This window comes from Ischnura elegans, chromosome 3 (assembly GCF_921293095.1).
Source record: "Ischnura elegans chromosome 3, ioIscEleg1.1, whole genome shotgun sequence".
NCBI classification, from domain to species: Eukaryota; Metazoa; Arthropoda; class Insecta; order Odonata; family Coenagrionidae; genus Ischnura; species Ischnura elegans.
This window is the reverse complement of record NC_060248.1, coordinates 105,902,618-106,146,410: the sequence shown is the minus strand read 5'-3', so window position 1 is coordinate 106,146,410 and position 243,793 is coordinate 105,902,618. Positions and strand designations below refer to the sequence as shown.

At 38.7% G+C, this 243,793-nt stretch overlaps 1 protein-coding gene across 3 annotated transcripts; it reads right to left on the bottom strand.

Moving 5' to 3' along the window:
• Window positions 1-627: 627 nt before the first annotated feature.
• Window positions 628-224,924, bottom strand: LOC124156313. Of its 3 annotated transcripts, none has more exons than XM_046530790.1 (17): window positions 224,503-224,924; window positions 94,197-94,388; window positions 91,134-91,197; window positions 79,158-79,369; window positions 28,517-28,603; window positions 25,082-25,547; window positions 23,998-24,121; window positions 23,546-23,675; window positions 22,191-22,333; window positions 18,785-18,837; window positions 12,798-12,924; window positions 11,590-11,754; window positions 11,345-11,471; window positions 10,239-10,343; window positions 9,076-9,242; window positions 4,679-5,205; window positions 628-2,029 (listed from the first exon to the last, which is right to left on the bottom strand). In XM_046530790.1, exons 2-17 carry the CDS (start codon window positions 94,311-94,313, stop codon window positions 1,857-1,859), a joined length of 2,787 nt encoding a protein of 928 aa, XP_046386746.1. In that variant the 5' UTR covers window positions 94,314-94,388; window positions 224,503-224,924; the 3' UTR covers window positions 628-1,856. The 3 variants fall into 3 exon arrangements, with proteins under 3 accessions (XP_046386746.1, XP_046386744.1, XP_046386745.1); XM_046530788.1 differs by lacking the exon at window positions 18,785-18,837 and adding an exon at window positions 18,030-18,085; XM_046530789.1 differs by lacking the exons at window positions 18,785-18,837; window positions 224,503-224,924 and adding exons at window positions 18,030-18,085; window positions 98,791-98,965.
• Between the last annotated feature and the right edge of the window lie 18,869 nt (window positions 224,925-243,793).

The following is a 243,793-nucleotide window of genomic DNA, read 5'->3' as shown; positions in this document are numbered from 1 at the left end:
AAAGCGTAATACGCAGTTACTCCCGAAAGTCTGCAATACTAATGGTTTACAACTTTGAAACCTAGTTTAGGTGCTCTCAAGTGTAACTTACTTGCAATGTAACTTACTTGCAGACAATAAACAAACATTTTGTAACATTCCAGTTCACCATAGGCGGATTAAGGTGAGACGGACACGGGGTAAACTACCCTCCCCAGACAGTTGAAAAATAGATAAGGTTTTTAATACTGTTATCATTACGATCGTTTTGTTTTGTGTATTATGGAGCCTCAATCACTTAATTTCATATTAATAATTTTCATACTAAAATAAAGAGAAAATTTTGGTAATATATAGAAATTGTTGCATGTTGTTTTTAATCTCAAATATGAGAATACCGTTTGCCTGTAAGGCCCTTGTGTACCTCCTCCCATAAAAAAATCTGTACTCCCTTTGCATTACAAGAGTCGACCTACGTTAGGGCCCAATGGGCTAACGATGTTATGCAACCAGTTTTACGAGTACTCATTTGGAGGTTGCATAAATGTTAAGGATATAATGAAAAATACATAATGCAATTATATAATGAAAGCCTTCTTGGACACTGGATCCAATTTTCTGTTGATTATAAAATTATTCAATTGGAAATTGGCAAACAAAAACAGTTTTATTCCAAAAAGAGACGTTCATTTCTTTAGAAAATTGATTCAATTTCACAAGTTACATGAATAAAATCTTTCTTCACCTAATGGTACTCAAATCTGAAGAACTGTCAGCAGTCTGAGAAAACTGGAATTAAATTAGAGATTTCAAATGCGTTTAAGAATAATGATTTATACAAATTTATTTTAAATTAAACAGTCACTCTCAATCAAATTAAATTCTCATCAATCCTCGGAGAAAAAAAAACCTATTGAAATCTAGAGCTCTAATTATTTTTTGCATACTCTTAAAAATAAATCAATGTATGCAATGCAGTTTTTCCTAACATTTTCTTTACACCAATAAAGGCCAATAATAATAATAATAATGTCCTTCTGAAGTAATATATATTAAATATTACCATTAAATCATGTTTATAAACATGATTTATTACACTGAGAGAGTCATTTCTTTTTCCTTTATACAGTTTTCCATGCTAGTGTAGCATGTATCCAGCTAAGAAATGTATGTTCAAGATAAATAAATCCTGATATCAATAACAACCTCATTTCTTCAACTGCACAAAAAATTTGTGCTATAGGTCCATAGTTTCAAACACATGGCAGATGGCATTCACCATTCACTTAAAAACAATTGCCGAAAATTCAGCAATTTTCCTTCATAGGTGGGTCTCTTGATCTTGTTTCTTGCGGTGCTTTGCTGACACCAACATGCCTGACAGAAATGGTGATTTGATCAAACAAAATGACATTTTGGATACTTTCCTTGCAGGCAATGTCAAATAATTTACATAACAAGCTTAAAATATGTACAAACTCTGAGATAAAATCTTTCTTTCTTAAATTTATCAAAATATTTACAGTGACTGAAAGATGAATCTCAATACATTTTGTACATTATAAAAAAAAAATTCACTCATATCCTGTCATGAAAAATGCTGGCAACACTTTCAGAGTTTGGTCAATGTTTTGTTTTTTTTTTACATTCACACATCTAATTAGCTTGATTGGATTAACATCGGTACTTCCTTGTACTAAATTCTTACTAACATAGTTGTTGAAGGCTGCACTGGAGTGTAAATACTGAGCACTTGCCAAGTTTTACAAAGTGTTGCAGCCGAGGAACTCATTATCGAATAATGTGCGCTGAATAAGATGCCATTATTGCAATTTTAGGCCCCAATCACAGGTCCATGCCACTGTTGATCCAAATGGCTACCGCTGACTGTTATGGGAACAAAATGCTCTCTGTGAAGCACAGCAGTTCCGCAATATATATTGATAATCACAGTACTGGGAACCATAACGAGTGAGGAAGTCTGCACATGACATGCTCCCTCCTCCAACAGCCTGTGCCTTGTCTTCGCAAACTCCTCTGTCATCAGTGCCTAAGGGAAACAGAGCAAGTTTGTAATTTTCATAATGACAGATATATAAGAGAAACTTAAATATCAGAAAGAGTAACACTTAATGCTTTGACTAAGTGTAAGATAATGATTTTACTTTCATATGCAAAAAAGTATAATGCTGTTGTTATTGATAATTTGAAAATTTTTCATCTAATTTCCTCTTTATTCAATACAATTTCTTAATTAGCCAAGAATTTTACTTTAACAAGGCAAAAAGCAAATAAACCATATGCTGGTTTTCATTTTAATATTCTAAAGGAATTTTTTTTAGATAGATCCAGCATACAACGATTAATTTGGAGTTTACCTAGATAAAGGTGATCTAAAATCCTTAAGAGTAATATGATTTAATTATTTTATAGATAGAAAATTTTTGATCATAAGTTCTTTTTATCCGCTGGTAATTTAACGAAAGAAGTATATTGGTAAATACCCATTCAGTTTCCTTCAAATTTCAATTTTCATGACTAATTTGGAGCAAATATCTAAAACCCCGGCAATTTGTAAGGAAGATGTGCTTCCCTACTCAATATGGATGAAAGGTATGAAGACATTGTGGTCAAGAAAAATTTTTTCAGTAAGGAAATGAAAATAAATTCTTAAAGACAGAGAAAATAAGAAATTCAAACACCATGCCAGGATAATTAGGAAAAATATAATGACTTATTGAATAATTATTGCCTCCTTTTGATTAAAAATTAATACAGTTGTGAATTTTTCTTCAACAGTCTATGAATGAGCAGTTAAGAAACAGATAAAGAATGATTTATGATGTAATTGGATATAAATAAGATCATTATGATAAAAAATGAAGGCAATAAAATATGATAATGCCTCACTAACCATTTAATGGATACCAATTGATTATTTGAGAATAATCAATGAAAATAACTTCACTAATACATCAAAATCTAATTTTGAATTCATGTCAATTGAATACCATGATGACCTAAAGAGTCATGGAGATTTTTCATACAATTACGTTTTTTATGTAATTCAAGAGGAGAATACTTGAATTCATGAGACATTATAAAAATCCAAAGGCAATATGTTTTTCAAGGTCTATGTTATGCATTATATTTAATGTATAAGAAGTTTTCATCATAATGAAGAAGAATGAATCAGAGAACTTTGTTGTATCCTGTGGGAAGAAGGAGTTGTGACATTTATGCATCAAGTAGTCAGCGTAAATGAATGAAGGCTGAAAAGAAATTATTTAAGGTCACAAGTGAAAATAATATCACAGCAAAGCAACATGAAGATATTAAAACACCACCAAAATCTCCAAATCGCAAAAATATAATGTCAAAAAGCATGTAATCAGTTATTACATTACTAACACATTTGAATGTGGTCAATTTCTCATTAAAAAAATAATGTCTCCTCCATGGGACATCATTACACTATGTATATGCAGATGAGTATTATATTCCTTTTGCTTGGGGCAATAAAATTTGTAGCACATCCAAATTCATCTCAGAATAATAGGTATATGATCCTTGACATCACATTCAAAGCATATTATATAATGATTGCATATTGGTAAAATAGTAAGAAAAAATACAATAGATTTAAAAATGAAGGAATATTTTTATAAAGGAATTAAAAATATTATTTTTGTGATTTAGAGAAATTTGACTAAAATTGAGGACCAATAAAAAGACCAAAAGTCTTCAAAGCAGTATAAGAAATGGAAAATTTTTTCAACGTAAGTTATTATGTGTTCTTTTCTAGTCAAGTGACAACATAAATAGACATGCAGACAAGATAAAGTCATAAATTAATTCTTGTTTAGCATTTTTACAAAGCAGACAACCGAAATGCAAATGGTAATATATATTTGGAAAGAATCAAGAACATCAAACAGAATTTAAAACCAAGAAAAAAAGTTTAATGAAATACCCACAACCAGGAGGTAGAACTGTAAAAGTGCTCCCGTCACCAGAACTTTCACATAAATGTAAGTACAGTAATTGATGGTAACATGAAGATTGAGGACAGCACAGGATTTTTGGAAGTTCCATGTGTTTAACAATGTATGGCATGATACATATTTTTAACATAGTACATATTGAGAGGCAGAGCAAGAAGGTAAAACCTTCCCCAGCATTAATTCAGACATGAATTAGAGGAGGATGGATATAAGAATGTTTTCTGCAAAGAACAGTACATATTTTAAGGGCTCAAGGCTTAATATATAGAGGAATATGTGTAGTGAATAGTTGCAGGAGATTAGTTAAAATGGATTTCAAATTGAAATATGGAGCTTTAACCTTCTTTTGACTTTAAATTACCGAAAATAAATATTTCATACAATCATGAAGGAATTGCAAATTACCAATTGTAAAGAATATTCTCCAAATCACTTAGTTGGCTAAAAAAGGCAGTATGTATTAAGATTTTCCTGCCACTGAAATTTAATTCTAAATCTTCAATTTTTAAACCTACTTTTTCTGTTAAATGAAACAATGAAAAATTGAAGCAGGAAAAGATGATCACTCCTAATTTCCTTTCTCTCTGGTATCTTAGATCACGAAATTTTATCATTGATATGACTCTTTTATTTTGATATTTTCAATTCCCATAAATCCCTCTCATAGTAAAAACTTTGATTGGCTGGGGACTTACCATCATATTTACCATGAACCTTCAATGGTTTTGCAGTAGTAGTGGTTGTCGAAGATGAGGTAAGGTGTTGGTATGGATTTTGAAATGGAGATGGGGGTTTTTGATGAGATGTATTGATATCTTGGCCAAACCTGTAAGGTTTGGGGGTTGAAAATACATACTTAGGGAAAGGAGTTACCTCCGGAATAGGAGATGGTGATGCAGGATAGTAAGAGGCCGATGGTGGGCTATAAGGCTTTGCAAACTGTGAATAAGGTTTGGGAGGCGGTGAGTAAGGTTTTGGAGTGGAGTAGAAATTATTGTGTTGCAATGTTGAGGGAAATGTGTACCGTGTTGGGAAGGTGGGTTTCGTGTAAGGGCTCAATGTGGTGGTACTTGAGTAATGGTACGGTTTGAACGTGAATGAATAGCGGGGAAATGCTGTGGTGGTAGTTCTGGGAGTGGTAGAGGTGGTGCTAAATGTATAATGGTAAGGAGACAATGGGGTTGTGCTGCTTTTCTCCCAAAAACCGGACCATGGCGATGACCTGCAGTACATACAACCACACATGCAAAATTTTACCCAAACTGTACACATTGAGGCCAATAAAACACACAAAAAAACAATCAATCACTATATAATTCTTACATTAACATGCATTTCACCAAGGACTTAGTTTTTTAATGCCCAAATATGATCTAAAGCACTTAATGCAGTAACCACAATGTACACAGCCATTAGCCAAATGTTTAGCGGTTATGCACTAAATATTCTTAGATCTAAACACTCAAAGGTGCATATTACTCTGAAGCCCTTTAATACATACTTTGCCACAAAAATACCTACTTAATTAACACCATCATATTTCAGTGCAAAGGTTAATTCTATCCACCAAATATAAAATCAAAACCAGACATGAACCAAAACATTTTATGCATTCTAAACACTACCAGGAGAGTAATACATATATCAAAGAAAAGTCAAATTTTGCTTTGGAAGAATTTTTTAAAGAAGGATTTTGCTAAAAGCTTTAGTGAATGCTTAAAACATACATTCTAATAAAGTGGGTGACGTTTATCTAAATGTGCTTATTGATGAATCAATATTTAGTTCATTAATATGAATAATAATATGCTCATGATATGACTATACAATTAAATTGATCTGAGAGATCATTTGATGAAACAGTAGGTATATGGACACAATATAATTATTCTTCGATCTGTGGCCTCATGGTCATAGATTGAAGATTAATTGAATTGATTAATCAAATATTAAATGAGTTTCACCAGCAAATTTATAACATTTAAAAGGAGAAGTGTGCACCTAAGTGTGATAGAAATTCATTGGTGCAATATTCTCTGATTTAAATATTATTCATGCCTAAAATATAAAATTACTGAAAAATTAAGGTAGAGCTTTCTCAAGGTTGATTCAATGATGCCTTCTGGGTATTTAAACCCTGAAAGACCCAGTTCACTACACAAATCTACCAACAACAAGGACAGATTAAGCTAAAATAACCCAGGAAACCACACTCTCTACTATCTCCTAAATATATGTATACAGAATTCATCTTCATTTATGAAAATAAATAAATGATCACAATTTTTTTCAGTAAATCATCAAAAAATCATGGCTAAGATTCCTAATTGGTCTGGGGGTCGGTTCTAGTTCATAATATAACCTTGATTACATAGGTATGGTTAGTACGTTTTCATGTGGGTTCCAACAGTGCTTGTTACTGCCCTCCCTCTTACAGGAATAATTATGACAGTACATTGAGGTATTGAGGGTATGAGAGTTCAGAATCTGAGATTTAGAAGTGAAAGCATTTTCCTATTTTTTATATTGGGTTTTTAGAGTTACGGTTAACTATCTATACCCGATTGTTTGAGCTTTCATGGCTATTATTGCACACCCAAGAGATCACTTGTGGGTGCCATGGAATCTACCGTAGACACCCTTTGAATGGTTATCTCTCCAACAAGGTACCATGATATTCTCATTAAAACGTAAAAAAAAACATTTGCAAAAGTAACAAGGAACTTACGACTTCCCCTGAAATTATTTTTGGAATCAACAATGGACTAGCCAGTCAGAAATCTTAACATATTCATTCGAACCTGGTTCCCTGAATTAGATGCTCAAATTAGTTATGCTACCAAAGCGTCAACTTGACCTCTGGACTTCGAATAGTAATGTGTTAGCAGGAGATCTATTTTAACATGTTGTGTACGGATGGCGAGAATTCTCGTCATTTTTTTCCCTAACGTTCCGGACGAGCGTCTAAATGGCGAGATTCTCGTCATTTAGACGCGTCAACCTAAAAACTTTTAAAGCGTACAATACGTTTTCGTTAAGTGCGTTTTCAGTTGTTGTTCGTTATTCATAATGAATTGATGCATCGTAACGTTTGATTGGATAAAGTTATATTCTAAACATTATATTTTTAACCATGTTTAAACTAAAGGCATTACGCCCTAATAGGCACATATTTCCAATCTCGGCATTCCTAGGTATTTAAATAACCCGCTATGCAACGTGTTAAGAAATAACCATGAACTAGCCAGGGCTATATCTCTACAGATTCGGTGCAAAAATACACTCAAGGTGCTAATAGACCTTGCCATACCACATAGAGACAGAGAATGATAATAGACCCTCACAGAAGAGAATTTGAATAGTTTATGTCTCCTCATTTTCAGAAGAGATTTATTTCTCCGTACTCTCCAATCAATATAGATTAAATACTTCATGAGATGTCTAATTATCCAAATTCAAGTATGTACATATATTCTCTCCATAAAAATAACAGTGGCTGATAAAAATGTATGCATGTACCAGCAAATTTATACCTTACACCAATAGGTTTTGTACAATTTGGTGCACTTTCATTATGTTTTTTTCCCCGTGGTCGTATCCACGGCAAATTTTGCCCCTATAATTCCTCGCAACATTGGGAAATATCAGTATGCTGTATGAGCAATTAATTACATAAAATGCTGACACCAGAAAGAGCAAACAAAAACTTCCTTTCACACACATTGGCTTTCAATATATACATATTTACAATTTCATTCACAAACACAAACATAAAGCACAATCCTCACATCAAATAGCTTCAAATGAGCGAATTCAGCCCATGAACTATTGAAAAGTCTGAGAGCAATTCATAATTATGGTATAAGTCATGGAAATAGGTATTATCTCTCAGATTAATATTCCCATCACATTTTGTCAATTTCCCAAACTGGCTTTTCCATTCACAAACGACCTTATGTATAAGCAATTTTCCCCAGAATTCTGAGACAAATTGTGATTTCAAGTTTATCTTTAACACATTCTTGGTATCTAGTTTATTTCAATGAACCCTGGGGTGAGGAATATCTTCCTTAACACAACTTTTTAATCTAGTCTTGACTTTTCAGCATATGTCTTGGCATAATAATTATTTATTATTACTAACAACTTAAAATGCAGTCTATGTTGAAGTGGTCAGAATGACCATTTGTAAGATAATTCTGAGAATTATCAACAAGATGGGATTATGTAGTATGCGTTTCTTCATCTAGAAGTTTGCTTCACCAACACTTTAATAAACATAAGCCAAAATTTCAGTAAATTGCTTGAAAAGGAATTTTTCAAAGCAAAAAAGTATTAACTGATAAGTTGTATTTGCATACGCATCTCATATTTAAACCACATAGATATTTCACTAAAAACAGATTAGTAATTTTACCATACATATATTTCCAACCACATACCAAAACATTTATGGTTTTTCATCATCAAGTGCTAGTGCCCATTTAGTGCTAGCCCAAATAATGTAGTACATGAGAAGAATGATTGACTATAGTTGAGGCTATGATTAGAAAAGCCACAATAAAACAAAATTGAGGGGATCATTCAAAATATTTTTTTCTTTTTTCATAGACATTAACTTCTGTCTCTGAAGAGGGAGAATAAATAAAGATGCCGCCAATGAATTTAAATCACTTCAATGAAAATAATTTGATAGAGAGAGGACCAGGCCAATGGAATTTCATATGAGCAATGTAACAAGTGCCCTTTACCTCTTGAGCCACAGGATAACAAATAAAATTAGTTTTCAACAAAAATCAAAATTTTACAAGAATACTTAAATTTATAATTCTTAAGTCCTCCATCCTAAAAAATGGGTATGCCTTCCTCCCTCTATCTTTTCAGTTTAAAAATGCTGAGTGCCACATTCTTCCCACTATACCACATATTTCTATTCAAAAGCCTACACAAATTACCAAAACCCAAACCCCAGCACCTTTATACCCTCTGAGCCAGGGTAAATAATAGGAGTAAATAAGCTCCTCCAATAAAATATGTACATATATTTTACCATACTAACCTGAGCTTGATTTCAATGGATATATATTCTTACCTGTGGGTGACATTATTAGCTAATGGAGCAAACACAGGACGAGGTCTTGTTGCAAGAGTTTCCTCACCACCATCTCCACCATGTCTTGACACATACGATGGCATAATCTGGGTGTAGTCAGGTATAATATTTTCATGCTCTGCCACACAGCGGCCATTTATACAATACTGGAAGGAAACACGCAGAGAAAAATGTAAATTTTCACATTTATCTTGCAAACAATTGATCGATTCTTAATTCTACATGCTATGCTAAGTTTATCGATAAAAATATTGTTGAAATCCTAAAAAGGTATCATAATACAATTGACAAAAAATGAGAGGTGATGTCATTGGATGTGAATCTGTAATTGAATATCATCAAACATGATTGTAACCACACATTTACTTTCATGGACAGGCCTGGGATTTTTTTTTAGGAGGATGCACTGATATTATTACGGGGAGGGAAGGGCCAGGGGGACTGAGCTACCCCTGAATTAAGGATTTTTTTCATTTAAGCTGTCCACTACATGCCAATTTGAGCTATCACAGTATTTCCTATCTACCTACTAGTACTTCAACACCAATAAAATATTTTTTTGATCTTTACATTAGATATCAATAGTTTAGTTTAAACTAGAAGACACCCGGCGTTGATCGGGAAGAATAGTATCCAGAGAAGTGGGAAACTTTGAACTTGGAGTTCATGGTCACATGGCAGGAATTTTAGGTAAAGAAAGAAAGCAGGTATGATGATGGTATGCATATGTAACAGCAAACAATTGAAAAAAACGATTGTATGTATACTGCCTACATGGATCAATATATACATACAGCTCCACAACACTGATTGTTATGTTTGTCTGTGCATGGGTAGAGAAAGAACATCATGTGAATGCATACCCCAGCGAAAAGGTTTGCACCAAGAGGATTAATAGTTAAGTGTAGAGTCCTTTGAGTTATGTTTTCCCTTTGAGCGTATCAAGAGGTGTGCCTATACGACAGGATGTCCAACAACAGGTGTTGTATGACGTAACGTAACAACTAGTAATGAGAAAACACGCAAATATCATATCCTAATACAAAGTTCATCAATCCAAAATACTGGTAGTTGAACACATTTTTTGAAAAGTAATACATAGTCACAGATGTACATAAAATGATTTCTTTTGATGGACATACCTGACCATCTCCACACGGTGACCCTTCAGCTGCAGGTCGATATGCAACACAATATCCCGAGCCCGAATCAAAGCAGAAAAGTTGAGCACAGACTCTCTCATCTTTCTGTAATGTACACAGAGAAGAAGAATTTATCATAAAAATAAAGTATTTGTGCTTTATTTGAATCAAATGCACTTAAATATTCTCAGTTGAATGTCTTAGGGAAAAAAAACAAACGTAAAAGGTAAATACTTTGTAATTGATGATTAGAGATACTGCCAAGTTATTTTAATAAAAAATCAGAATATGAAAACAGAGCATATTAAATGGGATTAAACGTAGATTTGGCTCCACCATCATACACTTATTTAAGGAATTCATTCATATCATTACATGGCTGCATAAAATAAAACTTACCTCCATTTCTCTCCCAAAATTGCATGAGGGGAAACAGAATGAAGGATTAATACATATTCATACTAGATAATAAGAAAATAAAATAAACCCGTTAAGGGATGCAGGTGGCTACTTAGCCTGTGAGCCGACTACATAAATTTAGAGTAGCTGCCTTTGCAGCTTGTGTAGGACTCTATGCCATATGCATCAACAGAATAAGAATTTGATTAAAATAGATGACCACAGGTAATTATTTTGTCCAAAACATATCAACACATAAATAGCAATAACTGATAGCAATTCGCACAGGGGCGGATCCAGGATTTTTTTCTGGGGGAGGGCACAAGCAAGGCCGTATCCAGGATTTTGTTCTGGGGGTGGGGGGGCACAAGGATACCTCGACATAAAAAAAGAGCGCAATGATAATGGGACCATATTAAAAATCTTGCATATTTTTGAAGGGTCTGGGAGGGTACATGCCCCCGTGCCCCCCCTAGATCTGCCTATGAATTCACAGAAACTTGGAATGAGTACCCATGGCTATTCACACATAAAACTTTTGAATACTAAGGTCATTCAATTAATCCAGAACCATTTACAATTTTTAAGAAAGATATAATTTATAATTCATTTTCTACTCCAATTATTTAATAAAAAATGGAGAATTTTCATAGTGTACATATTAACTGAGTGACATGAAATATTTTCAAATGCAACTAAAGACTTACAAAGCAAGCGCTTGTTCCTCTATCTTTCCGGCACTGAGCATCTAGTGAAAGAAGTTTTCCTGGCAACACTCTAGGCAAGGATTCATCCTCATGCGGAGAGTTATAAAGGCAAGTTGCTGTTTCCCCACTGCAAATAAAATTATTCAAAACTAATTAATACTTTTCAAGATAAACATCATATTTATACCCAATTGTGTCGATACGACAAGCAGTGAACTGAGGTGAGGAAATGTATGAACACTTACTTGAGAAAATGATGAAATGAAGCTATACTGCAAGGACTCCATTTAAAGCCCCTTTCTGTGTGTCTGAGATCACTCATTATGAATCCATCTTCCCAACGGCACTTCTCAGCACCTGGTCCTCCTAAGTAGCTAGGTGGTGGTGAACCATCATGAACTGCACCAAGTCTAAAAATTGAAGCGGTTATTTTTGTTTTTAGATTTTTGCAGTGAATCCATGGGCTAGTACCAACTATTTTCGGGTATATTGCTCAGTAGCATAGCCAGGATTTTGAAATGGAGGGGGGGGGGGGGGTTTACCAGAGATTTCGGGGCCCTTCTAGGCAGTGGCATAGCCAGGAATTTTGTTCAGGGAGGAGTTCAAAACCAGGGGGGGAAATTTTTGAAAAACAGGGTACTAAGTAGAGGGTTTTAAACTAATTTTAGCGATTTTCATAATCGAAAAAAACTTCATTTTTTAAATAAATATTATGTAAATTCATAATTTTTCAATATTTTGTTTTCTTTTATGAAGGAAAGTTATTATACATATTTTTATATTTTGGGGGGGGGAGGGGTCCGGACCCCCTGGACCTCCCCTGGCTACGCCACTGTTTCCGGAGTGTACGAAATACACCTAATGCTGGGTCCAGCAGTGGCATAGCGAGGGGAGATGAATACACATTTATCCCTATGTTGGAGAAAAAATAGGTATGTATGCGATTGAAAAGAGCTTAATACAATAAGAAACTACATTGAAAATAAATATGTATTCATTATTATTAGAGGTAAATATATTTTGATAATTCATCGCATCAACAAAAGGATCAATGACAATAGTATTACTCTTTCATAAGCCTTTGTCATGATGGAATCAACTACAGGGGTTAGCAGTTTTCCTGCAAAAAAAGGTATGCTTTCACCTTATTTTCATCTAATGAGTTCATGAATACACATATCTCTAATTGGATCATATAGTCACTCTTGGAGGTTGACATAAACCCCCTTTGAAAAGTTTTTGGAGGATATAGTCACAAATGAACCCCAAAAATATTATAAGCCTATGGCCTGGCTGATGAGAGCCAGTAAGAAAAAATGTTATACATTTTCATTGACATCTGAGGCAAAGTACACCACACCCAAATCAACCTCCCTCTAAAATGACCCATTCACCAAAAAAAGGCTGCATTACATATGTTAAGTCAAATAATCACTTTATTGTATTTACTTACAAATGTCCAACTTCATGAGCAGCGACTATGATCCCTGAGAATCCACCAGTATCCTCAATTATGGCAACGCTGTTCACCTTTTCTAGACGTTTGTTGACAACACAAGCACCTCCAACATAGGCAAAGCCTAATTGAAATTTGGAAAATTTTGGGATTAAAATTATACACAAGTACATTAAAATTCAGCATTAGCAATTATATCAACCTCTGAATGCCAATATTTATAATTTCTGTTTCTTTATTAAAAGTTTTTGTTTTTAGAAAATTCAAAGAGAGAAATGTGGTATGGAATACACAACAGATGAAGCAAGTCAAGAATTGTGAGAAAAGATTAATGCATTCAGGATAATTAAAGTATGATTTATTATGTCAAAGGAATCTGGTGGCAATATAATTAATTAAGAGAAAAATTCATAGAGTTTTGTTTAACATAGAAAATTTAATATTTTTATTGCTTGAGCTTAAGAATTATTTAAATGAAATTTTTTAAAGCATTAGAAATCATCGATTTTCATAGATTTTGGTTTAGTATAGAGTGTAAAACATTGTATTTAAGCAGCTTATTTAAGGTGTTAATCATGCAGCAGGTGACCACACATTCCACATAGGTATATGTACCTGTTTCCATTATTCTAACGGCTATAATGTTACAAAAAATTATGCTTCTTATATGGTGAACTATATCCTGCAGTTCACTGCTATTGAACCATTGGAAAAATTTAAGTTACCCAGTTAATAACACCTAATTATGGAAATCGGTAATGTCTAATCTGAAATAGAAGTGATACGACTCATACCAGCAACACCTTTTGGAAAAAAATTTAGGGATGACTCGCTCCAAAACAATTTTGTCGACTGCTATTCAACTGTATATACTCCAAATGTTGAAATGTGATAATGTACGCGGGGATCAAAATGCAATATGCTATCCCAATTTTTTCAATACTAATCTTGAATCAATTATGCCGGCTTCTTGGACATAAAATAATTTACCATACTCGTGCAAATATAAAAATTACTTCTTTACTCAATTTTGTAAGAAGACCCATATGTGATGATTTCACTCCCACTTTTTGGAAGTACAGTTAGCAGTCAATGTTACGTTGCTGAAGATATTGCCCCTCCCTCTAATTTCAACTAACAAAAAAAAAACTACAGTGAAGACCTAGCTATTAGTTCAAAATTATATCAGGATGGATAAAAAATTAGAGCTCTTATAAGAAAGTTACTGCAATTGAAATAAAAAATAGCTCTTTCCATGATACAATGACATAAAATTAAATGAGCCCCTACTACACAGGTAGGAAATGAGGCTAGATTAGATTAATATTCCTCTACCTCATGACGTATCTCTTAAGGAACTCATGATTATTCTATGTGGAATTAATGCTCACCACAATCATGCACATCTCAAGCAGTTAAAATCTGTATTAAAATTTTTTTAAATACATTTTTTTAAAACCTTAATGTCTCTAATCCAGTACGTGTACCTGGAGCAGCCATGCATATTTTTAACAATACAGAGAAATGGCAGACCATGTCCCATGACACAAGCCTATGATCATAAAAATAGCTTCATCAGCTATTCTAGACACAGCCATATTTAATGTGTGTGGATATTATCATTTTTTGTCCATGTAACCAAATAGAATCTGAATTATTTTAATTTGAAAGCAGTAAACCAAAAGGCAATTAGAAAAAAAGCTTTAAATTAATACCAGTTATGGACAGGCTTGTTAGTTTTTTTTACCATATTTAACTTAGGAAATTAGAGGAATACATTAAAGCTTCATCCAACTACAAAAATTAGATATCACCATATTTATGAATATTTTTCATAGTTTGACCCAGTAGCCACATGGAATAAATTGCTAGAACCTTTTAAATGTAGGCACTGATTGATATTAAAAAAATAATTTTTGATCATGTAGAGTGTAATTTTGGAATAGACAGCTTATATTTTTACAAAAAAAATTAATGATAGATATTTAAATTATCATTTTTCTAGAATCTCATTCTTTCATTAATTGAATTCAATGCCAGAATAAGTAATAATTTGAAATCACTCAATGTTTTTGAACCTGAATTCTCAGAATTGAATGTCAAAGACAAAAGATAGAATTTTGGAATTCAAATAATGCAATTTTTCTTTTGGATTTATTGATTTCACAACATTTTTAGCGTAATTATTTTATTTTATTTAGATTTCAGTTTAGACCTGCATGCAATTAAATATTTTCAACAACAAAAATTATTTAGACCTCCAAGCCAAAGTTTATTCAAGGCATAGAGGAACATAATGTGAGAGAAGAATAGATAAAAATTAAATGTTTAAGAAACTGGGAATTTCCAAAGGTATTCATGGTCGTAGTTATTCATGCTTTCCTCCCCAACATTTATCCTCCCAATAGGCATATATAGAAGCACTTACGTTTATCTTCAAAGAAAAGAAAAGATTTATGCTGAGCAGACACGGAAGTTGGTTTCTTATAGAGATGGGTCGAATAGCAGATTTCTCGAATTCGAATATCGAATTCGAATATTAAATCATTGCTCGAATATTCGAATACCTCGAATCTCGAATACCTCGAATAATAAATGATGAATGCTGTAATGTTTGACTCGGTTGCCTATGCAGCAGGTAACACAAGATTTTGGGGAGTAATTTTGATTTCCTTTAAATGATTCGAACAGGAATTTAGCTGATTAATGAATATTTTAATTTTATGGAAACAATTTGGCATATAATTAATTCAACTAACATCGCTTTACCCCCACTCCTGCTGCCAAGTGCTAGCTGACAATCTGAGGCATTTTGCAAAATACAAGCTCTTTTCCACCGGATTTTCTTCAATTATTTTCAGTCCATCTTTGGGAATTCTCACGAGATAAGAAGATGAATTGGAATTGCTATCAGGGAGAAACCAAATATTCTGAGAAAATATCCCTTTGTCTGGGACTGTATCAATAAAGATTTATAGCACCATTCATAAATTGAAACTTGATATACGTTTTCGGAAAAAAATACCGCATCAACTTCCGAGAAGCTCTGCTGCTCATATCGAGTTTCGCCAGAATGCTAAGTCTCCGTCGTATTTTGACATTTATTTCTTTGCGTAAAATGCTTAAATAAACTCAGAAATATGTCGTGTTTGGTCTTATTCTTTTTGAAATTACGCGCACGTTACTAATATTTCAATTCAATAAAGGTGTGACATCAATTGACGAAAGTCATTCTTAGACACCTTTTGTGCTAATAGATGACTCATGCAGCGGTTGACCTCCACAGAAATGGGGAACTTCGAAGCTGGTAGGAAAAAAAAGGTCAGTGGGGGAGAAAAGGGAGGGCCCGAAACACGTTTCTATTGTTCTCGTGTAACTTGGTATTTTTTCGAAGCTAAGGTCTTCGTAATATGATCCCTGCGCGAGCTGTTACCTTTTTTTTATTTCGAAGAAGAGGAAAGCCTCAGAGGGGGGGCTAATGCTGAATGGAGGGGGATACCGGATCTTGGGAAATGCGCTAATGTAAGTATCCCACGGTACTCACGCAGCAGTTGACCTCCAGAAATGGGGAACTTCGAAGCAGGTAGCCAGAAAAAGGTCAGTGGGTGAGAAAAGGGGGGAGGGCGTGAAACACGTTTTTATTGTTCTCGTAACTCGATATTTGTTTCGAAGCGAGGGTCTTCGTAATGCGATCCCTGCGCGAGCTGGGACCTTTTGTTTGATTTCGGAGAAGAGGAAAGCGTCAGAGTGGGTGAGGCGAGTGCTGAATGGAGGGGGATAGCGGATCGTGGGAAATGCCCTAAGGTTGCTATCCCACGGCACGGAGGTTCTCCTGGTGGGGGGAATCGGGGATTTTCGGATTTTTTCACCCGACCATTTTCGGTTCCCCTCGACGAACTCTTTTCACCGCTAAAATCCACCAATTTGATGTAATTCGACAACGTGAGTATCACGGCGCTGCGAGCACTAAATGACTACAGTTCTCTACATTTTTCCGAGTCAACTACCAACGACGTGTGTGCGACAGTGTATGACGCGAAATTCAAAGTATTCGAGGTATTCGAGGCGGTACTTTTCGCATAACTATTCGAAACCTCGAATATCGAATACTTTCTAGTATTCGAGGTATTCGAGTATTCGCGGATACTATTCGCACATCTCTAGTTTCTTACCTTAAACCCTCTTTCTCTAAGTGATCTTGTGTAAAAAGAAAGTGAATGCAAAGAATTTTAGTTTAAGTTTTGAGAGAATGAATACTTATTTCTTTATAATCTGCTCCGTTGTTTAGTTCTGTTAAGCAATAAATGTTTGTTTTGAAAATGAAGTTCAGATGCTGTGCATGAGTTGGCAATAGGTACTCCTGAATTTGTTTTCTCACTGCAATTTAGATCAGAACAAGCTAACGATTGAACTTATGAAATAGGTGCTAGATGTAGCAAGACATTTTCATTTAAGGGACTTAAAAGCAAATAATAACATTAAGAGGGGCTAGTTTGATACTAATTTCGCATTCTTATTTATATAACCATTTCTTCCAATTATTTTTCATGATTGAAAATACAGAACCTAACACTGTCTGTGTCATCATATTTTTTACACTTTATGAATTGAGTCTTCATGACATTAAACGTGAAAAACTATAATCATGAAAATAGTGAATTGAGGCAACCAGCTCTTTAACCAAAGGCCAAGTCCGAGACCAGTCTGTGCTTTACGCCAATGAGTAAATATCAGGGGGTTGAATCTTTGAGAAATAAGGATTACTTTTATTTTCCTGAAATTTATGAAATTAAAACAGTTGGCATTCCAGATATAACTTTAGTCGGGCTGTTGGCCTAATACCACCTATTTCATTGAAAACCTTTTTGATGAAAGTCATATGAATGCAGGAAGAACTGAAAGTCCTAAAGTGTGGCATAAAAATGAGTACATATTGCCAATCAAAGCCACTATCATGGAAAATCTAGTGAAAGTTTTCAGAGAGGACAAGAAAAGACTGATAAAAGATTTGAGAAGAATGTTGGCTTAGGTTTCACTGATATTGGAAGATAGATTTATCATGATACTGGTAATTAATTTTCATTCTTTTTAAATTTTTATTCTTTACTTGTAACAGTAGGTTTAAAATTTGGGCAGTGATTTAATATGTTTAATTCATTCAAAAATTTAATTTTGGAATTTCATATCTCAAGTTTGCTGGATTTTCAAAAGATTTTCCATTTAACCTACCTGCTGTTCCCCTGTTGCAAACATCATTTGCATACTGTCGTCTGCACATGTCTAATCTGCAAAAATATTTAAGAATGAACATCACCGGCTATTGAGTATGATGCAGTATGAGCATTAGGCTTCCCAATGCAGTCCTGCAAATGCTTTTCAGTTCTATTTTCAGCAATGACGAGCTAAGGGTGGATTGAATTAAGGCTGGTTTTTGCCCATGAGAAGTGCTAAACCATATCCTTAATAAATAAATGGTATTATAAAAAATATAAAAAAAAACATTCAAAAAAATAATATTTTGTAAATTTTTGCCCATAGCTGAACACCATCATTTTTCAATACCACTCAATTGTTAGGCTTTCACCAATATCTGAAAAAAAAATCAGTCATCTCCCTACCCGTCACCACTGTATCCAAAATCTCTCCTGAGTTAACCCGTTTCTAATGCATACATACCTCTCCTCAATAAAACCAAAATGAGCTACAGGCCCATCACTAATGAGCAACAAAAGTAGCCCAAACCCAAGCATAAATCTATCATTACACACAGCTTACAACTATATTGTAAAACTGCACACCCTCACATACGACAACACAATCACACATGGATTATTTACATTACACACCAACCAGAAAAAAAAACATGTCACGTATTTACACGGATGGGGGATTCAAGGTTTTGAGGTTACAAAGGTAGAGGATAAAACCATTTTCATTTGTTCCAATGCTGTGGAACTCATCAACGTGGAAAGCATGTCACATACCGGCCGTTCCCTTGGTGCAACGGCCACCCTTCCGTCGGCGACACATATCGTACCTATTGGAGAGGAAGGGGTTAAGCTTTGATGCTTGGTTTATGGAACAGGAGAGAGTCACACAGTCAAGTGCATAGTGTTGTGGATGCAAACCACAACACTTATCCACCTCCTCTCTCTTACTTTATACAGAATATTTAGAAGAGCATGCTATAAAAATTATTTAGGTACACTATTTCAAAAAGTAGTAAATCACTATATGCTGACATTACTCAAAGAATGATTTCTTGGAAGCCCTTACTAACCATTCTAGTTAAAGGGCAAAAATCTTTTAACACATTCAACCCAAGTGTGTCCAGGGTGCATTGTTTTGGATGCCGAAGCATGCGCATTTGCCTACATAACTTTTGGAAAAATAATCCCATCCATCTTCTAGCCATTGAGCAGTAATGCAGTCTGGGTTGAATGGGTTATCTTTTTTTATTTATAATAACATGTTTAAAAAATAATACACAAGTATCCTATACAGGATTCAATATTTTGTCAAGGAAAAGAAGAAAATAGTAAAATAATTGCACCTGTGTGGTAATGCATTCTTCATTCAGTGAATAATGTGTGTATCAAGGAAAATGAGCTATTGTTATAAGATTAATTTCTGAATGACCAGATACTGACATGCGAAAGATCCACAGAGAAAAAATCATTCGCCTTGACCGGGATACGAACCCAGATCCCCCGATTTCCGGTCGAGTGCTTTAGCCAGTTAAGCTACCGAGGCGTCATTCTTCCCTGTGGATATTTTCGGACACGACCGGACAAGATGTTGCTGGACTGCTGAGCATGTGATGCCACAAGCAGTCCAAATCCCGGTCAAGGTGAATGATTTTTTCTCTGTGGATCTTTCGCACGATTGTGCATTGCGGGTGACTCCCGTAAAAGTTATCACCGCGGCTAGTCCCGGTATACTTTAAACCAGATACTGACAATTTCACTGCCAGTTTATTCCAAGAAGGTTGCATAGACATTGAAATAGCTTATTAAATGCATTATTAAAACTTTCCTAGTTCAAATTAGAAGAGTGTATTTATTCTTTTTTCTAACCATAGTTTTCACTTCTAAAAACAAGGAAGGAGTAGATAAATTGAAAAACATAGAAATTTTGACTGGATCTAAAATCAACTCAAAGGAGCACACAAATATTTAGATACCTTAAGGGAATGTATTTGTGCTATTTTATGATGAGAAATGGCAGTTTTTATGTATTTCCCGAGAAAAATGCATCATGTTCATGCACACATATTCAATTTAGAATCTAGCAATTGAATAGCTGGAATATATTGTCAGTATGTAAATCTATCAAAATATGACTCCACTTTCTTCTAGCTAGTACACCTCCCATTCATAAACTACCATGTCCCATAACCCCCATAAACTGTTGAAAGTACCATTAAATGTGCATGAATTTATTTACCACAACAGCCACTGCAGATTCATGTGTCTGGAAATTTCACTTGAAGATGAACAGTTTAAACTAATCGGAATTTTTGCAAAAACTTTTTTTCACAGTGTCATACACAAGCACTAAGCTTTTTATGGTAAGAGAAAGTAACTATGTACTTGATGGAAAAAAGAAATATGTATAATGTTTTAGGGGAAGTTTAAATACATCTTTAGAAGAATACATGCAGTTGTTTCTTCACTGCTTATAATAAGTGCAGGAATGGTGTTAGGTGCATAAAATTAAAAAAAAGAGAGATTTCAAACCATTACTTAATAGGTGCATTTTTATAAGCTCTGGAGAGCACTACTAACCCAATACCATTACAGTTCTAGGGGCTTCTAAACTTGAGTACCAACTCGAATCTAGGTTTGACTGGGAAATATCCAGTTCTCTCCTTAATCATTGAACAGCTTAAATTGATGAAATACATCATTGAACTCAAAATTGGCCATTTAATACAATACTCAGAAAATTAAAAAATCATAAAACTTAACTCATAAGGGTCATTTCTAAACAATCTTATAATTAAAAATGAGCAACAATGAATGAATATTAAAAATTCAAATATTTGGGCATATATGTTGATTTGAAGGAATTACTCAGAGACATTTTTAAAGTAATGGGTATGATATATTATGTATTATTCTAAGGTAAAACATGAACATACCATATTTTTTGTTCACAAATGCATACATATGCCCTTTACATCCCTTTCCTATTTTTTCACAACATTTATGAGAAAATTTCTATCTTTATGGAAACAACCCTTTTTTTTAGTTGACCAATAAAAATCAATAAAGCCAGGAACTTGCCCCCAACATGAATCGTACTTTGTTTGAAAAAGTACAAAAACTGTACAAATGCCACATTATTTTATTCTTAGATAACCCTCAAAATGCTGTTTTCAGAGACTAATTTAAACAAGTTTTCTGTGGACCCTCCCGTTTCACTGGGGGGTTAAAATTGAACTTGGAGATCTCATATGACACTTAGCAAACTGCCTCCAATGGAGGTGACATCCAGCACTCATAGTGATGTTACAAATTAAAAGGGGCATTGATATGCAACTAATATGCTTACAGTTGAATTTATCCTTCACTACAGTTACTACTGGTTGTTGCTAGATTCCTCCACTGTTGGAGGCAGTTTTCCCAGTGTGATGAATGAGTTGGCTGTCATTAATTTTCCAGTGAAATCAAAATCAATTTATCTTATAGTCAGCACTATTGAAAACAACCTAAGCATTCCATTGGTTTAAGAAAATAATTATTTGTATGCTCTGTTTCCAATTACTTTTTCAAATATCTAAGTATTTGACTATACAGGCCAGGGCTCCTCCAACCCTCAATTCCTATAGAAAACAGCGATTTTGCATTTTCCACTCTCAAGCCTCAAAGGTGGACTACATACATCATCAATATCAATCAGCAACATACATCTATATTTTTCATTTTCAAACACTGCTGCCGAATTCATATAAATTCATGAACACATTGACTGCAGAATACATCGCTGTATTGAAAATCTCTTGACCTTCTGGCAGTAGTGAAAAACACTAGCACCAGTGGTGGAGTAGCAGATTATGCCCCAAATATTGTGAAAAATGTGATGCAAATTGCTAGCGGAAAAATCAATTGATCGTGAATAACGTGATAATTTCCACACTCTATACGCCATTTTAAAGTAATTGAGAAAAAATTCTGCTTTTGAAGGATGGCACTCAACAGATAAGTCTGCAGTAAAAGTGTTAATGATTTACAGGAGAAGTTATGAAGAAACCTGGACACCTGCATTTGTTTACTAAAACAGTTGGAAGATTCCATGGCTTCAAAGTTGCCTTAAACGACTTCAAAAAATATTTCAAAGCGTGATGATGATTTAGAAAAAATGAAAGGTGACTCTGGATAAACTCACTTTGTAACAGCCACAGCAATGTCATAGACTGGAAGACGTCGTTCCCTAAACAGGTACTTGCCCATGTCAGTAAGTGCTGCCGCAGAGTCAATGGCATCCCGCCCCACTCGGTTCCTTTCAAGATAGGGAGTGGCATCTCTACCCTAGAGTAAAGGGAAAGATGGGAAGTGGAAGAGTTAAATATCATTCTCCAAACCTATCAACCCAATGCACTGCCAATGATAGTGGCGAAACTATGGGGATGATGAGGAAGATGGAACCCTAATATTGAACAAATAAAATTAAATCACAGCAATCCTACTTGTTTGAAATAAAGTAATTATTTATGCTTTATTTTTATTTGGCCTAAGTTCTTTATTCAAATTAGTGGTTTATTTTACTCACTTTGCATTATTTCACTTGCTATTTTGCTTTGTGCATTATTAACCGATGTGATGTGATATCTATCTGATTTATCCCCTTTCCCCAAAGCAGAGTCCTAGTTAGGCCACTGATCAATGGAGTGATGTCATTCACAAACAAAGTTTTCTACTTGGGTGGTAAATACAGTTAAGCTATATACTTCATATTTTATATAAGAGCTCTACTCTTTCAATTACCATAAAACATAATAATTTCATTATTTGCTAGGAGATTCTTGCTAATTCACAGAAGGAGATGGATTATTCAGGGAGTGTCTGTCTGATCTTTTTCAAATCATGCTCCATCAAGAGGCATTTTTTAAGTGCTTACCAGAAGCAGTGTTAAGTATTGGCTATTGATGCAATTTAAGTGCTTTGTCATTATGGAGCTCCATCAACCAAGCTTTCCATTCAGTATTCATTACACAGTTCATAAATACACAATGAAATTATAATTTTCCCTAGCTCTCCAAAGCCATCTATGGAGAGGGGAAGGACAGTGATTGCCAAAATACAATAGAAAAGGTATTGCTGTGGCCAACAATATTTAACTTAAAAATACATCACTAGAAGACAGACCAATAATAGTCACAGGTAAACACTATTTATGTATGGATTGCGATATAAGCAAAAAATTAACTGAGAAATTGCTGATACTCTCTGAAAGTTCTCCCCAAATTTATATCCAAATCTGCCTCTGTTCCCAGGCAAATTTACATATCACATTTTGTAGCTCATCATAATTAGAGCAGTGACCACTCAAATTCGCAATGCTCATAGCTATTGATCAAAATGAGCACCATTATTTACAAATAATACAAAGAAAGCCTATAGTCGATTAAAAATTTCAAAGATTCCGCTCAAGAATACATTCTTCTATGCTTACGAGCATAGAATTCTAATTCAAAATATTCTAATCAAGGATGCAATTTGGTAAGTCACTTCTTGACGTACCCGAGATATGATGATTCCAGCTATACTTATTCGTATCTTCGGTCCTTTAAGCAGCTTATAACGAAGGTCCACACCATTCCAGAAAGACACAAAGTACCTCTTGATCTGCACATTGTCTCCACCATGCAGCCTGTTTAAGAAAGAAGCATAGTTTAATATCATCACCAACCACTAATGAGAAAGCAATCCAGTAATGAAATGAATAAAAATATATGTCATTCAACACAGACACTCGTGTATAGTTTGATTTCAACAAAAGAAGAAACACCTGATGGAAAATGATACTAAACTTTTCACACCTTCAATCAAAAAATTATTTTAATGCAACAATCTAAAGGGAATGCTTTCACATGAAAAACATCAAAATATGAGAACTTGATATTGATGATGAATTCACTGGATGCAAGCTTAATATATTTTTTTCCATTACAAATGAGAATAATGAAAAATACCTGTATCCATCATAATCCACGATCACAAGAATTTCTGGGTAGATGACATATGGAGCTTCCCTCTTTTGAATGGATCTACTCTTCCTCCTCCGTGGGTTCTGATTTTGGTCTGGTTCCATGAAAGCTGAAAGATAAGTGGAAAAGTAAAAATAACCTCACCATGGATTGCCTGATATTTGTCACTGATTAGTTCCATTAGGGTAGCAGTAGTATGTGTTGAATTAGTTCTTATTGGTTGAGAACCAAGGATATTAACAATTCACAGTACTACAAATAACAAGCAGGAGCAGATTCAGCATCAAATTTTGGGGGGGAGGGGTCACGACTCCGATTGGGGGGGTATGGAATACCCCTAACAGAGCTTAGAGACGCAGCCAACTGGAATGTGTCTCCACAAAAAATGGATAAATGCAGAAGGAAACCCAGAAGAATCACTGCCTACAGTCAGTGGCGGATTCATATGAGGGGTGTGGGGGGCGTGCGACCCCCTTTGCGGGGCTGCCTGCACTGCCGAACATGGCAGAACGATAATTTTAACTTTTTTATATCGTAAGACAGTATTGTGTACATGTATATAATCAGTTTAAATAAAACTGTCCTAAACTCTGCATGTGATTTGATTATTTTTTTTATTACGATAAAAGTAATGGTAGGTCAAGATATCTTTTGCGACCCCCCCTGAGTTTCTTCTCCATCCGAAACTGCCTACAGTCAAAATCTTTTCAGAGGCCTACATGGAAAATATTGCAGAACCCTTCCGTAACACCCTTCATATTCCCGTGTAAATTTTGTCTCTTGTGGACAATTGTCTTGCTGTCCATAACACTTTATCTTTTCTTGTTTGGTTGCGTTACTTAAAAAAATTGTTCGCTAAATACTGGAATATTTGCACAATACAGACGATTATTCCATTGTAAATTTATAAAATGCTCAAATGGGGCAGACAAGCTTCCGAGTATGTTTCAAATTTTATGAAAATATTCTGTATTGGGATTACGATATATAAAATTTTCTCTCTCTCTGTTTAAGAACTGCAGATTCCTCCGGAAACACCTATATATTCCGGTATAAAGAGGACCCTTACCATAATCGCTGAGCTCTGCGTCGATGTCCCGCGCGCTCCTCTTGTACACGACATGCAGACCCTCGCTGTGTTCATCTTCCTGCTCCTCCTCCTTCTTCGACTCCTGCCCCTCCTCCTTGGGGGACTCGGCCCCTCCGCCCCCATCCGCCGCCACCACCCCCTCCCCCGCAGCCCCCCCTTCCTCCGCCGGAAGGTCGTAGTCGAACCTCCGTCGGCCGAAGGGGAAACCTCTGGAGCCTACAGCCTCCTGCCCCTCCTCGCCCTCCTGGTCCAGGAACATCTCGTCGTCGTCCTCCTTGCCCCCCACTGCCGAGGGGTGCGGCGCCCACTTGTCGAAGCCGCGCCCCGCCCTCTCCCCCTTCCCGCCGCCATCCGCCGCACCCTTGCCCTCGGCGCTCTTCAGTAGACGCCACCGGACGCTCTTAGGCGCCGGCTTCACCACCAGGTTGCTACCGATCGTCCCGTCCTGCAGGGATGGAAACGGGGCGAAAAGTGAGAAAGGCAAGTGAGCCTTCATAACTAATAGGTGCTTCTGGGTTAAAATCAAAATTCAAGATTTCTCATTTTGAAAATATGAAGATTTTCTCGATGCTCAATCATAATTGAGGGGGTGAGAAGCCTAGGGGTGCAAGTAATGTTTTTTTCCGAACAGGGCTAGGTACAGAAATTCGGTAAAGAAAACAAACGAGATCATTTAGATATTTGATATAGTGCATTTGATTTTCCACTCGATGATAGCACAGAACATAGAATCACTCGTATCCCTCGGCCATAAATTTAAAAAATACTTTTTCTACCAATTTATTTTCCTAACTATAGTTTGAAAAAAATCACTTGTACCCCTTGGCTTCTCACCCCCTTCATTAACGTGGCAAGTACATATTTCCCCATTAATCTTTACAGCACAAAATAACACATATTTTAAATATTTCCTCAATAGAGCTGAATATTTATACATATATTTGATGTCATTTAGAAGCAGCATTGGGCTATAATGGGTTAAGGACGAATTTCGATTAGATATTTATAAAGTCGTGCCCTATTTGTCATATTACTCGGTCTTCTTCACGAAAAAGTACAAAATATTCAAATCTCCGGTATGGTATGGCATAGTGTTAAGGGGGAGGCGGCCTTCAGTTCAGATCATTGGCGCCATAGGGAATGGTAGGGAAGGACAGTGCTTAATTTTGGCCAGAACGGCATGCCGACAACTCTCAGGGAACATGGGGTCGCGTAAAAAAATTCATCGTTATTTTTATATTTTTGGTAAAACGTGATTCCTCGCAGTAAATTTTATTAAAATTAAAAATATCGGAAGTTTCAGGGGGGAGTGGCTTATATTTGAAAATCGGGCTGATTAAACGCATTAGTATGCGTTCCAGTACCTGAAGTTTTCGAAATTAAGCACTAGAGAGAGGTATCTACTTGGGGGAAGCGACCGACAACCGAGATCAATTGCGCCACGGGAAGGGAAGGGAAGGGTGGAGAGAAACCCGGCGTCGACAGTGAAGATTTCTGGTGTTTCTCACACCGGGTAAGGTCCTCCATATCTCCTTCCGACGTTTGCCCATCGTTCTCAGGGATTCAGGAATCCAATATTTCGTTTAATAATGCCTTTTATCTCCATAGTGGGCTTTTGGATTCCTGAATTCCTCAGAATGATGGGCGATATGCACATCGAAACGTCGGAAGGAGAGACGCGTCGACGACGGCTTTAACTTAGTACGCCAAGGAATTGAGAGATTATTTACTTTTCCCTCTCGTATTCCTGGTTTGTCGCGGGAACAACCTGAGAGTCTCTACAGCAGGGAGTGACTACTTGGATGGTATTAACTCAATTAGCATGTCTTTCGGTGTTACCTTATACGGAACACGTAAACGTGCTAGGGGTTTTCTCACGATGGGCCACTCACGGCCATCTCAAGCACGGATTCGGAGATGCAAAATGTGCACACTACACCGGAGAGTTATTACGATAACGCAATAGTCGCTGAAGTATTTCAAGGGGCAAAACTTACGCTACTAGATCTCACGTATGGCAAGAATAATAATAAAAGAAATAAAATTGCAACAAGCAATCGACACATTAAGATTTCCTCAAAGTGAGCATAGCAAGAATACGGGAAAATGAAATGACAACGGCAATTTAAATCTTCGAAAACAATACAACGACTTTAAATTGGTTTATTATCCCTAAAAAATTATGTTTTCTCTGGCCACATATCGGCAATGATTTCCTTTGCAATATGACCTAATATATTAATTAATTAAATAATTACTATTTGAAAAAAGCCACAGAATTATAAAGGATACAGTTTAAAATAGAGCCATTACCTTTGAATAAAAACTGCACGTAAGTCATAAAATATTATTTTTCAATCAATTATAAAATAAAATGAAAGTTTTCACTCTCTGTAAATGAGATAAGAATCCGTGCGCTCAATAAATTACTGCTAAAAAGGGGTGATCGGACCCATTACTATTGTATTAACGGATCGCAGCTCAAGGCAGAAAGTCGTTGCTTATTAATTGTCCTTACAATATTTGAAAAGTCAATGAATTTGGGTTTTAAGGATGGATTTCTGTGAGTATTAAAATCTATTGCCGAATATAAAGACTTTAATTCGACGGCAGTGACTTCTATTGAGGTCTTTATGAGATACTTTTTACATATTTGCTCCTCAATTCCACAATTATATCACACGTGAGCATCTAATTGTCCAAAATCATTAAATGTATAACCATAATACGAAATTTGCGTACTGGCCAGGGTAGTAAAACGTATGAAGCTCCATTTTATTAATGATTCCTATCAGGTGAACACTTATTAGGAATAGGAATTTTAAAATATTCCCTGCATACTCGGTGCACACACGTATAATGAAATAAAACAGCCCTTCTATTCACAATGATGAATTAATCTTATTTCTCATGAACTTGTCGATCAGGTTAGCCGAGTATGAGGCTTATTGTGAGCTTTTATACAAATAGGTGTAAAAACCAGCGATGGATATATAGAGATTTAATATCGTAATCAATTTAATTTTTTTGCCTGGAAGGCCTGGAACGAAACTATGAAACAAAAGAAATTCCAACACCCGCATTGTAAATTATGGGCGATTTGAAATTCCAACACCCAAATTCTCTCTTGGGTTCTTGTGGGAGATTTTGGTCCGGTAGCGCACGAAAGTGTATTTCGCACATTGTTAATGGGGCATAATGGCCAGTTATAAGTTATTCATTAGACTTTCATCCGCGGTATCAAATCTCTAATTCTCTGGAGGAAAAGGCTGCGTTCGAACAGGCAGCTAAGACGAATAGAGCTTTCACTGTTGGAAAATTAAAACCAGGCCTTCCCAAAAAGTGAAAATGGACTTATGAATAACCGTGGTGTATTTTCCAGATGAGTTCGAATGAAAGGGTATTGAAACTCACCACGAGGAGTGCTCCATTATGGGGATCCCGATGAACCAGGAGGGCAGCTTCGTTCTCAAGGTCCTGGTACAGCTCACCGATCTCTCCCTGGAAATGGAAACAATGAAACCATTAAATCGGACCTGAATACCTGCAGAGAGAGAGAGAGGGAGAAAGGTAAGCTTGGTCGGCCAGCGATCCCTATGGGGGATTGGGGCACACATCCGAGAAATTGTTGACGCGTCTAAGAGAATCACACATCTGAAGGATGAAATAAATTCAGAATAGAGACGCGAAACATTGTACTGAATTGATATGGAAATTCCAGAACAAAAATATGATATTATCACCTTTAAATAGTTTGAATTAGTCCTCAAATATAATATGGTTCAATTAGATGCTTCAAATTTATGTAACGTACTCTCACACATATGACTTGCAGTATTTCAAACCTTAAAATTTTTTTCCGACCTAGATTTTCACTAGAATTACTTTTATCTTGGAGATACTTTTACCTAATAATAATCAAATAATGACAGCAATACGTCTTATTACATACTATTAAAATAAATAATTATTATTTCTTTTCTTTAATTTTACTTCAATTTCTATAGATAATTATATAATAATAGCTTATTATCATTTATATATTATAACTTAAAATAATTAAGTGAGTGAGTAATTAAATTATTACATTAACTGTGCAATTTAAAAATGGTAGGAAATTAGATTTTGAAGTGAATACATCAAGTTAATTTTTGCCAAGGTTCGATGCTAATCAAATGACTTACAGCTGTTGACAAATACATATGCACCAAACACTTGAGTTACAGCGTTTATATTAAACATCTACAAGTCGGGGTTTTTAATTAAATGTTTGACACGGGAGGCAAGCTGATATGAAATGGAAGATTCCCACGGAATGATTCCGCTACGGGTGTCAATTTACAAGAATGCGCAACAGTAGCAGCATCGACTGATGTTGATCTCAATGAGCAACCAGTTTTTTTTTTTTAATTTTGGAATTTCACGAGTGAAACTTTTGAAAAAAATTATCAGATTTTAGCGATTCTATTGAGTTATCATTTTAGAAAAAGAAACTGAATTCTGATTTAGCCAATGAGGCCGAATGATATCTAAGAGAATCATCTTTATTGGTGAAGAAAGTGGGTCAACTTTTTCAATTAGTGAAGATTGGGGAAACTATTAATAAATTGAAATATCACATGCGAATGCACATGTTCTTCAGATTCTTCGTATAACTATAATAATTCCAGGTGTCTCTGTATTCTCTGAAAACGCCGAACTTTTCTGTCAAGGCTGCAGCGAGCAGGGGAGGTTAAGGGATTCAAACCCCCAGAGAAATGTTTGGGAGATAGTCTGAAGGGTTAACCCCTTCAAATGGACCCCCCTAAAAATGCCTTCATACTTCACGTCCCCGAAAAAAATCAAACTACGGCCTTTGTTACTGTGGTAAGTCCCTTCATCTGCATTGTTGTAGGAGAGATAGCTATGATTTGTTTTCTAGGAATGACGAATAAAATATTGAATATTTCTATGCGAGCGAGACAAGCGTGCAAAGAGTTTTAAATGTATACAGAATACTTTACGGACCCTTCGAAAAGAAAACTCACTGGTCAAGCCGAAACCATAGAAGATGCGAGAGTAAAAAAAACACAAACCGCAGGTGATGCTGCGGTAGTGAGGCCGCAGTGATGCAACGGATGGTCGATTCTTTTCTTCAGCATCCACACGCTGAGATAAGAGCGTGCGAGGAAACTATTTGGGAAGCAAACTAAGGTTTGGCGCGCGACCCTTCTTTTCCGACTGATTCGAGCAAGCACTGTTTGGCATTCGGCCAAAACACGTGAGTGTAATTATAATATTTTTAAAGGTAAATTGCAATCATTTTATAAATAAATTTCAATGTGAAGAGCAAAATGGCCTAATTCATTTCAATGTTCAATATTTCCATCTTCCTGGTTAAAATGAAAGACATGTGTTAAAAACAATATTATAGTCATTTATTTACATCAAACTGTACATGATACCCTCAAGTATAATGGCCTGATGAAGACAATCTTAGAGGGACAATGAATGTAAAGAACGGAAAAGACGGATCTCGAATTAAATACTTGGAACATTGAAATAGTAAGTCCTCACCAAAGACGCATGCTTAAATTCCATCACGAATGTGGTTAGACTCAGAGCTGCACAATCCCTCAAGTCAGGACATGAAAATGCTAATACTTTGAACGGTGGAATGAGAAAACTCTTCTCGGGGTAACTCGATAGGCAAATGAGTAAAGTATGGGCAGGTAATTCTTTCTTCGAGAACAATAACATAAAAATGAAAGAATTGTAAATCCATATTAGCTGTTTTGTACATCTTCATAAAAGCGATTAAACTCACGAGATGGAATAATAAAAACCAAAAATGTATATAAATTCACAGTATTTTTCCACGCCATTCCTAAAAACTGTGGTGATTACAACAGTGACCAACGTGTGAGGGTATAGAATTCATGAAGTGAATAGTTTAGGAATAATCAAATCATGAATTAGCCGTGAAAATAAAGACATTTTTACCATTCCACACTTTTTTATTTCACGATTTTTATCGTAACGATACAACTTCATTTGCAACCTAACTTGAAAATGACGTGAACTAAAAAAGATTGGGAGTGAACAAAGTTCCATGGGTGTTTTAACAAAATTCCACTTGATAAAACCTTAATCCAACAGTTAAAATTATGAAACATTGTTGAGGAACAAGGGAGATTTTAATTTCTACAATATTTTCACGGAAACCAGAAATCATGAGAGGCCGATGTTCTTATTGTTAGCAATGAATGAGTGATTTTACCCAATTTCGGCTAAATATTAAGTTCAAAGTAATCACCTAGTCAATCATCAATCCACAGAAACATGAAAAATGTTTTTCTCTCATCCTTCTCCGGACAAAATGCTGGCGTGACGCGAAAAGGAAAAGTGAAAACCGTGCCCCGCACGGATGGGAACCGTTGGCTCGAACTGAGCGCCTGTCCTTCGTTTCCATCGGCAAGAGGCACCGAGGATTAAAACGTACTCCAGCACACCAAAGGGAAAACAACTAAGCGTAGAAAAATCTCAGCCAAAAAACAGTGAATACGGATGAAGGGGGACGGAAGGAACGACCACCCCCCGTAATTTCTGGAAAAATCGAAAAGATAACCTTAAAGGTGTGACTCTTTTGCTCAAATATGGAACAAAGTTCACAAACTCATTATTATCTTTGTGGTATTCCATTGAATTTGAATGCTTGAAGGCAGTGGCGAAGCGAGGGGGTTGGGGGATAAAAACCCCCCCCAGAGCTCAGAGAAATTTTTAAGTTAAATTTATTTTACGTAATTGGATTAATATTGATAATATAATAGTGTGAGGATTAATAAAATATCCCTCAGAAGGCCTTAAAACTCAAAATTTTGAATCACTTATCTTAATTTTTTCTGGTGGAGGGCCCCCGCACCTCCCGCTTACCCTGGCGGGTATACCACACCCCCATATCTCCCAGTATTAGTTGCGCCTGAAACCCCCCCTAGCCTTAATTCCTAGCTGCGCCCCACAGTGGGCGGAAATCGAAAAAAGTGTGACAAATCCCTAAATTTTCACTATTTTTTTGGTAAACAAAAATTGAACAGTCCGATAGAATAATGTCCAAGGATTAAGGAACTATGGCTATTTCAATATTTGGTTCACCCATTAAATCATTAGAATCCGTTAAAGACGAGAAAAAATTATAAAAAATGTCAATTCTGAATTTCTGCAAAAATTGAGTATTTACTTTCGCTATTGAGCCGTTAATATGGTTTTCCATAAATTTCAACGCATATCTTGTAAAAGAGTAAACCTTTACTAAGAATTACACGGGATAGTTTATTTATTTTTATCAATTTTTCATATAATAATTAAACATTCAAAAGTGCATTGTTTTTGGACTATTTTTGACATAAAGTGGAAAAAAAAACTTTATGAGGGCGACGAGACTCGATCTTAAAATTCATATGGAAATAAAGACCTGAATCTTGACTATATGATCCAAAAGAAAAATCTTGCTCCAACTTGCTACTTTGCTTGTTGATGGGATATGTATAAAAAGTCAACGCTGCCGCCCGGCCCGGCCGCGGATTACCCTGATTTGGTTTTTGCTCCAGTTTAAAGCAAATAATGGTTCCACCACTATTATTTTTACCCCAATTGTTAGGAAAGATGTGAAATCTAAAAGTAAAGGCAATATTTTGTCCAAAAAAATTTCGTACTCTCTTGTTGCACATAGAAAGTAGAAAATTCGCCGCTGCCGCCGGTCACCCATGAGCCCTATGAGGACGTGTGACCATACGTCGGTAGAGTGCTTTGTTCCCTTATTGAACGCGCGCCCCTGCTTGAAGGCAATGCTTAAGTTGGCTTTCCAATGAAAGTGTTTACTTCACCAGGTTTAAAATAAACAATGATAAAAAATGATGATTATTTAAAAGTCACTTGTCTCCGTATATGAGACCTCAGAATTATTATCGCTGAGAGGTAAGGCATACCTACATGGCGGCACGGAATGTAATGAACCGCCCCCAAAACAACGTCATTCATCCACCCCTGTCAAAAAAAAAACAATCCCATAGAGTTATGGACCCCAACTACGTAGAAAATTTTCCGGGGAATGCTGATGATGGAGTTTCCAGGGGTTTCCAACCGAGTGAAGGTGTTGATGCAGCTTATGTGTCAAAATATTTCTCACAAAGGAAGGAATCGATCCAAAAAATAATATTCTTTCAGTCATCTGACAACCACTAAATTATTAGGTATGCTCTACTACGCTGTGCCTGCCAAATAAAAAAATGGATGGACTATAAATGTATCCAGAATCATGGTATCTATATTATAGTATAGATACATACTGATCTATTTTATAGGTATCGTGATTCTCGATGCATTCGTACGGAAGATATTTCATTACATACCTATCGCAGTATGGCCACTTATGATAGCATTGCGTGTTAGGATAAAATGTTAACAAGGGTTCTAGACCCATTTTTGGATTGAAAATATTTCCTACTCTGGCATTACCAAAATTTCCAATCAATTTTAGCAATTTTTCAGACAAATTGATTATAAATATTAGCTAATATTCACCTTCATAGGTGATAAAAAATGAGAGTTCAGTTAATATTAATATTTAACAAATAAAGGAAAATACCGAAAATAAAATGCATTCCATCACTTATGGAGGACCACCTGAATGAAATTTTGTGATTAGTATGATCATATATATGGAAGGTATACCTAAACGTAAGATGATGAGATAAAAAACACTCCATGAATACCTCAGAAAATGTGTTTCTTAGAGATTATTTGCCACTTTCTTTGACTGACTGAATGATTTCCATGACTTAACGCATTCCAGAAGAGTGGACCAACTTATGGCATTACTCCTCTGTAATTACCTTTAGAAATAAACCCAAACATCGCTTCTAGATGGAGCAGTTGTTGCAGGTAAAAGGAATCAGAGGGAGTGGTATTAGTGTAAGTTCAGATCCATGGACTGGGGTTGCAACAACGGTTGCGGGAAGAAAGTGTAGATTTTCACAAGGCGAGGAATTTTTCGTAAAACAACAGCGAATCATCGCGCGAATGCGTCGAGGAAAGAACGGTTGAATTGGGCAATCCGTCGTTTTTGGCGAAATAATGAGCCAATCAGAAAACAAAAGTGGAGAGGAGCTGTAATAAGGCGCCGAATGTTCATAGAGGCTGCCGTGAAGGTTCTCTTCCGCCGTAACCGATAATCTGAATCATTAATGCACCTTTGGGATCATAATGACTTCTAGCACTGTGGAATCAGGGGCCTGAGGATGAAAAAAAAGTTGCACAAGAAGATAGGGGCCATCTCGTGACTCAACCTTTACGTAACCTTTTCCACGGATATTTTTTCCATCGTTCAATTATATTGTTTTTGTGGACCACGGTGTTACCCGCCAGCATAGGTCAGGAGGCAAGGAATTTTCATCACCGAAAAAGAAACACCATTCCACCTAAATGGCAGAGGAATCAAAACTGAAAAGAGATTTAACGACCGCGTAGCATCAAGTTTGCGGTTAACTGCCCTCCTCCAAAGAGCCGAGTTAATTGGTGGACGTACGGAGGGCTGGATCTTCCTCGATTACAGTACACTAATAGGTATTCATTTAAAGCCTCCGTACTTTCAAGATGCGAATTTTCTGGCAACGGACGCTGTACTACCGTGTAATTATGTGCAGCGATTGTCTATGCAACCAACTCATCTTCGAAAGGAGGACCCGAACGTTTCTTTTCGCACCTGGTAATTCAATTGCGGCACTTGTTTCGCAAAGCACGTACGCTGGTATCGGACGCATATCCCATTATCTTGGGAGATATTCCATTACAGCACGTCAAGGTGTCGAAACCGAACACGTCTTTATCACTGGTGAAGTTAATTTCGTATCACGAGGTTGTATGTCGCACACCATTTATGATCGCGAGCAAGATTGGATGTACTTTGTTGCGAAATAAGCCATGACTCTTGGTTTTCAAAAGACCATAAATGGCAAAAATAAAATATTTACAGCTTTTACAAGCCCGTTATTATGAGATAAAATTTCGCAATATATACCGCAGCTACAGAATTGGCACCTTTCCCGCGTCAGACACGGCCGAAATGCCAAGATTTTAAGGTCAGGATAAAAGTTGAAACTATATTGCTAATTATGTTTCTGTAGTATACATTTCATCTCATGATAGGCCTATACAGAAATGAGCGTATTCATTACATATGACTTTAATTAAACATATGACATGTATGTATGACTTTAATTAAACAGGTACTTTGGTATAATAATATAACTACATATTATGAGGGAAGTAAAAAAAATGGTTGGGCACCTAGAAATTATATTTGAAATCTTACGAAATAATTTATTTTTCCCAAGAAAATTTTTTGGCCCATGGAACGATTAAATACCATACAATTTCACAGGAAGGCACAGTAAACGAAAAATATTACTAAGGAAAACACTCTGCAAAACTTTACTTAATTTAATTCACGGAATTATTTCTGCATTCGGCTCTTCAGATTTGGCTCTTTTTCATTTGCATGAAAAGAAAGCAATTTAGATTATTGGTACACGCGGAGCGCCCAAAAAAAGATAGGTCGATTCATGCATTTTACCGTCAGTCACTTCCGCGTGTTCTGAGAAAATACTAGCCAGACAGCTCTCATAAAACTCAGTGGGGATTTAAAAATACTTGGATCATAAAAGAACGTTCGATACTAAGAAAATTTTTTTCAAGCCGAGTGCATGGCAACGCAGTCTAACTATCCTTAAAAAGGAAAAAAAATGAAGGACCACGAGCGCGACGTCGAGTGATTCATGTTCTCGTATTGACAATCAAAATATTCGCTCATTTAATAATTCGCTCAACCTTTCGTCAGCCATATAACATTTGCATTTCGAGGCTGCATACAACTTCTTTTCTCATGGCTTTTTTAGTCTTCCGGTACACGTCGAAGCCATTAAATTTGGGTTAAATGGGTCGGGTACTACACGTCAATCAAATGCGATAAAAAAACTAACCGTTCATGTCCTCCTTCAAAAGAGCACCTCACGTTTTTCCTCAAACCACAATAAGCCGGAAGTATTACTATTTGGGTGAGGAGCCAAAATATCAAGGACGAGCAATTCACGTTTTATTTGGAAATTGAGTGCACCTTCGATTCACTTACTTCCGCATTGAACGCTCTCAGAGGTTATCACGGAGGTAATTTTACTCAGGAATAAATGGCGCATGTTTTATTGAATGAGAGGAAATTCAGTAAAACGTACTAAGATCCAGATGTCATTCTTCAACACTTTCCTTCGTATTAATCCCACCGCCAGTGGCGGATACATTTTTGGGGGGGGGGGGGGGCACAGGGGGCGCGCCGAATTGCCTAACATTGGAGAACCACAACTGTAACTTTTTTATTTCATAATATGGCATTGTCTTGTCAGAATTATCAGTTTTAATACAAATTTCTTAAAATATGCACGTGACTTAATTATTTGTCATTTCAACAAAAGTAAAGGTAACTTAAGGTATCTTTTGCGCCCCCTCTTGGGGTTTTTTGTGTATCCGTTACTGCTCACTGTGCATTGTACGCGGTAAGGTCATATTCTGGGATTAATCACTTAAAATTAATAAAATGATGATATTAGTATGCATTAAAAAAACACATTTTAATGTCTATTTTGGAACGCGATATTTTGAGACCGTAAAAAATGACATAGTTTTGAATGGAGCAAAAAACATATATTTCGTAAGCGTTCAAGAATTAGTTTAAAATGCTGAATATATAGCTAACACTCATAAGTTCACCTCAATTAAGTTTTGGAAGGCACTTATTTTAAATTTCTCGACGTTCAGGATTTCGATAAGACAAAAAAATCTGGTACGGACAAAATAGCAAGACGGCCAAAACTACTTTCCTTCATTTATGGACGAATTAATCGCGGTCTCCCATTAGATCTCACTGTTTCAGTGGAAAGACTCACTTCTACATACTATTCTACAATTTTCCAGTTACGCTCATCATTTAGAAAATATTCAGAAATTATGGAAAAAGCAACTCTTCATTAACAGAAGGATTCATTACATTCAGCTCGAATGTGATTTCTTCATACTAGTTTAGTAACATTGCTAAGAGCGTCTTAGGTTCATGAAACTCAATATCCTTCAGGTGGTTTTGAAATGAAATCAGGAGCTGTCGTTATTATGAATATCTAACGCAGTGAAAGAACTCGAAAAACCAGGTTCTATTCATACCAATACGCCAAAAAGCCTTCAGGAGGTATTTGTAAGTTTCTATTTAAAGATGGACATGGATTTGTGTGAAAACGATCGGTTCACAGTACCTGCTCAGCGAAGTTAATGTCAATTTCCGTGCATCAAGTAAGAAAGCGAGATATTTCTGTGTGTGCCAACGTTTGGTCCATCTATACAAAACGAACTGACAACAGTCATGAGACTCAATTGTTAGGATGCGAATGCTGGGAAGAGAAAGGGTGCAAAATGACCACATCGTCCTCCCACATGGGATATGAAAACAATAACGAATGGAACCTCGCAGTATACAATGGTGATGGATTGCGATAAAACAACGGGTGTTTCAGAATGCACAGCATCAACGTGGGTTTCCTGTGGATGATTTAACAACTTCTGTACATCACTTCTCGAAACACAATAATTCTAATCTTTTCTTTTATAAAATGGATAAATTTATTTTCACGGCGAACAGGTCGACCACAAGTATTCCTCAAGTAATGACGCAAGAAAACTAGGGTTCCAAGAGAATTGCTCCAAGCGAATTTTCAATAACTTTTAATAGTTATCGAGAAGAATATTGAAGATCGAATAATATAAATCGATGCTTCAAAGAAAGATAAAAGGTTATGTAGAAATAAAAAGAGGCGTTGTTTGAAAAATCCATGTATGATCTCTTAGGTAGTAAGGGCAAGTTCTTTTTTAATGGCAAACAATTACGGTAAGAAGATCAACGCTTTGCATAATTACATCCTCTTTAATGCTTTTCAAGAAATGGTTAGTTTGTATAACAAGTAAGCACCCGTTTTAACGGTTCATTCGTGAGTAAAATATACCCAGTACTTTCGTCTGACCCTGAATGATAGTACTAGAAGCACTTTCAAGTCGATAGATAATTAGTTAGGCTAAGCTAGGGCTAAGTCCGCATTTAATACTTGAGTATTAAAATATTACTTATTGAATATGATAACTTGTATCACTCAATCGCGGCAAAAAAGAGGCAAACAAAATTCATCAATATGGGCAGCATAAATATAGTCAATTTTCCGCTGTAACATTTTGAGACGAAAGAAATGTCGATGAATCCGTAATAACGACATTTCTTATTTACCCCTGAGGTTGCTCGGGAACCCACTCCGCGAGAAACGAAACATGATAAATGATTTCATTTTCTTTCAGTAACACTATCTAACAAAACTATCCATTGGCCGTCAATACATTATGTCAATCCGCAAAGGTATTTTATGAATGTTTAACTTTACAAATATTTTTTTGCTTAAATGTTGCGAGTTTAAATGTAAGATTTAATGAGAAATGTCTCCTGTATCAATATCGTATTTCGAGGCACAGTAAAACACCATAGGACTCACAAGTTCAAATTTCAGCTTACGTTCTCTGGCTGCGTTCATTGTGAGCCGGCCTTGAATAGTTTTTTTGGCGAATCACGGACACCTCATTGAAACCCACACCTCTAAATGAGCCACGGTGCAAATCTTTCCCATTCTCACGCGATGGCCATAAGACAGACAGATATAGGTAACTGGAACTCTAACTCCCCTCCCTCCCCCCAAATGAAAAAGGCCGCAAGCGCTCATTGGAGCGACTCTTTTATTCGGTGCTTTTTATCTCCCGGGGGTACTGGCAGGAAGCCTGGAGAACGCGATAAACACCGTAGATTTCCCACGGTCAAAACCTCGTCGCCGCGTTAATGGGAAGCATTGAAGTGGGCATTCGTATACAGGCGGACGATGAGTGAGTGCTCGATCATAATCCGGTATCGCGAAAACCATGATTACACCCTTTAGAGGAGTAATCATGCGGGGAGACGGAATGGTGGAGCTTGATGTGGGATGCCAAACGAGGTGCATATGGCGGGTGAGAACTCTCCGTATCGGAAAAGGGAATGCTATTACCGTTACTGGCTGGGAAGCGCATGACATAAATAAGTCAATTGTTTCATGCTAGGCATTATTAAAGTTTTCTACCGGTTACGATAGATTTACTTAGCGAGTCAACTGCGCCATCCAAGGTCCTCTCTCAAGTTCACAATTAGGCATAGTCCTTTTCATTATATCAATAAATCCTGTACTCTTCATTCCCCTTCATCGCTTGCCTTCATAGGCGGATCATGGGGGCACGTGCCCCCCCCCCCCAGACCCTTAAAAAATATGCAATATTTTTAATACGGTCTCATTATAATTGCGTTCATTTTGTATTACGAGGCATCCTTGTGCCCCCCCCAAACCAAAATCCTGGATACGGCCTTGCTTGTGCCCCCTCCAGAAAGAAATCCTGGATCCGCCCCTGCTTACGTTACACACTTCCTTCTAAAAACGATATTAACATTCTCTTATCGCTCAGTACCTACTCCCTCCATTCAAACTTTCTGTCTCCTTCCCATCTCGCATAGAATTGTTATAGGCTAAAAGAAATACCAAATAGGTTTGGTATGGATTGTGTAAGGGCAAGACAAATGTAATATGGAAAGAACGGTAACCTAGAAACAAATTTACTCGCCCACCAATTGTAGAATTTCGTAGTTCCTCTTCTAATACGTCCACTACACTTCCATTGTCCTTCACACCTACCCCTTGAAGGTCTCCAGACTTTTCCCTTCCTCCTTCCTTAGTGTCCACGTTACCTCACCGTAAAGCGCTACACTCCAGACAACACTCTTCACCAGCCATTTATTTACGCTCTAACATAACGATCCTCTCATCTGTTCTTTCCTCTTCATGAATGCCTCATTAGCTAACGCAATTCTCTTCGTGATGCTCTAACTCCTGTATCCGTTTTCCTACAAATTGCTGCCCAAATTGTGGAACTGATCCACCTGCTCAAGATTGGAACAACGTACCTCTTGAGCCTCAGAGATTCCTAGCTCGCCAAAACCGCATTACTTCGGACCATATTAAAAATTACATGCAAAGGAGCATGAATAAAACGAATTGAAGTTTACTTTTACGAGTGAAACATATCAAGAACACGCATCAATCACGTTCGACCGTTCATATTTTGTCTCTTCTTATGGCGTATTGCTCGTTTAATATTTTCGCTATCACCTTGATATGAGAGAGAAAGAGCATGGAGAATAAACCCTTCATTTATCAACACGTGTCTGCGTAAATTTGCTTGGGGTACAGCTACGGTGGTTTGCGATTTGCCTATACTAGTTATTGGTTGCCAATTCCTTAACATTGGCAAAACATGAATTTCATTAAATAAGCCATGCATTTCGTTTGAATAGTGCTGAAATTGAAAGAATCGTTTGTTTCTACCGAAGCGGCCGTAGTTGCTATGGATTGGTTTACATAGGCTAAGTTTCCGAAATCCGTTCATTTTTTTTCAATTGAAGGGCTTTACCCCGCCGCCACCGAGGCCGGTGATTACAATAAATTATCATGTATGTGATACCTAGATTGTTTATAGTACTGCAATAAAGTAAACATAATTTCTAACACATAAAAATGGGTCATGATATCACGTGTATAACAACAAAACAGGCATTGCTACATGCGAAATAATTGGTCCACGTGCAAGCGCTTTATTGATCCACCATAAAAAGAGGCACTGCATTTTTTTATTATTTCGGCCCACACAGAGGTGGAGGAAGAATCTTTTTTGGAACTCGCTATCCCCAGTTGCGTTCCCCACGCAATGAAACTGAAAGATCATAACAAAGAGAAGAGGCAACAGAAAAGCATGAGAGATTTCCGAAAAATCCCCAGAAACTTCCACGTTCGGAAGGTATTTCACCATTTCACCCTTCTCGCTCATATTCTTCCACCTCGCGATTCCCATCGAGTCCATTGCTATGGGTTGCCCAGTCATTCCCCCTCCCGCCTATTCAGCAGGGTCAGTTCACTTCGACATGCAGGAATTTCCCAGGCGAAACAAAAGGCCCGAAAAGCTTGGGAAAAACGTGAAATTGCGCTCTTTTGGGAACAGCAGACAACAGGGGACCAAGCCCCGTCGATTTTTTTCACTTTCTTTGGCGAAAGTAGTAAATTTAATTAGTTTGGGTAAAAGCATTAGAGAAAAATGAAATGCTGCGTTTGGAAAAGGAGAATTCTCGATTCCACATTGACATATTTCAAATGCAAGGAGAGATACATTATGCGGAATCTCACGCCAGCATCGTCCGTATTTGCGTAATATTCATAAAGTTATGTGGCACGCATAGTTTTGTGTTTGTGAAAGCTAAAAAAAATACCAAACAGGTTTGGCACGGCTTGTGTATGGATAAGACAGCTGTAATAATAGATAGATGAGAATAACGAACTAACGATATTACTGAAGAGAATCACCATAATTTTAAACAGCCCTTCCTGTAGTAAGGTGTTTAATAGTAACTGAGGCTTATTTAGATTGCAGCTACATTTTTAGTCGTGGAAGATTATTCGGGAATTTCACCGGGTCAGGCAAGGGCGTACCCAGGATGAAAACTAGGGGGGGGGGGGCAAACCATGGTTGTTCAAGTTGTAGGTACGATTAAAGCATGGAAAAGGTGGATGAAATCAACATTTTAAGGAAAATTTAACTGCTCTTTATTAGTTTTTAAAATTATTTGCTCGATAAAATATTATTTTCCTTAAAGACATTTGCGATTTTTGCTCCTAGGAGGAGGGGGGGGGGGGGCTGGTGCCCCCTACTGCCCCTCGCTGGATACGCCCATGGGGTCAGGTTCTCCAACTCCATCTCGGCCGACTAAGCTCCTACCCCCGTTGATACCGCCGTCATCAGTGTATAAGGAGGACGGTTTGCAAGATTCGACATGCCCTGATGACGATGGACAACTCGTTCATCGAAACGTTGGCCGAGATGGAGTTGGAGAACCTGACCCGGTGGAATTCCCGAATAACCTTCCACGCTTCGATACGCCGGGAAAGCCTACGATCATTCTTTATAGTTTTAGTCCTTCGGAGAGTGTCCATCAATATTTTTTTAGAATAAACATAAAAATATGACAAACGTACCTTCAAAGAGTTAACGTAGCAAGGTTTAAAAATGGCTATCGCAAAGTTTCCATAAGAACTTTCAATTTTAGGAGCTCAAAAGTTTGATTTCTAAAATAAATCAAAGATAGAATTTTTGAGTAGAATATTTGTGAGAGTATTACGTACTAGATATTACGAAAGATCTTGCGATGATAAGTAGGGGTTGGATAAGATGTGTTTGGGGAGCAGATGCTACATCTACGACTTAAAATTAAACAGAGCAATACAAAACTGTACTTCTACTTTATACCGAAACATTCCTCGTGAGAAAAGCAATCCATTAGTGCTTCTTCAAAAAATTACAAAATCTTTCCCAGAGTAAATTTCAGGTTTATTTACCATTCATGAAAGAGAAGTACACTTAGAGTTAAATGATGTCACAGGGTCATAATGCCGTAAACCTCATTTCCATTCGTTAAATAACTAGTGAACTTGAACTTGCATGCCTTCAAAAATAAAAATCCAGCTAAGGGGATGAACCTAAAAGGAGTATTTAGTTTCTTAAATGGATGGCTGATCTGAGACCCATGACCTTGGAATGAATTACAGATCCTAGAGAAGGGAATAACATCGAGCTTGATTCACTTTTTCGTGACGCTGCGCTCTGGTTCAATTGGAACTGCCGCTACAATCTGATCAGCCCTTTCTCCTCATCTCCACGACCGTCTGAATAGCGTAGCAAATGTAGAAGACACGGCTGCAACGTTAACCGCTGATATTTACGGAGATCTGAGCCAATGAATCGGCCAATCTCTTGGCATTTGGAACAGATTGAATGGACTGAAATGGGAAAGAGCCGGGACAAAAGAACGTCGTGTTTGCCTATCATGATCATGCGGGAACACGATTATTTCGACCTTTCCTCTGTCTTCGCCAAAAATGAAGCCAGTCTTGTAATCCCCCAGCTCTACCTCCTCATATCCCACTTTGAATTCATGGTATTTGAAGGAGGAGTAAGGAAGAGTAGAGAAGAAAGGGTGGATAGAAACTCGGCGCCGGCATTAGCCTGCTCTTAACGAAAGGCGTCAGGGTGACCACGGTATGACGTCCCATCCGACAGACGGAGCGCTTTCCTTGAAGTGCCCTCGATATAGCATAATTAGGGTTCGCGAAGTCACTGAAAAATATTCGCCACCGACGGGAATTGAAACCGTACTTTCAGGGTGGGAAGCCAACACTCTATCTATCACAACAGCCCGATCACAAATTCCTCCTTCAAAGCTGGATTGAACCCATTACATAACCAATCACCCGGATGGCTAATAATCCTCTACTGTTGCTACGTTTGGTGAATCCTATCGTTACTATGAGTTATTCAGTATGCCCATGGAACAAATTAGAAGCAATTACTTCAGAATATATAAGATTGTAGCTCAAAGGTGGACAAACTATTCCCGAGGACGAGCAGTGACTGTCCAGCATTGCTGTCTTCAATTATTCCCAATCAAACAATTCATAAGTCTCATTATTTCGAAAACCACGAGACTGCCAACCAAACTTCCTTAATTGGGGATTTAAATTTTCGGTACATTTATTGCACTCCTAAATATAAAGAATACACGTAGAGACAGGAAGGAATTTGAAAATTAGTTGAATAAAGAGACACACGTTTAAAATCAAATGGTTTTACCGGAATGAAACAGTCCCCCCCCCCCATTAGAAGCAAAAATTGCAAAAGTCTTTAAGAAAAATCAGTACTGAATTGAAACGAAAGTATTAAAAAAAAATTCTTTAAACCCACGAAAAATGATATGTATTAGTATAAGATATGTAACTAAAATAAAACTATTTTTCAAGGAAATAATCTCATAAAGTAATGTCAAAATTTGGCTTGCCCCCCCTAGGCCATAGCTTGCCACCCCCTATACCATGGCTTACCCCCCCCCTAGTTATGATCCTGGGTAAGCCCTTGGCCATAATCACTGGTCAACAATCCTAAGATTGGTTTGACGCAGCTCTCCACTCAATTCTCCTATCAGCTAATCTTTTCACACCTACGTATTTCTTCTCTTTCACATCTTTCTTCACCTGTTCCATATATTTTGTTCGAGGTCTTCCTTCTCCGTTCTTGCCTTCCACTTGTTCCTCAGCTATTGTCTTCATCAGGCCATCATGACTCAAAATGTGGCCTACAAGGTTGCTCTGTCTTATTAAGATTTTCATGAGGCTTCTCTTCTTCTCCTACTCTTCTTAGGACTTCCTCATTATTACCTCGGTCGATCCAATTGATCCTCATCATCCTTCTGTAGTACCATATTTCGAAGGCCTCTATCCTTGCTTTCTCCGCTGCTTTCGTTGCCCATGCCTCACTTCCATATAGGTGCACACCAATGAATAAAGCACAATGGGGTTCCCTTATTTACAATTAAATAACCCACTCTTATATTCACCTTGGGGCCCCAATATCTTTTTGACGTAGTGCAATAAAGATAAAGGGCGTTCAAAGATAAGAGGAATATTTTCCCAGACGACAAATGAATATTTTGATCATCATCTTAGCGATATGCGGAAATAATTCTTAACACAGGATGACGAATACAAATGCCTAAGACAACGTCGTGAGGTACCTAGTCATTGCAATTTGCAAATGGGAACGTACATGCATCTGCGACCCGCTCCCTAGATTACAGCCGCAAGACAGAGGGAGAGAAAGGATTAAAAAAAAACATCCCGGAGTTGTCGCCAGAGTCAGCCTCCGCTATTGAAGAGGATCGGAGGGGGGGTAGAGGTTTTCGTAAACGACGGCAGAGGGCGGTCACGTGACATCAGGTGAAAGTGCTTTTGTCGACTACGTCACGCGCGCCTGTGCATGACCCCCTTTTACCTCCACCTCGCGTGGGAAAAAAAAGGTTATCCCCTCCTTCCCATAATTCCCCCTCCTCCCACGGAATCAACCCCCTCCCTTCCCCTCCCCTCCCTCCAGCGTGTCTCCCACGGTTCTTACCCCACCCACTCCTGCATTCCCTTTCACTGCTAATCCCCCACCCCCGCACGAAAGGAGTCGAGACCCACACCACGGGGACTATCCCACGATTCATCCCCCGCGCAAAAAGTGTCACCAAGTCACTCGGGCATTTTCTACATCTACACACTACAACGCAGGTTGCCAAAATAAAAGGGTGCCGCGGATACATTAGGACACAGAGCCGTAAATCTAGAAGAAGGATAGAGGTGTGCGAAGAATGTGTCCCAATTATGGTCTATTTTTTAAAAATTCAAGTCCGTGATTTTCGGCAGAGAAAACGTAAGTCTACCATGACAATGAGTGGATGTATTCCACAAATTTATATTTTTAAACTACCGTTAAGGTGTGCGACGAATGTGTTGCACTTCGGCCTATTTGTTAACTTTATTCCATTATTTTTTAGGGGAAAAAATACGTCTTCTTTGGCTATGAAAACAGTTTTTGTATTCCACAAATATATTTAAGAAAACACCGGTTTCGGCCTTATCAAGCCATTTTCTATTAAACTCTTGAAAATGGCCTTAAGGGGGCGAAACTGGAAAAATTCTTAAATATATTACTGAAATACGACAGAGTGTTACCATGGATATGTCACGATTCCACCAGGCAAACTCGCCTACTATTGATTTTAAACGAATTCCTTTACTAATCCGTTAGGCAAAGTATCTATCACACATTTAGTAGTTTCTGTCGGAGCTGGTGACATGGTGCGGCCCCAAGATTATGTCCTCTTGGTCACTCATGAAGATTTTTGTTCTTAATTGCTCAAGCAAGCTGACTAGCACATCGCCCCCGAGTCTCTAACGACTCCCAACCTAATCTGTGCAAAAGCTGTGAAACAGTCTTTGTTCGCCCTAAGCATTTTTTCCGATTGCACCCCTTTTATTACCATTTCATTAAGTTCGAAGTGCAGACACCAGTTGTTCGTGAGATCTCAAACGTGAAGGTTATTTGCGGGAGTGCGATTTATGTAGAGAAAGTGTCCTCGCATTAACTTGAGGAAAATTTTTGATTGTCCTACGTGTGAAGCAATGCCATTATGAGGAAGCGTGTAATGACTCAACTTATGCAATGTTGAAAAGCATAGTTTATGCATGTTGTTTTGCCCGTAATAGCATCAATTCAAAAAACCTACTCTTAAATGTGTGATTTTTCCAACCCTGCCCTCTTTCCTATTTTTATTCCTAGCAAATATAAAATGTGCCACATCCAGTATGGGAACTACATGAGGGGAAAAGGCAGAAGATTGATTATCCATCAAATTCTGTCTTTAATACCATCAGAGGTACTCCATTTGTTTTTAAGGTTATTTTTCTAGCCTCCCACCGCAAGGGACTAGTGATTTTCCTCGACGCGTTTGTGAAACCCTGACACATGCATCTGTGTAACACTTTTCAAGTAAACTAATGATAAAGTGCTTTCGAAGATATACAATGAATCATTTGTCGGCCTTTTCCTAGGAAACCAAAGAAATATATCGTACGCAAAAATGGATCGTGCAATCACAATGAGCCAGGGTAGCGAATAGGTGGGTGATTTGGGCTCGCTTTCTACGCTCTTGAATCAGACACATTGGGACATATATAGCTGACGCCATCCGGTAGGTGCAAGTGGGACAGCATTAAATATAATAATATTTTATTCCTAAAAGACAAATAAATACTACAAGGTGTTCAGCTACATATCTCGCCATATAGAAAAACTTGTAAAGCCCAGATATGATAGGATTCAATAAATTATCATGACAATGACAGGAGGATTCTAGTTGTATGACAAAAGTAAAGGACCCAAATAAGATTTTTTGTCGGTGCATAGAGGTGGTAATGGTACGCATTTTGCTGAGATTTACAATTTCTATATTGGTAAGAAATCCAGATTTTTCACTCTCATTTTACCTTAATTGGGACGATGGTACCTACTTCTTGCAAGATCAGTCAGCGTTACTTTATTAATAAAAAGTTACTCATGACAGACTTAAGCGCCGACGATTGCGCTGGAGAAGTGTTGAGGTGTTCGTATTCATTTGACTACGTCTCAAGACTCCACCACGCGTCCGGGTGGAATAAAAAAGAAGCAATAAGGAAATCAGAAAGATATCGCCAACCATGGTCGATGTTTGATGAGGATCTTCAAGGGATTAATAGGAAAGTATGCTAATATAGATATTTTTCAATTTTCCACACTCAGAAAGCCTAAACCTCCTGTATAATGTCTAGTTCTTTCCTGGCGAATAATGGTAGTAACTCGCACCGGGTAAGGTCCTCTACATCTCCTTCCAACGTTTCGCCTATCGTCTTCAGGGATTCAGGAATACAAACGATGGATTGAATCTGATGGACTGAATGGAATCATTGGGTTCCTGAATTCCTGAACACGATGGGCAAGTGCTTCTCGAAGCGTTGGACCTTATCCGATGCGAGATCCGAGAAATCTGCTCCAAACCTCCGATGTTGATACCTATACCTCCGATATTGATAGCTATTTCTGGTTAAAAATGCACACATTTCCATCACTTTGAGGACTTTTTGAATGGAGACCTTCTAGATATGGCGCTGGAAGAGGATGCTGAAGATGAAACGGACGAATAGAGTGAGAAACGAGAAAGTACATAGAAAAATAATAGAAAAAAGGACACCTTGTATACGCCTAACACTGCATTGGGTACGTAATCGATACCTCCACTGCACAAACGCTCAAGAATCGCCCATCGGATCAAGTTCGCTCATCTAGTAGCCCTATTATGTGAGGAATTGATTCTGCGGGCGATTGTTGAGCGTTTGTGCAGTGGAGGTATCGTAATGAGACAAATCAGTTACTCGAGAAAGGCTAATTTATAGCTAATTTGGAAAAGGAAATAATTGATGGAAAAGTTCCAAGAGAAAGAAGAGGGTAGATCAAGAAGGATACGGGGAAGAAGGGCCTCAGGGGGGTAAAAAAAACTGGCATGAGATGGAAGAAATGGTGGGGTGAAGTATCTATATACTATAAATATCTACCTTAGGATTACAATAATAGAAATTAATGAGAATTTCTTCATTACCTCAGAAATACGGAAGAATAAACATTGCCATTATGTGTACTTAACTTTTCCTTTTTCCTTAACTTTTCTAAGAAGTGAAATATACCTCCGTGTTTTTTTTATAAGAAGTTATTATTTAAAATTTTTGTTTTGGCAACGAATGTATATATTAGAAGTTTTGAGGTAACAAAGTTGATAAAAGTGTTATTTGACTATTGTGGCTTTTGTTAACCAATGCTGGAACGCTGTTCTGGCATCATGACACCACTGGACATAAGGCAATGAAAGATTATCCATCAAATTCTGTCGATAATACCATCAGAAATACTTCATGTATTTTATGGCCATTTTTCTGGCCTTTCACCTATGTTAATATACCGATTTTTTCCACAAATCGACACTCATCCCATGTCCAATACGTACCTACAAAAAATTAGATATAAAAAAAACATGCTTTCCACAATAGGGGGGTTTCCTATTATTTTTTTATTGCTTTAATCGAAAGATTATTACTCCTGGAGTACGTATTTCACGCTTTTAGATTTTTAAATGATAATATCTATTTTTCGCGATTAAATGAAAAGTGAAAATTTTCAAGCGCGCGAAAACGCGACGCGTTAGTAGGAATGATGGGAAATCTCTCCGTACGTCGTATTTCTGGTTCCCCCTCCGCCCGGTGAGGTGACCTTGAGGCGAGGCTTAGCGCTGATACGTCGCAGGCTGCCAGCGGGTAGCCTAGTGCCCTGCTGCCTGGTAGCGCTTGGCTTAAATAAGGTTTATTAATACCTTATCAAACGAGGAAAACTTTCCGACCTTAGCCAGTTTTAATAAGTGATTATTAAGACATGTTTCCCTGAGCTCTGCGCCTCATGCATGCATTGGTAACCTCAGACGACGTATAACTCCTATCTTCTCCTATAGAAACTAGGTCCCTGTGACGTCACGTGGAGTGGCATCGCATGGGCGCCAATCTGGCCCTTTTCAAATGAGGATAAAAATGGACCATTGCCATTCGTCTACACCGGCATTTATAAAACGAAATAATTTGTATATTATGAATACACTAATGGTGGGTAACGAATCGCAATTATTGCCTTTTGTTTTCTTTGATGAAGGAAACTACCCTATTGACACGAGCCGCAGTTATACGTCTGCGCAACTCGGGAGGGCTTTCTGCGTCTTGCTGACTGGATTGATAACGCCTCCAGCGGTGCTTAGCCTCGATCGCTGGATTCCAAGCATAAAGGCCAAGTGTTCAACGGTGTCAACTCTCGTGTCTCGTCACGAGACCCACGCCACTGACTAAAGGAAACGCTTTACAGAAAAAAATAGCAACAAATAATCGCTAGCGTAGGGAGCGCTTAGCGTGAGATTCCAGTACTCATGCAGTGATGGGAAAATCGATTTCGATTAAAATCGAGTTTTTAAAAGTCAAAGATCGAAAAAATCAAGACCGAGTCTTGATCTTCGAGTTTCGATCAAAACTCGATTTTTCTTGTTGATATTTCTTCAAAATTTTAGTGGAATGCGGTGGTTCAAATGGTTCAAAGCGGTGATCCCAAAACTTTGATGTACGTGCATGTTTAATCTTTCACTTCTAATAATTCAATCGTGCATTCTGAGTAGAATTTTTGAGATTTTCTCTTGTACTCCAGCGAGTATTTTTAGTGTTTTATCAATTGAAAAAGAAACATATTTTTGTACGAACTGAACTTAAAAATAAGGAACAATCGATGTTTTTTTTTGGATTTATCGACCTTTTGATACAAATTTCGATTTCTGTTGAAAAGTCGAGCTTTTCGTTTCGATAAAAAATCGATTGCTCGAAAATTCGGCGTTCATAGAAAACATAAGCGTGGAACCTGATGAAATATATCCGAACATTAGCGTAAGGGTTCGGTCAGTTTTAAACTAACGGGAAAATTAGCATGAAATCTCAGTACGTGTGGTTCCGCAGTCATTTGCTCGAGTGTTTCATGCACTTTTTACCGATATCTTGTAAATTCAAACCGTGAATCATGAAACAAAACATCTTGGAATGAACAATAACATGCATGTAGCATGGAATGCATAAGTAAACTTTTCAAAGAACACTGAAGCAGCACCTAAAAACCACTCTACTTATTTTCAATAGTTTTCGGGGCAGTTTGAACAATAACATGTATATAGCATGGAATAGGGTGGTTTCCTATTATATTTTTATTGCCTAATTCGAGAGATTGTTATTCCTGGAGTACGTATTTCACGCATTTAGATTTTTAAATGACGATATCTATTTTTCGCGATTAAATGAAAAGTGAAAAATTTCAAGCGCGCGAAAACGCGACGGGTAGGTATGAATGCCGGGAAATCTCTCCGTGTGACGTATTTCTCGTTCCCGCTGCCGCCCTGTGAGGTGACCTTGAGGGAAGCTTGAGCGCTGATACGACGCAGGCTGCTAGCGGGTAGCTGAGTACCCTACTAGCTGGTAGCGCTTGGCTTAAATAAGGATTATTAATACCTTATCAAACGAAGAAAACTTTCCATTCTTAGCCAGTTTTAATAAGTGATTACTAAGACATGTTTCCCTGAGCTCTGCGCCTCATGCATGCATTGGTAACCTCAGACGATGTATAACTCCTATCTACTCGTATAGAAACTAGGTCCCTTGACGTCACGTGGAGTGGCATCGCGTGGGCGCCAATCTGGCCGTTTTCAAATGAGAATAAAAATGGACCATTGCCATTCGTCTAAACCGGTATTTCTAAAACGAAATAATTTGTATATTATGAATACACTAATGGTGGGTAACGAATCGCAATCAATGCCTTTCGTTTTCTTTGATGAAGGAAACTACCCTATTGTATAGCTTATTTTCAATAGTTTCCGGGACAGTTTGAACAATAACATGTATATAGCATGGAATAGAAAAGTAAACTCTTCAAAAGAACACCAAGGCAACTAAGAAACACTCTACTTATTTTCAATAGTGTGCGCTGTAGTTTGAACAATAACATGTATATAGCATGGAATGGATAAGGTAAACTCTTCAAACAACACCGAGGCAGCTAAGAACCGCTCTACTTAATTTTAATAGCGTACGGGGCAGCTGTTATGCTACCAACGATGTGAAGCCAATATTTTGATAAGTGCCAATTTAAATTTATTAACACTTTTTTAAAATTAGTTGGCCTCAAGAGTGCAGCACGAATATACATGATATACGAATACGTATTCGTATATACGATAAACGAATATACATCGAGGGCAGAAGTGTCTTCAAAAATGACTGATGGAGGTTGGACTTGGAGAGAAATTAATTTTCATAGAAATCCACACAAACCAAAAGGATATTTTTCCATTTGGCCCTTATTTATTTTGGAAGACATCCAATGGGCAAGTATCCATACAGCGGAGGATGCGAATTGCCTCATCGAGGTATGCACTTCTCAAGTTAAAGCCAACGAGTTATCAAGACTCTTGATGATTTTTTTTAGAGTGAAGATAGATTACTGTCGCTTTTACTTTTATTAATTTGCATCAAATGCATTACGTGCCTGCTAAAAATTTCTGTACGCAGTAGTTTCTTGTTTTTGTTGAGGGCATCAAGCAATCCATACTCGCTTTGATCTTTTCAGCTATTTTCTTATGACAAAATAAAGGCCAAAGTGTAAGGCATTCGAGTTATTTCTCATAATGCTATAAAATGGTTTGCAAAATATTATGAGAAGAATTGCATACACTTAATAAAAAGCTAATAGCATTTTTCCACAAAGTTGGGGAGAGAATTTCTGCCAAAGATTTGAGTTTTATAGGGTTGATTAGAATTAGAGCAGGATAAGCGAGTTAAAATAATATATCGACAGTTATTATTCCTATGGAAAAGAAAATAAAAAAGTAAATTTTCAAAAATACTTGAAAATTACTTCTAAATTGTAATTTATGGTTTCAAATATAACTCAATACAATAGCATGAGTTCGAAGAAGAATTCTCAAGAAAGGGAATTACGGGTATAATATTCTCATTTTTTGGGAACGAGTTTCGGTGTCAAGTTTAATCATCAATTCCCGCGTACCTACCTAATAGCTTAAAATAATGACAGCAAACTTTTCCTGAAATACACGAAAGTAGTACCTATTCTTATTGTTAATTCATTAGAATTATAATCACAAGTAGAATATGAAGTGAAGTAAGTATAGGTTTAAAAATATTGCATCAACAAATGAATTAATACTTTTTATCTCAATTTTTATAGGTTGCATATATATGACTATTCCAAGCTCCTTGATGAATATTGATCATATCCATGGGTTTCTTGTATACTGCTTTTAAGCTTATATGTACACTCACGCTCAGAAACTTTAAGATAAGCCTGCGCTTTCAAACAGTTTAGGTTTGTTAATAATTTAAAATACCAGGTAATAAGCAAATGTGCAGATATTTCCCGGTAAATTTGATCAAAATTGCATATTCGAGAAGAAAGATTGTAAAAAAAACGGTTCATTACGCCAGTTATCTTGAATTCCACAAGGTCGTTAAACACGGAAAGAGATAGCTTACTGGAGAATTGAATTTACCTTTTACGGTATGACATTAACGAAGGAATGCTGGCACTAAGTGAATGGTCAAGTTGAAGAAAATACTTTCAGAAGAAAATCACAAAAAAAGTCCGCGAAAGTCATAAGCTGAAAGAGCATTGGCTGGGAAAACTGCACGTATTATTGCCCAACAGATTGCCTCACGAAAGGAGACGCTAACAAAGAACTGAGATCAAGTCGTTCGTGATATCCGAGTGGGAGGCATTTAAGGCGCATCATTTGGAATTCGAAATGCCAATATTTCATCGCTGGTCATCGACGAGATGTATTTCGGAGCCTCGGGATTGCGGCACTTGATCGGCCGGCGAAGTCAATCCCACAGTTTCGACGAACGGGGAACTTTCTTCTTTGGGGCAGTGACCTACATCCCGCAGTGCATCTGTACATTTTGGCGGTGGACGCTTTTTGTTGTTTGGCGATAACGTGACCGAACGGGATGAGTTCGAAAACTAGCATTTTTTGCGAATCGATATTTGAACAAAACTTGGAGAGTAAAGTTGGATTAAAAGTTGCTTTTCCTAGAGTGCAAATAGTATGGCGGCGTGGTGAGTTTGTTTGGGAAATTTAATTGCTATGGATGGGCGTGGTAGATAATTATTTCCATCACCCAGGACTTGGTTTACACATTATTGCTTCTCAAATCACTCCTCATTCACTATCTCGCTAAACCTGATCCGTCGACGGGCAACGAATCGTTAACCAAGATATTTATCTCTGTAGCAATGAGCATTTAATTTTCACGCAACACGTAATATTTTTGTTTACCGAGAAAATGTTTGAGGGTTCCCATTGACGCATTGAGTATTAACAAGAAAAAAGTTCGTAGATCTATTTTAAACAATCGCGTCAAAAATGTGGGCACTGATTAATTTTGTTTCTTAAAAAGATGAAAAATGGAATTGTTACCTATTAGCGCAGAGTTAGTCCCTACTTACTCTATGCTTTTAGTTATGAAAGTTTGACTTGCATTAAATTTATTATAATTTATAGGGACATTTTCCATTTATTGTGGTTTTTGAACAAATTGATGCCACCATAACTGATAGTGGAAAAATGGAATTGCTACCTCTTAGCATAGGTGAAGTATCTACTTACTCTATGCTATCAGTTGTGAAATTTTGGCTTTCATTGAATTTATTACAATTTTTTGGTATATTTTCCATTTATTTTGGTATTTGACCAAATTGATGCCACCGCAACTGATAGTGGCAAATGAATGAACCCCCCCTCGCCGAATTTATGGGCTGCTTTATGAGATATAAAGATACTACATAGGAGATATTATTCACCAAAAAAAGGCGCACTTCCTGATATGCCAACGATTAATTTTTATCAAGACCAATGACATCGTATTCCTAGAGCCGTGATAGTCTCAGAGACGCCAATGTGCCTAGAAACGCGGAGTTTGTGCTCAAGGTAAGAAAGAGCCTCCGTGCATTCGTAATTGGCTGAGAGAAAAGCAAGCGAACGGTGCGAAATGGGTGTGCCTGCGACAACACGTGACGTAATGCTGAAGAACGGCATGGCGTTGAGGTTGAAAATTTCCGTCATGCGTTTTGAACAATTGGAAGGCGGAATACACCACGTGGTTCCAGTAACGAATGTTCCCGTGAGTGCGGCCGTAAACTACTTAGGCACTCACCTCCTTCGAAAGACCTCTTTTCAAGATTATAACTTACTCCCAGATAAACGCAGGCTTACGACAGTGCGGGGAACTAGATGGCACTTCAAGTTACAGATTTACAGGGGCAAGCACGTGGGTTCGTATCCAAGCTGCACAAAATGTGTCGCGTTATATATCTGTGCATGAATAATTGGCAGGGAGAACTTATTAATGAGAATGAATTTACAGGAAAATTCACGCAGACATTGGTAAAACTTTTAATAATAATAATGTCTCTAATGATTACAGGTGCCCCAATTACGATCGTTTTAATATATTTGGACAACAAATTTAAAAACGCCTATCCCCAGGCGGGACTCGAACCCGCGACCATCGGTTTGTCAGGCGAGGACTTAACCGAGGCCGACAATTGTTCAAATTACAGGTTTATTAAAGGAAAAAATTAAGATACATTAAAGAAGAACTTTTTTGCCAACATTTCTTAAGATGTAATCAAAAATATACGCAATTAAATAGTTTACCCACGGTAATAAATCTCGATTCAAGGACTGATGAAAAATATCGTAAAGAAATATGGAATGTTAACCCTATTGTGTGTAACATAGTGTGTAAATTGCAATGTGTGTGTGTCCCTATATTATATATTATATTAATCCGGTGTACCCTACTGTGCATACTATGCATTGTGTACCTTACCACCGAAGGCTAAAAAACTATGCACAAAATAAATGGAAAATTTCGCGATAGTTAACCCATTACACCAAACGTCATTACTATATTTCTAATCATCAAATGCTGTAGTGAAATGTAGACGCTATTGCCATTAAGTTTGCCATTCTGCCTACATAATACTATTTGTTCATCAAGAACAATTCTTTTAAATAGGATGGGGAGCTAGGAATTAAATGAATTTTTGTGTATTCTGTTCTTATACATATATATATTTTTTAATTACATTATTGTAAAAAAAAACGATACCGTAAAATTTATTTATGTAAAAACATTGTATATCTTTGTTATCTTTGTATTTTATACTGTTCTTATGTTTTCTTTCACAGCCCTGAGGATGGTTTAAAATAAACAGATACGTTGGCTAAAACTTTTTTTGCATAACATACATTGACCTACACTCCAAGAACTATTTTAACATGAATTAAACGAGGTCAAGATAAGGAAAAAAAGAAAAAAAGAATTAAATGAAGGCAAAACTGTAAAACAACCCCTCCACATAGCCATCAATGGTGATTGTTGCGATCTGAAGACCTCAACCATAGCACACAGTACATAGTACAGATTTAGTATGCATGAGATTCGATACCTTCGGGAATAGAAAAGCAAAATAGGAAATGATTTTGAGATCGTGATGCGACATTTGTTACCCTACCGTTAGTGTTAAGGGCAGAGTCCTTTTCAAATCAGACCCAATAAAGTTCGTCCGAAAGTCAAACACTGAATTAATGGACAGTGGCTCAAGGGTATGGATACCGTTACATTCACTGAATGCGAAAATAAATTTTAAGGGAAATTAAATACATACAAGGTCGTATGAAGCGCAAGCTGATTGATGGTAATCAACAAACCACATTTACAATTCTGAGATGCAAACACGATTGAAATGCCTCGTCTCCCACAAAACGTATGGATCGCAATCACATAAAATTTTCACCGCAGATTGAACCTTGATAAATCGCCTATCGCAAATACGAATCAATTTCCTTTTTATTCATAAGCGTTTTTAAATGGCAGAAATAAACAGGAGATTGATGCGTTTCACCCCTCCCACTAACGAAGACAATAAATTCGTGGAAACAACAGCTGCTGTCTAAATAAATATTCATTATATATTATATGTGTACGCGCTACGGCAACCTGAACAATACTCCTCATGGCCAGTACGATGAGTTTTCCCTTCGTATAGTTCAATGTGCTTCAATAAATCAAATTCAAATGAAGACTATAATCCTCAACTCGCCGTGATAAGACAGCGTATGGATATAGCTACGAATAACAAACTTATGATCTTAATCGAAGCCATTTCCATTCTTAAGATCGATAAAAATACTATTCGTGACTAAAACTGATTTCACGGAGGGGAAAGATTAATGAATACAGAATTATGGGATAAAAATGGCGTAGAGAATTTTTCAGAAATTCGCAATATATTCGAGGACAAAATTTCGTTATCTGGCGATCACAATCTCCTCGTGATGGAATTGAGGACCATTTCAAAATCGACTCGCCGTTGCCACGGAGAAAAATGAAAGAGAGGGAATTAAAAATTCTATAGCAAGCGCACCCAGGACAATCTAATCGCCATAGCGATCAGACCAACCCCGCGGGGTTGAAGTCGCGTCTCCTCGCCTCGGGCCGCCCGTTTCGCAAGTGAATCCGCGGCTTTGTCATGCACTCTATCCAGCGAGCTCGCCTACAGCGCCCCACAAAATGCACGAACGCCTGTCCGCCCCCACACCCGAATGACTTCCCGGGCCGACTCGGTGAGGACCGTGACACTAATCTTTTCCGCTCCATCGCCGAAGTGATTCACGAAAGCGAGGGACTCATTTCGTTCACGGTGGAAAATATGTCGCGGAGGATTTCTTTACCTAACACTTAATTTTCTCGGAAACTGAGACACTGGGCGACTTTACACTAAGTTCTTGTAGACAGACTGTATGCAAAAAGGTAAGTGAATGTACAAAAAATCTATAATCACAAAAATTTCATAAAGGCAGGGTAAACAATAAATATCATAAATTCATTGCAGACTGTATAAAATATAGCTAGGATTTGATACCTTGATTTTCATCATATATGATAGTAGAAAATGAAGATTACAAAGCCGCAATATTGTAAATTGGCCAATATAATTTTTGGTTTTTTTCCCGGCGAACAATTGCAGTGAAGTTTTCTCGGGTTTCACACCGGGTCAGGTCCTCCATTTCTCCTTCCAACGTTTCGATGAACAACTCGCCCATCGTCTTCAGGGATTCAGCAATCCAATCCTGAATTTTTGTTTGGATTCCTGAATCCCTGAAGACGATGGGCGAGTTGTTCATCGAAACGTTGGAAGGAGAAATGGAGGACCTGACCCGGTGTGAAACCCGAGAAAACTTCACTGCAATTGTAAATTGGCCGCCATTTTGAATCATAATGGACAAAAAAGTGACGCTGCGGGTCAAATCACTTAGATTGATGCCCTGGAAATTCCTATCACATGCTTCTATCGCAATATGAAGTATTTTCTCAATTTTTCGGTCGTATCCAACTGACTAAAAAGGACGGCCGCCTCGACGAGGTTTCTCGCCATTATTTTTTCCTTCGTAAATATCATGATTTACCGACCTTTTTCATGCCTGATACCTGCTAAGTATGATTATGCACGCAATGCCAGAGACACAGCACTTGCCTCACAAGACTGAGAAAGATGAAAAGGTGACGTTAAACAAGCAGAAGTGGGTCGCGTCGCGTTTATTTCTCAAGAGTGGAAACATATATTTTTTGCGAACAACAAATTCAGGTTTGAATTCGGATTTTTCCATCCTTCCCTGCCCTGAATGATGGCTCTCCTTTATTTGCACTTTATTTTATTTGCATGACATTAGGTCTCAAGACGTTTACATGTTAATGGAACAGTCCTCTTCCCACCGCGAATTTTATTTATATTCTACCTCTCTCGAGGGATTTCACATCAACTTGCTACACTGATATCCAGTGGGACAAAAATTCGCACAGTCAAACTCAGAACTCTTAAATTTATTATTCAGCTATTGTGGCGAACGAATTCGTAATAAATGTAAATAAGGTCGTGATTCACTTGAATTGCTATAGAAAATAACTCCCCTGGTCAAGGAAATCGAACCTCGGAAGTTCGTAATTTTTGTTAATCACTCCCGTTGGCTGTTTAACACCACGGATTCTAAATAAGAACGCTATTTTTATGACTCAGTCTCCAGATAGACCACAAAAGGGGAGTAAAGAGAACAAACTATAATTAAAAAAGGAAGTAGATATTAGATAGATTGGGTATTTTTCTCAATTCTTAAAGTTCATATAATTGACACAAAATAGGTAGAAAAATATCTCATGAAATCAAGTAAATAATCCCGTTCTACACTCGCTCATAACTCTGGCTTGAATAAACAAATACCTAACCCTGAAGATTTCATGTAATAATTTAATAGCTCGGATTTCGACAAAAAACCTCCAACAATGTTCCCGTATTTCTAATTTTATTGTAAAATAACGCAGTCAATGACTAAGAGCCGGTTTTATAATGTCTGGTTAGCCCTAACCATAAGACGATAGAGCCTTCAGCTGTGCCTGATGGTGCTGAAAGATCTGGTTAGCTTAAAGTCTGATCTTATACATAGTCAAACCAGAACGTTTTACCGCCTTTAGATAAAGTTAAAGGCTGTATCACCTTATCGTTAGTGATAACCAGACATTATAAAACCGGCCCTAAATATCAAATTTACTTGTAGATTCTCCCTCCTTTGATAGATATAAAACAACTTTCCAGTAAAGTCATCTTATTTATTCCCGATGACCAACAGAACTTCATGATCAGTAACGTCGCTAGTGATAATGTACTTAGACACGTGGAAACGATATTACCTCTGGCAATTAGCCGCGTTAAACACAATGCACTCACTCAAAGGCCTGTATTTTCCTAAGAAAACCATAAATATTCACAGAAAGCATCCACTGTATTGACTTATCATAATAATGAAATTCGGGTACGAAACATAAGAGATGAAAATAGGACGAGTAATATCAGCAACAACTAATGACTTTTGTCTCCAAAGTACTAACGCATAAAGCCAAATTCATTCATTACCTAGAACTGCACATGTGAAAAATGATAAAATCTTTAGAATAATTTACCCTGAGAGATTAAGAAACGATTTGTTTAATACAGTGCGACGGAGTTATGGATGCATGGTGTAGATTGCATATCTTATGGATCCTTGGTCTATTTCTGCCCACACTATTAAATCCATAATCTAATTCAAAAGGGACGGGATAATTTTTTAGACCTTCCCGGAATAAAAGCGACCAGCAGCATTTCTAATCACCTCATGGAAATAAGATACGAGGTGATACCTAGCTAAATTAAAATGTGTAAGGAAAGTTAAGTAAAAATATGTAGGCATGAACATATCGATACCTCCACCGCACAGACGCTCAACAAGAGCCCACCGAATCAAATAGTAGCCCAACAATACGAATGCGCTCAGCTTGCAGTAGCCGAAGCACAACCGCTCATCTCCGAATCTAGTAGATGAGCGGATTTGATTCGGTGGGCGATTGCTGAGCGTTTGTGCAGTGGAGGTATCGATTTTACGTATAACTGTAAATCATACTTATTATTGGTATATTATATGCATCATAAAGTATGAGAACCATGCGTAAATTAATTAGCATTTCATGTCTCAACTTAGTTTTCGCTATACATCCGATAACAACTCAACGGGCAATAAATCAGAAACCAAAAGAAAACTCCACACGCCAACAAAGATAGTACCTACAAAAAAAAAAGAACGTAAAAGAAGAAAGACAGTAAAGTGGCGAGGGATGGCCGAGTCGTAATGACCACGGACGACGAGGGATACGCCCTCGAGAAAGTCCGTCTAAAAGAAAAAATGGGCCCGTCCTTGAGGCGTCAATCCAGCTCCGTTGCGGTCACCCTGATCCGAAAGGGGGAGCTGGATCCATCCCTCGCGTGGGTGGGTGGCAATAAAGACAGCTCCGCCCGCAGTCAATAAATGCGCGAGGAAATTTTCGCCCCTAACAAGATTTTGCAACTTCAGAAAAAGGGACGCCAGAAGCATGAGAGTTCAACAGCTGCATTAATACAAATGGGCACCCTTTTTACATTAACATGGATTATATGTAGCACTCTACTCCATTAAATGATTTATTTATTTATTTTTTTGAATTTTCCTCACGAGTAGTGCGTATTTCAATTTGAGTATGGTCAGGCTACTCAACCAATATTACTTTATAAATTTTACTTATTTACTTTATTATATTATTAAACTTTGGCCCAGAAAAACATATTTGTAGCTCAAATATCTGAATGATTGCGAATTTTTGTAATTAACGGTTAAATATTTATAATATATACAGAATTCAAACAAATTTCCAGCTAAACTAATGTCTCACGATGGACACCTCAATAAAATGAATTGGCCCTGAATAGAAGCCGTTCGAACGACGAAAGCCTTTAGAATAATGCCTCTCATAACCAAAAGGACTTAGTGGTGTTTTTTGGTGTTAAATAAATAATTTTAGGAATCGTGGCATTAACATCATAACTGATTGATCATCCATCATTGATCGATCCAATTTCGAAAATTTATCCAAGGAATTCAGACAGAATCGTTGGATCATCTTCTGATGGAATGGGTATCGTAAAATAAATCATTTCGAACAAGTAACCATATCCGTTTTGTACATATTTGGGAAGAAACATAACGAATATCTGAATGAATTTTTAGCATTTCCACCAATATCTCCATCAGCAAGGTCGTAGCGAACAGGTTTTCAAATCGTTCAAAATATCAGACACTGAAACCCCAACAAAACGTAACTACCGGTATATCATTCTAACTACAGCCTCATCAATGAGAAATATATATTCGCTGTCTTAAAAAAGTGAATATATTGGAAACCGGTATGGCATTTGGAGGAGGCGACCGACAGCTGAGGTCATTTGCGCCATAGGAAAGGGTATGGAAAGAAGGGTAGAGAGAAACCAAGCGTCGGCATTAGCCTGATTTTAACAAAAGGCGCCACGGCTTACCGTCCCATCCGACGGACAGAGTGTTGTGCCTGAAATGACCTCCGCACAACATTCAAACAGGGATCGGAAAGTCTCTGAAAATTCTTTGCCACCGCCAGGATTTGAACCCGAGCCCACGGTGTGAGAAGCCAACACTCTAGCCACCACCCCAACCCGATCCCCATGGAATCTTTTTAACGAAGAGTATACATTGGAAAAGCGTCAGCGAGAGAAACTGCTGGGCCCTAATCAAATCATGGTATACATAAGATTGTTCAAGTGTACAAGGAATATGGTTTTAAACCTATTTAAAAGTGAAAACGCTCTTCCTAGCGCGAAAGCAATTCTACGGGAGTGCAGATTATTGCAAAAAATATATTTGTGAATGACTAAGTTTAAGAAGGTTAATATTGTGGGTCCAGTACTGGAAATATGATTTGAAATATATGCTTAGATTAGCGAGTAAATTGAGAATGAAGAAACAGATGTCGTCAGCCGCACTTTAACATGGACCGGATTGACTCCTCACTCGAGAAAACTCCTTCGCCACATGAAAACAAAAAGGCAAACTTTACTGTCCAGAGGATTTATTTTAAACTGGTTTTTGATGTGGCGAGTGCCACGCGGGCGGTCCAGAGATGCTTACCAAAGGAAGAACCTTGGTTTTTGCCGATGAGACATGGACGTTGACTGAAAATATCTTTGTAGTGGACCTGAATTGTTGCCTTCCTCTCATGTAATAACGGGCAGTTATTCAATGGATGATTTTACAAACCCAACATCGCAAGTGCTGTGGACGCATCTCATAATTTTCGAATCAGATCAGGGAAACCATCTTCATCTTTTGCCGCCTAAAAATTTGCTATGATGTATCAAACGATAATCGAGACATTTATCGCTATTAGTTCCGATCTTGGCAAAATGCAGATACACGGACATGGAAACGAAAACGTGAGCGTTGAAACCAATGAATGCAAATTTGAATAAAAAATTTAAGGTGAAAATATTCTGATTAGTGAAATCACGGAGAAATTAGTGGCTAGGGCATATAGAGAGAATGGAAGAAGAAAGATTACTCAACGGACTTCATGAGTTGCGCGAGAAAAGGTCTACCACTAACGAATACAAGGTAGACAGTGACTCAGATGGATTATTATTGACGTAACAGCAATAACTGAACCTTAACGCATGGGAGCTAAGGGCAAGCGATAGCAAAAATTAGTGACAAAGGGTGGATGTGGCGAAGCCCTACCAATGGCTGCAGCGCAATAAAGAAAGTTCGGACCTATGAATTGATATTAATAAATTTAGGGAAAATTGAATAAATTTTGCACATACTCATAGCCGTACACATCACCTCTTGCGAAGTATGGAATCAATCGTCAGACGACGCAAAAATAATCTAAAAATGCATGTCAATTAAAAAAGAAATGCAATGAAATATTGCTACATGTGAATTAAATAATGTAAGTTAACTGAATATTGTGCTACAGTTAACAAAATCAGTTGTTTTTTATGTGTATTCATACGTTTGTCTTTCTGATAAATATATATTTATTTTATATTTTGTCAAATATTAAGTCGCATTCTGTGACATCGATGTTTAATGTAAATCTTCATATTGTATGTAATACTTTTGACTCTATTATATTTTTAATCATGCATGTTTCTAAGAGACAAACTTATCCCGGAATAATGAAGTTCATTTTCTATTTTATATTTCCACAAGAGTAATTATATCTTCTTAAATTTACGCCGCTACTCTACACCAGTCCCCTATTCATGAGCCCCAGTGTCAATATTTACGAAAACGATGAACAGGTGTACCACCTGCTGGCCACTCCCTGGAGACATTTTAAAAGAACCACCAAGTCACTTCATGCGTCTTTGCACGGCCTATCTGCGCAGCACGAGAACAAGCGGACGATGATACTTCATTTCCGAAGGGAGAGAATTAAGCGAACCTCCCCCGCCCCTTCTACAAACACGCGAAAACCGAAATGGCGCGGAGCAAAGGTGCCGACGAGGAGGGAAGCTCGGAGTTGGGAGACGTCGGGCGTCGCTGAGGTCACACGCCGCGGCGGTAATGCGTCTCTTCGGCATCGAAGGACAGACGGCGAGGATAGCTTGGGCGATTTGTGTTTCTTCGCAGTCGTCCAAGATAAGTCACCTGCCTCATGGCAAGTAAACGTTTATTCGCTCTTATTTCAAGGGGCAAAGTCGAACGTTAGCTTAGTTATAGACTTAACTCGCGCATCGATTCATTCATAGAACTGCAATCCTATGATTGGCCTAATGCATCACTCCATACCTCCATTTCCCAGACTAGTTCCTCCAGTTCCTTGCGTCCTTATTGATGAACTATCTAAGTAGTTTCTTATATCTTAATCCAAGGAATTATAAGGACATTATATAATCAAGGTTGGACAAAAATGCTCGGTTATAATTGTCAGAAACAATCTCAAAATGGGTGAAATTGCGAAATCGTATTGTTGATACTCGCTGAAAGCTCTCGTTTGATTAAACTCAGAGATTGCTTCAGGCAATTGTGATTGCAAGTTTTCGTACAACCTTAATTATTCAATCTCCTCAAAAATCCAGAGCATTAAATAAAATGTCAAAAAGGCAGGATACCCAAGAAAAACCGTTTTCATGGCAACTGCAAAGTAAGATATGGAGTGAAACACTTTGCACTTTCCACATAAAAATTTATTAAACTACAGTCGACATGTTTCGCTGCACTGCAGCATTATCAATTAGCAGCATTTCATCCCAGAAATGCTGCAACGGGTTAAAAAAGGGGAAAAATGGACATATGGGAACAATTGTACATCATCAACAATTGTACATTCTTCGGTCCCTGACCTCCCTCGGCTAATGGGGAAAAACCCTCCGAGCACCTGAAAATAGTCACCATCCCCTACCTCACCCCAGACCAACGGTCACTTTAAAATTCCCAACCCTCCTTTTCACCCCACCTTCCACCCCCAATTTCTCAAATGTTTGCGAGTGTGCATTTTTGTATTCATATTGGTATGGTTAATTTCTTGGTTTAGTCTTGATAATGCTGCAGTGCAACGAAACATGACGACTTTAGTTTAATAAATTTTTATGTGGAAAGTGCAAAGTGTTTCACTTCACATCTCATAATGGATATCCACAAAGTATCTGCCTCATCCATCCAATTCAACTGCAAAGTACATCCAAAAAAATGTTTGCGTTGCCATAGCTCAGTAACTAAGGAGTTGCGACCCCATGTTTAAGGCTTAAAATTGCCTCCCCCACCACCTCCTGAGGTATTGAGAAGGTATTCCTGAAATACCCTGAATATTGATATAGCTGCCTTCAAGTTCACCGCTCTCGTTTTAGTCACGAATCCTCGACGTTTGCGACCGATACAGTCTTCTACGCATACCCTCCGGACGCACAATAGGGTTTCCTATTATTTTTTATTGTTTAAATAGAAAACTTATTGCTCCTAGAGTACGTATTTCACGATTTTAGATTTTTAAATGACGATATCTATGTTTCGCGATTAAATGAAAAGTGAAAATTTTCAACCGTGCGAAAATGCGACGGCTTAAGTATCAATGCTGGGAAAAGCCCGTGTGACGTCATTCTGGTTCCGGCTGCCGCCGTGTGAGGCCACCTTGGTGCGAGGCTATGAGCGCCTCTACGATGCAGGATGCTAGCAGGTAGCAGAGTACCTTGTTAGCATCTGGCAGCCATTAGCTTAAATAAGGATTATTAATACCCAATCATACGAAGGAAAATTTCCGCCCATAGGCAATTTTAATAGGTGATAATTAAGACATGTTTCCCTGAGCTCTGTGCCTCATGCATGCATTGGTAATCTCAGACGATGTAAAACTCCTATCTACTCGTATAGAAAGTAGGTCCCGGTGACGTCACGTGGAGTGGCATCGCATGGGCGCCAATCTGCCCTTTTTCAAATGATGTTAAAATTTGACCATTAAAATTCGTCTAAACTGGGATTCCTAAAATCAAATAATTTGTACATTACTAATACACTCATGGTGGGCAACGAATCGCAATCAACGCCTTTCGTTTTCTTTGATAAAGGAAACTACCCTATTCCACGTTTGGAAGGACACGGAGGCTGCGCAGGAGGGGCTCTCCGCGGGTCCAGCAAGGGACGCAGCAGGTGCGATGAGCGCGGGCTGCTGTTGGGCGGGGCGGGAAGGGAGGCCGAGGGCGTGGCGGGGGGAGGAGGCGGTTTGTCGCGGCCGCCGCCGCTGCCGATCTAGGAGAACGCCTCCGCGGCAAACCAAAGCGTGGAAGGACGGACGACCTTTCGCCTTCTCCGCCCCCGTCATCAGTGCATGCACTCAACCGACCCTGTCCGTCTCGACAAAAAAAGACGCCCTAAAAGAATGATCGCCTTGTCGACTTGGTCGATCGACTCGCCAGTCTGCGGCTGTTGCTAAAAATATCCAGGACCAGTTCTTGAGCAAGGGATGCTCACATGCGTAGCGGTAGGTATTTATTGAAAAGGAGGGAGAGGTATCTGAGGAGGGATGGGGGCACGTTTAGGCACGGGTCTTTTTTTCAGAAACCGTAAGGTGAAGCGCATCACAAGTCAGACTGTCGAGCCATTTTCCAGCAGATCCATGCATAGAAACGTCTTAGTTTAAGGAGAATAATGCCGAATTTCATCCAAGAAAGTAAATTTAATGTTGCATTTATAGGAGTTACAAATAATAAGAAGGTCACAACTTTCGAATTCGTACATGCTAAGAAGATAATATGGTAATTACCTTGATGCTTCTGAAACATTATAGCAAAGGAGTGAGGAAAACGCAAAACGCTGTGGCTGTAGTTGCGACAAGCAATGTGTAATGCATAAACTATTAATAAAATTAGATTTTCTTGATAAGAAAATTTCAATTCCTGTCCGGGTCCCAGGAAAGTTTTATTACAAACGATTAAGTTTTTATAGAAACTCTAATCTAAGCATTTTTAATGATGGTTCTGAATTTTGAACTATTTAAGAGTGTACTTTAATTAACTTATAATTAGATCGACTTTCACTAGCACGCAGAACACACTTCAGCAGGAATGATTTGTGTGGATACGATCAACGAGGACAGTAATTTGCAATGAGATGATCACACCAACGATTCATCATCGCTGATCAACAATCCTAAAATTGGTTTGACGCAGCTCTCCATTCCATTCTCCTGTCAGCTAATACTTTCACACCTACGCATTTTTTCTTTTCCACAACCTGCTTAAGATGTTCCATGTATTTTATTCGACGTTTTCCTTTTTCGCTCTTTCCATCTAATTTTCCCTCGACGATTGTCTTCATCAGATTATATCATGTTAGCTGAATAAATAACTTTTCAAATTTTTCTGGGGCATATGCAGCCACTGAGCTGCATTCAGCACGCAATCCTCAATTTGAATATCCTCAGAAAACAGGAATCTCAAGATTTTTTGGCCTCAACAGATGCACAAAAGAAACACTTCAGCCGCTACGCAACACGTTGATTCTGGCTGACGCCTGAATGCAAAAATATGCTTATACCGTACACCCAAAACTCTCTGAGCTACGAATGGCTTTACGACGCCAGTGACATTTTTTCCGTATAAGGGAAATTGATGTAGCCAATAATTTACAGCTAGGAGATGATGTTACACGATTGAAAATAATTGTTTGAAATCCTCATTCACTCCCTCAAATAGTACAGCCCCGGTAGTGACACAATGTAGGACGCAGGGTAGTGTCCAGCTCAACCGAGGTCTCGGGTTCGAATTTGGTCTGTATAGGTATACTGACCAGGGCATGAACATGCGTGACTGTCAGTATAGAATGGGAAGTATAATCTAAGGTCTATAAAGAGAAGATATTAGTTCAGTAATCAAACATATCTCGCAATCGAGACCTTGGATTTCCGATAGGTCATCGCACTTAAACAAGAGAAATAGAGCAGACTGCAAGTGAAGACGTAACACAAACGTAGAGCTCTTTGATGACCGCAATTGCGATTGTACCTAGGGCAGGGATTAAAGTACCTATCAGAGCGAATCGGACAATGAGGTTGAAAATGCAATGAGGCATTGGTTTCGAACGGAAGATAATAATGGACGAAATCAACTCGGTGAGTGGCGATCGGCGATCGAGCATGACCGATTGCAAAACGTGCATCACTCCCGCCTAGCCGACGGTTTCATTAAAGGTCGCCGACTGTTTGAAAATTCGAGTGTCAGTGGGACACACGCGTTTTAAATATCGAAACCAGGTCCCAAGTTGCAAAAATAGTGAACGGCTTTTAACTGTTTTGATTGGAACTGGAACTTAACACGCGATGAACACTTGCTTAACCTGATCTCCGTGTACATACGTCCGAGCGCAGTAAGCCATGCGACGGATGGCTGTGGAGCCGACCATACCGACGAGACTCCACCCCTTAGCCTCCTTAAGCTCGACCACGAATCTTGCGGGGAATGCCGCCATTGTCCAGTTAGCCTTGCGAAGCATTTCTACCAGGTGAACGGCGGAGGAGGTGGACACGGGCTCTCCTCGCGCTCGCGCGGCCTTCTGGGAAGTATGCACCGTTGTTTCTTTCGCCTCTCTCGCACGGCGACAGGCTATAACGGGCGCCGGAGGGAGGAGAGGGATGAGATTGGGACGAAAGAGAAAGTGCGAGTTTATTGATGGAGCCGCAGCTGGGTAGGATGCTGCTGCCGGGTAGGTATACATGCGAGTGAGCGAAAGAGCGACTGATGTATAGGAATCTCGCCTGGAAAGACTAGACCATCAACCATCGTCGGCACCACAGAGAGAATTCTTCGGAGAACGAAGGTGTTGGGAACTTGTCAACAAAGACAATGGGATCGATCTATTGCAAAATTTCCGTCACTCGGGTTCGTAAAAGGAAGCTCATTCAATTTTAAATTTCAGCTTGATTATTTCTGCCTTTAACAGAGGAAACGTACAATAATACACGGTTTACCTAATGATTTTAATATGAACTCGTCGACAAAGGCAATGGGGAGTGCAGTGGTGTACCATCTATTGCAAAATTCTGCCTCTTAGTTTTTATGATAAATATGGATACCTCCACTGCACAAGCGCTCAACAATCGCCCACCGTATCAGATTCGCTCATCTAGTATCCCTAGTAGTATAAAGGCCTGGTTACACGGTACATGAGAATGTACAAGAAAATGTGAGAATGTCTGAATCTCAGAATGAACGCGAAAATGCACCGTGTAACCACGCAAAATGTAAGAATGTATGAATTTCTGAACGCCTGCTCTAATTTCATTCAGACAATCATACAATTTGAACTCAGAGTCACCTGGTGGCAGAATACGAAAACGACACATTCATTTTATCTGGCTTGTATAGGCGACTTCTTTGTTTACGTACGGCCCCGATAGTTATTTCGATTTGATATGATCTTGCTTGACTTGGATATCTCACTGATTGGATATAGGTAGCGAAAGAATGGAACACAAGAAAAGGGGATGGGTAAAATGAAGGATCAGATGGAAAGGCGCTGAATGTATGAACCGCGAGAATTGTCCAAGATTGAGATCCAAATGATCGTTAAAAGGTCATAAAAAGCATGTGATAGGCAAAGAAATAAGATTCAAGTACTATTTACGCTGTATTTACTCAAGTTCCTGTTTTTGAATCGAGACCGACTGCAAAGCGAGTCGAAATTTTAGGTGTTGCGTTGACATGCAGCGAACGTTATGGGCATCGCAGTAATAAATATTGAATTTACCTTGCCAAAAGCCTCATATTTCTCGTATATTCCTGTAGCGTGCGCCGATTCACAGGAGAAGGATGGAGAGAAATCACGACACACTCGCTTTCAAATCTAAAATTCAACTGCCTTTATTATGTCCTGTTTATTATATCACAAGGCTTAAGGGCACGAGAAATTTTGAAAATGTGCTTTTATTATGGAACACTACTATCCAACAAAATTTTAACGATATCGGCGGAAGACACTTTGAGAATATTCCTTGTTAGGGGCTCCTTGTGACGAGAGGCCGGCCGCCCATTACATTCCTTATTTTTCACCGTGGTTTAATCGTAATCAGTATTTATTCTCGTAAACAGCCACTTTCCTTATAATTTGATCCTACAATGGGTAGAATGATAGGTACATTTATAGAGTTGTTTACAAAGTGAAATAAGTAACTTGATAAAATCCTGCGGTAACCCTGATTTAATAGTGTACTTACGTTGAGGATATCCCGTTGACAATATAGATAATGTATTTGACTCCATTCTGTGGATCATCAACCACTCATTACTCTTATTTTTGTCCCTTCGAACACAAGCAAAAAACTTCTCCGGCGAGTAAATAGAGGTACTAGACGTCGGGGCACTTTATATGGTTTTATGGGATACACTATTTATATGGTTTTCACACGTTTTTCTGTTGAAGGTCCATGCTACAATATACTTACTGCATTAAGCAAATGATGTAGGTGTGTAACGTAGATCACAATCTGCAATTAACTTATTTTAATTTAATCTTTCCAAAGCCCCCCAAACAATCGCCTTTATTTATTTCAACAACGCCTTGGCAACCCAATATATTCACAATCCGAAGTTTGACGTTAAAGCAGCAATTATATTCGCCAAAGTTGCGTTTGAGTCCCTAAATAGACAGTTTTTCTATCCACTTCCTCAGTCTGTCATCAGTGGATTCCAGGCCGTGATGTAACGCGCGCACGCTCCGTCACGTGTTTTCAAACAGTCGATGAAGATTATTTTTAAAGACTCATATCTCAGCTATAAAATATTATTCATCCGCGAAATTTTCGGCAAGTACATTTGAGGTAAGGATCTTATTATTCTAGTACTTTTAAAAAAGTTTGCATGTTCCCCATTGGTTTATATTTGAAGTTGAAATAATTTGTTGCGCATTAAAAAATGTACGAAAAAATGTCCGAAAAAATGTACCGTGTAACCACCTACTCGTGGATCTTGTCCATGAGAATGTACAAGAATCTGTTCAGAAAACCATTCAGACAAATGTACAGATTCTTGTACATTCTAATGTACCGTGTAACCAGGCCTTAAGATGAGCGGATTTGATTCGGTGGGCGATTGTTGAGCGTTTGTGCACTGGAGGTATCAATATGTAAATAAAAGGAGACTCATTCGATTTTGAGCCGTATCAAATTGAAGTTTGCTTATTTCTGCCTTTAACGAAAAGAATTTCAAATGACGTACCGTTTATATCGATTTTGATGTATGCTTAAAATATCAATTTTAGCGCATTTTTTGCCAACAGTTCTATATATCGTACTCATGGCCTCGTAACAACAAAAACGGATTGTGGCGTAACAATAGTTAGGCAGCCAAGGAAATTCCCTTTGGCCCCGAAGTGGCTAAACAAGTTACTGTTCATGCGAAAGATGATTGGTTAAGTGTAGTTAAGTCAGAAAAAAGTGTTTTCCAGGGGGTATTTCAACCTGTGAAACATGCAAGATTATTGGTGGGCCACATCTTCTCCGGAGCTCCGTAGAACCAAGACACGCCACTAGTAGGATAGCTTAAGGATGTAAACAGGGATCCACGTTATTTAAAATGCATTAAAAGAAGCAATGCATAAGAAAAAACATGGGTAATTTCTTTAATTGCTTTCAGAATCGGTTGCAGTAAAAAATTGACGAATAATAGGTATGGAAGCTCTTTAACGTAAAATCTCTCAAAATTTGAGTTTGTCTTTTTTCCTAGATATTCGTACCTCTTATATATTATTTTGGTGCCTAAACTCCGATAACGGTGCAATGCTAGCAAACATACGAACGATTACATCGCCAAAGTAGTTCGGAGCGTTTGGGAACAACCAACGAGAAAGGGGTATTTTTTCAGAAACAGGGAATCGAATTCATTGCAATTTGACATTCAACTCTAAAATCCCGTTCGATAACGTATTTATATATATCTTTGTTTTTAAAAGTTTATCCTTCCAACGTCCCGGCATAAACAAACCAATCATGGTTTAAGTGGCCACGTATTTTGGGGCGTAGATATAGATAACAATTGGCGATACCATAATTAGCTTCAGGGTTTCACATGGTTTACGTTGATGACGGTCGGGAAAGCTTTCGGGGTCTAACTTGAAAGCTGAGAGGCGTACGCTTTCATGGAACGGAGGGGTGGGGCCGGTGGAGGCATTAATTACGACAAGGCGCGCGTAATTCAGCGAATTGAAACACAACGGAGAGAAAGCCACGGGCTCTTTCCGCCAAAGTTTGTTCATCAACGTAGGGGCATAAATCTACATGTTACTCAGTTTTCCATCCAACTCTGAAGTAATTGGAATGCTAGGAAGTTAACTTTACCCCAAAATGTAATTAACTTTACGCTGTATTGTAAAAGATACCATTCACTCGGACGTAATTTAAAATTTTTATGCGAGGGAAATGAGAGGTAGTTCCAACCAAGACTGGGTCAAAAATTTTGACTTACGCAACGAATACAATGATTACGTACTTTCCATGAATAATTCCTGAAAGGACGCAATAGTAACAATATTATAACTGCTTCCCACAAAGGATCGGATAAGAGCATGAGGGAAGATAGGTGAAGAGAAAAGAGATATAATCCATCGAAAGAACCAAATGATTTTAGAAGCAAGTATCTAAGCGAGCAAAGAAAGAAGAGCCCAAATAACAGCGATTCACATTCCTTATTCATGTTAACCATCTCAGTGAAATTATTACCGTAAGAAATATATATCCAAGAAAGACCTTGGTTAAAAACATATAATTAAACTTGGTTTCAAACCCGGAACTTTCGGTAGGTTTTGCTAAAAGTTACCATACGAAGCCATCTTATCCTGTGGAAGATTTCACATGCGGCAATCCGAAAGAAGAGTTCAAAATTGACGTGGCAACATATAAAAGGTAATGGATTGGTGCTCACTGCCCCAGGAGATGAATTTACATTTTTCATATAATAGCGACGAATATTGACAATTTTCGAAGTATTGCACGCAGTGATACACTCAACGGTATACGTTCCATTTGATGAAATTTACCTCGAAAACATTTTTAAATGTCGGTCAAGGTAAACTTTATGCAATGGTGTACATATATTTGCATGTGGCTGCGGAAGAATTCATTTCTTCGGTACATTACTTACAAAATGAAGAGAAACGTTCCTCCTAGCTAACAGACGAATGAAAGTGGGATTTGAGGATTGCGCGCGCTCGGATACAAAGGAAATTAAAAGTCAAAATAACAAGAGTAATGTTACCGATCCGAATTTTCCTTTCCCGCCAACAACTCTGAATGGTGCTGAACGTCGCACGAGCCATGCGTAATGGCTATCCCTTCCACAGAAAAGTGAACAATAAAACAAGGTGACCATCATAGGAATTAGTTTCTGGCCTATTTTTTTCTAATGACTGTAGGTAAATTCACGAATAAACACAAAAAACGATCACCGGTATTGCCTCACGTAATTTTCAAACAAAAACCAATCCTATCACCACCTTCTACCCTCACTCCCTCCTTCCCCCAACTCCTCCCTTCCACCTTTTACGGTATAAATGTAACCACCACACGACTCTATGCCTAGAAAGAAAAAATACTTATGGCACATTAAAAATGCAATGCGATGTATTAAAACAGTTTAAAAAAATGCGAGATTTTGAGCAATTACAGGCGTGATGACGGAAATAATTGCCCTACATTATAAAAAAAAAACTACGGTACATCGAATTAGATAATTTTACTGCACTGGGTGGATACAAAGTGTGAAACAAATAAGAAACGAAGCAGCACTAAAATATAATTTAAAACGCATGCGAGGCAAGATAAAAGTAATAGTAATTCGTCTTTATTGGGCGAGATTGGGAATAGAAAATTCCATCTTCCATCTACACCAAAAGATAATTTGAATAAAAAAAGCCAAATCTCATATATGTATTAATGAAATGCTGTTACACACCAAAAGATCATTGCACTGCACTTTGTACCAAGTAAATGGCACTTGATTGCCGAAACCACGTTCGGTTTTTGTTTGAAAGAAGTGCGAAGTATTTCCTGCGTTTGTTTCACAATGAAAGCGGGTAACCTTGGGATACCATTTCGGCGAGTCGCAACTTCATGTCCGCGATATATATCATGTGACTGCAGACAATGATGTCCGCACTCCGTTGCGAATTCGAGATCCCACTGTCATCCCTTCAGATGCAGGTCAGGTGGTCGGCGCTGGGGGGTGGTCGGGTGGCAAACTGGCTTGGGGCGTGGCGGAGTCGCCTTTCGCCCACAGAATGCCAAATCGAGAGTTTCCTGCCAGTTTCTTTCGCACTTGACAATTTTTTTGAGCTATTTTGTGGCCCATTGACAGGAATCTCTGAAACAGTTTGCTAATTTCCCAAATGAAACTGCATGCTGAAAATGCATTTAGTCCATAATCTAATGCCAGGGATAGCTCAACGTGTTTGACTGGTGGCAAAAAAAAGAGAAAAGCACTAATTTTTTTGCACGCAATCACCGTTGATCACTCAGGCGTAATAAAGGAATTGCTTACAAAGTAGGCATAGATTTAATTACCGCGCCAGCACCACAAATCATTCCTGAAAACGTCGAGTCTCAACGTAAATCCCTCTTCTTTTTCTTCGTATTTTCTAAGCGCAATGCCCAGATATTATTGCGGGGCGAAGCATGGCGAAGAAGTCTATTAGTGAAGTTCAACTCGAACGCAGTGGGAATCGATGGCTTTCTATTTTATTTTAAAGAAATGGCACATAGACAGCAAGGAAGCCAATTTAAAGTGCACTTATATCAATAAAAATGAAACAAAGACATGACTACATTAAAAATCAGCACTAACAAAACAAACCAATACGTTGCCCACATCCTCAGTGTTTAGCGAGTTATTTGATTACTTTGAATTAAATGAAATGATGGATAGGCCATAGGCGGAAAATGTAAATCTGACAACGCAGGCAAAAGATATAGTTACAGATTGATTTTTCTATATTTATTTGTTGTTAGAAAGTAAGGTTAAGGCAAAAATTGATTTAATTTTCTCATTCAGAAGATGAGATGAAGTCATTTCTCCTCTTCTTCGAGAGGAAATTTCCCTTGTTTATAATTACTCAGAGGTGTGCATAGCATCCTATGCGACGACAGAAAAGCATTTGGCGAGGGGACAGGAGGGAAAATTCAATGAACCGATGTAAATGGTTCTCTCTCCCTTTTCTTCCCGCATGTCGCAACCGAAGGGAGGAAATCGACAATTCCAAGCACATTGCCCGTCCTTTCTCCTTTTACCGCCTTCGAGAACCCCTACCCCCCCTTCAAAACACACGCGGAGGCACAATTACCGACACACAAATTCCTCTTCGCTCAGAGACTCGTACTCGATAAAGCCGATCACTTTCCGTTTTTCTCGGACCCTTTCTAACTGCGCTCTCGCGGACACGTGACTGCTGGCTCGCGAGAGCGGTCGATTCTACGTTTTTAAAAAGTCATTGACGGCGAGCCGTGAAGTCCAGGCCAAGGACTAATGCGCGGCGACGGCTTCCGGATACTGCCAGCCGCGCCCAATTTCGTTATTCGAGCAGCACGGTGGCCGAGGCAGAAGTGGATCTCGCAGGTGGAACGGGCGGGCGGGCTCAACCCATTCACGGGAGACGTCCGCCGATTCCTCGCCTCGAGCGAAAGCAAACGAGGCAAGAAATTCACCCGATGGCTTAATGAAAATAACACGTTTTCCACAAAGGTCGTAATTTCATGTCGGCCCTGATTATACCGAGAAGTGAATCGCTTACATGCGTACAAATAATTACCCGGAAATATTTATTTTATTCTCAAACCACCGAATACAGCTCATATTGGCTGTTTTGTTGTTGTTATGTTGCTTTTTACGAGAAATAATACCGTTACGAAGTACCGTTATCTACGGCAGAATACACATACGAGTTTATACACAACATTTATTTTGATAACAGCCGGTAACGATAGACATTATTGACACCTAACGGCGACTAGACGCAAAAACCGGTATCAAGTTAAATAGGTTTTTGAGGTAGTAAGTAAATGTATTCCTTTACATACGGAATGACAGTATTACACCAAATCAAATCTTCGAATTTTGATATTAATAGGCAAATTTTTGTCTTGACCACTTTTTACAGTAAAAATCTTTTTTCTTCTAAGAGGTTAATCAGTTGCCAAAAAATATATTTTTTTATTGAGCTTGATGGGATATCTAATTATACATTTTAAAATACCGACCAACAAAAGTGAAGAATAAAGATATTTTTGATTTTAATATATTGATAATTTAATTACTGTATCTTTTTTAGTACTGTATCTTGGAGGGCTCATCAGCCTCAGTTTATCACTCAATTAATTAAAAATATCAATAATTGTATCAGAAAAACACTGAAAGAAAGAAGATTCATTTTAATTCAAGTGTATCTATTCTGTTGAGGAATTTTTGAAGAAAAATTGAGATATTTGAAAGGTATTTTGCATAATTAATGAGATATATCTAGTCGATTGACATTGTATTCTACTCTGACGATTCCAGTGGTTTATTTGTATTTTCCAGCTTGTTTCATTCATGATAAATTTCAACCTTAGATTTTCATCCTATAATGACTATCTTCTCTGCTTTACTTGTCATTATTATACTATGGGTCTTTATTTTCTGCTCACTACTTCTATCAACATAAATTTTCTTCCATTCCCTTATATATCGAGGAGAAGTTATTACAAACGGTGAAATTAGATACATTTCTGTCGACTTTTATAAGCCAAATATCCAAATCATCAATTAAAAAGTCGTTTGGGGTAAAAAGTACATGGCAATTATACCTTTGTCACTTTTCATTATGGCAGCGCAAATTTTATGGGGAATAATTGATAAGTCACGATGTATTCTTTATGACTTTCTACGGCTAAGCGAGTTTTTTTCCGAGCCTGTTACCATGTACAGCATCAACAAATGTTTGACAATGATGCAAGCCATGGAAAATAGCCGAAGATAAGATCGATTGATAGTGGAAAACTGCCAATCATCGTCTATAAAACGTATTCACAATGAAAGGAAAAATATAACGACAGGTTAGCTTCATCAGAAGAAAAACTTTCAGAGGACTACAAAAACGCAATAATTTGAGAGGTAATTTTGTTGGATCAAATAAAATAACTAATCCATTATGGTTTCATTTTAATCACGGGTGAGGTATGGTTAGGATATGCCGTTGAATATTTATAACTTTTGCCCCGAAGCTATGGATTACTACTAAAACAGAGGGAATTATTTTACCTAGTCAATGTATAGAGCTTAAAGAATAGATTAGGGCAATTGATGTCTTGCAATGACAATACTTATCTTTTATGTTAATATTTTTAGTACTGATAATTATATTAATTTTAAATGACTATTCATTTTCACAAGTGGAATAATTTGTTGCCAGAAAAATAAAAACGAACACTATAGGTAATTATATTAAGTCTTAAAATGAAAGAAGCCAGTAGACTTTCATTCAGCTCAGAATTGCATAAGAATACTATTGAGAGACTCTCTCAATCCACTGCAGTAGACTATCAGTTTCGCGGCCGTAACCAGGGCCTGACATTTTATTCACGCGGGATCGGAGAGTCAGGCGACTAGCCTTTATGTAACCTTCTTGAGACTAAGAGTCAAGACGAATCAATCCATTAGAGTGACTCTGGACAGGCATCACAATCTTTCCGTAATCGAAGAGAAGCAGGAGTTGAATTCCGCATCAGTTACGTGGTAACCCTCCAAGCCGCAGTCCCTAACATACACGATGCCGTGAACAGTACAGTCTGCGCGGAAAAGCAATTCATGCTCGCCGACTTATGAATCGTGCCGCGTTATTTATCGCAGAGGAATGGCAGGACTGGGAAAGAAGGTTTTGCTTTGAAAACTACGTAAGTAGAGAGAACAAAATAGATGTGGCTTTTGCAAAGTCTTTGATTCTATGGCGGACTAAGTATGGTATGGTATTTGGATTAGGCGACCGACAGCTGAGGTCATTTGCTCCATGAGGGAAGAGTAGGTAAGGAAGGGTGGAGAGAAACCCGGCGTCGGCATTAGCCTGCTCTTAATGAAAGGCGCCAAGGGGACCATGGCTCAACGTCCCATCCGACGGACGGAGTGATGCGCTTGAAATGTCCTCCACACAACACTCAAGCAGGGATCGGGCAGTCTCTGAAAATTCTCTGCCACTGCCGGAATTTGAACCCGAGCCCGCCGGGTGGGAAGCCAACAATCTAGCCACCACCCAAACCGATCCCCGCGGACTAAGTAAAATGTCCTTCGTGACGCATGTAGCATTCTGCAAAGAAGAGTTCCCTTGAGGCAAGAACCACGCAAGGTTAGAAGTTTCAATTAACTGCTTGAAAATTACGCGGTCAAGAGAAAATTCTAGAATACATTATGGGAGAATGATGGAAAATTGCCAATTGTTTACCAAAATGAAGTAAGGTATGACCGATGACGGTTTAATTAACTTTGGCTCTTTTGCAACAGAGATCATAAGAATAGTTAATTAACGTTCTCACATCCACATTAAATGCATGATTAATTTGAATACGAGCTTCAGGATCTGTTTACCGACCTACGGAAATTGAAATCACTGAGACGAGAAAAATTGAGAGAAAAAATTGGACTCCTGTGGTTTCTACTGAAGTATGCTGAAACGTCGCGCAAGAAAGAAAGAATAAAAGGACTCTAATAAAGATCAATTGAACCAATAAGAATTTCGAGAAAAGGTAGCGTATAACTATAAAGTATGATAATTTCGTCACAGCATAGCGATTACATGAAATTTTCTCTTCCCGATGGCCATGATGAATTGTTATACAATTTCCGGCCCTTCCATTCTCAAAGCTCACATTTCTAGCGCTAAAGGATTTTAGGAAATACAACGCTTTCCATGCATATCGATACCTCCACCTGCACCGCACAAGCGCTCAACAATCGTCCACCGAATCAAATCCGCTCATCTAGTAGTGCTAGGGCTACTAGATGAGCGGATTTGTTACTAGGGCTACTAGATGAGCTGATTTGATTCGGTGGGCGATTGTGGAGCCCTAGTGCAGTGGAGGTATCGATATCCTACTTCTCAAAGTCAACTCATTGTAGCTGTTACAACCACAATAATTATAATGCGGTATACTGCTACCGAAGAACTTATACAATATATCCCTGATTGAATGATTGAAAGATCGAGTACTCATACGGATATCCGTCCTACATCGTTGACGTGAACTAAAAACGTTTCACTTCCATTAAAGACTTGATATCGAAAAAATCAGTAGCCTCAAGACGAAGAACGAGTAAATCCATAAGTTATTACCCGGTTATAAAGCATCTACACAATACAGTTTTCTCCCTAATCGACCCGCCTCTTCCTCCTTACACTCTTTGACTTCGATGCGCATGAGATGGCATATATTAGAGATTCAATGCTATAATTTAGTTGATATTTGTTCCATCAAATGTACATACATTTTGCAAAACTTCGGCAATGAAACATGGAATATAATTATTAACCAAGACGCAAGAGTTATAGTGCCTACTTTGGATTAACGTTACGTTTGGAGTAACGTTAAGAAAAAGGTTTCTTCTGAATTGTCACACTTGCATATGAACTAATGCAGTAGGATTCGATAGAGAAATTAATTTCTGTCTTATTTCCTTAGCATAAGGTGGCCAGATAGAGGCAGTTACCCGTAACTTTAAGAAAAAGGTTTCCATAACATTTACGCGCAGGCAATGCGGATGGATACGATAGGGAAATTAATTTCTGCCTTCTTCCCTTAACACGAGGTGGAGAGATAAAGGCACTCACCTGTGGTACCTCCTCGTAGTGGACCCCTTCGGCACTGCTACCGTTAGCGTGGGCGGTCCACACCCTGAGGGCCCCGCCGGAGAAGAGGGCCCCATTGGGCCTCAGGCTCAGGTGGAAGGGCCTGCCGAAGGCCTCAAGGTGCACCGCGTGGTGGTCTTCGGTGCTTCGGCGACTCCGGCGAGAGCGGATACTGATTACTTGATACTCAGGAACTGCAAAAGAGAGCAGACGATAAACAACGGTGATAAATACCAATGAGAGGAGAAACAACATGATTACTATGGAATTAGGAGGGTACATTGTTTATAAATGTCTTTATTCGGGCGAGGTCGGGACTAAAAAGTCCCCTCTTTCAGATAGCCTCCCATTAGCGTCATTTAATACATGTATATTACGGTAAATAAACATTTGCAACACTAATACATTCATTTAAAATGGAAAAATACACAATTACAATCAATTAGAATATTGACTATTAGTGAAATGACAAACCGGATAAACAAAATATTATGAATGAAAGGTTAATATTTCACTTGTATACTTAGATTGACCGTTGCTCAACAAATTAAAACTATTACTCTTTTCATGATACTCACTTAATTATTGATACTTAATTTGGGAATGGTGTCGCTATTCCTCAAGACCTTAAATCGCAATTCACAACTTTAATCACAACTGATTTGCCCCAATGTCGTCACTGAAGAATCGGACCGGAGTTTATTAAAATAGACAGTTAAGGATATAACGCCAGTCAGTCTTGAAATTTCTATCAATTTTGCTGCATTCTATTATTTTAAACAAATTGCATTTTTGTACTTGGACTCAATAAGATTAAAATAATTTTATTGTAAAAGAGAAAAAAATACCTTAAAAAGGAAACTTGGACTCTCTTGCCAAAGGTCTGATTCTCTACTTTCAAATTAGTGTTCGAAGAACCAACGTAATTCCTATACCGTCGACGGACTTCGAACTTCCTCATCACTCTCTCGAAGATTTCCAACTGCATAAAGCTTCTAATATTGCAACATGTGGCACAATTGGAGACGCAGATGGTTTTGCAAAATTTCTGGGCTAATTTCGGGCAAAAAAAAAATGAAGCGCTCCCAGAATTAGTGACTCCCAACTCTTCACGCGATATAAGCACACGAATTCCTGAGATTACAGGGCTACCAAATGGACGATTACTCTTCATTAGGATGATCCAACTCGGATGTTATTCCGTGAAGCACGAAGACTTACGTCTCGTGTTGCCACACCATCGGAATCCCAAGCGGATTACATAAATGGGCCGCGGTTGGATACGAGAGAAAAGCGGCATCATTAGTAAGCCCTCAAAACGTGGCGCGCTAAATATGTTCTCATAATCGCTAGGAAGCACTATTCCTGGCTTCATTAAGTATAACCATAGCGCATATCTATTATTGCCTTATTACCACCAACAAGACGACATATTAGTACATATTGGCAGACGAAGATCCAAATACTGAACTAGCTTTCATCATTTCCGACGAAACCACAAGATATTAAACCACAATTTCAAGGAGCTTGGCGACAGAAGCTTAAAGGAAAATATTGGGTTATATGTGACAAGGGTAGGAAACATTTTAAATAAAAAAAATAAAACGTATAGCAAAATTACATTCTTTATGGATGAAAATGAAAAATGTTTCGGTTAATTTTTTGGAACGCTCGAATACGGCTCGAGTCGGCAGAATCGTTTTCTGCAAAAAATTACCCCTATCATAAATTAAACAAAGCCACTCGCATTTCAGTAACACGTTCGACTCTCCTCTTAGTTTTCCTTTACTTAAATTAAGGCATTTGGTCATAATTATATAGTTTTCAAACCCAGATTGAATTGCGCAGGGAATGAAAAAGATAATAACACAGAAAATCAAAATCATCAGAAAGTGAGTAGTTAGAAACAGACTTAACTTTTATATAACTTTCTTTCTATAACAATCCACTTACACATTTAGCGACGATACAGTCCATTATTGGTCACAAATGGTAGCAATTCCAATTACCGTAGCCCTTCACCACAGTTCTTTTTAATACTACAAGGAGGCTCCAAAGTGTATTATTCCTTCAATTTGGGACAAGTTTTATAGCACTTCTATTTTATTGACTGTAGAAACTCACAATTCGATTTCCATTGTCCTGAATTAAGGGCACTGTAAAATTTGAACTCAGCTATTGGACAAGGGAAAATCTTACAGAAGAATGGAGCTCTCCAAGATCCGGATTCGGTGATACATGGTGTATACATTCCGTATTATAAATGTCTTTGTATTAGTGGTGATGATGACTTTTAGATGGATGGCCCATGGCAATGAAAACGATAGTTAGATATTATCAACGGAATTCTAACAGAGAGGTAAAAGTAGTATGGAAAGTATATGGAAACTGTGAGGATGATAGATCTGGACGGAAGGAAGATCAAAAGAGACCAGGAGATTGGTAAATAGGTCATTTCCTACCTATTTCCGATAGAGATAGAGCCAATTGAGAGGGAAAACAGAGGGAAGAAGTACTAGCCACAAATTAAAAAGTTCGAATTGCAAAGGATTGCTACTGCATCATATCTGAAGGTTTTAAAACTATTGATGATGATATTTTATATAAAATCACCGCTCTATCATTTCATATTTTCCCCAACGGTAAGCTTTTTTTAAATCTAAAATTCACTTCCTTTCTCAAGGAAACAAAGCTGTATCATCCTACCTTAGATTCATGCTCGAGTTGCTATCTGTTAGTAATATTGCCTTCTTTACTTCTTCATCTGTCACGAACCTATCTCCTTTCCTTCTCCACCGCAGATGATACCCACCGTTACTCTTCCGTGGTTAACGTTTCATAGTTTTTTTTTCACGAGTTTTGAATCAACAAAGCAACATAAATCGATTATACTTTTTTAACCGAATCATTAATTAAAAAAATGAAGTTCACGTTGCCGATACCAATAATATTAGGCATCATGATTATGATTGAGATGAAACTTCTTTACCACCTTAAATGTAATAGATGGACAAAAATTAGCCATTAATTTATACTATTTTCTGAATATTATTCACCATTACCACAGTAAGATTCACTCATGGAAAAAGAAGCTGCACTATAATTTGAAGGTAAGAAACCTACAGCTTTCGACGATTTTTTATTCCCCTCATACGTAGCTTTTCAATGAATTTTGATCGATTCAATTTCATTGCTCAAAAGAATCTACTGACATGTTTTTGAGCGTTTTATTCACTTGTATGCACGTTTATTTCCCACGACTTTGTTTTGATTCATATAGCCATGACCTACTTTTATACCATGTCCTAAATTCAACTTTTAGGACTCGGTAAAGGAGGGAATCAATAATAAACAGCGGCATCGTGATGCGATTTTCTTTTTAATTTCTGCGAGCTAGATTTCATTGAATTTTATTGAGCCATCACACACTACTCAGTTTTTTTTCAGTGCCTGAGTTCTTCTTGCACGATTTCATAGCATCAATTACTTGAGGATAATTTTCCAATGGCTTTTTGAATGAAGTGAAATCTCGGGTTGACATTTCGATTTTCTTCTTTCGGCTTTGAATAATAAAACACATAACATGAAAATATACACTACTAAAAGGGATATAGAATATTTTTACATGAAGTAGGAAACAATCAATCGAGTATATCGTAATGAATGAGGGGCGAACTTTTATATTTGCCTGACGTGAGCATTTAAAAAAATACAGATACTGTTCACCATCCAATTATACCACAGAATTCATAAAAATAGGAGAGCCTCGAGTCAAGGATTCTTTAAAAAAAATGAGTGCATGCGGATTTAAAATTTTATTAACCCACCAAAAAAAAGCAAGAGAAAAACCGCTATCTATATCTCAACACCAACGGTTTTACGCATCATTAATAATTCATCATGACTGGAAAGCGCGTGGTCGGCATTTTCAAAAGGGGGAACAACGCCCTTATTATATGCAACCACGCTGGGCCCTGGCAAAATGAATGATCCTTACGATCTGAATCGCATTATTTATGCACCATGAGTCATTACTCATATGAGCTCCATCCACAACGGTGGTCGGGGTCTTCCAAAGTGCGGACACATGTTTGGTTCCCAGGAGATGTATTTCACTGGAATGACTCTCTCTTTCTCACACGCGGGGTTTTGTGAGCCTTTCATGGCTTCCATTATCCTCCTAATTGGGGCTCAAGAAGATCTGCTCTTTGACGGAAAGGCGGTCGAGGCGGCCTGTTGCACAAAGATCTCACACACTAGACTGAGGAAAGTGAATCAGCGATATCTAGAGAGTAAAAATGGCGGACGTGGTGTTTGAAGAGAATGTTCTGAGAGATATAGCTAGTTAAACCTTCATTTAAAATTAAAATATGCTATCCTTATGGTGCTCGATCGACTGCCATTATAAAAATCAATTCTCCCATTTTATTAGTTTTTATGGAAATTGAGTTTAAAAATACTAAGAATTCTGAAAACGGTCTTGCTCACAAGTCAATGATCCGTTTTTGTCCTCGTGTAAACATACAAAACTGATTAAATTTTCTCGATTATTTTAGATTTTACTTTAAAAACACAACATCCCTCTCACCCCAGGTCTTTCTGAGTCATTAGCTCAATTAATCTGTATTGGGAATCGAAATGCGTTTAATGAAAATAGCGCGACTAAAAATACATATGACTTCATTGATAATTTTAAATAATATGTGCCCTATCATCATTCTCAAAACCCACGGTTACAAATGGTTTATTTTAAACAAATTAAGAGACACTTTAGACCCTTATACTTGCTTTCAACCGCTCAGTCTGTAGAAAACCAACTTAAACATCGAAATCTTTCCCATTACTGAGCAAATACCATGCGCGTCACCTAATGAGCTTATGTACTACCACATATTACGCTTGCACCTAATACAATGCATCTTTCTTCATTTATAAGAAATTGGTGGAAACACACATTTACACATATACGAAATCAATATAAATGAAATGCCCAATGAAATTTACAATCCAGAGTTTAATTAAATAACGTGGAAATCAGTTCGCTAAATAGAAAAAATATCGAAAAAAACACAACATTTGATTCTTTGCTCTTGTTATCCTACAATTACTGTCTTGAAGAGATCGAAGCGATGAGGAGGTTGCTATGCTACCATCTTACGTACCGAAAGCCAACGATACTAAAGCAAAGTCACTGGTTCTTATCGTGCCAAGCAATTCAGAATATAGACATAAGTAAATGATATTGAAACTTATTTGCGATAATAACACTGAAAACCCATACATTTTTGTAAGTCGTATGACATCTGAACATAGAACTTGTTTTTTTCCAAGGGACAGAGTAAATTTTCATATAGACGAAATAAATAGATGTCTCTAACTCCTCTCCATATCTCAAATTCCCACGCTATTGCTGTTTTTTAAATGAAAAATCAATAACCTAAGGGATGAGACCATACCCAAAGCATTAATGGATATTTTCATATGCAAGATGATATTTTCAGCAAAGATCAAAGGTTAATTCTAAATCATCCATAAAAATGAGTGTCAGTGTGAATGAATGACATGAAGAAGAGAAAACACAAGTTCCTCTTCAATGCTGAATTGATTGACAAGCGAGTGAGGCCACATGTATCCCATCAATTTCGGCTCAAGGACACCGATCAACGTACGCTCGGAAAATGATAAATGTGGGAAATACGATATAAGTGACTCATCAAATTAAATATGCTATGCTTGTGTCTTCCAAGTTAGGTTGACCCGCGTCCTTAATCGATGCATTAATTCAATTTGGTAAATAACCATTTAAAGCGGTGGTGCTTAAATTCTAAATCGAGGAAAAGTTGAAATTTGAGAAAGTAAAATTTTAAATTCTGAGAGAACCAGAAGTTTTTTTTTTATCCTTCGGAGTCAATCATTCCACGCCACTATTTGTTTCATGGACAAATGAAGTCCAAGGCCCGCATGGCGCTAGTTTTTTCAAGGTGTTCCGAAATCGTCATTAAAATTAGGTCACATTCCTTGATTCCTGAAAACCCATTCCTTAACGATCAAATAGTTCCACATGCGGAAAAGTAAGACCTTCAATTTATCAAGAGGGAATGCTAAGAATTCACCGGAAAAACCAGGCTGTCAAATATATTTAAATTCTATATTCGGCGAGTTTTGTAGAATGAACTCCTAGCTATTTCTGGCATCTATTTCATGATTTACGTTACCAACCGAGAGCAAATTTCAAATGTTCGACTGATATCCGTTTGGAATACATGGTGTGCAAAAATGACTGAATGAAATGAGAGTGACTGCTGGAGGCACCAACATTTTGAATGACATATCAAAAATTGCCATCTGAAATATATTATTGATGTCGGTAATGAATACCTTTTAACTCATTTTCTCCATCTCTCAAGCTAAAAGGATATTTCTGAATGAAAATTTGAAAAAATAAGAAATTAGGCCATACCCAAGGTATTGATGAATGTTTTGAAGGAAGATATTTCCATAAAAGATCAAAGGGTTGATTAAAAATTACACATGAAAGGGAACAACGGAATGCGTGATTTAATGCACCTAGCTCGGTGAGCTCATTAAGTTAAACAAAAAAGATACACATTGCGCTCGGATGTTCATGACGTTGACACCTGGACGACCGAAAGCGGAGGTCCAGATTAATGAAGAACTGCTCTTCATGAAAAACAAAATGTCGGTTGTACGCAATGAATAAATTTTACCAGGGAATCGAAAAAAACTCGCAACAAGAAAGAACCTAACAGAAGGAAAATGACCAAAATAGGAAAATATTTAACTAACACAAAAGAATTCACCTTTTACGTGAAATAAAAGCCCTATTACTTTGCCTCCATTTCTTAGCAAGTTGTAGAAAATGGCCATACATGTGGTGACTCTTGGAGAAAATATATCAGCAGTGTCATTTGTCACCAACAAGGACTTCCGGATTGCAGACATCGAAACTCTGTCTTATGAAGGTTGATCGCCTTTAATTTCATGCGGTTGGACCGAATTACCTTGGAATGGCGTCTTGGTAATGAAAGGAAAAACTTCTTCTTCCTACTGTCTACGGGGTAGGGCCATTTCGAAGAGTTGGGATTAGCTAAGTCGGAGCTGTAAACAGGAGCGCAATGCAGATATTAATTCGGAGTAAGGTACTGAAATTAAATTACTGTAAATAAACCGTAGAAACAGTCTCCTTCATTTCGAATCCCCTCCTCCAATGAGAAGTAGCACTTCAAAAACGCGAATAACTGAATCAGTAAAAGGGGAATTTGTTTCGCAGGGGTAGGATATTCCATTGGTATTAATCGCAAAAACATCTTTCGAAAAGAACCTAAATAACTAATAATGGAGTATTACCTATTTCTTTCACGTAAAGCATCGATAAACGAATTACCTACACGTGTTTCTCATGAAAATTTCAAAAGATCTTCCATTAACTGTGCCTCAATGACTAACAGTCACCAACTAATAGTCTTTCCGTCTAAAATTTTCCGATAAATTCATGTGAAATTCTGCATTTTTATACAGGCTCTAATCAATATAATCCTCTAAGTAGACTAAAAATGTTGATTAATGCAGCAATGTATTTGAAAATCTAAAAAAAAACTTATTACTATTCGTTATATTGAAACAATCATGATAATAATTAAATATAGGCTCATCATCGAATAGTTTTTCGATTAAAAGCAAATGAATACTGCAATTGAAGTCAAATTACATGAAAATGGCGCTATAACACTATGGTGCGACGCGACGTTTCACATACCGTCTTCTGACCCTCATTTCCCCCATCGCTAAATTGTATAAACAGTGGTTTGAATAAAGGTACTCTAACCTTGAAAATGACAAAAAATGTCGAAATCCGGTCGATCAACATTGAATTTGAGTGGAAATTCCCTACTATCTTTCATTCTCATCCTATGGTTCCAGATATTTCACCAAGAGTTGAAACTGGGACCCTACAGCCAGCATCCCAACGATCGATCCACAAAGATGATAGATAGACAATGAAACCAAATTATGGCGAATACATGAATTGCCATGAGAAAAAGTTCCCCAGGACCGGGAATCGAACCACGGACCTTTGACTTTCTAAGCTACCATATACACCATTAGGTTATCCAGATACATGAATTCCCGTGACAATTGTACTGAGCTCGAGTGGCCCGGAAAGCAAAACGTTCGTGTCACGATTCGCGGTCCAGGAGATTTTTTTCTCATTTAAATTCATATTTATTTCACCACCGTTCACTTAGCAGGGTTTGAAATATTACCGAAATTATGGCAATTAATTGTCGCGGTAATGATGAGGCGGAAGTGTCTAATAGGAAACTTTTCCTCTGAAGAATTATTTTTCCCGATAGCTCAGACAGACGAAAAAAACCCAGGCACGACATCAGCAGGGCCGAATTCCCTTTCACTTTTTTGAGGAGGACGCTGATCACGAAGGCTCCGAGATGGTTCGGTCACATAGCCGACACACACGAGTTGAAGTCATAAAACGTAGGGCAATGGAACTGCCAGGCCATCTCAGATATCCAAATTTCCTCCATTAGACTCGAAGACTCTAATCGACGGTGACCTCAAACCCATATTATACAAGGCCTCTCAAAGATATTGAATGATATATGAATGAGGCAGTCACTGGCGACCTTAACAGGAGGATCAAGGCCGATCATTAATACACCGGTAATTACCGTCCAGAATTTAACATGGGCTAAGTCTGGGGTGAGCGTCACTCAACCAAAACCAAATTTCGGGTATTTAGTGATTCTGATATTTGGAATTTGAATATTCTTTGAGAGCGGTGTTCATGAATTTTTTTTGTACATGCCTATATTCCGGTGCTCTGTGAGTTCTACGAGCACAAGTTCACGATGCCTCCACAGAAATAAACATTATAATTACGACAGGAATAACTTTGAAACGGTAAACTACATCTTGCATGAAAAAGTGAAAAAAAAATGCTTCGAACGAATTGAAATCCAAAAATAACATCGAAAAACAAATAGGCATCGCAAAACTTACAGCGAAAAGTATGAAGTGAACGAGAGTCCATTCACTTTGCACGAGTGGAAGTGGACAGGGGCAAAGAGGGCGGCACCTTGGGTAAAATTTTCTAAACGTACTGAACATTTCTGTGTCCTGTTAACTACCTCAGGCAAATTATATCAAGATAGTGACCAATTTAAACATCCCTACTTTGGAAATAAATTCCGCATCAAATCACTGAGTGTGACTAAAAATCACTGGGAAAACAAAGAGATGGGGCTCATTCAGCACTATCTTAGCCTTACACACCTACAAAACCTAAATCAATGATACAGGATTATTTATGAAGCAGAAACATTTATACTCTCTTTCTCATCCTTTCATAGCTCTCACCGATTCCTTTACATGTTCCGCTATCTCCGATTATCGCTAATAATTCCTTAATAAGAAAAATAATTGGATAGGACGCAAGGTAGAAGAAAAGAATAAAAGGTTTTATGAGAAATATTCGAACACCGGCCATCATTCCAAAACACGACTTGACGGCGCGCCGTCACGTCTTATGTTAGAAAGTAGCTTAAACGACAATAAGTAGCCTATTGTTTACTACTCCTACATAGACTGGCGACTGCAAACAGCCACTTTTCGCTTCCTCGTTGAGAACTAATAGATGCAGTTCTGTGCATTCGTGACAACTGTGATTTTATTTCATTTCGAGATTAATGGCGAACACGTGCGCCAACAGAAAATATTTCTAGACGCCCTCTCTCGCACGTGATTCTCAGGGTATGGATCACATTTGCATCGGAACAATTTAGAGTCCACAAGGATTTTTTAAATATTTCATTCAGCAGCGTGGGAGCTGGGTGATATTTCCGTACGGAACGTCAAGAAGTACAAAGGCGAACGGCAGGAAAGCTTGCCATTCCCATTCCTCGGCGAGGGAGAATTTATAATATAAAACGACAGAGGGACGCTCCCACAACTTGAGATTTAGTGACCTTCATACATCATGCATGAACACACACGAAGAAAAATTCTCGATGATGGGAAAATAAATTTTAGGCGCAATCAGAGGTTGACAGTTGCAGCGTAAAAACGCACATTCCGGCCAACTGAAGTGGAGTCGGAGGTATGGAAATAGTTCCAAGTATAGAACCATGCGTTCCCTGCTCCTCAAGAAAGATGGCTACTCCTCGGAAATTATCGGACTAATACCCGAGCGATCACCATGTCATCGGCATGGTGATTCTTGCCGAAGACAATCGAGTACTTCAAAGAATGAAACAAAATTTAAAGGAAGGAATAAAAGACTATGGAATGAAAGTAAATGTTGTGAAAATGAAAGTTATGAGAGTAAAAGATTGCGGAAATGTGATTGTTATGATCAATGGGAAAAAAATAGAGCAAGTTAGAAGGCCTATGCCATCACGGAAGGAATCACATTAAGCAAGCGAGCTGACTTGAAGACTGGAGGAGTGAGACAGAGATAAAGACAAGAATAGCTATGGAAAAGGTAGCATTTAATAAGAACAGAGAGGTATTCTGTAGCAGCATGAACTTAGGGCTGATGAAGAGAATGGTGTGATGCTACGTGTTTAGTTCTATGTTATATGGATGTGAAGCATGGACCTTGGGAAGAAGAGATAGGGAAAGGATAAATGCTTTTGAGATGTGGGATTTGAGGAGAAGGCTGGAGAGAGTGAAGTGGGTAGATAAAGTGAGGAATGATGAGGTGCTGGAAAGAGTTGGGGAGGAAAGCACATTACTGAGGACTAGAATGAAGAGAAAAGGGAATGGGATAGGGCATGTTTTGAGGGGGAAGGGTATTTTGAATGCTGCAGTCGAGGGAACAGTGAAAGGAGAAAAGAGAAGAGGAAGGAGAAGGCTGAAGATGACGGCGCGGTGAGGTTAGGATGAAGCTACGGGGAAACTGAAAGGGAGGCCTTGGACAGAATGAGGTGGAGACGACTTCGGAGTTTGGGACGTGACAGTGAAGGGCAGAAAACCAGCTGATGACGACCCGAGCGATCTATAATGTAAAACGTTTTATTCCTCTAGCGCTCGTATGCAAGGTGGTATGAATAGATGAATGAATTTTTATTTATGCTCTAGGTTTTCCCATAAGGACTAATACAAAATGGAACAGTTTTTGCTCATGCAACAAAAGTAACAAATAAATTTATAACATACATATATAATTGACACCATAAAAATGAATTTAACAAGAGATGGTATCAACAAGAGATTATAAAAAGCCAATTGATCTAAGAAAATATTTATAGCTTATTTGAAATTTCAACGTATTTTGTACGAATTAATTGGTATATTAAAAGAAAGCGTTTTAAATAATGAATTCACGAAAGATCTCAAAAAATAAAACAGATAAATATTAAGATTTTCAACTATTACTAATTTTTTATTATTATAGTATTCTACCGATTAAGGTAGGTTTCCATGGAGTACTAAAGAAGTGTTCTACGAGCTTAAAATTTTAAATCGTTAATCGAATACTTTTCAAAATCCTATATTACTGATGGTAGTCAAATTTAAACGTTCACATAAATAAATAGAAAAAAAATACTTAGATGCTTTAATGCTTAGATTTCAAATAATAACTGGCGCATTAAAATACTTAGTCGGTTACAATACTTAGGTATAAACGGAAAAAATACTCTATATGTAAGGTGGTCAAAATTTCACAATCCCATAGCTTAAACTACTTAAGATGTCAACGGGAAAATAAATCACTATATATACAGGAACATGGGTGCATGTAATCCATCCACATAAAAACCACAGGTAAGCATACGGAACGAGACGAATAAATTTCTCGCTGTCCTCCACGCATAGGATATTAGCCAAGGGGGGAGGGGAATTCAAGATATGGAGATGGTAAGAAGGTATGGGAGGAGAAAGAGAAAGGAAAAATGTATTCAAATAATAATATCGAACCTTGGTCGTGGTGGTCCACTTGAAAGACGTTCCGAAGGTCATCCACGCTCATGTGTTTGTGAACCTGAAAAGGAAAGAATTGTCTTTTAGAATTTGGTGAGGCATGAATCAGCAGGACTACAGCTCGCGAGAGGCCGCGTATCACCCATCTAAAGTAAACAGTTGGATAACTATTGAATAAATATTCGGAAGGTAGCGAGCATGAAATTAAAGCTCTCAGGACTTATATTTATTCATGAAAGCAGCAACAAATCTTTAGGCACATCGTCTAAAGTGAGCCACAAATAATATCACCATTTACTAAATAATATTTCTTGCAACTAAAGAAGGTAATAAAATATTTATCTACGGCTTCTATGGTTATAAATAAAATTATAGCCAAAATGCGAATATAGTGTAATATTACAATATGAGAGAGCAATATTGTTATCTCGGCAACAAGATAATATTTGACGTGGGAACGTCAATCCTAAGCTCGAAAATGAAGGCATGAAGTAAAATAAATTAAAAAGCAATTCTAAATATAATCAATCTTAAGATTTATTTTTCCTTATGAAACAACAGAAAATCTTTAGGGATATCGTCTAAAGTGAGCCGTGAACAATATCACCATATACTAAATAATTTTGTACGCAAAGAAAGAAGGTAATGCTTATGAATCTGTAGCTTATACAGTAATAAATAAAAATTACAAATAAAATGCCAAGAGTTTTTTATAATATCATAATTTGAGAAATCAATATTGCTATCGTGGAAAAAAGATAATATTTTGACGTTGGAACGTCGACCCTAAGTCCGAAAATGAAGGTGCGAATCAAAATAAATTAAAAGACGATCATAAATATAACCCAAAAAGGTAGGAAAGTGTGCTGATAATAAAAAAAATATGAATTGCCCACCATCGTGAAAGAAACTAAGTGCAATATGCAGTTCATCCGAGGCTAATTGTAAGCAGCCAAATTTTCGATACATACTCCATCTCTACTATATCTAGACAGTGAGCCTTTCCTACCACAAAAAGTCCAAACTCTGAGAATAAATATTCCTTAAGTAAATTTGATAATTATCGATGTACGCGAAAAAAATATGACACAATAATTAGACATGAACATCAATTTATCTTTCACAGTTCAAATTATCATGCATTGCTTTTTCATTGGAAATAATTATAAACGAAGTTCGGAACAAAACAGTAAAAAAATAGTTAAATGTGTCGTATCTCTAAACTGTTGCGACAGGAGTCCTTGGTTTCTAGCAGTAAACTAACCTCAGGCTACTTCACAATTCTTCGCCAGTTTTTATTCCAACTTTCACCACTTTGACTAGGTAGGTAGCCATTCATTTTCTCCGAGATAGGCATGGAAAGGAATTTCGGCGATGGGACGTGAGGTAATATGAAAGTAAACAGGTTTGCCACGGTAAAGAACACCCACGAAGTAAAGGAGGATAATGTTCTGTTCATGGGGACTGCATAGAGGAGGCTCAATTCCATTTCATAGAGGACTAATTTCCGTTGTTAGTTCGCGCGCATTTTAATCGGTTTTCAAAAATGTCCGCGGCGCGGTGATATGTGCAATACGACAGTAGCATTGCGAAGGGGGGTCCGGATCACCCGGGATATATAAAAGCACACTTACTTCGCATCACAAAAGAAAACAAAATATTGAAAAATCATGAGTTTACAGAAGATTTTTTTGAAAATTATTTTTTTTCAGTTATGAAAACTGTTTAAATTAGTTTAAAACCCTCTACTTAGTACCCTGTTTTTAAAAAAATTTCCCCCCTTGGTTTTGAATCCCCCCCCCCCTTCGGACAAATTTCCTGGCTACGCTACTATGATGCGATCCAATATTTTGCATTATAATATTCGTTGTTGTGAGGAACAGCATTGAAAAGTTACGAATTTGAAATATCACATCATCATGTATCTAAATTTCGGTTGACACCCATAATTATACTTCACTTTCCCGAGAAACTCGGATCAATTTGTCCGTCAGCGACGCATGCGGCGACTTCTGTAAACCCATTTAATTGCGCGTTGAGTTACAGGGGCGGATCTAGTTTATTTTTCTAGGGCGGGTGGGGCAAAAGGGTGTGACAGGCAAACAATCTTCTCGTACTTGCGATTAAATACAAGATACAGCAATTACTGCACGAAATATTCTCTTTATTTTAACATGAAAGTTATTCATATGAAATTAAATAATTTAGGATTAAATTCTCCGTTAAACACAATACAATACAAACGCAATGATAACTGTATAATAAATTTCGTCTATTTTTTAAGCGTCTTGGGGGGGGGGAGCATGCCCCCCTAAATTGTGAGTGAGAACACATTTAGTGGTCGACTAGGAGATCGTCTTTTGTAATATTCGTGGTTCTGCTCTTGCTTCTCGAAATATCCTGGCGCTGCTGACTAATTCGATCCATATTCATTTCGATTGGACCCAACTCATGGAACCCACGCTGGACGCATTGCGTATACGTATGAAAGAAAGTCTGTTGGTCATAAGCCAACGCTTCATATTTCAAAGCGATCAAAAAATTCATTTCCGTCTGCATTCGCCAATTATATTTATCACAACTTCCCTTCCAACCGCTATCGATATTAATAATTCATGCATTCATGTTTATCCGGAAGTGATTTTGATCTAACATAAAGGAGTAAAAGAAGTCAACTCTCTGGAACACTTCACTTTGGCATCTATTACAGGGGGTGGGGGTAAAGTACTATTGAAAATCATTAGGCAGCATCATTAAAAAAACGAAACTTTGCTACGGAATCACTCATGATATATGGATATTAGAATTATGATATAAAATTTCTGGTTTCCAAGGGGTGATGGCAGAATTACAAAAAAATATTCAACTATACTCCTAACCAGAGTCCTCTATATTGCCATATAATAACTACCAAGTGAGTTGATGAGAGAGTAGTGTTGAGAGAGCAATCTAGAGAACTCTGCTCCTAACTTCTGGACTTAGCCATCTATCGGACGGTGTCATTAGAGAGCGTGCAGAAAAAAATCCGTTGATTGATGATATTTCTTCGCAGTATCTTACCCCATGGTACTCCGGCGACGGCTCATATCCTAGTCCTGTAGACTGAGAAAACACAGCTGCAAGAGTCAGGAGATTTATGAAGACCTTGGCGCATGCGAAGGGAGAAGAGGTCGCCATCTCTTGAGTCCCTCCGCAAACACTCGGAGAGCGATGTTCCCTTGATAGTCTCCGTCCTTGCTATTCAGATGACACCTGCAAAACACGAAAGAAAAAGAACAAATATAAGTATACGCTTTCATTGTTGAGAAAAGAGGTACGAAAATATATCTAAAGTTTTGGCTATTTTTACTTGAAAGTACTAAGGTTAAACTGATTTTTAAACATAAATTGAAATGAAATTATATAAAAACCAATCTCTGCACAGTAATTAACCAGCGATAACACACAATCCAATAAAGTTGAGTTCACGAAATGATTCTCTATTTGCGTAGCTGGGAAGTACACGACATGGTCCTATGGATAAGGATGAAGTATGCCGAAAATGAGTTGAACGAAGCACTCTTCAATGATAATAATCACGTCGAATAGTTACTCCTTACCATAACCACGGGGTTACTTATGCTAATTTATAGCCTAGGATACAAGAGATTGAGAGACAACCAAAAGATATGGGATATTTGAGTGACGGAGACGAGAAGGCCCTAAAGGAGCCTATGGATAAGTGTCGGGTGTCGAGAGATTACTCTTTTGAAAATTTATGGTGTTAAGAGGGAGTGATCAAGGACGTCATATTTCCATTTCTTCTTTGCCGCAGGTACTCACGCACGCTTCATTATAAGCTTGCTGTAGCCGTTAATTCGGGATCGAGGGTGACGGGAACTAAGCATTTTTCCTTCTTGATACCTTACGTTAAGGGGAGATTATGTGTCCTTGCAAGGCGAAAGCATTGTTGTGCATACTGAAAGGCCGAAAGATGAATGTAAGCATTTCAAGAAGATGCGTCACTCCCTCCAGACCGATAGTTTTTTGTCCTTTTTTTTAGTCCGATCAGTTGAATAGAACTTGTGTTTGAGTTTGGATACCTACATTAAACCAATTTTGACAATTAAAGAAACTTAGACGAATTTATATTCATCGGATTAGATGATTGCAAAGTTATTAAATCGCAACTGAAAATCTACTCTGTTAATTCCACTGCTTCCTTTCACCCGAATGAAAAATTTCAGCAGCGCACATATGTACTCAACACCCAAGGTAGATATGAACTTGTGTTAGTTTTTAAATAAATTTCAGGATATATAGAGCAGACTTTCGCCGCCATTAATCCATTCTTCTTCGTATGTGTCCTAATGTCTTTCAAAAACTAATGTGGTAGAACGAAAATAACCAACAAAAGCAAAAGAATAAAAGTGACATTATGGCCATGCCTAACACAATTGAAAATTAAACAAAAATGGAATACGTTAAAATCGAACACCACACGAAACCTATCACTAGTCGCGTAAAAAATTACCCAAAATGGAATTCAAAAGTCTAAATAATATTGCTAAAACAGTGTAAAATTGAAAATAATGATGTTCAATTTGATTGAGTATTAAAATAAATAGAAAAAATCGAAGAATAAGAATTTTAATCCAGAAAAAAATTATCATCGGCACAAAATCAAAACTTCCTCTTGTTTATTACCATTTGAGGTATCCCTCAACTTCCAAATTACAAAGTCGCCCGCTAGATATTCTCTCCCTTGCCCGAATTCACAAATAAAAAGGTTTATTTCTGGAAACATATTGAGGAAACATTTTCATGCTTGAGGTACAAACAATTATTGAGGCGGGTTTTTCATTCACACACCCTTTAACATTCAACATGATAGCATGATTTTTAAATATGTAACATGCCACGAAAACCTACTGGTAGAGTGGATCTATTGCGTCCACTTATCACCGGTGAAGATATATACGGGGAGATTTTTATTTATTCACGGGTGTCTATTTTCCCTACCCTCACTGACGATGCTGCATTACCCTCTAAAACAGCATTTTTACTTCCTTTATATTCAAACAAATACATAATTTTTCTATTTCCGCCAAATTTTGTTTATTGTGCACAACTAGCATCATACATTCCCACCTTAAGCGGCCCTGATTTAATTGATGCATTAAGTTAAGTAGATCAGGACGTAGGGTGAAAAACACTTCTTAATCTAGGTGATTATACGATAAGGAGTACCTTAAAAATATCCCGTGGCACACGCATGGAGATATTTTAAGTGTTTAGCGTGAGAATATAAATACATTTTATGGGCTGGCACTTGAAATTAAACATTTTTCAGCGTGATACATATCGTTTAGACTTATCCCATTATAGTATCATACTTCACAGGCGAGAAAGATGACGGTGCGAGAAATTAATAATAATAAAGCACGTGGCATGTCAGACAAAACGCCATTCTTTAGGAGAAATTGAAAATCGTGGCCTTTTGGACACAGAAAAACCAAGCATCCCAGAAAAATGAGGTCAACAATGGTAATCCTTTCAAGACTTACGTCCAATTTAGTCAAGGATCATTCCTCACTTCGAGTCATCGTCTAATGAAATGTTGCCGGTTCCCTCGAGGGAAACGAGAGACATAAGTAATTATAAACGAGGAGGATGGTATACCTCTCACTGTGGACCCACCGCAGCCAGCCAAAAACAATTATGTTCGGAGGAGATTCCGCCGTCAAAACTGACCGCGGCGGCGGCGGACCACAAATATCCCGACGCGAGGGGTGAAATCCATGGAGGTCAGACGCTAAGGATCCTCCTTCACGCGAGCAAGAAATGCGTGGAACATGGAATTAGGAAGGTACAGGAGTGAGTTATGGGGAATTGGGGGTGTGTGCCTTCATTCACTGTTGGGTGACGTAAAAAGACTTGAGGCAAGCAGCGAGGAAAGCGGAGAATGGGATACAGAGGTTGATGAGAGGTGTTGTGTTATTGGTAGAGGTGAGTTTAGGACGCATGGACATACCCCTATGAAAAAATTGAATAAGCCTGTTTCAAATTTTTATACATTCTTATGCATTACCATGGCAATGTATAAGAATGTATAAAAATTTGAAACAGGTTTATACAATTTTTTCATAGGGGTAGGCCCAATTCCAATCCAAATATATCACCTTAGTTTATGACATGCTCTTACTCAAGTACGTCTTCGGGACGTGCATAAGAACGGGACCGTACCTGCATAAAATAATCGTACTCCTACAGCGATGCGGTGCGTCCATTAGCTATAAACAAAAACGTATCTATTAGCGATGGGTTTCGCTGAAGTTGAACCACCAAATTAATGGATTATATAGCGATTTTCTTACAATTGACCCGATTGATCATCTTAGTACTTTTAAGAGTTGGTCAGGGAACCAATCAATCTCAAGGAGGATAGAACGAATTAATTCGGTAGCGGCATGAAGTATGATTTACTTATACGAGAAGCTTCAATTTTTACGTAGTGCGTTACATTGAATTGATTATTAAAAAAAAACAGAAATACTAAAACACGTTATGTCCACCTAAATTTTGAAAGACTATCACAATGATCAGATAAGCGTGAGCATAAAAAATTATAAAATTCAAACAAAACATCACATTTGTAGTTGAAAATTTTGGAAAATCCCGCTCTTACCAGGTCATACAAGTCATTCAGATAAAAAATTTTCTTTTTGAGGTTATAAAACAAGAATGCATTATGCTAAGTACAAAGCTGCACTCGTTTTATAATGTTTTTTCGGCAAACGAAAAAAATGTGAAAAGCAAATATTTGGTGAACATCCGAAAAAAATTGGCCATTCGATAAAAATGTACGGTTACCATAATGTTCTAACATTTTTTTCGAGTTCTTATGTTCGAAATTATTCGAAAATAAAAGACGGATCAGAAAGTTTTCTTGAAAAAGGTGTTTTTGTAAATGTGCTACCTTCTTTCGTTTAACGGCGTTTAGTTGTTAGGACCCGATGATGATGTAAAATTGATCATGCTTGAAGCGATTTACTGTGGATTAATGTTCGTCCATATATAACCCGTGCTCATGTTTGGAAATTGAGCACATGGGCAGGGCCAATGAGATGGGCGAGTCGCGGCAAGATGTGAGGGAACTATGGGATGAAACAAACGAAGGTAACCGTGCGCGGCGCTCACCTCTCTTTTGTTACGCGTGGCAAAAGGAATAATATCCCGAGCGGAGAAAGTCTTCGAGATGAGATGTAGGCCACGCATAAAAACCAGCTCCATTGTGCAGCAGTTTTCGCTTTTAGGTAATCTCTTTTTCCAGACCACTTAATCACGTCTCATATGGGACTTAAATTAATCACAAATAACACGTTTCCGGCTGATTTTCGTTTCATGGGACGGAATTGCCATTAATCCCGAGGGTGAACTGCACACATTTCCGGTTCTCCTTGATCCATCACTGATTCGATCAATGATAGAAAAACACTCTCACTTTTGTGGTTGATTGAACAACTCACACTCGGGTAGAAATATAACGGTGTTCGCCGCCTGAGGCAGAAAATTCCTCGCGTGAGCTACGTTTCTCCACGTACGAATCTGTAGAAGCAAATGTAAAAAGCTTGGGGACAAATCTCCCACGTAGCTGTGAACGAGACACACTCACCTTGAGATCTCATGCTTGATTTTCTCTAGTCTCAATACTCCCGCCCAGGGTTTTGACCCACAATTTATCTTCTTAAAATTATTAAATATCATCATTCCACGCAATTTAGTCCTTTGAAACCTTGAGTTACACTAAAAGTCATTGAAGAAACTTGAAAGTGATAAGCCATGGAGAATTGGTAAACAGGGAAACACGTGAAAAGATAAAGTCAATTCAAATCCTGGGAGTGGTAAAATAAACAAGCGTCGCTATGGGAGCATTAAACAGTATCATACTGAGGCATCATACGATGAGCTTTCGCGTTTGGCGACCGCGGGTACTGCCGAAAGTTATGCTTAAATCTGCTATACAGCATGAAGCTTTGGTTAAAAAAGAGGCCAAACTACTCTAGTATTCTCCGTATGAATAACAGATATATACCAACTCATTTTACTCCCAACTACGAAAGTGAACTGGCCGAAAATAACGATTTTCATTTCACTGTTTTGTCTATCTGCCATCGGGAAACACTGGTGATCTTAAATGCAAGCATAAGTACTTGGAAGCTCCGTGTTCATTGACACCAAAGATGAGTCAAGTACTGACCGCCTTTATGCCCATAAATTCTGCCTCGGAGGGAGAAAGAAACCATTGCATTGAATTCATTTCAATAATTAATGCCGGCAGCTAATTAAGGTGGACCCACGGCAAAATGCATTCAATCGTGGATTCAATATTCTTAAGGTCAATATTCCTCTTTACAATGCATCTCAAATTCAAATCAAACAATCATGCAGTCCTTTGTCTTCCCGCCGCAAAGGAACAACAGACAGCAGCTAATGACTGAGAACACGAGGTGAAAACAAAAGGCCCGCCACTTCGGAGTGAAGCAAGCAGAGAACAATGCATTGGGAGAAGAGCGTTATCCATTCACAAATCCACGATCCTCCCAACACATCGATTTATCACAATTAGAGTTAGGTACCAAATCACTCGGTATTTGTCCAGCAACCGATCGAGTTTTGAGAACAAAAGGACATGCAGGGTTTTGCCATGACCAGCAACCCGGTCCCGTTGGTATGACGGTAAAAGAGCCTTTAATGTCATTTTCTTTGCATATTAATATTTTTGAAACCTCGGCCAATAATGCAACCATTGAAAAGATATCCTCGTCATCACGTTTTCCATGGGCAGAAGTAAAATCAGTGTATCTGTATATAATGTAAAAAATTTGCCGATTATCTCACGTTATCATACAGAATTCACTTTCAGTAAGATATAAAATCACCGCAATTGCAGATAAAAATTAATTTAGCTCGGCGTAGGTTTGATGATATTACGATGCGGCGAAACCAGGGTGTGCAGATGTCTTCATTAACCAACTTATTTGCCAACTAAAAAAAAATATTTTCTCCTTGAAGAAAAATTGACTGATTGCTTGTTCATATGTTAAATTACTTTTAAACTATTGCTCAGAGAATATTTATTTTATACCCAGTTTTCATTTTAAAACGCACTTATAATAGTCCGCATAAACATTTTAGTAATATTCCCCACAATTATAATAGTGGCTGCGCCGTATCCAAAAGCCGATGCCAGCAGAGATACGCAACCTTCATATTAATATGGAAAATTGAGACCTCAAAGTAAATACTTATCAATAGATTTTATTAAAATATTTGAATTAAATTAATAGCTTTGGAATTTACAATTGTGTTTTCCTACGAAGATAAAAAAATAACGGAGTATTGCTAGACATGATATCGCAAAATCCTAATATTTCTCCTTCAACTAAAGAATTCAATTTAAAACGAAAATTAAAGCTCCAATGGAAATACACTACACGTTAACAAACGCTATCGTCATAGTCATCCAAACAGACCCACGCGTGTGATGTAGAATGTTTCCGCCACAATCTTGTTTCCATGCGCAGAAGCCGATAAACGCACTTGTATTTAATTTGTCTTAAGGCCGTTTTACACGGGGCACGGAATTGCGCAGGTCAGAACTGCATTACTTTCTAAAATGGCGTGGAATTGCGCGAATGTATGAACGAAATTAGGACAGGGGCTATTTTGCCATCTCAAGTCCACGCATTCCCGCATGTGGTCTAGCAATTCACCGCTTTACACGACGCAATTTTGACTGCGCCTTCGTACATTCGTCAGATTGTGCAAGTACGTGCCCCACGTAAAACGGACTTTAGGATCAAACATGATTGTACCCCGTTTTCATCTCACTGTGGCAACTCAAAACAAATGCGAGATGAGGTAATAAAATAATATAGGCAATAAAATCATCAAACAGAACTTATGTGCGTACAGACGAATGAAACTTAATACGCGTTCAATGTATCCCTAAAGAAAAACTAGTTCAAATATAAAACATACCCCTTCGCAATAGTTAGATACCATTGATCGAAATGTATACGGTTGATTAAACTTTACCATGCCACGGAAAGGCATGCATGACGTCACGCGTCCAGCTACCAAAATGGCGCGCAAAAAGCAACATTTAAAACGATATAATATTTTCAGGGCGCTACTGTTCAATTAATATGCGTCACTCAGGTTAAAGGAAAGTATAAATATTTATAATATAGATTTTTGATTTTCTATACAATGCATGAGTTTAATTGGCTGTTCAAAAAGCCTTGCAAGTTCTCCATTGCTCTCGTGGTGAAACGGGGCCCGTGGGGGTGGCCGAGCTTCCTAACGAATTGCGGGCAATTAGGAGCGAATGAGCGGATTAGCACTAATTATCGCGTGAGAGTGATTTCACGGCGCGGACAACGCAGAGCTCGCAGGGCATATTCCCATGCGGATCCTTCCGATTTCACTTCTCCCGGCCACCAAGGAGGGGATTCAACCTTGTCTCATCCCCCTTCGACCGATTGATGGGGTGGGATGGGGTTAAAGTGATGTCTGAGAGCCGCACAAGAGCAGGAGGGACAACGGCCAACCAACTTCCCACGGAAGGAGGAACTGCTACTTTTGAAAAAAAAGCAGTCAATGCCATCTGGTATAAAAAAAGCGATACTTATCGAGTCTCCTTCCACCTCTTTTTTTCTTTCTTTCGCGAACACACGAGCCACATCCGAGTCCTCGAGAGCCAGTGCGCGGTAGTGACCTTCGCAGAAGAGAGCATATTCGAACCATCCCTTCCACGCTAACCTCCACTTGGACAAAGCGGTCTCGCCCAGTTATAACCCTTTTATTTTTCCAGCCTCTTTTTACCAAGTGTGCGAGAAGAAATGCCAGGGATTTTAGGACTAATTCGTACGGTTTCACTATAGGCATTTTTTTACACGGTGCACGTAATTTCACAATCTGACGCGTGTACGAAGGCGCAGTCCAAATTGCGGCGTGTAAAGCGGTGAAATATTAGAACTCATGCGAGAATGAATGGACATGAGACGGCAAAAATACCCCCTGTTCTAATTTTGTTCGTGAATTGTCGCAGTTGCGCGCTATAATGAGGAATTAATGCAGTTCTAACCTGCGCAATTGCGTGCCCCGTGTAAAACGGCCTTAGAATTTAGTAAGAACTCCAAAATGAATGCGCTGAAGTAATTTTTTTCAAATTTACGCTTTTAATACATAGGTCATTGATGAAAAGTTCACCAATGTTAATGAATCTTTTGTTAAACTTTTAAAAACTTTTTGAATAAAAATTATTTATTTAAGTCACTCGACCGATAGATTTGTGTTATTTGCACGTTTCCCCAGGGGCAATAGATTGATTGGCCAGTTAGCACTTAAAAGAGTTAAAATGATGATGTATCACTCCCTCTAGACCGGTCGCAATGTGCTTTCTTTCCTTGAAATGTTACTCGTTTAAAAGCAACGGTATCAACTTGAAGTTTTCAGAATGTATGGGGAAACACTTTGTAAACATAAGTTGATTTCGTTTATTTTACCTTGGAATGAAACCACAAACACACAGAAATATCGAAAAAGTAGATATGTGAGCAAATACTGAAGAGTAAATGAAACGACTCAGGAACATCGAGTAAAAATATGCAGCCATCCTTGGAGTAAAAATTAGCTAATTCTCCAACTTATCCTTAGTTCATTCTCACAGTAAATTACAAAAATTTCTGTGGCGGATCCTATCAGTGTCTCTCAGCTTTAGAAAGCTTCGGCAAAACATGACCTTAACGGTCCAAATGGGAGAGTTAATTTTAACAATCCACACAACCCTAAATCAATGACGATTAGAATTCGTATTTAAAGGACCAAAGCAGGTCAATTGAGCTGATGCTGACATAACCAAGCGAAACACCCAAGAGCCGAGATCCAAAGTCGGCGCGTTCAAAAAATTTAATTTCCAAACTGGAAAATGATAAACCAACCGGCACAGCAACTTTCTCTCTTTCAAGAGCCAAGAAATTTCCCCGGTCGCGGTATAACGAAACTGTTCACACTAGCCGTTGGAGCGCGCAAAATCACTAGCGGTATCGGCAACTATTACACCTTTCATCAGAGGAGACTGCGGAGATGCGTATAAACCCGCGCTCAAGAGAAGGGAAGCGTAAGAGAAACAGTCAGTCTCAGCGATGCGAAACAAAGAGGAGAGAAAGAAATATTCGAGGCGACGATATGCGAAGTGTGTCGAGTCCGTGCGCTAAAGGCCAGAGCGTAAAAACCTCTTAAATTGAACACCAGGGGCTACGTAATCGAATGCATTGTGAGAAAGTGGTCTGGAGTCAGATAAGAGTAATTTAACGACCTGTGTGCGGCTTAAAAATAGCTTGAGTTATGGCGACCAAATCTGAAATTATATAGATTAGTTTTTCATTGAAAAGAACCTCTTTGGAGACGAAACAAAGCCCAAATGAACTACAGCAAGGATTAAAAATATTAGACTTTCCCTTGAATAGATAGCTAGATAGAAGTGTCAATGCACATGGTAAAAAAATATAGATGTTCCTCACAGTAAAAAAAAGTGGGAAGATAAAAAGGGGATGATGTATTCTATAGGAAATAAGTGTCATGTATTATGCTGATTTAAATTTTTAATCTTATTTTAACTTATTCAAAACATTTATACACCCAACTTCATCATGATCATTATTGATTCTTCAATTGAAAGGAAAGCCATTAAATAAAACTCTAGCACAAGAGATACTTGATAGTCCACCCACGGCGATGAAGATAAATTAGATGTCTTACGATTACATTCTCATGTGATCAAAGAAATTCAGCGGACACGAATACAAAATCTTAAACTTACATCCATTATTCAAAGGTTTGCAAATAAGATGCTAAAATAGAGAAGGCAAACTTGATAGCATAAATTACAAAACATAAACATATGGACAACAGGTTACGATAAAAGTGCTCACGCTACCAAAAATTCTGAAATTTTAATCTCAGCAAAAAAATTGAAATCCCAATGGAATGAACTAAAAGCGCCGACTGCATTTTCCTGTGTATGATCCTTCACGAAATCGGCATTCATGGCGTCGCACGACAGGGTGTCATTCCGCCGAACTAGAAAGTGATCGATTACAATGTAATGCGGCGAGGCAGCCTCAGCTGGCGTCGGAAGAAATGGAGGCACTGAGACAAGACTGAGGATCAAATGCCAGCCAATCCACAGAGACAACTCTCACTGCCCGCCACCAGCTTCTCGCCGATAAAATGTCTCTGCTGGCAACTTATCTTTCCTCTGGAATGCCGTCGAGTGAAATCAATTTTGACGGCGGTGGGGGAAAAATGGGAAAAAGGAGCGTAAAAAACATCAATTATAACATTAGATATGAGAAGGAAAATTATTCCTCCAATGTTCCAAAGAGCGCGAGAGTTTAACACGCACAAATGGACGTGAGAAATGCCCTCTCCTTTCCGAATGCCCGGTCGCCGCAGTCCCTCCCTTTCTCGGCTTAGCTGATCGAGTTGACGGATTCGAAAAAAATGAAACGGACGGAAAAGAAATTCTTTTTCGGCCAGGAAAATTTCCGACGCCTTTCGTTCTACTGCCCAAAGAAGCAAGGAAACAATCAATCATATGCTGCGTATGGAGCATGTTTCTCTATCGGAGCGATGCATGGACGCTGAAAGCAGCAGAGAAGTCAAAAGAGTCTCAAACATTCGAAATGTGGTGCTGCCGAAGAATGATGAAGATAACATGTAGCGACCGAGTAAATTATGAGGAGGTGCTGGGAAGAGTGGGAGAGAAAGGAAAAGTCTTCTAAAACACAAGTAAGTAGACAAGACAACTTAATCGGCCTCATCACGATGACCAAGTGAAAAAATCGTCGAAGGATAAAGAGGACGCAGGGAGAATGCAAATAACGGCCCCGAATAGGTAACATAAGACAGGTAATTAAGGGTGTAAAAAGAAGTAATATGCAAATATGAAATGGTCAGCAGATATGAGAGCGGGGTGGAGAACTGCGTCCAACCAATCTTCGAATGGATGACTTAAGATGATGATGATGATGTCAAAAGGTTCGTCTCAACAACCACCCACATATTCATAATATTGATCGTTAGGAATCATTTTCCAAAAAAAATTAATACAGCCATAGCAACTTAATTAGTTACATTTATTCCAGAAATTCGTGCTTCGTTAATTTTGAGCAGAGATTGATGGCAGAAAGGAAACTTCGACGCTCGTGTGATACGTACTGTTTTAATAACTTACTTGAAAAGCAAAGTTACATAGTTTTAAAGGGACTTGGGGAGTTGATCGATATTTAGATTATAGATAACAGCAATACTCAAAGAGGAATAAGATATCTTGCAGCACCCATCTAATTGCTATGCATCGTCAGTTACAGTAATGATAACTGAATGAATAATTAATAATAATTTTAATTTTAAAAAGGTACAATGGCATATTTTTTGGCCCAATTTTTCCTGAAAAATATTATCTTCGTTAGAATTACCAATATTCTACATAAACCAAAATCACAACATGAAGAACTAGAATTTATGTTGTGTTTCTCACGAAACTCAACATAAATCAGATGTTGTATACGCGACTTTGGAATTAATGAATTCCTGCTCAACCGACTGAAACCGCTATCACTTCTGAAATCAGTGGCTTCCACTTCCTCCTGAAACAACGACTGGAAATTCTCTCGAAGCCGACTGCTTGATCGAAGGCCACCTTGAACAATTATGTCGACGTTCTTACGAATATTCGTTCATGCAAATTTAAATTTCTGCAGTAGAAGAAGGGAATTCAGTTAAGGATCACAGTTTAATTAGGCTGCTCTAACTCCAAGTCACGTCCCCCAGAGTTTTTTTCTTTTCGGTACGCATACTTTTTTCCAATAATACAATTTCCCGTTCCATAAATCGGAAATATAGTTAAGAATCTCGAATATGGATGCAAATACTTCGCAAACATACTCGGCCAGCCCACATCTACCAAATACCACTAATGTATGCATCAGGGTATACTAGTACAAATCCCGGCTTAATTTTATGATTTTGCCATGATAAATTTCGTCCTTGGTGTAAATAATTTTACGAAAGTGCGAAAGTGACAGCTTAAGAAGTTTCTTTTTAAACGCACTTACTGTGAATTCCCAGAGAATTATTTCTTGATTTTTTTCAGCCCCTCAATACTTCATTGGCATTAATTTTGTATTTAGCTATGTGTTTAGTTTTGTATATTTTGGAAAGTGGCTGGTGGACCCCGACGCTTAATAGCAAAAGGGGATAAGAGAAAGAAAAATAAGAAGAAGAAGTATTTAGCTTTCCTTCGTTTGAGTAGACTACGATGAGCACTAGCAAATTGTTTACTAGAAGGTAGGCCACGATTTTCATATCCGAGTCAAAGTATTGAGAGCATCATAATGTCGTTGATAGGAACTTAATTTCACTTAATTCACTCTGACATTTGAGAGTTTGATTTACCACTAAAATATTCGCGAAATTAGCATAAAACCCAAAATCCCAATAAATATTCCATCTGAAATCCAACTTACACTACAAATTAAAGTTTACTGATTCCAGCTCTATAAATAAGTTTCTGGAGCGACGGTAAATGTGGCGGAATAAGCATCTGGGCAGATGGATTTCTGCTCAAGTCTCTCAAACGATTCGCCATTCATCACGGACGTGGAGTGAGGATGGTGTTGAGTTACGGTAAAGAGAGAAGCGAAACGCAGTGTGGTGGGCGCGTCTTTTATATTTCCGAATCCATTACTCTCTATCTCTCCCTTTGCCGCCTAGCTTTGTTTCACCTCGGTCCATCCGACAGCCACCTCCCAGACTCCTCCGCTCCAGTGCCCACATATCACAACCATCCTCCCCCTCTCCTATATTCACGTGACTTGCTTCCCTCCCCGCCCTTTCAAGTCTCATCCTCTGCAACTTGTTCCCGCTCAAAATGAATCCATTCTAAGCGATTGACTCCGTCTAATGATGTCTATAATGGTGATGATCGAGATTATTTTTTTTTACTTCTCGTTCGATGAATGTGCTATGAGCCCATGCTGTTTACCATCGATCAGGAAAATAAGTGTGCAAATATATGAATGCTAATTTCATACTAAATTCCTTTTTACCCGCTAGTCGAAAAGCCCTTGGATATAATTATTTTTCGCGGATACATTTTTCAACTTGTCCCAATACAGGACTGGTGACATATGATAGCCATCAACGACATAGGCGACTTTCAACAATCACGGGCAATATCTAACAATCAACAACCATTTAATACTTACATTGCTACCATTCGCTCACGAGTTGGCGGAAGATTGGCGGAAGATATATTACTAATAAGAACTCAAGTTGGCCTTTAGATACCGGAAAGACACCGATTAAATTTTCAAAACTTATTTTCATGATGAATAAAAATAGATCATCATCATTGGTCAACAATCCTGGGATTGGTTTGACGCAGCTCTCCACTAAGCTCTCCTATCAGCTAATTTTTTCACACCTACGTATTTATTCTCGTTCACATCCTTCTTCACTTGTTCCGTGTATTTTGTTCGAGGTATTCCTTTTCCGTTCTAGCCTTCCACTTGTCCCTCGACGATTGTCTTCATCAGGCCTATAAGGTTGTTTCGTCTTCTTGTTAAGGTTTTGATGAGGCTTCTCTTCTCTCCTACTCTATGAACTAAAAAAAACTCACTGATAAAAATGAGAATCGCCATACTTGCGCCTCACATGAATGGATGATGGCCTACCCTCACACGCATATGGAAGACTGGTTCAATTACAGATGGATAGTGTGCTTTCATCGTAACTTATTTTCCGGACCGAGGGTTTACAACGCACGCGCAAAAAATTTCTCGAACGGAGTGCGCAAATCTCGATTGTCAACATTTTAGTGAAATGCTTGATATTCAGACCACGCATTTTTGAGGTCAAACAAACCTAATTTCCGCATACGGGCCACTTCCTTCAAATTGCCAACTGCAAAGTATCCGTCCGAAATCGTTATCCTCAATAGCATCCGGTAACTCACTTCCTTCGCCATAAATCAACGGAAAGAAACCTCATACTGGCTAATTTTTCCCGTCTTTTCTCTCAACTCATCAGCGTATGAGCCATCATAAGTGTATGCACTTGCACAAATTTAAACGACTTACTCCGGACTAGGCTGAGTGAAACTTTGAAGACATAGTTTTAGTGAAAGACGAATAAACGAAGGAGAGTAAATATCCAAACACAAATGATGGTGCCAAAAACTTAATAATCGTGCGTAAATCCTTAAAATACTGACAATATGAATATTTAGCCGCGAAAAAATAATGACCAAGTTCTTTTGGACCCAGAGAGCAAGACGGAACTTTGCATGAAATTATTTCGACATTTAAAAATTATTTGGGCATAATCGAGTCCTCATGAAACTATCAGCAACACCTAGCCAACCGTTCAGGGCATTAATTCATACGGTTTCTCTTCAACGACTTGTGACAAATAAGCATAATATTTAAGATAAAATTTTAATTAAAATACACGTATACACTTATGTAAGTCGCGCGAAAACCCCAATTAAAATATTGAAAGTTTGCTGGTTATTAAAAAATTAATAAAAATATTCATAAACACTATGAGGTCATGAAGTTGGCATTCCTTCAATACCATTTTTTCATAGTCACTTAGAATGTTTTTCAACTGATCAAGGAACTATGTAACCTATCAATTTATTAAATTCTCCGTCACATTAAATATTAATAGATACTGAATGGCAGTACAATAAAGTCACGAGGTTTTTCATTACTCTCATTCTCGTTTCCAAATATCTTGTTCAATAAACATGTTTCAAAGTTCTGGCAATGCCAATGGTAGGGGCTGCTTCTAAAAATATGTTGAAATATGATAAAGGATTGTTCTAAAAGACAGAAATCGCGCTCTTTAAAAGTTAGATTACTTATTTGATTTCAAATGTATTTCATAACACTGAGAGAGCATAAGGTATAATTCAATACATGCATGGTCAATTATTTTCCTACAATTGGATTTCATGGGAAATAACATATCACCTAACAAATTTTCTTAACTTTAAGCAATTTAAGACGATGAAATACAAATATCAAAAAATTAAAGATAAGTAAGAAAATGAAAGAAAGTAAAATTGAAATAGACACAACTGATGATTTTTTTAATTACCGGTTTTTTGTGCGTTGGTGAAAGCTCTTTTTTTATATGGGTTAGAAGAAACTCAACCTCTACAGCTTCAAGCGACCGATTTCTGACAGATTTCATGAACTTCATTTCACTACTTACTTCGGTCAGATATGACGGTAGTGAGCCGCCAAATGCATTAAAAATCTACGTAGGAATGAGGAGGCTGAAGCCCTTCAAAGCCGCCTCCCTGGCAACGTGGATGAACGGAGGCGCGATCAACATCGTATCAAAAGGGGTGGAGTCCCACTTCAGGAAAGATCCAGCGTCCGTGGAACCGAAAACGAAAGGTCAAGAGCCGACATGGAAAGTGCTGAGAGCGCCGATCGAGATATTTCAGCCGACGAACAAGTGCCAAAAGAAATCTGCTCTACCGGCAACACTGCCTCCCCCTCTTTCCTTTCGCCGCGGCAAACTGTCCTTCCTCCTGTTCGCTTAATTTATATCTTATTTTTTACTCCGCTCATCTCGACTAAAGGCAGGCTTACAGCAAACGCAAGCCGAGGTTATATTTATCGTTTTCGTGTACCTATTGCTATTTCTTTGAGCCATGTTCTTCTTCCTTAAAGTAGTTTTTTGTTCCAAGGGTGATACCCAGAGAATAATAAATAAATAAAAATAAGTTATCGATCCATTACGAAACAAAACTACAAGGTATAATGGTAGCAAAAGTAAGCCGAGGCCATATCTATGTTTTCGTGTATTTAATTCCCTTTTTATTGAGCCAAGTTCTTATTACTTAATTTTTTTGCTTCCAGGGCGATACCCAAAGAATATTTAATTGAATAAAAATTAAAATCTTTCCATTAAAAAAAATATGAGGTATAATTCAAAATATTTATTGGCAACTATTTTACAAATTAAGTAAAATCGATTCTAGCCGATGCAATGTAAATCTCAGAAAAAGGCAGGATATTGCAAAAAAGTAATAACAAAAAAGATCCTGCTTGTAATTTGTTTTTACGTTTAATTGCGTGCAACACTGCACAATTTTCCAATAAATTTATTGGCGCACTCCACGTTTCGCTGTGAAGCGCGACAATAACAAATTCTCTGAGTTGAACCAATTTTTTCTTTACGCTTTTTGCACGTCCCAGTCTTTATGCAACTGACTATCCAAATTATATTGGGTGGCAAAAGAACAAGTTAACATCCAACTTGAAAAATAAATTAGGGAAATCACGGTAAAAATACGGTAGGGAAAAATCAGCGTAGGTATTTCCTCTCTTCCCGCACTCCACATTTTTTTTCCGGCAATATCGTGTGCAGGTCCCCCATACCACTCCACACCACCTGCTCACACTCCTCCGCTCGTCCTTGTATTTCCGCTCTCCATTCCCGCGATAGCGCCTCCAGTCTCCCGGCCACGCCCCTCTCCACTTCCCCTCAACCCCTCCCTCCCCCAACCTCACCGCCAACTCTCCTTTCCCCCTCGCGTACATCCCACTTCCGAGCAACTTGCACCACACCACTCCAAAACCGCTCACGTCCAGTTGCGATTACTCGGATTATTCGAAACCATGGGAGATGACATTGGGACAACTACAATGAGTTCATCATTATCATTATGAAAGTTTCCTACCAATTAAGGTAGGCTTGCACGGAGTGTTTAAGAAGAAAATAAATAAATGAATAAATAAATAAAATAATGAAATAATAAATAAAATGGTTAAAACTGAGTTTAGAATTGTGTTAAATCACAGTGTTATCCTAATGTTTTGGTTTGTTTTAGGCAAAAATAAAAATAAAATATCGTTTGTTTGACACTATTGTCATAATAAATTATCACCTTAGATTCTTGTAATTAGTCTGTTATATCAAAGTTTGATTTTTTTCTTTTGTTGCATATACTGTTTTGCTGAATAGTTTTCATGCTATTGGCGATCTGCACAGGATGCATTTGTCTGAAATTCTATTTACCTATTTATTTGTTTTCTTCTATGAATGTACCAATGCTGAAAATGAAAAAAAGTTGTACATTTATTTTCTCATGGGCCTCAGTGCTCACGAAAATAAACTTAATTATTATCATTATTCTCGCAGTCTACCCTCCCTTCATGGACTTCCATCTTCAAGAGGCCTACTCCCTTTCAATTTATCTAAAAATCCTATTCTCCTCTCCTTCGTTTACCCAAAATTCTAACACTGTTTTCAACATCCCCTTCCCGCTTACTCGCTCCACCCATACCTTCTGTCTCCTTCGTATCTAATCTAGAAGCTGCCTCTCCTCACCCACCATGTCCAGCACATTGTCGCTCCTCCTCCTTTGTCCACACCCACATTTCGAACGCCTCCAGTCTTCTCTCGTCCTTCTAAGTGTCCATACTTCCGCTCCGTAAAGCGATACACTACAGATTAGACTTTTCACTAACATTTTCTTTAAACTCTTAAATGAGATTGTAGTCTCATTGTTGACGTTCAAAGGTCATCTTCTATGGTTTCGAATTCTCTAGTGATGTTATCTGGAGCCCTTCACAGTCTTACAACTGGTCGTATTCTTCAATTTGAATACCAGATCTTCACGTTAAAGATCGAAATTTCATGTAAATGCACGCTATAAACTTGCACAACTAATGATTATAATAAAACCACATAGCTCGAAAATCGCACCTATCAATTATTATTTTCTTTCATTTCAGCACAATGAATTTGCTGGGAAACTTTTTTGAGTACATCGGAGTAAATGCATGCATAGCATTGGCGTAACTAGGAATACGCTTTGGGGGGGATGGGATGGCCTTGGATGGCAAACCCCCTCCAGGCAGTGGTGTCTGGGAAAATTTTTGAAAAATGACATGCCTGGATGTACATTTCACATCATTTTGCCGCTTAAAATTTAACTTTAAGCGGATGCAGTTATTATATATCAAATAAAGACGACAGTTTTTTTTATGATTCTGTTATTTCTCTGAGGCTTTGGGGGAGGGATCTATCCCCTCGTCCCCCCCAACCGACAGCTGAGGTCATTTGCTCCATGAGGGAAGGGTATGGGAGAGACACCCGGCGTCGGCATTAGCCTGCTCTTAACGTAAGGCGCCAAGGGGACCACGGCTTAACGTCCTATCTGACGGACGGAGTGTTGCGCTTTAAATGTCCTCCACACAACACTCAAGCAGGGATCGGGCAGTCTCTGAAAATGTTCTGCCACCGCCGGGATTTGAACCCGAGCCCGCCGGGTGGGAAGCCAACACTCTAGCCGCCACACCAAACCGATCCCCGCGGACTAAGTAAAATGTCCTTCGTGACGAATGTAACATTCTGCAAAGAAGAGTTCCCCAGAGGCAAGAACCATGCAAGGTTAGAAGTTTCAATTGACTGCTTGAAAATTACGCGGTCAAGAGAAAATTCTAGAATATATTATGGGAGAATGATGGAAAATTGCCAATTGTTTAACCCCTTCCGCTGTAATGACGAGTATAGCTCGTCATGAACTTGCGATGCCAAAGCGCGCAATGACGAGTGTATCTCGTCATCGGATTTACATAAATTTAGCACTATTTTGAGGTGCAATTTAATTATTTTGAAAGCTTAAAAATCTTAAAACATTCATAGTATAAATAAATAATTAATATTCACTGAAACATGATGCATTGGAAGGATTAAATGATTTTATTCGAGTAGCGATAGCTGTGTTCTCCATTTTTAATAATCACATTTTATTTCACGTTTCTGCTTTGATTACAAATTACAAAATTATCATTTCAATACCTAACACTTGAAAATGAACCACAGAAAAAATAAAGAGAGTATAGGGGTTCGATATTCGGAAAATAAATCGAAGTGGAAGGGGTTAACACTCTAACCACCACTCTAGCCAACACTCTAGCCACCACACCAACCCGCTCCCCCCTGATGGATCTCATGACCAGTGGCGCAGCGAGGGGGGGGGGGGTTTGGGGGATAAAACCCCCCCAGAGCTCAGACAATGTTTTAAGTTTAATCTATTTTATTTATTTAGATCATTATTACTTATAGAATAGTGTAAGGATTAATAAAATATCCCTCAGAAGGCCGTCACTCACCATTCACTCATTTTTACTCAACTCACCATTTTTAACCATTAATCTTAATTTTTTACCGGCGGAGGGCCCTCGCACCTCCCGCTTACCCTGGCAGGTATGCCATACCCCCAGACACCCCAGTATTAATTGCGCCTGAAACCCCCCCTAGCCTTAATTCCTAGCTACGCTCCTGCTCATGACGTGGCCAACCCTCCCGTGTTCTTCTTTGGCGTACAGCTGAATACGGAGCAGTGTATACATTCATTAATTTCGGCCACTTAGAAAGTCGACGGCGAAAAATCTGCCGTCGATCAAGCCTACTTTTCAGCCCGGGGGCGAGTTCACACCCCCTCTCTCTCTCCCTCTCTCTCGTAGCACCGCCTCGCCCTTTTGCTCTCGCAAACTCGACTTGTCTTTGTCACGACCAACAACTCCTCCACTCCAGAATGGCGGGACGTGGAAAGAAAAGGCAAGCAATTGCGCACACTCCCCCAACGCTCATTATTCGGAAACGGGACTGGCTTTTATTGCCTCCGAGAGGGATGAAAAATGGTGCCCGGAAGCACTCGTGTACTCCCTTTTTATTTTTCCATTCCCAACCATCCCTTTGATCTCTTCGAGAAGCGAAAGTGTTCTAAGCTGAAGTCCCGAGATAGGCGATGTGGCAAACAATGGATCGGTAAATAGCATCACCTCTGAGGGCGTGGGCCTCTAGGCGTTGGATTCGCAGGGCTAGATAAATGGTCAAGGTAATGCATTCTAAATTGAATCTCACTAGCAGTTTTCCAGAGACACCTTTATTCACACGACCGCTTTCAATACGTAACTTATTATCATCACCTGACGAAAATACAAAATGTATTGAAACAGGCAGTATTCGGGGATGATTCAGGCTCAATCTCGTGAAATTATAACATACTGTAAATTAAAACTTACTAGCAATTTCACAAGAACATTTTCATTGATACGACCGATTTAAATACATTACGCCTTTTCGTCAGGTGGCGGTAGTAAGGAATGCATTGAAACCGGTCGTATCAATGGAAGTGGTCGGAGAAAATTGCTAGCTGGTTTTAATTTACATTATGTTGGGATTACAAGACATTAAACCTGATCAAGTCAATACATTTAGGTAATATTTTTCAATGGACTAAAGGCTTTAGGCATTGAATTCCAAGAGTTAGATAAATTGTTGAGTAATGTCTTCCTAAGGATTGAAGAGGAGAGCAAGAATACATTCCATCTGCCACGATTAAAGACCTGTCTTCACTCTTAAATTTCGCTCTCAATTTTGCATCTTACAGCGGTCGCGTCAACACAAATCTTCATGAAGAGTTTGCCCAAGATATCTAGCGTCACACGCATTATAAACGGTGCTGCGAATGCGCAATCCGAAACAACCAGCATGTAATCTTGTCGCGAATGGGCTCCTCAGGTGAAAATCTAATCAGTGTGACCTCAATGGTTCGAATTCATTCTGGGACTACCAACCTAAATGATGACTGGGCGTATCTATTTATGCATAGTACCGAAGTATCTAACCGTAAACAAATTTCAATTTAACGCATAACTTAAAGACTGTGACCCAATGAACTTGTCGAAATGATATCGAGCCTGACTACTCACAATGAGATATCTATTTTGAATTCCACCTCAGCCTATTATACGCCTGGTGGTATAATTCAATTTGAATACCCGATCTGAAGGAAATAGATCGGTCTTTCATGTAAATGCACGCTTGGAAATAGCACACCCAATGATTAAAATAAAATCAAACTGTAAAAAAACCACGCCTATAATTGATAAATTTATTTTTCACAATTTCAGAACCAGACGGGAAACTGAAAACGCTCACAAGAAGATTGTTGAAATGAGAAAACATTTTTAAAAGTACGCCTCGTGTTGCCTATTAGCATCATGCACTCCTCCATAGAATTATAAATCTTTATTTGATTGAAAAGGTAACCGCCCGATAAATATATATGACCCGGAACAGCTCGACTAGTTTATTAAAAGGCGGAACTTACAAAAAAACGTGCAGCCAATTAAGGCCTTTACTATGGGTGACGCAAGACCTTGAAACGAGAGGTGCCCTGCTTAGCGATCGCCGCAACAGTAAAATATACGTATCCAGCATCAGCCGCAAAGTTGATGACTTGGAAAAATCGGGTTCTCCCCGGTATCTGGCTCACGAAATTCCACCACGATGGAGAGAGAGAGAGAGAAAGAGAGAGAGAGAGGGGGAGAGGAGAACAGTCGATAGATAGTGACTGCCTTTCGTTTCAAAAGTTTCGCCTCAAACAATTTCAGGGCCAAAAGCAGCTCGAGCTATTTCTTCCGACGTGAGAATCGCGAATCCAATCGCTTCCATCAAACACTTTCGCTTTCCATTTCAAAAACATTTCGTCGTCTAGCCTTTTATACAATATTTCCCAACATTTATTTTGAGAAGAGTTAAAAATGGATTCTTTTGAAAAAATAGATATTATAAGGTATTCTCCAAATCTGAAACCCTGGGAAAAATTGTCGAAACACTGTATTTTCTTTCTGCTATAGTGCTGCCTATATGCCTATATTTTTTGAGGGCATTTGAGGCGTAAAAAAATCGATTTTTCAAAAAATTGTCAATTTTCAAATCAAGACCACGAGAAACCATTTTTCCGGCCGATCGGAGCACTTTTAATTTTGGTTAAATCGTGCAATTTCTTCATTTCTTGAATTATTATCAAACAATTCTTATAAATTACCACCGAAAACAGCGCTACCACGCCTTTACATCGGGGTTTCGTTGACCCTTCAAAATTACTCGAGCACTAACAACCATGCCCTGGATAGGGGCTCTAACTTACACAGGCGGGACTCGAACACGCGAACTGCGGATTGGCAGGTGAGGACTTTACCCCGCCCCCATCATGGCCGGAAATTTTGCCTTTGATATTTGCCTTCACCCCACGGTTTCTTTTCCATTTCGGAATCTCCGGTATGGTTACCATAGCGACAATGGGTTAAACGCTAAAGAAAGGAACATGCCGACTCGGTTTTCCCTTAATAACAGTCATTTCACCCCAGTCCTCACCCACCACAAACCTCTCGAGGTCCCAACCTCCCATTATTCCACCTTTTCTTTCCTGCCACACATGTTTTATCTCTCGCCCCACCTTGACCTTCCACCGGGTCCACCGAAACCAAGTCCTTTCGCTTCACCCATCCCACGTCGATTCGCACCAGTATATCGCCTATTGCCCGGTGGCGAAGATCAACACCAAGGGGACTGCATAGAGGATGCCCAATGCCATCCCATTGAAGAGTGATTTCTGTTGCCACTTCGGTCGCATTTTAATCGGTTTTCAAAAATGTTCGCGACGCGGTGATGAGTGGAATGTTATCCACTTTTTCCAATATTTTGCATTATAATGTTTGTAATTGCGAGGTATGGCAATGAAAAGTAATAAATTTCGTATATAATTTCATCATGTGTATAGATTTCGGTTAATAACCCTAACTACACCTTATTTCCCCGTGAACCTGGGATAAATTTGTCCATCAGTGACGCGCGTGGCGACTTTTGTAAACCCATTTAAATGCGCGGTGGTTGACACACATTTTGAGGCAGAATCGAGGATCCTCTTTTGTAATATACGTGATTGGCACTCTATGGAATATTATGCATCCTCAATGGTATTTCACAGATAGATGGATAATAATAGGATCACATAATAATTATTCTACCGCTATTTAACATTAACTTGGTGCTTGAATAGTAAAAATATAAAATACGCACCAAGTCTTGGGGAAATAAAGTCAGAGACAGTTTTAGAGATTGACAACCAAAATAACCGCTTAATAATCCTTCTCACGTTACTGTTCGGAACAAGCTAAATAAGGCTAATAAAATAATACATAAAACAGCTAAGAGTCAATGAAAATCGTGCTGAGAATACTCTTTGGTCCAGAGAATGAAAAAAAAATCATTAGTGATAAACAATATGGGCAACTAAGAGATGAATGTCATCGCTCAGACACTTGGAGAATAGCAAAAAGCCGAAACCTAACACGTGCAGGGCATGTGTGTAAGAATGATTAAATCACCCAATGAAATGAATAGATCACAGACCTCAAGGCAAAGGAGACCGTAATTGACTGGGATTTAGAAAGATACGAACGCAGTGAGGACGAAATTTGGGGAACCAGGAGGATAAAGGGTAAAAGTGCAATTTTTATAATTTCGGAGATAATTGCAAATAATGGTCGGTGTGTGGTGCACAACATTTTCGTGGCAAAGGTGTACAAGTGAATCAGAGTGTAGTATATGTATATAGATTCAGCGATTCACTAGGAACTCATTCCAACAACAATATTATGTTCCCCACCAACCATTATCTCCACGTATTCCCAAAAGTATAAAAATTACACTTGTACTCCTTGTCTTCTAAGGTTCTCATATGATAAAGCTAAAGACAGGGTAATGAAGATGAAGTAAGATCTAATGATTTCCCGGCGTATACAGCCAAAAAAGGCTATTCGGGCTTCCAGCCGGATATCTCCCTCTCCATTCGGACGACGTTTCGGAAACCCGAGTCGCGTCCCATCATGAGGGCTGATGGCGAGTGGATGAAGTCGGCAAATTCTTTCCTACTCTTTATACCAGTAGTCAACCAACCGAATTCTCTTAAGGGCCAGAGTACAAGCATAGCTGAGTGAATATCCGGCGTCGCGGTTGAGGACAGGGATGGCAAGTATGGCCTCCTATCGACTCGGAGGGAAACGAAAATACGAGGTCTAGGTTTAGTTTCGTTGCCGCACGAAAATAAAATCACCAAGGAGTTTAGTTTCGACCCGGGACGAAACTTTACTCCCGGGAACGAAACTAAATTAATCGAAACTCCGCCGCTCATAGTCAAGTTTCGATCCGAGAAGTTGAGGGAAGGGGGATAAGGGAGAATAGTTTCGAACCATTACGTTTGACATATGGGTAGAGAGGTTAAACCATTGAGCTTAAAAATCGAATGGTCAGTTTGCGCTCACCGTTCCCCTGCTAGTGATAAAAAAATGAGTGCCCCATGAATCTAATGGCGGAAGGCTGAACCTCGACTTCATTCAACCACGCTTTGTACTCGGTGTTTGAGTCGAAACTTAACCGTTCAAAGGTGATGCACGTGGTCCTTCCGGTTCGAAACATTATCTGCGTTTCGTTTCGTCTTAGAGTTTTATTTTAGTTTCCACCCGAAGTAGTTTTGATTCCGATTTCGTTTTGACCCTGAGTTTAGCTTCCCGAGTTAAAATCCATTTCGTTTCGTTTCTACATTTCGCTCCCGGGAACGATACTATTGAAATTTTACTGGTTATAACTTCCGTTTAGAATCGACTGCCATCCCTGGTTGAGGATATTCTTTGCAAGCCGGATCTCGATGGATTCCTTTTAATGAAGATGAGGTCAGAAATCTGCGTAAGGTAAAATAGATACGTATCTCGAAAATACATTGCTACGTCTTCTCCGTATTTCCTTCAGCCATTTTCATTTTCCTACCAGATTTCCATCATCGTTTCATCATATGCGCCTACCTTGCGTTATATTCAGCCGGACCTCTATTCTCACTCTCGGAGCAGAAAGACTCTCATGGAAGGGAAATTTCGTGTTTCATACGCGCCGAAATGTGCAACTTCACTCGTGGGGCCGTGCGTTCGCGGGACGGCGAGTCATAATTCCATTCTGGCCTACACACAGACTGGAAAGTACAAATGAACGGGATGAATTCGTGACCACGGAAATCCCAGAGCAGCACGTGTAATCGAACGAGAGTAGTACCTCCTCAACTCCATTCTCTCGACGAGAAAAGAAAAAAAAACAATCTCACAAGATCTCAATCGTGCATTCCCTCACTTCACCACACGTAGGTATCTTGATATGATTAGCCAAGGGTACACAAACCTGCCAACGTGACAACGCCGACTCGCAAAAGGGAAAAATAATACAATGCTAAATCGTTGTGTCAATCAAAAGAAGGAAAGATGGAAACAACAATTTTACAATTCCCGTTTCTAATACCTCTCTTTTATATCTAACGATACGAGCATTGACGGAAATTGAAAAATAAATAGTAAAAATAGAAATATAATCCACTTTTACAATGTTTAATCAATACCATCGTGGTTCAAAGGCAATGATACCCAGGCCATCATATAAAATAAATTGAGTGAAAATTAATAGAATACATTTTTCCAAGGTTTAATCAATCCAATCGCGGTTAAAAGACAATGATACCTAGGCCATCATATAAAATAAATTGAGTGAAAATTAATAGAAGCCATTTCTCCAAGGTTTAATCAAGCTCATCGTGGTTCAAAGACAATGAAGTCAGTATCTTCATACGCACTCAACGCCATTATGGACATTCTTGAAAAATATTGCCTTCAATATGATTATTGCTACGGAGTAATGCAATTCGAAGATTGAAAAGGTACGGAAATGCATTCCACATTCCCCTCTTATAGTTTTAAGAAGCTCTTGCGACTACTTACTTCTTCAAAACCCAGTGAAACTGGCATCAATCCTCTCTACAGAGAATTTTATAGTGTTCCTTGTAAATAATACGTCTCAAATGTGGCGCTCCAATATGCAACATTCCCCAAAATATTTACAACTTTGTTTGCCACCCTATTCCCTGTTGCTTTTCCTCATTTCTGAAAAAAATGAATAACCTCCTCGGTCCAGGGGTATTGTGGACAATACATCGACGATTGAATTTTTTACCACTCGGTTTGGTGAAATGTCGTCATTGAAACTTGTTCGGTGCTTCCTGACAGATGACAGAATCACACAGATGCACAAAAAACGCTGATTTTGTTTGTCAAAACCTAATTATCCAGAAAACATTAAATTCAGGCCAAAATGACGACAAATGTCCCGGGACTGAGAAGGATAATCGCATTTTAAAAACGCACCGGCGAAATAATAGTCACCTTTTGTAAAAATAGAAAAAACAATAATGACCAAATTTTTCGCAAATTATTTCGTGAAAACCTTGTGACCTTTGAGGAAGTTTTTCCCAGTCCAAAAATGCGATTTATATCAAATATCGTAGGAATTTATATAAATGCAGTATCTCTATCCCAGGGAAATTTTTATTGACAAATGAAAATGATTTCGAATGCGTTGTTTAGCATTTCACGCTCTAGATTGCCTTATGCCAATGATACCCATATAAAGAAGGTTAGATAGTAATAATAACAGCATGACCGCGCTGTATTCATCTCAAAACATTACAAGGACAAAATAATCTGGAACATATAAACACAGTTCTTATATGGACGACAAAAACAAATTATAAGAAGTATTTCAACACATGTATGGCTTCTACGGAGCGTGAAAAGTTTTGCTGATGAAATTAAGATGATTAGCATTACATTCGCAATTAAATATCTTTAGATGCACATATTCGATGACACATAAACTTGATATGCGGATCAAATAAAATCACTGCAAATTAATTGGATTGGTAATTATTTGTGAAATAAATTCATTTTGAAAAGGGCATTAAAAACACCTGTCAGAGGAAAAAGGCAGAGTGCCAAAAGTATTTAAGTCAAAAAAATAAAAGCCAGAGAAGGGCTTCATTGCACACAATTAAACTTCTAACCCTTAGCCTTGATGATTCCAACGCCAGTGCAAACAGGAATAAGCTGAAGTGTGACGCCCTCTAGAGTTTAGAATAAGCGTGGATAGAAAGTGATCATTATACAGACACCAAAGGAGAACTTCGTCAATAAACGAACGCCGAAGTAATTGACCTCGCACGTAGCCTACCCAAGTGATGCTTTATTCCCACCAATTAATTTGACAGCAAGCTACGGACAGGTTTATTAAATTATTTATAAATGCGACCGTTCAAAGAACAAGGTGAACGGTTTTGGAATTCAGGATAAATATCCGTGGAATGCCTGCATGTTCCGGAGTGTTATACCCCGTTAACTGATTTTTCTATATTTTACGAAAGGCAAACTACTTTCCACAGTTGCAAAACAAAAAATGCCGTTATGTGGATAACATCATATAATCATGTAATAATACTAATGCCTCAACAAGCCAAATTTGCATATTTTCATCTGCCAACCAACCCATGCAGAAGTAAAACTCGAACTCAGCATTTGAGATCGCTGCACTGAATGAATTATATTCCCGTTAAGTAGTGTGATATACTTATAGTAGAAATAATACTCGAATCAAGAGGAAGTCATCCTCAGTGCTGATGGGACATCGATATTCGACTTCAAAAAGTAATTATTCTTATTTATGATCCCTATTCCTTTATAATCAATCCTTCAATACAAATCCAAGAGCATAAGAACATTTTTACATGGTGACGAAAAATATTTGGGAGAGCAGAGGTTAACGTTTTATTTTAAGTTAAAGTTTTCGTACTTGGTTGAGTAATTTGAAAAAATCACTCAAATAAGGGTACTGTTTATCTCAGACACGTTAATTTATTTGTTTTCATGTCACATTTGTAATAATTTTAATCCAAATCACAAAGTATACTGATCTTGAGTGGAGTGTGGGACTTGAAAAAATGCAATCTTTGCCAACAGTTAGCTTTATTTATAAACCTTAATCAGGGGTTGTAATGAAATTGAGTACATAATTATGTTGAAGAAAAACTCGAGATACTGTTTTCATATTAAATACAGAGGTCAAGAGGGGAAAAGAAACTCATTTTCACAAAAATGACGCATAAGGGAGCGCAGGTAATCATTAGTGAGACTATGGGCGAGTCATCTCGGTGGGCAGAAGGAAACGCTCGCCTCTCAGCTGAGCAATTGTTCAAGTTTCTCGATCGGGTCGCCTCACACTTCGTCATTTTAATTTCACTCTCTTCCAGCAACCCCCCCCCCCTATTCCCCCTACCCTTCATCCATGCAAGCACGCGCTCTTTCTTGGCAGCCATACCCTCCCTTCCCCCTCTTCCCACCCCGGCCGACCTGGTTTCCCACTTGGCGGGCGTGGTGACTGCGTTCTCCGCTGCTGATCCGCCGTGCGCGCCCCGCTCTCTCAAGTGGACGACGCGCCGCGAGAAAGCCGCCCGAGGAGGGGCGACAGCAAGCCTTCCATCCAGTCAGCCGCGCCCCCACACCCAGCCGCCGCTCCCTCGCAACGCCGACCCCACACCCCTGTCCCACGCCCACAGCTGTTGTCGACCCCCGGCGCCAATGCCTTCATCGAACTCCCGAAGTTTTCCTCTCGTCCAGACACTGCATATCGACTCGGCTCGACGGAGGGATCCACATTCATGAGACCCGAAGATGTCGGATCAATTCAGGTTATAAGATCTATGGTGATATTCCACGTGATTTTTAAAATTTCAAATTTCGGCCATTTTCAAGATAAAATATAAACAAAAAATGGTAATATCCACTCTTTAATATATATATGTAACTCAACTACCGACCATGGTTTCGACACTATGTCATTTTCAAGGTATCTTATATTAATATTTTAGCGGTGCGAATATAAAATAAATTGACAACTGTCCAATGACCACAATATTGAAACAGCCACCAATATACCATGGACGTGCATGCCACCTATGAAATTCACATAACTGATCCCCGGGAGTACACTTAAACGCATACTTCCATACTTTTCGATTTAAATAAAGTACTATTCAAGGTAAAATATAACTACAAATGGTAATTTTCACACTGCAATATATTACTCCTCTACCGACCATGTGTTTTCAACGCTCTATGTCATTGTCGCGGTACCTATGGAGTTAGTGGAGATATTTATGAAAGTGTGGAAATTACCACTTGTTGTTTTTATTTTATCGCGGATATATCGCATTTCCACCAAGTCAAGCCTGAAACGATTTCACTCGTTCGCTCATTTTGTCTCCACTTGCACAATATGTCATTAATTTTGTAATTTTCCGGAAAATATGCCGATTCAGTAAACGATGGTATTTGCCTTGCGATCAGTCCTTCGGAATGGATTAATATCGTAAAGCGAGGGGCTGCTGTACATAAAATTTTCATGGAAAGTACAAAATTTACTCGAAATTCGCGATGAAATATACTATACTTGTAGATCAATTGCTTAATGGTGATAAGGTAGTGCCAAAAAAATTGGCTTCCTACCCCGTGGGCCCGGTTTCAAATCCCGGTGGTGACAGAATTTTCAGCGATTGCATGCCTCGCGTGCATGAGTGTTGTGTGGAAGACACTTTGAGAGCAACACTACGTCCGTCGGATGGGACGTTGAGCCGTGGTCCCCGTGGCGCCTTAAGATAAGAGCTGACTAATGCCGACGACAGGTTTCTTTCCACTCTTCCAACCCTACCCTTCCTCCTACACGACGCAAATGACCTTAACTGTCGGTCGCTCCCTCCAAGCACGACAAAATGCTTAAACGGGTTGGTCCGAAAAACAAAGTACAGGAGATCTCCGTTTTACGATGGGTTTGACCAAGAGGACTTCATATAGGAGGCCTCTCTCCATCTCGTAAAAGCTTTTATCATATTGCCACTTACGGTGCATTCTAATGTTTCCAAAAATGACCAAAGCGCGGCGCTGATTACAGAGCGATATCCTTTTACTCTCATTTCAAAATACATGTTTACAATCGTGAGGAATAGCATTGAATGACTATGAATTTGATACATCACATAATTAAAGATATTTTTTTAAATCGGTTAATAGTCCTAATTATAGCTTTTTAAAATAAGTTTTAAAGCTTATGAGCTGAATTAAAAGCTTATGGGAGTAGACTTGTCCGTGGGATCGACTCAGTGCCCGTCCGGGCAACTGCAATAACACCCATGGGTCAGAAGTCAAGTTCCAATAACGACAATAATAACTTGTACAGTTATTTCCCGAGGGTCAATAGACAATCGTTTTCATATGGCCCATCCAATGGCAGAAATGTACGTCTCTACATTTTCTTTATCATTATATTGTAGATTTGTAGATTTCTTGATGCGGTGGGGGATCAACTCCCAGGGCACTTACAATTAGACCTGTAAGTCGATTGTGCTAACCACCGATAATGGATCACCCAAAGAGGCCTATGTCCTTAGCAAAGGACAAAAGGTCCCCAATGGGAAGATCTCTTACTTACTTGGGCTCTTTAAAAGGTGAGCCCAGGTGTCTGCATCGAGTCCCCATGATTGCGGGGCACTCGCATGTTAGATGGGTGGTTGTTTCTTCTCCCGTCTCACACCATCTACACCTATCTGAGTCTGTATCATTATATTAATAACCACCGCACGGAAAAATTTACGAACGGAAATCAGCGATCAGTTGCAATAGACGACCATCGTCAGTCAACGATTAATTTACGTCATTTACACATTAAAAAATAAAATACAAGCAAAGAACAACTATTTATTTGCAAATGAAAACTTCTTTTTCAGTTTTATGAACTTTTAGTTTTTAATTACAGTGTGCAAGTTAAAGAAATTAATCGTTATTTTGCTCTCCTGAGAAGTTGCTATTTTTGAGATACGTGATGTTAGAACTTAGCCATCGAAATACTCCAATAGCATGTGTCGAGCCTGAAACATCTTCCCAAACTATGAGCACCTCTTATAAATCGCAGGAAGCAAAGTTTTAATTTTTATTTTTCCTAACTTAAAATGGAATTCTACATTGTAAAGCCCTCAATCATTCCTTACACTTAAACATTTTCCGTCTTGCATGACTGGCCAATTTTATGACTGCTAAGTGACTGGGTTAGATCCTTTAAAGAATGGTGTACGTGGTGTTTTTCATCAGTTTACATTTCAGAGATTTAAACCTCTGCGGAACCCAAACTTGAATCACACACATCATCACTTTTCAGTCGATTATCATCGGTGACGAGGACCGAACATCAGTGGAACTTCCTGGAAAGATTCCTCATACCATGACTTCGGTTTAACCGATTATAGCCGTTGAATTTCACCGGATGTTGAACATTGCCCGTTGTGAGAGACATCCGCGGATGTGGGAAATCAACCGCGGAAAAAAAGTTATTCCAATGGACCGGCACTGGAACTTCGAGCGCATGAACGAGGACGCTGGTATATTTTCACTGATCGAACAAATGTACGAATGAGGACGGATGAGAGGTATCTCACTTCCAGTGCCACATTACATTTGCGAAGCATAGGGCAAAGTGGTCTATCAGTACCAAGATATTACCTTAGGATAAGTTGGGAAGCTGCTTTGGGAAGGCAGTTTACCACTTTCCGCGGCTCTTGGGCAGTAAGCAATACCTCTGAAACATAATGCACACGAGGACTGATATGAGAATAAATGTGGCTTTAAATTGTTAAAAAAACGTTTGTTCAGCTGACGAAATAAATGTTTTCGTTGGAGAGCCACCTCAAAGATCTCGCGTCAAATTTTTCTAGGATTTTCGTAGGGGCGGCCGCTCCCTCCCTTTAATCAGCCACTGGGATAAAGGGAGTACACAGCTAGGGTATGAACAAAAGATATAGGATAACATACAGGATATAGAAGTAAGACCTCGCACTTGAATGGAGCGTTAATGAATAGAATAAGTAACAAGAAATATTCCACCTCTTTCTTAATGAAATGTAAACAACAGTGGGAACGAAACCCTTAGGACGGGCTCGCGGGATACACTCCTGAGGCAGGGACTATAAGCGATCAGCTTTTTTCCTCTGCCACCAGAAGGGGAAGGACGAGAAGGAACAAGGAAAGGAGGCGCCGCCGCGATGAGAGCCCGACGACGCCTCCAGGGGAAGGACGGGGAAGGAAGGGAGGGGACGAGGAATCCTGCACCGTCACAAGGCGGGCAGGTCCTACCATCAGCGAAACCAAGCTTACGCAATTAATATGCTACCAATTTTAGTAGATTTTCCTATGAGGAAGAAAAATCTATCGATCAAATCGGTAGATAATGTAAACAACAACATGCAACATGAAATGTGTCAGGTAGTTGTGTGGAGCAGAGAAGAAAGCTTAATCGATAAGCAAAAAATAGAGCCCCAGATGACGCCATTAACATTTCACACTAAGACTTATTTGGTGATGCCAAACATGAAATTTGGGTCTCAGAATCGAGTTTCACCCATGAATCAAGAACGAAAAACACTTCAAAGGAAGTTGAAGAAGTGTGTCACCTACGAGGAATGGAAGTGGCAATTATGATACGAATCTAGAGGCTTTTAGTAGATTAAACCAAAACAAAACGATCAACATAATTTACGCTCGAACGCATGAAATTTATGTATTCACGACAGCGTAGAAGATTTGATTTCTTTAACATTTATCAATGCGCAAATATTTAACCTGGTAAATTTAAAAAAAAGAATAGCATGTTCTCGAAACCTTAACTTGTACATGACATAATTAAAAGAAATTCTGCTTTAACTAGTACCAATTGCTTTTTACGTGACTCCTTTTCATCCAGCTGCTCAAACTGATTAAAAAGAAAGAAATGAATCATTCTACCGACAGGAAACAGCAATAAAATACATTGGAAACACCTCCTCAATGAGAATTCAGAGAAACATTGAGGAGATCGACTCGCTACCAAGGTGCAATATCTAAAACATTTGTTAGGAACAACCTTCGTTTGCTGAAATCACCAATAACTAAAAGATATTGTATGAAACTATGGGCACATGTAACAATTTCAATGCACGTAACAAGAATTCTTGATGAAAGCTAATCCTTATGGTTTAATAACATGTAATTGTACGAAAAAATTTTGTGCATCTAATGGAAAACTTATATCCTATACCCCCGCGATGGTGACTATCAGTGTATCGATTAGATATAAGCGCATAATCAAAGAACTCCAAGCGAGTATAAAATTCACTAATGCGAAGTGCGCATTAGTGAATGGAAGGAAATGGCTTAGGAAAGGAAAACAATATTCTCTGGTAACCAAATCAACCGAAGAGAAATCTTGACGCAGAAATTAAGTATAAATCATGTAAATCCTACGTTTCGTAACCTTATTTTTCCATTGTCAGCTATTTCACAAAAAGACTTTTAAAAAATTGGTTGATAATACAAAGAAAGTTCCGAAACGCTGGCCTCATATGTTTTGGAGATTAATAAATAAAATTATGGACCTATATTATAATAAATAGCCAGAAAATATAATAAGAATCCAAGAAGGCAACGCATTTTGGAGAAATAAAGTGATTAAAATTATCTTTTCCCACGAGTAGCTCAATTATTTATCAAGAACGACGCCCTAGGCAACCCAGACCGCCGAAGGTGTGTGATTAATAATTTTGCGTCCACTTGTTCAGCCGCTGGTAACAGCAGGTGTTATTATCCTCATGAAATCCGAACCTACGAATAAAAGCAGAGGCAGGTTGTTTCTGAGAGAAGTGATCAAACAAAGCAGGGCGTGATAGCAGGGAAAAGAAAAAAAAACTCAAGGACTCAAGGTTCCACAGCCTCGGGAACTATAAATCGCTCGACCCATTCCAACAACTCCTCCGATATATTTACCAGGACAGCGTAAATCACGAGGGAAACACACCTGGTGGTCACTTCCAGGGGAGCTGAACACTGAAGACCATGACCCTTAACTAAGGTGTGTGCGTGGTCAGATAGCAAATCTACTGCGCAAGAATTTACGGCATAAACGATTACGGCAAAACCTGAAAAAAAATATACACAATAAAAACGACGAACCAAACTACTAGGACGACGAAGATAAGTGGATCAGAAGATTCCTAAATCTGTGGGCCACCTCTAAAATAGCGTTCAGAAGCAAGATAGCCTTGCGAAAGAAGGTAATGGGGGACAGGAAAATACAATGAAATGACAAATGTCAAATATGCTAATGGTACCAATACACCAAAACATTTTTGCACTCACTATTATGATACTAGGAAGGAAGATGAATGTTAAGTGTTTGAAACAGAGTCCCTCGACGATGGTCTTCATCAAGCCATCATTTCTCAAGATGTGGCCTACAAGGTAGTTTCTTATTCTTATCAAGGTATTCATGAGGCTTCTCTTCTTTCCTACTCTTCTAAGGAATTCCTCATTACTAACTCTGTCGATCCGTTTGATCGTTTTCATTCTTCTGTTGCACCACATTTCGAAAGCCTATACCCTTGATTTCTCCGCTGATTAAGGACATATACGCATAAATTGCAATACAGGACTATAATTGTTATAAATATGATGGATATTGAAGTTAGGCAGGACTCAACGAGCACTTTCATATAGTTTTTTTTTTCTTTTTTTTTTATAATGATTGTTGTCCTAACACTCCCCGCCACTCACCTACTGCGGAGGGTTTCGTGGTAGCGAGTAGATGTGGATGAACATTGCAGTGGTACCATGGTACATGAAATTAAAGTTTTTTAAGCAGCGGCACATAGTTTTAAAAAATAGCGATAAAAAGTATCCTAAAATTGCTTGTCTTCGTGAAAAAATATTTCTTAAACCTAAACTTTTAGATAATCCGGGATTGTTCTGATGAAAGACCGAAGCGAAAATCAAAGTATCTACGGAATAATGAAGGATAAATGTTGTAAAGAAAATGACAAGTTCGTGAAAGAAAGGGATTATGATTGTAAAACCAAAGTTCTTGAGTTGGCCTTCTTTACCTACAGATCGGCAGATTCGATTTTAATACTTTTAAACTTTGTAACGTTTACAGTGGTACCGTGGGCGTTAGAGATAATATCGAGTTGTCACGATGGAAAATGGGATGAAACTCTTCTCGTCTTTATAATAATATCGCCAACTAAAAGGTTCTCAAATCTCATAGGGAGAGGAGACAGGAGACGAGGGGATCCGACGACAATGCCACTCGGTGGTGTTTAAATGAGTGGGAACGGCCCTGAACGAGCGAGACAATGAGCCGCCACGCCGACGATAGGCGGCAGCACAGTCGCCCCCCGCGGATTGAGAAACGCGATAAATTTAACGCACACACGCGCGCGATTTCCATGTCGAAATCGGCGATGCATGTGTTTTCGTCACAAACACCACCATTAATGGTTTGAAAGCGCCTTCCTCGCTGCAGAAGCGGACGCGAAAGGTATGAAACATAATACACTTCCTCTTCCGCGCGTAGATGAGTATGGTCCACGCGCGCTCTTCACACAGAGAGAATATGTAAATGGAACAAAGCCTTTCAAGACTGTCGCCAGAGTGCGACATCTGCATTCCACCGACTTCCGTCAACATCCTTTCTTCCTCTTCTCCGAGTTCCCTCGTAAATCATACGAAAGGTGAGAGTGTAACTCGAGGATAACAATGCAATTGAGGATTGTCATGAAGGAAATATACTCACGTTCAACGTTCAAGAAGAAGATAAAATTTTGTCTTTATTAACTCTTTATAGGACAACAATCTCAAAATTTTCCTAAGTTATTATTTGCATAAAAATTGAAAATTTATTGAAAAAAAATCGCTTATTTTGTGTCCCGGTCTACCCGGTACGTAAATGAAATAAATAAATTGTCTTCGTAATAAGCCATCGTAATTCTTATTTTTGCATTTTTTTCCTGCTTTGTTATAATAAGTCAAAAATTATTGAAATCAGTACATCCGTTCTTGATTTAAAAATGTTAAGTATAACTAAAATTTTCATTGATTATTAGGTGGCCCTAAGTTTTCCGGGTCAGCTTGTACACTATAAAACCCACTTACAACTAATGACTGACTGATACATACAAATGTTTTGCATGAATGATAAGAGATACGACAAAATTCACGGAACTGCATCCCTTTAACAGACCCTTTAACATCGTTTCAAATCCTTGGAAAAATTGTAGAAACACTAAATTTTCTAACTATTACAGTGTTGAAAACTGCCTCTACTTTTTGGGGTCATTTTGGGTGAACGAGACGAGATATGACAAAAATTCATAGAATCGACTCCCTCTAAAATCGTCTGAAACCCAGTAAAATTGTCGAAACACTAAATTTTCTATATATTTCGGTGTTGCAAACCGCTTCTATGCCTCTAGTTTTTGGGGATCAAGAAATCGATGATAATGAGGAATTTGAACATCGCGGAGAGTCTTCTTAATGGCACCGAAGTCATTGCGGCAGCCATTAGTCAACACCTTGTAACAGCCAGAAAGCCCGGAAGCCGAGAACCGTTATAGTATTTCAAGGATTCCATTAAAGTAGGTTAGATATCACCGACAAAAAATATCCTTAAGGAACAGACGGCAGACAATAATTGCAAGAGCTGGCAGACTGACCAAAAGAGGCCCTATGCCTTTTTCGGAGGGGTATGGGGGGATAGGGTCAGAGCCTCCTATCGAGCGAAAGCAAGTAGGTATATTAGATCCCGAAAAAAACACATTAAAGGTGGTGATATATATACAACGACTGTACGAGATCTTATAAGGTCTAATGCGGTGCAATATTTCTATTTCAAAACTTGCAATTTCCACCGTCCATTAACTCAATCAATATCATTAACATCACGCTAAGATCATTAATGTGACAAATAACTTTATTAAAAAATAAATTTTAAGGAAAGAACGAGAGCGATTGGGAAATATTAATTTCTATTATTATGCACAATCCAAGGCGAAAAAATGTTAACGTTACAAATATCCAAGTTTAAAGTATTAAAATTGAATCTACCGAACTGAAGGTAAAGAGGGCGAAATCAAGAACTTTGGTTTTACTTCTAAATCCCTTTCTTTCAACAAATTGTCATTTTTTCCCTACATTTCTCCTTTGTTGTTCTGTAGATACTTTGTTTTTGCTTTGGTCTTTCTTTTGAAAAACCCCGGATTATCTAAAAGTTTAGGTTCAAGAAATATTTCTTCACGATAAACAGCAATGGTAAGATACTATAGTTATCGCTAACTTTTTAAAAAACTATGTGCCGCTGCTTAAGAAATCTAATTTAAAGACAACATTTACAAAAAAACATGACTCCATCGAGAAAAATTCAAAAGGAAAAGATAGAAATGATATCACCATTTATTTAGCGCTGAACAAGCTTTCCTTTTAAGACCACATAGCTTGCCTCATTTCTTACTATTCCTTTAGTAATAATAAAAAATGTGGCAAGTTAGTATTCCGCTGATTTATCCAGAAGAAGAGTTGCGCTTTTTAATATTACCCAAACACGAAGTCGCTTGCGTAAGGTGACGTAACTTGGTTGAAAACATATTGGATTGGATTTGGATTATATTTATACGCTTCAAAATACTGAGGGCATGTTAAAAAAAAATGGCTGTTCTAGAAAACAACGCAGATAAATTCACTGCGCGAGCCGATAGTAAATCAGCTGAACAGACTCATTTCACGAACACCAGTAGCTACATACATGAAGATACATTTGGGCGATCGAAAGTGGATTGACGCAGCAACAGGTTGGGAATTTCAAACCTTTTTTTACGAGCCACTCAAGTATCAATATCGATGGCCAAACTTCATCGCACCAGGGCATTTCACGAAATAAAAATAAATCCCCATCCATAACGTTGAAAGCGATAAAAGCCGAGAACGTTGCCGATTTGGTCGTTGGTTTTGATAGGTCGAAGGAGATGGAATGAAATCTTTGTGCTCGCCACCCGCTGCCCGTAAAAGAACGCGGTTCGTCTATATTTAGGTGGCTCGGCCTTTCCGCTGTTTTCCAAACACTGCCGCTCGCCTTCCATCTCATCGGAGAACACCACTTTCCCTTTCCATCGACACACAACACGCCGAAGACGGCGGGAGTGGTTCCGCGTATCACGCACAGTCGCCGACCCGAAAAACCACGACCTACGCCTCGAGGCTCTAGCGAGGAAACTTATACATTGGACGGCTCGCTAAGCTCAGCCGACATGATGAGGCAAAAGAAGGTGATGGACACCTACCAAAAATGTAATACTATATCGGAGCGCTCTAAGTGGATGCGCAGTAACCAAAATCTAAAGGCCTGTTTACACGGTACATTAACACGCACGGGTCAATGTCTACATGCATGAACGAGAGAATGAACGCCAAAATGCACCGTGTAACCACCCAACTTGTCCGAATGCATACGCAGAAAATAGAACCTGTCCTTATTTGGTTCATGCATTCGTGCATGTTCCGTTCGGGTCACCAAAATCATTCACGCAAACAGACATTAACTCGTACCTGTTAACGTATCGTGTAAACAGGCCGTAAGGCGAAAAAGGAAATACGTAAATATAAAAAGATAATGGTAAAATCCTGGTAATTCTCCTTCGTGTCAAATTAAGGATTATAATCTGAGTGGGATTGAAATCAACGACCCATTACGGATCACGTGATCCCGGACTTCGCCATTTCGGAATGCTTGGAAACATACATTTATCTCATTCATGCGCTGACACCGAAAATCGCTTCTTTTTATATTTACCCCCAACATAGTAAAATACATATTATACATAGCTTCATACAAAGCGTATACATACAACGGATTAAAAGCAAAAATTAAGCCAGAAAAAAACTGTAAAATGTAGCTCTATTTCTTTTTTTAAACTCTACTGAAATCTGCATCATCACATGTCAGCAATCCTTACGTGGTTTGAAGTATCTCTCTCCAGTCTGCCCTCCCTCCCGCCAGACTTATCATAGTTTCGTATTTATTCCCACTTACATCCTACATAACCTATCTAGGAAACTAATTCGGGGCCGTCCTTAGCCCTTCTTCCCTTCCACTTGTTCTTATACGATAGATTCCATCAACACATCATGCCTCATGATGCGGTAAACTCAATTGTCCCCTCTTCTCCTTAAGGTTTTTGGAAGAGTTCTTTTTTCTCCCACTCTCCTTAGCACTTTCTCATTACTTACTCGGTCGATCCATTTAATTTTAATTATTCATCGGTAGCTGTACGCATTTAAATTCCCACCGTCATTAACACGGTTAGGGCATGATTAGATTGGTAGAGGCCGACGCAGTCATTCCGCATTACAAAATTAAAAGGGTGAAATTCCTTTCATCTTTTCTCTCATCTGTGCACTATCTGGTAATACCAAAACTGCTAGCGCGGAAAGGAGACAAATATGGAATAATGGTAGCCTTAAGGATAAAAGGCATACCTACTAACCGAAGGGTACTGGGTACAAAATCGGGGGCGATAACTTCACTATTTGGCAATCCCTGCACGCAAATGTGTACGTTTGTATTTAGGAGGTTCGATCTCTTCCAAATCTGTTCCCGCACCTCTTGGTTATGCGCCAATAAATGTAAAACAGTGATGAAAAATGGTGCGCATCGTACGGGCTCAAATATTTTGAAGCCCGGATATTTCACTTTCAACTCCACGCATTTTCGAAATGCACCAAAACGTTACCTCACGTCACATACCTAAGCGTGCCGCGAGAAAAAAAGGAGGAAGAAAAACCTATTCACGACGGACGAACAGTTATAATATTCGCCAACTTTCGCATTTTCATCTGGTCAGAGGAAAAACAGAAAAATGATAAGCATCTCTTTAATACCTATACTTCAGAGGCCAAATTACTCTAAAATATGCCTGGTTGTGGAGTCGGTGCAAAATGTTTTTTTTTTTCGTATGAGTTCCTCCTCATTATGCCCACGAGTAGTGAAACTTAGGTGATGTAACAGAGATTTTCCCTTTCGGTAAATGCACGTTTAAAGTTGCGCCCCAAGCTATAGGCTTAGCAAACCGCTTATCTTTCGGAATCCCAAGGGAAGTAGGTGGTCGCGCTGGGCTCAATTGGACCAAATAGTAGAGCAGAACTGACGACGATAACGACAAAAAACAGACGAAAATTCGACACAAATTGCAAAAAAATAACGAAAAATTGCACGAAAATAACGCAACAAAGAAAATAATGAAGAAAACGGGAAAATATCAATGAAATTAATAAAATCCAGTATTTAAAGGCGTACTTAAAACATTTATACCAACTTAATCTTCTCTAAAAACTTTTACAATTAAATGGAAAACCGAGAAAGAAAATATAGATCAATTAAGAGTCAAGATGACATAAACGGCTGTCTAAATATTCAAAATCGTACGACTGTTTTTTTGTCTGGAGTTACCTCTACAGTAACGTATTCCAAATTTCAAATCAACCTTCAGGTAGAAGCACTGAGGGTTGACATAGGGTTGCTGAGATTCTATTAAAAACAACTACCAGCACAGTGAAAAATCGCATATTCCACTATACCTTCTATGGGAGTGAGTGCAAAAAATACAAGGAAACATGAAAATAAATACTTGAAATAACCAATGTATACGAAGGCATACCTCGGTTTTAAAATTCTTTTTTTGAACAGTAAACAGCATAATTCAATGAAGTTTATGGTAGGTAAATTAACTTTGTGGAAGTTATGCATGATAAAATAAAATAAAAACACTGTACTTTCCACAAAATTTTAATATTTAGCGACCGGTTTCGACGTGTTCTACGTCATTCATGGTAGTCTAGCTTGAAAATGACGTAGAACACGTCGAAACCGGTCACTAAATATTGAAGTTGTGTGGAAAATACAAAGTTTATTTCATTTTATCAATCATAATTCAAATTATTTAGCGTTCCCCATCTAATGCATTCTTATTCACTAATGAAAATAACGGTTAGCGGGACAGCAAAGTCGGCGATCTTAACCCACCCGACGGTGAGGCACAAAATAACTACACAGAGGAAACCCCAGTTCATTCCATGGAAGCTTGATATATGTTGGCACTACCCTAACCTTTAAATAAAATTTCACAAAAGGTCTGAGGTGCGGTAATGAGTGCAGAAGGATTAATTAATTCAGAAGGAAGGCAATAATGCACGTGTAATAACGATGATTAGCAATGAAAAGTTACAAATTCGATGGATTTTATCACATCAAATTTAAATTCGGCTTTACAGCTCAAATAATAGTTTATTTCCACTTGAAATTCGGATAGCTTTGCAATCGGCACTGCGATTGGCAACTTAAGTAAACTAATTTAAAAGCGATTTGGATTAAACCACATTATGCGCCGACTGGAGATTTCTCTATTGTGTACATTACGAGGTGTAACTACAATCAAGCCTCGTCTTCCCCCATTAAACATTCGCCGGGTGAACTCCGTGGCATTCATCCTTTGACTCCCGAGACCTCTGGTGGGCGTTCTGACGACACAAACGGTGTGGGACACACGACACTTTTCAACCCGCGCTCACTAGAGGCGATGTCACACATCTGAATGTGGGTGAACACCCGTCTCATGCCCCACATAATGCGGGACACAACTTTTCTCCGGCCCGCCCAAAACCATAAATTTCAAAATCGCGGCTCAGCGGCCGAAGTGTGAGATGAGTGATACTGAGAGAGAAGTGAACCCGACACAGTCAAACCCTCCCGCCCACTCTCTCCTTTGTATCACCGAAATTAAAAGCTCGGTATTCATCCCGCATTCGCAGGAGTATGAATGGAACTGGGGGAACAACTGATGGGCCCGGGCGATACATCGATTCGATGAAAATATCACGATTTTTTATGCCAAGGGGGAAATTCGATATGAAAAAAATCATTAAAAAGGGACAAAAAAGGACGAAACTTGAGCATAGATTGCACAAAAAATACATGGAATAAAGAATTTGATGAAGAAATAGGGACGATATCAATGATATTGTTCAATTCCATCATAGCAAGGCTTACTTAAATATATATACCAACTTAATACGTTCAAAAAATGTTTACTACAAAATGGAAAACAGAAAGGAAAATAAAGAGCAATTTTCTCATTGGTTTAAATACAATGCACCTGTGCGCGTGACCGCGCATGAAGTCACTTTTAACATGCAGTACTTTGAAATATCACTACACTTAAACATGTCGGGAATAGTAACTTTTACCATCGCCGAATCACGGCCTCCCAAAAAATAGTGATATATATAGCCCGATAAATATACTGAGATAAGGTACCTACCTTAATATATTATCCGACAAAAATCGCCACCTAACTAGTAAATATCACGATGCACCATTCGATATCATAGGATATTTTAGTAGGCGATTTTTTATCGGGATATTTAAGCCCAATATGACAACAGATATCGCGCCGATATTAGTAATCGTAATTGCTCTTTGAATTGAATTGATTGAATGAAATTATAGTATTTTGCTACGTAAGTTTCAAAACCACACGGGCCAAACGACAGCGTGGGATGGCATGATATTTGGAGGAGGCGACCGACAGCTTATGTCATTTGCACCATGACGGAAGGGTTGGTAAGGTTGGGTGGAGAGAAGCCATTTGTCGGCATTAGCCTGCGCAAGGGGACCACGGCTTTACGTCCCATACAACGGACGGAGTGTTGCGCTTGAAATGTTCTCCACACAACTCTCTCTCGGGCAGTCTGCGGAAATTCTTTGTCACCGCAGGGATTTGAACCCGAGCCCACGGGGTGGGAAGCCAACACTCTAGCCACCACACCAACCCAATCCCCCAAAACGATCTCCCTAAAACTCTCCCCCTCATATCACCGTATTATGTGCTCATTCCCCATCCCGCATTCGCCGAGTATGAATGGGAACTACTAGTGAATGAACCAAGAGCCATGTCGCCCCGTGGCAGGTGTGTCTTTGTTCCCGCGTATTAAACACGAACGGTGGCAGTCACATTGTCGCGTCGACAGCGATGACCGATCGCTTTGCAATGCAAATGAGCCGGAAGGTCCAAAACACGAAATGGTCTCGTGTGTGCCCTCGTTTAACTCTTTCTTATCTCGCACACGCGCTGATTGCTCTCAGAACGAAATGAGGCTTAAGAGGAAGCAAGAGTCCCTCTCTGCCGGTAAAGTTTTGTCTTTATACGGGACGAATGTTTACTGGAATACCTTTCCTTGATTGAAACTTACGAGGTGTGTTCAGAAAATAAGGGGAATTGTTAAATTCCGCGGGTTTTGTAGAGTCCGATTGTCGATTTTTTAAATCATTATGTTGGTATGCATACCCATGAAATATGATAATTTTTCAGCTGTATACATTGTTTACTTTGTCCGTGCAGACGCTAAAATTAGACGATTTTTTATGAGCTTGGGGATTTTCATTCGTTTACCCTACACTGCATGATTTTTTTCAAATAGAAAGGATTGAAAATGAATGGATGTAAAAGAAATGGACAAAAAAATTGTATCAAATTTTGCAAACAAAATAAAACAGTGTAATAAATCGTATGAAATGTTAAAAAAGTTTATCATCTTATGGCTAGCGCTAACCAAACATTGTAAAACCGTCTCTAAGAGTATTGTTGGTGTCCGAAGGACTATTCCGGGATTTTAACCCATTCGGTCAGAGGCCATGCGCTATACTCAATAGCCTACCACGCTCCCCCCCCCCATTACGGTCATAGACTCCGAGAAACATTCACAAAATCCACTTGCACCTCTCGCTCTTCACCCATTCACCACGTTCCTTCTTTCAATACTTCACCGAAGACGCGCATTTGGAGAACAAGGACGAAAAAAAAATCCTGTAGCACGCTATTCGAGGAGTGTTTGAGATGTTTGTACGTCCGCCAGCTAAGTGCACCTCAAGTGCACCTCAAGTGCATCTCAAAGGAGTGCAAACAAAACCAGGCTAGTTGCATCTTCCTCAGAGGACGGGGCGGTCAGCGTTCGCGAAACAACGTGGAGGTCGCCATGGCAGCGTGCGGAGTCGCTCGGGTGTCAACCACCGGGCACACAAATCCACCATGCTATTGCATCCATTTCTCAGGAGATAGAAGAGAGGTAGAGTGAGATAGTCGCGCTTTCAGCCCTACGCCTCTAGGAGGAGAATGTGAATAAACACGTCAACTCCATGGATACGCAGTGCACTAGAGGTGGTCTCTCAAAGTGACTCGGTTTCATGTGTTATTTTCCTCTCTCTTTTTTTTCTAGTGGGCGCACCTTGGGTTCATCGTCCCTGTCACCATAAAAGGAAGGTCTCTTCACGGGAAGGCTTTGTCATCTGGATCACGGCAGAACAGAAGTTAAACACAAAACGCGTGGCCCCCTTGTGCTACAATTTCAAATGATGGAGTAATGAACAGTTTTAATTCAACTTATTCAAATAATATAACTCATTTAATATTTCCACATCAGTGCATAAGAAATCAAACTCCAACCTATTGTAATTTATGTTCTGAGTGCTTAACAGTGGAATAGGAAGTCCAATCTGCCAAGACTAGTCTTCTTGTTTATTCGTCTTAAAAAGAAGTAATCACTACTTTGTGCAAAACTGTTTTCTGCACAATAAACCAACTAATTACATGTCCGTAGTCACAAATGGAACAATATTATTAAACACCTAAAATGAATGTTTTCTTTTTTTATAAAACTTTCAACATAACTACATAAATAGTTTTTACGCACAACGAAAGTCCAACGAAGACTATTAGATGCTTTTTCTTTAATGCCACTATTATCTGAATGCAAGAAGCAGCCTTAGCAATTTAAACTATTAAAATATCGGGAAATGAAAAGTGTACTGAATGTTGGCTACTCCTTTTTTACTAAATTAATTCATACGTTGAATTGGTAAATTAATCAACTACATCATATCATGACTGTGCTTTTAACTTCATTACATATAATAATTCACCTTATTTTCGTTATTTTCCTTGGCAAATCTTGCCACTTAAACGAATAGAATCAGACGATTATTTCACTCGAAGGTATACCACCACCTATCAACCCTCAAATGCGCAAAATATAAAAATATCGAGAAACTTCCATTTCTTTTCATCGAGCACTCAATGCATCACGCAAAGTCATCATGGAAGACGACAGCACATTATTGGTCTCGCAAACCTTTTACCGACCGATGAGCCAATAGCAACGAAGCGCCTCTTTCAGAGTGGCTTTGCTTTTACCGATGGAAGACAGTGTACCTCGAAGGCCATCTGAATCGAAATGTCACGGGAACAGTCCCTAAAGCGACGCGTGGTAGATGGAAGCCCTTATCTATAAAAAAGCCCTATAAACAGTGTCAGTTATAAAAAATCACGAAGGAAAATAACAGATTCCAAGAAAGTGGGTGGGTTGTAGGCTAGGAATGCACTTGTAACAGGCGAGCATGATTTGAATGAATAAAATGGAAATAACACATCAAACACTAAGACTAAATAAATAAAACCTTGGTAATGAACTAATAAATACGCGTTTCGTCTACTAAATTTCGTAGTACTTAGTAAAAGTAGCAAACAACAGTCTATCAAAAATGTTGACTGAATATTGATTTGAGTTGTAAATAGAATTTAAACCCATAAATTTATTTGAAAACAAATTGCAAAATTTCAATCGAAACTTTGGGTGATGTTGCAAGTAGGATACCTGATAGTATAAAAAGGAATGGCGTTCGGTAGTGCAGCATTGGAAAGAGATCAAAAAAGACCGCTGAGGAGGACCGGAACGCTGAACACGACTAGGACATTCAACTTACGGAGGAATGCGATTTCAGGTAGATTCCCAATAAGGAATATAAAATGGAAACAAGATATAACACTCGATCTGGTCTCACCAGTAATGTCCAAATGAAGAGCTCGGGAAGACTATTGATCCCACTTCTCATTTTGAATAAGACATGACGACAAGGAAAGCTTTAAATAAATATACGGGAAGAGGATGCTACGATTTTAACGCTTGAATTAAAGTTGGATGCTTCTACTTCAATTGCGAAAGAGATAGTCATCGATGAACAGGCGAAGAAAAAGGACGACATAACAGGCGATGGAAGAAATAAAAGAGAAGAATTATAAACATGAGTGAAAGGAATAAAGCTGTGGGGTAAATTTAATGGGGAACTGTCGAAAAACAATCCATGGATTGTTAATTGATGACAACATTTTTGTTGGCTCGGATAAAATGCAAAAGTTCTAGGTAGACAGAAGTCATTTATTAATTTTTTGGGTGCTTAATAGTTGCACTATTTTCTCATAGAAATTTATAATCATGTGCAAAAAATAATATCATATTCAATGGTTGCATTACTAAAATACTGAAAAACTAAATAAAACGTCGTTCCACTGCCCAGTCTATAATCGCATTTAACAAAAATTATCTTAGGTAAAGTTTACATCAAGCACTATATACGTCGAAAGTAACTCCGATATTTATTTTATATATTTGTTTCATGAAAGCAATATTTTCTCGTTGAATATATTTCCACCATCCACATTTCCTTCCATTGTTTAACAAGCCATTCACCCAAACCTCGCCTAGAACGATTGAATTCGAGGAAAGAAAGAAACGAGAAGAAAGATCAAACGAGATTTCCCATCGCAGGAGACAGTCATGCCGATACACTCGAGTTCATTACAGTCGCACTTTCAAGAATCGCACTTCTGACACGTCGTCGTCGATAAAGATCTCTCGCGGGTGAAGATCGAGATCGTCTCCGCATCGGAAGAAAGCACGTGACGTGGTCTCCTCTCCTCCTTCATCACTGCAACACATGAGTGGGCAATGTGGAATCGACGACCTTTGCGGGAAGGGAAAGTGCTTTAGGGAAGACTGTTTCCCAACTGCTCAGGCGGACACACATCTTATGTCTCTTATCCGCCCTGACTTCCCTGTCGTACCATAAACATCCCGACGCCTTCCATAGAAGGAAGGAACGTATTGTTTTGAAACGAACATATTTGTGTTGATCGATGTGCGAGATATTTTGAGAAAGGCTAATTTTCTATGAACGATCACACAAATAAGATTAGGGAAAGAGACTGCAGAGTCGATAGATTAAGGATGTCGTTTTTCCCGCTTATAATAAAGGACCACAATACCTGCGATGGCTTCACTCTAGATTAGCTCGAGTCGGGATAAGTAAAAGAAGCTCTGCATGCTAAGAACTTGTAAAGTACTAACTATCTGCAGGAATTTTTGGCATGCAATAACTCATGCATGAATCGCTGCGATAACTTTTCGTCTAATACTAACTAGTAGTATTATTAGAATGGTAGCATGTTCGTGTCCTAGGCACTCTCCTAGTTTCTGATCTGAGTGCGTGTCGTTGTCCTGAGTGCTTGACCTCTGAATGCGAAGTGTCCGGTGAACGAGCAAGTGTCTAATTAAGTCTAGGATGAGTGCTGCATGCCAGGTGAGGAATCACCCCTTGCGACACACCCTCGTGGTGACTTGCATAGTATCTCGTAGAAGTAGATGTGTTGAGCTCAAACTCGTACTTAAGCGAATGATATCACTGTATATTTTAATAAGGTACGAGTCACTGATTAATTTTATCGACACTTTAAAATATTAATGATATTATGGAACATAATGTAAATGCAACCGATCCAGGCGTGACACAGTAGAAGTTCGACACATTGAAATAAAAGGAAGTCGCACTTTTCCTCAATTATTTTAATGCCTACGACGGGATTCGGCTCACAGAGCCATCATCAAGTACAATATGATAACCTTGTACAAGATAATAATCTTGTACACAATGATAATCTCGTACCATTTGATGATTCTATGAGCTGAAACGCGTCGTATGCATTAAAATAACTGTGGAAAAGTGCAACAGCCTTTTATATTAATATGGAACATAATGTAGATAAATTACGACCTAAAATATGAAAATTGCTCAATTGCTAAAAAGTGTTCAAAAATAGATGGATTTTCAAGAAAAAAACATAAAAATTCACCGACTGCGAGTATAAAATAATACTTTCACAGGTCGGAGGTACATCTAACTGGGTGTCAAAGGAGGCAAAAATATGAAATGCCTCAATTAATGGAAGTATATTGCAGCGACATTAGTACTTTCTCTCTTCGCTTAGCCTATCATAGCATTTACCAAGGGCTCAGTAGTCGACTCAGAAGGACGACGTTATTCATTTAAGTTTTCATAGAATGTCACTTTATTCGCATCAAAAGTGTATAAAATGATTTTTTAATTTACTTTTTACGAGGGCGGATCAACATCTACACGATGATGTAGGCGGAAGGACTTAACCAAGGCTACCCTTTTGTGGCATATCCATCGAGGCGGTAAATGACCCGCTCCGACTCACTCACTTGTTTTCCGTGTCCGAGAAAATTCCACCCAACGTGGAGGGAAGGGGGAATGTGCCCGGGGCTGTTCTTAAACTTTAAAAGGCTTTAAACCGATTCCGGTACTGGGGACGCCCTTCCATGAAACACTGATGCCTTCGACCCTCAGTCAAGAGTATGAGATGTGGTCAGAAAATAATGGGAATTTTAGTTTTTCTGAAAAAATATTTATTTATTCATAATATACCGATTAAAAATCGCCTCCCAATAAAATACCCGATGATATCGGATGATGTGTCGTGATATTTACTTGTCAGACGAAGATTTTTGTCGGATAATGTATGTATTCAGATATCTCATCTCAATATTTTTATCGGGCGATGTATACCAATCACTAATTTTTTTCGGGAAGCAATAAAAGGGCAATCAAGAAAACTCACGATCGGATTCTCGATATATTTTAGGACCGTGTTATTTCAAAACACTGCATGTAGCAAGTGACTTTGTACGCAGTCATGCGCACAGGTGCAAAGTTACTGACACCATATATATTGCCGCAGCCGATATTGCCGCTGGCATACCCAAACTTTTACAGCGAGATCCGGGTCCAAATACCGGCCGAGCCAAATGATTTTATTTTTCATGGCGAAATTATCCTTTGGTGTAAATAGTCGTGACAATTTCCGATACAAGGTGCGTTCAGAAGATAATGGAACTTTTTTTTTAATTTACTACATTAATCTATTTAATAATCAACACAATATATATTTTAATCTATTCAATAATAAACACTATCTATTTAATAATAAACACAATTTATTATCTACATTATTGTTGCCACCTTCAAAATATTCCTCTTAAGACAATATACAGTAGTGTTAGCGCTTCTCCCAATACTTCTCGAAATACTTCTCAACCTCGATCTTTGGGATAGCCTTTCGATCTGTCAGCGATTCGTTTTTAATGCCATCTATGCTTAAGAAACGAAGGCCCTTTGTGGTTCTCTTTATTTTTGGAAGTAGGGAAATATCATAAGAAGCCATATCTGGCGAATATAGAAGCTTGGATATCGTTACGGTATTTTTTAGGGCAAAACATTCACAAGCAAGCAATAAAGCGTGAGACGAAAATCGTCGAGCTTATAGAAACACGTCTAATTACATTCATTTCCCGATTTTTTAGTTTTCGATTCAACAATTTTATTTTCCGATCCCATCAAAAGCTCGTATTTCGTATCGGTGAGTTCATTTTTTGAGTGGCAATTTTAATTCATTTATTTCATTAAAATTTAGATCCCAAGTTGGGTGAATACAGGGATGGGATTTGAAAACCTTAATTGAGGATTATTTAACTATTCCGGTTTCCATTCTTATAAGTTAAAAATGTTGGGCTTCAACAGAGCACCCATCAAAATATTTTGCGAAGAGTGAAAAAAGTAACCACAAGACCCAGAATTGCCCTTCGCCTACCGTTTTGCTCAACGAACATGATATCGGTGAAGCAATAACACCAGCAGACACGATTTCAGAGGCTAAAATCCTCCGCAGTGAAACGGCATTTTCGTGCAGCGATGATGGATGCAATTCGATAGCCTTATGAGGATAAGGGTCATCAATACCTTTAAATTATGCGTCTAGATTTAACCTGTGAATATGCACATAAAATAGAGATTTTCGGCTATTGCTCACGTTACCAAGATTGAAACGGCTGAGTCCGTAACCACGTGACGAGTCTTATGGTTCTGATTAGTCGATTCCGATTATGGCGCTTTTTTCATGTAGATAATTTGGACTGGAAATTAAATCCATCAAATGAAATTCTCACGAGGCAGTATTTTTGCTTTTTCCAGGACTCTCAGGATCCAGGACTTGATCGGCATTTTCTTAATCCTGTTAGTGGCACCGAAATTTGGCGGCACTGGCTAAACGCAAATTTAAGAATTTCGAATCCCTTTATGAAAAAACAAACAATATGATCTTACTATGTTACATATTAATGTCATGTTTGTTTAAATTTAACTAAAAAGGAATTATCCGTTGTTTAAAACATTCTAATACATCGAATATGAAAGGACAAGAAAGCTATATAAAAATTATTATTATTATAAATAAATTGAATAGGAACACTGCGTGATTCGTAAAAAATTGCTACGGGCGTACCGACATTATCCGACCTTATCTACCGACATCGGGCGTTACTCAGATGCTAAGTGAATTAGGCTGGGAGCCGATATAGACTCGAAGGCTGCGGGCTACGTTTAAATTTCTCGAACAGTTGAGAATAGATATCTTTAGGAGCGACACGGAAAAAATCATCTTAGAGAGCCCCACTATATTGTCAGTCCGACAAAAGAGATAAATTTAGAGAGATATTTTTCCGAACAGATAGATATGGGAATTCGTATTTCCCCCGAACCATAAAAGGCTTTAATAAATGCTAGTCGTAATTTTGTGTGTGCTTTTTATATGTAGACGGCTGGTGTCCTAACCATCCCTGCCACACGCCTTTTTAGGGGGCTTGCGGGGTAGTATGTAGATGTAGAAGAGTAAAGGATAAAGCAAACTGGATTAACTTGTTATGATTTTAAATTCGGTCTGCTCGCGAGCCGGCTCCTGGCACTTTCCGTCCATGGAGCAACGACCGATGTATCGGCCCTTGGCACTAAGAGGGTATAAGTCGCGTAGTTTCTACGCTAGCCTCAAACGTAGGTCATGGTAACAATAATGCCATACCCTCGCGTCGGCTACTCAACATTCCAGTCGATCACTCTGTTTGCACTAACTATAAGAACACAGTACTAATCCTTGGAAAACATTCTAGCTTTCGTGGCAACGACCTCTCTCTCTCTCATTTTCTGCCTCGCACAATATGAATATTCTTCTCCTCCCTCGAGACAAACACCCGCTTCCAAAGTGTTTGAACAAGAGCGAGCTCTCGCCGTCAGGGTCAAGGAACTGGACTGATGGGATCGATGCACCAACCCCCACAAAAAGAGCTGACATCGTCTGGGCTCAGTGAAGCGTGAAAGTCGGGAACAAGAAGGGACCCAAGGGAATGCCCAAAAACTGTACGGCCATCCGACTTATACCTTTCTTCAAACTTTCTTCGTTAACTTACGAAATCGTTCCAGGCTTGGAAATGCGATGGAATGCGATGCGATGCGATGGATGGAAATGGATGGGTTGGTGGAAATGCGATGTGTCTATCTATATTTATATTAAAAAGGATGTCTGTCTGTCTGATACAGTAGGGGAGTAGTAGGGGTTATCATATATACCGTCACCTTTACCTAAAAATCCTTCAGTGTGATCATGAATTCCAAGTTCTGAGTTCTCCCTTCTCTGGGCACTATCCTTCCCAAGCCACGACGGGTGACCTGCTAGTATGTGATAAAATATAAACTATATATGGTAATTTCCATTAATTCGAACGAATTTATTCCTTAATGTCACTCATCCTTCGAATGTAGTAAATATCATGTAAATTTCGCCTAAAATTCTTAATTATTTCTTGACGATGGGCGCGTAATCATATAAATAAACTAAATAATGTATCTGGAATATGACGATAAAAATGTCTGAAAATGACGAACTGCACCTTTTGCTCCATCACTGTATATTATTAATGCACTATATTATATGCACTGTTAACATTTTTTGTGAATTAAATCTTGTTGGTTTTAAATTATGATAATGAGACCAGTGCTTATATAAAATGTTGTTTAATAATGTATATTAATTATAATTTCTGAAATTGCAGAACTTAAAAGGAGCTACACTCCAAGACTGGATACACCAGCTACGCAAGGACACCGAGATAACAGCAAATGACATCGCCGTGAGCACTTCATCTTCAACAACAACATATTCATTGTTACACGGCGATCTACAAGCTCGCAAACAATGTATAAGTAATAACAAATTGTGGCATACACTGAAGTGGAAATATTATCCTATAACGGCACTGTGTATAAATATAAAACCAACCTCACTGTGTAAATATAGGTACACTAAAAACTTCAGTATGGAAATAAAGTTTTTTTGAATCGAACGGAACGACATGTACAATTCGGCCGAAAACACTTCCAAATCTATTCTCAAGGGAAGAATCCCTCACGTTCCATCTAGCCACCACAAGGTGTTTAAGATATTTTGGAAACTAAAACTTTAAAGCATGCATGGACATGTGAGACAGAGGAGAGCAAGAACCAACAAAATATTTTACTTCCAAATTGCATTCACCATTTACAATAGATAATACGATTTAATTGTACCCTTATCTATTCAGTGGCATTGATAAATATTAAATCACTTCGTTTTCGAATGTGTATGTAAATACCGTTTTCCTATGGGTTTTTCAGGAGAGGAATTTTACCAAAGAAAAGCATAAGGGTTGACTACAAAGGTGAATTACAAATTCTGTGGTAGATATATATTTAATAAAGGTCCAGGAACATGGTTGGAAATTTATTTTTGGGGCCGGCGAGTTACCTCGATAAAACGAAACCAGAAAGTGGTGAAGTATTGAATGATTTTTCCTCCGTAAGGGCGTCATCCATCCAATTTACCTTTCTTAAAGGCAATTTCCCCGACCTTTCACTAAAGCTCAACCCGTCTACTGCGGAGAACTTTCAAACAATCTAAGCAGTTTTTTTTAATTGGATGTGTATCCCTTTAACGGTTGAATTTCTCAGTGAGCAAATTAGTTTTAGAGAATGTAGCCTCTTCATTAAAAAAATACATATTTTCCATCGAAACCAAAAGTTTATCTCTCACTTGCATATTGAAAAGTGCCTCATATTTATGTCTCAGTATTATAGTCCATCGGGAAGCTTTGAGGCGAGACATGTGATGATAAGCTTCTTCGTGAAGCAAATCTCAGAGTCCATGCTTTTGAAACACTAGGTTTTAAAAGCATTCTTTCCCACACGACTTACGTTCTTCCTGTTTTTGTAATAACGGTGGGACTTCTGTTTTCGCCGATGTGAATATTTCTTGGATTTCTCTCGTTTTTCATTCTTTCCCCTCCACCAAAAACGATATTCGGTCGTTAAAAACAGAGAGAATGGAAATTTATGGATCAGCTTTGAGAGAGTATCGTACTGCACCTTCAAAAACACCGATTGATTTTCCTTTATTTTGAACAAAACAGGGTTTATAAAATTAATCGAATAATTTTTAATAGGAGAGTCTATTCTTAACTTTAGGTACAAGATGTGTTCTAAATATTAAAAATTTAATTTCTGATTTTTGCCAGAAGTCACTAGTCCCAAATTAAATTACCAGAATTGGGGAAAGATTTCGCAAAAAATAATCCGATATATGACTTAAATTTGAATATTCCCAAAGAAATAATCATTGATTACATTTATACAATAATGAAACACGAAAAGAAACAAAGTTACGACGTAGCACAAAGAATATCGAACCTCGGCGTCCATAATAACACCCATCATCACCGATCAACCTTTCTTCGTCTCGTATAATGCGTTCAAAACTTATGCTATAATAGAGAAATTAAAATAGCAGACATAATAGAATCTTATTTATACGTGCTTAAATAAAATTTAAAATTTTCAAATGTTTGAGACACAAGCCAATACAGATATATGTGTGATGTATACACTCTAAATATTTCTAAAGGATATTTTCAGTTTTAAACCAGTTAAACGCAAAAATAAAAAATAAAATTATACCGTTAGAGAGAGATTATACGTTTTCTTAAAAATGGCTGGAAAACTTAGTATTATGAAACTCACTTACGGCTCTTAACTCAAGAGTGCTACGGACCAAGGAAAAAGCGACCATAAAAAAATATTGTGGAGTTGCGAATGGTAATATTTAGCGATGTTGAGTGACATGAGCCTTTTTGAGTGGCTCACAAAAGCCTCACGAAGGAGAAGGTCGCGACCCCAATCGTTTCGATGCTGGGTCGAGGTCACAACTAAGTAAGTACTTATATTTAGCCGTGTGGTCACTGAAAGCTCCCCACCCCTTTCACCGGACAATATTTATGGTCATACATGCCTTCTGACTCGACTGACGCCCGCCCCCGACTAGGGCTGAGGTGGCTGGCGGGGCTCACGCGTGATGTCCGCGCGTGACTGAACAGCTTCGCATTCCCTATTAGACCGGGCTAATAAGGGGCGGTCGCGGTAAAAATCACCTGTGGCACGAAGGAGATAAGATCTCAAGGTCATGGTTGGTATGTTCTCTTGTTTTATAGCCAGTAACAACCTTCATATATGGTCCACCAATTAGTAAGACACACCTTTAGAGAACGAATCTCGCCGTGTGTCAAAACTATGAATGAAAACTTATTTATGTTCTTGGTTTCCCTTTAAGAGGAAATTCAATCGCATACACCAATGCCTGCTCAAACTATGAGCATAACAATGCACCTATTGGTATTAAAAAGCAAAGGAAATATACCGATGTAAAAACTACCCAAGCAAACAATGAGAATACACAGAAACGAACAAAAGGAAGAGAGAAATTACAAAACAAATTCAGAAAACTTTTGATAGCACACCATAAAAATAAATATAATTTAGCGACGTAAGTGCTCGCTGAGGTAATAATCAAATAGCTTTTCTCTGAAAACGGATTAAAAAGAGGAAATACTTATTGATAAAGAGAGGGAATTCCGGAGATTACCACCAGAGATGAGAAAAGATTTGAGATACGTATTTGTGCGAGGTATAGGACTTAGGAGTTAGGGAGGGTCAGTGCTAGTCATAGGCGAATCTAGGGGTGGCACGGGGGCACGTACCCCCCCAGGCACTTTAAAAATATGCAAGATTTTTAATGCGGTCCCATTATCATTGCGTTCGTTTTGTATTACGAGGTATCGTTGTGTCCCCCTCCCCAGAATAAAATCCTGGATACGGCCTTGCTTGTGCCCCCTCCCCCAGGAAGAAATCCTGGATCCACCCCTGGTGCTAGTGGTTCCAGAATCAAAGGTTGATTTTGGTTTAAACATGGAAAAAATATATGCTGGATATTTTCTTTGATATCACACTATTCTGGAAAAAACATGTCAATCATGGTAAATATATGCCACATGTTACCCCTGACTTTAATATTTACACTTTTTCCTATCCCCTTTGACCCACAGATACGTCCCTCCCTCATTCTTCTTTTTTTTCTCCAAATACGCACTCGTCCTCTCACTGTTTAGGGCGTTCTCACTCTCTTATGATCGTGTAAGACGTGTCCATCACACCAATATCTCAAGGACTTTCTCCATCGAGTCTGTATGACCTGTTATTTGTTCCTAGTGCAATGATGTAGCAATATCTGTTTAGGGTTTCCCGATTAACTTTGTGGAACCGTGATACAAGAATATTTCTCTAATGTAGCAATGAAATTACCTCTGAGGTAACACCAGGGAATCTAAACATTTGGCCGTTGAAGAGTCATCCAATCGATGTAGAACTAAGATGCCTTTGGATAAACAGGGTAAGGTACCGGACGGACCCCTTACTATGTTTATGCTTATTTCTCTTGAATTAATAGAACAACGAAATGGACGAATGCTTTAGGCATAAATTTCGAAGTCGAACGTATAAATAATGCTATAATTACACTTTACTAGAAAGTGAAAAACAGAAATAAAACAAACTTCAAAGTATGACTATTTGAGTATCTTCGGTATAAAAAGGCCTTTTTATTTTGTAAGATAATGATAAATCGACAAACTACAATTATGAAAAGCTGCTATAAAAACAAAAATACAACAGTTACCACCAAATAAAATGACATTCGGACGGTAGCCCATAACGCCGGCATTACTATATGAATTCCTTGTGGAAGGTACGCAACAAGGTGATAGAATGAAAATCATAATCACCACATGGGAGTTTCATCGCTGATACTTTCAGAAAAATCTCCAACCTCACACAAGACAGATTTCTTGAGTGGCAATGATCTATAGGAACCAAATTAATATATTAGTTAACGTAATGAAATGAAAAAAATTGGCACACAGCGGGATCGCTGCTCCAATTCATCATCCGAAACTAATTTAAGCCACGGGTAATTGAAAAGTTTTATATCCCCACAATTAAGGTTTCTTTCGCGTCAGAGCAAAGCAAAATGCCATGTTCATGCGAAATTACGAAATATGCACATGTGAAGCCGAGGCTTCAAAGATAGACAGGGCAGCCCACCCCAGACGATAGCATCAATTTTTGACACGCCTCGAAGCTAATAAAATTAATTTCGGGTGGCCCATTACATCACATTGATGGATGAAAGCAGTTTAAGGAGTTGATTCAAGCGGGAGAAAAGGCTCGAAACAGTGTCGCATTTCCATAATCCAATTCTAATTTTATCCCCCCGTGCACTCATGATTGAATATTTAAAAGCTCGTTCACATTCGAAGCGTCACGCCTAAAAAAATATACATCGGCGAGAAGGAATATGCAGGTTAGATCGACGCCCCATCGTTGTGTAACATGGGATTGGCAAGTGAAATATCCTGCGCACAAAATGGGTCCAATCCATCAAACCAAGGATCTTAAAAAAAATTGTTATTAAGCCTGGAAGATTTCGGGTTTTGTTTCTGATCACATCATGACGCCTCGTAAAAAAAAGGGCAATTAATTACTTAAATGAAAGAATGAAATAACCTCTTAACTCTAAACAATGGAATATTGCAACATATCGGTCCCTATGTACTGCATAAGGAATGCATAGACTTCTCCATACATCACACGCAGCAATCACAAACCGCATTAAAAATGAATTCGTGGAAAACGAACGGACATACTTTCTCCTATCCAACTGACAGGAACGTGCGTCTTTTTTTTCCTCGAACTCACAACTAAGAAAAGCTGAGGACTCCTCCCACTTCACTCCCCAGGAGTTAATTACTCCGCTAATAGGGAAAGCCTTACGTCCTAACGAAGCATAAAAGGAAGACGAGAGTTACAGTTTCTTTGTTTACCCTCCCACCGACGAGACTTTATGGGTTAAGGTCATCGGTGACCTGCATTTGTCCATTCGGTAACCTAAAAATGACCAGCACTTTCGAAAAGGCGACGAAGCCAATAGAGCCCCCGTGTTGTCTAACGTCTACAAGGATATATCGGTGAGCAAGACGGAGACTCGAAAATGATGGAAATAAAATATGCCATAAGTGACATAATCCCATTACGAGGGAGCCTTTTTCGTTGTTTGCCAATTAATAATGGCCGCCCCCGCGGATCCAACGTCCTCGGTTCGTCGATGGACCACTAACCCATATTTAAAAGGCGCCGCTGCCACCAGACGATAGCCCTAACTCATGGAGCAAGTGCGAATTCAAAAATTATATTTACCCTCCTATTTTTGAATGGAAAGGATGAATTTAAGTAATTTCTCTATTTATTCTTTATGCACGGAAAATCGTTTCACAACGAAAAATACGTACGCGAACAAAAATGTTTACAATTTTAAGCGTGTTGCGACGGTTTTGTTTTTATTATTTTTTTAAGCAAAGAATATCCACTAAGGGTATAATTTTTAAATGCCATTTAAGTTCCAAATAATCTGCAGTCATATGAAAAGCATTATTTACTGAAGAAGGCATGGCATAAACCGTCATCTACTGCAATTTTCTTCGCCACCCAACTCATATATATCGATGTGTTCTTATCAGCGCAGCAAGATCCATCGCATCATCCTAAGAACCTCTATTAACGTATTTTACTACAGAAATTATAACTAAATAAACAATAATCGATAAAATGTAAACGTATAAGACGAATTCTTTAATGTGCGACGCAAAAACAGTCTTTATATTGTTCCACAAAGCACCGATCAGTGCTTTTCCCGAGCAGTGCCTTTCGGGAAAGATGTTTTCGCTGCAATAAGTAAATGATTATAACGTGAGAGTACTGAGTTGTGGGCAATAATTACGCAATATGAGAATTTTCAAAAAACATTTTATTCCAGCATTTTTGGTCACCAGTATTTATTTATTGTACATAAAACTCAACACTCATAAGTGCCTACTTGGCAGATAATTTTACTTTGATGTATTCAAATCCCTCATGATACTGTTGGCTCAAACTCGCAGTTTTATGGAAATTCTTATTTATGATTATTTGGAATTATCAGTCATTATATCTATGTGAGTATTTCGATATACAAAGTTGAGAGAATGATAAAAATGTGAATTAATAATAAATATCTATTCAAGTCGATTGGAAATGCACTCGGTTCAGCATTAGTTACGACGATTACCTACGTACGCACACCGGTTTTGATCAAATTTAAATTGCCAACGCCCGCTTGGAAATAGAAGGGATTGTACGATTACTGGTCAGATAGCATTAAAAATACGGAAGAGTGAACGAAAGTTTTTTTTGCCAAACGTCATTACGACGCACTCTACTGATTACGTAACAAATAATTATAAAATTCTGATTTGAACAACAGTGAGCTGCAGTTCTCCCATGAAAATAAAGCTTACGTGAAGACCACGTATTTTTGCATATTACCGCAGTATTTTTATGGTTTTCCAAACGCTCCCAGGATCAATAGCCACAGAGACTACTGCCATCAAAGAGAAACTTCAACGCTCGTATGGGCTGGTATTACCAGACACGGTAGACGTAGCAATGGGAAAACGTGATCCACGAAAGAGCACCCATCAAAATATTTTGCGAAGCGTGGAGCATGTCAAGACGCGGCATTGCCATTCGCCTACCGTTCCACTCCTCGCATATGATAGCGATGATGCAACGAGGCCAGCAATCACGATTTCAAAAGGCAAAAAAATTCCGGCAGTGAAATGGCGTTTTTATGCAGCGATGATGGCTGCAATTCGATCGAAATAATGCATCGCAATAGTATTAGAATAAAGGCTTGTAAATATTTATTTGAAAAACGCGTACTTTGAGAACCTCAAAGGAAAGAGATATAAGAGTGACGGTCATAGGCGCATGCTTCTGCGCATGCGTTTCTCCGCAGGTGACTGGGCAAAATTGGCAATATTCGATATCACGCAATGAGTCTGATCGGCTGATGACGATATCGCTCGTTTATACTTCTTTCAATAGAAAACTATATTTCCATTAAATTTTATAATGAAAAAAGGAAAAAGGATAATAAAAATAATATAAGTGTATTTAAAAGTATTTAAATTATTTTTCCCATTTTTCATAGTAATTTGGAACTCGAGCATTTCAAATTTGGTCTCAGCTTTAGCTCGCTTTTCAGGCACCTTTAGCGCTCTCGTTTATATGTATTTACTCTGTGATATAGAAAACAAAAAAAGAAAAAGATGTAATAGAGAAGAAGAGGAAATAAATTATATTCAGAATTATGATTATAAAGAATTAATAAAAGATTTTACTTTAATAATCTCTTCGCATAAAATATTAGGAAGGCCGTCACGCCAAACATTCTCGAAAATCACACTGTCTTTCCCTTTGATAATACCATATAATCAAAAGGTTTGCAATAAATTTCCACAGTAAACGTTCAAAATTTTGTCGGTATGTTGAGGAGAACTACAAACCTTTATTTAATTTAGTTTTGAGTTCTCATTTCTGGAAGGAACAATTAAATGGTTAGTGCACACATTAAAAGACGAAAAAGAATATGAGCAAAACACCACATGCTTTTCCTACAGAAAAATGACGAGTGCACACGTGGGACAAAATCACGTGGAACCACCATTCAGAGCTCAGTTACGCATAAATGGTTTTTATTTGAACTTTATTATATGCTTAAAGTCATTACGCAACATTACACACAAGACTAACGGGCAGGAGAAAGGAGTGTCGCGTAACTCACATAAAATCCACGTTGACTGACGGACACTTTTTTCATCAAGAAACTATAAAGTTGTGTGATTACCGACTGGATTCAGAACATTTCTTTATGAAACAATGAGGCGTTGAAATGCAACAGTTGTGAAACTTGGCAATACTTCGCTCGATATTCCCACAAATGGTGAACTCCGGATATGGATATAGACTGATGCTGGATGATGAAAAATGAGGTCGCGAAGCGAAGTTGATGAGAGACACAGTGACAACGACGAATGATCTCCACGACCCGCAATCTGTTCGTCTTTTGTTTGTCCTTGCGCAGCATCCAAGAAAGCAGTGAAGAGAGGGGCGGTAACAATAATAAATGACAAACTTACTTTCATGAGATCAAAAAGGCAGGACTACAGTCTAGAAAAGGTCTTGGCGACTACCTTCATCAACGAAAACGTTGTTTAAAATAGAGCTATGAATAATTTTGCTAAAATTTTGTTTGCGGCATAGAAAAAACTGACCGGTAAAACGGAAACTCATGTCAAAGACTGCACATAGAGATCAGAAGTATAGAGGGCAATATTGTTGTAAGATGCGTGCTGGGTTGGATCTGGAGAAGGGCTAAGGATTAATAGCCGGCGTGATTCGAAAGGGTTAAAAAGGTAGTCTCTTTCCTGATGGCAAGATATGGGATAAAGGAAGGGAAATGGAGAGGTGAAGGGGATGAGAGAAGGTCTGGAGAGAACTCTACGATCACGGATTACCGTGGTCTCTTCGGCAGTGACAGCTTCTCCATAACAAATGGAGAGCCATTGGGTACCATTCTCGATTTTGTGCTACTTTTTCACTCACTTTTAACCCGACGGAGAGGCAAGAACGAGACGTACACAGAGGTCTGTACGTGAAAGCTTGCTACCCTCTCGTGTTCTTGATGGTAAATTTTTCACCCTAACATTATATACGTACGTGCTACATTGGAATTCTGATCCATTTAAGAAAATAATGAGCACTAGATTTTCCAAAACTAACAAAATATTAAATTTGCGTAATAAAAGAAGTTCTTAACATATCGAGGCATAATTTCGAATGGGATACCATACATTTATACCTGTAGACTATGAATCTTGAAAGAGAAAATAAAAAAAGTAGAAAATAAATATGGGAACCACAGAAGAAGCTACCAAATCAAAATATAAACAACACCCTAATTACAAAATGCATAAAGCTTTATAGTTATAGATATCTCACTTTCCCTTATAATCCCGTTTCTCACCAACAGACGTAGTAATAAATCTTAAAACAGCTTTCCTAAATAAGGAAGAGGAATATGCGGAGTTTACTACTGTTTATCACTCTCAATTCTGGCACAAGATACTTAAACAGTGAACGATTGACTTCTGCAGCGTTCAGTCAGTGTCAAATCGCAAATTCAGCATAAAATAAGTTCTCGCAATAGGGAGTAGAAGTAGGAGACCGAAAGAGTCGGCCATTATGACGATCAAGGACTGGCGGGTGGGTTACCGAAGGTATCGGAAAAAAAGGAGAGATATAAATTTGGCATGTTGTTGCTCTGAAATGAATTAAATTGTCATACGATAGACGGAGCTGTGCCCCTATATGGTCTCAGAACAGTAACATGCAGCACAATAAACAAAAACAATAGGGGTGGTATACGGTTCAGTGCTTTTACGGCCGATGGAATGGTTTTATTCTTCACGGAATCACAGCCGAAGAAGAGATATTTCTCTTTTATGTTATCTTATTATACAAAACACCATAGTATTTTTCAACCGTTATTTTTAACAAGAAAATTTCGTGTCTACGTACGTAAAGGTCAGACGTCTATTTTGTTCCAAATCCTCTTTATTTTCTTAAACATAGTTTTTTTTGCCTCGCTACTTAGATCAATTTTCCCTTCTTTATCTCTCCTCAACAATTCCTCCTCTCCACTAATCAACAAGTCCCTAACAACATCAAATCAAAAATAAATATCAAAAGTTACAAAACAGACCAAGATGTTTTCCAAGATGAAACATCAATTAAATACGATGTCGATAGAAAGTCTGAGGGGACCATGCTACAGCATTTTGTGATCAGACAACTATTGAAATATATCCACCACCATCAAAATATGAATCCTACATCTTGGGTTTGAACGAATGCCACTATCTAGTCGCCGCATCAACCCGATTCCTTAACCAACTCGTGCGGAACGGACTTGAATCAAATGATGGCATGACTGAATTGGCACAGAGCTAATAAATAACGTGGAGCGGTGAGATATGACGACTAAGGGAGAAGGATGAAGGGAAGGCGAAGAAAAGTGAAATCCGAAAGGGCTAGACACCGGGACTCGTTTCACGTATCCTTCCACGTTCCGACGAGCTTCGGGCTTCCGAACACGATGGCGAGAACGATCACAATTCAACTTAGAGAGCAATTTCGAAGAGGGAGCATGGGATATTCTTCTTGATTTAAAGGGGTTGTGGTCACACCCAGCCAAATAGGGTGGTTTCCAATTATGTATATTTTTATTGCTTAAATCGAAAGATTATTACTCCTGGAGTACATATTTCACGCTTTTAGATTTTTAAATGACGATATCTATTTTTCGCGATTAAATGAAAAGTGAAAATTTTCAAGCGCGCGAAAACGCGACGGCTAAGTATGAATGCCGGGAAAACTCCGTGTGACGTCGTTCTGGTTCCCGCTGCCGCAAGTGAGGTGACCTTGGGGCGAGGCTCTGAGTGCTGATACGACGGGGGATGCTAGCAGGTAGCAGAGTACCATGCTAGCTGGTAGCGCTTGGCTTAAATAAGGATTATTAATACCTTATCAAACGAAGAAAACTTTCCGACCTTAGCCAGTTTTAATAGGTGATTATTAAGACAAGTTTCCCTGAGATCTGTGCCTCATGCATGCATTGGTAATCTCCGACGATGTAAAACTCCTATCTACTCGTATAGAAACTAGGTCCCTGTGACGTCACGTGAAGAGGCATCGCATGGGCGCCAATCTGGCCTTTTTCAAATGAGGATAAAATTGACCCTTGCCAATCGTCTAAACCGGTATTTCTAAAACCAAATAATTTTTATATTAAGAATACACTAATGGTGGGTAACGAATCGCAATCAATGCCTTTCGTTTTCTTTAATGAAGGAAACTACCCTATTCTCCGGCGTCACTGATAGCCAGACTTCCTTACATGGTTACGGGATCAACCCCTTGCTCTGTGTTGACGAGCCTATCTCGTCGTGAACTTTCGACGCCAAACCGCGCAATGACGAGTGTATCTCGTCATCGGATTTTCGTAATTTTAGCACTATTTAGAGGAACGATATAATTATTTTGAAATCTTAAAAATGTTAAAACATACATGGTATACATCAATAATTCATATTTCGTGAAATAAGATGCATTGAAAGGATTAAAATGATTTCATTCCAGTAGCGATAGCTGTGTTCCCCATGTTTAATAATCACATTTCATTTCACGGTTCCACGTTTATTACAAATTACACAATTATCATTTCATTGCCTACCGTTTGAAAAAGAACCACAGAAAAAGTAAATAGAGAATAGGAGCAGGGTATTCAGAAAATTAATCGAAGTGGAAGGGGTTAATTGCTCAGGATGCTCTCTTATGATCGGAGATTCACCTTCTGTAACACTTGATGAGGATCCAGTGGATATAAGAAAAATCTTTCCCTAAATTCAAGATAAAACATTTAGTGCACAACGTACCAATTTAAGACTTTGAGCATCATATACCGCCGCTTAGCGACGATTAATTAAAATAGCATTTTTTTTTATGAAACGGAAGGTACAAAATTTGCACCTACGTGGCCCAAAAAGTCTTTCAACATCGAACTCATCAGGTATTGTCCACTCTCGGCGAATTCCCTTCAAAATAATTTGCGTTCGTCAGGGCCCACCAGTCTCACGGCATAAATCGAAGCACGGCCTTCATCACAATTATCTTCCTCAATAGCGCACTCCCTCCACAAAATGTTGCCCCAAGGGATAGCTTAAGACGATGAACGCATTGGTCTTCGAAACGCCCGGCACCATTTAATTTATATTAACAACGTTGACCCAAGGCGTAACCCATACATTCACCTTCAGCGCTCGCGAAGGAATGAATTAGTTCTTACGCGAGAAGGTGATAAATGAGAGGGGGGTGGTGGAGACGGTAGACAAGGCACCTTGAGTGGGAGGTGGGGTCGCCAGTGTGTGTATGAGGAGCGAAGCGGAGCCCGGAGCTTAAGAGGGCGAAGTGCTAAATGGAGAGATGTGCCTCTGTTGCGTCACGAATTTGGTATTTGAGGACAATCGAAGGAAAAGACAAAACCTATTTTTGAAATAGAAAAGTCTTATTTGTTCCACCTTACTTAGTTGAATTTATGTAAGAGTTCATGGGCGTACCCAGCAATGGAGCAGAAATGCAAATGTCTTTAAGGAAAATAATATTTTTCAAGCATATAATTTTGAAAACTAATAAAGAGCTGTTCCAGTTTCATTAAAATGCTGGTTTCATTCACCTTTTCCATGCTTAAATCTTAACTATAAAATGAAAAACCATGGCTTGCCCCCCCCCCCCCCTAGTTTTGATCCTGGGTACGCCCTTGTAAGAGTTTACAGAAAAGGTAAGTGATGAGTCTGATTTGGAGTGTAGCCCTTTATGTTTCGGAAACATGGACAAATACAGTGACTATTTTTCGTGTTCTGCTTTGGGTAAGGTCCTCCATATCTCCTCCAAACTTTTCGCTATGCCGCTCGCAGTTCGAAACGTTTGAAACAGATATGGAGGACCTTATCCGGTGTGAAACCGGAGAAACCTTTACTGCCATTGTTCGACGGGGAAAAATATTCATTACAATACGGACACTTAGACAGGATGAGGGATAAAGATTGGAGGCGTTTGAGATGTGGGTCTGGAGAAAAAATGGAGAAGGTGAAGTGGACGTACAGGAATGGGAAGAGGAACGATGAATTACCGGAAATGGTGGACTAGGAGATGAAACTTCTACCTGAGTATGGAGGAGACGGAAGGCATGGATGGAGTGAGTACTGATCGGGGAGGTGATATTGAAAAAATTGCTAGAGGGTAGAATGTTGGGCAAACGAGGAGAGGAAGCAAGAGAATAGGATTTGTAGAATACTTACTAAATACTCCATGGAAACCTTCCTTAATCGGTAAAAGACTTTTAATAATAATTTGTTGAAATGTAAAGCGACGTGTAGTCGTCGCGGCGTGAGCTAGGTCGGGTGTTCAATTCATTAAAACTGGCCTCAATTTCAATATCAATGGGATTTGCTTCGAATCAACATTAAAGGACGCCACCGCACAATAACTACATGGGGACAATAATTTTTTTTTGGGTTCCAGTCTGCTGATGAACATACGTTCAGCTCCACTGATTGATTCATGAGAATAAAAAAATCTATATTAAAAGAGACACTTCTTATTCTGCGTACTTTCTAACGAAACGTCAGTATTGCTAAAGATAGTTCACATTATATAGAAGAGGGTAGGTGTACTTGAGTAAATGTATTTTAAAGTGAAAGCAGCTATACGATAAACCCTCCACTTTGTCTCAACCAAGGAAACAAAGACATTTAGCATTCGGTGATGGGAGCTGGACCGCTTTGTCCTTTCTGGTAAATGGGCTAGCTACCGTATAAGATTTGATTCCGTGACCTTCCGTAGTTGGAGACCTAATGTTCCACTAAGGAGATGGGCGAAAGGATAAAGTCATTGTTTGAGACTAAAGTAGGCCAATCGATCCATGGCATCTGGTTCAAATCAGGAGACGAGCTTGGGAAAGACTGCTTTTAATGGTAATAGATAATGCACGTGGTCATGAAGGACATGGCACTGTTCAGGGGGACATTCACCATACCAAAAATAAGATACAGCAAAGGCATTTATATAGAATTTACCAAATAGACTAGACTAAAAACTGCCAGTGCAAAAAAATGTCTATGATTAGTGACCTCCTGATGGGTGTAAATGAGATATAGCCGAATCTTACCGCTGCAATTTTCAACATACCAACACATTTCATATCTTAATTATAGTCTCGCAAAAATTATCAATTATTCCAGCTAATTAAAAAAACTAGCCAGCTATTACTATGTAATTGCCAATAATACGGACCCTAAAATACTAAAAATAATTCGTCTTCTTCATTTAAAGATTTGATACCTTAATTTCAAATGCAATAAGGCGCGTGCATTGTTTTGTTTTGGTTCTCAGTCTGATGATAAAAATACTTTAAGCTTCATTCACTGATTCATGTGAATTCAAAAAATCGACTCGAGTAAAAGAGTCAATTTTTATCCTGCGTACTTTCCTACGAAACGTCTGTCTTGCCCAAGATGGTACACATATCCCAAAGACAGATCGCCTTAAATATATACTCACAAGGCATGGACAATCAGATCATAAGGCCGGAAATCTATTCACTCCACTTCCCGATTCTGCTTTTGGTTACCTGTAAAGAGACAAAAATACTTATGTAGGAACAAGTTTCAGCGCTCCCAAGGAACAACGAAGAGACATGAAATGGACCTTGGGTAAATAATAAATGTCATGGAATTTCAAAGGAGTTCATTAAAAAAAATAACGCCAAAACTTCCTCAAATTATAAGTTTCATTCGACTGCGAAGTGTAATTCTCTGAAAAACGTGAGATGGAGAAATATGAGAGGTTTTCCACACTGGAAGGTCTCAAATGACTTCAACGTGGTTTAGCACGGTGGAGTGGGGGGAGAAGTGCTAAGAACACCAACACAAAGTCATCGACAAAGAAGCCTCGGGCGATCATGCCTTCGGGAAACAGCTGCTTTGAAGGCTGACCAGGAATTATACGAGGGAATAGGGTAGTTTCCTTCATCAAAGAAAACGAAAGGCATTGATTGCGATTCGTTACCCACCATTAGTGTATTCATAATACACAAATTATTTGGTTTTTGAAATACCGGTTTAGACGAATGGCAAGGGTCAAATTTTATCCTCATTTGAAAACGGCCAGATTGGCGCCCATGCGATTCCACTCCGCATGACGTCACAGGGACCTAGTTTCTACACGAGAGGATAGGAGTTATGCATCGTCTGAGGTTACCAATGCAAGCATGAGGCACAGAGCTCAGGGAAACATGTCTTAATAATCACCTATTAAAACTGGCTAATGTCGGAAAGTTTTCTTCGTTTGATAAGGTATTAATAAACCTTTTTTAAGCCAAGCGCTACCGTTCAGCAAGGTACTCAGCTATCCGCTAGCATCCTGCGACGTATCAGAGCTAAGCCTCGCCTCAAGGTCATCTCACCGGGCGGGAGGGGGAACCAGAAATACGACGTACGGAGATATTTCCCGACATTCATACTTAAGCGTCGCGTTTTCGCGCGCTTGAAAATTTTCACTTTTCATTTAATCGCGAAAAATAGATGTTGTCATTTAAAAATCTAAAAGCGCGAAATACGTACTCCAGGAGTAATAATCTTTCGATTAAGGCAATAAAAAAATAATAGGAAACCACCCTATTGTTTCGGGATGAAACTCTCCCATAGTACGCCGGAAAAAAATCATAAGAAAGCTTCAGAGAGAAAAATCGAGTTGTCAAGGTGGCTGGAACTTTTTCTAAAAAAAATTGTACAGATTCGGATGATATTTCTTGTACTATATCATTCATGACGTCCTAAGATTAAAAAAAATACAAAATGCAAGGTTAGTTTTATCGATGTTTAATGCAGCCATTACAGGTAGTCTTACGGAGAGTGACACAATTTACTGCATTATTCCACAACAAAAATTTAGATTTCCTTCTTTGATACATTACTTTGGATTCCATTGCTGGGTAATTATTAATGGTAATTAATAATAACGGTGGTATTAATGGTAATCAATAAAAATGGTAATTATGCGTGCCAGATATTATATGAAAGCGGTATTTTTCGGACGCTTATACATAAGAGCTTTCAGTGAACCCATTACCGCTACAAGCACCTTAATACACATCCCTCAACTCTCGACAGCTTCCTCATGTTTCCCCTCGTCTTCAAGGATATAGCAGATGAGAAAATACAGTAGAATAAGTTCAGTTTTTGTGAGTGCAAAGGCTTAATTTGTTTTGCTTTTGACTTTGCAGAGCGGTTTGCGCAAAGGCGTGCAGACGATAACCATTACAGCTGGTGATAAATTTTTATTAACTCTCTCTCTCTCTCCGACTAATATTTTTCCAGGACAAAGGTAAATACTAGGTAAATACAGTGAATAAAAGTGAAGTGCAAGGATTAGCGGAAGAAATGATGATAAATACACCTGAGACCACCTTTACTACCCATTATTGACGTCATAGGCTATTGAATCCCACGTTCCACGGAGACTGATGTAATGGTTCATGGTAAAATAATGCTCGTAATCTCGTCGTTCAATGCGAAGGTTATTACTTTCCATTGGCAGCTCATATCGTGATACTTAGAAAGAATTCCGTCATTTTCATTTTTTTTTGCCCGCATGCCCTCATGGGGGATTAATATATCCTTTAATCACCCACAACAGCACCACTAGCGATCGTTAAGAAGTGACAGCCACGCTCATTATACTTGATCCATTAGGCAGGAAAGGATTTGATTGCTTTCCGCCTTCAAATCGAGACTTCCTAGCATTCAAAGCACTCCATATGACACTGTTCAAGAACGAATATGAAAATATGTAGTCCAGAGTGACCTCTAGCGATTAGATAAAAGTATCTAGGACTAATTTTCTCCAAAAAATGAAGTCCTCTAGTCATACAGTAGTTCGTTTTTTAAAATACAGCAACCTTCAAGTATACCTTCGAAATATAACCTACGTAACTGTCGATGGATGAATCTTTTTAATTACGCAATTAATAGCTAAAAAGAGCTTACTTTTCATGGTTTGATATCTATTAATATTCACTACAATTGAGATGAAACGTTGATAATTAGTTGTTTGCCGATATATAATGACTATATTGATGTCAATAGTTCCACATAGTTTGAGCAAATGGAAATCAATGACGAGACTATATTTTTTGAAAGTTACAAAATTTAACATCCCTCAAAGTAATATAGCAACACATAATATATTTGAATAAACCTAATTATAGGTTAAAAAAAAAACTGAAAGATGAAATTCGACCCGCGGTGATGTTAATCCATTTCTTAAAAAATATGTCATTTTCAGCCTTTTAACCTTTATAGTGCCAATTTCTATGGGGTAAAAGAAGTTTCTCAGTTAAGGTCACATGGGCATTCAGAATTAACGAGAATTTGATGAGAATAACGTTCATTTGGTGCCTTCCAAAACTCTGTCATTTATCTTAGTACCACGGATGGAAGATATTCTCATTATTTAATGCAGTTTAATATTCCACTCGTCAATTGAGAGTATAAATTCACCTTTTCATGGAATTAGAGCGAGATTCTTTTGTGAATATGTAGTATTGACTACGAGATATTTCAATTTACAACTGCTACTTCCAGCCATTAACATTCCTTGAGAGTCCGATTATTATCTTTATCTTTTTCTTGCATCTTTTGGAGAGCCCTAACGAAACCCGACTCAAAAGTCCGAATACCACGGCGAGTTTTAGCGTAGGTAAAAATTACCAAAACTTTTTACGAAGGGCTAAGGTTTGATTCGTGCCTCTCGCAGCTTTTTTTCCAACGCTTTGGAGATCTAAAATAAAATCCACACTTTTTCGACTTTCACAAAAGATCTGCCCCGACCTTCATCGCGGACGTCCATACGTGACTTAATTCGCCGGAGGAATTTTCTCTCTGCCTCCTGGAAAGTTTCTGTTTTCAAATCTGGGTGTCCACAGGTCTGTTTGTCTAAAAGGTCGTCTAACACCGAACGCAATGCTACGCGAGAGTAAACAATGTTAGTTACGTGTCTGAATCTTCCCAACGCATATGACGCTGCATGTTCAATTCCTGAAGAAGATCATGATCCAGTGAGAGACATTAATTAAGTTTTCCAGAGGATTGAGAAGGTTTTTCCTCAAAATCCTCATGAAAACTTATTGATTGGTACCATAAATTTTTCATTCGACGTTTGAAAACTCCGCTGCAATAATTGCAATTGAAACCAATCGGATAGCTGAGAAATATTTCTTTCGTAGTTTCAATCAATTACTCTCTAAATCGAAGCCTTTAAAAATCCTGTTGTAAACCTCTCCATGGCATTCATGGATATGACGATCATCCAGAAACTTTCAGAAACCTCTTGAAATCTACTGCTGCTAGTAACCAACCCCTTTTAAGGAGGCAAAACAGAAAAAGTCCAGTAACGCTCTAAGAAATCTCTATAAAACCCCTATCTGCTACAAGTTGTTTTTCAAAAAACCTCTCCGATCTATGAATAGAGACTTTCAGAAACCTCTTGAAATCTGCTGCTTATCGTCAGGGTCTCTATACCCTACATTTATGGGCATCGGTTGGCAAGTAATTTTTCCTGAGAGGTGACGATTTCAATGTAGGAAAAAATCGTAATCATTTGGACAACGAGGTGGAACAATCAGTGAAGCCCAGCTTAATTTAAATTTTCGCTTCGCCGAGGATTTTTGCCGATTACCCAGTTCAATTTACCAACAACGTAATACTGAGCGAAGAAACAAGTATTAAACCTAGATAAAAGATGAATCAGATGTTATCATTGCGAGTAAAAATATGCCTAAAATGTGCCTTCAAAAATCACATTGTTCATGAGAGGAATGGTATAATCTTTTTTATTTTATTTTATTCACAAACCACCTTACACGCCCGGATACAGCTCTTATTGGCCATTTTACACCGGGGTGTTCAACAAATGTAACAAGTAAACGTACACAAACGACCATGCCCTGGACCGGGGAAACCTACCCAGGCGGGACTCGAACCCGCGACCTCTTGTTTGGCAGGCGAGAACGTTAACCCGCCGCCACCGAGGCCGGCCGTTTTGAAAGAGGATGTAAGTACACCCTAGATTTGATCTGCATTGGATTGTACATGGTGCTCAGGGAATAACAGAGACGTTCCCTCATCTTGCTACTTAGGTATCATGGTATATTTTTCTTCGGTTGAGAGAGCACCTGAATTACAAACGCACGTGGAGATCGAACAGTCACCAGGCTAATTGAACGTCGAGGGTAAATAAGTCGTCCGCTTGGCGGAACATTTTCATTACACATCTCTTGATCCACTTGTCGAACAGTTCACTTTCCGTTCACCAATCACGCCGCGGGTCAACGTGAGAGCGATTGAAATTATGTAGGAAAAAAACACGATGGACATGCGCACCCATGGACAGAGGTAGGCATACAGAGATACAGAAGGAAAGGCACAGTTGATTGATGGAGGAGATATCCAATGGAGCGTTCCTCAAGACACTGCCAAGGCTACTTTGTCGCTCACCATCAATTGAAAAAAATGATAACATCAACGTTATTCAAGAGGTCATGCAAACGTAGGCTTCCAATCAAAAAGACATAAGTAACAACAGTACATTCAGCCTGCCAGTTTTTTTCCTAATACCACTGAGAATCCACACACAAAACACGTCAATGAAGAATTAATTATTTCGCAAGCTCTCTGCTGCCTGAGAACACGGAAATCGCCAGAGGTTAGAAGCCCACGTAATTCAAGACGACGCAACGGTGGTGATTTCTCAATTTTCGCCTCCTGCGATTATCTATAATATCCCATAATTATCTTTTCCTAAGCTGCAAGAGAAGATAGTGAAGCTTACGTGGTCCTAAAGTTGACTTCGCGATATATTCCACGTGCTTTCAACTTTATTCGCGTAGGAAATGAACATAAGAAGGAAGAAGAAGAATGTTAAAATAATAATTTCTACTCGTTCGGCCGATTAAGCCTTGTCGAGATGGAAAAAGCCACATGAAAATACGATTTCGACAACATTACGATATGACGAGCACCCACTACTAAGAACACTTTCTTCATGGCACGACATCATATTCATTGGGCCAAGTAAGATGGATGGTTTGAAGTCTAAAGCCTCACGTGGAATAAGACGGACAAATGCAGAAAAAAATTACCAGCCTGTAATTCAAGAAACTAGCTCCCTTGCCCAGAGGATAAAACGATTTCGACAGGCTCACGATGTGATTCGCACCATCAATAAAGAACCCTTTCTTGATGGAAAGGCATTATCTTCATTTGGTCAAGTTAGAAAATGGTTTTGAAGTCCACAGCCTCACGTAGAATGAGACGAACAAATGCAGAAAAAATAACCAGTCTGTATTTCAAGAAACTTGTTCCGTCACCCTGCACTTTGTTTTTCGATTCACTTTTGTTTCTTTTCCGAGTTCGAAGTGGGTTGCGGCCGACATGACGACGTCGGGATCCCATTTCTTATTTTGGGACAGTAAGTACCTACGCCATCTATATCAACTCCTTGGAGAAAACATGTCTCCAGCGGCGTAGTTTCGCCAATTCACTTTTTGTTTTTGCTTCAAATGCAGCGATGCCACAACAGTTTGACAGCTAAAACCATAATTCATCCGTTCCAGAGGATTTGCGCTGTAAACCTTGAACTCATAACTTCTTTACCATTCCAAGCCCGCGAAAGGATACGTATCGGTTACACACAATGGCCTTCTTCGTAAATTTATGGACCCGAGTGCGACAGAAGATGTTCTACGTCATGGGTTTTGAGTTTCAAACAAATTGCATCACCTCTCACCTCCATTCCCCTCGAAGAAAATGAAATCTACAACTGATATGAGTAATAACTTCAGATTTTAGTCCAAATTCAACATTAAAAATGAATTTCATTAGGGAACTAGTACGTTGAAGGAACGAGCACAGTACTGGATAAGTGGTTCAAATCACTTAAGTCAAGGTACTCGATGCTATTATGCCGATTATCGTAACTCATTCATTGCCCATGGTCGTAACTCAACTGTGGGAAAATTCTTATTCTTCGGGAGACAGTAAAATCCACTCAGCGGATCACCGTATCAATGTTATTGTTAGCACAATATCAGTAAACATAACATAATATTATTCCTACTTACATCGTATAATATAGTATTTAAAATCAAGAATTAAAAACTAGTTATAATAAAACATAGGTAAAATAAAGTAATTGATTTCCGAATTAATTTAGTAGTTGTATCATGACGATCAGCCAATTATAACAGCCATAAAATAGACTTCTCTTTCTGAAAAAGAGGTTTCCATCAGTTGTATAAAATCATCGTTGGATATCACAACTTTACTCTATAATGTCAGCATATCCAGTTTTAATTATAATTCTATAAACATGCATTAAGCATGAAACCTATAAGCTGCAAGGTAAATGTTCTAATTAATACCACATGAAGTGCCCTGTTAAAAAGAATTCTTAATGTCTTCTGGAAGCAGATTATCCCGCAAAAATGGAATCGTAAAACTCACTCAGTGGGATAATAGGAATTAGTCTGACATACAAATCTATGAAATAACCCCAATTTCAAGTCCAATTTTGATATAAGTTCGCTAGGCTTCTGATCGGCCAAAAATTCACGGATAAGCAGAGAAGAACTTTGAGGGGATTTTGTAGCATGAAACACAAAAAATTGCGTTAAATTAATTAATGCGTTAGGGTTCTGTTCGGCCAAACATTCTTGTGTAAGCAACGAAGAACTTTGACGGGGGTTTGAAGTAGAAAACACAATAAATCGCGTAAAATTTGGCTAATGCCTGCGCTTTTTTCCATTTTTGCGATATGGAATTAGCGTATGATCCTGGAACGGCCAAAATTTTGGACAGCAGTTCTGGTTGCCGGGAAACTTCAAGGAAACGCAACACGCGCACGGAAATCCACCCCGAATTGGCACACCTGTGGATTGTTGGGAGACTCTTATGGGTCGAGTTGAGACGAAAGGGCGAGGTTCCGTGACCTTGACCGCCTTTTTTTTCCTCGGACGCCCCTAGTCGGGAAAACTTTCGCTGTTCGACCGCCACCGCTATTATATTTAAGTAGCTCCAACTATTCCGCACCCTTATTAGACTCTTATCCACGTCACAAACTCCGAGGAAAAAAAGAGGAAAAAAGTTGCTGGCTCGGCGGAAGTACGTAAGTGTGCTCAACAGCCTATGCTCATGGGACCAAGAATGAAATGGCAAAATCCGATATCACGTGTTGGATCTGTTGTGTCTGATTAGATCAGCTGATTAAGACGACAGCGTCTGTTTTAATGCTGTTTACCTCAGTTGTAAATTTATTTCGTTACATTCGTTTCGTTACATTCGTTTAAATTTCGTTACAATCACGTCGAAAGAAAAACATCAGGATTGAAATATGACCCATTTATAAGTCCTTTCTTTACTAGTTCTTCCCATTGCCCGTAATAATACCGAAGTTGGATGGTTTCATTGCTGTCCTCGGCTTTCGGTTAATGTACAACCATCACGCGAGCTCTTGTATTTACTATCTCCATGGAAAATGGTGTCGAAGTTTACTTCATGACACCATTTTTGTATGCGGCTCAATCATGAGGAGACCAAATACAATACCAGTTCCTTCCATCTCAGTAGTCTTATTCAAATTTTACCTTTGTTGACGCAAATGGCAAGGAGCGAGGATAAAAACGTTTGAGAACAAGCAAAATGTGATTTTTGGCTCAAAACAAAACAAAATAACATAAAACAAAATAAAATAATTTAAATCTACAATGCTTCCTACCACGTTAGCGATGGATTAATCTCTAATGCATTTGGGTTCCACCGGGTAGTCTAAACTTCATTGCATGTAAAAAACAAATAGGCGTGTCAACTCATTTATTATCCACGAGGCTGTATTTATATCCAGACGAAATATGAACGTTTCAAATCAGAGGATTAACAGTCGCTATTTAATAGTGACAACGAAAACTCTCGTGAACAAAATCTGAGAGCTTGATACCAATTATACATTGTACCAATAGTGTACACATGGAAGACTACGTGAAAATGGGATGCAACTTTTGTTCGTATGGTCTTTGGAGGAGGCGACCGACAGCTGAGGTCATTTGCGCCATGAGGGAAGGGTAGGTGAGGAAGGGTGGAGAGACACCCGGCGCCTGCATTAGCCTGCTCTTAACGAACTTCTGAAAATTCTCTGCCGCTGCCGGGATTTGAACCCGGGCCCACCGGGTGGGAAGCCAACACTCTAGCCACCACACCAACCCTATCCCCCACTTTTGTTTGTGTAGTTGTAAAAGTGCTATCTCAGGGAATGATATAATAATATTTTTTAAATAAAAGAATACGAGTAAGAAAGATAACATTCTTGCCACCAATTTAATAGCACCCTCGAACCGCTAAAAACGACCACCTCCTGCACCATAAGCAATATCCGCCACCGATTTGTGTCTCCACAAGTAGGTCCTTTGCAGTAACTTTCACACGTAAGAAGCAACGAGGACGCTCCACTTGAGATTTCCTTTTCTAGAAAACCACGAGAGTTCCCTCCACTTTTTTAGTTGATTATCACTTATATATCTTTTTAATTGGAGATGGTGGCGATACCAAGAAAAGTACATACCTACCTACGAAAGAAAGTATGGGAAGTTGGGAGAAAAGGAATTTATTATTAAGGTATTGGCCCCTGTCAATGATTCCGAAGGCCTAAAAGTGATTTAAAATAACATGCAAAATTAATAAATTAAAAATAAAGCAACTATTTAGAAAGAAGACGGGGGTAGGAGACGAAGAATTATTAAAAAAAAGTTTTAGTAATATGGAAGATGAAATTTGGCCTTTTTCGCGCAACACATGGGACAGATTAGGCTAAAAAGCAATGACTATCCAATTAGTCTACGCTTTTACTCGGATAATAACCTGTGAGTGAATTGATTCACGAGTATGATATTAAAATTGGGAATGTTTGTATTCTGGAGAACCTAACCTCAGTGACTTCATCTTCGCCGGCAAGTTGTCCCCTTAATGACATTCATTTAGAAATGCCATCGTAAAAGACGGAAGAAAACACTTTATGCGACAGATTAGCTTTATCCGTAATTGCTACAATAAATGACTCACAAAGGAAGACGCCGAGATTGTGAAGAAGAAAAGAAACTTGTAAGAGGTGGAGCGGAACGGGCTAGGGTAAAAAGTTTCTCTCGATCAAAGTATCGCGAAGGGACTTGGAAGTGGGAGGAGGGGGCTGGAATGGGTGCTTGCTGATCAAATAGCCTCAAGCAGGAAGACATGGGAGAATGGGAAGGGTAGACGAACAATAATGTGCCGAAAAAAAATATCAGGGACAAGGAGAGGAGCCAAGGCTAGCTTGTTCTTCAAAAATCCCTTCCCTTCCACCGAACGCCCAAGTCCCTCACGCCGTCAGACAATTCCTTTTTTTTCTACAGACACTCACACACACCCATGCGTATTTTGGCGGGACGAATTTCGCGTTTAGATCAATTTATTTTTGTTTTGGTTCCCCCCGCAGCACGCCGGTTATATCCTAGGAGAAGAAAATGATGGGGGGGACACCTACTATTTTCTAATAGGCGAGGGATATTCGAGAGAGGAAGGAAGAATCTTAGGAGTTTGAGGGGAGGGGAATAAGCGAGGACGGCTGGGGCGGAAGGGGAGGTTCCCAAGGGCGGCGAGAGTGAAGCGGGGTGAGGAGGCACTGGAGTGCGGGATAATGTCCACGACTCAAGAACAAAAGCTCACGTCATGTTTAGAAGACAACCGAAAGAGTGGAGAACTTAAGACGAATTCTTCAAGAATATGGATAAAATAAAAAAAAGATTGACAACATCGGCAATGCTTTTCGTAATATCGGATGAATCATTCCAAAGTTGATCAGTTTTTAGATCATTTGAATACATTTACGGTTGTGAAAGGGTCACTGAAATACTACATAAATGAACCAATCTACTCTAATGCTATATGATTTCTCCTCCATGTCTATGACTACAAAAAAGGATAAATGGATGGTAAGTAAATGGAACGAGGAATGCTTAGATATAACGAGGAAAGGACAGTGCTGGAGGAGATGAGGCGATATGGCAGGGTGCGAATTCAGCGAGCAGTAAGAGAAGATGAGGTACCGAAAATCATGTTTGAGGAAATGTTAATTCTTAGTAATATTACTAAGAATTAAATGGTTACTTAATACTAATTAAAAGGTTAATAATTAGTGAGGAAGACGGTAAAAGAGAACAGCATATTTAAAGAGTGGGTGCTGGCTAGACTTTTTATAAATGACTGTAGAAGTGCCTGACAAGTGAAATTGTCACGCAATTATAATATCTAAGTCTAATCTCTTAAGCACTTAACAACTCAAGAAGCTCTCTTTAGCACTCAAGAAGCAGAGTGAATGGAAACTTACTTTTTAATTGATTTTGTACTGTTGTTGGAAAAAGCGTTTTTCTTAATATTCCATTATTTCATCCTTTTTTTCTATTTTTAGTGCTGAATCATGTAATCGAGTAAAACCACAGCTATGCTAAAATATTCTGCCAAAGAAATAATAAATAACGTCATCTATTAGCATTATTTTGAACTATTTTCCATGTGGGAATTTAGTTACTTGGTTTACCATGAAAAAGTGATGGACTCCTATTTCGATATATTAAAGCTAAAATATACATTCTGCGATTAAGATACGCATTTTTCGGTATTATTTTAAGAAATCTTTTTTTTCCAATAACTCAGAGCCTAATAATTAGGAGCGCTTTCAACAAATGCATGCAAAGTATAAATTAAAATATTGGGAATAAGACACGGTATGAGACTGGGAGCAAGAAGAAGAAAGACAAATTAAAGTCCGAGAAACAAATTAAATACAGTTTCGAAATGACTGCCTTAACGCCTCTTATACTCTTGCAGCAGGATACGTGAATGCCTCTAGATAGATGCGCCCATACACATTTGACTCGTTATCGCATCCTTGACCCAGACAATCAGATAGACCGTCCTTCCGCGTTGAATGGGCCTTTATTTCCTGATAAATCTCGGTTTTCAATGATTACCCCCAGCCAGCAGTCACGTCTCTTCATTTCCGTATTTCCACGGCACAGTATATCACCAAATTGCACAAATTGCCGGTGCGATTAATTTTGCCGTTAAATCACCGGTGAAAAATCTTTAAGCAGTTTGTCCTCAATTACGTATTCAATGCTGAAAATAAATCAAGTAAAGATTCTCAATTATTTCATCTTTTTTTCTCCAGAAATTAGACCCGATGACCTTGTTTTATAATGACGATCAGACCGATGCGTCGCAGACGGCTATAGATCGTCGTTTTCCATACGCAGCACGGTACGGTACATGTGTAATAAAACTGTAAAAAGCATTTCTAGCGCATCGTTTTTCCAAGTTAAAAAAATCTTCAACGAACTAACACGTGCAATTTTTAATACGTACCAGAAAAAAATACGATGCGGAAGTTCTTAAAACACCAAGTCACTCACCATAGATTTTGGAGTTGGGTAATTTCAATGGAAAACTTAAAGATTTGAACATGTAAAAGCGCACTCTTGAATTTATGTTCATGTCAGTCGGATTTAACCTAACAGGGTCATTAGCTTATAAATCCGCTGATACAACGATTAACAAGACTGGAATTTGATTTAATGCTTGGTCGCGCATTTTTTGCAGATTAGGCGATTACGAGCTCTCGCAGCTCAGAGCTCTAAATCTTAGTCAACAGTCGGCAGTGGCCTGCTAATCTCAACAAGATAAGCAGGTGGAATTAAAATACCGCAGAAATTAATACCCATTAGTGCATAGCGTCCGATATATCGGACGTGTATATTTTATTTTTTTATGGGCTCCAGTTGACTTGCGCTACATTTTAATTACAATTTAATGCTGTATTAAGTTCAAATGGATGTCTGTCTTCATCCCCCCGCTTATATTTTAGTTGATTCATTGAATTTATCGACTAGAGAAGTATTTTTGTGAGACATGGCACACGTCCGATATATCGGACGCTATGCACTAATGGGTTAAAGGTCAAAAGACTGCTAACTGCGACATTCTTCAACAAGGGACCACCACATAATATTTAGTACCTTTATAAAACGATAAAATGTAGGATTTCGTAAAATTACTCTGTAATAAGTGGATAAAAAAGGGAAAAATCAAGATATAATGAGCCGTATAGGGAACGAGCAACAGTTTCCTCTCTCGTACTACGTTTTACAGTCTCCTTAATGCACATATGTAATTCGTATACCACATTTTATACTGAAGTCTACTAACTGCACACACCTTATCCGTGTGAGTTATCCGTCATGCACTAACGCAATATTCAATGTTACCGCCAAAAAATAGACTGTTAGAAATTTTCACTTACGGTGAAGGATTTGCACGACCAAAAATGTGAAACTTATTTACGCCCTTCGGCAACCATTTCCAACAGAACTGTGATGCAAAACATATCTACGAAATACATTCATGGAATAATATCCAGTTTTTAGAGCACAATCATAGAAACAGGAATACATAAATCTAACGAATGCCATTGCTTCACTCATGCTTAACATGCTCTCCTGAGTATAGAGACAGACAGCCTTCGAAATTCCGGTGGCCTGTTTCAATTGTAACAGACGGGGAACTAAAAAACATTCTTCCTCAAATCAAAAGGTTTGGAAAACCCAAAATCTTTCATAGTTGTATTTTTCAACCATTTATACAATCTACATGCAACTATGAGCCCTTGAAAAACACAGTCTAAACAAAAGGCACACTTTCGAATTGAAAATATCAACATTTTTAGATATGAACTGAAAATAATTAATCGAAAAAGTTATTAAAAAAAAAAACATGAAAAAGAAATGAAATATATTTCTAAAACCAAAAATAGCTGTGATGAAAGATCAGGTATAGACAATTTAAGATATAAAAGAATTATGATTTAATTAATCAAAATTGACAGGTAGCCATGCTTCTTATTAGGAACCTTATTACCATCAATAAAAATTAAAAAATATCATTCCAAAAAAGGTATGTCAACATTTAAACCTCCTCTTTTTTGTGAATTTAAAACTGAATATTTATTTTCTAAAGCATACAATTGTAAAAACATTATGATAACTTTAGTTGGTTTGCGTAACAAAATTATACACTCACTTTTATTTAAACCCTGGATTAAGATTTACAAATAAACCGAAACTTCGGCGAAAATTTCATTTTAATTTTCAAAGACCTACACACTATATTTAATATTAAATATAGGTGTGATGAAAAGGATATAATCTATCAAAATCAATGGGTTTTGGGGAAAACCCGAGTCAAGACTTTAAAATGGCCAAAGTTTCCTCTCCTATGCAGGATGCCTCTAAACAACATAGGAAAAGGGATGATTTTCCTTGAGAAGATCTCCGGCATAAGAGAGGAAACGCAGGCCATTTTAAAGTCTTGATGTGGGTTACCCAAAAAATCCATTAATACTGATATAAACAGATAGCAAAAGTTTTAGTAATTTGCCAAAAAACAATCCTTCATACTTATTTTCTGAAATCAATTCATGTGCATGCACGACCACTCAAATAATATCTATTATATCGCGGGATTCGGGTGGCCGTGATGAACCACAATTGATCACATTTGCGAAGGTGAGAGGAGGAATACATTTGAATTCAAATGATAAGTATTATAGGGAGAGAGAGGGAGAAAGGGCAGGGAATACAACCTCCATTGCCATATCCTTGACCCGTGCCCCCCGTGAGAAAGAAGCGAACTTCAGGGAAGATGAAGATGTCGGGCTAACTGCTCGAGGTTCATTTTTTTCCAACCGCAAATGGGGGAGAGATGCAAAGACGGAGACGAGCTGAGTTCTTGCATTCCGCCAAGGTCAGTGGGCTGCGGTGAGGGCCAATAAATTCAATTCAGTCAAGTAAATGGGATGAGGCATTGGAAACGGAACTGAACCACGGGGGTGGAAGAAGAATAAAAAAAAAGCATTACGACAGTTCGTCTCGTGTCGTGACTCTTAAAACCCGCTGAGAGAGCGTTAAAAAATTGCTATTGATTAACGCCAGCTGTGCAAAACTAATTTCCGACAGCTATTTTTTTTCTCTCCTCACGGCTACATTAAAAGTATCTGGTACGAGTCTCAAGTACAAAATGTTTCGAAAAAGTAAGGAGTCATTCTTGGGAGAAAGTGGTCAGGAGAATACGGGGGGGGGGGGGGGGGGGGGGGGGGGGGAGAGCGTATTAAGGTCATTCGTATCGTGCGATTTTTAAGGACGACCATTTCTCTGGTTGGTTATGTGCTACACGCATGAAAAAAGTGGGAGTGAGGAACGATGGAGTAGGTTTTCTTTCCTGACATAAGGCCACTCGACCAATTCCACCTTCTGCTAAGGAGGCGGGAATCGTTCGCTCATAGTAATGCAACCCTAAGATTGGTACATTGCAGGCCAACATTTCTCCCTTTCCTAAGAAAATATACCTATTCAGTTCACAGACAATATATTATTCCATGTGTCCTTCTCCATCTGCCCCAAGCACGTATCTTTTGTGCTTCCTCTAGATATTTCTGCAACTAGGCAGGGACGCAGCTAGGAATCAAGGTTAGGGTGGGGGGGGGGTTCGGTGTAACTAATACCGGGGTGTGTGGGGGTGTGGAATACCCACCAGGATAAGCAGTAGGTGCGAGATTAATAAATTGCTTCGGAATTTTAAGGTAAATGGTTGAAAATGGTGAGTTTTACGGCTTTCTGAGGGATTTTTTTATTAATCCTTATCCTATTCTATTTGTAACATCAATCCAATTAAGTAAAATGGATTTAACTTAAAATTTCTCTGAGCTCTGGGGGGGGGGGGTTATCCCCCAAAAACCCTCCTCGCTGCGCCACTGCACCTAGATTCCACACCAGTGGCGGACCAATGGGAGGCCTAAGGGGGCTATAGCCCATTGGGTATCCAATTTACACTAGATAGTTTGGTAATTTTTTACCGATCCCCACTAATGCTGGAATTTTTAACCCCAATTAGCCCCCAACCCCTTGTCCCTATCCTGGATCCGCCACTGTTCCTCACCAATTACTTCACTATTATCGGAAAGAGGAAACTGAAGAATTTGGTGGACAAGACAACCCATAAGACAAAAATTATGTGAGAAATATAACGGAGTGAAAAACTGACGGACAAGACCTTCGAAGAAGACCTAAAGATAAAGATAAGACGGATAAGACCTTCGAAGAAGATTTTTTGACACATAATAAAGGATGTAAGGAAGAACAAACGTTAGGGAACTGAAAGAAATAAAAGAAATGGCTTAGCCAATTTTTATCTACTGAAAGAAATGGCTTAGCCAATGGAGATGTTGACGCTGCAGTACCAATCCTACGCATTTTAGCTCATTGTCAGTGAAATGATTATATTTCTCAAGAAATTACCGGCATGACATAACCACGGGCTCCTTCTCCGGCGCACCACCCTCTATATTTCCCTTTATTCTTCCATTATTCGGTGCACCTCGTTTCTCATGGCCTAAGTGATTACCTCCTGGCTTGAAAAATGACGAAGAAGCCATTCACACCATACCTATTGAAAAGTACCCGTTCATAGAGCACGAATAATATTTTTTCTCCCAAGAGAACAATAAATCATTCAGAATAAGTGAATCAGCGTCGATTTACTCCAGCTTCACTAGCAGAATCAGCTTAAACAAACTGACTACGCTCTGAAGGATCCTTACTCATGGAGGTGTTAGGTAATCTATTAGTTGGTTTCCATACAAAGGAATGCAGAAGTCGTAATTAGACCAATATAGGTACTAACTGATCTGGAAGTTCAACTTGCATATATTAGAGACCATTAGTAGTTGAAGACCTGCTTTCATAAGGAATCTGCCGGCCCAGACTAAAATCCACATTTCCTTATATTAGGATAAATTTGTAGGAATTTTAGGTAATGAATAATTATTACTTGCCCATAAGGAATAATCTGTAGTCAGTTACTAATGTTGCATTATTATATTTAGTATACAATACATTTAATATGTGTTTCCTCCATTGAGTTGAAATCGCATAAAACCGCTATCCGGGTGGAGGGAGGATGAAATATTTATTAATTACAAAGAATCACCGAAGTAAATAGCATTGTGATCTGAACAAGTAAATAGCATTGTGATCTGAACAAGCTATTTCATTTGGATTATTTTTCCCTATCATAGTACGTCGGAACCTATTATTGGAAACATTTATATTTATTTCCATAGGGCAGAAAAAGTTAAAGACGATACTGATGGTAGCCGGCTTTGACACTAATTTTAAGAGTTAGTATGCTGTAAAAAAGGTTAAAAACGTAGAATGTGTGAATAATTTTTCTTGACTTACGCAAGACTTGAGGAGAATGCAACGAATTTTAATACAAAATGTACCAAAAAAATCAATATAAGAGGTAGCAATAAAATCAATATAAAAAAAATAAGAAAAAAAAAATAGGCTGGGATGAATCAATGAACTTCGATGATGAAAAAGAACTCCGGTATGCCAGTGAGTCAAGTTTCTCTTCAGACGAGACACGTAGCAGAGCTTCCCCGTACTAGCTCTTGGCATGCGACCGCGCAGATCAGAGACTGAGGGAGAGGAATTCCTTTCATATATCAGGATGGATGTGTGTGAGGAATGAAAATGACTCAGGTGGACACGGCGTTTCGTGGAATCGAAGTGGCGGACCATCCGATGACCATATTTTCCAACGGAAAAAAATCGGCTCATCATGGCTCATACCATCTATGCCTGATACGTCGAATTAAGCAGCCAGTTTTCATTGTCAGTATATTCCAAATGAAATCCGTCTAGAAAGACGAAGATGAATAAATGCACCAACCTACTTTTTAACAAACAAAATATATTGTCAATCAAATTTGTTGCAATATGCATTTTCTCAAATATAATTGCTGCGTTGGCCACTAGGAGCTCTCTGCTCGCTGATAATATGACTTATAATAGTAAATAATAAATGACAGACTGTGAACTTGAAAACTGATGCACAACTGCTTTCTGAATTCCAGAATTATCATCAATTTTTTCAACAAAATTCCATCAATAGAGGCAGGTATTTAATAGACTTCTAAAATGACCTGTAAATGCTATGCGAATGTGAATTCTAAAATATTTGACTTTTAGCAAATAACCTCTGATCAATTAATAATTTTACATTAATATAGTTGATATATGTTACCTTCATTAAATTGAAAACGCAAAAAAACCGCAATCTGGATGAAGATAGGATGAAATATTTTTATAACTCCAAAGGATCATAGCAGGTAATAATTATAAATTGGCTATCAGGGAGTAAGTAAAATTAATGCCCATAAGAAAAAGTCAAACAATTACAAAATATACGAAGCTGAGAGACATAGCTCCCATTTGCAACCTCAGGGAACATGGGTATTATTCATTAACACTAAACCTTCTCGTCCCTGGTTTTAGAGTCACGACCATAAAACACCTACCCGAATATGTTGACTCATGTTAAATTTCAATACATCTCGTCAACACCTTGTGGGCGGAAAGAAGCCCTGATGAATTTCAGAAAGGAAAACGACATGACAGGCATAAATGAAACTTCGGCACGTCAAATCGATTTCCATTAGCCCCCTCATCACCGCATGATTCATCAACATACTTTGCCATCTTTAATTTTCGGCGCCTTACGCCAGTGCATTACGAAATAATCTCCCTCATTGGGTGACAGGACCTCCAGAAATGCCCAAGCATATCCTCAGGTGTGGATGTGCCTTGAACGCTGACCATGGGCGGGAATAGCGAAAACGCCTCGCGAGACGCACTCGAGGTCGTGTTCTCTGGGCCATGGAGAGTCTTAATCGTCGACGAATATTAAGGGGAAAAAATAGCGTGGGGATAGAGGACTCTTAAAAGCTCTACCATGGGTCCGGCAACCCTGACCTAGACTGTAAAAAAATATATCCGAAACGTTGATTGTGGCTTGAAGGCATAACGTGGGGATCAGCGTGAAATATTGCGACGGGACAACACTGGCTTTCCTATTCTCTCCGCTGATGGTTAGAAGTGATGCAATACAGGGGCGTATATAGATACTTATTTTTGTGGGCTCTCCTTTATATTCCCTCCTCTGTATGCTTCTGAAAATAAACGATATTAGTACTGCTCTCACGAGCAAGATTCAACTTTTCGCAGTATCTGCTGGTAAAAATGTCAACACATAAAAAAAAATCTGGTAAAAGGACCGTTTGCTGTACTTTGCGATCGGAAAAATTGAAGAATTATATTGACTTTATAATTTTAGCAATAGTACTTATATATTGGAAGAGTGGCTGCCATAAAAAATTAATAGCAATCATCCCCCAAAAATTAAGTGTTGTTCAGGATACCACAACACGTAAACAGAGAAAATTTTTGATGTAAGAAGACAATATGTAATCGAATGAATCTTTGCTTTTTCACCCCCAGCCTAATATATTACCTATATAAGTCTTGGAAAAGGCAATTACCACTGCCATAAGCATGTGTCACTTAGTAGTCACTTATTCGCGTTGTGCCAAAACACATGAGGCTCACTCAACCACATAATCCATGGATAAGCCAACGGAACGGAGTGGATTAATTTTTAAGAATCAAAATAGGTTTGGAAATTGTCTGAAAAAAAAACATTAGAGCAGTAATTCCACTTCTGTCGAAGACATATTGCTGTAGACGCTTCATTAATTCTACCTGGCATTGCGAAATAGCACGCAGAAATTAGATTGAAGGTTTCCACAACGCGACAATAATTATAAGCAGGTGTGAAGGCGTTCATGTGCGATTCCGACTTCCGCGTGGCAGAGAAACAAATTATTTCCGTTCTTGGAGGTGTTGATTCCCTTAGAGTTACGAAGGGATTCAATGCAATCACTCAAGCGGGAAATGGCTCTCAAATGAGGTTGCTGAAAGCGGAAGGAAAACTTTAGCCATCGAGAGTTTTGATTTTTGGCATGAAAACCTCGTAAAATAGCTTTTCGACAGAAAAACTTAAGGCATCTCGCGCCTCGTAATAATGAGGAAGGCACTTTCTAACCATTTACACTTGAACGAGAATTAGCAAATTGAAAGGGCATAGAAGGGAAAGTTTTAAACTCCTAGCCAAAAACTATACCTATATAGGTAGGTATCATATAATTTTTTTTTACTTGAAACTGCCCATCTACAAAAACACTTTTCTATCGCGATCATTTTGCTTTTTTCATGTGGCACGTCATGGCACCTGAAAGGGATGTTATTTTACAGTATTCTCGTGTCTAAAAACCAGTTTTTCGCTTCCAAACGATTTGTTTCCATCAACAAGGCACATCCGAAGCTGGGAAAAACTCCATCCATGCAAAAAAACACAACTCGAGTACTTGGTGATTTCACGGGGGCCTTCAGTACCAATAAGGTTTAATAGATTTTATCTTCTGTAAAAGAAAAATTGCCAAATACAATGGGTACGGCCGATGAAATAAAGAATTCACGAAAGAGATGAGAAAGATGGACAAATCTAAAAATTTAACAATAGCTAAAATCGTATTAGTACAAATTGACGATCCCGGTGGTATCCAATTATTCCCCTGGCCAAATATAGCACGTTTACTCGACCACTAATTTACGAAAGTCAATTAGGTAGGCAACGAATATTCAAAATACAATGACCCAATTGAATTATAGGCTGTAAATTAGTTTTACGACCTATACTACGACTGATTATCAATCGAAACCGAGTGTCCGAAATCACTGCAATGATTTAAGAAATTTTCATGAACAAAAGCTCCTTGAATAGGTCTAAACACTGATTTGTACATGAAGCTGCACACCTAGCGAACTGATTTGTAAAAAAAATCTAGCGAGGAACGGTAAGTAACGTGACGATGATGAAATAGCAATGAGCGACCTTGATCTGGAAAACCAATTCTCGAGAATTGATCGAAAAACTATTTAGGCCGATGCATTACGGACTTCGTGTGATTTATGCGTTATTTACTGGGTACTGAGCATTTAAATCTCTCGCCTCGTCGCGTCGTTGGTTCCCTGAATTCACTTGCGTAAAGGCCTGGTTACACGGTACATTAGAATGTACAAGATTCTGTACATTTTTCTGAATGGTTTTCTGAACAGATTCTTGTACATTCTCATGGACAAGATCCACGAGTAGGTGGTTACACGGTACATTTTTTCGGACATTTTTTCGTACATTTTAAATGCGCAACAAATTATTTCAACTTCAAATATAAACCAATGGGGAACATGCAAACTTTTTTGAAAGTACTAGAACAATAAGATACTTACCTCAAATGTACTTGCCGAAAGTTTCGCGGATGAATAATGTTTTATAGCTGAGATATGAGTCATTAAAAATAATCTTCTTCGACTGTTTGAAAACACGTGACGGAGCGTGCGCACGTTACATCACGGCACGGTATCCACTGATGACAGGCCTAGGAAGTGGATAGAAAAACTGTCTATGTGGGGCCTCAAACGCATATTTGGCGAATATAATTGCTGTTTTAACGTCAAAATTCGGATTGTGAATATTTTGGGTTGCCAAGGCGTTGTTGAAATAAATAAAGGCGATTGTTAGGGGAGCTTTGGAAAGATTAAATCCAAATAAATTGACTGCAGATTGTGATCTACGTTACACACCTACATCATTTGCTTAATGCAGTAAGTGTATTGCAGCATGGACCTTCAATAGAAAAACGTGTGAAAACCATATAAATCGTGTGTCCCATAAAACCATATAAAGTGCTCCGTCGTCTAGTACCTCTATTTACTCGCCGGAGAAGTTTTTTGCTTGTGTTCGAAAGGAAAAATATAAGAGGAATATGTGGTTAATGATTCACAGAATGGAGTCAAATACATTATCTATATTGTCAACAGGATATCCTCAACGTAAGTACACTCTTAAATCATGGTTACCGCAGGATTTTATCAAGTTACTTATTTCACTTTGTAAACAACTCTATAAATGTACCCAATCATTCAACCCATTGTAGGATCAAATTATAAGGAAAGTGGCTGTTTACGAGAATAAATACTGATTATGATTAAACCACGGAGAAAAATAAGGAATGTAAGGGGCGGCCGGCCTCTCGTCGAAAGGAGCCCCTAACAAGGAATGTTCACGAAGTGTCTTTCGCCGATATCGTTCAAATTTTGTTGGATAGTAGTGTTCCATAATAAAAGCACATTTTAAAATTTTCTCGTGCCCTTAAGCCTTGTGATATAAAAAACAGGACATAATAAAAGCAGTTGAATTTTAGTCTTGAAAGCGAGTGAGTCGTGATTTCCCTCCATCCTTCTCCTGTGAATCGGCGCACGCTACAGTAATATACTAGAAATATGAGGCTTTTGGCAAGGTAAATTCAATATTTATTACTGCAATCCCCATAGCGTTCGCTGCATGTCAACGCAACACCTAAAATTTTGACTCGTTTTGCAGTCGGTCTTGATTCAAAAACAGGAACTCGAGTAAATACAGTGTAAATAGTACTTGAAACTTATTTCTTTGCCTATCACAGGCTTTTTTATGACCTTTTAACGATCATTTGGATCTCATTCTTGGAAAATTCTCGCGGTTCATACATTAATGGCCTTTCCATCTGATCCTTCCTTTTACCCATCCCCTTTTCTTGTGTTCCATTCTTTCGCTACCCATATCCAATCAGTGAGATATCCAAGTCAAGCAAGATCATATCAAATCCAAATAACTATCAAAGCCGTACGTAAACAAAGAAGTCGCCTATACAAGCCAGATGAAATGAATGAGTCGTTTTCGTAGTCGGCCACCAGGTGACTCTGAGTTCAAATTGTATGATTGTCTGAACGAAATTAGAACAGGCGTTCAGAAATTCATACATTCTTACATTTTGCGTGGTTACACGGTGCATTTTCGCGTTCATTCTGAGATTCAGACATTCTCACATTTTCTTGTACATTCTCATGTACCGTGTAACCAGGCCTTAAGGCATCATTTACATGTAATCGACCGCATTTGAGCTCATGTTAGTGGTAGGAGAGGGGGGAAGTTCCCAACTAATCACCTGGTCAAGCTCCCACACGCGTGGATACTTTATGGTCAATCCATCGCGTTTTCGAATGGGTTCAAATTCCTTCCACGAGGATTATCGGCCGAAATGAGTCAAGGTCCTGCCTTTTTCTCTCTCTCCTAACCAAGGCGAGGTACGAAAGCAAGGAAATTATTGGTCAGGAAATTCAGGGTGGAGAAAAATTATGTCACGAAATTTTTACCCTAGATAGCTGATGCCAGTAGCAACCAAAATTACTTGTGATGTTTATGTCGAAAACGCAGCATTTTAAAACTACATAAACTTGGAGCCGATTGACCGCGAGTTTGCCCTGTTTCTGGATACTCTGGACAATTCATGACTTCGAATGCTTTGCCTGCATTTGCCTTTGACTACGTCCAGAACATAAGGCAACTGGACAAACTCGCGGCAAATTGGAGCGCTTGGGTCAAAGTTGTAGTTGTTCAAAAGTAGCGCGTTTTCGACCTAAGCGTCATCAGTAATTTTGGTTCCTACTGTCAAGGGGAATCGACGGGCACCTATCGCGGCGGCGCGGGCGCCTCTTTCCTTTTTCCTTCCTCTCCAGCCGGGTGATCGGGCATATAAGCCATGGGCTTGGTTCCCAGTCCCGGTGTGCTGTATCCCTGAAGGGTTCACCTTGAACCCTCATACTCTCTGTCAAGGGGACTTCCAACGATTTGATCTTTGGATTTTCTTATTTATAATAAAATCTTCCAAAATAGATGGCACATTAAAGTATGGTTAGGCCAGTAGTAGGCCCTGATCGCTTTCACAGCGGCGAGGGTATACCCTATCCAGACCTTCCATTCCTATCCTTACCCTGGAGGCGTCATTGGGCTCCTATCGCGGCGGCGCCTCCATCCTTTTTCCTTCCCATTCCTGTCCCTTCCCCGGGGCGTATCAGTTGAATTACTGGGTTCCGGCCCCGGTACGTTGTAACCCTCACAGGACCCCCCCTTGGATCCTGATTCTCTATCAAGGGGACTCCACAGAGAAGGCACAATTCCATTCCATAGAAGGCCGATTTCGGTTGCCACTTCGGTCGCATTTTTATCGGCTCTCAGAAATGCCCGCATCGCGGTTATGAGTGCAATTAGACCCACTTTTTTCCAATATTTTGGAGTATTGTCTTTTCAAATGCGAGGAATAGCATTGAAGAGTTAGGAATTTGATAAATCACATCATGGTCACAAATTTTATGGTGGGTACGTTTTTTTTTTGGAGTTTCTGCGTGTTTTTCCACAGAAGATTGATTTCTGTTGCCACTTCGGTCGCATTTGAATCGGTTTTCAAAAATATCCGCGTGGCCGTTATGGGTAAAATGAGATGCACTTTTTTCCAATAATTTACAGTATGCAAATGCAAAGAATAGCATTGAAGAGTTAGAATTTGATAAATCACATCGTCGCGATGTAAATTTTGTTTATCACCCCTAATTATACCTTTTGTCGCCATGAAACTCGATTCAATTTGTCCGTCAGTGACTGTCCGAGTGGCGACTTTTGTAAAACCATTTAAATTCTCGATCGTTGACAACAGTATTAGAGTTCGAATTGAGAATCCTCTTTTGTAAAATTCGTGCCCACTGGAATCAGCTATCTAGTGGAATAAAATTCGTGACATAATTTTTCTCCACTCTGTTTGAAGCCGCCATTTGTGCTCCGTATTGCACGAGAATTCTACTCGAGGATCATCGCCCGAAATGAGTCAAGGTCTTGCCTTTTTTCTCTCTCTCCAACTAACCGTAGGCGTGGTGAGAAAGCAAGATGGCTATTTTTCGGTCAGGAAATGTACACAGCTGCACTGTAAAAAGAGAGAGATGTACGGAACGAAAACGGATTGCGGAATAGAAAGCCAGAGCCTTCTTTCTCACCGGAGACCCGACAATTTCCTCGCACCGCGTCCGGTTTAGCTGCTGCTGCCGGAGAAATTCACCGTTCAAATATTTCGAAATGGGATGGCAACGGACGGCGGCGGCACGTAAGATTGGCAGAAGGAAATCGTAAAGAAAATACTCGAAAAAAATAGACAATTTTAGCCTACCATCCCCCACCGGCAATATCGAGGGTGGGGTGAAATAGTCTAACAAGTTCTCGAGGATAAAAAAAGTGAATTACCCAACTAGGCTCGTGCATTTGATTTGGATTTCCTCAAGCGGGGTTACGTAAGGCAAGCGTTGGGGACTTCCCTCCGTATCGAGGACTGTCTCGGCGGAGAAGCTAGTTGACGTGGCAACCTCGCAGCCAGACAAAACGTAAACATTCCCCAGAATCTAAGTTTAGGGAAGCCTGGTCATCCCCTCGAGCTTATTTATTTTATGTTATCTCGGGCGATCGTAAACATCCAGAGCAGCAGGACTACATGATCGTCTCCTCTCCTCTTCCTCGTCACACCTTCCTTCAGAAGTGGCAACCTTTCTTTTTATTGGCGAATTCAACTATGGGTAAGATCATAATTCTTTTGATATTTTTGTCGTTAGCGATAGAGTTTGAAAAATAAATAGACACCAATGTTTCCTTCATCCCATCCGTCGCCAATTTCTCAAGCTTTTAGGAGGCGAAATATCGACAGGCTTAACCCTTTCCATGAAAAGTTCATGACGTCACTGACTCTAGCCGAGCGGCTCACCGCTTCTTTGATACTTCTTGGCCTCGCTAACCTGTCTCACGTCGTTCGTTGTCATGAACGCTATCACGAATATGAAAATAGAGATTCCTCGAATTGGCCTTTAAATGTGTTCTCAACTACCGCGCATTTAAATGAGTTTACATAAGTCGCCACTCGCGTCGCTGACGGACAAAGTGATCCGATTTTCACAAGGAAATAATGTACGATTCGGGCTGTTGACAGAAATTTATATAAATGATGATGTGATCCATCCAATTCATGTATTTTCAATGATATTCCTCGTATTTGCAAAAATTATATTTATTATTATTTCTACCAGCATATGGTAGTATAATTTGTTAGTATGCGTGACGCTTTTTGGACCGTGTGGTGTGCATGTGGGATACCAATTGCATGCTGCATGCTGGTGTTTAATCTCCCCCTGTCAAACACCCAAGAGGTGGCTCGCAGGGTATTTTGTAGATGTAGATGTATACTGCAAAATATTGGAAAAAAGTAGTTCGCATTGCACTCATTACCGCGTCGCCGACATTTTTGAAAACTGGTTAAAATGCGACTGAAGTGGCAACAAAGATCAACCTTCAATAGGGTGGAATTGGGCCTTCCAATGCAGTCCCCTTGAACACTATTATGGGAGATTCTTTCCGACGAAGATTGGTTGTCTCTGAACAACTTCATGAACTGTAGAAACTTGATGACGTCACAAATAAAGAAACGTGAATTACATTTATTTTGAATTAGGCAGTCGCCAACCTACCCCACTGAAAAGCAGGGGAACTCCGCCACAGCCTAAACATCAATCAACTCTCAGGAAAAGGGACTTTTTTCTTTCGAAGTATGCGAATATACCGGAAGTGGACACGAAGAGAAAGATATCATCGTGACCCTAAACCGGAATCATAACCTTTCGTTTCGTAAAAGCATTCTCACCTTTACTACTCGCAGTTTTATAGTTTATCTTCGAGTACGCAATACATTCCTCTCTCGCATAGTTCTCGGGAGATAAAGAACCAGTGCCGGAATCGTTCTCTTCATATATTATTCCGCGTCGTACTTCCGCGTTTCAGGTGCAAAAGGGGAATTTAAGAGAACTCATCACACCCACTCAGTCGGTCGTAATTTGTTTTTTTTTTCTTCGTGTCACATTACATATTTAACGCTGATTCTGAGCTGATAATAACTAACCTATGTACTAAACTGCTCGCCCATTGGAGTAGCACTTAAAAAAAGACTTTAAAGCCCATTAATTTACAAATGACCGTTAAAGTTTGGTCTCAAGTCCATGGAACCTCCCAACCACAACAGAAACAGTCGCATACTGGCAGTAGCGATCTTCTCATGAAAACATACTCGGGTAGGGATTGGCTTTCTTAATCTACCATGGGCAGAGTCCACCAATATATTCTTAGAGCCTCTGATTAGGTCTATAATATAAAAAAGTTACCGATCATTATTATTTCCATTAGTGGTAAAATATATGCCGAATCCGTAAACTCACATAATATTCTTTTCCAAGGTGTATGTATACATATGTACAATTTATACGAAAAAGTATTTACCTATCAAGGAAAAGTTCTGCAGGGAAATAATATGCCTTATCTGAATGTTGTGCACACTTTTTTTTTATCACAATGTGGCAGAAGTATGTAGTGGAAAAGAAATTTTCTTATTGGAAAAGCCATCTATAACATCACTTTTACAAGGACGGCGGTGGAGCGAGGTAGTTAGGTGGGTAGAGAGCTAGGCTTCTGGATGGAGAGCCTCGGGTTCAAATCTTGGGTGTAGCCACCGGAAATTCCATAAACAAAAAAATCCTTAAGAACCCCCCCAAAAAGAGGGGGAGGTGGCCCAGGGAAAGAAAATGGCCAACCGATCGTGCATTGTACACACTCCTGTGCGTTATTCAGAGGTGAGATCAGAATATTGCATAAGAGGATCCTCAAGTCTGCCTCATAACGCGTTTTCGCCCACCGAGCATTAAAATGGGTTTACAGAAGTCGCCACTCGCGTCGCTGACGGACAAATTGACCCGAGTTTCACGGGGAAATGAGGTAATTAAGGGTATTAGCCAAAATTTACACTCATGATGATTTTATTTATCAAATTCATAACTATTCCATGTTTTTCCTCGCATTACAAACATTGCAATGCAAAATATTGGAAAAAAGTGCACTCATCATCGCGCTGCGGACATATTTGGAAGGGTAAAAACAGGGCAAAGGGACACAGGGTAAAAATTGGGTAACGAAATTATTTACCCTGGATAGCTAATGCCACTGGGCACGATTATTACAAAAGAGGAACCTCAATTCAACCTCTAATTATGTTGTCGCCCGCCGCGTATTTAGATGGGTTTACAGAGGTCGCCACTCGCGACGCTGACGGACAAATTGATCCGAAATTCACGGGGAAATAAGGTGTAATTAGGGATGTTTACCAAAATTTACATCGCGATGATGTGATTTATCAAATTTCTACCTCTTCAATGCTATCCCTCGCATTTTCAAAGACCATGTTGTAAATTATTGCAAAACAGTGGATCGCATTGCACTCATAACGACCACGCGGACATTTTTGAAAACCGATTAAAATGTGACCGAAGTGACACCCAAAATCAACTTTCTGCGGAGTGGAAATGGATCTCCTCTATGCAGTCACCTTGGGTGAGATTTACCATTACCTAACCAAAGCAATATTCGGATCGAACCACTATCACAATATAACATTGACATGAAGGACTCGTCAACTTTCAGCGAAAAACAACGTAAAAACTAAAAAAAACGTACCCACCATAAAATTAACAATCTCATACGCTCCTTTCCTCACGCTCTGTCTCTGTCCTCTATACTCGCCTGCGACATGTCCGTAGCGGGCGCCCGCGAATACGAAAACAATAGATTTTTCTCTCTTTCTCTCCCCAGTTGCTTCACGCCCAGGCACATCGGTATCTTTACGACACGCACGCTTCCGAAGTTTATCTCGCAAAAAAATCATTTCGTGAAGCGAATGACCCAAAGGAATACGAGTGATATAAGCACAAATTCCACGGATAGGAATGTCCTTGGGATGATTCCTCGCGTAATACATATATATTTCTAATTCACTCTCTCTCCCTTACTCCACTGCACGCCTCTTCTCGGATCTGAATCAAAGCGAGAGAGGCGAGAACACTGAAAACGGGGCCTTGGGGTGTCCGTGCCATTTTTTCAGTCGCGCACGACATCGGGTCGTGCGCCTCCTATCCCTTGCACGCACGCCCTGAGTTCGAAGACCAATATCACGAAGACCTCTAACTCGATTTAAAACCAAGTCGATCATATCCAAGCTATTTTATTTCCATGTCGGCTGACGTCATGCAAACTATTTTTCTATTAATCTCTGGACTATTCTCTCTTGCTTTAGAGTTCCTCGTTGTGCATCCACTTACGGTATATTTAAACTGAGGTGATACATCTTTTCACATTTATTTCGGGTCGCGAGTCCTCTGAAAAGTCAGGATGGTTGGAGAGGTGATTTTGTTGGGTGCGCGGACAAGAAAATAACTACTTTTCAAATTTCCATCAATCACTACAATACTAATGTCCGTATTACCATAAAACTTCATGCGACCACTGAAAATACATTTAACTACGACGTACATGAAGGAAATTTTGATATCTCATTCCCTTTTATTGATACAATGCCGTAAACACGATTCAAATTCGTACGACAAACATAGAAATGAGCTGAAATTCCGTTTCTAAAGTGCATAAATGAATAGTTGTTATCATTTGAATAGTTTTCACGCAATTACTCAACGCAGAAATAAAAGAGCTCTATAATAAGATCTACTTTGATTCAAAATCAAATGTGTGTTTTTTGAGATATTTATCTTTAAAATCTGGCGACAGATTTTTGCAATGGGTAAAGTAGGCACTTGAAATCAAATTCGGATCGCTCTTCTTCGTTTAGTGCCGCGAGCGACGACTTTTGTGAACCCATTTTAAGTGCGTGGCGGGTGACAATACGCCTAATGGAAAATTCTCGATGGCAATCTTCGTGCCCGCGAACGGCAGACGAACATTCGCGCCACCCTCAACTCTTCCACACCCCCTAAAACCACCTCTCCTCATTTCGAGGTCTGCAAAGCAGCGGGAAGATCGTGACATTACGTTGCCCAACCGAGCCTCATTTTCGACTCGTTCCTTTTTCCCAGCGAGTCTTCGTCGACTGGGTTTTCATAACAGCGACCGTTTCCGTGACGAATCGCAGAAAAGAAAAAAAAATACTCGGGAGCTAACGACACCTTTGAAAAAAAAGTGCTATTCCGCAAAGGACTCCTAGAATACATTCTACCCTAGTATCTAAACACTTTGCTACTCAAAGATGGGTAGGATTGTTCCATCACTAATCACTATTATGTTCAGGGGGGTAAAGCGAGGCTTTTTACGTCTTTATTCTGACGGCAGGGTGCTTTGTATAAGAAAGCTCCAAAAACACGCAAAAAACATGCAAAACATCAAAGGACAATAGGTTAAGGAAAGCCTAGAAACACGAAACATTGATGTTTGCTCCTGCATTAGAAATATCGATGTCTAATAAAGCTTTTGAGGAGTAAGTAAATTATATGATAATAAATTAGCGTTGGAATCGTGTTGAAAGTCTATAAAATTCTGAGGATCGAGTACCGACTCAATTCAATCAATTTTTTAATAAATCGGTTTGAAGAGAATACCCAAAACAGAATTGATATTTATATTTTACACTAAATTATTACAAGGAAAAAACCTCTTTAGCAATAAAATAGTGCTGTAATAATTTTTTGGTGGACTTATTTTCTTTTTTCTCAGTGTATCCTTATTCCGTAGTACCACTTGGTGGAGCTACAGCCGTTAAAAGCACTAATAAAGGGATGCTCCAAATTATCTACAAATAACACATGAAATATGAGTTTCTTTTCCAACGAAATGAATGCGCCCAAAGTTAGAACTTAGACATCAAATTCTGTTTTCGAGTACAATTTTCGACATTGATAAAATAGATATTTCGAGTATTAAGAGTATTGTCTATCGATACTGCCGAACATATCGACGCTTCGATAGTAACGAAATGTATCGAAATCGACAATTTCGTCGATATTGTTGCGAAAAAATGCGTCTATAGTTTGAACTCTGACATCAAATTCTATTTCAAAGTACAATTTTAGCAATCGATAAGATCGAAATCGACGATTTCGTCGATTTTTTTTTGTCAAAATGTTTCAAATTCAGAAAAATATGTATAATTATAATGTAATCATCTTCCATTTTATACCCTTAAAGTAGCATAGGGTATTTATTTACGAGGAGGCATTCAATTACTACCACAACAGTCACCTACCTACAAAAGGAAGTTATGACTATCACGGTAAATAAACATAAATGCCTTGACATCAACCAATTCTACAAGCACTTGGTAACGCCATGATCATGATCTGTCAACGTGCCAATATTCAACGATGACTGCACACATTTGACACGCTCTACAGCGTGAGGCCTAAGTATTAAATCCGACCACTCAGCATCATTAAACATCTCTGATCAATCCACCCCCCTTGTCGCTACACGCAGCGAACAATCATTTATCCGCTCGTATTGACATACCATATTGAGTCCAAATATTTTTTTGTTCTCACCACCTTGACACACATAAATAAGGACTCAAGTTTAGTAACAATGCGCAGCTTCAGCCGAAGAAATACCAAACAAACCACAAGATGCTTTCACGTCCAAGCAGCCGGCGCAATATTGACCCGATTATTAGCCGACCTTGAAAGTCATAGGTGACCTCTGGGTTTTCAAATCCATAGGAAGGAGCTAACAGACTTTTAACGGGAGACGCCCGATTTTTCCACTCACGATTAACGCACAGCTCACCGCCAAACCCAATGATCTAACTGATAATATCGCAGCGTTTATATAACCGAGTATTTTACTCACCCACAAAATTGTTGAACGAACGTCATTTTTTACAAGAAGGCGGGCAGCAGGGTTTTTAAGTTTGACCGTGAGCTGACCACCTCTATGAAATTTATCTCGCGAAGAATTAATGAGGTATTTTTCTCCCGTTCCCTACTGCTCTTGAATTTACGCGTTTGGCCTAATAAGCGGATCAATCGACTGCCCAAAGAAAAAATATAGAGCTAAATATCGTGATCCGCTCGAGTCATGACGATGTTTGAGAAGAGACAACGGCCTTTTTTTGGGCACCTAAAGTGAACCCACATCGTTCTTGCAATCATGTTTTCCCTCTACGTTTTTTTTTAAGTTTTAAAAAGTTTTTTTTCCCCAAATTCTTTCATTCCAGGCACTTTTGGAGATAATACACGTAAAATTCACACTAGAACATTTTATGTGAATAAATAAATAAATATGAAATATATATATAATTTTAAAAAATTCATCGATGACGCATACAATGGGTGGGAACAACGAAATAAAGGATACATGGAGAAGAGATGAGAAAGATGGACGAATCTTAAACTTAATGTTTAGTTAAAATAGCATCAATAAAAAATTACGATCCAATTTACGAAACAAAATTACCTCTATCGTCACAGGATCAACTTTGTGGAAGTTCATTTTCATAACAAATGAGAAAACTTCGTTTTATTCCACCAGTTTTTTTAATAGTGGACTAGTTACGTCTAGTCGCACCATTAAAAGAAATTAATGGAAAAAAACGAGGTTTCTTTCATTTCACTATTGAAAGACAATTAAGTAGGGAGTGAATTTTCAAAAAATATCTACACGTACACGCACTGCCTGCTCACTATGCGAGTGATTCGCCAATCTAAAAATACTTTGATTACGTGCGCAAGTTTCTCCTGCTTAAGCGGCGGCAAAGAGGGTAACGAGACAGCCATATTGGAAGTTATTACGGGCGAAAGTCTGCAACGCCGGTCTTCAGAGAGCAGTATTTGACTGAGGTCCATTGCATTAAACTATCGAAGCGGATTTCAGAACTCAGGGAAAACATGATCACTGCTAGTATTACCAATCGCATGTAATATCTCATTTGACCTACTGAGAAAAATGTACTTGCATCACAGGAAATAGATAAACTAGGGCGCAAATCATTTAACCAATATACAGAATAGAGTATATAATATTTGGTAGGCATAGTATAAATGGTAATTTGAAACACGGGAGATAATTCATTTAAAGTTGAAGTATGAAACCTACTCCATCAACGCACTGCGCTTGTAGAACCAGAAAAAGAATCATGGATACTTAAAGGGAGCAGGAAACTACATCAGCACATATAGACTTCTGATATAATTACAAAAAAGAACAAGATAAATCTTTGAGACGCATCAACCAGGAAATCCCTGTACAGGCTATATAATCTATATAATATTTCTGCTATCCGTGAGTACGATAATACGACTACTTCCAGCCATTCAAGAATAGGTACATTTCACAGAAATTCTTCAAACAGAATTACAAAAAAGAAGCGCAATATTTGAGACGCATTAGCCAGGAAATTCCTAAATATTAAATTAGATAGGCTACGTAATGTTTCTGCTATCCGTAAGTATGATGATCCGACTACCTTCAACCATTCAACGATAGACACTTGCGGACTGTCTGACCGTTTAGCGAAAGCGAAAGTTCCATCACTCAAAGTCTCCTCAGCATTTTCAACGGTACGCTTTTACGAGCAACTAACAATTCCCGTTGAGTGAAAATGAAAGCGTCCAAAATGAGAACCACGAGCTCTTCTTCGGAAGACCGGGGACGATGATCATGAGAAGTAAAAGTCATGAACCTCTCTCGCGGCTTCGAGGGACGAGAGCAAAAGAAGAAAAAAAACAGACTACGATCGGTGAAATCTAGCCTTAGTTCTGGAGCCGGAGAGTGTTCGGGTCGGGCTTTCGGAAATGAGATAGCGCCGGCGTTTCACGAAAGAAAAGAACGGGATCCGCTATCAAAAATTTGAGGGAAGAAAAGGGAAAGAGGATAGGTGTGAGGATAACGATGATGCACTTTGGAAATTTTATTTTTTCGGGATGAAAATTCTGAATATACAACTTTTCCGTCCTCTACGACAGTGGATTAAAGTCCTCGCCGGCCAAACTGAGATCCGTGGGTTCGAGTCCCGTTTTGGTAGTTAGCCCGTCCGTGCACGTTAAATTTTATCAAAACCCCGAAGTAAAGGCCAATTCGTGTTGTAGGGGGTGTGGCAATAAATAAAAAATAATAAAAATAACGATGAACTTTCTATGACAGGGAATAATTGTATAAGTTTCTTCTCAGCATAATGAGTCTTATTTTGAACTATCGAAATTTATTTAAGCAACATGCAGCCACGAAAACTTACTCAACGCGAAAACATTTGACCAGGAAAAATCTCCATCAAGTTTCAAATAAACAAGGTTTAGGAAATATTTGGAACCGTATTTTACCTCCTTCCTTGGGGTAAAGAAGTAAAAATACAATGAAAAAACGAAATGAGCTGAAACAATTATGCTATTATTTTTACTACCCGAGAGAATCAGGACAAATGTATCGCTATCTTCAAATATCAAGGGAAAAATCATAATTTAATCATGCAACTTTAGGGAAAAAAATCGTTATCTAGCACAGAGCTGTGATTGGCTCTTTAGCATGGCCTGCTTCTCATCGTCTTAATTACTGCACGTAATTGCTATATTAATTTCCCATTCGCATTTATCAAGGCTTTGAGTTTCCAATAATGAGAGAATGGCGCAAAACTCATGCGTAATAAATTAAATTCTAGTTGTTACCTTAATTTCGCAGCCAATCATTACCTTAAATTAAGAAAGGAATGCCCGATTACGTCCAGGAAATACCTTAGTAAAAAATTGAAGCAGCGATTTTCACAACGCGCCACGATTATTCAGCAAGTCTATTTTGGGACCTTTGGGATCACATGCTCTGCAAATCGTAAAAGCAATTAAAGCCATAACATAGACTTTTTTCCATGAAAAGATACCTTACGTATATGCAATGTTGATTCAGGTAAATAAATCCCCAGAAAATAAAGGACGAATATCTCAAAAAAATACGCTGGAAACGATTAATACCAAATTCGTGCTAAGTGGAATTGTGCCGATTAGAAATTCATTGCTGTAATTCTTAAAATTGATGGTTTTGGGCGTCAAGTTTTGGAAAATATGCAAGGTTACAAAGATCTAAAATACATTTTATACGGAGCATAGTCGTCGCGCGATAAACCGAAGGTCGCGGGTTTGATTCCCGCCTGGGTTGGTCGCCCCTATCCTGGGCATGGACGTTCGTGTACGTTTAATTGTTATATCCTATGAAAACTCAGATGTAAAGGCCAAATAACTCTGTTTTCGGTAATGTGTCAATAAATTTAAAAAAAAATTATCCGTGAAATTCGGATCGCTTTGACCTTTGGCGACGCGAGTGGCAACTTTATTTTTAAAAGACCCATTCAATTGCTCGGTGGGTGACAATCTATTTAGAGGTCGACTGGAGAATCGATCTGAGTGCTTTTTCAAATATATTAGCGAACCTAACAAAGTTTTCTCTTGGAAAATGGAAGAATAACGATTTCAAGCCCGCTGCGTGAACGGCGGTGAAATTCACATGAATTGCTATTAGAAAAAAATCCCCAGGACCGGGAATCGAAACATGGACCTTAGGCTTTCCTGACCACTACGCTATCAACGTGTAAAGTTAATTCTTTTATCGTCTATAATGCAAACGTTTCACTCAGTTAAGCTTGAAATAATCAGTTATAAACGTGCAGCAGTAGCTGGTGAAATTTAAACTGATTAGACGGTACGATATCTTTGTGTATCATTCTAAAGAAATTCGATAGCCAACGTGGCGACAGAGTGGCTTCGTTAAAAAGCATAGCTCCGTTCCTCTCCCCGTCATCAACTCATACAGTGCTCGGGCATGCGTCTAACGGGACCGATTATGGGCCTTGAGCATAAAACCTTGGGATGCTCGTCTCCAGGTGGGAGACGACGCGATCCGAGGAGGAGGCGGAGAATATGAGGGAAAAAGAGGTAGAAGGGCAACGAATGAAGAGATGGCGTATTGAAGGAGGAGGGAAGATGCCGTACCAACAATCCCTCGAGGCATCCTTCCCTCCGAATGTGAAAGTGCCGAGATTAATGATTGGCTGAGAGAGAGAGGAAGACGAGATGGAGCATCCCGAGCTTCTTGAAGACGAGGTACACCCTTCACTTCGTGTCTCGTCCTTCGGGAAGCATCTGCCGCGGAGGTTGAGAGACAAGACACCCCCCCGGGGGACCCGGGTAAAAGTGAATGTGGGTCCACCATCGTTTTTGGTATCCATGCCATTCGTTACATTTAAATGGTTCAGGCGATATTTTGAGAAATGTAGCCACATTGAATGATATAGTCACGTACGTATTATTTTCCTTCGATTCAGAACCGATCGTTTTCGACGCGTTCTTCTCCCTTCTGTTTCATTTTCGCAGTTAAGGACACAGGTTAGGGACTGCTCGATTCAAAACAAACGCTTTTCGTACATTCAATGAAAAAAATGTCTCGCAATCATAAACGACATCCACTGAGACTGAGATCAAGCGCTGACATCCAAGCACTAACATCGAAGCACTGACTTCGAAGACAACATTAGGGTACAGAAAATTCGGATACTTCTATTCTTATACATCTCAGATAAAGCTTATAGCGGCTTCAGGTCGCAGACGCGTAATTGTCATATACTTTACTTCAATAAAAGCGTTCATTTGCCAACTTCAAAAGTAATCAGGCGACAAGCCTAAAATTTTTCGTTTATCACGATTCTTTCGGCAAAAAGAACATAACATGCATAAATTTTTATCGAAATTAAATACATATTATACAATTACTCGAACATTTTCATACTTTAATTCAGTAATTAACAACTTTTGAATGATTAGATAAGTACGTGGGTGAAATTGTGGATCTTAAAATGCAATTTCCAGATAATTTAGCGCCTAAAACTATTTATTGAGGCCGCATGTCGATATAATGAGTTATAAGTAACTTAAAAATCGCGTCGGTATAAGAAAACGAATGAGTCTCGACGAGATATTCATCTAAGTGGTGGTGTAAACAAGTGCCAGGCTTCGAGGAAGTGAATCTGGTTTCGTTTCAAATATGGACCACTATCCAACTTTCCCAATCCTTGACCTACGGTCCCAGGAGAATTTGCATTTTATTCGGAATGTATCGAAAGCCAGAGCTCGGATCAAGATATCTCAGCAATCTTTGCACGGAGATTCCGAGAAAGTTTGAACGACCTCATAAAAGGTCTTCGACTACTTCTTTCGGGTCAATATAAATCCACTACCATAAACGTAAACTTATATTTCATCGATCGTCTAGTGGGAAATAACTTCGGTGCAAGCATCGGAGCACCAAATAGTTTTCTTTGAATAAAAACTTGAATGGTGTTTTGAAATGGTGGGAACTTGAATGGTGTTGTGATTGCGAATACTTGAATTAAGAGGAAGGTTTCAATGAAAGTGAATTGAAATACGAAAGCCATGTTTTTGAAAGGAGAAATTTAATTGGAGATTAAAGCCAAATGCATCTCAAAATAGGGAAACGCATAAGTCTAATCTATTCTGCGGATAAAGTTAGACCAGAGATAGAAATCAGTCGGAGCAGCTAAAGAATAACTGAAAGTCGATTTACTTGCTAATAACAATTGAACTCCCACGCCAAAGACAAAAGACTAAAATTCATCACTTCGAATAAATCATTACCTTTTAATAAAGATACAAACGGATTCGACCAAAATGATTACCAAATAATGATTCTGGGAGTGTTTTCTTTATATAAGAACGATGACAGAAACAACACCACCTTCGATGAAGGCACGTCAACCGATATCAAGAATATGTACAAAGGCATTCATTTTTCTATTAGACAATGGATCACTGAGGTGTAAAGATTGGGATAACAGACTGCAAAATTGTAACTTATAGATAATCATAAATAATATCGTAAACCGCTAAGGTTCTACATACTCTACTAGATGAATTCTTAAAGGATATATTAGTATTTCCGTACATGGGGGTCTTTACATTGTCTTAAAGGGAGTCCTTTGCAACTCGATTTTAACCCACTTTCCGATTGGCAATCAAGCTGAAATTTTCAGGATAACTCATACCTAGGTGAAAATGCATTATTATAACACTTTAATTATGATTTAACTGTGCCTAGATTGTTATTAAAAATTCAAAATTAAATACGGAGATCTGTTCAAAAAAGGACCACCAAAATCCGATGTAGGCGCTGCGATCATTTAAAGGAACGAGAATGATCGAGTCATTACCATCAGTATAACAAATTTTTTTGCATCAAAGTTCATTGAAAATTCGCTTAGACAAAAAATTGCACTTATTCTTTTCAGTTACCAATAAAAACGTTGTTATTTATAAAGATATATTTCCATTTCATATTGTTTGATAAAATTTGGGAGGTCATAGGGGTTCATGACCTCTGAAAGCCTCCATCTCCACCATAAATCCGCCACTGGGCGTAGAGCGGCTGAGTTCCGAACCCAATCAAACCTATTTACTCCACCAAATCACTTCACTTTACCTCTCTCCGCGTAGATTCAACGTCGTGGGCGAGAAGACTCATCATTTAAGCTCCCTTTCACGTCTCGTCACTGACGCTGCTTCACAACCGGTCCCTCGTGGAAAAAAAACTCGTCATTAACTTTTCGAGGCTTAACCTTTTCCAACAATCCTGGGCGAGCGGTTCTTTTTTTTCAATATGGTCATCGCTCAGCTGTGAAAGGAGGAATGGTAAAAAGCGAGAGAGACATACGTAGAATCGAAGATGTTACGGGGGATGAGCGCTGGCGAACGTGGGAACCTGAGACTGCACCGAAAGAGTCGACCTCCTTGCCCAAATGATAACTCCGAACGGAGAGGGGAAAAAAAGATGATGATTGACGAGAGACAAACGAGAATTCCGCAGTATTAATTTTTTCTCGAGAAACAGGCGCTCATAGCAGTTGATTAATGGGTGATACGGCTAAGGAGGGTGTGAGAACGAAGATGTAATGGGACAGTAGGTCGTTTTCGAAGGAGGGAGGGAGCTGTGACCGAAAAATTCCGAAGCGCAAAGGTTAAAGTCGGTTCTTTCCTTATGCAACGCTGAATGTCGTTACCGTGCAGGGGTGAAAGGTCTCTGGATTCGAGAAGAAGATCTTTACAGCGTCGAATCCTAATAATCGTTGGGTGTTTGTAAGGGACTTTTCATTTTTTTGTTAGGGTGGGTAACCTACGTTGCCGTCGGAACGAAAATAATTACATAGTGCTCTCGTTCGGGATAGCAACGCGCTGTGATGAATCGAATTCTTCTAGCTAGGTTGAGGCTAAAAATACAGTGCAGTACTTCTGGAACGTGCACGTCGTCCAATTATAATCAAAGCCTTTCTCTAAAATGAGTATATGGGCATTGCACCATTGCCCCTGTTATTAGAAACAGTTAAAACCATGATGAAGACAACCACGGCAAGTTTAATACGCGATGTTTTTCTACCGCCAAGTAAAAAGTTTCTAACCTACAGAGTAAAGAGAATGAACTTTTTTATCCCTCCAAAATGTGGGTAGTAATAACCTTTTAAATGAATTTCAGGCTCAAATATAATTGTGGACCATTTATCCTCGCTTTGGCACGCCTTTTTCAAGTACTAAGTAATCTAACTCCTGCCAATTGTTTTCGGTAAGGCAAGTAAAAAGTGCTTCTCAGCTGAAGCAATTACAAGTGGCAGTATTAAATGAGAAGCCAACATAGTTTCGTGGCTATGCCACGACCTTAGGGTGCGTTTATAATGCACTTGCGTTTGTTGTAGTGCGTTAATTTATAATCTGAATTTCAGAAATTATCAAATAAGCGACGAACCTTTTAGCATGTTTGGGGCTTTTCTTCGGTTAGCATGATCTTATTCTGCGATAACACTCAGTTTTATTACACATTTAAGTGAATATTTATTCAATAGTAATCAGGTCTACCGATTTGCCTTCTCCTGTATTTTTTACTCATATCACAATAAATCGAGTATCGTAGGTAGTTTCTCTCATAGTTGGATTCATAAGAGAGGATAAGGAGTGATGTGTGAGTAAGAAAAAAATCAGGAAAATGCAAATGACAACACTTCCGATTGAATTATTATTAACTTAAAAGTGAATAAAAAATAACTGCTACCACAGAAAAGATCAAGCTAACAGAGGAAAATCACAAAGTATGCTGAAAAGTTCTTTATTTACTTGACCCAATGCTCTACAATGTTGACTGGCGATTAGACAATTCAAACGAGTGTTATTTTTATTTTTCACAAGGATAACCAGTTTCTCTAACATAAAACCTGTCTTGCCAGTCGCGGCTGGCGTTGTTCTCCTACAATTAACGTGAAACTATTTTTATTTCATCATATCCAACGAAGAAACGTAGGTCAAAAGTGATATGTGACAAATCGCGAAAAATGAAGGAATGAATAATTGCATTTTTTGTGTAAAAATGCATCAGTAAAAACATTTCCATTTCTTTCGGAGAATTCCAAGCTCTGCTGTGTCAATTTTGTACTGCATAATGTTGGGTACTCGTTTGTTAGATTTGATCTATGTGCTATGCGAATGAATTCATGACTTGCACAAAAAATTACCGGAATTCTTTACCAAAATAATCCCATTGAGACATGGCATTGAAAAAGTAATATTGAACTCCTTTACATGGTAAACTTGAGACTCAGAAATACTATCCTCCATCAAATGCCACATCAATAAATAGGTAACATGTGAAATAAAATTAGCGCCTAATTAAATCGTTTCTAGAAATCACGATGCCAGAGAGAAAGAGAAAATAAACACTAGGACACACAAAAACAAACGAATAAAAATTGTTGATTTCACACCTCTCCAAATTCCGGAGATAACGTTCAAATCGTAAGTACTCTGGGATATCTTTGCATAGCGGGAGTAAAACCTCCCATTTCAAACTCTGCCATTTTCATCTGTCCAAGGCACGATTGGTGAAGGGAGCTGAGTGCCTCTATAAAAGTTAGAAACAATTGTCGCCGCCACTGTCTGTATCCGCATATAATGGCACCATTCAATGGCCAGAAAATAAGCGGGTTGGTGAAAACTTAATTGATACGTAGAGACTAAGATGAGCCCTCTCCGGCGATTCGTCGACTTTGCATGCGTAGAAAATCATCATTAGTTCCCATTTGAAGCTCAACTCTCACTTTCGTACGGGGCATGTTGGGGGTGGGGTAGAAAGATCTTCCCTTCATCACTGGCTCGTTTTTATTTTTAAAGAAAGCCGCGGAGTAAATCATGACACGCGCGCACGAGTCCTAAAACATCTGAAACACACTCTCCGCACTCCACGAACGAGGAGGAGGAAGAGAAAGAAACAGGAAGTCGTACTAGTAACCCGCGGTAAACGTGACTCAACGTTTCCGTCGGAAAAGAAAACATGCATTCACGTGGGGACACAATGGTAATATCATGCGAATAGCAATCACGGTTTATTATCTGTCGTTATCCTTCAAGAGTGTGAGTGCGTCTACTATGCAGGGGAATGCAGTGAGATAAAAGGGTAACATAAAACGCGTAGCCTAGTTACCGTGGATCGCACTTCCTAACCTTTGCAAGCACCGAAAGATCATAAATTTAATTGAATAAGTTTAAAATTTAGTTTGCATTTTGCTGAAAGCTATATTCGCCGTTGGTTTCTACCAATTTGGCCGTGTATATAATGTCTTGGTCATAGAAGGAGGTTGTTTCCGAAATCCGCCTGGTTTAAAAAAAATCTAAACCTTAGGGCACTGTTAGTAACAATGAATATTATCCGATTTTGAAAAAAATCGAATCTGAAACCCTGATCACAGTCCACAAATTTTAATAGATAGATAAAGTCATAGGATAAAGGGTCCAGTCTCACAAGGGGATGTATGGCGCGCAGTTGCTACAAGGGAAAAAATTTCGGGGGGCCCCAAAGATCAAAAGACCAATCCCTCTTTCTACGTGCCTTTCGCTATGCTGAAATATGCGCTAAAATATGCATTTCGATAAATCGAAGATACATGCCTAGCGTTGTAATTCTATATGTTATTTGGGATCCGTTGGACGTAATGCCCTACTCTTTCGTACCTGCTATACGGACCACTATAGTCGAGAGGCACAGTTAAAAACGGTATTCAAAACAGAATAATGGACTGGTCTGAAATCATGCTAACCGCGTGCACATTTTCTTAAGTACTGACAATAAACGGCCTCATCTATGCCTCGAAAGAGATTGGCGCAACAAGAGCGTTTGCCTGGCACGGCGATGCTTAGCGGAGAATATTCTCTCCCGGGGTGGTAAGGTACAGACATATTGAAGGTAGACAAACGTTACGTGGTCACCTTACTTCGGATGTTCTCTTGTTTTTTTTCGTGAGAGCCGTTGGGTTGTGATGCAATTGGTGGGAAGGGAAAGCATATATATTAATGCAACAGGTAAGAGAACAGACGAAAACCAATGCCCGGGTCATGGAGAGAGAGAGAGAGAGGGAGAAAGGATGGAACTGGATGCAATTTAGATCGAGCTTGAAAAAACTGAGCGCCCAATGACTGGTATAAATCCAAATGGAAAGTCATAAACCGCTTCTCGAATCTCAATACGACACCGTCTCGCCCCTCGACATGCATCATCCTCGCATTCGTGGGCGGAAAACCTTTTAAAAGTTATACTTTCAAATTTTCGTGATGCCTGACGCTCGTTACTTGTGTAAAATGGGGCGAAAGACCTGCCTGGCATTCACGTTCTCGATTCGCGGGACCGCTTTCAAAGAATTCCCGCATTTAACGAACGAGAATCTAAATAGGCCTTCCATTTGTATTCATAAAGTCAAAATATGCATACAGGTTTACCTGAAGTTTGCAACGCAATCAACTGTACGGTTTTACGGGGCACGTGAGTGTGAAACGCGAAAAAACTCGAAAGTTTGACATTGTTTTTACCCAGAATTATGATGAAAAAAAAAACGTTCATCATCCAAAGGATAATTAAATGCTAAAGGGCCAAAATATCTCACTCATTGTCAGTGAAGTGGACCTGGGATTGAATAATACCAAGGTGATTAGCAATATGTAAGTACACCGTGCAGAATAATTTCATGAGCTCCATTTTTATGCAAATCACATAGTATAACATTAAGGTGAACAATGGGAATTAAATGGAAAAATGTGGATGCTAAAAATACGACTGAATTGCAATTTGAAGGGAGGTGGAAGGAGTAACCTTAGGGGGTGTGACAAATATTCGTTAAAGTTCCAAGGAAACCAGTGTTACTTATAGAGCATGGGCATCTATGAGGATGTAGGAAAATAATTACAAAGAAGCGTCATCTAACTTGGAGAAAATGACCCAAGAGGAGCTTACCCAAGCTATCAACGGAAAATATTTCGGTTCTAGGTATCATCTTTTTGCGTTCACGGGTCCCTTCAACGGTAGGTAATGTGTTCCAACGATGATTGTTCTTTTAAGTTGTTAGGTTGCCTCTTCAAGCACTGATGCGATGGATTAGAATGAAGAGCTTATTTCCCTAGATAAGCAAGTGCTATGCATTGAAAAACATCAACCGCGAGAAATGTGCAAATGGCGCGCAATATATCCATGAGCGTAAGCACTTACCAGCATTCCTATAAGCACAATAGCACAAGGAAATGAACAGAAACGAATATGATGAATGAAGCGATTGCTTTGAGGGGGAAAATAGTAATCTAATAAGAATGTTCTCGTGGAGAGTTTATCAAACTCAAGAGTAAATACTCGGAATTTGTTGAAAAATAAGGGTTACGATAATGTTTTAATCCGAGATAGAGGCTAGGAAATTAGGGCCTGCGTTGCATTAAGGAAAATAATTCCCGGCACGAAAAAAAATAGTGTAGGAAAATTAAATCGTGACCAAATGAATGTCTTCGGTATAAAATAGTCCACCTCCGCAATCGTATTGACCGGTAAAAAAAAAGAATTCGTAACGTGAATTGCTATACCGGAAGCCGGTATGCACGAGCTGCCCAGTAGCAGGTTATTTTCCAACGAATGCCACGAGGAAGTTCATTGGTTTTAAATCCAGCCCACATGGCCTAATTGCCGTCGAAATTAGTTCAAATTGCCGTGGATTTGAACGCATACGACTTCTTTTCACGATTGGTGAATGCAGGAAGGTGCAGGTATGCCCAATGCTCAACAAAAAAAACCTGGGATTGCCTTTAGAAAGAATTTATTGCTGGGATTCTGGCGTGATCTCCATGATTAAGAAGTCGCGAAGAGGTTAAGGTTGAGAGGGTGTCTTTTCTGACATATACCTTTCTCTCCAACTCCTCATTCCCTTTCTTTTACAATCCCACGTTCGTGCTTATGCTGGCCATAGACATTCTTTGAAAACAAACTCAAACATGTTCTCCCATATCCTCAATTTCCGTGCTTTTCTCAACGTATCGACCAAAAACTCAGCAACCACGGATATACCTAAGCACTCTTTGAGGGAACGAATAACTCAATCTAACCGCTAGTAATTTTAAATTTTCGTGCTATAGTGTATTATTATATTATTTTACAGAGTACCATTATTGTGTATTTATATATAGTGAGTGTTTTCCTAGGCCTCTACATTTCATATGATGTAAGTATCTTGGAGTGAAGGTCTTGAGAAGATTGAATGATTTTTTTCCCAAAGTTTCGGTTTATTTTTAAACCGTCATCAGAGCTTAAAATGAAAATGGATATATAATTTTGGCATGTAGACGTTAGTTTATAATAATGTTTTTGACAATAATATATAGTATAATGAAAAAAGAAATTCAGTTCTAAATTAAAAAAGAGGAAACTAGGATATTGGCTATTATACTAGGATATTGACCTTTTCTGCGATGTTTTTTTACGCTTAATAAGATAATAAAACGTATGGTTACCTATCAATTTTGATTAAAGTAATATGAAATTGTGCCTCTGAGGAAGCGCCGAAGCTGAATTTTAAAATTTGAGCTACAGAAAAATGTAGAAAAGGTCATTTTACATACATAGCCCGTAAATTTCAAGATGACTGCGTTGGCTTCACTGATGAGTAATTCGTCACGAAAAATGTGAGGTCGGACGGGAGGTGACGCGTTCCCCTTAAAAAATTACTTTCACTATCGATCAAACAGACCACTTCATTTCCACTCCTCCTTTCCCTCCCTCGACACTTTCCAATAACCGCTGAATCGCACCCCCACTTAAGATTTCGAGCCAAACCTCAACGTCATGCTTTAATCGTTCCGCGACGCGACGGTGCGGTGGCGTGAATAGCGGTTTGGGGCGGAAGGCGGAAGAAGTTTCCTTCCTCGACTACGGAATGCCGGCACTGGTTGGAATCAGGCCCTCGGGACCAGCATTAAAAATCCCTCCATTACAGGTGACGGACGCAAGAGTTGACGTCACGCAGGGAAAAGAGTATGAGCGGAAGGTTGGGGTTGGAATAAAAAGAGGGGGCGGTCTGGGAAGATCTTCGTTTCCTCTTTGCGTTGCATTGTTTCATCAGAGAATCGTTCGATTGGGATGGCGATTGAACGGAAAAACTTTGAAGGACGTAAAATACAGGTTTTATTGATTAATGGTATACAATTTGTGAGCCTATACCCTTTACTCATCTTCATCTACATACTCCTGCCATTTACGAATAAAAAGGAAATGCTCTAAAGAAATTACGGCTAGAATTTATTCGAGTCTTTTATCGTGGGGGGAATAATGAATTCCCATAACCTACCCGCTCGGCATAATATATCTCCTAATTTATCGTTTCTGTCAGACCTAGAAATATTATGGGGCTCTAATATGATGATCTCCGTGTCGCTCTTACAGATATCCATTATCAATTGCTCAAGCAATCTTTGCCCAGCACGAAACTAGATAACACTCTGCGAGCCAATTCTACGGTGTTTGGCAGAGGGCGATTAATCACCGGCATTCAATAGATACTCCTAACGCGTACTGTATGGTTATGAAAAATATCAATAAAAATAAAATTTAAACAATTGTGAAGGTGTCGCAAGCCTCCATTAACCACGCATAACTCCATATAAAAAATACTATAACATAAATACACTTCAGTAGCTGCAGTTAAAATTGACAAACGGAAGATAGGTAATTAACATATCAATTCATGCGAGGTTAAAATCACGAAAACAGTTAACAGAGAATAAATAAGCGAGAGATCACGAAGTAGGGCTCATAACTGAAATACACAAACAACAGTGAAGAGTGGCTAGGCAAACTATATAGCAACTTCTGGGGTAAAGTCATGAAAGTAATTATATTAAAATTATTAAACCATGCCTATGCCGATGTACTCGAGGGTGCAGTGCAACTCTTGCTAAGAACATTTCACGTTCCATGAAAAAGAGGCCATTGGAAATTGGAGCGAACGTTTACTTTCCTTTCACCCCATGCTACAGGTAAGAAAGCACCTATCGACTGTTTGAAAATAAATTGAAAATGTGGTCTTAAAATTGATTTTTTTGTCCATAAAAGTAAGAGAAATATAAGTACAACCTTGTATCTTAACAACTCAAATTGGTATAACTAAGGAGTTAAAACTAGAAAAGATCATATTACAGACGTTACAATCATGTCAACTAAGCTGGTTCATTGCAAGTTACAATACAAGTAACTCATCAGTAGGTAGTAGGCGAAGAAAAATTTACCAACCCCTGAATTAAGATATTATCAGGGAAAAAAATAATCTCTCTTGCGATCAATTGAGCTATCAAAAGTACTTTAAAATTTATTTCATGATTGAAAGCGAGTATGAGTTTCATTCGTGGAATATTTTGGGTATAAATATACAAGTGCATGCGTGAGAACGGCTTAAAGTAGTTCTCAAGTCTTGTCAAGACTATAGGATCGTCGCTCTGAGTCAGAGAAAGGAAATATGTAGCCGTTTCTTCAGCTAAAATTTAGTTACTGAGATTGGGGTTTCAAAAATGAATTATGAACCCGGGAATGTACAGAGAGACGAGATGAAATGATCCATTCATTTTCTCAGAGCGTGTTAGAGGATAAGTTGGAATATTTCAGTCGTCCCCCGGGTTTTCAAACTAACTCGGCCATCGGTGACGGAGCAGACACGAACTCGAGCCGCCCCGGCTCTAACAGGTACGGACGCATTGATTTTCCCCTTTTGGAAGTGCCAAATGGCCCCGATTCTGCGCCGCAGATTAAGGAAAAGGAGGAATTGCACACTCCGAACAAGTCTGGGGCTTAAAATGCTTCCAGATTCGTTTGGTAAAAGTTATGGCTTCCAAACGTCAGCATACACCAAAGGAGCGAACGAGAGAGACTATATCAGCTACGCAACATTCCTCGCGTGAAATATTTTCCATCAGTATCAAATTTCAGAAGCACTTTTGAAGAATATCAATTTTCAACAGCGTTGCGTAGGTCTAAACGCAACAGAGTTACAGGGATTTTACCTTAGGAAAATGAATAACAATTTGGAAGCAAATGCGGATGGAATTATTTTTTTTTCGATCATTGATTCACGTAAGATGTTACTTGAAATCTTAAATGATTAAATCTAAGGCATATAGTGTGATGGATTGCTAGTTCGTGGTCTATACATTACAGCATAGTTTTACTCAATATAGAGTATGTGGTCCATATTATTTACTCTATATATAGTGTATTTACTCTATAGTGTACAGTCTACATTATATAGTATAATATATACACATAAATAGGAATTGCTATAAAGAAATTACGCCTAGCATTTATTCAAGTCTTTTGTCGTGTGGGGGAAAAATGAATTCCCAAAACCTACCCGCTTAATATGTCATAATGTGTCTCGCTATAATTTATTGTTTCCATCAGGCCTAGAAATGTAGTGGGGTTCTAATATGATGTTTTCCGTATCGCTCTTAAAGATATCCATTCTCAATTGCTCAAGAAATCTAAGCCTATAACCTAGCTACATAGTATAATAATTACACTGAGTAAGGTATTTTGAATATTTCGCATCAGATTGTCCTTCGGATAATGAATATTTTTTAAAGAATTTATTTTAGAAATCTGGAAAAATAAACTTGACCAAGCGGGAATATGAAATGAAATTTGCCCCCCTTTGCCCCATTTGAAATGTCCCCCCACTACCACTGTATTAGAGTACAAGATTGCATATTAGATTACTATAAAGTACATACAAGATTACTATGAAGTAATAACTCTTGGGTAAGTAATATGACACTTTTGGTGACATATAGCAGAAAGAAAAGGAATTAATACCATAAATAGAGCTATAATCCAATCAACAGAAAAAATATAGTGTTTTGTACTTTTAACCTGTAGGATACGTTACAATTCAACGTTAAACTTTTCTTTTTGACAAAGCTAGGGACTTAGGATAAATTAATTGATAGGATATAGGAAACAAAAAGCAAAAAAGAACTTGTATAAAATGTCGCAAGCAGTGGACTAGAATAAACGGGAATACTTAAAAATTACAAAAAGCAAAACTATTAGAAGAAAGAAAGGAAACACGAGCCGCAAGATCGAGACAATCGTTGCGCTTTAAATTTATAATCGCGGCTTGAAAGAGGGAAGCGGCTTCAGTTTTGCCTTCGCTATACAAGGCCGGTGAGTCACTACCGCGTCGAAATAGATTGATACAGATTGGCACCCTGAGGGTTAGAGTCCGCGCGAAGTGCAGCACCTGATTTCCACATGTCACGCCGCGGCGTCGAATTCGCAGCAACCCTTAATTAAGCTCTGGATCGCATCCGAGAACATAGCGCACCGGCGGGGACGTGGTCGTGAGCTTCCGAACGAATCCATTCCCCCGCGGAGAGAGGTCTCCCAATTATGAGATGCGCTCGCGGATAAAACAAACGACGACGTCGAAGCGCACACGTGTTCGCTTTCGACGCGTGGGATCCCTGGTTCTTAGCAGTCATGCTGCGAAGGCCCACAGGCAGTACCCGGGGGGAAAGAAATCTGCGAATCGATGTAGCAAAAGCGCGAGCCAGGAAGTCAGGTAGAGGTTCTGGCAATTTTGAATTCCATGACTTATCCAAGCATCGTTGGACGCGATTGAATTTTAACAGATTCCTGATGTACATCACTTAGTAGAGGCATCCAAAGGTTGGAAGAATTTCAATTTGCAGCAGCTTTACAATACGTTTATGATTGGTTACCGAGTTGATTCCGCGTCGACTAATTTTTGGTGGACGGCAGTTTCGGGTGCGTTCCAGCTCCCGTCGTTTTTGGACCCGAAGACGGGTATTGGAACGCGCCCGAAAGTGTCGTCCACCAAAAATTAGTCGACGCGGAATTAACCCGTAAATCAATCATCAATTTAATCACCGCAGAAGCCTCCGAAAAAAGCTTTACATAAGCCTGAACACTACATTGCTAGGGGGATATTACCTTAGGAATATGAAAATCAATTTGGAAGAAAATGAGGATGGCATTCATTTAGCTCGATCATTGATTCACTGAAGATGTCACAGTTCCTCTTTAATTATTACTCATGGTGTATATAGGTAGCGCCTACCCATACCAAGATACAGGCGTGTAAAATTAATAAATTCATGCTCCAGGCGGGAGCAGTCCATTTCACACGATTTTATGGGCGATATTAATGTTTTCATATATTTATAACTAAAGTTCTAAAAAATATTCATCATCCTATGGATAACTTGATGTTTAACGCCCGAAATACGTCACTCGTCACTGAGTGATGCAACGCCAAGGTAGATTTATGAGAGTGGATAAAGGGTAGAGATCACACAGAACTAAGTTACAGTCGTGAGAAATTCATACATTCAGGGCAAGAGGGGCAGTTCATTTCCCATTCTCGTCTGGTCGAGTTTTTCTCAGTTTTATCATAAAAATTCTTTAAAAAATCATTCAAGGGACAATTTAATGGGAAATGGACAAAATAACTAACTCGGTGGTGTGGACCTTAGAATAACATCAAAGTTATTACCAATATGTACGTACACCATGGAGAATAATTTCAGGATGTCTAGTTGTACATAAATCATATAGTATAACACAGAGGTGAAAAATGATAATCAAATAGAAAAGTGTGGATCGTACGAATACGAATAAATTGCAATTTCAAGCGACGCAAAAGGTAAGAAACTGTAAATAAAAAAATTCGCGATCACTATAAAAAATGTAGAAATATACTCGGATGAATACCATCGGATAGTATCACCAAACGGAAGTCTGTGACGGAATTCACACGTCACGCGAGACTACTTTTTGCATTTTAAAAAGGACCGTTCCGAAAAAGAACGCTCCCGTTCGAACCAGTACAGCAGCCCATTCTGACCAGACTAGTGTTTTTTTCAGTGCACCAAACTTTCTTCGAAAAACGTCCGCCACGACATTAGCCGACAGCAGTTCCTCTCTTTAAGGAAGCCATCATTCGAAAAATTCCATTTTATAACGTCTCGCCAACGGAAATTCGTTTATTTTTTCCCCGTTTCCCTCACTCCGTGCCTTCATAGCAACAAGGAATACGCAACAATCGAACGGTAACACACGGTGCTGCGCGACAATTTTTTGCTTCGTTCTCGGACGTTCCTGGAGAAAGCGCTCAATGAGTTGCGAACGAGACTTCATTTTTCGTGAAGACCTCGAGTCTTTTTTTTCCTTCTTCTTCTCCGCAGAAGGCGACTTCTGGATTACGTGGCAAACTCTTGCTTTTACTTTCACCGCGGCTTTCCTAACGTACGTTACGCTTAAATTTCGTAATAGAACGACAGATTTAAAAACCAACTTCCATCGCGCGAAGTATTGAAGGAAGTCATTTCTTTTTTTCGTAGCATCCCGCAAGCAGTGGAGAAGCCAGAACACAATTACAGCTTGAAAGGTATCAAAAAGTTTTAGTCTCAAATGTGTGGTAGAATATCGTTATTAAGAGACGCACAAATATGAATTTATTATTTAAATCAATAATAAAGAGGAAGTGCATTCTTTTAAATAAATTACTTTAATTACTTACATATTTGGCCTTAAAAGCAACTCGAAAATAGTAATAAAAGTAAGATAACGCTGAAGTAACTATGGAAGGAACATTAAACTGTGTGGTACTGTGGTGTACATTAAACTGTGGTGTTAAACACTGTTTATCATTGACAAAACAATGTCTTACATAACAATCAAAATCTAAACAAAACGATACATAGAAAAATATCACGGAAAATAAAATTAGAGGCTTAAAGATTATCAGCCCGATCAGCCCATTAAATAACGAATTGGAGTTCACTAGAAATTGAAGCACATAGCCTACAAATTGATTGGAAGGTGAGTTACGCACAGCAAGTTTGTCAGACGTATCTAAAGTGAAATTGAACTCGCATACCAGTTAGAAGGCTGGGAATACCAATGGCAAGCTTCAATTCAGACCTAGAAAGTTGCACAGGCTTATTTGAAAGCGCATCTGGGGACCGCTTAACTTTTGAGAGTCATCCAACTGTGTCAACCAACAACTCCGATGAATAATCCAATGAATATCGAAGATACAGACGAGAGGTACTCTCAACACTTATTGCAGCATAAAAGAAAGAAGTTTTACAATTTTCCTTGCCTTTTATTTGTAAATACGAGGCTGGTGTTACAAATTACACAAAAACGTTGTGAATGCCGACAAAAATTCAGGAGATAATTTTTAAAAAGAGCTTTGCAATTCATGTGAGTTATTGAAAATGGCAACACAAAACTAATATTTTTTTTGTTCTGTAAATAAGAGAATAATTTGTAGTCAAAAGGATTTTAATGCAAGAATCAACCCAAAAGTTCTTTTTTTATATAAAAATAAATACTGAGGGCCACATTAATTTCATTGTAAGCATATTTAAAACTCTCATAAAAGCATTTCATTGAACTGATCATACTCGCTTCGCCTGAAAATTTTAGGCCACTTTTCGGAATCTTCGAGTTCAAATTACGTCGGTGTTTTGAAAGCAAATACATGCTCTTAATTATCGGAGGAGATAGCAATGAGAAAAATAATTCTTGAAGATGGCTATTTTTCCATCCTCAGTCCCGGGACATACCTACCATTACTTTTGGTCTGATTTAATTTTTTCTGATTAATTAGATGTTAATAAAAACAGCATCAGCGAATTATGTGAATCGTGCTTCTACATGATGCTGTAATCTGTCAGGAAACACTTAACTATTTGCAATAATAATATTTCTCATAGCCAAGCGAGAAAAAATTCAAACGTCCATGTATTGTATACAAAAGACCAGGACCGAGGAGGTTAAGATCAATCACCAGAATATCTAAAAAGAAATATCCTATAAGTTCACCCAGTTCTGAATTATCCATGGAAACAGTTTTTGGTTTCTGCCTTCATGGGCAGACGTTTAATATCTAAACATCTTTAAAATAATTCTAAAACGCGGGGAATCCTCATAGCAAAGACGATGACAATGATGAGAACACCGGAGATATTGAGATTCTAAGATTAAAATCGAAAGCAGCGAATCCATCACTCATGGAATGCAATGATAGGGAAACGCCTAACGTCTTCTATCTCGCTTGATTTCCGCGAATGACATCTCAAAATGTTGGCAACGAAATAAGCCTGCATAATTGACACGTGACAGGGCGTCAGGCACAAGCTTCCGCATAGATTGGATGAGAATTAGAATTTAAATGTATGCAAGACCAGATTTTCCAAGTACTTCATCAAAGTAACGCCTGAATAATTACGACTCGCCTACAAGCATTTCGACATGGAAACCGTAATAACATAACACCACGGAGCACCGCCAAATGCCGTGACTTATATGGGGTGATAAGTTTTTAAAATTAACATAATGAAAGAGGAAACATTTTTTTTTATTCTTCTTCAAATAAAAAAACAATTGTAAGTGTCTTAAAGATGAAGTTCACGATCAAAAATACAGTTCATTGTTCACATAAATTAATTGATGAATACTGTTTGTTTGAATTAAAAGGTAATTATTTACGAGTATGGAATACATATCAGGCTTCATAGTCGTTGAAAAAAACGTTAGAAAAACTAATCTCATCTTTATGGATTGTATCAATTTATCGATATTCCAGTTCCTCAAAATGATGTTTGTTGATTGCAACTTCCTCGAAGCTATTACCGCATTCCCTAAGCACATTCATAACTGTGGAGGAACTTACTTCGGGAAAATCAATCGTGGATATCCATATTGGAATAAAGCCACTTTTACTTTCGGAATCCTTACTCCACTCATTCACAATTGACTTCGGCGCATTATGTCATCGTCTGGGTAAAAATGTTAAAATTTTCACTACCTTAAGTACAGCAACTGCAGTGGAGTGGGATGTAGAGGCTGAGGGGGGAGAGGGGGTTAATGGGAGTAATTCATTCATCTTAAACGGCTCCGTTATCGCAAAAGTTCGTTAATTAACATCGTATCCGTGAAGACCTGCAGAGCGATAAGGGAAAATGTCATGGAAAATGAAAATATAAACTTTTTTAGGTTCACTTATATATTAGTGAAACACGACTCGGATTTCATGACATCTATGTTTGGAAATAAATTCGCGTTTTAATAATGGAAAGTGAAAGAATAAAATTTTGCTACGTTCACTTGAATATTTAAATAGGCACGACCCGGGCTGGTTAGAATAATTACATCTTCAAGTTATTCATCTCATTACCTGAAGATATAACTATGTTATGAAACCCGGGTCGTGCTTTTTCAAATACCTATATAAGTGAATCTAACAAAGTTAATTTTTTTCATCTTCCAAAATGGAAAGGTTTCACATAGTTAAGCCTGAAATCATCAGTTTTAATAGGGAAAATGTTGTTCCCATTCCAAAGTTTTAAGATTATACTACCCCATCCATAAACTCATAGACCTATAAACACGAGAAGAATGCACAAAGACGGGATTCATGAGCGACGGGTCGCCGAGGTGCCTCCAGGGCGTTCTTACTCAAAGGTCTGCAAAGGAAAGGATTCTCAAGACATCGCGAGCGCTGGGAGAAAGAGAGAGTGTTGGGAAACCAAGAAAATTTCGCGTCGAGGCCGAGGGAGCATCACGACGCCATTATAAAACGCAACGTGGGCTCATTAGAGGAGGAAAAAAAACATTAAACCGGCATCATCTTCGATTTTACGCTCCCGGAATAGGCGTTCTAGCGGTTCGTGGGAAACTTTAATTAAAATTCCCGCTGCGCATACCCGGTGGCATATGGGCAGGACCAAGCGTGTACCGACGTTCTCTGGGATAACAAGGGATCTGGATCTTTGCAGTGGAGCTTGCGCGAAATGGGGTCTAAGCTTACGGCGGACACATTTGCTGACTATCTAACAGCATCAGTAACAGCTTGCATCCAGAGTTGTCGCAATGAGTAGGACCCGCAAAACATCCCAGAAAATGTTCGACAGAGATTCACCGAAGAAATTTATAAGCGAACCACCAGGGAACTGTTGGATGAAGGAGGTTGGGCCTAGATGAAAAACTTAAAGAGACTTCTGGCATACGTTGCTGCGAGAAAGCTTTGCTTTCAACGACGACATCCTTCGATATTCACTCACTCACTCGCTCAGTGATTCAATCCGGGCGTAGGTTGGTTTAGATCAGCGGTTTCCGACCTTTTTAGATATTGCCATAGACTAAACCATAGACGTGTGATATCGCACATTTCTGGTTGGTATGGCAGTTCATTACTCTGGGCCATGTCGAACTTCGAGGATTTTGGTTAAGGAGCGTCCGAAATCTTCACACAGATTGTTGAATCTCAGATATTAGGTCTTATTATTTATTAATAAAAATAAAATTAGGGTATAAAGAACGTAGAAATTTCAAACGATGCATTCTTAACTAAAGGTCTTTACATAAATTTGAATCAACTAAGGCGCTATTTTTCGTATCGTACAGCTACTACTCAGTACGTAATACCTATGCGAGATATGAAGCTACATTTACCATCACTCTACGCTATACTACACCATACACGAGTCCTTTACTTTGTCACACAGACATTTGTATCTGAAGTCGGTTGACAGGCAGTCTCTGAAAGTCTTGTTGCCCTTAATTTTATTTAGACACATACACGTCGCCATTAGAGACATTATATATTTTTTCCGATTTCCGAACTTTAATTTTATTAAAAAATTAGAGTTCAGACCCCGTTTTTATGTACGTCAGGAAGTAGAAGGCAACAAGTAGAGCTTAGATTGAAAGTTTAAAAAAATAACATTGATTTCGTATCTCGGAGGTAGCTTTCGCGACCCATAAGCAGATGGAGTGCATAGGCTTGTCGGGGTTGCCCCGCTTCGTGATCGCGGTTGACGCCAACGCTTCCTCTCCAATGCGTCCGGAAGACTAGTCGCTGCCCCGCCAACCTAATCTGCATTTATGCCTTCAAGAAGCGGGATAGGAATGGGGGTAAAGGTGAGGCGGGAGATTATCGATCTTCCGAGAAGAAAGTGCTGGAAGCCAAGCGCTCCTGGCTGATCTTGCGTCCTTGTGCCTTTCGATTCCATCAGAAGGGAAGTTAAACTTAGTCTTAGGGAAGATTCCCGAAGAGCGGACGTGTAGCTTTGAATGTTCCTAGGCGAAGGTTCTCCTGCTCAGAGCTGAAATACCGGGTTACCATAAAAGAATGGTGCGGTTTCGAGCATGGCTTAAATGAAAACAGAATTACTTAAAGGAAGTGTTTGTTTTATTTTTCGAATTCGTCATCCCAAACAGTTTTTTTTACATAATTAATAAATTTTAACATGTGCGCCCCAAGTTGCTAGACAAATGACTAAAAGACACTCAACTTCTGCCCGAACATGAGTTAACATTGCTTCGTTGATGATTCTCGTTCCATTATTAATCCTGTTCATTAAGTGATTTAGATCGCGATTATTTTGTCTTTAATAACAAATGTGTGAGATCTGGTATCTTCATATGAATTACTTGAACCGCACCATACGTGTGTAGATGTATACAATTATACACAATAGTATGAATGTATACAATTGTTCACGATCTTGAAGTATATTTATGGGGTGTATTGCCATTTTCCTGCGTCCAGGGCTCACATTCGACCCCCGAAAGGGATTCACAAAAGAAATATCAGCTCTAAATGAAGCCTATTATGACAGTATCGTCAAGTAAATATTTAACAAAAATCAATTAAAATAAAAACAATTAATGAATGCGTTTTCTAACTTATCCTAGTAGAATTCTAACTAATTTTTACTTAAAACAGTTGATGTGAAAATAATCGAATCCGATCGGAAACGAAATTACTTGGTGGAAAATTCCCAGTCTCTTATATCAAACTGAATGCTGTAATCAACTTTAATATGGTATTTAAGACAGCGAGCGAGTCTCAAAAATTATTTGGGTGAATATTGCAAATCGAATCTCTGATATTATTGGCACACTCGCGGAGAAACTGTGTTACGCCCGGACTCCTCAATAGAATATAGCTCTAAAACTTCGTTTCAGAGAAAAATAACTTCTATACAATGCATCGCCCCGCGTTTGAAAGATAGAAAAAAAACACAAAGATAACTCCCACTTCTACGTTCTCAATAAAGTGGGACATAGCTTATTCCAAGGTTCTTTACAAACCTACCTTCATTCCCCGCATACCATGGAATATCGATTTTTTTCGTCGTCCAAGTCCCAACTCGGATACGCTGGTACCGCGCTCACTATGTTTGCAACACCCCGGAACCTCGCTTATCACATTAAAGCTTCGTGACGTAAATTAACTAACCTACCCGCCACCATTATTCGAGTCGGCACGACATAGATGAAGGGAGGAAAAAAACGTATAGGATGTATGGGGGGAGAGGGTTTGTTTGTCCATTTCCTTCTGTGTCATAAGCCTTATTGCAAGGGCACACGCGGTGGAAATCAACACGGCATCGTACGGACGAGAGAAATTTTTTCTTCCAGCATCCCTCCGTGAAAGTGAAGGTTCGCATATAAAAGGATCCGCTATTCATGTTTGGGAAAGCGATTCCAAGAGGGCGAGCTCTTTAGCCGTTCCGTGAAGGGAGGTGGAGGGGGGGGGGGGAGTAGAAGGGGGGAGGGGTGGGGGATTGTTGCTTCTCGCGATCTGCCAGCGGAGAGAAGACTGTCCTCGCCTTCCCACGGACAAGCTATCTGGCATCTAGCCATTTATCTATGGAGCCATCTAATCTGAACCATTCAAATCTAGAATTATTATACTACTTATGCTACTCTGAGTGAAAGTGAACAGTTCCTTCAAAGATTGGTCTCCGGAAGACTAAGATTTAATTTCTTCCATTCAATGTTTGGCAATTTTATCCACACAATTTAATATCTATCTGCATAATTTAGGTTATCTAGAAATAATACAGTGATAGTAATATCACATAATTTAGCCATCTTTCTAAGAGGTATCTAATCTGAACCTTTCAAAACTAGAATTATCATACTATGCCATACTGAGTGAAAGTTAACGGTTGCTTCGAATATTGGCCAGCGGAAGACAAAAATCTAATATTTTTTCATTTCAACGTTTGGAAATTTTATCTATGCATAATAAATACTACGATCAAGCATAGAGCATAGTAAGAAATAAGGATAAGGTTTTTCAACTCACAAAAGCTAACAAAGAAATTATAACCTTGAAATTTAACCATAATTAATAAAAAAACACCCATAAAAAATAAATAGCATACCAAACAACGGGTGTCAATAAGATTAGCGATTAAAAAAATGACAAGCTAGATCTATTTTCAATCTCCCATACGTTGTGTTCAATCAATCAATTTTGAAGGAATATTAAGGTAAAACATAGCATCAGTTTTGAAGTCTAAGAGATATCTATTACATATTTCCCATTTTATTCAACGTTTATCTATGATAATAATCGTGCAATAACAAAATAACGAAACCAAAGCAAAATTTGTATCTCCTCCCGACCAAAATAAGAAGCTAAAATTGTTTAGTGGCGCGAAAGAACCGAGCTTTCGTCACACGGCCTATTCAATTCCGAATCCATTTTTATTGAGTCAGACCAGCATATTTTAATGACCTTAATGGAAAATACAGTTTTCACAATATTTTTAGATAGAAGAAACACTAAAAATTGAGTTTTGATGGGGGCGTAGACAATAACGATTGGTTATAGCAAAACCATAACTGAAGACATGTTTTTAAAATTCACGGTCAACATTACCGTCTACTATTTAAGACAGGAAGATGCATCATGCAATATTTTTACTATCACCTCCACTCTTTCACATTTTCTGAGTGAATGTACAAATTTTAGAAAGGCTAAGCAGACGTGCTAAGTAAAAAAAACCTTTTTTTAAGGTTACTAACATGAATGTAAGAATTATGCATCACGTCCACATAATATATATATATAATTCCCGTTCAAGTGCCGAGTTTTATTTTTACGCTGAATCAATGTGGCTTTCAACGTAGAATACAACCCTTTCCCTATCCACCCCGCAGAAAGTTGTTCTGCAACGCGGCAGTTGAAGGACCAAAAACAATAAAAATAAGTCGAAAATTAAAGACCCGTGCACTTGCGACAGAAGGTGCTCGTGCGGTCGGTATCCCTGCGGCGCGACTGAGTTCCCGGTGCGAGGAGGAAGACGGTCGAGTGTTGGGGTGCGTGATTGCGCGGGTGAAGGATGAATAATGAAAGGGGGAAATCGTCATTTCTTTCGTATGAAATACAAAGAGAGGATGGGCGCACGCCTCGGGAGGCAAACGCGGATGCCGCATGCAGCCACCGAGCATACCTCTCTCTCTCTCCTCCATCATTACACAATGCAAAAGGGTTACTAGCCCATGGACGATGGGAAAATGCGGAGTCTGGCTGCAGGAAGGAGAATGGGGAATGATTTAAGTAATCCTCTTAGAGTTTATCATATTGAAAAAGATCTTCGTGCTATTTACATATTGCTTAACCCTTAGCTGCTTCGGGGAGAAATTTAATCATAAAATATAATAAAAATACTTTGTTCTATTCCACCCTTAATTATAAATAGTAGATTTAATAGGTGATGATAGACCTGATGATAGCATGATATGCAAAAACCCGGGTCGCACTAATTAAAATAAAGTGTGGAATATAACAAAGCATTTTTTTAAATTTTATGATGAAGCAGTTCCACAAAGTAACGCCGGAGACCGTGTCTTACATGAGAAATTAAATCTCAAGACTTCTAATTGAAAAAATGAAATTTTCAACCGAATCATAATTATTGTGGCAGCTACATATTTCAGCATTAAACTTTACAGCACAAAATAACACGCAGTTCAAATCTATCCTGAGTAGAGCTGAAAATGTATACATTTTTTATGTTAAATAGACGCAACATTGGGTGTTAATAAGTTAAATTGGCCGAACCGTGAATATGAAAACTCAAGAAAAGCATCTCTTTCAGAGTAACAACTGTAAAAGGACGTCGCTGGACTTATAATTAATTGTCATTGGTTCAGAAATGCTAAAATATTTCCTAAGACAACCTGAAGGAAGGAGATTGCTTTGTCCTCCGACAGTCAATGCACTATCTTAAGTTCTCTAAGATCGATTGATGATTGGTGTAAGCTATCTGTGATTGGTGGAATATTTCAGCTATAGATATGGTGAAGTTAGACCTTTTTTAGTAGAAGCGAACATGAATTACTGCCTAGAAGTCAGGGAGATCTATCCTAAATTTATAACATCCTTCAAAACCTCAAACCAATGTTTCCATTGAATATAACTTTCTGTAAAGGAACAAGGGAAAAAACGATACCTTCAACACTGGCTCGCAAACAATATTTTACTTTGGTGAATCAAAGACGCCGAAAGCGATATCAGGTCTGTATAAGTAATTTTCTCATGCAGACAAGACCTCCAGTTCCCACGACGCATTTGAAAATTTCTTTCTCCATATATTTCCGAATATTTTGCGCGAAACTTTTCATTTTGTCATAAAAATAAAAAATGAAGACCATTCTTGGAGACTAAAATCTTGAGCAGCAATATGAAAAGTGCACAAATAAGAGAAGAAAACCCATTGAACGGACAACAGCGTGTCCTCCTCTCCAATCACCCCTAACTTTTATGTCTGAACACACAACCACCAAATGCTTCACCAAACCATCGGCTTCCTCACACGCAGCGCAAACAAATGTCTCCGACAGACTCTCAGACGGAAGAATTCTGCGGTTCCGCGCAATTTCCCCAACGGCAAACAATGCCAACGGTATTTGCATCCGTTTTGCCGGAGGACCGAGTGACGCCATCGGTACTTATTCGAAAAATATCCGCCAATCGCATTGGACGGCGATCTCTCGACGATAAGTGCCCACAGAATAATACCGGATTGGCGTCGCGAAGTGTGGACACGGAGCGGTACGAAGACTATTGTAAGCAAAGAGGGATGTGATGGGAAGTGGTTGAAGCAGGCGGTAATCATCAAAGCGTGAGATTATTACCACTGAATACCGATTTGCTGACGGATATACATACATACAATGCTCATTAAATCTCAAATACTCAAAACAATAAATAATATATCGTACATGATAGCCACTTACAATTTTTCGAGAAATTCCATCCAGATTACTTTCAATAATCAAATTAGATATTATTTGGCAAAATGAATAATGTATCATGAATTATAAACATTTACAATTGTCGAGAAATTTCATCCAGATTACTTCCAAGTATTAAATTAGTCATTTTTATCAAAATTATTAGAACCATGGAGATAACCACCATCATCTTTCGCATTAAGTTAATAAACTAGAATCGGCTACATTAATTTTGGATAGCTTTTTTTGATTTGGGATCACTGTGCTCCGGTAGTCAGGCTCGTTGGCCTATCCTGCAAAAAATAAGTGCATTTAAACCCTTGTTCTATGATAAAATTTCATCAATAAAAGCAACGTATCCTGGAATAAAAATATTTAAATAGTTTTTCCATATGTACTTAATGGTTTATAGCGATTTTGAGACGTGGTAGTTTAGTGGATAGAACGCTTGGCTTCTGATCAATGGGTCCCCGGTTCATATCACGGGTGAAGCCTTTGGAAAACTTCAAATAAAATCTACTAAGCGCGAGATGGCCCAGGGAAAGGAACTGGCCCCACCTACCCTAGATGTGTGAAATTCTCACGCCAGTAGCTTAGTTCGGGATGAGCTCTACTCTCACGTATTCAAGCCAAACTTCGGCTGGAATCATTGAGTGAGTGAGTGACATGATAAAACGCTTCGCCACGAGGCCCACAGCTAAGACCTCGCACCAGGTATTAGTTCCCTTCTTATAAAGTAATTGGATTTAAAAGATGAGTGATGAGTGTAATGGCTTGAGCAATGGATTGTGATTTTAAACACAAATTAAAACCAAATGAGGGGAGAACTATGCTCAAATAGTAAAACTAAATTCATTCAATGAATTTTTAATTAAATTCTCATCCAAGCTCAGATAATGTGAATGAAATCCAGGGATTTTCTATTTATTTCCCGCAAATCTGTGGAACTGCCCAGACTAAGGCAATTGAGAGGAATCACACCAATTGCTGGCGCCGAAGAAGCTTTCTCAACTCATTTTCTCCGCAGCGTGTAGTTCTAATTCACTCAATTTCCCTGCTTCCTCTAATTCAAAACGCTCTGGCATGATCTGAGTTCCACATAGGTATTAAAAATATCCGTCATAAAGGCAAAATATTCATAATCTTGTTCGTTGCATAGCGTAGCCGAAGGCGAAAGAAGCACTTGAGTATGAAATCCCCTACTATCCAACGGAAGTTTTCGATCGAGATGAAACCGAAGAAAATATCGTTCGATGCCTTTAAAAGGATAATGAAATCCATTTTTTAAATTTTAATCACCATCCATAATGTGTATCAATTAAAGTATTCATGAGTGCAGTTACCATTAGGGAAGATGCTTATTCACAACATTCTTGAAATACTGAAATAAAACAGGAACGTACACTAAAATACTAGAGAAATGTGTAGTAATGAAAAGGGAATTGCTTTTACTTATTTATTTCTCTCCCCATTAAGAATCTTTAGAAGTTTCAATCTAAGAATAAAAACGCATGAAGTACCATGAAGAAACAGTAAGGAAAAATACAGCAAAATTATAAATAAATTTAATTATTAAAACGATGTAAAATAAAACAAAAGAAATTCCAGCGCCTACCTCCATGCCATAGGGTGGTGCAATGAAAAAATGGAAGGGAATGTTTATCGGAAAATGAGAGACAATCAATGGGAAAAAATCGCATTATAGGAGACTTGGTACACACCCTGTGAGATCGTAGAGGACATCCTGCTATTTGCCAGTCGAGACGGAGGCAAAAAAGCGGAAATAACGCATCGCTCACGGAGAGCACGCGAGCAGAGGACGAGCGGGAGGCGCAATGGCGAAAAAAAGGGAAAAGATAGCATCGGTCCGGCCGAGGGGGGAGGAGACGACTTTCACTCACCCAGCAAATACGCTCATTACGCATGTCGTTAACATTTAGAAATATCAGGTGGCGTAACGTTTTTTTACGCCTCCTATAGAAGGCCCTACCGTCAAGGCCTATCACGATCCTATCAAGAAGTGAAAGAACCAAAGTCGCCAATACACAAGCGAACTGTTCAATAGCTTTAAGTGGACGTAAAACCAGACATGATTATTTATTTGTAATATTCGCCAGGAAATTTTTCATAAATCTGCAAAATGTAGGGTCCATAACTTTGCTAGAAATATTCAGATGCATTAAGATCAATAGGGAGTTTAACCTTCTAATACCGAATGTTTATCTAGCCTATGGCCTTCTTATTTTGCTTAACTCAAGCGATCAATAAATTAGCAAGTGAAAAATGGGGAGTTACCCTCAGTAAAGAAACACAGGTTTTATCTCTCAACGTTTTTTAAACCTAACGAGGCTATCTACTAAGAATAAGTTCTCATGTTTAGAGATAAAGAAGTTGAGCAATAAAACTCCGTTCCCTTAAGTTAATATTGAAAGTAAAAAAAAAACTTTGTAACGACGGACAGTGTCTCTTTGCTATAAAAAAACCTTCGAAAACAAAAAAACGGCGGAGTGTAGGACGTAGATAACTAATATGCTACTTAAAATTAAGGAAAACGAAATATATTCTCATGACCTGGTTTTCATGGGAAATCGCCAATTCCTACTTATTTTCACCGAGACAAGTTTCGTGAAATAAAAAGGGAGATTGGCGTTATTCCAGAAGCAGGAAGTCCAGCTGGATTAAAAGTCAGCATCTAAGATTCGCCAACAATAGACGCCCCACGATTTACCTCTCACATGCTGGGAATACGGGAATTTGTGCATTCTCAGGATTCTTGGATCATTGACGGGAAGAAATATTACTCTCGAATGATGGAAAAATATAAGAATTATTTAGAACAATTTTCGTAACATTTAAAAACCACCTAATCAATTACGCTATAATCGGTCAGTTAATTTGAAATAATTGAAAAAATGACAAGCTAATGCACAATTATATATATGAAATTATAACTTTAGATAAAACAAATTAATCCAGCGTTCATAGTGTTAACTTATTTTCATAGCTTGCTTGAATTTGGATATGCATGCTTATAAGTGATTAAAAGTCGTTATATAAGTATTATAACACACGCGAATGCTAAATAACCCAAACAGTGTCATTCAAAGAAGCATATTATTCCGTTATAATGTAATGTATGCCACAAATTTCCTTATGGAGCCCCGTGTGGAATTGATTTCTGGGGAAAATATGTGAAAGTACTACCGCTTGAATGGTAGCGAAACTGATACCATGGTGATTTTGCACGGCAAATTTCATTTGGTAAGCCGTCGAAATACATTAACTGCAGAATAATTGCATACACCCTTTTAAATATTTCAGTGGGTTCAATCAATATATGTATATTTGTAAGCCTGGTTGCTGGAAATGGAGTAATGATGGATGAAGGAAACCTGATGAAGATGAAGTTAAGGTAACAGCTACCTTCTCAGCTGTTAATCCTGGGGACATCCGCAGATTAGTAAGCGGCAACCTGGCTGACTGAACGAGGTGTCACGGCGCGTGTACCAAGAATTATGACGCAAGAACCACTAGAACGTCCCACGACCTAAATAATACCTCGACCAGAAAGAAATAAGCAATGGTTCCAGTCATAAGGCTGCCTTTAGCAATGTTTCACGAACAGATTTTATTTCAAATCAATCCACACGAAAGTGAAAGCAGAAAATAATATTCTCGTTCGTTCCTAAAGTTCTACACGCACCCGTCGAATGGGGTTCTAAAAATACAGTCTGTTCTTAAACTGAAAATTTCTGAACGCCCCTAACGATTGTGGGAAAAGCATCGGTAAAAAAGGGGAAAAAGATCAAGATTAATGCTTCTCGATGATTTATGTCGCAAAACCGAACCTGTACTGAGATGAAAGAAGAAATCAGCTATTACGGTGGGCGCATGGCTGCAATATAAAGGCTCTTGGGCATCAGAGAATGACCGTCCGATTAGTTTCAAAACGTATGACTTAAATCCCAGAGTTCTAAAGGAAAATGTCAAATGGGGCTCAAATGATCAAAATGTTTATTTATTAAAAATAAATCTTAGAACAATTCCTCATTATTGAGGAAAAGGTACGGGAAATTGTGGATTAAGGCCAAGAAGCCCATTACTACTTGATGACATAAGAAGCACGAAGGGAATTAAAACATGTACAGTATTAAACCGACAAGAAATAAAATGGGGCATATGGGCCCAAAAATAGGTGGTTGACTCTCTAAGGATAATTAACTTAGGAATATTAACTTCTGACTTCGATCCCTGTCTTTCGCTAAGGTATGACTTCAGAGAGTCAATCTTACCTGCAAAAACTCGCTCGTTGAAATCTCCACGTCTTTTCGCCAGTCGAAGTCTCCGCACACTCTCCGGGACTTTCCTTCTCCACTCCGTAACGAGTCGAAACACGGTATAAAATAGAACAACCAAAAATCACTCGTTCCACAATATCAGCCGAGTCAGGTTTCTTCCTAGTCTTCCCTCCTTTTCAATTGATCAAAGCCTTCTTCGCTTATCTGTAACTCCTCTTGGAAACCTCTTCGCCACACCGAATCCGAATAAAACACTTTCACACTCGTCGGTTCCACTCGCGGCTCAAAACCGCCAAGGGCGCAACACTCAAACAAACCGTCCGAAGAGTCCGTGTAGGGGGCTTCACAGTCCACCAAGAGCCGCGGAGCACCGTGGCGGCCAACATCAGCTACCTCTCTGAGACCAACTCGACTCGACAAGGAGTTCTCTCTCTCACTTTGGGTCGCCTCCCCTCCCAATATCTATCTCCCCCTCCCCCTGCGCTCCCCCCTCTTCCTTCCCCGGCCGGCCTTCCATCCCTCCCTCCCAGATATTACCCCAACCCCTCTTCCCAAGCCTCTCTCTCTCCCTCCCTCCCCCTCAACCGGGGCTGGCCAATGTCTTTTGAGCCGTCTTGGCCTTGGTAGAGCATCCAGGGCTTCCCCCTTACTAGATACTCAACGCTCCTCATCCCAATCTCCCCTTCGAGTTTTAATATTTCCCCCCTCCATATCCGAGCCTTCTTCTCTTTCACGCGCACACACGCACTCAATCACGCACTCCCCGCACGCACGTACACTCTCTTTTTCCGCCCCCTCCCTCCGCAGAGTCCCCCCACACCTTTTTTCCCCTCTCCCTGCCTTGTTTCCCCTCCCACAGTCTCCCCCCTCCTTTCACTTTCTCCCATTCACTCTCCTCCTCCTCCTCCTCCTTTGCAGGCTGCCACGGCGTCCTCGTTTCCCCAACCGACCTTATTCGCGGCGGGCGGCGGCGGGCCACACACTGGCGCTTGCAGCCACCGCGCCCCCGCCGCCGCCCGCCGACGTCCCAGCGCACTCCTTTGTCTCCCAATCCCCGGGCAAACCAATGTCCGCAACATTTAGTCGATTTTTCGGATTGCAAAAATTCGGGAAGGAGACGTTGAGGGAGTGGGAGATTAGGAAGGTTGACTGGCTTCTTGGGGAGTCTAGCGGCACCAGTGCCATTAGCGTCATGCAGAAATTTGGCCGAAGAGTAAGGTACGCTGAGCGATGTGCTCAAATAGGGATGAGGAGTTGATAATGTAATCCCTCTGCACACTTAGTGAACTTGTTGAATTTAGCTGATAAGATAAGGTATATTTCGAATGAATAATCTTTAACTTCAGGAGGAAACATATCAACATGCTAAAGCAACGCTTGAACACGGTGCAGACTCGAAGTCGGTTTGTACAACTTGGGCAACAAAAAATTACTTAAGTTGTTGGCTAGAGCGTAGATCGGCTACTCCATTTACGTCACTAGATATTTAGATAGGACAGTGGGGCTACAATGGATTTGTTAGTGATCAAATGGAGCTAAATAAAAGTGGATATGGAGAGAATCGAACGGAGGGTCGGCTTTCCGCGTAGCAAACAGGTAGCTGTCGTTAATTTCGTCATTCGAGGTAGAGGTTAAGCTGTCAAGATGAAATATTATGCGTACGGAAAGCTGTTCATATAATTAAACCATCCAAAGAGGCTCATTGTTACCTTGCTATCGCCATGGAGACGTGACACCCTCTAAAGATTCTATAGGGCGTCGAATTTACTACAAAATTATTCCAGCAATTGTACGGATCCGACATCTAAGGATGAGGATTCAATTCTATAATCCACTCCACAGTCTGTGAAGGTGTATTCTAAATATATAATCTTTCAGACTAAATACGTTTACACACTACGCTAAATTATGATGATACAGGAGCAGTCGAAAAACTTTGAACTGGTTCAGTGTACTCTAAGAAAGACGGTAAGATGGAATTAAATGCAAGAAAAAGTCAAACCAGGAGGAAAGAAACGGGCTTTAAAGACGTTGAACCGCGAAAAATAGCCAACGCTATCACGGTGTTATACCTCTGTCGGCAAAAGTACGAATCCTATTCGGCAAAACTTATGAAAATTCAGAGATTCCGAAATTTAGCTGCATTATATGCAATTAAAATTATATATAATTATATATGATTACACAACTGCAAAATTATATACAATTAAAAAAAATGGTTTTTTTTGCTCTCCTGAAAAGTTGCTATTTTTGATATACGTGTTGTTAGAACTTAGCCATCGAAATATATTATATAGCGCAACAACTACAAGCAATTACTACAATGTGCAAAATAATAACAACAATAAGTGGGAAAAAAGTAACATATTATACAATTTCATCTCATAACAATAATATAATAATAATGAATAAACATTCTATTATTTCCACTAGCAACAGAAGAGATTTATTTTGATTTTCGGGGAGGTTTGTTCAGAGATGACACGCATAGCGTCTGCTGCATGCTTTATTCCAGGCACCGTACGGGGGAAGAAGGCCTCAGCCTCCTTTGTTGCATCGCGCAGATCCCCACAGGCATTCCGCTTTCGCTGCTTTACCGTTTCCATCGGCGGCCATCCCTCCTCCGTTCCACTGCCGCAACAGCGGTCGACCCTTTCACTTTCCTCTTCTCGCTCGCTTCTTTCTTCCACCCTTCCCACAATCCCTCACGGTTACTTTCCCTTTTCCCTGCAACCCCCTCCCCATCCCATCCTCCTTCAATTAGCCAACAGACACTTTATACATTGTGTACGGCGGGATTCGATCAGAGGAGCCCATCATGCGACGGCGGCGTGGAGCCATGTGATTAACCCCCTTACCTTTCGACACGGCGGGGCTAAGTAATCATTTCACCATGACGTGGGAGATTCCGTGCAAAAGAGTTGGAGGCGTCAACGTGAGACCGTATTCAGCCGAAGCAAGTTTTAATCGAACTTGTGAAGCGTAAAGCGAACACCATATTTTGAGTATCCACGTAAGCGTTTGCGAAAAGGAGCGTTTTTTATTATACTACGAGTTCGACCACTCGGTGTCGGGAGAAATGGAATGGTGAAAAAGAGAAAGAAAATTGCACGGTTGTCTGGAAGTAACATTTCCATGCATCCCCAAATTTTCTACATCCTGCCTAAATTTGTTAACTTTAAATATTGCAAGGCATTCCAAATTAAATATAAAATAGAAGTTAGCAATGGAATGGAATAAAGGGATAGAATAGACTTAAAGTGTACGCAGAAGTTATGCATAAATCGGTAGGGGTGCTGTAGTTTCATCGCGGGTTGGGTGTAATTGGTTATACCTACGGAATACGCTCAGATTTTGATCTATCTAAAAGAATGGGCAATAATTGAACGTAAACTTTGAATTTCCAAATACTTGGCTATTTTTCAAGTTTTATAACCATTCTATTTTATGTTTGGATAATGCCATCACGATAATTGGAATTTAAGATGAATACCAATTACAAGCCTCACAATGACGCATAAAGAAATAGCATAGATTCTTCAAATTTTCCTTCCTCTAATACGGTCAATGAACTGGATACCATCTAATACGGTAACCCGACGCATGTTAGTTACAGGAGTAGAACATGAGAAGCAAAAAATAAGCAATGTTTTACTTAAAGCACAGAAGTTATAAAATTCTTATTTAACAGCAACTCGTATGATAACACGCGTAAACAATTGAGGCTTGCGTAAGATATGAGAGAACAAAAACCTAAGGCAATATATTGGGAGATTGGCATGCGGAAGCGATAGAAAATCGTGACTAGTTCCTCGAGAGAGTAAAGTTTGGAAGACTTTTGAACGCGATGGCGAGTCCTGCCCTAATGAACTTCCTTTTCGGTTTCATTTATCCCCGAAAGAATGCTAATGAGGTCAAATCGCGATGGATGGATGGCCTACGTGGGAGCGGGGAAAAAAGCGGCTCGTATTTTTCACGGCTTTCAGTTCTCGGAAAGCAACACCATTCCATAAGGCCTGTGGTCAAAAATTTATGTAGGCGGAAAAGCTTCGCTTGCCGAGGTTAACAAATGACCCACAGAGAAATGGATCAATATTCACTCTCTAAAATCATAATAGGTTATTAAGAACAGGAGTTTTTTCATGGGATATCGATAAAAATATGTATGATGGAGACCAGGGAACATGTACACTGATGATTTTTTTACATTTGCATTTTTATGATATACTAGCAGGCCACCCAGCGTTGCTCGGGAAGGATAGTAGGCACCTACCCTGAGAAGTAGGAAACAGAATTCATGGTCAAATAGCAGGATTTTTATGTTTTCTCTTTGAGCGTATCAAGAGGTTTTCCTATCCGTCAGGATGTCCAACCGTAGAGGTCGTATGAAATGACCTAACAGACAGAGAAAACGACACATTGGACGCGTCAAACGTAACCAAAAATAGAACTACGGGCTTTGGGAACATAAGATGTGCCGATGTATCAACTTAGGTTGCAATCCGTGCAGCCGTATGGAAAAGCATAGCAGACAGACAACAGACATCCTCTTAAAAAGACATTTAAATAGTCCAGTAAAATACTAAGAAACTTCTTACCTACCTTTTCGAAAATTTAATTTATTCGCGTGTCAACAGGAGTAACATCTTTTAGCCGAAGTCAAAGTCGAAGTCAAATGTCTATCAGATATCTCGAATTTATATTATTATATTATTACATAGAATATTAAATATTATTGCATGACACATGTTTACAAAGCACATGGGACACATTTTTAAATTTCGGCTTGGGATAAGAAATGGATGCAGTTTACATATCAGATATAATCGAAGAAAACTTAATATCAGATAGCTAGGTATAAAGTACATAACCTCCAGTACAAGGTTATAAATCATGTAAATGTGGATAGGTAACAATTATCTTGAAACTGTTTGCGTAGGAAAATTGTACGACGTAATTTCAATTAATCTCATGCAATGCAAGTCTTGCCGCAGGACTTGACAACGGTCACTCAGCTGACACTTTTCGTGCCTCGAAATAAAAATAAAGCAGCCAGCAAAAAGCGCAACATTCGACAATCGAAATCGATTCGGTCAATTGGTGAGCTGAAAGCGTGTCGTCTGGTCGTCCATGGTAGCCACGCAAAGCGCCACCATGACGTTACGAAATCGTCGAAATTTTCGACTCCCTCCGCTAAAGCTTAGTCTAGGACTTCAACCGAAGGGTGACAAATTCACACACCACTTCCCCGAGTTGTCTTCTCAGACGCTGTTGCATAAAAAAGTTCAGAGAATAGAAATTCATAATACCTACCCTTATGGGCATGTTATGAACAATTTGGTACCCCTGTACGAGAAAATCATACGACAAGCATCACTTCCGCTTGACTGATATTGTTTAGTGACGAAGGAATTATTGTTAAAAGCTTAGGCTGTTATATTGAAAGTTTCAGGGTGTAAAAAATAGACTTGCCAAATACTTTCCTGCATCTCAAATTTGAAAGTTTGGCCTCAGTATTTTCTCAGCTGTAAAATTTTTCAATTTCCAGATACAATCATTAGTGAAAAATAGTCTACTGTATGCATCATGAAGATTTACAAGCCATAAATTAAGTCATTGGTCATTGGTCATTGGTGAGTCATTGGTCGCAAAAAGAGACAAAATTCAATCAATCAGTCAGAAGGTAATAATACAATCTTTTAAAGATAACTTCAGTTGGACTCTCGGTCTAGACAACATTTATCCTTGATGTTTGACAGAATGGAATTAAATTTTGTATTGAATGATTATTTTTCCGTAGTTACTCATTGATAATGCATCACACATTGGCTCTCATGTAGTTTTGCACCTGCATAATGAGAATTTATTATGAAATAGGTGTCTTAAGGTACAGTTGGTGCCTTAAATTTATTTAGTGATTATGTTTCTGCTTTTTTTATGTCCACATTTTGTTACTTTAAAGTATAGATTTTTTAAATGTACGCAATGCCTCAAAAATTAATTTCACCTAACCAGGCAGTAAAGCAATTTGTAATTACGACGTCGCCATCAAAATGAGCACGATTTTCTACGTGGCTCAAAAGAAATATCGGATAGCATGAACATCATTCGTAAATCCACGGAGTATCAAAGAATAGTAATTGATGTTTGATGCTCAGAAGTTCACGGGATAAAAGCACAGTCGGGAGCTTGGCGGATTTTCTGTTGATGCAGATGAATGATTGGATCAATTTTTCACGCCTAAAGGCCTAGCCAAGTTTCGTAACTTGAGACGATCGTCTTCGTTGGAAGGGCTGGTCTCAATTCACGACTTCGGCTCTTGACTTTGAGACCTTTCGTTTCACTGCCGTGAGGCGCTCAGAGATGCCATCGCTGATTTAAATCTTCAACTGAGAAGTGCATACCAGTTTTTGGACGACATTTTATGGGTTGCTCAATCGATATGAGGTTAAGCACAATTCCCAGAACATGCACTGCCAAAGCAAGAGAACGGAAACAAACAAAAAAGTGGAAAAGAGAAGACAAGTAATGTTTCTGGGTTACTGAGTTTCCGAGTAAGAGCTTAAATTTGGAATTTCTGCGAAAAAATCAGGAAAGCAATGGACTAAGGAGGAAAACACCCACAGGGGTGAGATTATTATCGAACTCATTGCATATGATTTACGTAACGGCCCTCGTGGACACCAGAGGCGTTAAAGACAGCACAAAATAACGGCACTACCTGAATTGACAAAGTTGCATTTAAAAAACCGATTCAAAATTTATTAAGAATTGGTCATTACATAAAATTTTAAGAATAACATATTTCTTCTATTTATTGATTCAAAACTCGTGGAAACTCGTTTATTCCATCAGGTTTCTTCGCAAATCAAGAGTTGAGTGTTGCATAAATCTCATCAATATTAATTAATCAGCCGCTGTGCCTACCAGTAGTAGGCGAGCCATGATTCTGAGAGTAAACACCATTAAAAAAATATACCCTGGGTCGAAAGAGCAAAGGTAATAAAGAAAGGGCGTAGAATGGAGGCGCGATTCGATCCTCATCACTCTTTGACCATCAGCGCTATTACGGCATCCTCTTCAGGGCTGGCAATTAAATTTAAAATATGAAAAAATAAAATAACACTCGGGGAGGAGAGGTCGGGAGGTATATAAGAAGAGAAGAGGATGTAACCACGTCTCACCCTCTCAGTAACCTTCGGAAGATGGGAAAGAATATGCATTCACATACCTACTTTCAGTTCCTCCGATAGCCTTCCATGGAGACGACGCGAGAGTGGGGTGGGACGGTTGGGATCAGCGTGGGAGAGGGGCGAGGTCCTCCAACAGCAATCCTCTATCCCTTCCCATCCCCCTGAGGCAGAAGATCTCCTTCAGAGCCATTGATCACATGCACATCCTCGCAACCTTCTCTCGTCAAAACCTCTCGCCAATCCCAGCTCATCCTTTCTCTCTCTCTCTGATTGTGAGTGTGCCAACCTCGCCCTCCTTCCTCCCCCAGGACACCACCCCACTCCATCCCTCCCCACCTTACCTACGGCTTTGACTTCCACCCCCTCGCGAATTCATACCGTGTCCCCGCGGCTGCACATTCGTCTGAACCACTGCATGGGGTTTGATGCGAGTGAAAGGAGGAGATTTCAACGCTAGAGGAGGATTTAGCAACAGCTTACATTATCATTATTGTACACCTACTTACAGCTGAAAATACAAGCATTAATATTAGTATAGTATTCTATCGATTAAGGTAGGTTTCCTTGGAGTATTAAAGAAGTAATCTGTGAGCCTGTCTTTCCTTCCAGCACCACCTACTTCAATTCACTGTTAGGCCTACTCCCTTTCATTCTATCCAAAAATCCTATTCTCTTCCTTCCTCTCCCTCGTTTGCCTAACGTTATTCCCTGTAACACTAAGTACTAGCTCCATCCATACCTTCTATTTCCTCCGTATCTCATCTAAAAGCTGCCTCTCCTCACCCACCATGTCCAGCACTTCATCGTTCCTCCTCCTCTCCGTCCACTTCACCTTCTTCATTTTTCTCCACACCCACATTTCGAATGCCTCGAGTCTTCTCTCCTCCTCCTTCCTAAGAGTACATGTTTCCGCACCGTATAGCGCAACACCCCCGTTCAAACTATTCGCAAACCTTCTCTATAAAATCTTAAATAACGATCCTCTAATGAGCTCCTTCCTATTCATGAAAATCTCCTTTGCTAAAGCAAGGATCTTAAAACTCATCAGATGCATCAAATGGCGCATTCTTTTGTATAGGAGCGAGGCGTGGACGTTGACAACAGCAGAGAAGTCAAGTATAGAAGCATTCGAAATGTGAAGCTATGAAGATAAAAATGGATCAAATGAGTGAGTAAAAAGGAAGTGCTAAAAATAGAGAGAGAAATATGAAGTCCTCTAAAATCCCTAAGAAGAAAAATTAGTTGGCCACACCACGAGGCATGATAGCGTGATGAATACATTCTTCGAAGAACAGGTGAGTGGGAAGAAGGGCAAGGGACGGCCACGACGGTGTTACATATAAGATCTTATTAAGGATTTAAACGAGAAGAAATCATAATGATAATGATTATAATAATAATATGTCTTTATTTGGGCGAGGTTGAAGCTAAGAAGACCCCTCTTCCACCTAACCCCTCGATAGCGTCAATGCAAACATATTTAAAAACGGTAGATAAACGTTTACAATACAAAACATATACAATATAAACTGTTTGTGAAATGTCAAAAAAGATAAATAAGTGTATGTGAAAATTTTGGGTAAGCAAAAAGATTTCTGTTTGTGGGAAAAAACATGCAGATAAGGGTGTAGTATCCTTGAGCGAAAAAACCCACTTTAGGAAGAAAGGGGGCGTGAAAAACCTGTAACAACCTGCTGAGTGAAAGCTAATGTCATGTTACATACAAAATACAACATAGTTAATGAGGTAGATAGAATAAACTTGCAAATACGTCACTATCAAAAGGAACAGTGGAATGGAGTGCTGCATCATGCCAAAGGTAATAACTTTTAAGTTTGACATGAAAATAGTGCTTTTTTCAGCCTCTAAATCTTCCATTTATGACATATAGTATAGTAGTACTTAGAGTATGTACTTTGGGGCGTTGGGCGTACTTGTCTTAAAGTATGTACTTATGTTTGGCGTTTTCCTGCAGTGGGTTTTTTCGCTGAAGGACTCTATATCCTCATCCTCATGTTTTTCTCACAAACAGAAATCTTTTTTTAAACAAAAGTTTTACAAATGCTTGTTTATCCTTTTTGAAATTTCACGAATAGTGTATATTGTATATCTATTTGAATTATAAACGTTTATCTACCGTTTTTAAATATGTTTGCATTGAAGCTATCGAGGGGTTAGGTGGAAGAGGGGAATTCTTAGTCTCATCCTCGCCCGAATAAAGACATCTAATTATTATTATTAGAGACATTGGAGCACGACTTCCTGTCATTTTAAAATAACAGCAGTGCAAGGTAACCAATTTATAGCATCTGAATACAAAAATCATTTCGATCATTTTGAGACGAGGAAGTTTTCCCAGTTCTGAAAAGTAAGGGCCGGCCTTGTGTGCAAAAAACTTCACCTCATTTAGAGCCAGTATTTACAAAGTTGTGAAGGTGGTGCCAAAACTGTAATTCAAATTCATATTATGGACGTTATGACGGATAGAATTAGAGTTACTGTTATAGCAATTGCTACGGTTAAAGTCTGATTAAAGAAAAAATAATAACCACCCGTTGCGAAATACTCGGTCACTGGTGAGTTGTGTAATTGAAGCGTGAATCGAGGGTGAATTATCCATCAATCTCATCTCCTCCGACCTTCACCTTTTAATAACTCTTTCCTTGAAATTGGCATTAACACGATTTTTACTCTCTGTTTGGCCTTACACACCCATCCTTTGCCGCGAGCTTGGCGTCCAACAATTATGTCAACGAAGGCTTTTGATGCACAGTCACTCAGCTTGAAGGGAAGCTAAATAATTGCATTAACCAGTCCCACTTCAACTCGCGTGGAGTTTTGTGGCTTGGTTAGTGACATCTAGCATCTGAATGTCGGGAGTAGCAAGAGGAATTCATCCCGGACGATTCCATGGGTGACGTACTCGCTTGCTAACTCGAAGGCCGCGGAATGGAATCCTTTAATGAAACCCGGGCATTACCATCGTGCAGCTAATAGATTTATGCGCGACATAGTCGCTGCAGTGCCCGCTAGGAGCTCTAGTGTCAACTATGAGCAGGATGTTATTAGCTAGCGCAGTTAGTTAGCACAGGATGAGCAGGAAGAATATCAACGGTATCTCGATGAATGGAATTAATGGCGTCACACGTTAAGTTGACTCAATGCATGGTTTTATTGTAATTTGTTTCTACACTCGCTTAATTGTTTGTCATCTTGTCCGGGTCAAACCTTGCAACTCAATTTTAATGATCTTCCTGATTAAGTTGGTGCGAAGGCTTCCGCGGTGCGCTGGTACTGTAGGCTGCATCTTCCGGGTTTCACCGCGTCGTGGTTGCGTTGGTGACAACAGTTTCTCCTGCATTCCAGCAGGCGTCTTCAGGTCGAAGTGATTATGCCGTGTTTTGGCCGCCGTTATATAGGCAGCCCAGTGGTGTAGGTTCGCCCTGATTGGTCGCAACGCAACGCAACGCAACCACGACGCGGTGAAACCCAGAAAATGCAGCCTACAGATCTTCCTGATTATCTAGCAAGCTGGAATCTTCAGGAAAACTCAGAAACAGACGACAATGCAATAATGTAACACTTTTATTATGATTTTAACTGTATTTTGACTACTATTCCGAAAATTGTGATATTGAGAAATTCATGAAAATGTGAAAATCAGTTTAAAAAAGGCCACAAAAATCCGATGGCGGCGCTGAGATCATTCAGAGGAACGAGAATGATAGTCATAACAAAAAAATTGTTTACATCCAAGTCCTATTGAAATTGATTGGGAAAAAATTTACTTATACTTTTTTAAGGTCGCGATTCAAAAGCTGTTTTTTACAAAAATTTATTTTAATTTTGCATTATTTTTTCCATTGTTCTGTTCTTGCATTTTTTTCTAAATAAATGTCTAACTGTTGGCAAGTTTTGCTTTTTCATGAATTTGCATGATTTTATTTTTGTTTTTATGCGTAATATTTCTATGACCATGCGGAGTGTATTTAGCGGTTCTCGTGCATGCTGCACGCCGGTGATTGATGACCCCTCAGCCAATCACCTTGGAGGTGACTCGCAGGGCTCTATGTAAATATGTAAACAATCATGGGGTGATGGTCGCGTAGAGACAAAACTTAATTTTCGTGATTCGTGATAACACATAGTTCATGACCACAATTTTTATTTACACTATCGTTATTCAGACTGTACAGAATTTTTTTCCATAATCCATAGTCACTTTTGTCCGATATGTATTACAACCAGGTCCAGAGCCGATGAGTAAAATTGGTGGAAATTCATCTTATAATGATAAGAGGGATAATTAAGTAATTTTCCTCATCATTACTGATCAATAATCCTAGGATTTGTATGACGCAGCTCTCCACTCAATTCTCCTATCAGCTAATCTTTTCACATCTACGTATTTCTTCTCCTTCACATCTCTCTTTACTTGTTCCATATATTTTGTTCGAGGTCTTTCTTTTCTATTCTTGCCTTCCACTTATCCTTCGACGATCGTCTTCATCAGGCCATCACGTCTCAAGATGTGGCCTATAAGGTTGTTCCGTCTTCTTGTTAAGGTTTTCATGAGGCTTCTCTTCTCTCCTACTCTTCTTAGGACTTCCTCATTACTAACTCGGTCGATCCATTTGATCTTCAACATCCGGTTGTTCTTTTCCTCACCATGTTTATTAAACCAAATCGGTTTCTACGGGTCACTCGTCATTCTCAAGAATCTGATTTCTCTTTTTGTCTCTCTTTTCATTTTTTTTAAATAAACACTTGGTTCTCTTATTATAATACTATATAAAATTTCTTGAAATAAGTATTGTTGAAGAGAGCTGAACAAAAATTTCGTGTCTTTTTGAGAATTTACGGCAGTTTCTGCCGGAATTAGTGGGCTTGGCAGAAAAATCTGTAATTAATGCCAGTATTGACCAACTTGAAAAAAATCAGATGGAGTCTGCAACTTGTGTTTCCTCATCGCGATGCTAATGCTACCGAGGAATTCTCTTACGCTGATGTACGGCCGATAAAATTCTTAATTAATTCAGTGGATGTGGTGGGAAAATACTTATCGCTGAAGGGGAAGTAAAGGGACTGAGAGTGAATACTTCATGGTATGCAGAGGTAAACTTGAAAGGTACAAAGTTCAAGGACTCAAGATAAAGCTCATTAAATTCATGGCCTAAAATAGCTTGTCGGTTACGCAAGGGATGAGAATTCTTTTGGGTAATTACCATCGAAGTCTTTCTAGTAGGTCAGCAGACAAAATATTCAAGACCTGCTGAAAACGAGATAAATACAACGTAAATTCGAATCAGCTCCAAAATCATTCATGTATCATATCTCACAGGGAACACAATCTTTTTTTTTTGATCGGATTGCGATCACTCTGATGATCGCCATTGCATTGAATCCTTTGTAACCAAAGCTAAAATTATGTTCCATTTACTGCTAACGCATACGTTACGATACTCTACCGTTAATTCAAGGGTATATAGTCGTCCAATGGTCTGAAAATAGACCGGAAAGATACTAAGACGTAAGAAAACGCCTACAGACCTTCATTTTCAGCATTAATTTTACATATAGGAGATCTAATGAAGCGAAATTACATATATGAAAGGGAGTGGATTGCTATTTAGTAACAAACATAGGCTAATGCATTGAACTATCTCATCATAGATATCTTTCTAATATGACTAGATTTCATAAGATCCCATCAAGAACTACCATCAGCTAATTCATCGGCTCCTTCTTTTTATTTATTTTATTTTCACTTGATTCTCAATCCACCGAATACAGCTCATATTTGCCATTTTACATCGGGGCATTCAACAAATTTTAACAAGTAAACGTAACCGAACAACCATGCTCTGGACATGGGAAACCTACACAGGAGGGACTCGAACCCGCGACCTCTTGTTTGGCAGGCGAGGACGTTACCCCGCCGCCACCGAGGCCGGAAAGGCTACTTTTTCAATATAATTAAAGGCCTACTGTAGTATACTTAATATTATTCACAAATTCTGTTTTAAATTTATTTGAGAATAGTTATGGTACTAGTGAGGGTTCCTTGGTAACCTGCTTGCCGACTTTGAGACTCTGAAGGTCGTTTTACACAGGGCTCTTTATTACACATCTGATGTATGAAGGCGCAGTCTAAATTGAGTCGTGTAAAGCGGAGAATTACTTTAACGCATGCGAAAACGCATGGACGTGAGATGACAAAACAGCCCTAATGTTCTAATTTCTTTTGTGCATTCTCGCAATTAAATGCCATAAAGAAAAATTAATGCAGTTCTAACGTGAAATATTCCATGCCCCGTGTAAAACGGCCTCAAGAACATCCATCCTTTCACGAACACATCGATCTCACATCACAGACTGGCTTAAAAAAAAAAGACCTTCTAATTCCTTATGTCGAGAGACTATATACTAGTGTTGGTGATAGTTTTATGCTTCCATTTTCCCCTCATCGACGTGTTACTTCATTCGATTCCAGAAAAACACGGCCAGTGGGACAGAGTATGCGTTTCCATGCCCCTTTGCGAAGCCCTGGGGGTGAAAAATGGTCACTATGCATGGCGAAATGTCACACAATCACTGTCTGATGGAGATGAGGTAGTCACGCAACTCCATGAGAACTCGGGGGAGTGGGGCCGTGGTTATCTAACCAACAAATCATCGCCATTAGTGGAGTTCTATGAATGTAGCTGATCGAGGCGATAAAAAATAACTTTCATCAAATAACTCGAAGCATAAAGCCAAACGAAACTGTAAAGTTAAAATTTCCAACGCCTAATGCGAAATAATAAAGTCAAAAGTAGTATTTTATTAAACAAAATGTAATAAGGAAATGTGTAGTAGAGCATAAAAACAATTTTACAGAGTAAGTCATGATGACGACAACGAAATATTCTATGAGCGTCCCTTATCGTATTTCACACGGTATCGTATGGAAAATTTTAAACCTTAGAAATGTCATTTTGGATAAATTTGAGAATCATATTTGCCCGATGAAGAGTGGTGGAGATTGGCTCCTCGTTGCACATGATTACTGGGCTGGAGTTACACTTATCGCAAAAAGTTTTCAGCCTGGTGAAGGGTAAATTAACATAAATAAATGCCTTTAAAATGGCAACGTATTGTGCACAAACCGCAACTGTGAAGAAAAAAAGACGATTATAATGAGGGGTACAGGCACAGTAAAAATGAAATGGATGTACTGAGAATTTTTCGTTGAAATTTAAACTTCGTCAGCTAGTTATTAAGGTATTTGCCTCCTCATAGCTAACTAATTGTAAGTAGAAGCTACGACGAAATATTCTATGTACGTCCCTTTCCGATCATAGTTCTAAGATATGAGGTGTGTTCAAAAAATATCGCGACTTTTGTGTTTTTTCAAAAATTATTTATTTATTCATGAATATCTATTTTGTCCCCTTCAAAGTAATCCCCATGAGATATTATACACTTGTGCCAACGGTTTTTCCAATCTTCGAAGCACTTCAAAAAATCATTTTTTTTTTATCTTGTTCAGCTCCTCCTTCGATGCCGTCTTTATCTCGTCAATCGTAGCGTAACGTCGTCCTTTCATGGGTCTCTTCAGTTTAGGGAACAAGAAAAAGTCACAGGGGGCCAGATCTGGGGAATACGGTGGCTGCGGCATCATTAGTGTGTTGTTTTTGGCCAAAAAGTCGCGCACAAGCAACGATGTGTGAGCAGGGGCGTTATCGTGGTGCAAAAGCCAATTTTTCTTCTTCCACAAATCCGGGCGTTTCTGGCGGATTGCTTCGCGCAAATTGCGCATAACTTGCAGGTAATATTCCTTATTGACCGTTCTACCCTGTGGCAAGAACTCATAGATATTCATGAATAAAAAAATAATTTTTGAAAAAACACAAAAGTCGCGATATTTTTTGAACACACCTCGTACATCTCTTTAAGACCGGTCACCGTATCATTAAGCGGTGAATTAAGCTTGCTTTCTTGTTAATTAATGAATTAGACATGTAAATAAAGATGTAATAGATGCAAAAAATATTATAACTCCTCAAGAATCAACTATACCCGTATCTGCACTCCATCCTCTCGAAGCATTTTTTTTTTCAGCGTCGCTCTTTTCGATGGACTGATCGATAAAATTTCATTCTCGTATCGTATTCATGACCGGGCAACTACCAAAATGTAGTGGTCTCGCTTGCTTTAAAGTTATTACTATGATATTAGGTTTTTTCCTCCAGTCCTTTTGACTCCAAAGACTCAAGATTCGCGCTTTCAATTCATGCATGGGGAGGTAGAAACTTGCCAGGCAGCTTCGTTAAAATTTTGTCCCCATCGCGAGCAAATGATGAAACTTTACGATTATTCGGAAGAGAAAACACTCGATTATATGCCCGATTTCTTGAATCTTAATGGGACTAACTACCTCGACGGAACGACTCGCTGCAGGCCATTTTAATTTCCCTTTCGTTACTTAACTTTGGCCATGTTACGCTTAAATATTAGTATATTTCAGAAGATAAGGATGACTTTTGAAGAGATTGCGAGATACTTTTCATTCCAACGTTTGACTAAAGGAAAAATATATTCAAATCTAACGTTTCTCCCCAGTTTAACACAACCTTTTCATGAGTTTTGACCATAAATATAAATACATCGCGTATTAGCTCCGATGTGTGGTATAAAATAAATAGTATAACTGACAAACTTCTAAACATGCCTTATTTTTTTCTAAATTGTACACTCACGTTGAAAATATCCTGTACAGAAAGGGTTGGCAGCGTGAAAGTTCTACGAAGAATTGAGGAAGGACAAACACGGCTAAATCCAATTTATAAAAATGGAGCACAAAGATTGGACGCATCCTTCGTATTTTTGAGTGGATGACAATCTTAATGAAAGTATTGGTATCCTAAGTATTGGAAAGTATTGGTAACCGTGCTGGAAGAGGCAGACCAAGGAAAGAATATCTGGAGGTGATCTTAGCTGGAAGAAGATACAATTAAATGTCAAGAGACTATGGGATGAAAGGGAAGGACTCACAGTGAATCTGCTCAGTGTCGCAGCTATCAACAAAGTTCGGGAGAAAACAACGACTTTTACACCCTCATCGCAACTGGAGGAGCTATCAAAACAAAATTCCCTTCCCTGACGATGATTCACAAATGGTAAATGTCTTCGACGACTGTGAGTATATGCAGCACCTCGTCTCTGGTCTAAATGAGAGAATAAAAAGGCCACGGAAAAATAAATTTGGGTGACCACCAACCTTAGGATAGAAGAGAAAAAGAAAAATATTGGAAATGCCGTAATGCATTTAGATTTCATACGACAATGGTGCAAAAACCGCTGATATTGGTTTTCAAGTTTCCACTCATCGCAGAGGTGGTTCGCCTCCTTGCGGTCTAATTTCAATACAAACACGGTCCTAAAAACACGTAATGCTTACTGTATGTTGGCTCGAGCGAGGAGAAAGTTCCTACTGATTGCCCTCTTAAGGCTACCTGTGCAATTCCTCATGGAGGTGAAACCGAGTGGCCTTACGTCTGACCTTGCTGGGCCAGGAGGACACTTGCTCCTCCGGCATTATGTCCTTTCAAAGTGCTTTACAGCAACGATGACCCTTTCGGCACTGTGTCGCAACTCTCAACAAGGTTTTGGGCAAAACAAAGACATTTACAGCCTTCTCGCAGCTAGAGCTAACACAACAAAATTCCCTACTGTAACGATGATTCACGAATGGCGAATGTCTTCAGCAGCCGTGAACATTAGCAACACCTCGTCTCTGCTCTAAATCAGAGAAGAAAAAGAAACATTTTCTCGACTACTCTCTCCTCTACGTCCATATACTGAGTCATTTGGATTTTTCCTGTGTTCTCGCTACTTAAGGATCTTGGTTCAAAATTTATTTAATGAGAGTAAATTAAAAATATTTTATTTGGCCATTGATGTTGAAATGACTCAATCTTGAAATCAGTCCACTGAACTTTGTGAAATTTTATATTTCAAGATAAGAACACAAAAACGTACGGTTTGCCCTTTCCAGGGTCCCTGACGACCTCAAAGTCCATTGAGAAGGATATTATGCTCACAATAACAAAAAATGAGTTGGAAAAATAAAAGAGTAGTTAGTATTAGATATTGCAAATTCAAGCCTTATAGTTGTAACGGGAAAAAATAATTGAGTTCTCATATGGGAAAAAATGGTTTAGTTCTAACGAAATTCATAGGAAAGTTTTCCTTGTACATTGATGAGGGTGTTTCGAAGCTGTACCATTATGATGTTCGGTGAATTAGACCTCGATACTATTCTTCTATCGACAATATCTATTGGAATATTTTTTGATATTACCAAGTGCTCAAGATTCTTTAAAAATCTGTAGTCGATAAAACCAAGTAAAGGAAGGAAAATGTAAGATTTAAAAACTTTTTATCTCAATGAGTATAGCCTATATCCACTAGAAGCAGCAAAAAAAATCTCCATTACAGTTTAAAATGAAAGGCATTAGCCTGTTAAATTATTATTCTTCTTGCTGAGGAAAAAATGACTTAAAAGATAAAAGTTCTCGCTTATTGCTTCTCCTATAGCCGTTCTAAATTTTTATTGCTTCGTTGTTCGTAGCAAAGTGTTTCTATAACTTAAAAATTGATGAAAATTCAATCAGATCGTTTTTAAGCTGTAAAAATGTATCCATGGACAAAAAGAAAAGTAAAAATTTCCAGGAAATGGTTTTTTTCGACACCGTTTCGGATATTTGAAGTGGTATTTCATTCTGGTATGCTTATAAAAAGTGGAAGTTTTTACATTCAGAAAGCTACCCTCAAGCAGAAAGACAGTAGTGAAGGATACGAGAATGAGGAAGTGTTTAAAAAGTTAATCTTTACATCTTCTATTGTTATTCCATTTCGACGCCCCATTTCGTGCACCTTGTGTAATTCTCTCACACTTTTTTCTGTCCACTTTCTTTCGTGCACTTCCATCGTCGAGAAAGTGGAATCACCTTTCTCTTCATTGTTTAACTAATACGTAGAAAGTAGGTGTGTTACTCAACTTGTGACACCTTCAGTGTACTTAATCGACCGGCACAAAAGCCGCAGATCGAACTGCAGAATCTGAAATGGCAGGTTCGTTGAGTATATGGGGGTAGTGGGATATTTAAAAAGATGCAAGAATTCCTATATCATGGTGATTGTTAACCCCAAAATTCGATATTTTTTTCCATGAACCGTAAAATGAAGTACAGTTGTATTCTGCCATCATTTCGTAAACTTGGGGAAACATAAAAGCCTCAAATTACGTAAATGTTATAAAGTTTACCCCTATGATGAAACTATTACCTATATTATTCATTATAACCTATAAAAGTGGAAAAAAATACTATCATTTTCTATCAGGAAACCTTCATCAACCCACGATATCATGTGGGCAACGAGAAACGCCCTCTACGCTGTAGAAATTTCCGGCTTCCTAAGGCTCCAACCGCTTATGAAAACTCAAAATCTCTTTTGCTAATATTTATTGTCCTATCATCTCCATCAACAGCAAGATTGCGATCTAAGACGATTATTTTGAAGTCCGCTCGGGATAAAATCGATAGATGATGTAATTGAAAAAAAAAATTAAAAGGAGATATTTTAATTATTTTATTAAATATCGTCATAAATTAAAAGGGAAAAATTGAATAGTGTCTTAAAACATAAACAGCAATTTTCAGCATCCGGGAGTAATATTAGTAGTATACTCTCGTACTGTTTTTGTAATTTATTAAGCGTTCCTACACCTCAAGCACGATCTAAGCAGGATGGTTCGCCATGACTGGCATAAATTGTCGCAAGCTTTTCATTGTAAATGTTGCAGGAGAATATGTCGTCGATAATTTCCTTGGCAGCATCAAGGCGAACGAAAAGGAAGCCGAGTACAAAATATGTTCTTGAAAAAGTATGGTACTCGATCATACAATTTTAAATACAATTATTTTGTAGCATCTCTACAAGTATCAAAATATAAATTATATAGCCCGTCGAGATTCGCTCATGTGATGTAGTACAGACCGTATTGGTGACTGGGGGCCTGTCTTTCATTTATGAAGAAAACAGCT

What these genes read in the sequence shown, in the direction of transcription:
- LOC124156313 (XM_046530788.1), bottom strand. Translation starts at nt 94,313, where the DNA reads ATGGCGACCTCTTCTCCCTTCGCATGCGCCAAGGTCTTCATAAATCTC. An exon ending in ACTACGAGGAGGTACCACAG is followed by an intron (nt 28,604 to 79,157) that starts GTGAGTGCCTTT and finishes TTCCATTTCCAG; the next exon opens with GGAGAGATCGGTGAGCTGTA. An exon ending in GTGGATTATGATGGATACAG is followed by an intron (nt 23,676 to 23,997) that starts GTATTTTTCATT and finishes TTTCTTAAACAG; the next exon opens with GCTGCATGGTGGAGACAATG.